Source organism: Pongo abelii, chromosome 3 (genome assembly GCF_028885655.2).
Source record: "Pongo abelii isolate AG06213 chromosome 3, NHGRI_mPonAbe1-v2.0_pri, whole genome shotgun sequence".
Classification (NCBI taxonomy): Eukaryota; Metazoa; Chordata; class Mammalia; order Primates; family Hominidae; genus Pongo; species Pongo abelii.
Genome location: NC_071988.2, coordinates 127,008,723 through 127,297,080, shown reverse-complemented (window position 1 = coordinate 127,297,080; position 288,358 = coordinate 127,008,723). Strand labels below are relative to the sequence as shown.

Sequence of the window (288,358 nt, the reverse complement as noted above, 5' to 3'; positions counted from 1 at the left end):
CCTTGTTTTTCATGTCTGAGTCTTGGCCTTATAACATTTCTTTGGGACTTGAAAGAAGACATGGCAGGAATACAGCTTCAACCAGGCAGATGAAAACAATATATTTAGAAAAATCACTAAGGGAACTGGGTTCCCGAAGGGTCTTATGAATCAGAGCTCATCTGGATTCACATCTCAGGACTCTTAAAAGAGAGAGAGTGGCCAGGAGCAGTGGCACATGCTTGTAGTCTGAGCTACTTGAGAGGCTGAGGTGAAAGGATTGCTAGAGCCCAGGAGTTTGAGGCTGCAGTGAGCTATGATAATGGCACTGCACTCTAGTCCAGCTTGGGCAACAGAGCAAGACTCTGTGTCTAAAAAAATTAAAAAGAGAGAGAGAGAGAGAAATAAACAACTACCTGACTTAGCCTACTATGCCTTTGGAAGCTCTTTGTGACAGATATGTGGTCTTTATCCTAGTTAATATGTGGAGTTAAAGAAACTTACCCATGGTATAGTAGGATCAGGATTCAACCCCAAGCAGTCTGAATTCAGAACCTATGCCTGTTCATCTTTCTATTCCCAATCTCTAACATGGTGCTGGGTACAAGAGAGTTCAATATATGTATGATGAATTGAAAAGAGTCTTCCTCTTCGGTAATAGCTTTATACCCTAACTCTACCAATATTTCACCTGAGCTGCTGACAAGTGCAAAATTGATTGATTTGAGCTTTATCTCTTTTCCCGTCCAGCCTATGCAGCTGATTTTCTGATTAACAGTAAAATGCTTCATTGCTGACAGGACATTCTCTCAAAAGATTCAGGGGAAAAATCTAATTAATATCCCTTCAGGCTACTTTAACTACAATTCACTTTTAGTTCACAATTGAGAAATATAAGAAGTTGATGATAAATATCTTAAAGAATATAACAGCTTATTCAAAAGCCTCCCCAGAATTAGAGGCTGCCTATTATTCCTTGATAGAATTGTCTTGAGTCAGAAGCAAAATCCCAAAGACTGGGGGAGAATTGTTTGCCCTACATTTACACATGCCTGTCTCCACTATGGCTACAATCTCTTCTTCAACAAATTTCCAATTTGATTTTAATGTGATTGTTTTTAGTTGAAATGTCTTCATTGTCCTTTCTCGGATATGTGAGCATATCCCATAAATGTCCCAAACTTCTTACATTCAAGTTCCACATTGAGAAGAGGAACCTCTTACATGCAATGGACACAGTTAGCCCCTAGAAGGATATTAAGGAGTAAATACAAAAATAATTCAAGCCTTGTGTTCTAAGAATGTACATGTTGGTAAATTCGGTACAGTCACAAGAAGAAACAAGAACATGACTTGGAAGGAAGAAGTTTATTATACTCACAGGTCCCAGAGAGAGGAGTCACCACATGCCACACAGGGCTAGAGGCAAAGCACCAGGTTTTGGTGCAGTGGCAGAAGATAGGAGTAAAGAGAAAGTCTAGACCAGAACCTCTGTTGGAATTTCCTTGGGAAAGGTGAGGCAGGGGCAGAGTAAAGACTTTAGGACTGGCTATTTTAAATAACTCCAATGGGCTTTGGGATATAGGGGTAATCTCTAGTTGCCGGTACTGGGCCCTGAAATGATTTAGGGCAGGGGAGATATTGGCTTGGTGTGTAAGAATTAGATAAGGATGTGGTTAGAGCTATATACTCAAGATTGATTGGTTTGCATATGAAAGTTGTGTTCCAGCCATTTGCTACCCCTAAGAATTGGCTAGCCCTAGAAGAGCAGTCTGCTGAGCCAGAAAGGTATTTTAAAATGTCAAAACATTATAAAATACAGAAAGTAAAAAATATGATTAATACACCATGTATGAAGGACTTTACATCACATAGGAAGAAAAGTCTGCACATTCAAAGGTAAATAACCATACAAGGCGATGATATAAAATAATAATGATTAAATTGATAACAATGACAGCCAAAGTATATTGAGTGCTTACACACTATGTTAGGTGTTTTCTTGATGTATGCATCATCTCATTTAATCCTCACAAGAATCCGAATTTACAGATGATTACATTGAATTTGTTATGTGTCCCCAAACAAATATTTACTAAGTGGCAGAGGTAGCGTTCAAACCCAGGTTTGGATAACTTCAAAGATGTTGTTCTTAATTTCTTCCCTGTGCTGACTCCTGCAAATATGAATAGTGTCAAGATTGAAATATAGAGTCAATATATTAGCCCTTTCCAGAGGATGAAGGGGCTGCTTTTACCTAAGTGGTCGGAAAGCTGCAAAGACTTATGGAAGGAGAAAAGACCACAGCAGCTACCAAAGCCATCTGAAACCAACATGAACCACCATACAGTTGCCTCTTGTTCAAACTAAAAATCTTAGAGATATTAATACATGAATGACAAAAACAGGCAAATGAGAAGGAAAATATAAGGACTAGATAGTATACTAAGAATTATCTTCCCTAATTTTGGTTAGAAGCCCACTGTATTACTATCTCAGGACCATGAACTTTCTATCTTGTGATTCTCAAAGAATTGCAAGTATGTTCTGTTGATAATTTACTTTAAAATCATTGGCTTCAAAATACCTGGAGTGTTTGCAAAAATACAGACTTCTAGATTGCACCCTTGAGGCAGGTGGAACCCTAGACTCTGTCTTTCAGCAAGCTTTTTAGGTAATTCTTAATGCACATTAAAGTTTAAGAGTCTTTGCTAATCCATATATTATTTATTAGGGATTGGGATGAAAGTGGCTCAAGCCAGGCTAAACAGCTGACACAGGACTGTTACTCACTAATATAATGTGCATCTGGGGAGTGAGGAAAGAGGAAGGGGATAAGAAGTAGAAAAAAAAATTGCGCTAAGTTATGCCTCTGAACACTTTGTTTATATAGATGAAATAAAGATAAAATGAATATCAAGGGAACCCTAAAGAAAAGTATGTCTTTTAAGAGCAGAAGTAAAACAGGATGGAAGAAGGGCATTGCCTTGAGGGAGAATATGTGCTAGTTGATGATGAACATCAGGAATCCTGGGGCAACCTTATGTCCCATGTCCATGTCTCTCTTTTCTCTGTTTCTTGAGTGGAAGCACCACAGCTAAGACAGTGTCAATCCTATTCCCACTCCCACCCCTATTTTCCAGACAGAGAGATAGAGAGAGAGAGAGAGAGAGAGACAAGAGAACAGCATAGGGCAATTACCTTGATTCTCGGTATTCTAGAAATAGTCCTCACAAAACAAAACCTCACAAAAATATCAGCATTCATGTTCCCTGGGAAAAGGTGGGTGGTCCAAGAAGAAAAATTACCTGTGATTCTCCTCTGGTCAGAATCTTCAGATGATTTGTCACTCTTTTTGATTTCTTGCTAATTGAATGAATATTTAGTTTAGACAATTTGTCTTTAAGTGATTCATCCTCATCATTCTTCTTGTATTTTAGAACTGAAAAGGAAGAATGTAATAACATAGCTGAACACATGCAGCATAGAAAGTGTGCACTTCACCCGAAGTTTTCAAGATGAGTATTTATATTCAAGATAAAGATGTATATGATTTTTGAGCCTCTGCTGCAGAGGCCATATGCTCTAGCCCCACTGCCCACCCATGTCCCAGTCAGGCACCCACCCCACTGACCTCCAGAAACAAGGACAAAAGCCCGTCAAGGCTCAAGTTTGATTTATCTACGATATTAAAGAAATCCCTGATACTAGAAAAAAGTTCTCCCTCTCGTCTCAGATAATACATTTATTACCTGAGGCCTCTGGAATGGGGAATCAAGATCTAACTAATGAAAAGACAACTCAGCCGGGCGCGGTGGCTCACGCCTGTAATCCCAGCACTTTTGGAGGCCGAGGTGGGCGGATCATGAGGTCACAAGTTTGAGATTAGCCTGGCTAACATGGTGAAACCTCGTCTCTACTAAAAATACAAAAATTAGCCTGGCATGGTGGTGCGTGCCTGTAGCCCCAGGTACTTGGGAGGCTGAGGCAGGACAATCTCTTGAACCCAGGAGACAAAGGTTGCAGTGAGCTGAGATCATGCCACTGCATTCCAGCATGGATGACAGAGCAAGACTCTGTCTCAAAAAAAAAGAAAAGGCAAGACAACTGTACCCAATGTAAGGAGACCTCAGATCCTGGAGCAGCTCTTCACTGGCTGAGAGATTTGGGACAAGCTGAATAACCTCTCTGAGCTTCACTTATTTATCTTTGCAATCATTTTCACCTTTCATAATGTTGAAAACATTAAATGTCTCTAACATTCAGTGTTAGTAAAGGTGTAGGGAGATGGACAATCTTACAGACTGCTGATGAGGATTAAACCAACACATTTTTGTAGAAAACAATTTGGCAGAAACTAACAAAAAGGAAACTATTCATAGTCTATTACGAGGAAGTTCATGCAGAGAAATCTGCTTTCCATAATCGAGTATACAAAGTTTTATTTGCTAGAGCATTCTTTTCTAACAGCAAGGTATTAGGAACATCTAAATGTTTATCCTTAGAGAAATAGTTTAATAAATAATGATATACTCATAAATAAAATGCTATGGAAACATTAAAAAGAAGGCAATATTAATTGAAAGAATGTTCATGATATACGATTAAGTTTTTAAAAAAGCAAACTGTAGTACCATATATGTTGCAAGAAGTATGGAAAGAAGGAAAAGGGAGAGAGGGAGAGGTAGAGAGAGAGAGAGAGAAGAAAAGAGAAGATAGAGTACGTCTGAAGAAAACAATAAAATGTTAGCTATGCAAACTGGAATCACGGTGAGAAGGGAAGAATTTTACTCTTGAAAACTTTGAAATAGTTTAAGCAAACAGAAAAATATAAAGAATAATGTAATAGCCATTATCCAAATCCTTGTCCAGTCTTAACATTTTGCTTTGTTTCCAGTCTTCTTATTTTTAAAACAGCTCACCTAACAGTTGAGGCACCCTGATCTCCATGTATGATCCCTAAAGGGAATTGTTATCCTAAATAATGGGGCTTATAATATCTGTATCTATTTTTATGCTTTTACTGTGGATGTTTGGAATTATAAAATACATTTTGAATGTTTTAAAACTTTATAAAATAGTATCATATTGCACATATTATTCTACTACTTGCAAATTTACTTAAAAAAAAAAACCCCTCTGGATTGTGTTTTTGAGATTAACCCACTGATACACCTACTTTCCTATTTAGTTAATTTTTATCTTCTTGTGGTATTGTAGTGTGTAATATGCAGTTTATCTATCCACTATCTGGATTAATGTGTCTTTTTTATTTGCATTTATGAACAATGCTAGTTACCAGTATATCTCTCTTTGAGCACATAGGCAAGAGTCTCTCTTGGGCAAATACTTAGAAATTCATTTTCTGAGTCTCCGGTGTGTGCATCTTCAACTTTACTAGGTATTGTCAAGTTGTTCTCTAAACTAGTGATTCCAAGTACATTCTCACCTGTAGATTGAGATTAAACATTTAGCGTATTCATTACTTTTTCCCCCAGTCTCTTGGACTGGAAATGGTATGTTAGTGTGATTTCAATGATTACATTTCCCTGAGTATAAATGAAGCTTAGAATTTTAAAACTGTGAATTGCTTCTTTTTATTATTAACCTTTTTTTATTACAATGTTTTTGTATTGATTTAATGTCAGTGATTATATAGTCTGGAAAGTGATCCTTTGTGTACTATCTCTTCATTTTGTTCATGGAGTTTTCTTACTCCATAACATTTACTTTTTACTCTACACCTTTCTTTTTAATTTACTAATACAAATATATGATTTTTGAAATAAATATCAGAAAATAAAACAAAAATAAATAAAGTGATTAGACCATTTAGCTCTAAAATCCTGCTGTGGCTTTAATGTCAAACTGAGATTTAAGATTAGCAGTACAACACCAACTAAGAACTTATATGAACACAAATCACACTGAGGGAGGACCCACAGCCTAGCTCAATGCATTACTACCTCTGGGATGTATAGGAACCATGTAATTATCCCTGGGATTATAGGAACCATTATCTGGGATGTATAGGAACCATGTAATTATCCCTTCTGTTTTGAAATTTCACATTAAACACTAATTTTATATTTTAGCTTACAAATAATTAACAATAATTTGCTAATTCTAGAAAGAAGTATACTTGCTCACATCAGTAGAGAAATTATTGCCACAAAAGCTCCATTCTCTGTGTGCCAGAACCAGATGAATCCAACAGACTAGATGGCCCCCGTCACCTGGATCTGTCCCTTTCCTGGGTGCTTTCTGCATTTGCTTCCCACTGCTACTGCAACGTGGCCATTTCTCCTTCTTACCACACGTATCTCCAGTGACAGGAGGACTACATGCAATGGGTTTCTTCAGCCCACAATATGTCACCAGGATTGCAGTGGTCCAATGAAGTTGAGTATATGGCTGCTTGATTTATTTTTTAATTTCATTTTTTGTGCCTCTTAAGCTTCTCCTTAACCCAGCTGGCAAGGCAAAACCACACTCTTCTCTCCAGCTTCTAATTCTAGATTTCAAATGATCAGTTCACTGCAGCTGTTATAACTACTTAAACATTCTGATTCTCAGAAACATAAAGCGAACACTCCAATAATGGAAAACAACCAATTCATCATGTCTCTTCCTACCTAAATCTTTCCTTCTTTTAAGTTCATTGATGTTAACATTAATGTCCTTCACAGCAGCAAAGGCATCGTCCAGTGCTCTGTAATCTGGGTGAGAGGGAGGGGTGGAATTCCGAAGTTCGCACAGTAATAGCGGGTATTTCATCACACGTTGAATTGGTTTGATCATCAAAGAGCCCATGTCCAATAAGTTTGGTTTGCCTCTACAATACAGATAAATAATATCAGTTCCACAAACATATATTTTATTAATACATTTTCATTTTTGTGTGTTTTTATGATTACTTCTTAAACATTTTCTCTTTTTTTCCATTTGTATATCTAAAATTTCTAAATAAAAGCAACAGCAAAAGATGACAGAAAGAAGCAAGTCTGAAAGACCCTACTATGAAACAAAAACCTAAAAGAAACAAGTATGTCTTTCCACCAAATGGTCTCAAAGCATGATTTGCATCCATATGCCATGTACAGTTTACAAGGTTTTTTTATAATTGGCTTTATAATATAATGGGAAACAATTTCAGAATGTATTTTACCATGACAACAAAGAAAAATGCATTTTCCTGATGGCATTTTGATGATGATTATTGAGGAGAATAACCATTTAAAAATCTAAACAGAGACTTGCAAAGGTATAGTCAAAAGGAAGTCTTGGCCTCTCTCTTCCACCAAATTGAGAAGTTGCATTTACAATGTTTTGGAGGTTCTACCACAGTCCTCAAAAGGGACTTCTGATAAATGTGATAATTCTCTAGTTATTATTATTACTATCCCTATCACTAATCATTGCTATCACACAGTGACATTCCATGTGGAATTCTTAGTCAACAAATCTTCAAATGACTATACAAAAGTGAGACTCATGCCTGGCTTTTCCTTTAGCAGCTTCTGAGACGAAGTTGGAGCCATTCCAGCTGGTTAGGCAGTTCACAGGAGGGGAAGAAGCTACAAGCTTGGTCATGCCATTGTCTAACCTACTCTCATTGATCATTCAGACAGAAGGCAGAGATTTCTAAAAGCCTCTTTATGCAGAGACCAATAAAGATACACTGTAGATAGGAAATACAGACACTGTTTTCAAATCCCAATAGGTGGATGTTTTATACTTCAATAATTTTTTAAAGTATTGCTATGGATAAATGACTGATCATATTATTAGAATAGTAAAACAGCTGTAAAAATGTTAAACAAAATTAGAAAAGCTGCATCATTAGAAAGGGTCAGGGGCCAGGCACAGTGGCTCGGGCCTGTAATCCCAGCACTTTGGGAGGCCAAGGCAGGCAGATTACTTGAGCCCAGGAGTTCAAGACCAGCCTGGGCAACATAGCAAAACCCCATCTATAGAAAAAAATACAAAAGTTAGCCAGGCATGGTGGCAGGCACCTGTAGTCTCAGATACTTGGGAGGCTGAGGTGGGCAGATTACTTAAGCTGGGGAGGTCAAGGCTGCAGCGAGCCGCTGCACTCTAGCCTGGGCAACAGAGTGAGAGCATGGTGAAAAAAAAAAAAAGTAGGAAGTCATCTTAGAGACCATCTAATTCAATTAATTTGATAAATGAGAGAAAAAAGAATGTATTATCACATGGACATGCACACATGTGCAGAAACACACATGCACATACATTCACAAACATACACTAGTCACTATCACATCTCTCCACTTATCACTATCTGGAATCATCTTGTTTCCCTATTTACCAGTTTATGATCAGTTTCCCTGTCACCACTCTACCTCCTGCATGGCATACAGTATTCTCTCAATGCATATTTGTGGACTGAGCAATGATAGAGTTCTCAGATTTTCTGTAATGTGCTTTTATCTTATACTGAACATTTTTTCCAAAAACGTGAATAAGTGGCTGAGGAATTTTGTTCATATGCAGAGAAAATGATGATAGCATAAGAGAGACAAAGACTAAAGCGAACCCAAAGGCAACATTTTTTTAAAAAGAAAACCAGAATAAATATTAAAGGTCTGCAAGGGAGTAAAGAGTTGCTTTAATAGGCTGTATCTTCTACTTCATACCTATTTGCACCAAATCTATTAAAGAAGAAAAAGAGGAAGGTAAGGAGAGAAAGTGACAGAGGGGGAAGGAGGCAGAAAGAGGGAAAAAGAGAGACTTGGAAAGAGGGAGGGAAGGAGAGATTGATTATTGGTTTCCAAGAGGACTGAGTGAAGTAGATTTAAAAATAAATCTATTATAAATACTGAAAAAAAAACTAACAAAAAACCTAAAAGATATTTTCTAACTGATGGTGTATCAGTAGCAAAACCTTTAAATATGAAGGACATTTTCTTATATATCGTAAGCAGAGATTCTTCAACAATACAACAGTTTAGTCCCTTAAGTAGAAAGTAGAAATAATTCCCTTAAATAAGAAACAAGTCAAGGATATGAAAAGTATTAACTTGATTAGAGGAAATCATATTATCTATATGAATATAATCAGAATTTCTTCTGAGTTTCTATTATCAAAGGTTAACTTATTTAATCCTTGAAAATCACTAAAAGACTATCAAAATATAAATATAATCAAACATTTAAATCAATATAAATTCAACTTTAATAAAATAGTTTATTAGTGTGGTCTTTTGTTATATATATGCTTTTATTTTTAATTATAAAAAACAAAAACCCAGATGTGCAGCCATCTTGTAGGAATTCCCCTCCCATCATCCTGGAGATTCTCTTTGCCTCTTTCCTGTGTTGGTTCTTCCTCATTTTGGTAGAGTACATCCTTCAGTAGTTTCTTCTATTCCTCACAGAATGAATGGGAAGTAAAATGTTAAGAACTTTAACTTTAAATGTTAAGAACTGCCCTCATTTCTTTCTTATCCAGATCTATCAAAAAACCAACTTAGGCTCTGTTGTGTCTAGACTGTATCATTACTTTTTATTCATCACTCTTTGGGATCAAAGTTCTATCTCTCCCTTTTATATTTCAAATGACAATAATAGTAATTATAAGTGATTGTTGTTTCTCCTAAAAAAGTCATAAATACAAACCATAAAAAAGACGTTCTCAAAAATGAGAAATCTCCCAGACACTTTTGTGTCTGGAGATATACTTGAGAGAGTTGCCCAAGTCATGAGCAATGATATTCAGATATCTGCAACGCACAGACAAGCAATATGGTAGAAAAAGATAGGGGGAGTGTTATAAGATAATAATACTCCATGCTTTCAGTGCCACAAAATTCACCCCATCTAATCTCCCACAGTAAGTTTCAGTTCTGATAACCATGCGAGGCAGATGAGTCCTATGTATGATATAACCCATCTCAGCCAGGAAGTCAATTATCCCATGACTCCCCACAGTAAGTGAACAAATGTGTAACAATTGCTCATACATATTGGGCCAAAAACTAAACTACTTGTTAATTTGTAATTCTATTTCATCTTCCTCTGTCTTATCATAAATACTTTGGCAAGTATTTAGTGCCAAAAGTAGCTACACTAATCTCATTACAAATTATTTTTGGGTCTTTACAAAGTCAAGTAAACACAGCTGGCTTTGTTTTAGCAGCATCCAATTTTGCTGCAGAGTTTCACATCAAATACAAGAAAAAAGTACAATGAAAATTAAAATGACTTTTAAATAATATAAACATTATGCTGGAAAACAAAAAAAAATTAGATATTCAACATGCAGCACATCTATATTTCTTAATGAGAAGTAAAAAATAAGTAAAAAAAGAATAATTATGTAACTATTAACTATATTACTTTGAATTTCCTTGATTTCATGATCACAAGCATCCTAAATTTAATATTTATTTTACAGTAGCCACAAGCATTTATGCTGTTACTGAGTTTTTTTCAATTTACTCTCCTTTTAAAACACCTAAGTCAATTCTAAAGGAAACTGTATATTGTTACACAAATAAACAAACAGCATTTGTCATAAATAAAAGATAATAGTGAAAATAAATACATCATAATAATTATTAAATTAGAATACATAAAGGAGATAAAAGAATAGTAATTGATGTAACAGACCAGAGAGAACCAGTGAAATGGTGAGGCAATGTTTAATCATTTTGCAAATGTTAATCAATGACAGTCACTGGTTACCCATGGAAATAGGGAATGAGGGGCTGGATACCAAAATAAGGAGGGTCCATTGAAAATCCATTTAAGAAAGTGTCTAATTCTTACAAGTGTTGGAGATAATGTCTTGAAACTTTCCAAAGAGAAGAACAAACACACAAAAGAATAGAAAATAGAAAAAGAATGAGAAAATTAGATGACTGGTCTAGGAAGTTCATCATCTACTAATAAGAATCACAGAAAGGTAAAACAAAGCAAATATGAGGAGTAAATAGTGAGTGAAATAATTCAAGAAAAAGACAGGGATTTGCAGGTTAAAAGAACTCACTAAGTGTCCAGCACAATGGAAGAAATGGAGTCACACCTTGGAATTCATGAACTCCAGAGTGCTAAGGACAAAAAGAAGACTCTATAATCCTTCAGAAAAAGAAATAAGCACATAGGTATAAATGCATAATTAGGAATCAGAATGTTTCAGATTTCTAATAGCAACTCCGAAAGCTAGAAAATGATAAAGAATTACCTCTAAATTCTGAAGGTGAATGGTTTCCAATTTAGAATTTGATACCAAATCAAACTATAAACCAAGTGTGAGAGTAAAAGAAAAGTATTTCAGATACAAAGTTCTTAACATTTTACTTCCCATGCATTCTGTGAGGAATAGAAGAAACTACTGTAGATGTACTCCACCAAAATGAGGAAGAACCAACACAGGAAAGAAGCAAAGAGAACCTCCAGGATGATGGGAGGGGAATTCCTACAAGATGGCTGCACCTGGTGTCACCAGTCCAAGCTCAACTGGACTGAAGACTCTGGAAGGGGCTCTTTTAGGGAGATGAAATTGATAGCATACATAATGCATCTGGTTGTCTTGAAAGATGACTTAGTTAACTGGCTGTGAGTTTGGCATTAATTGTTAATACAAAGAAAACTAAGTAAATGAAGAACAAGAAGAAGCAGAGAAAATAGATGAAGTGGAGGAGGAGGAGGGCACAATGAAAACGATAATCAACAATTGTTAACTCATAAAAAAATAAGTAATCACTGTAAGATTTAGCTCTGAAAAGAAGTTTACTTAGATATAATAATTCAGACATTGATTATTGCTCTAACAAAATTACAGTGTAACCACTTAGGGGGAATGGAGAAATGGAAAAGGCGTTTGTGTGTGTGCTTGTTGTGTGTAGAGGAGATAGGGATCGGAAAGAGAAATAAATTCTTGTCTTCTACAGGAGAAAGTTAAAGATAATATCTGAAAAGGAAACAACCAAGCATGTTTTTAGAGTAATAAAGATAAATACCAAAATAGACAGCTAAAGGTGTGAAAGTAATGTATTCTAATGAGAATTTAGGGGCTGGCAGGAGAAGAGGGGATTACTATTTTTCTTGACAAATCTTGCAGAATGATTTGGTTATTGAAACAAGGCTATATATCGCTTTTAATAAAAAGTTTTTTATAAAAAGGGAATATGCAAGAATACTCAAAAAATTGTAAAAGAAAAGTACTGAGCTGAGACTAATGATACTGAATATTAAAATATATTATAAAGCTACAAAAATAAAAGCAGTTTGGTATTGATAAATTTATGGACAAATGAGTAGCACAAAATAGAAAATCAAGAAATAGACACAAATATGTATAGAAATAGAGTACATGGTAAATTTGACAATCCTATTCAGTGGGAAAAAGTGAATTATTCAATATCAGATGTTATGAGAATTAGCTAGCCATAAATAAAATAATAAAAATGGATTTTGGCCTCATTCTTTACACTAAAATAATTTCGAGATAGATTAAATATTGAATCTAAAAATTAAACCATATAAGAATTTGAAGAAATCATAGGACCATCCTTTATAAACTAATGTTGGAATTTCTAAGGAAGACATAAAATCTGAAAGCCACAGTAGAAAAAAAGTGATGTCTATTTAAAAATTTAGCTCCGTAAGCAGAGCCTGAAACAGCCATAAACTATGTTAAAAGTCAGATGATAAACTGGAAAAATTATATATAGTACATAGGACAAAGGTTCATATGCACTAATTAAAGAGACATTACAAATGTATTAGAAAAAGATGAACATCTCAGTAAAAGTGAATAATCATTTAAAAACATCATTCATTAGAAATGAAATACAAATAGTTAAATACATAGGAAAAATGCAAATTAAAATAACAGGATACTATTTGGGCCTACACATTACAAGTTATAAAGATACCAATATCATTTGTATCTAGTGTTGGCAAGTAGTGGATGAATGAACAATTCACATAAGAGTAGTGAGAATATAAATTAGCTCAGGTTTTTTTGAAATGTTCTAACAATAAGTATCAAAAGCCCTTTGATCTACCAATTTCACTTTCGGAAATTGATCCAAAAAATCAGATTATTGTACCAAGATCATATATAAAAATAAACTTATGACATCAATAAGACAGACACAATTCAACTATCAGTAAGGGTTTGGGAAACTAAATTATGGCATATATATCAGACAGAATATTATGCAAGTATAAAACAATGTAGATTTATATTTACTGACATGGAAAGATATTCACAATGTATTGACGATGAATGAGGTAGCAAGTCAACATACAAGAAATATATAGTGTTCCTATTTTAGTCAACGTATGTGCGTGAAGAAAAAAGTATGGTGAAGTGAGGGACTCACTGCAATGCTACAATAGTTAGCTTTGGAATGTGACTGCTGATTGTCTTTACTGTCCTCATTTTTATTTTCCTTTTTTTGCAATGTTTCTTCAATAATTTTTAAAATACAAAGAAAAGAGAAAATAATTTATAATATTTTGTGATTAATAGGAACCTTGAAATCCAAGGTGAGAATAGCTAATCTGACGGGGAACACATACAGAAAAGAGGGAAAGCATAAAGGTAACAAAACACTGCATTTCTGAAGATAGCTGTGTTTAGAATAGGCATTTTTTTCTTGCTTTTAGTGAGAAGTTCTACGATTGCTGTCACTTTAATACCGTCTGATGTTTGTGTGAGGTTGTAATTCAAAGTAAACATTTTAGAAATTACAAATATCTTTCACTTTGTATTTTTAAGAAGGTAGGTTGTAAAAAAAACCTAAAAAACAGATAATTTTTGATTGCCATAAGTAAGGGATTATTGAATGCCATGTAAAAACCCACATCTTATACTCTTAAATGCCCTTTTCGCTGCAACATTGCTGGCCTTTGCCACTAAAGAGCCCAACAATTACACAGCACTTGACATTGCCTTTTGCCCTTTCCTGTAGCAGTATGTGTGCTTCATGACCTGAATGAAAAGAACAGGAAGGAAAATAATTCATGGCAAAGTTGGTTTTGATGTGCATCCAACCACATGCTGGGATTGCTCTTCTTTTTTAGTTCTTGATGTATAGAATAGTTTAGACGGAGCAGACATAACCTGGCTAACTCCTACACAGCAGGATTGCAGCAAGTGCGAGGGCCATTTTTAAGCAAGTGTTTCAATACAATGAACTGTTTAAGTATTCTGTATGTAGAAGTCCGTGCATGCAAACTGCACTAAGAAGAATATCTCCCTTTTCTCCTCTGAATCTCTCTCTCCTCTCTCCTTGTTTCTTGGTTCCAAAGACCTAATGTAAGCTTTAGAAAAAGAAACCTAAGCAGAATTTGTAGCACATGAAGTTCTTCTCTAACCACTCAGTTATGCAAAGCTCCAGTCCTTGGCACAATGCCAGGGACACAGGCTGTATAATGAGGCAGAGCCATTTCCCAGCCCCCATCAACTATCTTTGAAGAGAAGCCAGGAGGCTGATGCACCTCTTCGAATTCAAATGAGCCTAGAATTGGAAACTCATAAGACAAATCTACTCATATCTGTTTATCCTGTAGGACAGTTTTTCCTTTTGAAAAAAAAAAAAAAAGAAAAGAAAAGACTGATAAAGTGAGAGAACTGGTTGCCTGTCTGGTGTCTCAAAAATCAGCTTCTCAACTTGACTGAGATATACAGCCTTGGTCTACAGATCTGTATGATGCCTCCTTCACTTCAGTTCCAGAATTCCGTTCTCACTGTTGCTCTGCACCAAAATATGAATGACAGATATTTGCTGCTTACATTAATATAATTTATATTTTGTAAACTCTGTATTTCTTCATATAAACTCTTAGGAATTTAAAGTACATACATACACACACACAAGCAAACACACACTAGAAGCTCGGGACCTTAAAGAGTTGCTCATCATAAGCCAAACATGTGCCTGGTAAATAAATTTGAGTTTGTATTGAAGTCAGTTTCATCCTTTCAGCATTAATCAGCCTGGACACACTTTTCTTCTAGAACAATGGACCTCTTTCAGAGTGTTTGTATACTCTGTTTTTCTAAAATAATTTCCATATTGTCCTAGTAACCAACTATTTCACCTTAATATGTCATTTTCATGCTATAATGTGTATGATTTTTTTCTCCATAAATCATACAAGACTTGAAATTAGAAGAAATCTAATATTTTCATAAAATAATCTTTTCTTATGCATTAATCTATGGAAACTTCAAATGCATTATGATATTAATCTGAGATTTTTTAAAGACTAATATGTTTCATAGAAAGAAGTGTTTTTGGACACATTAAGATTCCCAAACATATGTATGATGAGCAGTTCCCAAAGACTTTCTGGCATCAGCAAACTTAGTAAATTATATGTTGGGATTCTTCTAAAAGGTTTGGTAAAGTATATATGATAATAATTTAATAAGTAATATGCACCAAGAATGGGGTAAATGCCTTAGCAATCCTGGATTATTTATTAAAAGCAATACTCATGATTAGAAAAATCAGAATTTCTGATTTGGACAGGATCAGTCAGCTGCATTTTCTCGTGATTTTTATATTTGATTTATATTATTTTAAAAAGTACTTACTCTTGCATGTATATTTTCCTGTAAGAGAAGAAAAAGAAAGTAAATTCATGTAAATCTGTATATTTAAGGTAAGATACAAACATTATAAATCTTTTTAAATTTTCTTATGTAAAACAAAATAAGTAATTTTCATGAACGCCTTATAGAAGTAGTCTCATTATTTTATAATCATGTCCCTAACAAATAAAGAAGATGAAAATTTTTATCTAAAAGCCTCAAGTGGCTATGGATAAATAAAATAATATCCTGTGTTTATTATCTGATCACTGTGGCCTTTGGTTTCCAACCATTTGGAGTACGATAAATGTTTTCAATATAAAAAAATTTTAAGAGCCATCCCACAATAATAGATGGTCTTTTTACATTCAGTGATTGAGGAAAAATTTAATAAGTGTCTAAGCTGCATTTTGTAAAAATTTAATGGATTTAATAAGTTTTTTTCCATTAATCTCAATACTTTGTATATGTGGAAAATGGTGGGGGACATGTGTGAAGCAATTGTTTCCTCAATCTCCAGACATGGTATATGAGTGAATTGATAGACATCCTAATATAACTAGGTTTTGCTTAGTCTAAGACCTATTAGATGGGAATCAAGCACAGAATTACAATTTTTTAAAAATCTGCAGCTGCTATAATTTTAGGCAATTATTCATGACTGTTTAAAGAACTCTCCTATTGCAATGAAAGAAATACCACCACCACCCCCTGCCCAATATTTCCTTCCAATCATTTCCTTTAAGCTCACACGCTTCCTTCTTTGCTCTTCTAAAGGTAAATCTTATTTGTCAGATATGCTTTGTGGATCATAGGTCAGAAAATCTGGGGAAGAAAATGAATAAAAATAAAAATGCAATTTTTCATGCAAACAAATAAGTGAATAATGTGATCATTTAGGAACCAAAGCACATACATTGAAGTTGAAAGAGAAGGTTATTCTTTTAACTCCTACAGAAAACATGGGTTTTTTTTTTCTATTTCATTTATTGTAGCCAAGTAAAACCTAAATATCATAACATAAATTAAACATTGTGTTTATGTAGTATAACACTTTATGAAAGGGAATCTGAGAGATTTTCCAATAGGATAAAACCACAATCTGTGGAGTAGTGGCACTATTTTATAACATCTTTTTATTTGTTCATAATTTTAAAGAATCTCTTTTAGGCTGAAACTTTGCAGAAGCTAATCCCAACCAAGGGCAATTCAGGAAGCAAGAATTTAAATTGTGTCCATTTACCCTTTTATGGGATAAAGTAATTTAATATAATATCTATCACTATACCTCCTACCCTCATGAGCACATTATACTTTGACTCACAATTAACAAGTTTTTACGTGACTATTCCTTAAGGATTATAGTCTTTGTTCAAACATGATGCCATATAACAAGGAACTGAAGGGCTTTCCAAAAGTGATTTTAATTTTTACTTGGAACACTCCATTAGAATAACGAGTATAAAATGTGGTGAACAAATTGAAATGTATTCCTTTGGATTTTGCATTGCATGAGCTTTTAGCTTCCTCCCTGAATGGAGAAGCTCCAGGAGTAATGTGAGCAGCCAAAGTGCCCAGATGACTAGAAGTTAGAAGTTTTCCTCCTGGGGATGATGGCCTTGATTAGCAAGAAGAAAAATACAGATACATTTATAACAACTAAACATGAAGCTAGAAACGTGTCTTCCATCCATCAAAAAACTTAGAAAATCCCCTTCATTCTCTTTCTATTACAAAATAAACACATCTCTGGGGCCTCTGAAATGCAGCAAGGACTTTAGTGGTATTTATAAATGGAAAAGCAGAAAAAGGAGGCAGCAGACAGGCTATTCTAATTATAGCTACATTTGCATTTATAGCCACGCTATCTTTCACTTTCCTCATACAGATCAGAAACCTTAAATAACCCCAAGAAGGCTAAGTAATAAGATCTTTAGCAAATAACTTCCATAACTTTGGAAACTATTTTAATACAGTATTTCACACAATCTTAGGGGTCACTAATTTGACTGTCAAAACTTCTTGTTGAATAAATAAAAACTTGCTAATTTCCAATTTGTAGGCTATAAATGCAGATGTGTATTTGCTTTTGGATAGTCTCAGAATCTTTTCTTTTTGAAGGTCTCCAAACTCTGAAATTACTGCTTAGATTGTATCTATATTGATGAAAAAACCCACCTGCTTCAGGGAAAGCAGCAAGTATGATTTCTCCCTCTAAGGTAGTTCTTAACTTGAGTGTGTATGGAAAATCACCTGAGTGGGCTTGTTAAAAAAGCAGACCCTGAACTGGACCACCAGAAATAGTATTTTTTTTTTTTTTTTTTTTTTTTTTTTTGGTCTGAGGCAGAGCATAGGAATCTGTACTTTTAATACACCATCCTGGTGGATCTGGCGCAAGGGAACTCCACACAGAAAAACACTGCTCTCACGTTATGAAAGGATTCAACATTATTCTCTCTTTTGAAAGATAATTGGCTTCAAAGAATACTTGAAAGTTAGAAACTTGGGTCTTTTACAGAACCAGGTAATGGACTTGGGAATTAGTCTTGAACGGCAGCCACCGTGAAAGCTTCTGGTGTTATCTAAATTAATTCTTGTATTGTTATTAAACTTTCCACATGGTTTTTCTTATCTCCTCAACTAGAGTTTGTGTTTCTGAGAGGCAAGAACTATGCTTATATATTTAAAAAAAAATTTTCAACATTATTTAGCACTCTTATTAAATATTTATTAGGCCCTCAATAAACATACTGTAATTTTGGTTAAAAAGCAGCCTAAATTGCTTTAAAATCCACCTTAACTTCTGAGGCATGAAGCCACCTCTCTCGTGGATATTGCTTCAAACAAAGATTTCCAATATCCTCTTGCACAGGATAAAATGGAGGCCACACCTAGTATTCATTAGAAATTGGCAACTGCACTTGGGCTGTGTTATCTAGCCACAAGGAAAAGGCAGAGTGACAGTAATAGCTTTGACTGATTACTTGGCCAGGGAAACCAAGCCCTTAGGGTGTTCCAGACTCTCTTTGGCCTATAAACCTGTTTGAAAACCTGTTTCTCAGAATTTAAAGCTTAGCTCGATTGAGGTCAGTATTATAGTAATGTCAATAATTCTACTGCCGTCAGCCTTCAGGCAGACCAGTACAATCCATCATTAACTTTATTTTCATGGAAAGGCAACTTTTGGGAAAATAGCTCTAACTTCAGCTATTTTATTTGATTTTCTTTCCCTTAAGAAATAGTTGTGCCAATACTCCTTCTTTTGGCTTTTTTGCTTTCTAAACCTTAACACCTTCCACTGCCTGCAACTGTTACCTAAAATCAGAATAGCTCTAAACCCAAAATTTGGGGCATGGCCAGGGGAATTACCTGAAACTTGCAGAAAAAGACCAAATAAGCCATTGGATCTGAAAATAATTTTCAGTAACTGAGACTTCATGAGGTTCTAAAATCACCTCTGCCTTTAGCTGCTTTTTGGGGATATGATACTGGGCTATACTGCCTAGTGGAATCTTCTGGCAGGTTCTGTTTCTTTCTCTTAAAAGTTAAAAGTTTAATGAATAATAAACTGATGTTCTTTCCTCTCTGAATAGATTGCTCCACTTCTGGTGAACAGTTAGAAGCGCATGCCTAAAGTAGATGCACCACATTCTTTTCAGGCAAGGACCTCCATCCCCAGGGCTGGCATTGGGTGGGGGTGATCAAAGGTGCTAAATGTTCACTTGCTGTGACATTTCTCACTCTTAGTTCTAGAACCCGAAGAAGGAAAATGGCTCCAGCTTTTATTGGATCAGATCTTGCCACTTGTTTAAGGTAGGAAAGGTGTTCATTCAAACCCAGGATAACACCATTTCCTTTTTTTTCCCAAAGAATAAAACACCTGAACACTTAGAGGACTGTGCTTCTATGAATTTATTAAAATGAACACAACTTCAAATTTGAATGTTTCTCTGAAATGATATGCTAACACTGAACTAAACTGAAAATAGAAATAATTAAATAGAGCTACTTGCTCATTACATCTTATATTTAAGACTTAATTGATCATATTGAGTTCCTTAGGGCAGAGTCTAAGTCTTATTTACTTTTGTATACTTAGCCCCCAGAACTACGCTTGACACAGCACAAACACTAAATAAATGCTTAAGATTTGGTGACTTGAATTCTTCTTTTCCATGGCATGAAGAATGGTTTGAAACCGCAGTAATTTAATGACCAGTAGAGGGCAATAAAGTTGAAATTTTATTTATTAAAAAAAAAAAATTCACTGGGCTCATTTTAAACTCACTTTCAGACCCAATTCTAGCCGGGAAACGCCTCCTCCAGAGTAGCATCATGATTTCAATTTAATGCAGCTAAAAACCTCTTGTACCACGTTAGGATCCCCATCCCCATCCCTGTTGGGGATCCCTCTTTCCCCCACCACACAGAGTAAACAGGGGAGGTGTGCTACAGGATCAGATGGGTGTGCAGTGACTTATACACCACAGCTCTCTGTGGTTGTTTAATTCCTGGTCTAATCAAAATTATTTGACAGTGGATACTACTTGCAAGTGAGAGTCTGTAAGAGAGCAACTGGGTAAGATGTGGAGTATGGTAGTGATTTTGGCTTTAAGCTTCCTGTGGTAGGAAACTGCATATTCAGTAAGATACCAATTACATTTAAAAGAATCAATCCAAACACATACCCACATTTACACATATAAATAATATCAGAAGAAACTGATTATTAAGAAGAAAGGGGCTAATAGTGAAACAGCAAGGGGTTTTTATCCTACACATACTTTGTTATATTTTTCAGATTTTCATAGTGAATAGATACTTCCTCTAGAAAAGAAAAAGTACATTGTGTAGCACCCCCACCAATGTTTTAGAGATGAGAAAGGAAGGCATGAGTAATTGTTCTGAAATTAACTTTAGCAAGGCCTGACTTGTCTTCACCCATCTCCCCACAGTGAGTTTGGGGAAAGAAGACGGCCATGCAGAGTCGTAGGCCATTCCCCTAACTCCATTAACCCATGTGCTCCAGTCGTCACGGGGCCACGTGTTATCTCACATACTCCTTGAACTACATGGGGCCAGGCAAGTTACAATAGCTTTAAGAAGAGGCTTTTCTTCCACATTTTATATTTTGATATTGCATTTTTCAATCTCTGCAGAGCTCTAAATCTTCTCCCATGTTATTTTTAGTCATTCTCGCAGGGGGAAAAAAAGTCAATCAGGGCTTCTGGCATGCCAGCTTTTTATAAAGGGAATGCAAAGCAGAGCTCCCAGCAAGTCTCATAAAACATAGGATTTATGTGAGACCTTTCATCTACATCCATTTAAAATGTTCCCTGCTAGGCAACTGAGAGGAGATGGGAATCATCATTTGAAAAGGCCTTACTTTAAGGACTGGATACAGTGGCTCAAATGTTCCTTCAGCTCTTCTTCCTTTTCATAGGACTCCAGTATACTATGTGCTTCATCATGGTGATAGCAGTAGATTTTATAAATATCTTCCAGTGGCCCTTTAATCTGCAAGAATACTTCTCCTGATAAATGCAAAACAAAGGCAAAACGACATCATCAGACAAAGCTGGCACGTCACATGATTATTTTCAACAATGTCGACTCGTGTCAAAAAGTTGGATGGGACCTGCTTTATCCCCAGGTTATTCAGGAAGGGTGGAAAACATTGAGTGATTTTTTTTTTCCTTTCCTTTCTTTTCTTTCCTTTTTCCTTCTCTCCCTGCTTTCCTTCTTTGCTCTTTCTCTTTTTCTGTCTTTCCTTTTTTTTTTCTTTTATAAAACAAAGGATGAACAAGTTATCAGAGATGGGCAGCAAAAGAAAACTGGTTTTCTCAAAGGTAACTTTACGCACAAGGTTGATGTGCAGAATTGTGGTTAAGAGTTGCAGTGTGGCCAGGTGCAGTGGCTCACGCCTATAATCCCAGCACTTTGAGAGGCTGAGGTGGGTGGATCACGAGGTCAAGAGTTCGAGACCAGCCTGGCCAATATGGTGAAACCCTGTCTCTACTAAAAATACAAAAATCTGCGTGGTGGCAGGTGACCTGTAGCCCCAGCTACTCGGGAGGCTGAGGCAGGAGAATCGCTTGAACCTGGGAGGCAGAGGTTGCAATGAGCCGAGATTGCACCACTGCACTCCAGCCTGGGTGACAGAGCAAGACTCTATCTCCAAAAAAAAAAAAAAAAAAAGAGTTGCAGTTTAGAGTTGGTGTGTATGGTTTGAGTCAGGCTGTGCTACAGACTGGCACTGTGACTTGAGCAACTTATTTTTACTCTTTAAACCTGATGACACCAAATAGATTCAATTTTAGAGAGTGTTTGTAAAAATTAAAAGAGGTGGTATTTGTAAAGTTCATAGTATAGTAAATACATATGAAATGCTCAAAATGAAGCAATTTTTTGTTAATTTATAAGAGATACAGAAGGTGAAATTTCAAGTGCTGGGTAAGTATTTTTCAATATTTACTGCACTAATATTTCCTGAGGCTCTCTGAAAGGCAAGCAGTGGAGTTTAGAGAAATAAAATATTTCCTTCTATGTGATAATAAAATAGGTCATTATTTTAAAAATCAGTTTAATACCATGAACCAAGGTTATGACTGTATCTTCGTAAAGCAACTTAGACTAATTGTATCCAGGCATTTAATGAATCCTTTTTGATATTATGATGAAATAGGGTCTATAACTGGTGGCTAAAGTAGATATTGGACAATAGTTTGATTTGATCCACACTTCATTACTTAAAGATAAGTATTATGCATCCACTATTCAACCCAGCACTATATAAATTATTTGGCAGATATCCAAGAAATATGTGACAGGGTCAGCTCTCAAAACTTGCAAATTGGAGACTAATAATGATTTGGTGGCTGAATTAATTGGGATGGCTGAATACATTGACAGTGATCTGGACCTATTAATCTGGACCTATTGTAGTTAACAGGAGTAAGTCATTCTTTCCACAGAAATAAAAGTGCCCTTAGTATTTTCAACATGTTTTTCACACATTAACTTCCTACTTGCATGAAGAGATAAGAGGTTATTTATCCATATTAATTCAGGATGAATAAATCTGAGTTTGAAACAAATAAATGATTTTCCCGAAGTCCTGTCTAGAGGTGGAAAGGCAGAATTAGAGGCCGTATTCTTATTTTTTCCTTGGATTTTAGCACATACCCCACCCCAGCCACCCAATTCAGAGCTTTGCTGAGCACTGTATGAGGTGATGCACTTGGAAAGAACACTAAACTTGAAATCAGAAACAATTTAGGGTTTGTGTGGGGAATTTGAGAATGACTTTTTAAAATTTCAGTAGCTTTTAGGGTACAAGTCATTTTTGGTTACGTGGATGAATTATACAATCAGAGAATGATTTTTTAAAATAAATTATTTGAGTCTTAGTGCCTTAATTTTATTTGTAAAATAAAAATAATAGTAGCCATTGAGATTCATTTGAGAACGAAATGGGGTGATAGATATAAAAAGTGGCCACCACTGACTAGTTGCTCAAGAATTGTCATTTGTCTCTTAAGGTTGCTTTGCTACCTCTAGAATTAAAACACTAACACTTTTAAAGTATCACATTCTTTTCTAATTTATTTACAGCCAATAAAATATTTTTCCTTTTCATGATGTGGGATTTTCCTGTGATTATATGCTTATAGTTAGACTGTGAAGTAATGTGAGATAATGTGCACACATGCCAGTGTGTGTGTGTTTGTGTGCATGTGTGTGTGTGTGTGTTTTAAGGTTTTTGTTTGTTTGTTTTAGTAGTGCTTTTTGGGGACCTATAAGAAAACTCAATAACTGTGAGCATCTTTGGGGCTGAAGGACACAGGATTCTTGTTTTGTTTCTGATATTCTGTAGAGTTCATCCTTCAACTAGTGCAGGTCATATAGATTTGTTCTTCAACACTGATAACAACACAAACAGTAAGAGCTATCAAGTAGAGGAAAGAAAACAAAATAGAACCATGACTGAATTTAGGGTTGGGCATAAGGTGAAGGGAGCCTCCCAGTAGCAGAACCAGGTAGCAAATGGGAACTAGTGGCTTTGGCTGGGAGGGCCCAGAAGTAGGACTGGTGAAAGGCTTAGATCACAGACTTAGCTAGACGCTCAGCAGCAAGTCAACAACAGTGGACCTGCATACACACAGCCCAACACAAGATGAAGCTGTAAATGAGTGTGCTCACTACAAAGAAGCTAAAAGCAGAGACCAAAAAAGGAAAGAGGTAAGGACAATCTCACAAATCCACAAGGTGATCAAATCAGAAAGTCAAAAAACAAAGAAGAACTAAAGCACTTATCTTTATACACAATGAACCCATTAATTGTAAATTCTCTTGCATTTTCTTTAACAGGAGTGGTGTAGTTTGAAAGAATTTATAGCTCTTCCTTTAACAGAAGAATCTTTTTTTTTTTTTTTACTCTTTTCCAAGTAAAATTCTGTTGAGGCTCTAATAATAATTATTAAAGTTAAAAGATATTTAAGTACTCTAACTGAAAGTCATTTATTCACCCAAAGGCCAAGTACAACACTGGCAGGCAGAATATTTTATTCTCCTCCCAGCCCTACCAATGTATTCTGCTTCATAATAGTGCAGATGAAGCAGTGTGTCTTGCAGCAAAAAGTGATTCTGTTTCCACGGTAACATAACTCTTGGCTGCATTTCTTTAGTGGTGAAGGACAACCGCTCTGTCTAATGTATGTGGGTTTAAGGGGATGATTAGGAGCAGAGAAGAGACTAAGCCAAGACCATTGAAGGTAATTTCACTTGTGGTTGCCTGTCACAAAGGCACCAGAATCCTGTAAAATTAATAAAACTAGTGTGCTCTTCTTTTTAAAAATTCTACAACCCAAGAATTTCTGCATATGCATCCCCAAAAAGCAATCGCCATGCAAAGGAGAAAAAACAATGCACCCTTTTAAGTCTCCTTAGTTATCTTCATTAAAAATAACTTCCCAAAATATTGATATTATGGGATACCATGACTCCTATGTTTCAATTTGTTCCCTTTACTGATGTGAATAAACATATGTTCCTCTTTCTATTTCCATACCCTCACGTGCAGCCCCAACATGTGCCATACCAAACCAGGTGGCCATTATAGTATTGTGATCCTGCTCCAAGATGAATTTCCCATGCAGGTAAGTAAACAAGGGTAAAGTCAGTGATTTTCAAGGGATCTCCTTGTCCCGGGTTTTGTTTAGGAAAATGCCATAAAAGGGAAGAAGCAGTTGTGTTCCTTAGTTCATCCTTTTTTGAAAATTACTCGATGATCATCATGCACTGAACACTTTGGTAGGTACTGTAGATACAAAGAACCAACTCTTCCTTCAAGGAAATTATACAGGACACCAAGGGAGAGAGAGAAGACTGAACTTTCATTTACCATACTATGTGAAAAGTAAATAAAGTACAGAGGGTTACCTATTCAGCCCTTGGGGAGCTTTGAGCAATGCTCATAACAGTGTACTTTTGACATAGGACCTCTGAGTGAGTGCAAAAAGCAAGGAGATAGGTGTGGACAGTAAGATCTGTTCAGAAACTTGGAAGGATCTAGTGTGGCTGGATGGGACCATGTCTGTGAGGAAGTTCCAGAAGGGACTGTAGAGGTGGGCTGGGGCCAGATCATAAAGGGCCTTGTGCAACATTAAGGAGGTGAAACTTTCGCCTGAAAGTGATGGTGAAGCACCGATGGATTTTTAGATAACTGACCAGATTGTGTTTTAGAAAAACTATTCTGGTAGTTATTTGTATGAAAGACGGAATTTTGGGGAGGAGTTGGTGAGGTTGAAGAAGATAAACAAATTGAAAGGTGTCTATAAAAATAAAGTAAATAAACAATGAGGGACTAAAACAGAAAGTTATTGCAGTTAAGAGAGAGTGCACTAGAGTCGACTTCCTGGGTTCAAATTCTGGTTTTACCATTTACTCGATGTGTGACAGTTGGGAAAGTTACTTAACTGTTCCTTAATTTCCTCATCTGTAAATTGGAGATAATAATAGTACGGTCGTTTGCAGATTAAACGAGTTAAAATATGTAATATATTTGCATCAGTAGCTGGCACATGCAAATACTCAATAGAAGTTAGCTATAACTAAAGCAAAGCAAAAGCAAGGAGGATGCAGAAGAAAGGAGAAAAATGGACATTGAACATGTGTGAGAGATGATTCCAGGCATATCCCAGAATTGTGGTTTAAGTGACCATGTGGGTAGACACTGATGGCCTAACAGAGTTTAATGAGAAAGATGATGAGTTTAATTTCAGATGTATTGAGTTTGAGTTGCTTATTGTATATTCAAGCAGTGAAGCCCTTTAGGAAATTGGATATATTAATCTAGAATTTAAGAAAATAATATCCTGGACAGAGATGTAGGTTTGTAAAAATTGGGTAGTATAAGACATGAATTTATGTGGTCATGCGAGAGTGTTCACAGAGTGAGAAGAAAAGAGTGCCTGAGGACAAGATGGTGGCAAACACTAACATTGAGGACAGTATAGAAGAAAAAGAGACTGCAGAGAAGCCTGAGAAGGCATAGCCACAAAGAAGGATCAGCATGAGGAAGGACAAGAACAAAATAATGAGAAATACTGCCAAGATTGACTAAGTTGGTAGGGTTCTGGGTAACAGAGCTTGCTAGCTGTCTCCCCATGGTCATAATCTGCTTCTAAAGAAATAGAAGTTTTGGCTGCCCCAAATCAAAATGACATTTCCCATCCTCCCATCCAGTTGGTGTGGCCATGTAATTAAAGCCCACAGTGGGATATAAATGAAAGTGTCCTATGACAATGTCCAGGAATTTTCCTCAAGAGGCAGCTGGCTCAGCCTTTACACTGTCTTCATCCTTGTCTCGATCTGCTACCTAGGATTTGGATACTATTAATACCTTTACCTTGTCAATGAAGATAACAGCCATCTCTTGGTGAGTGGAGCTGTGGGCTGGAAGGAGCTTGCATCCCAGAGCACCTTGTGGAGCAGAGCTGCCATACAGCTCTAGAATACATCCCCTTCAGACTTTTACACTTAGAGAAATCAACATCTGTCTTATTATGCTAGTGATGTTTTGTTTTTGTTTCTGTTTCTCCCAGCTGAACTTAATTCTAATCTACTCACTGTGTTTTGTTTTGTTTTCTCTTTGACAGGAAAATATTTTGGGAGAAATCCTGATGAGTTAAGGCCCCCTCTATACTACCCATTTTTACATTTCATTTTAAAATTATATGAAAATATGACATGAACTGTTAGTTACGGAGGATATAAAGTTGGATGTTGCTTGTATTAATAAGAAAACTATGCAGTAAGTTCAATTCTAAAAACCAACTAAGATAATGTTTACAAAAGTAATTTTAGTTAAAATCTCGTGTATAAATTGTGGCCTGAGGTATATCCCGAAAATATCTGTGGTTCTAAATAAAACTTGTTGTCAAGGCAGAGTATTTAGAATACAGAGAAGGGGGTGGGATGAACAGAGGGTAGAGATGGCCCACTCTCTGGAAAGAAGGTCTGAGATCTGGGTGCAACAATACAGGCCTCTGACTGTCATTTCCCTGAGTGACACACAAAGCTGAGTGAAAGCTCCATGGTATGCCATCTCCAGTGAAAGAGCTTTCCTGGCAGCTTTCACCCCGAGTTCAAGGGTTGCTCCCTGCGGTCTTCTTATCCTCCTTGGATGGGAGTCCAGCTGCCGTGACTAAACAAGGCAGTAGATTCGCCAGCCCAAATGCCAGATCATCTGATACTGTCTCCCTTTCCTTCCTAGCCTCATTCTGTTCTCCAAGGGAGCATAAAACGAGGAGAGGAAGTGAGAAGAAGGAAACTGAAAGAGTAAATGCTGCTTAAAGCCACACTCCCTTTCCTTCAGTCTCATTTAGCTTCTACCTAGCCTAGGGGATAAAACTGCTGCTGCGGATACCCAAGAGACCCTGGCTAGGGTTATAATATTCAAACCAAATACAGGCAGCAGTTGGGACATGCAGCCATGGGATTAAAACAAGTGTATCCCATGAGTATCAATTTTATTAAGAAATTTGAAGAAAAAAACACTGGTTTCCTAGAAGAGTAGACTGGAAAACTGACATGAATGCTTACGACAAAATGAGACTTCCAAGTTATTTCATGCCTGTTGCTCTAGCTTCAGATCATAACTCCATACTTCCTGAGGCTTATGATATTTCTCTCTTGATATCGGGAATATTTTGGTAAAATTTTTTTTCAGAAGAACTAGAGTAAGATAAGTTCAGAAAAAATATGTGTCCATTGGATTTGACAATTCTGAGGTCCCTGGTGATGTGGTAATAGCATTTTTAGAGGGTTGGGTTTAGGAGGGAATGAGAGATGAGGAAGAGGGACCAATGAAGGGAGCTGGACCCTAAAGAGAGAAACAGAGAAAGGAAAAGAGCAGAGTGGAGGATGGAAACCTGTCGTGATCATCTCTGTGTCCAGTGCCAGGGAAGACGATGTCATAATTATGGTGGGGCTCTCAAAGAAGGGGCCGTTCTGAAGCTAAGGTGGCATCCACTCAGCACATCTGGCCATGGAAGGTGGCTAGCAGCTGAGCAGGACAAACTGGGGGGTGCTAGTGGGCTGTGGAGAGGGTAAATGTTTGGAGAGGAAAAAGCTCTGGCCTATATTTGGAAGAGCTAGAGTCCCTTCTGAGAGTGTCCACAGTTACTAATATAAATTGGGCAAATCAGCTCTTACTGTTTTTGTCTCAGTAATGGAATAGATGCTCTTTAAATATTAGTCCTGTTCTAACATTCAAAAATACAGCTGTATATTTTGATGATAGCTCACGGTGTCTTCCTGAACCTTGTTGACTTCTAGATGCTTTAACTTCAGGTCAGGATTCTTTAACAGCTGACATCTTGAGGCAACATTGGTTCTCTGAGAAAGTGAAAGTTTTTGCTGGCTGGATCAGGAAAAGGTACAATAACTTTTTTTAATGTAAGGTTGATAACACTGAGGAAAACCCTGTCTTAGACCAATCCATGATTTTCCGTTTATCTCATGTTAGTAAATACCTCTCTTGAGAAAGCTTGCCTCTGCTGTAGCTAGTTGCTCTATATTACCTAGCAATCTCTGGAAATGACATTGACTTTTGAAAGTGACATTTGGCAATGACATTGACCACAGACAGACTCAGTGACGACAGTAACAACAATCACCTCCTGGACCCTCTGTGTGCCAGCCAATGCACTGCACACTTACTATTATCTCTAATTTCATCCATTCAGTAAATAGTTATTAAAGACACTGTTCTGGGTGCTGGTGACACAACAGTCATAAAACAGACAAGAATTCCTTCCCTCATGGAGCGTACATTCTGGAGGGGTTATGCCCAATGTTTGATATTTTCCTGCCATGGAAGTCTTGTTATCCCCATTGAAAAGATGAATAAATGCATGTGGAATCCATTGCTGTTTACTTATCTGTTCTTCCTTCTTCCAAAGGCATAGAATTTGGACTGGTAACACACCCAGTTAAAAATATTGACCTTTCCCCAAATCTCTGGTATTTAGATGGCCAAGTGTGTGTGCAAAGTTGTGTTTGTGTGTGTATGTATGTGAAATGAAATCACACGTGTGCAAAATAGAATGAGATATATGTAGAAGTCACTGGGAAAATGGTTATATTCCCCCAAAATGAAAAAAGCCTTCTGAAGAGGTGATTTTGCTTCATTGTCTTTAGGAAGTGATGCCTGGAAATGGAGTAGCCATCTAAGGGATGATATCAAAAGCCACATGCTGAGCATTGTGAAGGGAAGAGCTTGAAGGAACAGCAAGCAGTTGCACTAGTCCTGGACTCGTGAGTTACGGATTTCTTGTGACGTGAGAAAAATAAACCCCTTTTTGGTCAAACCCTGTTGGCCAGCTTTCTATTACAGGCAGGCAAACGCAATCCTCACTGGCTCAAGTGACTTGCTCACAGCCATCAAACTAGTGATGACAGCCAGGATTAAGACTTGGATCTGTTTCACTTCAAAGGCCATGCTCTTTCCAGGCTATTGGGCACCTTCAAGGTTTGTTACTCTTTCTATGTACTTCTCATTTTAGCTTCCTGGAGGCTGGGAAAGTGTTCAGGAACTCACAGACTCTTACATTCCTTCCTGGGATTTAGAAATGTATTTCTATGTGTATCCTGTGCAATATGTGACTTTTCGCAGGTCCATTCAAATCTGACCTCAACTCTCCAATACTCCTCCTGGCACAGCTAAGCCACTGACTTCCACTGGCAGGCTCCATCAGCATAGCATCCTAGAACTTACCATTCTCCTCAGAAATCAGAACTGTAAGACTTTTTACTAAGCCACCTTTATTTTATTTTTATTGTAAGAAATAAGTCCTGGCAGCACTGGGACCCATATTCACCCCGCTCAGGAGACTGGAAGTCCAACCCCCATATTACAGCCTGGTACCTGCTTCCTGCTGATTTTTTCTTTCTTGTGAGGATTGGTGTATCCTTGATCCTGAAAACACCATTTCCCCATTGTCATTTTCTCCAAAGTGGACAGCTTTCCTATTACTTCTAACATTTGCATTCTGATCTTTCAACTGTTGCATCTGGGTGTCCCCCAAACCTCCGCACTGACCTCATACATTCAAGTATGCAGGTCTAGGACCCTCCCAACCTGTCCCAGTTGGCCAAAATTAACCAGGTCAAGCCTATCTGTGTCCTGAGTAAAACATGCACACACTTACACACAATAATAATACTGAAAAAGTCATTTAAGTGAGCTCCGATGTAGTATCTCCCACAGAGCATTATGATATGAATTGTCAGCAACTAGTACTCTTCTCACAAACTCACTGCTAAAGGCACAGATTCCTACTTCAGGGACCTACAAGAAACATTGCTTTAGGAAAACAAAGCACTGCTATAGAACAACAGTGCATCACATACTACATCTTCAAAGAACAGAAAGCTCTAAATTATTTCTCTCCAAGGATAGAGTCACTCTCAGGAAAATGCATACAAGAAATTACAATTCCTTTATCAAAAGCTTCTTTCAGTCTGATTCTCAGCACGCTATGCATGAGGTAAGCAAGTAAAGTAGACTCAAGCATGTTCATGACAGTCTTGTTTTAATACTTTGAAACATTATAATATGCAAACACATATAAGAGGACAATTGCTGTTGGGTTATTTATTGCTATGTAACAAACCATCCCAAAGCTTAGTATCTTGAAACAACAGCCATTTTTATTTTCTGTCACAATTTTGTAGATTGACTGGGCTCAACTATGTGGTTCTTTTGCTACACTTGACATCCACTCTGGCTGAGTCATTCAAGGGCTTATCTGGGTTTTAATGTCCGAGATGACTAATTTCACAAATCTAGTGCCTTGGCAGGAACAGCTGGGAGGCTGGCCTCTGCTGGGATTCTGGGATAGCTGTGCCACTTTCTCACTCTACATAGTCTCATCTGCTGTCTCTCTCCATGATACTTCCAGTAAGGTATCCCAACTTTTTAAATGGCAGTCTTCCAAAATTATGAAAGTAGAAATTGTCAGGCTTTCCTAAGGCTTGGGCCCAGTTACTGATACAGTGTCATTTTCACTACATTGTAATAGTGAATCAGAGGGCCAGTTCAGAGTCAATATGACACTAGACTATATAACAATGTGAACTAGGAGGCATGGTCCATTGAGGGCCATCTTTGGACACTAATTACTGCCATTGCTGTTCACTCTACCAAATGGGAAAATGACACTTGATATGTTAAATCTCCCTTCACAGAAAAAAGTATGTCACCATATTAGACCCATCAATCGTCAAGATGCATAGATATTGGGAGCATCTAGAAATCACACACATCCAGCAAATCTGATTTGTTTGAAAAACATGATCAGGACCTCTGAGAAAAAGTCACATTTTATTCACTTGTTACATACAGAAAAAATCAGGCTTTTAAAATAGATGTGTAAATCTAATATTCTTGGGATAATAATTTATAACATCATCTATTGGATATTAATTAGTGATAGGCGCTGGGCTATCATTCTGTACACATAATTTTGTCAAATCTTCATAAAAACCATATGGGATAGGTATTATTGCCTCCAGTTTCCAGATGAGAAACTGAAGTTCAATTAGGTTTCGTAACTTGCCTAAGATCACACATCTAGCAACAGGACAAGCCGAGATGTAACCCAAGTCAACCTGATATTAAAACCCATGTGTTCTTAAACTCTACACTGCTATCTAAGTGGAAACAAGAGCCACATTTCATACTCCCATCTATAAAGATTGAAAACCCATTTCCTATCTAGACACTGTGCTTAAGTGAAGATTTTAAAATCCACTTTGTATCTTGGCATGACAGTACAGACAACTTCCTCAGAGCTCTCAGATCTGCAAGCATATGCGCCTGTGTATAAACTTAAACCTTATCCAAACTCCAGTGTTACTATTGAGTAAAATTTTCTTCCTAGTTTATCTAGGTATCAGGAAAATTCTCCCTTCGGCACCACAGCTGTGAATCACAAACTCTTATTTGTGCCATCTAAGGACAAAGAAATGGAACACCTGTGCTTTTCATTTATGATAACATAATTTTGGAAACATCTCACCAACAATCGGTTTATCTTATGGAATGTAAGTGCTTTGGTAAAAGGTTTAGTAATGGAAATTGCCAGTGAACTCGTGTTGGTGTGTCTACAACGTTCGGCTCAGAGAGGCCTTCTCTGCACTATGCTCCAGTCACATAGGGCTGCTGCTATCCTTTTTCAGAATTTCCTGTATTCTTGCTTTGAGGCCTTTACCCTATTTCTCATAGAAAGCCTTTTGCACCCAATCTCCACCTTTCTAAATCTTTCAAGTGCAAGCTCAAAAACCACTTCCAAATCAAGTTTTCCCTCACCATATGAGTTGAAATAAGTTAATCTCTCACCTGTTAATCTGTATTAGTTAGCAATTACCACAGGAAAAAAAAAAGCATCACTCCAAAAGTTAAAAGCTTAAGACAATAACTGTTCGTTTGCTCACAATTGTATGGGTCAACAATTGGGCAGCATTTAACTGGCATTGATGGGGTTTACATCTATGTTTCCCGTCAGTTGGTGGACTGGCTAGTGGCCAGCTGGCCAGCTGACAAGGACCTTACTCTCAAGCCTGAGGCCTTGGCTGTGTTGCTTGGAATGGCTGGGCAGTTTGGGCCTCTCCCTTCACAAGCAGAAAGCAGAACTGATAATGCTGTTGTAGAACATCGTTTTGCCTCATTTCATTGATCAAAGCAAGTCGCAAGGCCAACCCAGATACAAAGGATAAGGATATTAAAATGAGACTCTAACTGATTCTTTTTCAAATATGGCCTCATTGTCTTAATTTTTTAAATAAAATTTTCTGTAATTTTCCTCAAAGTTGGAATTCTATGATTAGTGAATCTGAAAGTATGAAAATCTTCAATTGAGTTTTCTCTGTAAATCATGGTTTTCAATTTTTTATTTTGAACGAATTTTTGATTTACAGAAAATTTGAAAAAAATAGTGCAGATAGTTTTCAAATACTCTTTACCCAGCTTCACCAATATTAACATCTTACATATCAAAATACGATTGTCAGAGAAGGAAAATTAACTCTAGATCTCTAGATAAAGGTGGCCCCTGCTAGGTTTCTCAATGTAAAGTTACCATCTTTCCCTTTGAGGTTAATAATTACTTGGGGAGAAAGTTTGAGACTATGAAAAGTATGTTTCTCCTCTAACTTTCACCCACTAAACATAGCATCAATCAGTAGATTTTGTTTGCAATAGTTGACTGTGGTGTTTATGTAATGTGAATGTGATTTTCCATTTTCTGCTTTTTTCTTTTTTTTTGAGATGGAGTCTCGCTCTGTCACCCAGGCTGGAGTGCAGTGGCATGATCTTGGCTCACTGTAACCTCCACCTCCTGGGTTCAAGCAATTCTCCTGCCTCAACCTCCTGAGTAGCTGGGACTACAGGTGCGTGCCACGACGCCCGGCTAGTTTTTGTATTTTTAGTAGAGTAGGGTTTCACCATGTTGGTCAGGCTGGTCTCGAACTCCTGACCTCGTGATCCACCCGCATCAGCCTCCCAAAGTGCTGGGATTACAGGCGTGAGCCACTGTGCCCAGCCATTCTTCTTTCTCTCTATATTAATTAAAATCTGTAATGAACAGCTGTCCTTTCTCCACATTTATTTATATCAGCAAGAACTCATTGATATTTCTGCAGGTTATAATTCAATATCAGCATATTTATTTTACTACTGAAATTTGTAAACCATAGTATTTAAAATTGAGAAAATACTTTATAAGCAAGGAAATATCTATTGAGCTCAGAGGAAATTATGGTAAATAGAAGCTTTTAAAATTCTCATTATCTATACATATTAAAACAAGTAAATATTTGAGCTGAAATATTTTCATAGGCATTATCTTTTTGCTTCCATTTGAACTGCTTTCTTTCATTCTCTCTCTCTCTTTTTTTTTCTTTTTTTTTTCAAAATAAAACTCACCAAGTAAGTTGTTTCTATTTGTAATTTTGGAATATTTTCCCAAATGTAGATTGTGAAATCTGGTACAGAATATTACTTTATCCTACTAAAGAGGAGCTCCATCAAAGGCTTCTCTTCATAAGTCAGATTTTCCAAAGTATGATTATGGACTTTCAAAGTTAAATATTTTATACATGAGCTCTCATTGCTTTTTTTTTTTTTTAACTTACTCCTTGTTTTCATAGGGATACATTTCAATGTCTTCCTATTTGCAATTTTGTTTTTAATGATTATTTGTAAAGATTAAAAATTGAAGTTCTTTTCTCCATTTCTTGAATACCTTAACTAAAGACTTCCAACTGATTTTTAACAAAATGCAATTCAATTTCAGAGGCCTTGTTTACAAAATTAGTCCAATGCCATGTTAGGACACTCTGGTTGATTTGTAAAGTGGTGCTTCAAAGAATCAAACATTTCCAAAGACTGATTAATGACCAGCAGGAAAGAGAGTATATAGTTTCATACATAAGATTATTTTTAATTCAGTATCAGCTTTGTTATTCAGATATTGTTATTCACTCTAATTTTGTGTATATAAAAATAAATGCAAATTTTCACTACAGTTTTTACTTCAATTAATAAATTCCACAACTTCATCATATTACACCAATCATTTTCAAGTACACGTCTGCTCTATAGATTTTTATTTTAATAAAATCATTGTTTTACTGTGATGCTGTGCTCCACTAATATTTGTATTCATGTTATCATTTGCAGTCACAATGTTTAATTTTTAAGTTAAAGTGACAGTAGCGTCTATAATAAGGTCAGAAAATTCACCATTGACATGATAAACTTCTAAAAGCTTTTCTTTGGTTCTGTGAATTGGATTTTTAAAATTTTAACTGCTATTGGAACTATTATTCGATTCATCTGCTCACACTGATATAAAACTGTCATCATTTAACTGTTTGCAGTACTCTTTTGCTAATTGTGTCAACTCATTAGTAACCATTGTTTTATATTTCTCATAGGCCTAAGGAAACTCAGAATTAAAAATGAATGTAATTAATTTAGGAAAACTGTTGTCTGACCTAAATGAAAAGTCATGCTGCATGGAGTGAAATGTAAACACACCTTAAGCAGCTGCATGCATTTAATCACTTGCTTAGAGCACAGTCTTTTAAAAACAATGACTAAACTTTGACATTGCTGCTGACATTGCTGCTGCTTCAGCAGATTTCTATCTTCTGATTGTCAATGGTCAATGATAGCATTGAGGACCCTTTGATGGATGGTATTTTGTGTGTTACGGGCTCAGCAACTTTCTTGAGAAAAAGAAAATCAAAATTTTTCTAAAACATTGATATGGTTTGGCTCTGTGTCCTCTCGCCAAATCTCATCTTGAATTGTAATCCTCATGTGATGGGGGAGGGGCCTGGTGGGAGGTGATTAAATCATGGAGGTGGGCTTTCCCCTTGCTGTTCTTGTGATAGTGAGTGAGTTCTCATGAGATGTGGTTGTTTGAAAGTGCATGGCACTTCCCCCTTAGCGCGCGCTCTCTCTCTCTCTCCTGCCACAATGTGGAGAAGGTCCTTGCTTCCCCTTTGTCTTCTGCCATGATTGTAAGTTTCCTGAGGCCTCCCAGGCTTGCTTCCTGTTAAGCCTGAAGAACTGTGAGTCAATTAAACCTCTTTTCTTCATGAATTACCCAGTCTCAGGTAGTTCTTTATAGCAGTGTGAAAACGGACTAATACAAACATGAATATATTAAATTCTTGCTTCTGAAAAGGTTTATTTCAGAATGAAACATAACCAAAAAATTTGTAAAAGAGCTGTCAATTTATAACATGCAATAGGTAACCAAATTACCATAGCAAGAGCCTCTAGACACTCTGTAGCATGATTTCTCAGGCCCTAATTTCCATACATATTTTATTTACATCTATTCTGTAATAACGTGTCCCATTAACCCCATTGACTGGCATCCCGATGGCTTCATGCCTCTCATAGGTCATGACATGGGCCACCCAGTGTGGGTCATGACACAACTAGCTGCTACACCCAGTAGATGGCAGGGTCTGCAGCATCCAACACATCCACATCCACCAGAACGGAAAGGAGTTAGCAGTTTCTAGCTGTTCATATCCAAATAGCATCATTCAATCAGCCACTTCCCTGCATGTGGCAATTCAAAGAAAGATATAACTTTCCTTGAGACTAGAAAAGGTTGACATAGGAGAGATGGACTATGTTTCAGAGTTTACCATGTGTTACAGTGAGAACCGTTAACTGCACATGCCTCTTACGCTCTACTAAAAGAGATTGTGTCAGAAGTTGAAGTATGATGTAAAGGTCTTATAAAACCTCTTCTGATGCAACTAATAATAATAATAATTTTTAAAAAGGAAAAGTCCATGACAAATGCTAAACTGGACTGAATGCTTACATAATACACTAAAATCAGAATGCTCTAGACAAACCACAATACATGGTCACCTTAAATCTGGAATTGTTTTTGACTTCAGCACATGAATCAACAACTTGTTTATGCTTTCTTCTACATTTCCCTTGAAATGACCCAATTTTTTAAAATTTTCACTGTATCTCCTTTAGCCTCAATGCTTATTACCACATGCCCATATTACTTATGGCAACCTATTTACTAGTCTAGGACTCAGTTCCTCCTCTGCATTCTGTTCAGACCTACCATATTTTTCTCTCTCCAGAAACTTTTGTGTCTCATCACACCCTTGTCAGAAATCTTTTAATGGCTCTTTATTACCTGTACGGTAAATTCCAAACTTCATTTCCAAGTGCTGCCAGTCCCTACTCTGCACTTTCAGGTTCATTTCTCATTTCTTGCTTACATCAGTCTTTCACTCCAGCTTGATCACTCTTCATTTCCTAGACACGCTTGGCAATTGGCATTTGTTTCATACTTGTTTTTCTTGCTGTCATTTCCATTTGGAATCTTCTCCTCAACATGGACCCTATTGTTGAAATAGAACCTATACTTTAAGCCCAAGTAACATCTTCAAGAATCCTTGGAGTCTCCATCTAGAAATGTTCTCTTTGTCCTCCAAGGTTTGCAGTAGTGTAGAAACTGCTTTGATGGTGTATTATACCCACACCTTCAATTCAAGGAGCTGTTTGATTGAATGTTTTTGAAAGACAGAAATGAGCCCTTTCAACTTTTGATACCAAGAAATGTCGTACAGTACCGAATCTTGTGAATATGCTGCTACTTCATAACTAGTTTTTGATTGAATTAATAAATGAATGGCCAGTGAATTCACACTAATGAATTAGTGTGGTAATGAGTAGAGTTCTTCTTTTAGGAAATATTTTTACAATTTGTTGGGGACATTTTATCACAAAGAACAATTGAATTTAAACCTATCTGTGGAAGAAATCTTTCTGAGTGGGTTGGCCTTATTGCCCAGTCATTTCTTTCACCATATTTCATCTCTTTGATCAGCTTTGCTCATGAAACTTTGGTTCTCTATAAATATTAAACAAGACCAGTTTCATGACATTTTTATAACTCTAACAAATAAAAGGTAACAAAGACATAATCAGTAAAGACATAAGGTGTTTGTGTGTAGTCTTTGTGTGTAGTCTTTGTGTGTGTATCTCAAAGTAAAGATCTACATCAAACAAGTGGTTACTTGTGGAGAAGGCAGTGGCATTGGAGGGATATATGAAAGGAAATTTTACCGTTACTCTATGTGCTCCTGAATTGTTTTAGTATTTTTGTAATGAAGAGTTATTGTATATTAAGTGTGAAATAGAGAAACGATAATTTTAAAAACTCTTAGCCTACATGGCACTTTGTATGATGTCTTGAAGTGCAAACTGCCTTTAAGGAGTTCATAGCACATATTCCTTTGGAAATTCCCAAGAAATGGAGAGCATAAAAATTTGGCTCGATACTTTTCAAATTGTATTTTCTGTTGTTATTTTTGAAAATCCTACCAGAGTAAGAAAATATATCTGATTGAGAGTAAAAACATATTTGGAAGGTAAATAATATAGAAAAAAAGAGAGCATGAAAAAAGTAGAACTTGTATAAATTTTTAATAACTTACATTCCTTTAATAGTTTTACATTCCTTATGTAAGAAGTTTATAATCTAAAAAAATTGATTGATGGGCATAAGATCTAAAAAACATTGTAATGAAAAATCAGTAAAGCTATTAGAATATTTAAATAATTAATTCTTTAAGGATCAAGTAAATGTTAGCCATTAAAAAAATTACAGAACATCTGGAAAGCAAAGAGATTGAAAGATTGGAAATTAAAAAGCAAATGGTGTGTTTTGTGCTACTGAGGGACTTCAGCAAATGGATATAAACCCATTTGAAAATAAATACAGAGTCTGTATAATTACAATGAGCCCAAAGATGGGTTTAGCATTTATATATCTCCTGGGAAGCATGGTGAGTCAGGAACAAAAAACCAAAGCAAAGGGAGGTTATTACAAAATTATTTCCTGTTGTATTGTAGAACTCGAGAAGAGAATAAACATACCAATTACTTGCATGGCCGGTTCCACGTCTGTTGTGGCCTCTTCCAACAATGACAGCAGCTTGGCTGATATCTGATGCACCGACTCAATGTTGCTAAACAAGCTATCCACATCCAGCCTATCAATCTGAAGAAACAAAAAACATTGAGCTGATGGAGAAGTACTGTATTTAGGATGTTTTCTCCTGCTAAACAGTAAGCATTTTAAATGCGAGCCCATGCTGTCTCCATTAACCATTTCTGTTAACATTCTTATTTAGGAATTCTAGAGTGCAGTTTGTTTTGTTTTGTTTTGTTTTTCCAAGAAATTGGGATGATGCATCTGTTACTTCTTTCAAAAAAATTTTGAATATGTTTTGTGTTGAACATACATCTATATAGTCCTACAAGAACCAGAATGGGAAGATTTGGTCCTAATTAGTATTAACTGCCCTCTATGAGGATATGTACTAGTGTGTAAGGATTTAGAATATTTTACTGCTTATACAGCAGAAGTCAGACCTTACCCGAGGCAAGTAACTATTTTCAAAGCTGTTTTTTAAACCACAGATGTTTGAAAAGTGATGAAAAGTAGATGTGCTGGGTTGCTTTTTCCTTTTTTTTTCTTGATATAAATGTAAATGGAAATCATTAAATATATTCTACTAATTAAGGATTCATTATATTTTGTTATTTCATGCACACCCTTAACAACCAGTGTAATTATTCTTAGATCTTATAGCAAGTGTTTATAATAATTTATGTATTCATTTATCCATCCTTTCATCAAATAATTTCTGAGAAGCTTCTATGTACCAAGAATTACAAAAGAAGCCAGACTGTGTCATAGGTAGTGATTGGTTAGTAGAGGGATGGACAACTATCCTCAGCTATCTGAATATGGTGAGATATGTGCTCTGATTTGGATGAATCTTATTCAAAATAATTTCCTTTCGTTTAAGTTGGCTCTCCTTTCATAATCATATAGTGACTGGTCAGGCCACAGCTGTATTGGTGCAGGCTCTACTGGGCTACATCAGGGAACAGGAGTGGATGGATGCCTTTTACTCATGACTTACTGTGAATGAGGTCATAGGTGGATAATTAATTCATCAATAATCAATTCATGGAGGAGTAGCACAAGTGAAAAGCAGAGTTGCTGGCTTAAAACCAGCTCAGCAAAGTTGGGGATATGAAAGAGACAGAGAATCCAATTAAAGAAAATGTGCCAAGAAATTAGGGGAATTGGGAACAAGGGACATAAGAGGGAGACATGGAGGAATTCTGCAGACGAAGACCAACAACTACAGCTTTTTTCCATTACTTCAGACTCAGTTTCTTTAGGTGTGTGTGGGGCCTATTTAAGGAGGAAGGAAGAAAGCAACCTGCTCATCTTTTTATCCCGTCCCTTTTTGACACTCTCCCATCCACTGTTCTCCATATTGGACACCGATATTATTTTGGTAAGGATATTCTATCATTGAACGTGGAAACATGACTTCCCATTGCACCTTTTCAAAATGTGGTGACTATGTCAGTTATTTCTTATGCAATATGGTCTTGCTGTATACAAGTCTTTCAACCATCTTGGGAAATTTTTCACTTTCCCATCATTCATCCTGTCCTCAAGATAACTCACAGCCTCATTTGTAATCAAATTCATATGATTATATGCAGTGCTTTATTTCAATATAGGATTAGAGAACTTTTAAAAAACTAGTTTTATGTATTCCAAAATTGTCTATAATTCCATACTAATTATTACATTGTAATCACTATTAGTTCTTAGGGTCTTTAATCCAGTGTCACAAAATATTCCTTAATTGATCATTCACTTTAATAAGAGATGGCACATGTGGTTTTTTTGCTTGTAATCTAGAGAGGTTCAAGATTTGCAATTTCTATATTAGAAAGTATATTTAATATCACAGAAAATATTTAAAAGGCGTATAACAGTTATATGGATTTTTGTTAATTATTATTTAATAATAAATTATTATTAAGTAGTTAACATGACGTTGTCATTTAATAATACTTCATTATTATCAATGGCTCAAATGTAATATATCTCTGAGTGCCACTGATTTAACACATTACTTATCCTAAAGAATTGCCTTATGTGTTGGGTATTAATTAAATCCAAAAAGGTATAATAACTTTGAATAATGCAAGATGTCTTCCAAAAGTTGAGTATGAATCAAAGTTTTATAGATTGGTTTAGTTTGAACTTACTGATTGTATATTTCTTAAAATCATTTTTGAAATAAATCCTTCTAATATATAAAATTTCAGCCGCTAATTTACTTGCTTGATAAGATAAACTATCAGCATTAAATCATACAGTGTATCCCTGTTATTATTTCATTTTGCTGTGGAAACTTTATTCTGAGAAACTTGAAGTGTTGCATGTTTATTATTTCATACATGACTCCAACTTCTTTGTAAAGGATGAACCATCTTGAAGATACAGAAAATAATGCAGGATGAAGAGAGGAGCCATGCTCAAACTTATGCAAGAAGTTCAGGGGACAACTGGATTCAGAAATTGGCCTTTTTGTTCTATGCCTTCGTTCTTTACCAGGAAATATTAATAATAGAGTACTTTACTATCTCTGTTTAGATTTTTTGGTTTGTTCCTGAAATTTTCACCAATTTGTCACTCCTACAATTTATTTCCCAAGGTCAGTTTCCTGTATATCTGTTTAATTTAGATTATGAATCCATTTAGCAAGGATCTAATTCTACATTTTATCTGTAATCTTAGCTTGGTGCAACAAATACTAAATAACAAAAACATAGATTTTAATTCCACTTCTTCCTGAAGGACAGAAAGGATTAAAACATCAATTGGCTTGATTTCAAACGCCCATATCACCATGAGCCCATGGGGATTCTGTGAATCATAAAATTAATTCATATCCAATCATTGCTATGCCAAGGAAAAAACAAATGCCTGGTACACATAGGCTTTTAAAACTGATAGATGATTTTATGATTACTGATATAAATTCAAGGAAGCGTGTATTTATATTTATTAATCATTCACTGGAAACAGGTAATGCTCTAAAAGCTTAAGTTGAATTACATTTTAAATGGATTAAAATTTATTTTTTTTAAAAAGACAGTCTGAGTACACACTATTCTAAGTCAAGTCAACATATAATAATTCAGACTTACAAAACATAAAAATTAAAGGCCAATGTTTCTTTTTTAAAATTTTCTTCTTAAAAAAATGGGATACATGTGCAGAACATGCAGGTTTGTCACATAGGTATACATGTGCCATGGTGGTTTGCTGCACCTATTAACCCATCCTCTAAGTTCCCTCCTCTCCCCACCTACCCCCTAATCAGCCCTAGTGTGTGTTGTTCCCCTCTCTGTGTCCATGTGTTCTCATTGTTCAGCTCCCACTTATGAGTGAGAACACGCTGTATTTGGTTTTCTGTTTCTTTGTTAGTTTGCAGAGGATGATAGCTTCCAGCTTTATCTGTGTCTCTGCAAAGGACATGATCCAATTCATTTTTATGGCTGCATAGTATTCCATGGTGTATATGTACCACATTTTCTTTATCCAGTCTATCATGGATGGGCATTTGGGTTGGTTCTATGTCTTTGCTATTGTAAATAGTGCTGCAGTAAACATATGTGTGCATGTGTCTTTATAGTAGAATGATTAATATTCCTTTGGGTATACACCCAGTAATTGGATTGCTGGGTCAAATGGTATTTCTGGTTCTAGATTAATGGCCAGTGTTTCAATTGGCAATTTAATTTGTTGCTTTACAAAAGTACTTATCGCAAGATATATTTCAAATAGCCAGTTCCCATTACATTTAAGTAATTACTAGGTTTTAAAATCAGGTAATGTGATGCCTCCAGCGTTGTTCATTTTGCTTAAGGTTGCTTTGGCTCTTCAGGGTCTTGTGTGGTTGCATATAAATTTTAAGGTTGTCTTTCTATTTCTATGAAACAAGTCATTGAAATTTTAATAGGAATTGCATTTAGTCTATAGATTGCTTTAAGTAGAATGGATATTTTAACAATGTTAATTCTTCCAATCCATTAACACCAGATATCTTTCCATTTATCCATGTCTTCTTCAAATTCTTTTATCAATGTTAAGTAGTTTTCAGTGACTTCAAAATCTACTACAAAGCTGTAGCAATCAAAACAGCATGGTACCAGCATAATAACAGACACATACACCAATGGAACAGAATAGAGAGCCCAGAAATAAATCCACACTTTTACAGTTGATTGATTTTCAGCAAAGATGTCAAGAACACACAATGGGAAAGGACAGTCTTTTCAACGCATGGTTCTAGAAAAACTGGCTATCCACATGTAGAAAAATGAAACTAGACCCTTACCTCACACTAAATCAACTCAAAATGAACACTTAAATGTAAGACCTGAAGTTGTAAAGTTACTGGAAGAAAACACAGGCGAAAAGTTCCATGACATTGGTCTGTGCAATTATTTTTTGGATATGACCCCAAATCACAGGAAACAAAAGCAAAAATAGGCAAATCGTATTCCATCAAACTTAAAAGCTTTTGCACAGCAAAGAAAACAATAATCAGAGTTGAAAGACAACTTGTGAAATAAGAGAATACATTTGCAAACCACACATCCGATAAAGGGTGTTAATATGCAAAATATATAAGGAGCTCTACTCAGTAAGAAAACAAATAATCCCATTAAAACATGGGCAAAACTAATGCATACTAGGCTTAATACCTGAGAGATGAAATAATGTGTACAACAAACCCCCATGACACACGTTTACCTACATAACAAACCTGCACATCCTGCACATGTACCCATGAACTTAAAATAAAAATTAAAAAAAAAGAAAGAAAGAAGATACAGGGTGACTACAGTTAACAATAATTTATTGTTATGTTTCAAAATAGCTAGAAGAAAAGATTTGGAATGTCCCAACACAAACAAAATTATAAATGTTCTGAAACCATCCTTGAAAATAGATTTTAAAAAGAAATGATAAATGTTTGAGGGGATGAATATCCCAATTACTAAGATTTGATCATTACACATTGTATACTTGTATCAAAATATTACATGTACCCTGCATATATGTACAAGTGTTATGTATTGATCATTACACATTGTATACTTGTATCAAAATATTACATGTACCCTGCATATATGTACAAGTTTTATGTATTTATAAAAATTAAAAATAAGTAAATAAAAATAAATTAAATTACAAAAATGGGCAAAGGATCTAAATAGACATTTCTCAAAAGAAGACATAAAAGTGGTCAATAGGTATTTAATGCTCAATATCACTATCATCAGACAAATGCAAATTAAAATCACAATGAGATATGACCACATACTTGTTAGAATGACTACTATTAAAAAGAACGAAAACAAGTATTGGTGAGGATGTGGAGAATAGTGAACTCTTGCACACTGTTGCTAGGAATGTAAATTAGTACAGCCATTATGGAAAATAGTATGGAGGTTACTCAACAAATTAAAAAGGCTGCAGCTAAAAGATGGCTGTCTAGAAAGCGGGCCCTCATCAGACACTGAATCTGCTGGCATCTTGATCTGGGACTTCCCAGCTTCCAGAACTGTGAGAAATAAATTTCTGTTGCCTACGTTACCCAGTTTATGGCATTTTTTTTTAAATAGAAGCCTAACTGGACAAAAATAGTATGTAAGTTTCTATCTTTGGCAGTCATCTTTGTGGAGAACTTGTCTGTGAAAAAGTCACAAAGAGGAAAGCTAAACCTGGTGGCAAAGTCTTGTTAACCCTTGGATCCAGCCTTGCCTAAACAAGAAATACTTATTCCATAAGCCGACAAACTGTCTTTTTTATTTAAGCTAGTTTGAACTTTATTTCTGTTATCTATGACCCAAAGAAGATTAATACACTTTTAATTGTAGCCAAAATGTTACTTTCTCTAGGAAACATTTCCTATTTCTTGGTTAGAATTAACCTCTCTTTCTCCCTCACTTCCATGTCTCTTGCTTTGTATTACCCACTGCTTATATGGAAGCCCATTCTACTCTATTTATCAGAAATATTTATTAATTTATCTGTCTCTATGACAAAACTGTGAGTTCCTCTAAGACATTTGCCTTTATGAGTACTCTACTGTGTCTAACACGGTTCTGGGTATGTGCATAGTTACTAGTAAAAGTTTAAAAATTTGAACTGAATTGAATCTGTACAATGCACATGATCTATTTACTCTTGTAGGAGTCAAAAATAAATATTCTTTGTAATCAATTCACTAGGCTCTGAATAACAAGCATGCAAAGATCAAAAGTGGTTTAAAGGGAAAAAATTACCAATCTAGTTGTTCAAAACAATCACGTGGATATTTTATAATTTTTTCCTTAATTTTATCTGCAAAGGCACACTGGGGTGTTTAGTTTGGCCATTGGTATAACTGGCTAATTTGCTGTCAGAAGCCAACCTTCCTCTAATTTACACCTGGGACATGCCTGTTTATAGGCTTCTGTTTAATGAGCACTGGATGAATCGACCTAAACCCCATCACAGGGAGGAAAAACCAAACTTTCTTAGGTGTCCTGCAGACCGCCAACCACTAACATCTCTAAAAGTAACACTGTAAAGAAGTCTGGGAACAAACATTGTTTGAAAAAATAAATTAGGCTATTATTATAAAAGTAGTTCATGTCATTGTAGAAAATTAAGGATGAGTAGACAAAAGAAAGTAAAAGAAAGAAAATACGATCACCTGTAATTCTACCACACAGAAATAGCCACTGATAATGTTTTCAGATATGTTTTTCCAGATTATTTTTCTCTGTGTGTCTGTGTGTATGTACATCCATACAAAAAATTATATACTTCAAAAAGAGTTTGAATTTTTTTTACCTTAACAACATAACATGAACATCTTTTCATGTCAGTGATTTTCCTCAATTGCACCATTTCTAACATTTTGTGGAAATACTGTAATGTACTTAACCATTCATAAATTTTTGAAATCTAGATAGATCACCCTTTTCATTATTATAATCAGCTCTTAGCTAAAGTCTTATTCACACTCATGACTATCACTGAGCTAAAGTTATTAATTTTTTAAAGGATTTTAAAAAGTACTAACAAATAAACATTGTTTTTTTCTTCTGACAACCAAAGGATTTAAAATTGTCAGTTGGATATTGCTGTCCTGACCTCAATTTGGAACTATATTTTTGGGCTCCTAATTTGATGATCAAAATCACACAACTTAAAAATTCCATATATATGTGTATGACATATATATTTAATACAACAATTGTAGAAGAAGGGAGAAAATAAACAGCACTGCTTTCAAGGGCCACGATGATTGACACCAACCAAATCATCCTCTGGAAATTGTTTCTAGAAAAGTCTTCAGTGTTTGGATTTGGTGTAGTTTCGCAGTAAATCCAGGTTCAAATAGGGCCCCAATTCTGGGCTCTGAACTTATGTAGTAATTACATTAGAATTAATATAGGGCAAATTCTCCTTGGCCATCAACTGATTTGGTCTAATAGAACCTTGGTGCCATCTACTCCTTCTGTAGGACAGTTCCACACACAACATTTTGGTGAGGCCTGGATGCATCCTCTAAATTAGATTGATCCATTATTAATGCTGAAGCCATCAAAACCCAATGATATTCAGACTGCAGTAAGGTGGAAGTGGAAGAAAGCTGCCATGTGTTACAAAATATTTGAGAAGTGGAGACTCACTGGGGACATTCTGAGAGGATAAAGTAGGTTTTGTTTTATTTTTTAGTGAGGAAGTTGAGAAGAGGAGTGCTTGTCAGACAGAAATTGCAGCAAGTGGAGAAAAAGGATGTTGGCAGAAAGCCCCAGCAACCACTGGGCTAGGATAATTAACTCATTACTATGGCATTTACTGAGACTGTTGGCTTCTAGATTACAAAGCTTTTCAGGGTAAACTAGCCATTATTTCATCAGGCTTCTCAAAAGTGCTGATTTGTATGTGTGAAATTTCCTGCTGTGAAACTGGATTTGAAACTGGCTAATTGAGTCAAACTATGAGTTGAGTCAATATCACAGCTATACAGCAAGTCTTTTAACTAATCTTGCAGATAAATGCCTAAGTTACCTGATAACTGCCAGAAAACATTCCAGGCCAGAAGATACTAATGCGGACGGACCTACATTAGCACAGAGATGTTAGTCCCTTTGCAGAAAGGAGAGTGGGAGCTCTGGAACAGAAACCTCAGCATGTGTGTGAGGAAGGGCAGAGGCAACAGTCAAAGCCAGAGAAAAAGGCTGGGTTCAAACTTGACAAGACCCTGAGTTAAGAAGTCCAACAGCCCTGGAACTTAAAATTAAAATTAAACTTAAAAAAAAGTCCAACAGAAAATTTGTTTTGACTAGTAATAGAAAAGCAAAGTTATTATATTGGTATCCTTGGGTAAAAGGTAAGTAGTTGACTAAAGGTATCTGCCATTGTTTCTCTTCTCTGCCTTGACACAGGGACAGGCAGAAAAGAAGTTACTCAGCAGAGGTTTGGGGTGGTCTTGCCTTCCTTTTCCTACTTTGAATTTTATATGAAATGTTCCAAAGACAAACAGTCCTGCTAAAAATAGGTCTTTTGAGCTGGAGGGCTAGTGTATTTTATAATCTTTTCAGAAATTCTTTAGAAAGCATAGACTAAACACTATGATTTATATTGTTGAAATATAGAGAAAGTAATCTGGAAACTCTTTGGAACAATCAGTGAGATTATAGGAAAAATTTATAATTTTTTAATGTATCCATGTCAGCCAAAAAATTATATTTAATAGCTTGTGGCTGGGCATGATGAATGGGGTAAACATTTTTTGCTTTGATCACTTTAGTACTCACTGTGTGAGGGTGTGTGTGAATGTGTGTACATGTGTGTTTATTTCTTCTCCCTGTACATACTCAAACTGAGAGCTTATAGCAATACTCATAACTTTTTCAACAAGCACCCATATCCTTTAGGCCTAATATCTGAAACAAATTACTGATATCAGGGATGACTTAGCATTAACACCCATTTTTTTCCTGATTTAATGACACAATTACAAAGTTCTAATCTTCAATAATACAACAAAAACCAGAACTCACTGAAAATAATTTGAAAAATGAGGAAATGCTTTTGCAAAAGAAAGGAAAAGAAAAATTTGCTAGAGACGATAAATGAAAAGAAAAAAGAAGGGTGAAACCAGAGGGCACAAAAAGATGTGGTGGGCAGATGTGTGACAGTAGCCTTGAGTAGTAACACAGGAATTAGGGACAAAACTGGTACAACATAGAACAAATATCCATGAAGTCCATTTGTGTTGTAAATTCTGGTGTTTCCAGGATTTAATCACTTGACCACTGTAATTCTCACATTTTTTCCCTTGGGTAATGTCACTTGATCATCACATCTAAGTTAAGCATTACTGTTTAAATTTCCAATGGTTTCCCTTCCCCACACACACGAAGTCAGTTCTTCTGGCATGGGGCTCTTCGTGGCCTTGTGTCTGCACCACTTTTCTCCTTTGCCTCCTGCAGCATGGCACTCCAGGAGCTGTTTGATTTCATGGCACATACTATACTAGTCCATATCATGTTTTCTTCCCCAGGATGTCTCCATGGAATCCCATGAAGATAGTAAACATACGAAAGAAGGTTAAAAAACAAACATCTCCTGCCTGAATTTCAATTGAGGCATCAATTTCTTAGCTATCAGATACCAAAGTGAGCGGGAGATGGTTTGCCATATGTGGAACTTGCAAAGGAAAGTTTAGTGAACTGTTTCAAAGTCATCTCTGTTGACCTCACACCTGAGAAACCTAAAGGAGCTGTGGCAGTAGGAAAGTGATGGCTATGTTGGGATGAATCTGTACTCCCATAAGTCTTGGGGGTCAGGGATGCTTGAATGCTTCCTGTGGGCCAGCTGTGGACCCTGTGAGGTGGGGAAGCTAGTATAAACATATCTATGACTCTGCCTGCAAGGCTGAAGGGCAGAATATGAAGGCACACTCTGGATGCCTCGGGGCTCAGGAAAGAGTTGCAAATCACCGACTGGGACAGATGCAATTGGATCGAGTGGCTTTCAAGAGAGAATCTCCCCAACACCACCATCATGGGAATAGCCTGAAAAAGGCCAGGAAAGTACCTGTAAGAGTGCCACATTATTATATCTAGAAAATCCAAAGAATGTAAAGCTAGTCTATGATGGTACAAGTTCAAGTACACCTTCCCCCTCCCTTACCTCTCCTCACCCATCCTCCCGAGGGTCAGGAGCTGGCTGGTGAGCAGGTGTCAAGGAGGAGCCACATTCCAGCTGTGTGACTTTGGATAAGTTACTTAGCCTCTTTGTTCCTTGGTTTCCTCATTAGTCAAGTAGGAACACTTAAACCTACTTCATAAGTTGCTGGGAGGATTATATTAACTAATATAAACAAGTTGTTTAAAATAATGCTTGGCTCCTAATAAGTACTCAATATATTGTAGCTATTATTGTTATTTTTAGAAAAACTGTGGAATGAATTTTGACCAAACTGCTAGCTGCTAAAGGCGGTTCCCAAACTAGATGAGTGCTTCAGATGTTCATTATCTGTGAAATGATGGGGCTGCCAGAGTCCTCATCTGGAGACAGGGCGGGATCTTTGCACTACTAAGTAGACTAATGCTCCCCACAGCATTAAGCTGCAGTACGAATCCCAAGAACCATAGACAATAAGGATAAGGAAGGGAGCAGGAGTGAGTGCTGATTTTAGGAAGCAGAGCCAGTTCTGGAAACATTTTTAAACTGCTAATAATTTCTCACTTGTCTCTTTTTTTTGAGCAACTACCTTTGTCAAAAATCCAAGGTGCCCAAACCAATGTTAAGTCACCTGAGTTCCAGAAGATTCTCAAAACTCAGCTGAGTTTGGATTTTGCTGGGTATGCCCAGGATGATGGAAACAAGTGTGAGCCCTGGAGTGGGGACAGGTCTTTGGGTGCACCATCTATTAGCTGTACCACTAAATTCTAGACTCTAGACCTTAGGGTCAATGCAGGCTCTGCCCTCTGTCATCCCTAACTCTGACCTTCATAGCTTAACCACACTATCTCCAACATTCAATTAGCCTTTTCTTAGTCACTTTGTAAAACTCTATCAGGCCCCAGTTTCTGCCTCTGAAAAAGCTTGCAAACTCATTTTTATTTCCTGTTTCCCCAAATCAGCTTACTAATAACTTCAGATTAGTCTTCCTAAAACATGTTTCATTGGGTTTACGACACAGTTTTAATTCGTCTGCTTTAAAACATTTGTTTCTTCCCAGTTGCCTACAGAAAAGACCTCAAATTCCTCAGTCTGACAGTTTGCCTGGACAAGACCCATCTCGTCTTACTCCAGTTATTTTTATTTTTATAAGAACCATCTGCTACTATCAAAAGGAATTAACTCATTTTTAAACTTACCCTATGTTAGCTCACCTACTCTTGCTTCTGTGGTTCTCCACTGCTGGGCTGCTCTCCTGACCCTGCCTCCGCCTAACCAATGTTTACTCACTGCAAATCCCATCCCTTCTCTAAGACTTCCTGGATCACTTACCCATCCTGAAGTTGTTCATCCACTTATTTTTTTTTCAATCTATAAATATTTACTGCTGCTCATGTATAAAGCACTGTATTAGGTGCTGGGGATATAGCAGTGAACAAATGAGACAAAATTCATGATTCATAAAGGAGAAAAGTAAACAAGATAAGTAAGGAAAATATATTGTATTAAATATAGGGTTAAATGTTATAGGGATAAAACAAAAACAGCAAAAGGAAGATAGGGAATTTTGGGGAGGCTGCAGCACTGGCAATGCCTTACTTATATCTCCTTGATTCTGAATATTCTTGGACATGTGAAGGGCCTTCTGGTGTAAGCATCTCTGATTTTCCATCTAAAGCCTTTCTCTGACTGCTGATGCCTGCTCTGCCTACACACAGACAAGGTTAGAAGTGCCAGGAATTAACACTCCCAGGAGGATCCCTTAGCCAGTGTCTGACAGGAATTGAGGAGGGTAAATACTCCTCCCATGGGACAATGTGTTCTGTACAGCCTCCTCAAGCTCCCAGTGGGAAATGAGCCCCGTTTGGCCACAGAGTTAATCCACTCATTAATGTACCCTATATTGTCTTCTTTCTCTGTCTCATTTCCCCGTTCCCTTACTGCTATTTCAGGGTATCATCTCCCAAATCAATACCATCTAAAATCCTTTTATCAGGCTCTGCTTCTGAGGAATCCAGTCTAAGATAGATTGAGGTGGTGAAGGAAGGATTTACTGAGTAAAGTCTTGAAGGACATGAAGGAGCAAGCTATGAAGTTATTTTGCGGAAGAGCATTCAAGGCAAAGAAAACAGCAAGAACAAAGAGCTTGAAACAGTAGTGCTCCTGGTTTGTTCAAGAAAGAGTGAAGAGGCCAGAAGGTAAAAATAGATGACATCAGTGAGAATGAGGGCCAGCCCCTGTAGGACCTTGTAGGTCATCATGAGTATATTAGGTTTTAATCAGAGTGAGAGGGGAAATCATTGGAGGGTTTTGAGTAGAAGAGTGACATAATTTGACAGATATTTTAAAAGGATCTCTCTGGCTGCTTGGTTGAAACAGGGTAGAGGAAGAGAGATGGGTCACAAGACAGTTGTAAAAATCCAGGGGGTTATTGATAGGTTCTTGAACCAGAGTAGAAGTAAGAGAGGAGATGAGACATGGTCTAATTCTGGATAAATTTTGAAGGCAGAACTAAAGAATTTGCTGATCGGCCTGATATGGGAATTAAGAGAAAGAAAAAGTTAAGGATGACTCCAGGGATTTTTGCCTGAGCAACTGGAAGGTAGAGCTGCCATTTTCTGAGATGAGATAGAATACAAGGGAGAATGTTTTAAAGAGGAAATTAGGAACTCAGTTTAGAACATGTTAAACTGGAGATGACTTGTAGATAATCAAGTAGAGATTTGAGTGGGGAATTGGAGAAACAAAGGAGGACTTCAGGGAAAATGTCTAGGCTGGAGATAAAAATTTGCCAATCATCAGCACGCAGATGGGATTTTTAAAGCCATGAACCACATCAGATTTGCAACAGAGCTAATGTGGACAAAAGAGAGAAGAGGACCACAGACAGAGCCCTCAATTACTTCAGTGTTTATAGATGAGGATTAACCAGCATAGGAGACTGAGAAGCAGCAGCCAGAGTGGTACAGGGAAAACAAAGAGTGTGTAGAGTCCTGGAAGACAGAAAGCACTGTTTTTGTCAAATGCTGCCAACAGGTCAGGGAAGTGAGTGCCTCCTTTTGCTAATGTCTAAAGCAATTAATTGTTTGCATAACTAATTAGCACAACTAATCATGACTGCCTTCTGTCATGATCACTTCTAGCATTGCCTTGAAATAGATCTTTGATTGTTATTTGTGTTTTATGTGTTTATGAGTCATTTTCTTGGCCACATTATAGACTTTACTAGGGCAAGACTGTGACATAAATTTCCTTGATACCCACGCAGAGCTCAGGAGCAGGCACTGCATGCAATAGGCACTTGACAAACATTTAATTTTTTAATTTGCATATTCAACTAAAATATCACATTCTTCTTGAAATATAACTCAGTTAATCTGTCTGGAAGTGATCTGTCCCTTCTCTGAACTCCAATTGCACTTATTGTCTACACTTATCAATTATCACTTTGCATTACAAGTTATCTTCTCATAGCTATAAGAGGCCTCTCACTAGGGATTCTTAGTTTTTTGATGACACAAAAATGTGTTTCATATGTCCTTACATACTCTAAATGACCTAAAATTAATTAATTAATCAACTCATGTAATCATCTACCTTGCCTGTGTCTAAAGTGCCTTACATAAGTACATATTAATAAAATAATTGTTTCCTTAATATCTGCTTCCTTTCTGGCCCAGTGTTACTGTTTGGAGTCCAGGATTTATGGCCCTGTACTGATATGCACGGCTATTTTGATCTATGCCTGAAAAAACTGTCTCAACATTGCTGGCATTTCATTAGAGAGGTTTATGGCAATATTATAATAATCACAGCCACTGAAATTTTGTTGCTTATTTTACACACACACACAAACAAAAGCAAATTAAAATTGTGGTTTATGCATCATCTCCATTCTGGGAAGTAAAGTAATGAGCACAAGATCATCTTTCCCAGGCTGAGGGATGACTTTTCTGGATATTAAAACAGATCCACTTAACACATCTATGTTTTTCAATTCTGGGCAGCCCAAATCCTGCACTGAATTGGGAAATGCATTCATTTTTCTCCTCACTTGGTCCAGCAGATTCTGATCTGGACTATAGAGTATAAAAATTAGAGAACACTGAAGCTGTCCTAAAATGGAGCTTAGGAAGTGCTTATAAATGTAACAAAAAGGAGGACAGTTTCCATCATAAAACTATAGTACAAGGATAAAAATGAATGCCTCATTTTTTTGAGTTGAGACTTTCTGAACAAGCAAAGATAAGAGATTTCCTTCCCATAAAAAGAAAACTCACATACTAGAATATCGATGTATCACTTTCATACCCAACTAAATCTGAATCCAATATGACAGCAAACTATGTGTTTTCCAGGTTGACAAAACAGAAATGTCCCTCCAGGGGAAAATGGGAAAGTAAGTGAAGTGTGATGACTCAGTGTCAGTACTTGAGAAAGAGGCCAGTTAGATATTATGTATTAACATAATCACATTGTGGCTGGCAACACTGTGACTTTTATTTTTAAATTTAACATTTCACATCTATAACCTCCAACACATAGGAACTGCCCTTATTAACAAACTTACAGAAAATCAAGACAAATTTTATTGAGTTTTTTTTTTCTGACTTTATGAGACTTCAGGTATCTGGCCTTATTATGGAGAACAATGGCCCAGACTATATAATAAATGCTAGGATTCCACAGAAAGTGTGAAAATGAAGTCTTTGATTTAAAAAAAAAATGGAGTTCTAACCTGGACATACAGATTACAGGATTTTTTGTTGTGATGTATCTTATCCTTCATGAAAATCGGTATTTGTAAAGGATTGAAGAATATTTGTATCGATAGTTAAAGCAGACTTCCAGCAAGAGTATAACATTTTCAAGTCAGCACCTTAGTTCAGAAAGGCCAATACAAAGTAGAATGAGAAAGGCAGGTATATTTCTTTTGAGTCATTTCTCCCAGCATCTTAATTATACTTGGCAGGAATTGCTCTGGTTTTCTCAGATTTTTATTTAATGTAGTGAACAAAATCCCTGTTTTTCTCTGGCTTTTAGGGCATCTTTTACTTTGGAATTACCAGCCTGGTTTGGATATCTGTACTCACTAAAGTCTGTGAGGTCTTGTGACTGAGGAGTTTGACCTCAGGAACTGCCTTACTCTACAGTGGGTGGGGCTGGATCGAATAGGAGATGGAAGTGGAGAAAGGGACTTGGCTTTTTCATCAGTTTGTTTTACAGTTTACATGGATTTCTGGTGTTTCGAGCATAGCGTGAGAAACAGCCAAGATATATAGGAGATTGTTTTATACATTATAAAATTTCTTCCAAACAACCGAATGTGTACCCTTATTCTTAAATGTAGTCTCTACCCCTCTGAAAACACAATATATTAAAAAAAAATTTGGAAAGTTTGGGAGAGTAAACAAGGTAAAGGATCAGAGGAAAAATTTTATCCTTACATGTAAAATTTTACATGTGTATTTAAAAGGATTATTTAAAGAGAGAAAGGGAGGAAGATAGAGAAAATAAGGGCATTATGTTTTTAATTAAAGTTCTTATTTTGAATTAATTGTAGATTCACATGCAGTTGTAAAAATAAATGAAACAGAGAGATCCATGTACCCTTTACCAAGTTTCCCCCAAGGCTAACATCTTGCAAAAAATAGAATGTGTGCATTGGATTTTGATGTTGTGGGGTAGAACATATTATAAATGGCATAAGGCAATTGTTTGCATAAATAAGACATGTCTGTGAGAAATCAATACCTTAACTCCACTGAGTTCAGGGCAATTTCATGGAAGAGACAGAATTTTAGAGAGTAGCCAACTTTAAGAAAGTTGTGGTCAGTGAGCCAAGATGAAATGTGTTTTCAGGCCCAGACTGCAATCAGAAAATTCTGGAAGTGAACAGAGATGGGAAGAGTAGCTGGGTGATTTAAAAAGAAAGACAGAGAGAATTCCATGGTTGCCTATTAAGCAAAAATGAAAGACCATTCTTCATGGAAACAGTAAATGTCTTTTAGTGAAGGTGACAGCTGGAGAAAACAATTTTGACAAGAGTCCTCTGTGACCATTGAAAATTCATGCCCAAAGATATTTGCTTACATCTGGTTTCTTCTATTTGTTATGTGGGCAAAATTTTAGCAAATAACTTTGAGAAGCTTCATTTATCTATCTATCCACCTATCTATCTAGGAAAACTGGCTGTATTTTGATAATTACTAGATAAAATATTTTTGCCTTGGTCCTTTTATCTTGTATTTCAGTGAGCTACCATAACAGTAATTCTGTCCTTTGTTCAATGAAAGTAGCAAAATTTCATTACATTTCATTGTCTGAATTCCTGTTATGGACAAGTGAGGGGTCTGAGGAGCTGGGCTGGGAGTCAAGGGTGGTGAGAGTATTCAGATAGAACTGAGAGTCATCTCAGAGAGTGCGTCTAGGGAGTGACACTAAAATTTAGAGCCAAGTAAGCAGTGCATCAGGGCTGCTGCAGAGCCGCTATGCACCGTATAATTTCTGGGAGTGCTGTTCCACAGCAAGGCAGCCAGGGGCTGGAGATAGAGGTACAACCTAGCTTTGAGGTGTCATGACAGACACCAGGGATGCCCAACCAGCTAGAAAGCATCAGAAGAGAGGGCATGATATGGAACTCTGGAAGATTCCCATGATATGTGCTGAAGCTGTAGTTTCTGTTGTATAGGACGGCAATGGGCTCACTCTGGTGAAGGAGGAGCCATGAAAAACACAGCAAAGGGATATACAAGGTTCACTGAATACTTTAGCAGTAAATATAGCTTAAAATGCATAGGAAGTCAATGGGACTTTGGCTATCTCTTTATTATATATAAATTTTCATTGTATTATGGTCTTTGAACAGTATTTTTATTATTATAGTACATCTATATCTCCCTCCTCCCTGTCTCCTTTCAGGGATACTTGGATCTATACTGCATTCTCAGGGAGTTGGTGAGCCCTCCTCACACGCAGCCTTCTCTGTGAGGGTTGGTATGATGGCTAACGCTACAGCAACTTGGTTTGTGGTGGGGGGCACAAGAAGGAAGCTGAATGCCTGAGCCCTGGAGTGCCTTCCCTCCCTTGCTCCTTTGAAGAAGCGGCCAGTTAAGAATTTTCCCTCCCTAACTCCCTCTCTTTTGTGTTTCCCTATCCCAGGGCTTTCCTCACCCACTTTGGACTCTGAGGGAGAGATTTTGTAGGATGTCACACAGAACAATTGCTCGATACACTCCCCACCATCCTGACATTGAAACAGCCCACTGCTAACCTAGGTATGACTGATAACACCAGTAATAGGCACCATTTTACATTCAAGGACTCTAAATTCAGAGAGAGCATGAACATCAAATTTATGGTCCCTTATTTTAATAATTTTTTAAAATTTTCTGTTTAATATTTGTTATTTGTGGCTGAAAATAAAATGTGTAAATATATTGTTGTCTTCAGGGGAAAATATTCCATAATGGCATACAGTCAACCCTCTGAATCCCTGAGTTCCATGTCTATGGAATCAGTCCTCTGTGGATCAAGAATATTTTTAAAAATGCATCTGTATTGAACAGACTCTCTTTCTTATCATTATTCTCTAAACAATATAGTATAACAACTATTTAGATGGCATTTACATTGTATTAGGTATCATAAATAATCTAGAGGTGATTTAAAGTATACAGGAGGATGTGTGTAGGTTATATGTAAATGTAATCATTGCATTCTATATCAGACACTTAAGCTTCCATGTATTTTGGTATTCTTGGTGGATCCTGGAACCAATGCCCCATAGATACTGAGGGACAACTGTGTATAGTATAATTCCTATTACAGAAAATATTTCAGTAGGTTTGTATAAACAATAAGCCAAAATAATTATTGTGCTTATTTCTAAGTGGCAAGACTACAGGTGATTATTTTGCTCTATATATTTTTTCTAGTGAAAATTATTTATATAATGTTACCATATAGTATATCAAAATTTTAACAGAAAATTCCAATTGAATTCCTGTTGATACAAAATTATATATATTTTAAGCCATTTTTTAGAAAACACAAATTTTTCAGCATAAGGCACATGATTAAACCAAATATGAGTAAATTCAAAATAAATACACATAACTTTCTTGTTATAGAAATAAAATTTACCAAGAGTACATTCAAACACATACACTTAAAATATCATTGGATGGGTAAAAATATGCTGGTAATGGAGTTTGCCTCTAGAGGAGGAAACTGAGTAGCTGAGGAATTCTATAGCCCCCTTGAGATCTTTAGTAGATTTGCACTATGTGAATTTTAGCAACTGAAAATAATTAAAAAACAAAGAAAAATAAAAATAAGTACAGTACTCAAATTCCTCCAGCTATTCCTTTCCATCACTTTTTGTCCTTTCCATTGTTAGATTAGTCTACTCTAGTTTGATTTATTTTGACTTATAGCCAAAAACATAGAGTATCTCTCACTGCCCTGTTTGGATAATAAATAACTAGAACCTGTTTTCCCACTAAATGTTTCAACACTAACTGATGTGAATAACGTTTGCCTTCTTTGCAAAACCTCTCACAATGCTGCTATTAAAGAAGATGTGTAACTGCTGAGTTTGATATATTATCAGTTCAGTAAAGGTCTGACATAGAAAAGCCTTGAAGTTAAGATTAAAGTTTACAGCACGATTGTCACAGAACAGTTGTCAGTCAAGGGCTAGATCTAATCACTCATTTGTACACTGATTCACTCATACAAGGTCACTCAGGTAAGCCAGGAACTTCTGGTACTTTCCTCAGTTTTCAACTTCCTTCATTCAATTTTCACTTACATAAAATGACTTGTTTTGTTTTGTTTTTACTGGGAGTGGTCTGAGTTTGATTTTGTATAGAGAAAAGATGATGAATCCGATGATACCCAAATTCTCTCCTAGCTTAACCTGTAGTTGTAAAATATTTATGTTGCCCTAGGTTTAGCTATGCATGGTTTACAGATTGTTGCTATAGTTATCTGAAAACTGTATGTGTTAATTTACAAATTTTGACAGTGATGACAGGTGGTTTGTGGTCAAACACACTGGTAGTTAAATGTCCAGAAGGGAAGTGAGAACAGGAAAGAACTAACAAACATTGAAAAGGTAGTGAACTGAATGAACTGGTGGTGTTAACTAACTACCTCAGCACTCATATAAATGCTGATAAGAGTCATATGAGTACCCGAACATTTATTTACTTAATCAAAGGTTAAAAGTTTTGAGAAGTGGGAAAAAGGCAGATCTGACATGAGAATTCTGAGAACCTTAAGAGAATTGCTATTACCTTAGTGGAGAGAACTATTAGAATGAAATTAAAGTCCACAATGAGCAAGGCAGAGAGCAGACAGCGTTGAAAGATACTTAAATAACAAGGTCAAAGTGTGAAAAATCAACAACCTTAAACGATTCACATAAAACAACCTAGAAAATGTGAGTTAGAATTTTGAGAATTGTAATTCACAGCATTGAGAGCAAAAGCCAAATGTGCCAAATAAACGACCATAAATGTTACCATAATGGAAAAGTTTTACTTGGCATGGTCTAAGACACCAATTCTGAGAACTGCTTATAAGAGTTTCACAGGAAGCCAAAAACAAGTAAAGAAAAATAACAAAAAGTAAAAGCACAAAAAAGAATTCGAGAAAATATATAAGAATACAGCTCAGCAATGACATTCATTTTAGCGGGGCTAGTTTGACTCACCAATGTAGCAGATTATTTAAATTGGCAACATTTTCATGCAGAATAAACTTAGTCCATTTGATACAAATGTGGACTAAGAACTCAAAGAAAGACTTTTCTTGTATATTTGGTGCTTTTGTCTGTCTGTTTGTTTGTTTGTTTCTTCTGGAGACAGGGTCTTGCTCTGTCTCCCAGGCTGCAGTACAGTGGTGTGATCATGGATCACTGCAGCCTCAACCTCCTGGGCTCAAGTGATCCTCCACCTCAGCCTCCTGAGTAGCCTGGACTACAGAAGCAAGCCACTACACTTGGCTATTTTTTTAAAATAGGCATGAGGTCTCCCTATGCTGCCCAGGCTGGTCTTGAACTCCTGGCCTCAAGCGATCCTCTTGGTTGTGCTGATCTTTCCAAAGTGCTGGGATTACAGGTGTGAGCCACTGCAATTGGGCATGGTTTTTACTGTTTTTTATATTGATCATTAGCCAATCACAGGGACAGATTTTTGATAAATTGTTCTTATTTTGAAACATGTTTTAGTCACAAATGCTCTTATACCTAGTAAATATTTTATATTTAATTTTAAAATAGACAGTGAATAAAGATGACTCCTTTAGGATCGAGGAAAGCAATTTTTTTGGTTTGTTTGTGTTTGATTTTGGTTTTTAAGATAGTAGATAATAGTGCTATGAATGATTCAATAAGGAGGGTAAACTACTCAGGAGAAAGAAAGGATGCAGATCGGAGTAAAACCCTTAAGTCTGAGGGGATAGAATCCACTGCACTAGCAGAGAGAGGTCATCCTTCATTAGAAGCGGGAACCATTGCTTCTGGTAATAGGAGGAAGCCAACTTATACAGGTAGAGATGCAGTAAGTTGGTAGATTTGGTGTTGGGAGTGTGCACATCTTATTGTTTTTAGTTTCTCTACGAAATGATGGAAAAGGGCATAAGCTAAGAGAAGAAAAAGCGGTGTTTGACATGTGAGGAAAAGGATGTGAGAGAATCTCCTCAGAAATATTACTGGGGGCCCCAGTAGAAAGGGGTCATGAATTTTATAAGAGATTAATTCTGCTGCACAGGTAAAGGTGTGAAGTAGATGAAAAATTGAACTTCACCCGAGTAAGTTGTTGCAGGGAAGTAAATGGAAAGAAAGAGAGAAAAAGGAATTGAAGTCATGTGCAAGGAGCGATTATAATGAAGGACCCATAGAAATTAAAGCATCTTTGGGCCCGATGAAGAGTGAAATGGTAGTAATGTCCATAGCCTGGAGGTCTCGGTGCCATCAGAAGGTTGTCAGAAATCATACCAGTGGGAGTCGGCTTGGGCATCAGAGAATAGTAAGCTTGAAATTCTGATTTTGAGGGGATGAAGTTGTTGGTAATGACAAGTTCTCGGTTATGAGTCTGGCGTGAGTGGCTGAATGGGATTGAGGAAAGATTGTTGGATATGAAAAAGTGAAAGAACTGAGAGGCCCAAATGTTGCATGGGTTATTTGCATGAATATTGAAATTACCTAAAAAAGATGTCAGAATTAAGGAGGAGAGAGAGAGAGTGAGAATACATAGACACAGTGGGCTAGGTTCCAAATTTTTCAAAGAATAAGAGTTGACAGGTAGGACTGTACCATAAGGAAAGGTAGATAGTGACAGAGTCTGATGCCATGTGCATTTAAAATCAACATTTTAATAAGCAGGTAAATGAACATGTTAGTAACCATTGATATCTGCCAGAATAGCAGTTATATCAGATACATCTGGTTTATATGTTAATAAAATGAAATAAAACGCAGCAGAAAACATTTATATACTTAGCAATGACACTAAAGAGCAAATTTTTATCACAACCATCAATATTACTTCTACTCTTACATCATGAATAAGAAATTTCCAGGTTTTCAGAAAGTGTCTGGTAATTCTGGCATGGGAACTGTGGAGGATTAAATGAGAATGCTAACGAAGTGCTTGGAGCAGGATCTGACATATAGTAAGTATTAAATAAAAGTCATGAGGCAGTCAAACTGAAGATGACTTCCTGAGTAAGTAAAGGCTTCCACGCCTTCTTTGCTACTCCTCTTTATACATTGTCTTAGATCAAAAAACAATTTTTATATCCGAAGTGCCTTGACCTATACTGGTTTTCCCTAATTTGTAGGCCAGATGGTTTTTTAAAAAATATTTCTGAGGCCGGGTGTGGTGGCTCACGCCTGTAATCCCAGCACTTTGGGAGGCCAAGTCGGGTGGATCACAAGGTCGGGAGATCGAGACCACCCTGGCTAACACTGTGAAACTCCGTCTCTACTAAATATACAGAAAAATTAGCCGGGTGTGGTGGCGGGCGCCTGTAGTCCCAGCTACTTGGGAGGCTGAGGCAGGAGAATGGCGTGAACCCGGGAGGCGGAGCTTGCAGTGAGCAGAGACAGCACCACTGCACTCCAGCCTGGGTGACAGAGCGAGACTTCGTCTCAAAACAAAACAAAACAAAACAAATCTGAGAAGAGTACTGTGTTAAGAAATATAAAATCTGCTCCTGAATGTTGTAAATAGTTGGGGGCATGACAGGCTAGCAATGCTTTTATAATCATGGGTAACATTAAAATATGTCTCAGAATCAATAAAGTTGGATATATTTGACTAAACATGGCAAAAACAAAATAAACATACATCTTAAACAAGGTTAGAAACCAAAAGACTTACCAGAAAAATTATTTGCAACATGTGGGATGGAAAAAGAATAACTCTAATATACAGAAAGTTCTTATAAAATAATAAGAAAAATATTAAACCATCATTTTTTAAAAGAGCAAAAAACATGGATATGAATAACAGAAAAGACCAATGAATATATGAGAAGATATTTATCAGAAGGAATCAAAAGAACATTTATGAAATCAACAAGTCTCAGCATTAAAGAGGATGCAGAGAAAATTCTCTCTGAATCATTATTAATAGGAATGAATATTAAAATCATATTGACTTTCTGTTTGGCAGTTATCCATTTTATTCAAAATCTTAAATATGCATACCCTTTGACCTAATAATTCAATTTCTAGGAATTTATTCTAAGTATATAAGGAAACAAACACCCAAAACATCTCAGCCACTGTAATAGTAGACAGATATTGAAAAACATTAGTACTCATAAAAAGATACATATAACAGATTTCTGGATGAAACAAGTATGTTACAAGATATTATTTGTAATTTTGATCACATTTATGTAAAAATATATGCACTTGTGTATGTATATGTAAGTGTTCAAATAGATGTCTGAGGGGATATGTCTGATCGTGTTAATAGTAATTTTCTTTGACCGTGGAACTTCTGATCATTTTCACTTTCTAGCTTCTGTTTTTCTACATTGTTTGATTTGTGTATTTACAACCCTAATGATGAGTTATCACTCCTTGGAGTCTTTGCCCTTGTATTCCACTTTGCCTGGACCATTCTGTTACCTCCTTCAGTTCTCTGCTCAATGTCCTCCACTGGAAAAGTCTTCATTTGCCACTCTATTTGAAATAGAATGAACACCCCTTTGTCCCCAGCTTGCTTGCTTTCTTTCTTTCTTTCTTTCTTTCTTTCTTTCTTTCTTTCTTTCTTTCTTTCTTTCTTTCCTTCTTTCTTTCTTTCTTTCTTTCTTTCTTTCTTTCTTTCTTTCTTTCTTTCTTTCTTTCTTTCTTTCTTTCTTTCCTTCCTTCTTACTTACTTTCTTTCTTTCTCTTTTTTTTTTTTGAGACAGAGTCTCACTCTGTTGCCCAGGCTGCAGTGCAATGGCGTGATCTTGGCTCATTGCAACCTCCGTCTCCTGGGTTCAAGCAATTCTCCTGCCTCAGCTTCCCAAGTAGCTGGGATTACAGGCGTGTGCCACCACACCCAGCTAATTTTTTGTATTTTGTAATTTTGTAGAGATGAGGTTTCACCATGTTGGCCAGGCTGGTCTTGAAATCCGAACCTCAGGTGATCCACCCACCTTGGCCTCCCAAAGTGCTGGGTTACAGGCATGAGCCACAGCACCCGGCCTTGTCCCCTTATTTCATTCCTTTTCCCTGCTTTAGTTTTCTCAGCCATACTTCATACCATATAACATATCTTAATTTTGTTTGCTTATTTATTTATTGTGTATTGTCTGACTCCTCCTTTTCTGCACTAGAAAGTGAACTCCACAAGGGCAGGACTTTGTTTTGTACTAAACTGTAACCCCAGAGCTGAGAACAGTGCTGTTTTGGGGAGAAAGGCACATCATCCCACGGATACACCTGAGTGCTTCAATTTCATGGTGCTAGTGATCCTATTTAGGATATGGGAGAGAAAAAACTGAAAAAATTAAAATCTCAAATATACATTTACCTTTTTATTTCTCAGGGGCTGAACCACTTCCCTAACACACAGCTCTAGATCATTGAGATAATCCTTTTCTGTCTGTATCAGCTCCTCAATGATCTTTTCCCGCTTTGCCATCATCCTCTTCATTTGGTGCTCTTCCTCTGGGGTTAAGGTCTCAGCTACAGAACACTCACCCTGTGGAGTCATCTTTTCTGTTAAATGAAAACATATACAGGTGAGGCATTCTGCTGAGGTTTCTTTTTCCTTCATTACAAACAAACAACACCTTCGCAGGACTTTGTTAATAAGGAAAAAGGCTGAAGGTATCCTCATGATGTTTTCTTAGGAAGTGATATACGGACATTCCCCTACAAAACTATGAGCAAGAGGAAAAGTGGGAGCGAACTTCTTCTAAGAAGTGAGTTAAATGATACTCAATTATCATGGCTTCTTTAAAATATCCCATTGCTAGTAGCTTAGCCTTTAAAGCCAGTATTCAGCCTGGAGGTCAAATGTATAAAAAAAACAGTTCAGAACTTCCCTTCACATTTGCTTTTAAATCAAAGGAAGAATTTTAATTAGTAAATGAAATGCCTTTAATTAGTAAATGAAAATGAATTTTGTTTGTCACTGTTATTAAAAATAATTACCTCTCATTCTCAGTGGGTAATATCCAAATCTCAATGAAATGGAAAACAATTGCATGATTGGAGTTTTTCTTTTCAATTCACTATCAGAATCCATGAGGAGTGAAGAAGTGGTGGATTAAATAAATTTCAACTGAAATTTTTCATGGTTCATCTTTTATACCAAGCATATCTTGTTATTTCAAAATTCTTGAACTTATCAAACAGAAAGTTTTAATTTAAAAAGTCATAGTACTGGGGAGATAATGAGATAAATGGGAAGCCTCATACATAGCAAAAGTTTATATGAAGTATTCAAGTAGGAAAGCTAAATATCTTCAAGGACAAGCTCCCCACAGCAATGTAAAATTTTGGAAGCCACAAACCAGACCACAGACCATGAAATCAAAGTGGCGATAAACATCAGGGCAGTGTGTGAGTATGTGTATGTAAGAGTGTGTGTAAGTGGATTTGCTTCAAGCTTGAAGCTTAATTTTCATCTTAGTTTCTGCAGTTGCAGAAGTAATTATATTTCACTTAAAGTTAACATGATTCTAGTAACTGGTATATGAGACATCTTCAATGTTGACACCACTCCCTGAGAATGTGGAACTTTACAAAAGGGCCTATAAAGAGTCTGTACAGTAAAAAATAAATGTACAGGTCACAATGTATGAAAGTGAAAATAAGGAGTGTTTTCTTGGCTGACTCCGGAAACAAAGCTAAGACAACTGGAGAAACAATATAGCAGAGGAGTTAATGGTGGGATGTCAAGAGACAGCCCCAGGAATGTGAACAGACACTTTAAAAAGTAATGAGCTCTCTCTCTGGCCCACTAACTTCAGCATTTCAGGAAGAGGCTCAATATTCAAACATCTGTGGAGAGTAATTCCAGCATCAGTTTGGAAGCTATACTAGGTTGATCTTTGGACAATCCAGACCCGCAGGTGAGTATGTTTCGGAATCATTTATCGCCTACCAATCCTTCCTTCATCAGGAAAGCAGGAAGTTTTGACAAATAGCATCCAAAACCACATGGTTTTATGAGATTTGGGCTACTTAGTGCTAAAGAAATAATCCACATGAGGCCGGGCGCAGTGGCTCACACCTGTAATCCCAGCACTTAGGGAGGCTGAGGCAGGCGGATCACACGGTCAGGAGATCGAGACCATCCTGGCTAACATGGTGAAACCCCATCTCTACTAAAAATACAAAAAAATGAGCCGGGCATGGTGGCGGACTCCTACAGTCCCAGCTACTTTGGAGGCTGAAGCAGGAGAATGTCATGAACCCTGGAGATGGAGCTTGCAGTGAGCCGAGATCGTGCCACTGCACTCCAGCCTGGGCAAGAGAATGAGACTGTGTCTCAAAATAATAATCATAATCATAATCATAATCCACATGAGTTATATGAGAACAGATAATCTATTCAAGGAGAGAGAATGAATGCATGAGATATCCTGTAGCCCTCAAATCTTGATCTATATTATGAGAATTTGGGGGTGCTTGCTAATTTGTTTTTTTGTTTTTTGTTTTCAGAAACAGGTTCTCACTTTGTCAACCAGGCTGGAATGCAGTGGTGCAATTGCAGCTCACTGCAGCCTCAAACTCCTGGGCTCAAGCAATTCTCCCGTCTGAGCTTCCCGAAGCACTGGGATTACAAGTGTGAGCCACTGCACCAGCCTAATTTGTAATATTTGTATTGGAAAGTAGAAGCAGCCTGCCTCTCAGTGCCCCAGATTTGAAAAAGCAAGTTACAATCAGGTGTCATTACAATGAATTATTTTGGATATGAAAGAGGAAGACAGGACACCTTATGAGGGGAGCTGCAGTGAGGAGGCTGCATTGTGGCCCTTTCTTTTTAAACATGTATATATTCAAGATGTACAACATAATATTTTGATGTATTATACATAGTGAAATGATTGGGTGGGGGTGGGGGAGACTGAGGGCAGAGGGGTGTGAGGGAGGTCCTTTACTCCTGGAGTATGTGAAATAGAGCACAGGAGGAAATCTCATGCATAAGAAAGCTGACAAACCAGTATGGACACTGCCCAATTATCACTTAATGTTTCCTTGAAAATAAAAATGATGCTGATGAAAAACTGCTCTGACATTTGCTTTTCCAGGTTCTAAACCTTTTATGCCTTATAAAATTAATCTGTGAATTATTTGGGATCCTAGCAAGGAGAAGGAAGTTTTTCCTGATCGTTGACAAAGGAATATCCCTAAAACATGCATTTGGGTTCCTTTTGGTTCTAAATTCCAGGACTCAATCACAATGTTAACTTAACCTGCTTCACAGACGTTTCAGTTGCTGCACTTAAAAATGTACCACATCAGATTTTGTCAATTAAAAACTGCGTAGGTTTTCCAATACTGCTCAACAACTAGTTGAGAACAAATTTGTGGGGGCAAAGTGGGTGAAATAAAGTGTCAGTGAAAATACTCAACTTCTCCCTCAGGTATAAAAATATCTCAGGGAATTTACAGTTGAGCAACCTTATGAGATATCTTTGTTTGCTCTTTTGACTCAAGTTTATTGTAGGAACAAAAACTTCACTTGCATCATTTTATGGTCAGGTTTCTAAACACTTTCTATGTTTGCATTTCTTAAACCAACAAACTCTCTGCAATGCATTGCGGACACATTTTGTTTTTGTAAGATCTTTCTCTGCATTTAAACATTTTATCTTTTAGTTATACTTAACTTTTATATATAAAAGTATTTGGAACTCAACAATATTGCCAACACATATCACCCAAATCAGCAGTCAGCTATAGCCCGTCTTTTATTTCTGGATGAAGCAACAGAGGGGGCCTGGCGTGGTGGCTCACGCCTGTAATCCAACACTTTGGGAGGCTGAGGTGGGTGGATCACCTGAGGTTAGGAGTTTCATACCGGCCTGACCAACATGGAGAAACGCCGTCTCTACTAAAAATACAACATTAGCCGGGTGTGGTGGCACATGCCTGTAATCCCAGCTACTTGGGAGGCTGAGGCAGGAGAATCACTTGAACCCACGAGGCGGAGATTGCAGTGAGCCGAGATCATGCCATTGTATTTCAGCCTGGGTGACAGAAGGAGACTCCGTCTCAAAAAAAAAAAAAAAAAAAAAAAAAAAGCAACAGAGGGGCTATTTAGGAAAGAAGGAAAAAATTGTTTTAGGAATAAATGTTTTCCAATAGTTTGCATATAATAAATACAATGTCAAAGCCAAAGTGAAACTAAGGTTAAAAACATATTCAGATTGCTATAAGAGAAATATGCAGCTGTATATTAAAGCAGTACCATGTAATTGACTTCACTCTGTATTTCTTTCACACTCAAGTTTTATTTTTCCAGCAGTGATGTGAATTTTTACTATTCTAGCCACAAAATTCATTAATAATATATGTGGAGATTCCTGGCCAAGGAAGTTTATATAAAAAGAGGTTGTTGCAGTTTGGGAAAAGGATAATCTGACTTGAGATCAGCTCTGCCACTCCGCTGTGAGAATACAGTAGACTAATAACTAATAGTTATCCTCACAGAGCCTTGGTTTCCTTACCTGTAAACTATGCATGAAAACCATCACAGTCTCATCATGAAGACTGAATTAAATGAGCAGCTCCGTGTGGAAGCTCCTTGAGATCTTTAAAACAATACAAATGTTAACTATTTCTGTGGGAATGGGAACAATAGGGTTACTTCCTCTACGATCTCAAACTTTTCCACCATCTAGAGCAAACAATTATCCCATTATTTTGTGGTTACCAACTTGTCAAGAAAAATGCATGACTCTAAAGTGGGTGGACAGCTAGTTCAGTTGGAAGAGGAAGAGGAAAAAAATAGGGATGCTGCTTTCAGAGGAAAGTCAGAAAAAAGCTGGGGTTTAGAATCTTGAGCAGTTTATCTGGCTTGGGTATATGCATGGGGAGAACCTCGATCTCTTAGAGAAGTGCAACAGCACCCAAAGGCAAAGGGGTGTTGGGGGAGGACTGAAGACAATCTTCATTGATAGCCAGGTTTTGCTTAGAATTTATCTTATCCTGTTTTTCCTTTCTTCTTGCTTTTGCTGCTACTACTGCCATTTTGGGGTGGATTTAAGGAGAGGTAATCTCTTTCTTTCTTTCTTTGTAAATTATAAAATGATATGTAATTGTAATATCTATCTAGATTATATATAGATAGAGATAGAAATAGCTATAGCTATAGATAGATAGACATAGATACAGATAGAGAGAGAGACGTAGATATAGTAGAGGTTTAAAGTGCATAGCCTTGGGAGCCAGACCGCCTGGGTTCAGATAAAATAGACTTTAAGGCAAAAATAAAAGTGGGCACTATATAGTAATAAAGTGTCACATTCATTAGGAAGATATGAAAATTCTAATTCTGTATATACTAAACAACTTGATTTCAAAACATGTGAAGCAAAAAGTGAAAGAGTTGAAGGCAGAATTTGACAAATCAGTCTTAATAGTGATATTTTAAACATAACCGTCAGTAACTGATGGACTGTTAGGACACAAAATATTTACTCCAATAATTAGAGATTACATAGTATTTTTAAGGACACTTGATGAAATACATCATAAATTAAGTTATAACATTTCAAAGAATTAGTAAATTGAGAACCACAACTACCATGAAATTAAAGTAGAAATAAATAACAAAAATAAAATGTTAGGACTCATTTGTTTTGGAATTAAAACAGAAACAACTGTTTTTGGAATTAAAACAGAAACCCACAAAATAACTGATGGGTCACAGAAGAAATGACTAAAGTAAATAGAAGATAACTGTTATAAGGATAAGAAAAATATTACAAATTAAAACATGTGGAATGTAGGTAAAGCACTGCTTACAGAAAATTTATAGACTTAAGTTCATATACAAGAAAAGAAGCAAGAGTGAAAATGATTTGACTCTTAACTAAATAAGTAAAAAAAAAAAAAAAAAAGCCAAAAGAAAATAGAATAAAGGAAATTAAGAACAAAGCTTAATGAAATTGAATAGAAACTCAAGTCAGGCTTCAACTGTTCCTCGCAGCTACATTGCAAGGAATATGAGATTTTTTTTTTTTTTTTGAGACAGAGTCTAGCTCTGTCGCCCAGGCTGGAGTGCAGTGGCATGATTTTGGCTCACTGTAACCTCCACCTCCTTGGTTCAAGTGATTCTCCTGCCTCAGCCTCCTGAGTAGCTGGGATTACAGGCGCCCGCCACCACACCCAGACAATTTTTTGTATTTTTAGTAGAGACGGGGTTTCACTGAGTTGGCCAGGCTGGTCTCGAGCTCCTGACCTCATGATCCACCCACTTCGGCCTCCCAAAGTGCTGGGATTACAAGCGTGAGCCACTGCATCCGGCCATAGGAATGCGAGATTTTAAGAAATCCTAAAACACACATGGAAACACGATACCATGAGTCGGATGCAGAAAATAAAATTGATAGCATAATTATATCCACGACGTCTTAAGATACTGAAATTATTAGAGATATAAAAAGGGTATTTAATAGGTTTAAAAAACAAGTAATGGTTTGAAATTATAAGCAAGAAACAAGAGAATATAAAAATGATCGAGTGGATTTTAAAAGATAATACAGAATCTTAAAATAAAAGCTCATAATAATTAAAATTTAATTATTTTGTTTAATCAATAAATGACTAAGTTGAATAAATGGTTGAGTTGTATAATGAACTAAATAGTAAATTATACAAAGTTAAAGGGATTAATGAACAAACCAAGAAAATTTTATAGAATGCAATAGACATGTAAAATATGTGAGAGAAGTTAGGAGATGTTGAGGATTGAATAAGAAGGTTCAACTAATGTTTACTAGGAGGTCTAGAGGGTATAATAGAGAATGTAAGGAAGAGCATTATTTGCAGTGCTAAAAGCTGGGAGCTTTTAACAATTTTTGAAAGATGCTAATCCTGAGTTCATTCCAAGATGGCCAACTACATGCAAGCAGGAGAAACATCTCCCACCAAGTGACCAAAACACTGGGAAGACTGGTGCACTCCTAGTAAATCTTCAAAGAAAAGGCATTGAGAGGGGACAGAAGGAAGCCACAGATGCTGGGCTCAAGGCAGAGAAAGCTGGGAATCCTGTATGGGGCTATGGGGCACCTGGACTTGTTCTTGGCCCCCAGCTACTCCTGCAGGTGGGGTGAGTTAAACAGACAAGGAGTACTTCAAATAGTGCTTCTTCGTTACAGTCTCTATTATACCCTCTAGACCTCTACAGAACTCTCCACCAAAAAACAAACAGAATAGTCCCAGCTTGGTGGCTCATGCCTGTAATCCCAGCAGTTTGGGATGCCGAGGTTGGTGGATCATTTGAGGTCAGGAGTTTGAGACCAGCCTGGCCAACATGGTGAAACCCTGCCTCTACTAAAATACAAAAACTAGCCGGGCGTGGTGGTGGTCACCTGTAGTCCTAGCTACTTGGGAGGCTGAGGCAGAAGAATCACTTGAACTGGGAAGGTGGAGGTTGTAGTGAACTGAAATAGTGCCACTGCACTCCAGCCTAGGCAGCAGAGCAAGACTCTGTCTCAAAAAAACAAACAGACACAAACAAAAAAACCAGAATATACATTCTTCTCATTGCCACATGGCACATACTCTGAAATCAACCACACAATCAGACATATAATTATGCTCAGCACATGTACAAAAACCCTTGAAATTATACCAACCACTCTCTCAGACCATAGTACAATAAAATTAGAATTAACGACCAGGAAAATTGCCCAGAACCACACAATTACATGGAAATGAAACAACCTGTTCATGAATGACTTTTGGGTAAATAATGAAATTAAGGGAGAAATCAAGAAGTTTGTTGAAACCTACGAAAACAAAGACACAACATACCAGAATCTCTGGGACACAGCTAAGGCAGTGTTAAGAGGGAAATATATAGCACTAAATGCCCACATTGAAAAGTTAGAAAGATCTCAATTTAACAAGTTAACATCACAAATAAAAGAGCTAAAGAAGGAAGAGCAAACCAATCTCAAAGCTAGCAGAAGACACAAACTAATCAAAATCAGAGCTGAATAGAAGATCGAGACATGAAAACCATTCAAAAGATCAATGAATCCAAGATCTAGTTTTTTTGAAAAAATTAATAAGATAGACTGCTAGCTAGACTAATAAAGAAGAAAAGAGAAAAGATCCAAATGAACACAATTGGCAATGGCAGAAGAGGTAATACCACTGACCTCACAGAAATACAATCATCAGAGACTATTCTGAACACACTATGCACACAAACTAGAAAATCTAGAAGAAATGGATAAATTCCTGGACATATACACCCACCCAAAACTTAACCAGGAAGAAATTCAATTTCTGAGCAGACCAATAATGAGCTCCAAAACTGAATAAGTAGTAAATAGCCTACCAACCAAAAGAAGCTCAGTACCAGAGGGATTCACAGCCAAATTCAACCACATGTATGAATAAAAGCTGATATCATTCCTACTGAAGCTATTCCAAAAAATTGAGGAGGAGTAACTCCTCCCCAACTCCTTCTATGAGGCCAGCATCATCCTGATACCAAAGACTGGCAGAGACAAAACAAATAAAGAAAACTTCAGGCCAATATCCTTGGTGAACATCGATGCAAAAATCCTCAGCAAAATACTGGCAAATCAAATCCAGCAGCACATCAAAAAGCTAATTCACCACAATCAAGTAGGCTTCATCCCTGGGATGCAAGGTTCAACATATGCACATCAGTAAATGTGATTCATCTCATAAACAGAACTAAAGACAAAAACCACATGATCATCTCAACAGATGCAGAAAAGGCTTTTGATACAGTTCAATATCCCTTCATGTTAAAAACTGTCAATGAACTAGGTATTGAAGGAACAAATCTTAAAATAATAAGAGCCATCTATGACAAACTCATAGCCAACAACATACTAAATGGGCAAAAGCTGAAAGCATTCCCCTTAAAAACTGGCACAAGACAAGAATGCCCGCTCTCACCACTCTTACTCAACGTAGTATTGGAAATCCTGGCCAGAACAATCAGGCAACAGAAAGAAATAAAGGGGATCCAAATAGTGAAAGTATTCCTGTTTGCAGATGACATGATTCCATAGCTAGGAAACCCCATAGTCCTGGCCCAAATACTCCTTCAGTTGATGAACAAATTCAGCAAAGTTTCAGGATACAAAATCAACATACCAAAAAAACCCCACCAACATTCCTATACACCAAGAACAGCCAGGCTTGATATGCACCAAAATAGAACTTCTTGACAGCATAAAACGGTAACACAATGAGAAAAACTGAAAGTATCTAGGTAACAATGACATGATAAATGAAACTATACCTCACATCCCAGTGTTAAATGTAAGTGGCTAAATGCTCTACTTAAAATATACAGATTGGCATAATGGATTAAAAAAATCACAAACCAAATATCAACTGTCTTCAAGAGACTTACCTAAAATGTAAAGATTCATATAAATTCATGGTAAAAAAAGTGGAAAAAGATATTCTATGCAAATGGAAACCAAAGCGAACAGGAATAGTAATTCTTAGATCACACAGACTTTAAAGCAACAACAGTAAAAGACAAAAAGGTCATTTTATAATGATAAAAGGATAATTTCAACAGGAAGATATTATAATCCTAAATTCATATGTACCTTACACAGGAGCTCCCATTTTCATAAAACAATTACTACTAGACCTAAGACAGCAACACAATAATAGTGGGAAAATTCAATACTCCATTGACAGTACTCCACAGATCATCAAGACAGAAAGTCAAGAAAGAAACAACAGACTTAACTTATATTCTATAACAAATAGACCTAACAGATGTTATAGAACATTCTACTCAAGAACTGCAGAATATACATTCTTCTCATCAGCACATGGAACATCATCCAAGACAGACCATACGATAGGCCACAAAACAAGTCTCAATAAATTTTGAGAAGTCAAAATAATATCAACTATCTTTCAGACCACAGTGGAATAAAACTAGAAATTAACTCCACAAGGAACCCCCATAGCTATACGAACACATGGAAATCAAATGATCTGCTCCTGAATGATTTTGAGGTTAATGATGAAATCAAGATAGAAATTTAAATATTCTTTGAAATAAATGATCGTAATGACACAAGTTATCAAAACCCTGGGATACAGCAAAAGGAACACTAAAAGGAAAGTTTATAGTGCTAAATGCCCACATTAAAAAGTCTAAAAGATCACAAATTGACAATCTAATGTTACACCTTAAGGAACCAGAGAAAAAAGAACAAACTAAATCCAAAGCTAGCAGAAGAAGAGGAATAACAAAAATCAGAGCAGAACCAAAAGAAATGAAAACAAAAAAACACAAAAGATCAGTGAAACAAAAAGCTGGTTCTTTGAAAAGATAAACAAAATTGATAGACCATTAGCAAGATTAACCAAGAAAAGAGAGAAGATTCAAATATGCTCAATTAGAAATGAAACTTGAGACATTACAACTGACACCACAGAAATAAAAAAAGATGATTTGAGATTACTATGAACATTTCTAGGCACACAAACTAGAAAACCTATAGGAAATGGATAAATTCCTGGAAACATACAACCCTCTTAGATTAAGTCAGGAAGAAATAGGAACCCTGATTAGACCGACAATAAGCAGCGAGATGGCAGAAGTAACTAGAGATTTGCCAACAACAACAACAACAACAACAAACCCAGGACCAGATGGATTCACAGCTGAATTCTATCAGACATTCAAAGAAAAATTGGCATCGATCCTACTGAAACCATTACAAAAGATAGAGGAAGAGGGAATACTACCTAAATCATTCTATGAAGCCAGCATCACTCTGATACAAAAATCAGGAAAGGATATAATAAAAAAAGAAAGCTACAGACCAATATTTCTTTTGAACATAGATGCAAAATTCTCAATAAAATACTAGCTAGCTGAATCTAACAGCAAATCAAAAAGGTCATACGCCATGATCAAGTGCGTTTCATCCCCAGGTTGCCGAGATGGTTAAACATATACAAGTCAATATATGCGATACATCACATAAGCAGAATTAAAAACACAAATCATATGATCTCAATAGATGCAGAAAAAAGCACTGAATAAAATTCAGCATCCCTTTATGATAAAAACCTTCAACAAACCCCAACATCATACTGAAGGAAGAAAAGTTGAAAGAATTCCTCCTGTGAACTGGAAAAAGACAAGGATGCCCACTTTTGCCATTCCTATTCAACATAGTACTGGAAGTCCTAGCCAGAGCAAACAGGTAGGAGAACGAAATAAGGGGACCCACTTTGGAAAAGAGAAAGTCAAACTTTGCTGCTCACTGGTGACATGACTCTATACCTAGGAAACCCTAAATTTTCCTTCAAAAGACTCTTAGATTTGATAAACAAATTCAGTAAAGTCTCAGGTTACAAAATCAATGTACACAAATCAGCAGCGCTGCTTGCTTTACACAAACAATGAGCAAGCTGAGAATCAAATAAAGAACTCAGTCCCTTTTACAATGGCTGCAAAAAAAAAAAAAAAAAGAAAGAAAATTGAATAACTAAGAATATACTTAACCAAGGAGGTGAAAAGTCTCTACAAGGAGAACTACAAAACACTGCTGAAATAAAGCATAGATGACACAAACAAACGGAAACACATTCCATGCTAATGGATTGGAAGAATCACTACTGTGAAAATGATCATACTGCCCAAAGCAATCTACAGATTCAATGCAATTCCCATCAAAATACCAAAATCATTTTTCACAGAATTAGCAAAAACAATCCTAAAATTCATATGGAAACAAAAAAGCCCCCAAATAGCTAAAGCGATCCTAAACAAAAAGAACAAATCTGGAGACATCACATTACTGGACTTTAAGTTATACTACAAGGCTGTAGTTACCAAAACAACATGGTACTCTCAAAAGGAGGCAGATAAACTAAGGGAACAGAATAGAGAACCCAGAAATAGAGTCAAATGCTTATAAACAGTTGATCTTCAACAAAGCATACAAAAACATAAATTGGGAAAAGGAAACTCTATTTAATAAATGATGCTGGGAAAACTAGATATCCACATGTAGAAGAATGAAACTGGATCCCTATCTCTCACCTTATACAAAAATAAACTCAAGATGGATCAAAGACTTAAATCTAGGACTGAAAACATAAAAATTCTAGAAGACAACTTTGAAAAAACTCTTCTGGACATTGGCCTATGCAAAGTATTTATGACTAAAACCCTAAAAGCAAATGGAAAAAAAGCAAAAATAAATAAATGAGACCTGATTAAACTAAAAAGCCTCTGCACAGCAGAAGAAATAATCATCAGAATAAACAGATAATCCAGAGTGGAGAAAATATTTTTAAACTATGTCTCTGAAAAAGGACTAATATCCAGAATCTACAAGGAACTCAAACAAATTAAGGAAAAAACAAATAACCCCATCAAAAAGTGGGCAAAGGACATAAGTAGACGTTTCTCAAAACAAAATATACAAATGACCCACAAACATGAAAAAATGCTCAACATCACTAATTGTTAGGGAAATGCAAATTAAAGCCACAATGGGATATCATCTTACTCCAGTAAGAATGGCCATTATCAAAAAGTCAAAAAATGATAGATGTTGATGTGGATGTGATGAAAGGAGCATGCTTTTCTACTCTGCTGGTGGGGATGTAAATGAGTACAACCTCTATGAAAAATAGTATGGAGATTCCTTAAAGAACTAGAAGTAGATCTACCATTCGATCCAGCCATCCCACTAATGGATATCTACCCAAAGGAAAGAAGTCATTATATGAAAAAGACACATGTACTTGTACGTTTATTGCAGTATGATTCACAATTGCAAAGATATGAAGCCAACCTAAGTGCCCACTGACCAATGAGTGGATACAAAAAATATGGTGAATGTGTGTGTGTGTGTATATATATATGTGTGTGTGTGTGTGTGTGTACATATATATGCTATATATGTGTGTGTGTGTATATATATGTGCTACGGAATATAGCCATAAAAAAGAATGAAATAATGTGTTTTGCAGCAACCTGGATGGAGCTGGACACCATTATTCTGTATGGGATACAAAACAACATATTGGGTACAACATACATTACTCAGGTGATAGGTGCACTAAAAAGTCAGAATTCACTACTATATAATCAATCTATGTAACCAAAAACAACTTGTACCCCAAAAGCTATTGAAATAAAAAACTTTTTTAATCCAACAAACAAGGGATAGAAAGGAACTGCCTTAACATAATAAAAACCATATATAAAAAATTAACAGCAAACATCATACTCAACGGTGAAAGACTGAAGGCTTCTCTTCTAAGATCAGAAACAAGATAAGGATGCCTGCTCTTGCCACTTCTTTTTTTTTTTTTTTTTGAGATGGAGTCTTGCCCTGTCGCCCAGGTGGGAGTGCAATGGCACCATCTCAGCTCACTACAACCTCTGCCACCTGGGGTCAAGCGATTTTCCTGCCTCAGCCTCTGAGTAGCTGGGATTACAGGTGCCTACAACCATGCCTGGCTAATTTTTTTTTTTTTATATATCTTTAGTAGAAATGGGGTTTCACTATGTTGGTCAGGCTGGTCTCGAACTCCTGACCCCGGGATCCACCCACCTCGGCCTCCCAAAGTGCTGGGATTACAGGCATGAGCCACCGCACCCAGGCTTTGCCACTTCTTTTCAACATAATACTGAAAATTCTAGCTGGCGCAATTAGGCAAGAAAAAGAGATAAAAGCATCCAAAGTGGGAAAAAAAGAAGTAAAATTCTCTCTGTTCTAAAATTATGTGATCTCATGTGTGGAAAATTAAATGTTCACCCCAAAAACTGTTGGAACTAATAAATTCAGTAAAGTAGCAGAATATAAAGTCAACACACAAAAATCAGGTGCATTTCTTCTATACAGTAGCAATGAACAATCTGAAAAAATATTAAGAAAGTGTTTCCATTCACAGTAGCATCAAAAACAATGAAATACTTATGAATTAACCTAACCAAAGAGGAGAAAGATTTGTACAATGAAAACTACAAAATATTATTAAAAGAAATTAAAGATATAAATAAATGAGAAGATATGTTCGTGGACAGAAAGACTTAATATTGTTAAGACGTCAATACTACCCAAAGTGATTTACAGATTCTATGCAATCTTTATCAAAATTCCAAATTTTTTTGCAGAAATAAAAAAAAAAACCCATCCTAAAACTTGTATGGCATCTCAAGGGACAACAATAGGCCAAAATAATCTTGAAAAAGAAGAATAAAGCTGGAGGAACTCATGCTTCGTGATTTCAAAACTTACTACAAAGTTACAGTAAATCAACATATTGTGGTACTGGCATAAATACAGACTAATGAAACAGAATAAAGAACCAGAAATAAATCCTTGCATATATGGTCAAATGATATTTTACAAGGGTGCCAAGACTATTTTATGGGGAAAAGACAATCTTTTCAACAAATGGTGCTGGAAAAATTGGATATTTGCATGCAAAAGAATGAAGTTAGACCCTTATCTAACACCATATACAAAATTTAACTCAGAATGGATCAGAAATCTAAAAATATAAAACTCGTAAAGGAAAACATAGGGCAAAAATTTCATGATATTGAATTTGGCAGTAATTTCTTGGATATGACAAAGGCTCAGGCTTTTTTCTTCTTTTCTGAAGAAACAGAAAAGTTAGACTTATGAAAATTTTAAAGTTTGTGCATCAGAAGACACTATCAACAAAATAAAAGAGCAATTTACAGCACAGGAGAAAATATTTGTATATCTGATAAAAGATTAATATCCAGTATGTAGAAAGAGCTCCAAAACTCAACAACAACAGCAACAACAACAAAATAAACAACCTGAATAAAAAATGAGCAAAGCACTTGAATAGACTTTTCTCCAAAGAAAATTTACAAAGGGCCCATCAGCATATGAAGAGATGCTCAGCATCACTAATCATGAGGGAAAAGCAAATCATAACTACAGTGAGATACCACTTTGCACCCATTAGGATGGCTAATATATTTAAAAATATATATTTAAAAAAATAAGCCAGAAGTGTTGGCAAGGATGTGGAGAAATTGGAATTGGAATTCTTGTGTATTTTTGGTAGGATTGCATTATTCTCAATAGCTAAAGCACGGAAGCAACCCAAGTATCCATTAATGGATAAATAGATGAGCAAAATGTTGAATATTCAGAAAATGGAATATTATTCAGCCTTAAAAAGAAAGGGAATTATGACATATGTTATAACCTGGATGAACCTTGAGGACATTATGGCAAGTAAAATAAGCCAGGCACAAGGGCAAATACATATGATCCCACTTGTATGAGGTACTTAGAATAGTCGAAATCATAGAAATGGAAAGTGGAGATGGTTGCCAAGGGCTGAGGATGGGGGAGAAGAGACAGTTATTGTTTAATAGTTATAGAGTTTCATCTTTACAAGATGAAAAGAGTGCTGGAGGTGGTGGTGAGGTTTGCAGAACATTATGAATGTATTTAATGCCACGGAACTGTACACTTTAAAGTGGCTAAGATGGTAAATATTGTTATGTGCATTTTACCACAAATGAAAAATTGGGGGGAAAATGAACCTAATGAGACTATGAAACAAATGCAAATAGAATAGACATAGCAAGGCTTCCTGGGCATACTAAAATATTTTTCCAAAATTTTAACAGTTATATAGTAATTGGAAAACAAAAGAAAAGTCTCAATGTCAGAAGAAGTCATGTTTTAAAATTAATAATAGTTTTGATTTGAATTTGGAGTGCAAGGCAATTTAAACAAAACAGATCTTCTCTTCTTAAAAAAAAAAAGTCTTCTGGGAGTTTTAAAAAATCACATAGAAAGGTAGGTTTATAAAGATGAGGAGTTGAAGTATAAATAGAGTAAACAGCATAACTGAATACGTCTTTGTTCCAAACATTATGCTGATGATGGAATGACCTTCACAGTTAATGACATCCTTCTCTCTCACAGGCTGTTTGACTATGTATCATGTGCAACACACAGGACTAATGTACTTTCACCTGGCTTCTTTCTATCAAGCACCATATGTATGCTGCAGCAAATTTCCTGGCAAAAATGTTATTCCAAGGTAATGTGTATAATAAAAATGTTCCCTTGGTGTCACAACAATATTATTTCTCCTCTGACAGTATTGTTAGAATCTACATAGATGAATACTCATCTGCCAATTCAAAAAGGAACATATGTGTGGGTAAGAATAGTCATGCACTCCTTCTCACTATTATGAAATACAAAGACTGAAGTGACTTCTTGGAGGAATTCAACGCAAAATATCAAAAATCTTCCAAAGAGGCATGAGCAGGCAGGGCGCAGTGGCTCACGCCTGTAATCCCAGCACTTTAGGAGGCTGAGACGGGCAGATCACCTGAGGTCAGGAGTTTGAGACCAGCCTGGCCAACACAGTGAAACCCGTCTCTACTAAAAATACAAAAAATTAGCTGGGCATGGTGGTGGGCACCTGTAATCCCAGCTACTTGGGAGGCTGAGGCAGGAGAATCACTTGAACCCACGAGGCGGGGATTGCAGTGAGCCAAGATCGCGCCATTGCACTCCAGCCTGGGTGACAGAGTGAGACTCTGTCTCAAAAGAAAAAAAAAAAAAAAAAAAAAGAAGAGGCATGAGTTAATTTTAGGACCGCAATTCTCATTTCAATAATTTTAGGACTGCAATTCTCATTTCAATAATTTTAATAACAAATTTTTCCTCCTGTAGGTGGATATATTCTTTTTTCTCCAACTTTTTCATTGTAGTAAAATATACATGACATAAAATGTATGATGTTAACTATTTTTAAGTGTGCAGTTCAGCGGCATTAAATGCATTCACATTGTTGGACAACCATAACCACCAAACATCTCCAGAATGTTTTCATCTTTCTAAACAAATTTTATACCTATTAAACAATACTTATGCATTTCTTCCTCCCTTCAGCCCCTGGCAACCATCATTCTGCTTTTCGTCTCTATGAATTTGACTGCTATGTACTTCATATAAGTAGAGTCATACAGCATTTGTTCTTTTGTGTCTGGCTTATTTCAGTTAGCAGAATGTACTCAAGGTTCATCTGTGTTGTATCATGTTTCCTCAAGGTTCATTGATGTTTTATCATGTTATCAGAATTTCCTTTCCTTTTAAGGCTGATGATACTCAATTGTGTATATATACCACGATAGGGATTGGCTGTGTCCCCACCCAAATCTCATCTTGAATTGTAGATCCCATAATCCCTACGTGTCATGAGAGGGACCTGGTGGGAGGTAATTGAATCGTAAGGATGGTTACAAGGATGGTTACCCCTAGGCTGCTGTTTTTAGACAGTGAGTGAGTTCTCACAAGATCTGACAGTTTTACAAGGGCCTTTTCCCCCCTCTTCACTCATAGCTCCCCTTTCTGTTGCCATGAGAAGGATGTGTTTGCTTCCCCTTCTGCCATGATTGTAAGTTTCCTGGGGCCTCCCCAGCCCTGTGGAACTCTGAGTCAATTAAATCTCTTTCCTTTATAAATTATCCAGTCTCAGGTATGTCTTTATCAGCAGCATCAGAACAGACTAATACATACTGCATTTTGTTTATAAACTTGTATATTCCCCCAAATTATTTTTGATATTAAAGCATTATACACTATTACTGCAATTATATTTGATTATAATGTATTGTGATAAGCCTATGATAAGAGCAACCAGTTTCAAGAACTTTTTATTTACCAGTTTTCAAAATATGCATTATTTATTATCTTTCTCACAACTCTAAAAAGGGGATATTATGCTAATTTTAGAGATGAAACTGAATACAGTGAATGTATGTAAATATATTCAGTGATTCATAGAATATGCAGAAGAGCTGGGATTCAAACTGTATGTGCTTAGCTCCGAAGCCTGGGCTCTCTCCCTTCACTCCCTGCCTGGAACTGTTGTGATCATGGTACATTATGTTCTATGTAGTGGAATTTTGCTGGACAGGGAGGCATAGAGTTCGGTTCTGGCAATGACACTCACTTCCTGTGTGACCTGGACGAAGTCATTTGGCTTCACTAAATTGATTCACTGTAGAAGGAGAAAAAGAATAATAGTAATATTAAATGATAATAAAAGCTAACATTTTTTAGTGCAAACACTGAGTTTGTTTTGCATTTGCTCTTCAATCTTCACAAAAACACAATAAGATGTATATCTATTCCCTTCCTTTTACACATGCAGAAGCTGACACACACAGAGGTTAAGTAGTTTGCCCAAGGTCATACCACTGAAAGTGGCGGGCCAGGATTCAAACCTGAGCCAGTTTGGATCCTGAACCTGCATGTTAACCACTGCTCACTACTAGGAGGTTGTGAGAATTGAGATAAAGCATGAAAATTGCTTAATTCAATGTCTGACACACCAGAAACCTCTCAAAAAATGTCAGTCATTGTTTTTACGACCATGATTTACTTGCCATTATTCTGTATCTGGTTCTGAATGGCTACACCTGCTTTCCCTCTTTTTCTTTTCCTTGGAAATGTTCCAAGGGCAAGAGGGGAGATTGACCATCTATCAGGAAATTGCCCTCCTTGGCTGGAAAAAGCAAAAACAGCAAAGACTGCTACAAAGTCGGTTCAACACCAGGCCTAATGTGCACTGCTATTATTCAGGCTAAATTCAAATGAGCTAGGGATATAGCCCTTGCATGTTGTTTAGCATAATATAATAACATCTGAATTTTAAAAATCTGAATCATTTACCCCAAAGCTAAATCACCAATGCAAATAAGTTTCTGAGCATTCACTGAAAATGTGCTTCTCAAACAAGTTTAATGGGCGAGGAGATGATTAAATAGCTGTGTCCTGCTAAAGTACACAGCTTATTATTACTTATAAAATTCTAAGTCATTGTTTATTTAGATTAAGGTTCCCCTCTGATATTATTTTTCAATAGCTACCAATAAATAATCCTGAATTTAGATTTTCTTAATTGTATTGAAATCTTACTGATCTCTTAGTAAAGAATAGTTGTAGTGAATAATTTCATATACCAAGCTTAAGGTTTTGTTTAATGCCTTACTTAACAAGACTTGCCCTCACCCTAAAAATAGTTTTCAGGAATATGCTCTTTTATAAACAAAATGCAAAATGTATTAGTTTGTTCTTATGCTGCTAATAAAGACATACTTCAAGAATGTTGGAACATTCTCATACTTCCAACAACCAACCAGGCAGGCACACATACACCATTCGATACAAACTTATTGAGCAACTTTCACAGTCATTTGACTGTGGAGAACACAAAGATAATACAACACAAGAACCTGGCCATTAGCTAATATATAATTTCATCACAACACAAATATGTTTATAATTACATACAAATCAAAGAATATTAGAATTTGAAGGTAAGTTAACAATTTTACAAATTCCATAGTCTTTGGAGTTAAAAAACCTTATATCTAATTTAATATTAATTTTTTAAATTACATGTTGGATTTTGAGTTGATATTGTGCTTTGTGTTGTGTATATTATAATGAATAAACAACAGCTCTTATCATCAGGATATGTATAATCTAGAAGTAAAGACAGGGTATTAAAGTCATGAGATAAATCAACATTTTCCATTATCTCCCTAAAATACACAAACTGACGTCTATGTACTTCTCCACTTAACAATCAAGGGGCATATTTTTCAAGACTTAATTGTGTTCAACAGCTGACCTCATTATGTCAGTTGTACTTCTTTGTAATTATATTACTTTAAACTTACATAAATTAACGAAATATGAGGGTAAAATACCATGTGTATGTTTCTGTGAAAACTGCTTTAATGTTTTGAAATAATTTTATAAAGTCAAGTTGCCAAAGCACTGCTGTTATATTAGGAGTTGAATGAGACAAATTTAAAAGATAAGAATTATTCCAGAAAGATTCTGCGAACAAATCACTTTGCATTTTAAAATATTGGTCAGTATTTAAAAACTGGTGTAAATGGAGTACTTACTATTCAGCCATAAAAAGAATAATATCCCATCACTGGCAACAACATGGATGGAACTGGAGGCCATTATGTTAAATGAAAAAAGTCAGGCACAGAAAGACAAACTTTGCATGTTCTCACTTATCTGTGGGTGCTAAAAATTAAAACAATTGAACTCATGAAGATAGATGGTAAAAGGATGGTAGGCCAGGTGCGTAATCTCAGCACTTTCAGAGGCAAGGCAGGAGGATCACCTAAGATCAGGAGCTCAAGACCAGCCTGACCAACATGGAGAAATCTTGTCTCTACTAAAAATACAAAATTAGCTGGGCATGGTGGCTTATGCCTGTAATCCCAGCTACTCGGGAGGCTGAGGCAGGAGAATCGCTTGAACCCGGGAGGTGGAGGTTGCGGTGAGCCAAGATCGTGCCATTGCACTCCAGCCTGGGCAACAAGAGCAAAACTCCATCTCTAAAAAAAAAAAAAAAAAAAAAAAGATGGCTGCCAGAGGCTGGGAAGGGTAGTCTGGGGGACGTAGTGGAGGAAAGGGGGATGATTAACGGGTACAAAAAAATAGTTAGAAAGAATAAGTAAGGCCCAGTATTTGCTAACACAATAGGGTGACTATAATAAAAAAAAATTTAATTGTACATTTCAAAATATCTAAGAGAGTATAACTGGGTTATTTGTAACACAAAGGATAAATGCTTGAGGTGATTGATACCCTATTTTTCCTGATGGAATTACTATGCATTGCATGCCTGTATCAGAATATCTCACGTAACCCATAAATATATGCACCTATTATGTACCCACAAAAATTAAAAATAAAAAAATTAAAACTGTAGTTAGTACAAATATAATTATGATAACCTGTGACCCATGCAAGCATAGCACAGCCTGGACGTCAGTCCTATGGAGAAGTGACACAGTTGAAATCTGAAACAGGTAGCACAAGGTGAAGAGAAATGCAAAAGTGTCACGAGCAAAAGAAATAGTATATTTAAAGGCTTGGTGGCAAAAAAAGATGCGAAAACAACTTAGTGCAGCTGAAGTACAAGTGATAGAGTTTGTGAAAAGGGGACAAGTCTAGAGAAATTCTCAGGAGACAGATCTCTACAATGAGGAATTTTTTAATAAATGAGGGGCATGATTAGATTCTCTTAGCAAGATCACTTTGGCCTCCACAGAACTAGATTTGAGAGCGGAGGGTGAAGAGGAAGCCTGTGGGTAGTGAAGTGGCTCTTCGCCTGGACAGTCCAGTCACTAGGGGAAAGAAGGAGGGAGTTAAGCTTAGTCTAATTGCCAAGAAGATAGAAAGAACAGAGCAGATCAAGAGAAATTCAGGAGGTGAAATTAGCATGAACTGGTGAGTAATCAATGCAGAGGGTAAAGGAGAAGTCAAAGCTGACTCTCAGATTTCTGACTTGTTAACTGGGTCATGGTGCCATTTAAAGAAATAGGGAACAACGGGAAAAGAGCAGGTAGAGGAGATAAGGTTATAAGTTCTGCTCAGCTCTATCTCATTATATAAAAAAAGGAAGCTAATTTCTAGAGAGAGTAAGTCTTCTACCTTAAGTAACAAAGCCAGAAATTGAGTTCAGAACTTCTGACCAACACTCCCTCCCTGCCTCTATCAGTCCAATTCCCTTTCTACCCGTATGGGTGGGTAGTGCAAACACCCACCCATAATTCAATCTACGGTTTTATTCCAGACAGATCATTATGAAACCCCCAGATATGATTATAAATGTTCTTTCATCCCTCTCCATGCTGCCAATTTCATATCTGCCCCCATAAACCCAAAAAAAACCTTGGCTTAGCATTGCGCTGAACCCTACCAACATAAGTTTCACACAGTAAAATCTTTTATCTTTTAAAATCAGTTTCAATGGAAATCTGACCCACAGAAAGATGAATGGAGCAGCCTTCTGTGAAATAGGCTGAAAATAATTGCATGTCAGACAGGGTTTGGAGGGGAGCCAGTGAGGTATTAAGTGAAAATGTGGAGGAACAGACCCTCCGCAACTCTGAATTTGAAAGCTCAAATACTGGGGCTGGGAATATTTTATCTTCACTGGAAGGGCATGTGATTTATTTCCTCTGACTGCTAATTGGCGCAGAAAGTAGATTAGTGGATTTCAAAAAGGAATTAAACAAAGCTTACCTGGCTTGAAAAATACTGAAGTGGTATTGGTTTGAATTTACAGGCTCCGACAGTGATCAGCAAGCACAGACAGAGCAATGAGGAGTTAAATAAATGGGTACTTCAGAAAATGTTTTTATTTAAAGTCTTTAGCAGAAGATGAGTGTCCACCTTTCCTGACCCAAGCTTAAAATGTATAAAACCAAGTTGTAGGCTGACCACCTTGGGCACATGTTCTCGGGATCTCCAGTGGGCTATGTCACAGGCCATTGGCCACTCATATTTGGCTCAGAATAAATATCTTCAAATATTTCACAGAGTTTGACTCTTTTCATTGACAAAAGTAACATCGTCCTCCAGACCAGAGATGAGATAGAGTCAAATTGGGAAAAGCCTTACATTCCATTTTAATATTGTAAACCAAGGGCCGCCAAACTTTTTTATTATTTTTTATTGTGGTAAAATATGCAGGACATAAAATTTACCATGTTAACTACTTTTAAGTAAACAGTTCAGTATCATTAAATACATTCACATTATTGTGCAATCATTAGAACTTTTTCATCTTCCCAAATTGAAACTCTACCCATTAAACAATAATTCCCCATTTCCTCCTTCCCCCAGCCCCTGGAAATCACCATTCTACTTTTTGTCCCTATGAATTTGACTACTCTATGTACCTCATATAAGTAGAATCATATAGCGTTTGTCCTTTTGTGACTAGCTTATTTTAGTTAGCACAATATCTTTGATGATCATCCATGTAGTAGCGTGTCAGAATTTTACTGCAAATGTTTTTATTGTGTCAGTTAAACTGTTCTATGTATACACCTCTAATATACATATAGTATTAATGTATCATACATATTATGAAGCATATACAACAATAAATATTTTCAAAGAGCAATACTGAAAAACAAACCTATTTTTTTCTTCACACAATAGATTGTCTGTAAAATCTCCTGGGGTTTATATATTCCCCTCTTTGGTTACTGCTGTTAGCTATAGAAAAATGAAAAGCAATGAGGAGTGTTAAGCAAAGGAGCCATGTAGTTTGACACTCTGACCCAGTTTTTCACCAAGTATCCTAATCCAGGTAAGTACTCTGTAGTTAGTGATGACAAGGAGTTTTCAAAGACTAGATAATTCAGATAATCAGTTTTGTATTTTTACAGTAGAATATTCTAGTGATTCTGTGAAGTATGGACCTTATTCAATGCAAGTACATATCTTTCTAATTTCCAAGCACAGAGAACATTTTGTTGAGAGGCATAAAATAACACAGCTACTGAAAAATACTTGTTGGTCACTGTTCACTTCAAGATTGCCGATGAATGTATTGGCAGAACTTACGGTTCTCTTGATACTTGTGAGTATTGTTCAAAAGTTTATTAAAATCAGTTGATTTCTTAAAAGCAAACTACAAAACAGGTACTACTACTAAAAACTAAGGTTAGAACAGGAAAACTGCATGATGGTTGAAAAAGCAATGACTTTGGAGCCAAGCAAAGCTCAGGAAAACTCTGACTTCACCAGTTGCTATTAATAGCTATGTGACCACTGGGAGAATGCTTATACCTCCCTTAACCTCTGTTTTATCATCCATAAATATATGGCAATAACTTATTTGCAAGGTTGCTAAGAGCATGAAATGACGTACTGCACCTAAGTGCCTACTACAGATGTTCAGCTGGTGTTTGTACCTGCTCTTCCATTTAGAAATCCCTAAATACAAAAACTAGTATTATTACCTTGTTCCATGTATGAGGACCAGCATAATCCCTCTGCCTGGAATGGCTTCTGCCCCTAAAAGTCCTAGTTGGCTTTCAAGATTCAGATTTCAATGTATTTTCTTTGGCATTTTGGAGGTGCAATTAAGCTTTCTTATACAGCTCCTATACTGCTTTATTTGTGTCTCTAATAATAATAACCACTTAATATGTGGTGGATGCCATGTTAGCACCAGTTCCCCTTAAAGGAAGGCATAAATTATTATCTCAGCTGCTGGGAGTGCAACCAGCAGATATGCCCTCTTTCGGAATTATCTCAGATGAAAGCACCTCTCAGGCCATGCCCTTTCCCAAGATAACCACATCCCCAAACGTATAGTGTGACACAAGGGCCCAGGTCCTTCACAACACTGGGGACAACTCCAAAAAATCATCCGTCTTCAGAACTCCCCTCAGAGTTGGCCAAAGCTTTCCATGAGACCACATCACAGCTCGGCCTCTCCCTGTGCCCAGGCTTATGTCCTTCCCTTTTCTTCCCCAGGTGGTGGTCACAAGAATGTTGCCTAATAACTCTCCTCCACCCGAATCTCTGTTTTGGAATTTGCAAGTCGGAAACCCAATTTGCAGTATACTTCAGGCCCTTGTTACATTACTGCAATAATTTGTTCACAACCTGTCTCACTCAATGGGCTGGGTGTGCTTCTGATATTTAAAAAAAAAAACATTCTTAGGACCTAGTCATACCTGGCACATATGAATACCTAGCAAATATTTGTTGAATAAATTCATTTAAAAAGAGATCCTATTTTTCTTGGCCAGGAAACTCTTTCTATTCTCTTCTTTAATTAAATTTATTTATTTATAATCTTTCTTTACAGAAAAAGAATGTAAAGAAATTAACTGAAAGTTAACTACCATTACATAGTGGAAAAGTGAGAATGACAGAATTGTAAAATCAAGTATGTCATAAGGATCAATATAGTTGTATTTATTCACTGGATATTTTAAAGTCATTCAATAAATAGTCATTGAGCAGAATAGCTGTATACCAGGCATTGCTTAAATGCTAAGTCTTTTTCCCCAAGGAGAATTATATTCAAATGACAGCAAAAGCCAAAAATAGAATAAAGTAGTATAATTTCATAGAGTAATAGGTGGTATGAAAGCCACTGAGGGGGATCAGAACACGCCATCCCTAAATATGCCACTTTGGGATATTGATTATTTTGAGTTGGAGATGCTCAATAGCAGATGCAGGAAGGGCTCTCTGCCTTTTCCTTCTTTACTTAAAAGCAGAGTGTAAATTTACCATGAGAAAAGCGCCCTCCCTGTATCACCAAGAAGGGAATATTCTCATCATCAGAGACAGGGAGTTGACACAGAGATGAATCAACACAAACAAATCTTACAAAAATAACCCTTATCTTCCATTAGCTTCTCCCATGTATTTCCTAGTCACTTTTCCACAATTTCTTTCCCCAACCCTAAACTCTTTTACTTTGGCTTTGTCATATCTCCACAATTTATGACCTTTGTTAAAATGTTATATAAACCCCTAGGTCTAACTGCTACTTTGAGGTTTTTACTTCTTTCTTCCTACAAAGCCGCCCATGACACATAAAAATATTAACCTCAAGTAAAATTTGTGTGCTTTTTCTTTTGTTAGTATGTCTTTTGTCTGTACAATTCACAGGTCCTAGTCACAGAATTTAAGAGGGTAGAAGAAAAGTATTTCCTCACCTACATCGCTTTAGGTTGGATGGTCAGGGAGGGACTCCCAAAAAAGGTGAACAGAGACTTCAGTGATAAAAATACACTCTTGCAGAGATTTGGGGAAAGAAACTTTTATTCTATTCTATTTATTTTATTTTATTTTATTTTTGAGACTCCAGGCTGGAGTGCAGTGGCACAATCTCAGCTTACTGTAACTTCTGCCTCCCAGGTTTGAGTGATTCTTGTGCCTCAGCCTCCCAAGTAGCTGGGATTACAGGCATGCACCACCAACTAGCTAATTTTTGTTTTGTTTTCTTAGTAGAGTCAGGGTCTCACCATGTTGCACAGACTGGTCTCAAACTCCTGGGCTCAAGCGATAGACCCACCTTGGCCACCCAAAGTGCTGGGATTACAGGCATGAGCCACCACACCCTGCCTGTATGGGAAAGAAACTTTTAGACAGACAAAATAGTCAGTATAAAGGCCAGGGAACAAAAACAAATTTGACCCTAAGCTCCTAGCAGCTAAATATAGTAAATTGCTTGTTTTTATCTGGGACGGGATGTGTTTTTATTCTTAAGGAGAGTCAGCCTTCCATTGAATAAAATCTGGATGGCACTGAGAGAGGTAAACAATGTCTTCATCAACCATTTCACAACAAACACAGAAGGAGAAATCTGTGATGGCTTTTTGTAGTGACACTGGAGACCTAACATTAAGAAGCATTCAGGAAAGAGTTTCTGTGAGGTGCTATAATGACTCACAATACTTAGAGTAGCAGCTAGATGACATGACCTTTAAGTTTTCTTCTTTAAGTAAGAATTGTATGTCAGTCTAAGATTGCATCCTCTATCGAGGGCTTCAGTGCAGGTATCTTAGATTATTCATTTATTCTCTGATTCATTAATCAAGAAAAAAATTGTTCAGAAAACCTTGGACAAAGTCATTAATCATAGCACTCTGTGTTCCAGCTGCATTTAAGTTATGACTCACAATTTAAGCTGCCTTCATAGAATTCTACTGAAATATCACCTATCCAGATAAAAAGTTGCTTGTTTCCCACATACAATTCCATTATTTTCATTTGCAAATGTATTCCCTCCTCTCAGTGCTGTAGAATAGGACTCTCAGTTATTCTGATATATATTAAGTTTTATTGAGATGCAAATAAATGACAACAGGCATAAAATTAAAGAAAGATGAGTCTCAGTGTCAAGATACTCAATGAAGCAGGAAATGGAGATCATTAAGCTATTACTATAAGACAGGTTTGCTTAACCTACCTTTGTAATTTTGTTCCCTGACAACTAAACAAAAAAAGTATTTATTAAACAGTGACACTCTGGCAGGGACATGCCACTATAAGTCAAAAGAAAGAAAATATATTCCAAAGTGAAAAACAGCAAGTTAAGCTTTATTATGGTAGCAGAGAAATGTCATCACATTACAAAACATGTGCTGCAACCATCAAATGGCTTTGACTTCTTAGTAAATCATATGTATAAAATACCTACTGAGTCAACTAGTTAAATTCATTCCATTTTGCAAATATTTCAAGCATGTGACATCCCAAACCCAAGGCCTACCACCTATTTTTCTCAATGATAAAATCAGAACTGAAGAGAAGAGATGTTGGGATTCAGTAACAGTGTGTGTGACAGCATCTGGCTAGCATAGTTCCTAGCAGATAACGTAACACTAATACTCAATCTCTTCCTTCCCTCCCCTTCCCTCTTACTTTCACAACCTAGTATAGAAGAAGGGTTATATCCTGAAATAGATTACAGCCAAAAACCACACATAGCTGCCTCCTTTGTGGGACCTGGAGCAAGGATACAGATGGAGGCCAGCATACCAGATCTACATATTTTAAAGTTATAAAAGAAGCTGGCAAACTATTAAATAAAATGTGATATTTCCTTCTGTCTTGATAAATATATTTTGTAACAATCTGAAAGGCCAACTTCTAATTTAGATTTCTCATATCCCTCAGAGTTTTATGCCAAAATTTGGCAGGGGGCCATGGGACACGTGCACTCCTACCTAGTCTTGAGGCTTGAATCCCTACTCTTCTCTCTACCAGCTTTCCCACCCAGAGGAACCTGGTAGGCATGATCTGAACACTCCAGCATGATCAAGCTCCAGAAACATCCCCATCATCAATTGTCCCTTAGGCCTAAGAGCATGCACACCAGCAACCACAGTCTGCCCTTGAGAGCATGGGATAAGAAGCGATCCAAGCAAATGTTGGAGCCAGTACTGAGACCTGTTGAACAGAAAATTCCAGTCTCAGATACAGTCTAGAAGTGAAGGTAGGACTCCCAAATAAGCCATAACTTTGAGTCTTGACTGGTTCTAAGAATGATACTGCTTATACATTTAGCAGCTCTTGCAATAATTCTACTTTTATCAGGAAATCGATATTCATAAAGTTACTGATGCTAATATGATTATGGCATCAAGAAAAAGTAATTCTATAAACAGAGGTTTTTTTTTTTCTTTTCCTGTGTCAGCAGAAACAAAGATGAATGTGGCTTGGGTGCTTTTCTCCCTCCCATCTTTTCTCCAACTCTATTACTATTTTAAGGTATACTTCTATTCATTCTTGCTGCTTGCTTGGTTTCTATCTGTCTCTCCCCTCCCCTCCTCTCTCTCCTTCCTTTCTTTCATTCCTTCTTCCTCTTGATGTCTCATTTTGATAAACCCATAATTTTTATAAACAAACAAAAAAAAGCACAACTAGAAATTGTGTTTGCTACTTTTAAGAAAGTTACACCTAAAGTCATATCGGTCAAACACAGGAATAAATTTGCCCATCACGAAGTGGCAGTAGTAGAATAGCTCAGTCTCAATTTCTGTGACTCACACATTATTTGGCACAAATGGTCCTTCTAAAAACTGCAAGATGTCTCTACTGAAAAAAATAAGAAAGTAAAATACCGTGCTTTACACTGGTTTCTATACATGCAGTAAGACAAAAGTTACTGCGTTTTTAAAGTGTCTTGCCTTTTAGAAAGATTTGCCCTTCAAACTATGACACACACCTGTTTGTACTGGTGTCACATTACTGATTCAAATACTTCCCGTTTCACTGTAGAGTGTATGAAGGCAGATAAAGGGGAAGGAGCTACTCACTAATCAAAGAACAGACACGAACAAAAAGGGTTTGTAGCACTGGGATAGAAACATGCACAGGAAGCTGGACAATTGGTTTTACTCCATTCTTCATTTGGCCTTGAATGAAACTCACCAAGTCTTCCAGTGTTAATTTCTGCTCCCTGACAGACTGTCTATATTCTTAAAAAACATTTTAAATGAAATGTCCTCATAGTATTACCAAGTCTAATTTATTATTTGAGCCACTTGTCCCCCATATGGCACAATATGTTATTTTGTATAAAGTTCATACAGTAGGGTGGTTCATCTTTAGCACCATATTAAGACAATTTTCGGTCTCATAAAGATAACCTTTCTTAACGAGAATGATACAACAGCCTTTGCAAAAATAGAAGGTATCACAGACCCACTATGAAATGGAGACGTAATTTTTGCCTTGTGTTACCGGCAGTGGTAATGGGTAATATAGCATTTTACCCATGTATTCTCACCTTTTCACCTGGTGTTGGATAAACAAAAATATACATTGGCCAGAAAATTAACCAGTTTAGCGTGGCCATAGAGGATAAAGGTAACCGACCTGTCTTGGTTGGTTTGGGCTGCTATAACAAATATATTAGAAACTAGGTGGCTTAAGTGTACCCAAAATCTATTTTTCACGGTTCTGGAGGTTGGAAAATCCAGAATCAAGTTGATCTTATTCCTAATGCGGAAGATCTTATTCCTGCTGAGAGCCCACTTCCTGGTTTGCACATGGCCACCTTCTTGTATCCCGACATGGCTGAGAGCAGAGAGAAGCAAGCTCTCTCTTGTCTTTTTTTTTTTTTCTTAAGGGACACTAATCCCATTCATGAAAGCTTTACCCTCAATACCTAATTACCTCCCAAAGACCCCACCTCCTAATACTGTCACATTGGGGATTAGGTTTCACATAGGAATTTTAGAGGTACACAAACAATCCGTCCATAGTACCCATACTGAGAGGAAACCTATAATGTCAGTGATATAATTCATATATGGTTTTCAGAAAAGACTCCTGAATGTTAGTAAACTTTTGTTCTTTTTGTTCTTTAAATTTTACAGTAACTTTCAATAAAAAGTCTTATCATTGCAAAAAAGTGTCTCAAGTACACACACGAACACATACATGTACATACACATATATCTATATCTACATACTGGAGATATATATATACATACTATATATATACACACATATATATCTGCATATGCACAGACACATTTCTGTATAACTATTTAAATTAGGCATATTTCAAATGTAGAGATCATGTATATAAGTATTTATGAAACCCTTTCTGAGTTTTTACAACTCAACCACTAAATTTTTGTATTTAGGTAATTTCTATGGCTCCCAGTAGAATAGAAATGAGGAATTCAGCTAGTGGAAGTTAAGATGGCTCTTGTTACAAATAGAAGAGGAATTCTTGAAATATGGTTGTTGTGTGCTCTGAAAGGTCGAGTTGGGAATGAAACAGGCTTCCACTAAGAATTACTTATTATATAAATTCTGTACATTTTAATCTCTGATGTTCATTTAACTGAAGAATCATCTTTCTGATAGAAACATGTGTCCTCACATATTTAGATAAATACAATGGCTCTTATTTCAGGCCTTGGTGTCTTTTCTTCACAACAGTTTCCTGCTTGGGCCTGATCATTCAAGTCATTCACTCTATTTAACAGTTACTGAGTGTTTACTGTATTCTGGGCTGCTGAGATGAAACAGTTAACAAGACAGATAGGGTTTCTTTCATGGTGTATGAGAAGGGAGGGAGAGAAAAAGGAGGGAATGACAGTCAATAATAGGTGATAAACAAGGAAACAAAAACAATTTCAGACAGAGCTAAATAGAGTGAAGAGGTTAAAATGCCCTTCTTTTACCTGTACCTTCCCTCATCCCTAACATTATCATTTCTTAGAGACACCATTTTCTGACAGCCTCCTTCATGCAGTCCTGAAGAGACTGTTTCCTCCTTTTGTGGACCCACTGATCCTACCTCCACTTCTATCATGCCACTTTATTGTATTTGTTTGTTTACCTGTCTTATCTTTCCCAACCAGACTTTGAGCCTCTTTGGAGTAAAGGTCAGACATGTTTTCTTAATGATTTTGTAGTTGTAATTCCTGGCACATATTCTGTTTTTGCTCTTCATTGTAACCCTCAAGACACAGCATCTAAAACATTCAATAAATGTCAATTTACCAAATGTGTATGATTTTACAATTTGTATTCTTTCCAATGTATCAAGGGCCTTGAGAAAAACTAATTTCAAAGAACAAGGTATAACATATTCAATAAATGCTAGTCAACTGAATTAATCTGTTCAAGGAGTAAGGGAGCCTAAGGGTAGCCTTTCTATTATTGTACAACTCGAGGCTTAGTAGGAATGACTATGTTGATGTGATCACAAACTTCTGCAAAGGTTTTAGGATGTCCTCGTTAGAGCCATGGTCTATCGTTTTAATTCAGCCAGTGTACCATTTTAAAAATTGTTATTACAACTTAAGTTTCCTGCTACTAAACTGATGTGAGAAATTGAACATATATACTATATATTATGAGTTAAAAGACAAGCTCAAGAGCGCCAAAGAAATATCTTACATTTTCCAGAACCCAGAGAACTTGCTTCCCCAGAGAGTTAGAGCAGTGAATTTTACTCAAGTAATATAGCATTGAAGGACAACCAATTAAGTAACTAATTAAATAACCAGCTAAATAATTTGAGGAATGTGGTGTTGCCAGAAATTCCAGTATTTGAAAGCACTCTTTGACCTCACAAGAGTTTTAGGCCATCTATCTGAGGGCTCTAACCAGTCCAGGTGTTTATTCAGTGCCTCCCAGGGACTACCAGATCCAAGAAAGGGAGAGGAAAAGCTCTCGGCATTTGAATAATAAAGAACTTCTTAAGGTGATTTAGGATTCATCTGCATAATAATGGGTATTGTACAGGCCAGAGAACAAATGCACAGAACTGATTGCTTTGAACATTAATGAGAAAATGCCTTCCCTTGTTGCCAAAGCTGTTCTAGTTGAACCATGCTAAAAGCTCTATTAGGCATTCGATAATCAGACTTGGATTCTTTTAAGGGTTACGTTTTTAAAATGTTACTTCTCAGGAGGCCAGCCTATCTTTATGGCTTATGTGCTCCTCTATACTTCTTGGTGATTTTTCTCAAGCACAGACTAGAAGCATGTGTTAACTCCTGAGTTTTGCCTTCCACCTTCAAAGAATCCAACAGAGCACAGGAAAGCCACAAATCAAATGAAGTGCGTAAGAAGTCTGAGGCCTTCTGCAAAGTAACCAACCCATGTCTGCTCTATTGTGTGGTCATAGACTTATTTTTTTAAGGAAAATTTAGTAAGCAAAAATTTGTGAGTAGCAAAAATTATTTTCTATTTTTATTTTGCTAATGGAGACTCTGATAGATGCTGAATTAGTGAAACTCAGATAGAAAAAACATGTCATTAGGGATAAAGCAATGGGCTTTTCCTGAATTTCTAGATGTGGTCTCTTTATCAAAGGACAAAAAAGAATTGAAAAAGAGAAATAAGGTATACAAACTTCGATTAATATTGGGCAAAGTTCTGTTTTATCATTATGGTACCCATTATTCCTAAAATTTGTCAGCCAGTATACTAGATGTTTTATGTAATTATCTAATTTCAATCTCCCAACAACACTATGTGGCAAGTATCATTAGTCCCACTTTCACGGACAGGAAAATTGAGGCTCAGATATTTAAAGTAATTTGCTCAAGTTCTAATTGGTAGTAAGTTGAAGAACCAGGATTAGAAACTAAATGTGTATGATTTTAAATTCTCGTGGTACATATTCATCATGGAATACTACACAGCCAGAAGAAAGAACAAAGTCATGTCTTTTGCAACAACATGGATACAACTGGAGGCCATTATCCTAAGCAAATTAATGCTGGAACAGAAAACCAAATACTGTATGTTCTCACTTATGAGTGAGAGCTAAACATTAGACATACATGGACATAAAGGTGGCAACAATACCTACTGGGGACTACTGATGTGGTGAGAAATGGACAGAGGCAAGGGCTGAAAAACTACCTACTGGTTACTGTGCTCAGTACCCAGGTGATGAGATCATTTGTACCCCAAATCGCAGCATCACACAAAATACGCATGTAACAAACACACATATATACCCCCTGAATCTAAAATAAAAGTTGAAATTTTAAGACATCCATTCTTTCCAATGTATCCATTGCCTGGAGAAAAATTAATTTCAAAGATTAAACAATGCCCTCCCTCATTTAAAAAAAAAAGTATTTGAGGATAAGATTGATGCTGTGCTTTAGTGCTGAACTACCGGTAATTTTTTTTTATTTTTACACATTAACTTATAGTAATAATTTTTAGATTTAATTTAAATGCATTTAATTTAACTTATTTAACTTAATTAATTTGCATAACTAAATCTAAGTTCATATTTGTGGAAAGAGATTTGTTAAATATAAGCATGTCCTATCACTCTTTCTGACCTCATCATAGTTTTTAAATCCAAAACGACAGCTCACAGTGGGATGATGAGAGTTCAAACACACCTTGTGCTAAAAGCAGGAGGGGCAAGTTCTGGAGGACCACATAACAAGTACCGAAGAGAAGACTTAAAATGCTGCCCAATATCAACATCAAAATGAAGTTTTACTAGAGCAAATGACCTTCAGGAAACAGAGGAGAGAAAGAAAGGATAGATAGGACAGGATATAGATTAAGCCCCTGAAACGAATGATGTGCTATCATAACTGTGTCAAATTATCTTTGTACCATCACAAAATAAACTGAAGTTATTTCCTCAAATGTCATTCAAAATAAGCATGCTAAACATTTCTTACCATATTTGAGTATTATTCAATTTACTCAAAGGAAATGATCACCTAAGTGAATTTCAGCAAATCTTTTTATACCATCTCTCTGACTACAACATTCCTTCTTTGTCATAGACACGATTATAGTTTCATGCCCCTATTTAAAATAATCACAATCACAGTTCAGTACAATTACCTAGATATATCTCATGGTGCAATATCACATATCTACCCATTGAGATAAACAATCTTTTGTAGGTTTCTAAATCATTTGCTTTCTAGTGTTTCCCACTTCTTAAGTTGGGTAGAGAAGGGAGAAGAAAAGAGGAAGGTAGAAGAAAAATGATTACCCTCACCAGGAAAAAAAAAAAAGAAAAACACAGCAATATTAAGAATAATTCAGAATTGACTCTTTAACATTGAATCACATAATAAATTTTTTTCCTATAATTCACAGGTCACATTTACTTTCTTCTTGTTATTTTGTGGCAAGGAGAGGTGGTATTCAATTTTCCCCTCTGCCTTGTGTGTTTTCTTTGCAATTGGAAACATAGCAGAAATGGAGCTGGGAGTGCAGTAACTGGGACAATTGATTTCTTTTTGGTTACCTTGTAATTTCTGGTTGTATTCGGTCCTATCAGATTGGCTCCTCCTCAAGGTGCCAGAGTGGTCCCCAGAAACACTGCTCTCAACCACAGTGTCAGTCTTCCTTCTCTCCAGCATATAGAGTCTGGACCTCAAGAAGGCCAGATTCTTTTTCTTGGTGACCATGTTTTCTTTCCCAGTGGCTTCTTTGGGCTCCATATTAGGCAAAGACAAGCTTTAGAGGCTTGCAGGCAATGGCTGATGGCTAAGGTGCCTCAGGGTGAGGGTTAAAGCTACTAGAGTGACGAGTTTATCTGCCCCCTTCTAACTAAACCACTTCACTCCAGGGTTACCTGGCTGTGACTGCCACCACCTCTACGAAGTCCCAGAGCTCCACCCACATGAGGTCATTCTTTTTTAAACCTAGAATCCAACAGGGGAAGCTGCCACCTGTTACCTGAGAGACTTGCAGCACAGAGCTAGGCAAAGCAGGGACTGTGCTGTCACATGCTACTGAAGCAAACAAAAATCCCATTGTGTGGGGTGAGGGGTGGGGAAAAAGGAAAGTGAACAAGGTGAGGCAGTGAGGAAGGAAGTACACGTTAGCATAACCTGCAGTTTATGGGTTTAATGTGTGCCCATGGGTGTGTGCAGGTGCACTCAGGACACTGTGTTGTGGTCTGCTGCCTGGAGGCAGACTGGGGCTTGTGAGTGGCTTTTGGCTAGAGTTACTCACAGGTGACCCACGGAGTCAGTGCAGGGGCTATGAGAATTTGCATTTGCATCAAAACAGTGAGTACAGAATCATTTTCAGTGATTACTGTGCACACTCAAAGTTATGCTTCTGACTTTAAACATTGAACATTCAGCAATTATTTACTAAAAACATACTTGCCAAACCCTGATCCGCATTCCTGAGGAAATAAGGATTCACATGTGAGAGTCATCTGGCAGCAGGCAAAAGAAGTGGAGGGGAATGCCCATAGAGGCCTAGAGCCTTTTCAGATTTCTCACTCTCCACAGGCTGCCCTTGCCTGAAATTAGTCCTTCCATGGTCCCACCCTGTCCTTCTATGTTCTGGTCCTTAGGAAAATAAGCCCCATGTCAGGGTTCAATTTCTGTGAGATCTTTTCCCTGTCCCTTTCATAGATGTAGTGCCAGAAAAGGGCATCCCACCTTGGGAATTTAAGAAGAGGAAAAATGTTTGAAACCGAATAGGCACTACACTTCTAGAAAGTAGAAAGGATAGGGCAGGGATTAAAAGAGAGAAAGGCGAACAGTGATAGGCCTTTCATTAATTTTTTTTGAAGTTGTTTTTCCTCAGATTTCCTGAGATCTCTCAAGGGGGAAATTCTAAGAAGCTCTGGGAATGTGCTGAGTGCTCTGTATGCCTTCGTTAAAGAAAAGAAAGACCCTAAGGAGGAAAATGGATTCTCTCCTATTGTGAAGGGACCACCAAAATCCAGCTCTGTGCTGACCAGTCTGAATCTTGCATAACTTCTGTTAGAAAAGATTTATAAATGAGGAGAAAGATGTAAAAGTCATTTCCCAGCTCAGGATGTGTGGGCTCAGTATAGTTTGCATAATTATCTTAAAAGATAAATGACACATCTTCACCCACTATGGAGACATCTATATATAGCTTGGCATATTGAATGGCTTTTATTTAATATAATTGATAGTCTTTTTTGAATAAATCCTCCCAAGTACATTTAATAAATACTTTTAAAGGCATATTTACCTCTAAAATGTAAAAGGAATTTTTTGGATTTATGTCAAAATGCCTCAATTGTGTTCTAATATTATATATGTATGAATGTATGTATGCATACACACACTTATTCATATTCACCTGGTAACTACCAGGGATTTATTTAGATACAGTATCACTGAAAAAAAAGTGCAATTAAAACTACAGGACTTAATGGGTAACGTGAGGTTTAGGACACAGCACTCAGAAACTTTGCCAATGGACCACAAAAATCAGATCAAGACCTAATAAAAATGGTAGCATGAATTTACACATGATAAATGCTTAAGAAATGCATAAATACTACAGCAAATATAACCTTTTATCTTGAAAAAGACATGGCATTTGCTTGTGGAAATGGGCCTCAGAAAGGTCACAGCTTATGGGTTATGAAATGGCAGAAGAAGCATTATTTGAAATCAGAGGGAAATTTATTACACCAGATGTGGATGGGTGTGGCTCATAACTCAGGCAGTGAACTGAGGTCACTGGTAATGTTTGAGGCGTGTACCTGTGTGAGTTTTGCGTATTCTTATGTGGCTCAGGTCATCTGGGTAGTTTTCTGCATTCGACTAGTGTTTCAAGTAGACAAAATCACACACAAACAAATGCGAAATTGTGTTATGTTCAAACACTTCCCTAACATGTCAATCTTGTTGGAACAAATTTGTATTTTCAAAACAAGTGTTATAGCAGAACTTACTGTAATAGCTTCATTATACAACCCTGTATTGTGTAACAACAAGGATACATTCTGAGAAAAGCATCATTAGACAATTTTGTCATTGTGTGAACATTATGGAATATATTTTCTTTAAACGTAGCTTCATTATACCATCCTGTATTGTTTAACAACAAGGATACATTCTGAGGAAAGCATTATTAGGCAATTTTGTCATTGTGTGAACATCATGGAATGTATTTATGCACACCTAAATGGTATAGCCTACTACACATCTAGGCTATATGGTACTGCCTATTGCTCCTGGGCTGCTACAAACCTGTTACTGTACTGAGTACCATAAGCTATTGTAATGCAATGGTAAGTATTTGTATCTCTAAACATATTTAAACATAGAAAAGTACAGTAAAAGTATGGTGTTATAATATTATGAGACCACTATATGCAGTCCATCTTTGACTGAAACATCATTATGCAGCGCCTATGTTTTTTAATTTCACCAGTTATGAAGATATATAACATAGCTACTATGAGTTCAGTGGCAAATATATATTTTATTTATTCACATTATTTTGAATGTAAAATTTAAGAATGATAGATAAATTCTCTCAAAACAATCTTCTATTCAGTCAGGGAATCAGGCAGACACTGTTGGTTGCTTACTTGGTCTTCATTTTTACTGCCTCCTACCCCCATGCTACAACAGAACCCTTCTCTTGTTCAAGGCAGCATTAGTCTTAGCCAATCAATGATAATCTTTTTTCCTATTTTTTTTCAATCTCCCTTTCTGTTAGGGTTGGCCATGTAGCCCCGGTCCTGGCAAATAGGACCTTTTTAATAGTCTGATAGAATAAGGGGTGGATTATTGATCCTGGGAAAGCTTTTGGTTCTCCAATAAAAAGGGGAGTCTCATCTGGCTTCAACCTTCCCCCTTCTTCTAGACTGATCACAGGGGTAATGCATGGAGCAGTCACAGCCCTCCTGTGTCCATAAGAAAAGACCAAGAAATCCATGGGCTCTGATACCATCGACCTATGGAACCAACATCAGTAGCTTTTCACCTTTAGACTTGTTATGAAGGTCAGATAAATCTCCCCTCCCTAAGCTATTGTTAATTGGAGTTCTTGTTGTGAATACATTTCTAGCGGATTTAACAGATGGTGCTTAATTTACATACAGATTCACAGTTCTCTTGCTTATCTCCTTGACATTTCTTAAGCCAGTGTGTTTAGAATCCCTAGCATGAAACATGACTTAGTTTTGCTAGAAATGAGAACAGCCAGGTCAGAGAGATTTTGAGTGCTTTAACACTGGGGCATCTTGCTAGAGCATCAATGAGACTGGAGGAGCAAGTCCTCTAAGCTTCATATTTTTAGCAAAGGTATAAAAATGTTTTAATTCAGGAGGTTGATATTACTTAAATAAATAAAATATTGATATTAAGACATTTAAATGTATTTTGTTTGAATAAGGAACAAACAATTCCCAGTTCATTATTAGGAAAAGCACTGGACAGTGAGTTCAAGACTCAGTTTTAGTCTTGACTGTGATGTAAATCAGCTTCTTGATCTTACAGTTGACATAGTCTTTCTAGGTCCCAATTTCTTCATTTGTAAAATATAAGGGAGAATTCATCATTAGTGCTATTCACTCACTATTTTCAGTTCTCCATTTAGGCACATGGAGGTATTTCACTTCCCTACACCCTTTGATTTAGACATAGCCAAGCAACTTGCCTTGGCCAAAGAAATTGATTGAACGTGATAGACGTCACTTTCAGCGAATGTTTTAATAACACAGTGGGTGTTTTTGCTATAGCTTTTTTTCTGTCATTCCTGGTACTGGCAAGATTCCAGGCAGTGGCTGCTCCATCAGGATGAGTCCTGGAATGTAGATGACTCAGAACAAAGCCCCCAGACATCCCATGATGATTGTAAAGTTTGATCATGAAAGAATCCTTTGTTGCTTTAGTCTACTGAGATTTGGGGCTTTTTTATTACCTAGACTTAGCATAACTTAAACTATTCTTATTAATGTTGGATGTGGATTACTTGATACATAAATCTTTTCATGTCTAGCATTATGTGATCTCAGGATTCTGAAATAATCCAAGGTGATTCTAGATTGTAAAACTCATAATTCCAAAACAGAAGTCACATCTCTTGAACGATGTCATGAATAAACTAAATTGGAAGAAGGAAAGAGAAAAAGTTAGGAGCTTATTGTAGCAGTCCAGGCAAGAAATGCTTGGACTACAATATTAGCAGTAGGAATGTAGAAAAGTTGATGAATTCAAAATACCTTTTAAGAGTTGAACTGACACAACCTGTAGATGATTTGATTGAAGTGGATGAGTAAAAAGATGAATGAAAGATGAATTCTAGTTTTTAAGATTGAATAACTGGGAAGATTTTTTGTGCCGTGCACTAATATAGGAGGGAAAAAGCACAGAAGAGGAGTAAGATTGGTGGGATTATCAAGAATTCGATTTAGGACACATTAGTGTTAAGATGCCTATAAGAGATAAAAGAGAAATGTCAAGTAGGTTTCAGATTTATGAATTTAGAGTCACTATTTAGATTTTAGATAAAAACTGGAGTCATCAAAATATACATGTTATTTTAAGTCATAAATTGATGAGGTCATTTAAGAAGAAAATATGTCAAGAGGAGAAGGATCAAAATCAAACCCTGAAGGACTCTGAGTTTAGAGATGGTTTTGGAGGAAAATTCATCATAGAAAGTAGGAGAGCAACCATTGAGGTAGGAGAAAAACAGTGGAATGTGGTATCATAGAAGTCTAGAAGCAAGTTTTTCCAAAATGAAAGGATAGCCTGCCAGGAAACCAAATATAATGAAAATAATTCCTTTTAATTTGACACAATGTTGATCATTTATAAGTTTTTCCAAAGGAGTTTTGGTAATGTGTAGAGGAGAAAGCAGGAATAGAAGGAATTTTGCTAAAGGAGATAAAAACATTGAAACGTGGGAATAACACTGATGAGAACATTTGCAATCATTTATTATTATTTTTTCTTTTATTTTAGTTTCAGGGGATACAGGAGCAGGTTTGTTTTATAGGTAAATTGCATGTTGTTTGGGTTTGATATACAGATTATTTCATCACCCAGGTAATAAGCATAGTACCCTAGAGGTAGTTTTTCAATCCTCACCCTCCTCCCATCCAAAACACTCAACTAGGCCCCAGTGCCTGTTGTTCCCTTCTTTGTGTCCATGTGTACTCAGTGTTTAGCTCTCACTTATAAGTAAGAACACGCAGTATTTGGTTTTCTGTTTCTGTGTTAGTTCACTTAGGATTATGGCCTCCAGCTGCATCCGTATTGCTGCAAAGGACATAATTTCATTCTTTTTTGGTGGCTGCATAGTATTCCATGGTGCATATGTACCACATTTACTTCCTCCAATCTACCATTGATGGGCACCTAGGTTGATTCCATGTCTTTGCTATTGTGAATAGTGCTGCAATGAACATATGTGTGCATGTGTTTTTATGCAGTCATTTATTATTATTGGGCAATTACTATATGTAAGGATTATACCTAAGTAAAATAGTGAGAAAGGTAGGATAATATCTATATTTTTAAAATATAAGAACAGGTTCAGGGAAGTTAAGTAATTTTCCCAAGATCAAATAGCTAGTAAATGATGGAGTGACTCAAATTTACACCCCTCTTATAGGAAAGCCTGTGATCTTAGCCACTCTGCTGTATACCAAGTGCCTAGCAAACTGCCCGACATACAGCAAGTGTACAACAAATTTACTTTTCTCCACTAAAGGTATCTAGAAACAATTCCTCATTACCTTTCCTTTATTTTTTGGGATGAGTTCAAGGGATGTGAAATTTTATGACACCTCAAGTGATTTTTATGCACAGTTCAACTTTGAGAATTCCTTCAAGCATTCTTCTTGTCTCCAGTGTCTCTCTACTCCTGTTCCTCTTGCCTAATGTCTCTTGAGTGTCCTTTGAAACTATAAATTGGATCATGTCATTCTTCAGATTAAAAAAGCTTGCTGGATTGTTTCCTATTCATGTAGGAGAAAATCCAAATATTGTGTAGGCCTCAATTAGACTGTCTAGTTTCATTTCCAATTGCTTACTGTTCTAGGTTTAATTGCTGAATAACAAATCACTTCCAGCACTTAGTTGCTTAAAACAATTCTTATCATTGTATTAGCTCTCACAGTTTCTGTGAGCCAGGAATTTGGGAAAGGCTCAGCCAAGTAGTTCTAACTCAGATCTTTCATGTGGTTGTTGGCAGATATTGGCTGAAGCTAAAATGGCGAGTAGCTAGGACAGCTATGGGTTGATCAGGCATCCTCCTCTCTTGATAGTTTCAGGGCCTTTCCTTTTGATCTCTCCATGGGACCTAGTTTGGGTTTCTTTCCCTGCATAGCAGCTTGAGGGAAGTCAGACATTTATATGGTAGCTCGAGATTCCAAAGGGTTTTCCTATGAGAGCCAGGCAGAAAATCTATCATCTTTATTACCTATTCTATGAAGTCACATAGCATTACTTCCACTGTTGTTGCAAAGCCTACTTTCTCAATGAGCACAGAGTCTCTCTTTTCAATGAGAGGAGTATCAAAGTCACATTATAAGAAGAGCATATGGAATGGGAGAAATTGCTGTGGCTATTTGGAAAAATACAATCTGACTCACTATGATGGTTAATACTGAATGTCAACTTGATTGGATTGAGGATACAAAGGTATTGATCCTGGGTGTGTCTGTGAGGGTGTGGCTAAAGGAGATTACCATTTTAGTCTGGGGGCTGGGAAGGTAGACCCACACTTAACCTGGGTGGGCACCACCTGATCAGCTGCTAGCGCAGCTAGAATATAAAGCAGGCAGAAAAATGTGAAAAGGCAAGACTGGCCTAGCCTCCCAGCCTACATCTTTCTCCCATGCTGGGTACTTCCTGCCCTTGAACGTTGAACTCATATATATATATATATATATGAGATATATGAACTCATATATATATGAGATATATGAACTCATATATATATGAGCTCATATATATGAGATATATGAGCTCATATATATATGAGATATATATATATATCTCCTATTAGTTCTAGAGAACCCTGATTAATACACTCACATACTCATTACATACCATGTATTCTATTTTCTTTTGGGATTGATTTTGTTTAAGCTGTTTATTATACATGAAATTGCCTTCTCTATCCTCATGAAATATGACACGCCTTTCGTGATACAACTTAATATCCCTTCCTCTGTGACATTTCCCTCCTGCTCCTTGAACACAATCACTCCCTCCCTCCTCTGAAATCACAAATCAGCATACCTCCATCATAGTAGAGGGAGCTCTGTACATTATGTGACTCTAGTTACATTATGAGCTCTTCAAGGAATTTGCCTTTGAAACTTTTATCATGACTAGCAATATGAGATCAATAAATGTTTGCTGTTGTTGGAAGTCAGGCATAGCAGCTTAAGATCATGTGCAGCCTACCAATGTATGGGGAGAGGCTTAGACGCAAGCTGCTAATTTTTTTTCCCCTCTCTATGATCAATACCCTCTCTCCTGGAAAGAAAAAATATAGATTTGGAGACAAAGAGAAATTCAGAGAATATTATTTCCTCAAAGATGAGATCATTAATGTATTTGTGAGACGACCATAAAGCCAGCTTTGAGAGCTCTCTATTCAACTATAAATTGTTCATAGTGGCCCTGCTATCTTGTAGCTCTGTTTTTATATTCACTGCTGTGCTTCCTGAAAGCAATAATTTCTGCTAATGCACTGACCAAGCAGCAGCGTAATAATCCTGTCAGCCAACAATGGATGGGAGCTGAGGATTGAAAGGAGGCAAACCTTCTAATATTTTCATCCTCTTGACTGAAGTAATTTTAGCAATGACATATGATAGTACTTGGGCCTTTGTCTTGGCTGTAATGAATCATCCATTACAAGATTTTCAAGGTTGTTGGGGGGAAATTTATCTTGGGAAGGGGAAGAATCTTTGCAAGTGCATGAGGTGGCCTGGCCATGATCAAAACGAGCTACATAAGCAAGAAAAGGTACCATTGGAATCTTTGAAAACTGCTTATATAATGTTGCCAGGGTCTAAGTCAGATCACTGGATTCAATTTCCAATAGTTTATGATCTTAGAGAATCCATTTAAGAGTTACTCAGCAGAACAGCAACTTGTATCAAAGAAACTAATACAGGAGATGAACGATTCTTATTTTCCAGGGAGAATTCAGAATTAATTCTTTTGCTCCTTCTGTATAATTTGTCTCATCTTTATGTCCTAAAATTTGCACCTACTTGATTTTAGATCACTTCTAGATAGAACTACAGTTAGTTTTTATTTTAATTATAAGCAGCCAGCTTCCTATTTCTTTTATTCTAAGTATTTGAATTCAGAAAGATTTATTTAAAATAAAATCTTAATATTATGGTTAAATATTTAAATGTACATGTTATAGTAATATTGTGTTTTACATGCAGGATTATATGTTGCAGACTCATAAAATATGGCCATCAAATGATCCTAGAAGCTCAAGTTAAAAGAAATGATCCTTTGTTCTTCCACTTCCCAGGCATTTTCATTTTTATTTCACTCGGTTTTCATTTGTGCAGAAACCTGTTTGTCGTGACAGCTTGGTATATTGACTCCAAATATATATTTGTGCTTTTTTAACTTCAGGTTGAAAAACAGTAGTTATAGATGACTAGGAGAAAAAGTGTATTTTTAATAAGTGCAGCAAAGTCTCATGTAAATCACTTAAGCTAAGAAACATTTTTTTATGGCTTGAGTGACTTTGAAAAGTACATTGGCTACTGAACTAATCATAGAACTTTGCTTCATTAAATCTGAGATTTTTCTGTGAATCTTCCAATTTCTCTCTTGATATAGGATAAACCACTTACCCTCCCTGACTCAGTTTCTTCACCTTTTAAGGCTGAGCTTCAGATTGATCTCAGCGTTTCATAGAGCTGTATTGCTACTCCTTTTCAGAATATGATTAAATTCAAAATTATAGTATCCATGGTAACCATAACTAGGTCAGTTTGCACTTGGAGTAACAAATAACAGCGGAGAATCTGTATCCTTTTCCAACCATCCTCTGTTTGCAAAACCTCCTTAGGCTGCTGCAAGTAAGTAGCTTTGCAGAAAAAGATCTCGTAGCAACCAGGAGAGAGTTATGTTCTTATTCATTTGTGATTTACACACCCATCAAACTTCATGCAAATTAGGCAATGTGTATGTGATTTTACTTCACCCAACCAACATGAATATTTAAGTAATGATTTTACTAGTAAAGCTTTAATTATTTATTTTTATATATTGTGATTAATGTCTAATAAAATTAACACCTAGAGAATTTCTGTAAAAAGAATTGCAGTGGCATGCAGATGCCTTCTTTCCACTTTGGTCACAGCTAATTTTTTTCCTTCAGACCTAATATTTTCTTATTGAACCAAGAAATATTTATTGTTCCTTTCCACTTACCACCCAAATATTTTTATCTAACAGCATATATAACATGAACTGTTTTTGATAAAATCAATTATATTTATGTACTTTTATTTCACATATAGAAAAAATTTGAACAGATGTGTACATGGACACTGGAACTGGAAGGAAGGTGAGGGGAATTTTCCCTTTTCCCCTTAAACACTCAGTGTTTGACATTTTAAAATAATCTAGCAGGTACTAAATTTTTTATAGCACTGGATCCTCCTTCAAGTCACCAAGTCAAAATACTGTCCCCTCTTTAAATCAACAAGTAGAACAACAGCTTTAAGAACAACTACCATTTATTTGAGCACCTACTGTGTCATGCCATTTGCATATTCTTAGGATTGTTCAGGCAATCCTCAGAACAATTCTGTGAAGCAAATATTATTATTACTGTCTTACAGATGCAGAATCAAGACTGAAAGAAGTTAAGTAACTTCACTCTAGATCATCTGGTAGAGGGTATATAAAGGAGGTCTAGTCCTGGGAAGTTAGGCTCTAAAACCTATGCCCTTCCCATGAAAGCACATTTTCTTCATAAAAAGGGTAACTTACATCTTGTCTTTTCTGTAGTCTCCAAGTGGTTGATTCCATAAGAAAGTAGTCAAAGCCAGTGACTGTTGAACTCAGTTTTAGCATTTTTGAAAACTGAGATCCAAAAAGTGTAAATGATTGTGAAAAGGGCTTCAGTGGCTTCATTGCAAATCTAGAACTAAACATCTTTTTCTTTTGCTACAAAATGTTGTAAATACTGAAAACAATTTCTCATCTAATTCACTATTGCAAGCTGTCACATAATTTGGCTATAATCTTGAAGCCAAATGGCTCATTTTGCAGGCATTATTTGCACAGCCATTTCCTTTCTTTTTTTGTGGCAATGTATGTGTGGATTAGGAGTAACTTGCAGCAACCAAAGGTAAACTAAAAACAAATATGTCATGTGGTTTTAAATGTGCTAAATTTTGTCCTGATGTTAGTATAAATAGTGTATAAACAAGATGTGCACACTACTTGGGGTGGGATTATAAGGTTATGAATCCTTAATTGTAAAGAAACCAAAACGTATTTAGAAAAAGAGTAGGTGGAGAAAACAGAAGATTATTGAACAGGCAATAGTAAGAGAGATTTAGTGAGAGACTATAAGAGGCAAAAAAAGAGAAACAGCTCAGAGACTCTGAACTGAGACTATGTCCACCCCAAAAGAAGACTTTATGCAAGCGGACTTTAAATAGGCTAATATGTAATCAAGTCCTGGGCAGACTACAGGGTAGCAAGTTTAACCTATTACTGGGAAAAGGAACTGGATATAAAAAAAAGGAATCTTGACCCCTCTGTGACCAAAGTTTAAGAAAGAAACATTTAGCATATAATTAGGGTGAGATATATGACTGTGTGTGTCCTGAGTGCAGAGAAAGGAGGCAGGGATACTCAAGGGTTGACAGAAAAATGAGTGTAGCAACACTTGTGATGGGCTAGAAAAAGTCACAGGAAAGCCATATGCAATTGCAACTTTGAGATAAGGTGAGTAAACCCACATGTGTCTACTTATGTCTTACCGCTTTTACTGATACTCATTTTCATTTCAGTTTCAAGAAATCATTTAAATCATTTTTTTTCTGAAAGTAAATCAAAGTGAAAGACGTCATTAAGTCAGGTGACAAATACCTATCAAGCGTCTGTTACTTGCTGGACATAGCAGGAATGCTCCCAGGCAAGGAATAGATACCTATTTTTCAGAATTCTGATCTCTTTGGGGATTGCCAAAATGACCTCAAGTAGTGATGATATAGTGGAATAATCTATATTTCTGCTGACCTTGATGACATTTGGTGAGTGTTGTGGCCTTGGTGGCACTGGTCACATTTTTTTCAAAGATGTATAATCTGTCAAAAGCAAATTGGATCAGGACCACAACAAGGCTTTGCTGTTCATCCTCTTCCATAGATTAAGCCTTGTATGGGGGCAAAAAGTATGCATGGGAAACATTCAATTTACTAGTATTATTGCCTTACCTAGTCTCTTATCTCATTGTTTCCTACTGTTCTTCATGCATCAGGAAACAAAGATGACTGAAGTGCCTCTTGGTAGCTGATTAATTCAGTGTTTCCTCCATCGATAAGCACCAATTTCCCATAAAAATATAACAGAGTGCTAATACGAAGAGAAGGGCAATCTCCCTCAAATTACAATACGTAAGGCCTACTGTATAGTTTCCCCCAGACTTATTTAGGTACAGTCCAAGGAGATTGGAAATACTCATGCTAAATTGTCTCTTTCTAGGTCCCTGTGGCCTACCTCCATGATAGGTCTGTAGGTTTCCTGAAATGCCATTCTCGCTGTAATATTTTCTATATGGGATTTTATTAATAGTATTTTACATTTGTCTAGTGCTTTTTGCTAACATTTATGTCTTGATTTGAATTTTAGTGTTTCTCAATTAATAAACCACCCATTTATTTAGTATTGCTTAGGGTGAATTTACTTATATAACTATCAGATTTCATCCATTGTATGTTGAATTTCCACAGTTTTTAAACAATAACTAATCTCTCTGTTTTAAGTGGACTTTGTACATTCTTCATAGACTAACCATAGCCTTAGAAATACAAGGTGTAATTTAAGCAGAGAAGTTACATGTTTTAAAAATCACTACTACAAATGGTCTTCAAAAAGTTTATGGAAAAATGCATATTATAAAAAAACTATTCATGAATTTCAAAAATGTTTTTGCACCAAAATACACTTGTGCTAACTTTTGTCACATGTCTGAACAGGATCTCATTTGAGGTACTAAGAAGAATAAGCAATTGGTTTGAAAAAAGCCCTTTTAAGAGCAAAATGAATTCTGCTAAAGTTGAAGCAGGAACAAATATCAAATTTATGGTGAAGCTCAGTTGGAAGAATGATGAAATCACTGATGCTTTACAAGAAGTTTATGGGGACAATGCCTTAAAGAAATCAGCAGTTTACAAATGGATAACTTGTTTTAGGAAGGGATGAGATGCTGAAGATAAATCCTGCAGTGGCAAATTCATCCACATCAATTTGCAAGGAAAAAATTTATCTTGTTCATGCCCTAACTAACCAATATTTAACAGCTTGGACAATAGCCAACACCACAGACATCTCAATTAGTTCAGCTTACACAATCCTGACTAAAAAATCAAAGTCGAGCACCTTCCATTCAATTGGTGCCAAAACCATGGCACCCAGATCAACTGCAGACAAGAGTGGAGCTTTCCATGAATATTTTAAACAACTGGGATCAAGATACTGTAGCATTTCTCAAAGAATAGTAATAGGAGATGAAACATAGCTTTACCAGTATGATCCTGAAGACAAAGCACAATCAAAGCAATGGCTACCAAGAGGTGGAGTGGTCCAGTCAAAGCAAAAGCAGACCAGTCAAAAGCAAGGGTCATGGCAACAGTGTTTTGGGATGCTCAAGGCACTTTGTTTGCTGACTTGCTGGAGGGCCAAAAAACGATAACATCTGCCTATTAGGAGAATGTTCAGAGAAAGTCAGCCAGAGCTTTAGCAGACAAATGCCTGGGAAAACTTCACCAAAGAGTCCTTCTCTACCATGACAATGCTCCTGCTCATTCATCTCATTAAACAAGAGAAAATTTGTGAGAGTTTCAATGGGAAATCATTAGGCATCCACCTTATGGTCCTGATTTGGCTCCTTTTAACCTATTTTTGTTTCTTAGTCTTTTTTTAAAAAATCTTTAAAAGGCAATCATTTTTCTTCAGTAAATAATGTAGAGTGCATTGACATGGTTAAGAAGACTGCATTGACATGGTTAAATTACCAGGACTCTCAGTACATTAGGTATGGATTAAATGGCTGATATATCACTTTCTCATCAATTTCAAGACATTTTTGTTTTCTCATATGATGCATCATGAAGCAAAGATGACTGAAGTGCTGCTTTGTACCTGATAGTCTCCTGATGTATTTTTATAATTTTAGGTTCTAAGCTTATTTTTAATGTGTATGTGTTTCTCCTACAGAAAATCTTGGTTGATAATTTGTCCTTTTGCTACTTATAGGCTTCCCAGGATATGCCAATTTCAGAGCACTTTTTATGTTAATTTCTCACTTAGAGGTTGGCAAACCTCACATATATTACCTATTTCAATTATAAGCCCCCAAATTTATGTGAGGGGAGGCATGGTTACAAACTCATAGGGAAGACATTTTCCTCTTTACTTAGAGCCCAAGCCAAGACATTCATTTATTTAATAAAAGTTTACTAAGTTACTGTGCTAAAGACTAGGGATGTCATAAGAAACAGGCAAAGTCTCTGCTCTCATGAAAGTTATATTTTGGAAGAATATCCTTGTGTTGATGGGGAAATTTTCTAGTCCTCCAGCAGGAATCTCAGTTTTCACTCCCTGACTCCATTAGGCTCATGGCCTCATTTCATATTCTGTTATGGTTATTATAACTCATTTCCATGATTACCAAGGCTGGCAATATTCTTTCCTCCACCACCTTCAAATTGACCTTACCATTTTATTTTGCTTTCTTCATTTTTGGCAAGTAGGAGCTTGGCTTACTTTATTGTAAGCTCAGCTATACATTTAAAAGTAAATATACAATTTCTTTTCATAATTTCTATGGGTTTGGTGGCAGAGGGAGTTACAATATCTGGTCTACCACATTGCAGGAACTAGATTTCCCCAGATGACTAATGCTTCAGTCAAAAGTCTCCTTTCCCCCCTCCTCAAACACATTAGATTTATTATGCCACTGTGGAAAATTATTTCCACAGTCCTTGAAGTCCCCTTTCCCAGGTTTTCCCTCTGCTATTTTTTTCTAATCTTTCAGGGTGTGCTCAAATGTTACCTCTTCAAAGAGACTTTCCTGGAAAACCTCACCTTAAACACTCTATCTCACTCACTAATTCCTTTGTTTTTTCTTATTTATAACTTTATCAGTATTTTGAATTATTATACTTATTTATTTACTTGTTGATCACGCCTCTATCCCACTGTAATGCAACTTCCATGACAGCATAATCTTTTTTTGTCTTGTTTACCATTATTTCTCTAGGGTCAGTCTATCACTACTTTTATTGTCTTAGCAGAATTAGGTGTCTCCTGATGTGATGCAAAAAGAAAACACATTATCAATGATGGCTTCTAACCAAGGATTCAAGGCTTCTGATTTGAATTCTAGATTATAGACATCACAGGGGTGAAGGCACAAAGTAAATAACACCAGAAAGAGGATTTAACACAAAATCTGGAAGTTGGGATATTTCACAGGATAAATTGCTGAGCCTCTTCAGCAAATAAGTGTCTAGCAAATCCTGTATTAGTATGTTTAGTGATCATACCTGAATTTGCTCTTCAAAGGCACCATATCTATACATTCTTAGTATTCTATCTGTTTTAAGCAGATAATAAAGTCAACTGAAACTTCTCTTACTGTTACACACTGAGTAAGTGCAATTTGGATGGTTTGAAGATATTAAATCTTTCAGCCCAGATTTAAGAATACCTGTTTGAGAGAAATTACAAGAGATTTTAATGCTTGCTACAGAAAGGTAATGTCTTATCTTTTCTATTTAGTATTTTGCATTCCAAAGAATGAGAAAAGTTATTCCATAAGCAGATAATTGAATAAGAGAAACAAAACATACATGGAGGTTTTTAAATGTTTCATTTTAAATTTGATGGCAAAGATGCTATGAAAATGTATTAATAGCTAACATTTATTGAACAGAAGGCACTCCAAATGGTGCTCACAGATTATGGCACTTAATCCTCACAAGAACTTTATGAGATATGTATTGTATTAGTCTGTTCTTGCATTTCTATAAAGGAATACATGAGACTGGGTAATTAATAAAGAGGTTTAATTGTCTCATGGTTCCGCAGGTTGTCCAGGAAGCATGGTGCTGGCATCTGCTCAGCTTCTGGGGAGGCCTCAGGAAACTTACAATCATGGTGGAAGGCAAAGGGAGAGCTGGCACTTCACATGGCCAGAGCAGGAGGAAGAGAGTGGTGGGAAGGTGCTACACACTTTTAAACAACCACATCTCATGAGAACAAACTCACTGTCATGAGAACAGCACTGAGTGGAATGGTGTTAAACCATTCATGAGAAACCACCTCCATGATCCAATCACCACCCACCAGGCTCCACCTCCAATATTGGGGATTACAATTCGACATGAGATTTAGATAGGGACACGGATCCAAACAATATAAGGTACAATGCTTCTTTTGTTTTATAGATGGGGATGACTAAGTCAGGGAGTTTGAATAATTTGTCCAACATCATAAATACTAGGTGATGATGTCACAATTCGTACACAGGTATGAAAGTTCCTAATTATTATGTCACATATATCATTGATAAAACACTTATCTTTTTAAAGAAACTACTTTCTAATTGTTTTGGACTAATTATGTTTTCATTATTAGGACACCTCTCTCAGGACCAGTGTGAGACTGACACATAGTAAACAATGAGTAAATATAGTTATTATTCCTATGATTTTCAACAGATAAATAAGTCACATCCTCACTGACCACATATTTCTCACTGTGAAAAAAGAGAATAACTTTCTGAATTGCTAGAACTTTATTTTATAAGTCAGAACAGGCACTGGCACTAACAATGACAAATTTTAATAGCTTATCTCTAAGCAATACTATTGACAGAACAAAACTCATCTTTATTGATAAATGCTAATCTGTATCTGGCTGCTAAGCTATAGTAGAAAAAAATTGTCCTTAGACCAATAATAACTCAGTCTCAATTATACAACAGATAAATCTCCTAAAGTTCATCCAAAGATGAATATAACTCAAAATATGTGTTATTTTTCTAAAGTTGTTTACTCAAAGTCGAGGGCAGAAAAATATTTGAAATTTTTAGTGCAAGCACAAGTATTCCAATCGGTATTACAGGTCTCACTTTTGTTTTTCAAACATTTATCTAATTGATTAAAATACAAAGACATGGTTCTCCTTTGAGAAACAAGCAGGGAGCATTTCTTATATTTACATTTGACCTATAGTTTACAAACCAAAGACTAAAGTTAAAATATTGTAAGTTCATTAAACTCCTAATGGATATGTTTATTCCCCAACCCCTGCCGCTAAAATTTATTGCGATTTGTCTTGTGATTATAAAGTGAAATGTGTTCATTATAGACAGTATTGAAAACGTGTAAGAAGTAATTCCAAAACCTAGAAGGAATACTATTTTTTCATATATAGGACATCCTTTCAGTGTTTTCTCTATATGTCTCTCTATGTACATTTCTATGCAAATATAAAATTATACCTTGTATATTTTGTAACTATTTTTAATGGAGAATATGTAGTGATCATATCCTTATGTCATATATTAGTAGGCATAATTTATATAACTACTTGTCTCGAGTTAGAATTAGGTATTCTCATTTTTTTCTTTATTATAGATAATCAGACATTGAACATCCTTGCACATAAATCTTTGTGTACAAGATCTTCTCTCACCTTTCCACAGACAAGAGAGATGTCTTTTAGAAAACTAAAATATGATTCCAGAAACATTAATTTGTTAGCTCAGCAATATTTTACAAATTACTTGTTCATATTTACAGTTATAGAACATTTTTCCTCTGAACATCCTGAGCAGTTTTATATTAAAACTTATTTGTTATTGTTTAATGGAACCATTTATTTTAGTGACAGGAATAAAGAATGTGGCAGGAAAGAATCTGGAGTGAGAGGACAGAGAAAGAAAAATGGAAAACTCTTTGTGCCTCATTCTTTTGCTCTTGCTATTCCGTTTTTCCAGAATACTTGTCCCTGCCTTGTCTACCTAAATAGCTTTTATTCGGTCTCCTAAATTTACATTCAGCTATAATGTCATTTCTCTATGTGTATGTAGTGGTTCTAAATGGGTGTTTTCTTAGCTTTTTTTTTTTTTTTAGAAAAAGAACTTTCTTTTATGTATAGTAGAATACATATGAATCATCCTGGCAAATTTATGAAGGTTTTAAACATAGGTAAAAAGTTGTTTAGCTGGGTCCTTTGGACAAATTTCTCTTCTTCTTTTATCCTTTTGCAAGGAGAACAAAGATCAGCAAATACTAGCAGCCTAAAGCTACACTATATGTGGCTTTGCATGCCTACCAATCTTTAGTGTTCCCTTGACTCCTGAAAACAATGGATTCTAGCATATTGTGGATATTAAGAGGCACATTAACGCTTTCTTGTGGAAACAGATGTTTGGTGGGTTTGTGTTTGTAGATGAGACATATTAAATACATCTATGTTAATACAGCCTTGCCTTATAATGTCTTATTATTTTGCTATTTGTTTTTTGTTTGTTTGTTTGTTTTTTAAGACGGAATCTCGCTCTGTCACCCAGGCTGGAGTGCAGTGGTGCAATTTCGGCTCACTGCAAGCTCCGCCTCCCAGGTTCACACAATTTTCCTGCCTCAGCCTCCCTAGTAGCTGGGACTACAGGCGCCCACCACCATGCCTGGCTAATTTTTTGTATTTTTTTAGTAGAGACGGGGTTTCACCGTGTTAGCCAGGATGGTCTTGATCTCCTGACCTCATGATCCACCTGCCTCAGCCTCCCAAAGTGCTGGGATTACAGGGGTGAGCCACCGCTCCCACCCCTGCTATCTGTTTTTATAGATGACCTAACAAACCATGTCTGAAACTAAGAGTTTGTTCAAATTGTTTCTTCAGTTGCTAAAATATTTAGCCCTACTCACCATGGAAGTTCCAGAAAAATGACTTATGATCAGTAAGATCTCCTCTCAGAACGTTGAGTAGAAGGAATACTAGGGATTCAACTGAGGCAACAATCCCCCTTCCTCTTCTTTAAATCTAAAACACCATGCCATCCTAGAGAAATGGAAATCTCCAAGGAAAACACATGGACATATACAGAATTTAAACAACACTACACAAAACCAAGAAGGCATAGAAAAGCAGGATAGTTTAAATACACAATGATTTTTATACTGTGTTATCCTATCTTTGCTTTTGCTTTTTACTTTATGAATGTCTGTATTGTTTGTTATAAGCAATGCATATTACATTCATCATGAAGACATACAAAGAAAAAAGGCCCAAAGATATAAAAATAGAACCATAAGACAAATATTAAACTGGGAGAAAAATTCATCACACATATGAAAAAGAATTATTATCTTTAATAATACTTTGATGGAAAGAGTTCAGGGAAACTGATAAGAAAGATACCAACACCTCAATAATAAAATAGGGGCAAAGGTCAAAAAGAGACAGATTTCACAGGAAGGGAAATGGCAAATGGTCATTCTGCTACCAGTATGCTTTTTTTTTTTCTAAAACAGAATCATATTTATTCTTCTGTTGAAAACATTTGTGTTTCTTCATTCTCTATGAGGTTAAGAAGGAAGTTGGTATTACATGCTGAAAGAATGTTAGAAAACTGAAGAATAATTGAGTCAAATTAGTATTATATGTAAGTATTAATAATACTCTGATATTTTTATTACTACCTTTTGATAAAAGTATCAAAGAGTATTATTAATACTCTTTGACTTAGTTATCCTACTTCTAAAAAACTATCCTAAAGAAAAAGTCTGATAGTTCCAAGTTTGAGTTGTTTAACATGTGGTTTAACAAAAGTTAAAAATTACTACCCCAAGGTATACATCTGGAAAATGATTAGATAAATTACAGCGTAAGTATGCCATTCCAAAAATTTTTGTAAAATAATTGATGATATTATCCTCAGCAAACTAGTGCATGAACAAAAAACCAAACACCGCATGTTTTCACTTATAAGTGGGAGCTGAACAATGAGAACTCATGGACACAGGGAGGGGAACAACACACACTGGGGCCTGTCAAGGGGTGGGGTAGGGGGAGGAAGAGCATTAGGAAAAATAGTTAATGTATGTTGAGCTTAATATCTAGGTGATAGGTTGATAGGTGCAGCAAATCACCACAGCACATGTGTACCTATGTAACAAACTTGCACATCCTGCACATGTACCCTGAAACTTAAAATAAAAATAAGAGTGTTAACAGTTTAATTGCTTATTGCATATTGTAAAGCTACTACCCAGAGAGCTCAAATCGTTTTTTTACTTCAAGTTTATTACTTATCTCATCTTCTTTTATTCCCCTCAATATCTTCCTACTTTCAGAACCCCTCTCTGATTCTTCACACTCTGTGTATTCTTTTTCCAACTAAAAGGTCAGTCACCAGTTTCTTTGTCCCAATCAATGTACATCATGAGGGAGCTGATATCATGCCTTTGTCTCTTCTATTTCTTCTAATGTAGGAAATAATTATGTACTTTAAAGAAAATCACACCTTAATTTAGACCTTTTTTTTTCATGGCATGAGAACGTTTCAAACTGCCCTCCTATATATTCATAGATCTCCACCTTAAAAGTGTAACATTTCAAGCTTTAGTCAGGATACAATTACTCCTTTTTTACATTCACCATTTTTATGCTGCTACCAGGAGCTTTTTCAGCATTTGCTTTGACTTCAGTCATCAGTGTATTTCTTACTACTTTTGCACAGATCTGGGAGTTTTTGACATAGCTGAGCCCAGCCTGTTACCAATACATCCACATGATGTCATGACAGCAGATCAAGATTTGTTATTGGTTCAAATCTTGAAGCTCTATTGAATGGTGGGCTGGGTGCAGTGGCTCATACCTGTAATCTTAGCACTTTGGGAGGCTGAGGCAGGAGGATCCCTTGAGGCCAAGAGTTAAAGACCAGCGTGGGAAACATAGGGAGACTCCTCTCTACAAAAATATTAAAAATTAAAAAAAAAATGTAATGGCAGTTCAGGTATCACTGCAGCTAACCTGTTGGAAGGTCACAGGCTGGTCGAAACAACAGTAACAACAGCAATTCTTCTTTTGTTGAAGATAATAGAATGATAAATTATAAACGCTTCAGTGAAATGTGATAAAATGACTGATCTGTATTTGTGTCCTTAGTATGTAAAAATTTGATAGTAAGAAAACGTTAAAAATTTACACATTGCACATCGATGTCTGCTAACATCACAAAAGGAATGATGAACAGGAACTATGTCTTCCTGATGGAAAAAAACAATTTGCCACACATAAAAAAATTTAACATAAATCTGGTTTAATTTATAGGAAATACAGGTGACAGAGAAACATGTTAAATTATGTCAGCAATCAGGGAAATAAGAAACTGATTTATAAAAATTATAAAAAAACACAAGTTGGAGGAAAAATCTAATGACTTAAAGAAATATAGAAGATACATTAACTAATGCAATGTGATAATCTTATTTGGATCTTGATTCAAAAGAACTGTTAAAATAATGATGTATATGAGATCACTGAAAACTTTAACATTGATTAAGAAATTCATGATGGTTTGTATTTGTTTTTGTTTTTCTGTGATAGTATTATGGTTGTGCTAAGTAAATAGTCCTAAGTTTGTCCCAAAATTTTTAAAATAATTTTTAGTGATACATACTAACATATTTATTGATAAATTGGCTCTGAGTTAGATTTTTCAAAGTTTCTTTTGAGAAATTGAAGTCTCAGTTTGCCTTGGAGTTAAAATTTACTCCCAAACTGAGAAATTAACATGAAGAATAGACTTGGGTGACAAAACACTTGAATCACCAACAGGAGCAAATATAAGACCACTTTGCAATTTCTAATTTTTTTTTTTTTTTTTTTGAGATGAGTTTTGCTCTTGTCGCCCAGGCTGGAGTGCAATGGCACGATCTCTGCTCACTGCAACCTCTGCCTCCTGGGTTCAATTGATTCTCCTGCCTCAGCCTCCTGAGTAGCTGGGATTACAGGTGTGTGCTGCCACATATGGCTAATTTTGTATTTTTAGTAGAGATGGGGTTTCACCATGTTGGCCAGGCTGGTCTCAAACTCCTGACCTGAGTGATCCCCTTGCCTCGTCCTCCCAAATTGCTGGGATTACAAGTGTGAGCCACCATGCCTGGCCGGTAATTTCTTAAGAGCAGTTCTCTCCACATGGATTGCCAGAGAATTACCTATTTAAAATCAACTCCATCTTTTCACTTATCTTTCCAGTTTAACTCTCTCTAGAGCCCGAACACAACAATCCTTCAACTCCACCAGAACCTCTAATTTATTGATCCTATCACCTTTTCATGATCCTGCACTTTCTAGATATTCTTACTTCTCTCCTTACCCTGCTTAAATTCCATGATCTGGCTTTACAATTAGTATATGCTGTCAACTCCATTGCATCTCTGCCTTTATGGTATTCACTTGGTAGAACTGCAAGCTTGGTTAAATCCACCTGTCCTCACTGCCCTGGCATGCTGCAGCTGAATATGGCTGGGAAAAACACTGAAACACTGACTGGTCCCACTTTAAATTCATGACCTTAAACCTCAAATGGCCCCTTAGAGCTGCCAAGGAATTTAACTACACGTCCCGAATCCATTTCCTTTTCTCCTCTCCTATATCAGTGTTCTGTGCGTTCTCTGCTGTCAAATCCTGGGCACCTTCCCTCCCATCCTCTCAGATGATGAGTTTGCTTCCTACTTCTCTGAGGGAGTAGTAGAAGTTAGAAAAAAAATTTCTACAAAACTTGCATTCTACGAACTTGCATTACCATATCTGCTCACACTAGTCAGCTTGCCAGCCTTTATTCTCTGACTATAGATGAACAATTTGCACTTTGACCTCATACTAGCCTTTCAAATTGTGTACAGGACACCATCCCCTCCTGATTACTTGACGTCTTCAGCAATTCTCTTTTCCCTCTCCTACACCATCAACTTATCCTCTCTTCTGGGACACTTTGAGGAGTAAATGCACTGCTATAATTCCATCTTAAAATATGCGTGCATGCATGCACGCCCAAACACACGCATACCCAGGAGAAAAATGTCTCTTGATTCCGCTTGCCCTCCAGATCCTCCCTCATTTTTCTGAACTGTATTGTAATTAAACTCTTAGAAAAAGTTGTCTATATTCATTGACTACAATTTCCCTCTTGCCATCAGGCTTTTGGTCCAACCACTTCATCCTAACTGATCTCCCTATACAAATCCAAGGGTCAGTTTTCAGTCTTCATGTTACTTTACCTAACAACATTATTTGACACAACTAGTCATTCCCACCTCCTGGAAACACTGTCCACTTGACTTCAGAATTCCAGTCTCTCTTGTTTCTTCTCTTGGTATCTCTGGATACTTCTCTTAGCCTCTATTGCTAATTCATGGTCTTTACAGTGAATCTCTTTTTTTTTTTTTTTTTTTTTTGAGACAGAGTCTTGCTCTGTCGTCCAGGCTGGAGTGCAGTGGCTCGATCTCGGCTCACTGCAAGCTCCACCTCCCGGGTTCATGCCATTCTCCTGCCTCAGCCTCCCAAGTAGCTGGGACTACAGGTGCCCACAACCATGCCCAACTAATTTTTTTTATTTTTAGTAGAGATGGGGTTTCACTGTGTTGGCCAGGATGGTGTCAATCTCTCCACCTCGTGATCCGCCCACCTCAGCCTCCCAAAGTGCTGGGATCACAGGTGTGAGCCACCATGCCCGGCCAAATCTCTTAACTTTAGAGTGCCCCAGGGCTCAGTCTCTGGACTTCTCTTCTCTATTTATACATACACCTATGGTGATGACATCCAATCCATGACTTAATATCAGTTATATGTCATGATTGCCAATTTTAATTCTCTAGCTTGGACCTCTCCTGTGAATTCCATATTTATGTAGCAAATTGCCTATTTGAAATCTCCAGTTGGGTGTATAATAGGTATCTCAAATTTAAGATGTCCAATACTGAACGCCTTTATTTTCCCACCCTCAAATCATGCTCTATGTAGTTACTAAATGGAAAATTACATTTTTTTTAAGTTGCTAGGCCCCAAACTTAAAGGCATTGTTGACATATTTTCTTCTGTCACTGCCCCCCGCCCCCCCGCCCCCGCATATCCAGTACTTTAGGGAATCTTATTGGATCTACCTTCAATATAACATTGGTTTGATCAATTATTATCCTTTCTGCTGTTTCCACTTTGGTTCAAGCCACCATCATCTCTCACCTAGATAACTAGAGTAGTTTCCTAAGTGTTCTCCATGCTTCTACCCTTGACTCCTTTAATCTATATTTAAATAGTATGCAAATTCAATTGCTACTTATGACTTACAAGACCCTATGCAATCTGCCTACCCACTATATGCACTACACTCTCCTGCTACTTTCCCCAAATTCTATTTTCTACAGCCATACTGGCCTACTTGCTGTTCCTTGAAGATGCCAGTCACTCTCCCTCATTAGGAATTGAAAAGATCTCCTGGAGAGCTCACTTTCTCACCTCTTTCAAGTCTTTCTTTGCTCATATAGTATTTTTCCAATGAAGCCAAATATGGCTATTTCATTTATTCTGCAATCACTCCCACTGTCACTGTAAAACTGCCATACACTTGACCTGCTCTATATTTTTTTCTATATGACCTATCATATTATAATATATAATAAAATGTGCTTATTTATTATGCTACTTGTGTATCTCCTGTCACTACAATGTGGAATCCATTGTGAAAAGAGAATTTAATCAGTTTGCCACTAATACATTCTCAGCACTGAGACAAGGATCTGGCACTTATAAGAACTCAATTAATATTTGTCAATAGAATAAACAAATCTAAAATTACAAAACATTTGCAGATTTTTTTGTTATAAAATAATTGGGTAAAGACTAAAAATATGCATGTTTAAACTGATTAAAGACAAAATAAGGGAAAAACAAATGCGAAGAATAAGAAAAGTGACATAGGCTTATCAACATCAAAATGCCAAAAATAGCATTTTAACATGTAAAATATAGATAGAGGGAAAATGCTACACAAAAATAAAAGAAATAATCCAATAAAAAAATGATACTACATGAACTGTATACACTGATGGCATAGTTTTGAACTATTAAAAGCAAAAATGTACAGAATTATAGAAAGAAATTAGCAGATGATCACAGAAAGATTTTAATAAATTTCCACCAAAAGAAGATTGGCGAAGGAGAGGAGAAAGATTAGTTAAGATATAGAAGAGTCAAACAATAAAATTATCAGATTTTATCTAATTTTTATGTATTCAATATGTATTATATAATATTTATATCATATAGTACTCTCATTTATTTATGCTATTTAAATATTAAGTATATCAATATATTTGCCCCCATAAAGAAAACCAAATGGTTCATTTTTCTATTTTTTATTTTTATTTATTTGTTTATTTTTGCCAGCCTGAGTTCTCATCATTTTTTAAAATAGCCACATAAAAGGCCATAAAAATTTCTTGAAAAATTAATGAGATGCATGCCATATTCTCTAATTTTGATTCAATTAAATATTTTTAAAGAAACAAACCCTGCTTAAATTTTGGAAACTCATATTTTAAAAACTTAATAATGTGCACAACTTTTTTGTATGGGTTAAAAGCATAAAAACAATTAAAACTACAAAATAGAATGAATAATTATCTGTCAGGTCTTACGGAGTACAGCTAAACTATAACTAAGGATGAAATTCATAGCCTTAAGTACATTTCTTTAAAAAATGAGAAACACGATGTGTTCGGGCTTGGGTGGGCGTTGGTGGTGTCAGGGTGTGGTGGGCAGAGAAGACTCTTGGCCAGGCAGATGGCTTCCTGGTGGCAGGGAATGGGGGCCTCTGTGCGCCGGAAATCTCTACAGCACCAGGAGCAGCTGGAGGACAGCAAGGAGCTGCAGCCTTTGGCCAGTCATCAGGAGACCTCTGCCGGGGCCCTGAGTTCACTAAGCAGACAGTTCCAAAGGAGGCTGCCCCTGAGAGCTGTCAGCCTCAGCCTCCAGGCAGGCCCCTCCTGGAAATGCCTGGAAACACCAGAGCCAGGGCCACAGGGCCTCCAGGCTGCAGCTCCCTCGGCTAAAGTGCCTTGGGTGCCAAGTCCCAGAGAATCCAGGAGTCCTGCCAAAGCGGCACCAAATGGCTGGTGGAGACCCAGGTGAAGGCCAGGAGGAGGAAGAGAGGGGCACAGAGGGCAGTGGATCACCAACTCACAGCTTGAGCCACGAGAGCACCCGGCTGTCTGGAGCCGCCCTTACCCACTCAGCCGCAGACCCCTGGGAGAGGGATCATCACCGCCTCTTTGCCCCATAGGCTCACCTGCCCACCCAGTAAGGCTGTTGAGGCGGGAGGCTGCCTTCCGGAGTCCCTACTCCTCAACAGAGCCCCTCTGCTCTCCCAGTGAGTCTGACAGTGACCGAGGGCCTGCGGGGGCGGGAACTCAGCATCTCCAGAAGCTCTCCCAGGAGCTGGACGAAGCTATTATGGCGGAAGAGAGTGGTGACATGACCATCTCTCTCATTCATGACGGAGGAAGTGCCCTGCAGTTCTGTCCTGCAGAAAACAAGACCTGTCTGACCACCGAGGCTTCATACCCGAGGATGTCTGTGCTTCCAATGAGCTTCCTGGAGGAACCCCCCAGGAGTCATCAGTACCCCTGGGCCATGCTAACAAGGACCTGATTAACAAGGAGCCCTGTGCCCCGCTGCTCCAGCCACATCTGGACCCATCAGTGACTGCCTGCCACAGCCTGGGAGTGTCTTGTGGAGATCTTGCAGAGGTGGGGACAATTGTTCCTTCTAGTTTTCCAGGGACTCTTGGGCTTAGAAACTCATCGTACACTTGACCTTGAGTCTTGTATTTGCTTCATCTGTAATGTGAAGTGCCAGCATCAGATGTTTGAGAGCTCTGAGCTGTGTACCTGGGTGCCTGGTTTTTGGGGAGTCATTCACAGAATCACTCACCCACTGTGTTTCTGGTGCCAAGGCTCTTGGTGGGGTCCTACTCTCATCCCTGCTTTTCCTACCAGGGACTCAAAGGAAGGCATAGGAGATATTTCCAGGCTTAAGACCATGGGCTCACGGGTACCTATTTGTATGCGCAAAGCAGAGTACTGTGGGTGTGCTGGGAGGGGTAGCCCTGTTCAAGAGCAATTTCTGCCCTTTGTAAATTATTTAAGAAACCTCCTTTGTCATTTTGTTAGAAAGAAACCTAGATAACATTGCATTCTCATAATAAAGACTGTTTGCATTTGGAAAAAAAAGAGAAACACTTAAAATAAATTAGTTAAGCATTCAAATCAAGAAGCTGCACAAATAATAGTGAGAAAACTTGGAAAGAAATTATTTTTCAAGAGAGATGAACAGAAATTAATGACTAGTAGACAACTTAAAAACAGGTGATTAATAAAATCAATCTATTTATTAAAAGATAAAAATACATTATCAAATAAAACTAATCAAAAGAATAAAGAAGCCACAAATAAATAATTTTAAGAAAAATTAAAAGAATGAATGTTTTAAAAGTCACAAGACAGCACCTTGAACAACTTTGTGTCAATAAATTTGAAAATGTTAAAATTTCATTTTTTCTAGAAAATATAAATTATCAAAATTGATTCAAGAAAAAACATAAGATATAAATAAGCCAATAACCATTAAAAATTACATCAGTAGTCAAAAATTTCTCCCTTAAAAATGAAACCATACAAAATTAGTTTTATAAGTGATTTTTCAACCAAGTCTGTGAGAAAAAAGATATTCTAGATCTTATTTTTAAAACTTTCCAAAAAGAGTAGACAAAGAAAGAAAATTATCTGCTTAAGAAATCTAAGGACAGAACCAGAAAAGTACTGAGCAGTTTCACTTATGAACATAAATGAAAAATTCTCAAATAAAATATTCGAAAATAAATGTCACCAGTATATAACATAACACGTCATGACCAAGTAGTGTTTTCTGAGGAATAAAGTGATATTTCAACATCAAGAAATTATCAATATAGTCCACCTCATTAACACACGAAAAGGAGAAAAAGCAAAAAAACATGCTAATCAATGTAGAAAAAGTATTTATTGCACTACTCATTTATGCTAAATTATTATTATTTATTTATTATTATTATTTTTTTGAGACGGAGTCTCGCTCTATCGCCCAGGCTGGAGTGCAGTGGTGCTGTCTCTGCTCACTGCAAGCTCCGCCTCCCAGTTTCACACCATTCTCCTGCCTCAGCCTCCCAAGTAGCTGGGACTACAGGCGCCTGCCACCACGCCCGGCTCATTTTTTGTGCTAAATTATTTTTTAGAAACCAGAATTAGAAGAGAACTTCTTTAACTTACTTGAAAAGGTATTTACCAAAAACTCCACAAACACCTTAATTAATGGTGAAATTTTATAAGCATTTTCTTTAATATAAAGAACATCAGAAAAATTATCCAAAACTTAGAATTGGGCAAAAAAGAATACCAGGTGTTCTTTTGGCACAGTTCTGGGTTTGCACCTTTAGTTAATTTTTCTATTGACCTTGCTGTTTTACAGTCTGTAAATACAGAGATTAACTTGCAGATATTTGTCTAGTACAGATGAAAATAATTTCTCTTTAGTGAAAGATACAAACTCAAAGTAAGGTTTATTGCTCTGTAGGGTGTTAACCAGTTTTGTATTTAACCCAGCAATCTTATCCTAAAGTTCCTTTATTAAATTGCCTATAAATACCTTAGCTGTAAAGGATTTGTGTGTGTGTGTGTGTGTTTTTTTTTTTTTTGAGACAGGGTCTGGCTGTGTCACCCAGGCTGGAGTGCAGTGGCACCCTCACGACTCACTGCAGCCTCAACCTGCCAGGCTCAGGTTGATCCTCCCACCTCAGCTTTCCTAGTAGCTGGGACTACAGGGGCACACTACCACACCCAGCTAATTTTTGTATTTTTTGTAGAGATGAGTTTTTACCATGTTGCCCAGGCTGGTCTCAAATTCCCGGACTCAATTCAGGATCCGCCTGCCTCGGCCTCCTAAAGTGTTGAGATTATAGACATGAGCCACTGCGACTGGTCTGAAGTATTTTTTGAACTCATTTTAACATGTTCCTGGTTCTCCCATTAATTAATCAATTGAACAAAATCCTTGACACATACCCATTTTATATATTTGCATGAGTCATGATTTTACCTTTTGTCAAGTACACTTAAACAAGAACAAATGAAAGATATCTGTTAACGCTGCTTCAATTCATCATATAATAAAAGACCTAAATAAAGTAAAATAAATAAGATGTGTGTGTAAGGATTAGAACAGAAGAGAAATAAAGTTGTGACCATCAGATGATATGGTTGTCTATATAGAAAATCTAAGAATTTAAAGGACAACCATTAAAGCAATTAAGATAATTCAGCTAACTTGCTGAATACAAGGCCAATATAAAAGAATTGATAGCTTGCCTAAGAACTTAGCAACCATGGTCATAAAAAGTAACTTGAAAAGATATAATTTACAAAACCAACAACAACCAAAAATGTACCTAGGAATAAATCTAATAGAAGGTGTTCACAATCTTTTTGGAAAAAAGTACAAAATTTTATTGAAAGATATGACAGAAGACCTAACTAAATTACAAGACATATTATACCCATAAATAGGAATATTTAATACCAGAAAAGTGTCTATTTTCTGAACTAATCTGTAAATTAAATGAAATTTCATTAAAATCCCAGCAATATATTTTTATGGAAATTTATTGTTTTAAAAAAGTTATATGGGAGAGTAAAGTATTGTGAATAGTTAAGACCATTTTAAAGACTTGCCTTACCATATATCTACAGGATACCATAATATTTACAGGACAATGTGATATTGGTTCATAGACAAATAGATAAGTGGAATAGAATAGGACGCCCAGAAACAGATGGAAGTGTACAAGAAATTTGGTGTATCGCAGAGAAAGCTTTACAAATTAACAGAGGAAAGGGTGGGCGCAGTGGCTGCTATACCACAGCCTGGGCGACAGAGCAAGACCCTGTCTCAAAAACAAACAAACAAACAAAAAACAAATTAACAAAGAAAACTGTTGGTGTGATTGATTTATTATATGAAAAAAATTTCCCTGATTTATACCTTAAGCAAAATAAATTTCATACGGATTAAAGATTTAAATGTGAAAAATGAAACAAAATTTTTAGATTAAAAAATGAGAATATGTTTACTATATTGGGGTAGGGAAGGATGTTTTAACTAAACCCCCCAAAAAAGAAAAGACTACTTTATAGTGAAATTCTAATAGTAAAAGTTTAAGTCATCATAAATGTAACTGTAAGATAATTGTCAGACAGGGAAAAGTAATTCACAACATAAAAAAGAGATTTATATCAAATATATGATGAATTATTACAAAGTAGAAAAATGATTTAAAAGTCAACCACACCCCCTCCACCCCAAATAGGCAATGGATATGAGCAGGCAAATCACAAAAATAGAAAGCATAATGATGAGTAAATACATAACAGGATAATAATGTCACTAGTAATCTCGGCAAAAAAAAAAATGAAAATGAAGGATCATTTCATACCTATCAGATTAGTGAGATGTAAAAATTAATAATACCGAGTATTAAGCAGTGATGTGGACCAATGATTACTTTTTTAGATTGTGGTGGAAGTATAAATTGGTGCAACCACTTTGGAAAGCAATTTTGTAATACACAAAAATTTCAAAATTTGCAGCCATTTTTTGAAACAAGAGAGTTTGGCAATATCCAGTATATTTGATAATGTGGGTATCCTATGACCATCAATTTCTTGCTTAGTCCTATTATTGTAGAAAAGCTGTCATCAGAGACATAAAGATGTCCATTTGATGCATTGTTTGTAATAGTGAAAACTAGAACCAATGCAAATCTCCACTAACAGGTAACTGAAAACGTAAGATGTGGTATCTTCCTATGATGCAAAACAACACAGCATTTAAAATGAATAAGCAAAAGCCATATGAATTTACATTAATAAATGTCAGGAACACATAGGTTGACTGTATAAAATAGGTTTCCAAGTATTAAGTAGAGTATAATTCCTTTTGCACATATTTTGGAAACCAGACAAAACAATATTATTTTAAAAATCTAGCCAGCCTATGTGGCAGATAATGATAATATTTGGTTTTGGATTCAAAGAGAGGGAAATAGGATTGGGGTATTAAACTTGATATGCAGTGTAAACATTTGTTCATTGTTGGTGTTTCATGCATGCCTCTATGTGCTTTTCTGTATTTATAGTTTTAAAAGAAAACAAATGAATTAAGGAAAATAGTGCATAATAAACAGAAGTTAAGAAATCAAATACACAGCCATTAAAAAAAGAACAAAATCATGTCCTTTACAGCAACATGAATGCAGCTGGAGTCCATTATTCTAAGCAAATTTATTCAGAAACAGAAAATTAAATACTGCGTGTTCTCACTTATAAGTGAGAGCTAAATATTAGGTATACATGGACACAAATATGGAAACAATAGATACTGGGGACTCCAAAAGTCAGGAGGGAGCTGGGTAAGGGTTGAAAAACCTTGGATACTATGTTCCATACTTGTGTGATGGTATCATTAGAAGCCCACACCTCAAAGCATTGTGCAATATACCCATGTAACAAACCTGCACATGTACCTCCTAAATCTACAAAAACAAAAACAAAAAAAGTAACAATTCTATCATATAGTAATATTACAAAAAAGAAATCAAATAGCATAATGATCCTTGATGGCATAGTTTCTTCTCACACTTTTGGCAAATAGGTAAGGTATCTAGATTTCATTGGACATTGTATTGGGTGTATGGATTGTCTACAAGATAGATACAATTCTGGCTGAAACTCTGAAGAGAACACAGACAAGTTAAATGATAATCACAATAGCACAGAAAGAAAAACTGTCAACATATAGAAGTATACAGCATTAATGCAGTTATATAAGAGAACCACTGTATTGAGTAGAATGCCTCTGGATGCAACAGAAACTAGCTTAAACAATTATAGGAATTTATTTGTTTGAATAACTGGCAAGTTTAAAGATAGATCAGGATAGGTTTGATTCAACAGCTAAAAATCATCACCCACTAGCAAATTTCTTTCCCCTTCTAAATTCTTCAATCCATGGGGGTCAGCTCAGTAAGGATCTACTGTTGGCTCCCCCTTGTGGTGTCGGGTGATTACCAAATTATCACAGTTACATGTTTTTCCTGTGCATGACCAGGGAGAGAGAGAAGAGAGGTTGTTTTGAAAGAAATAAGTACAATTCTTTCTTTAGCAGCCTCCAGCAGATTTTTTTCCCAAAGCCTTGATGCTGCTGTATTCCCAACACTGGGAAAAGTGAAGACTCTTAATTAAGATCTGCTCAATTGACCTGCACTCCACCTATAATCAGCTCATAAAACACTCAGTGGAATATCAAAAAGCCCAATGTTTGTAAGGGACAAAATGCTTTTGTCTTTATAAATATTACCAAATATTTATTAATATTTAATTCACCTGCTTTTGAAATTTGCAGCATTTTTCTTCTGAAAGTATTGTCTTGAGTTCTCAGATGTCATTTTTTAATACAGTCAGCCCTTTGTATCTGCATGTTCCATGTCCACGAATTCAACTAACCATGAATAAAAGCTATTGGAAAAAAATACAACAAAAAATTAAAAAAGATTTTCAAAACCAATTTAGAATAACAACTATTTACAGAATATTTACATTGTACTAGATATTATAAGTAATCTAGAGATGATTTAATGTATACAGACGGATATGTTCAGATTATTTGCAAATACTATGTCATTTTATACCAGGGACTTGATCATGCAAAGATTTTGGCATCTACGCTGTTTCTGGAAGGAATCCTCTGTGGATCTTGAGGGACAACTGTTTTTCTCTATTCTGAAAGTTGTAATCACAAATTATAGAATACGCCACTATGTTACTTAGAAATGTATAATGATGTGCTGGGCGTGGTGGCTCACGCCTGTAATCCCAGCACTTTGGGAAGCCAAGGCGGGCGGATCTCCTGAGGTCGGGAGTTTGAGACCAGCCTGACCAATATGGAGAAACCCTGTCTCCACTAAAAATACCAAAATTAGCGGGGCGTGGTGGCATATGCCTGTAATCCCAGCTACTTGGGAGGCTGAGGCAGGAGAATCACTTGAACCTGGGAGGCGGAGGTTGCAGTGAGCCGAGATCACGCCACTGCACTCCAGCCTGGCCACAGAGCGAGACTCCATCTCAAAAAAAAAAAAAAGAAAGAAAAAAAATACAAATTAGCCGGGTGTGGTGGCGCATGCCTGTAATCTCAGCTACTCGGGAGGCTGAGGCAGGGGAATCGCTTGAATCCGGGAGGCGGAGGTTGCGGTGAGCGAGATCGCTGCACTCCAGCCTGGGCAACAAGCGCCAAACTCCGTCTCGAAAGAAAAAAAGAAAAAGAAATGTATAATGATGTAATAGGAAATAAGTGTGTAAGAATGATTCTTTTTATCTTGAATATAAAATCATAACTAAGGAACAATAAAAGAGTAAAAAAGTAGGGGTAAATATGGATAAATAATTCATAAGTTGATAAAATTCTACATAGCCTTGATATAAAAACCAGAAACTATAAAAAAAGATAAATTCAACCACCTCCGAAATTAAAATAGAGTACATAAAACTATACTCTAAAGAAGGTGGATATAGAAACAATGAACTAGGAATTAATATTCATAATACACGTGATTTATGGGTTAATTGCTGTAAATTATAAGAAATATTACGATATAAAATAACTACAGGAAATAAAAATGGCAAAGGTCATAAAACATAATCCACAGAAAAATGCAAATAACTAACAAATATATGGAAAGATGCTACATCTGACTACTAATGAAAGAAATATGAATTCAAGCAGTGAGATATTTTTCTTAGAAAATATTAAAACAATGAGCCTAGTGATGAAAACATTCCATTCTAGTGTAAACATTCCATTCTACAATGCAAGTTAGCATAACTTTATGGAAAGCAGTTTGGAAATATCTATTTAAAATAAAATTACATTCAAAATTAAAATATTGATGATTTTCAAGTCAAAAATTCTATTTCTAAGAATTTTTCCTGAGAAAAAGTTGCACAAATGCAGAAAGATTTATCTACGTAGGTAGTCATTGCAACTCTGTTTTCATAGTAAAAATTAGAAACCACTTAATTGTTCATCAATTGTGAGCCAATTAAAAAACATACCTATGGAAATTATGCAATTATTAAAGTAATAAGTTCTATCTATACATGCTGACAAAGAAAGATAACTACCGAAATGATAAAAATTGCCAAACTATATACTACCTGATCACATTTTTGTAAAATACATGATCTAGGTATTTGAATGTATATTTTAAAAATTCAGAAGAATGTACATCATAGGAAAATCTAATTATCTCTTGGGGGTGGGATTATGAAAAAGTAACACTTTTTATGTAAACATTCTACATTGTTTAAATATTTTACAATGGGCATGTAACACTTTTGTTACCAGAAGGATATCCAATTTTACATATTTAAATGTAGAATTTTTATATTATAATATGTTTTCTATTATATTATAAATATAATTTTTACAACTTCTAGATGAAGGGGTAAAAGCAATAAAAATGGAATATTGAAGTATGATGATTATTTTGAGATGGTGAATGGCAGGAGACTATGACATTCTAGGGAGCTTATAACATCAACACTTGGTACAGCACATTTTGCTTTGTAGGTACAAAAATGCTTACCGATGATTCTCAAAATGTATAAAAGATCATCGCCAATCAGCTTCTGAGGTTTTCTCTGATTATTAACAGTGATCCATTTTGCTTTTATAAAGTAAAATGTTCTATTAATGATAGTTATAGCAGACAGCCGAAGCTATCTGGCTATGAAAAAAAAAATCTCCCTTCTCTTTGTCCTATTTTATCATTTATTTACTAAGTATTTAAGACTAAGGATCTAAAGATAAATAATAGTGCATATGCCTTTAAGGAACTTGAATTCTAATGAGAAGCCAAACAAATAATAAAGAAACAGAAGATAGGTATTAATACATTGAAATAAAGTGATAGTTAACTCAGAGTTGAAATAGGATTCTGTGCTTAGAAATTAAGCAGGTCTCCCTGTATTTAATGGTAGATAGTACATTTTACTTTTAGGTAGATTTTTACTCTGTGATAAAATACCTAATTATAATTGTCTCTTAGTTATATAAGTTAGGGTGAATATAGTTTGGGAAATTGGCATTTGGGATGTTTCATGGACAGCCCAGAAAGATAATATTGTACAGCAACAGTCCCCAACCTTTTTACAGTCCCCACCCTTTTTGGTACCAAGGACTGGTTTCACGGAAGACAGTTTTTCCATGGACCAGGACAGAGAGATGGTTTTGAGTTATTCAAGTGCACTTGGTTATTCAAGTGCATTATATTTATAGTGCACTTTATTTCTATTATTATTACACTGTAATATATAATGAAATAATTATACAACTCATCTTGTGGAATCGGTGGGATCCCTGAGCTTGTTTTCTTGCAACTAGATGGTCCCATCTAGGGGTGGTGGGAGATAGTGACAGATCATCAGGCATTAGATTATCATAAAGAACATGCAACCTAGATCCTTTGCATGCACAGTTCATAATAGGGTCTGTGCTCCTATGAGAGGCTAATGCCGCCACTGATCTTACAGGTGGTGGAGTTCAGGCCCTAATGTGAGCAATGAGGAGTGGTTGCAAATACAGATGAAGTTACTCACCCACCACTCACCTCCTGCTGTGTGACCTTGTTCTAATTATGCTACAGAACAGTACCAGGGGATGGGGCTGGTACCGTTGCCTGGGGGTTGGGGACCCCTGTTGTACAGAGTGCAACAATTAGGAGGCCCAATTACAGGAGTAGCAGAGGGAATCACCCTGAGTGGCAAATATTCAAATCATCATGAGGTAGCCCAATACATAACATGGCCACAGAGTGTGTAAACTTCCATGGACCCAGCTATTCTGACACAGCAGTATTTTTAAGGAAAAAATATCTGAGCCTAGATATAAGCTAAAAAGTTGTAAGCTGGGTGCCCAACATTGACCCCATGAGGCCTTGCCATCAGTGTATGTCAAACTGACAGAACAAGTCTTCAAATGATGGCATCATGAGCTAATAAGAAGAAACAGCATGAGTGCATGAGATGTAGATTAAATAAATTTCTAGAGTATCTGGACAATGAGGGATAAGAGAGGATAATAGACATAGTCTTAAATAGGTGACTTGGCTCATGTCTGTAATCCCAGTACTTTGGGAGGCTGAGGTGTGAAGATCACTTAAAGCCAAGAGTTTGAAACCAGCCTGGGCAACATAGCAAGACCCTGTATCTACCAAAAAAGTTTTTTAAAAATTAGCTGGGTGCCCAGGCATGGTAGCTTATGCCTATAATCCCAGCACTTTGGGCGGCCGAGGTAGGTGGATCACTTGAGGTCAGGAGTTCAAGACCAGCCTGGCCAACATGGTGAAATCTCATCTCTACAAGTCAATAAATGTGATACACCACATAAACAGAATTAAAAGCAAAAATCACATGATCATCTCAATAGATGCAGAAAAAGCATTTGACAAAATCCAGCATCCCTTTTTGATTAAAACCCTCAACAAAATTGGCATGCAAGGCACATATCTTAATGTAATAAAAGCCATCTATGACAAACCCACAGCCAACATAATATTTAATGGGAAAAAGTTGAAAGCATTCCCTCTGAGAACAGAAACAAGACAAGGATGCCCACTTTCACCACTTCTCTTCAACATAGTACTGGAAGTCCTAGCCAGAATAATCAGACAAGAAAAACAAATAAAGGGCATCCAAATAGGTAAAGAGGAAGTCAAATTGTTGCTGTTTGCTGAGAACTCTAAAGACTCCTCCAAAAAGCTACTAAAACTGATAAATGAATGCAGCAAAGTTTCAGGATACAAAATTAATGTATGCAAATTAGTAGCTCTGCTATACACCAACAGTGACTAAGCTGAGAATCAAATCAAGAACTCAACCACTTTTACAATAACTGCAAAAAAAATTACTTAGGAACACACCTAACCAAGGAGGTGAAAGACTTCAACAAGGAAAATTACAAAACACTGCTGAAAGAAATCATAGATGACACAAACAAATGGAAGCATATCCCATGCTCGTGGAAGGGTAAAATCAATATTGTGAAAACGATCATACTGCCAAAAACAATCTACAAATTCAGTGCAATTCCTATCAAAATACCACCATCATTCTTCACAGAACTAGAAAAAACAATCCTAAAATTCATACAGAACCAAAAAAGAGCCCCCATAGCCAAGGCAAGACTAACCAAAAAGAACAAATCTGGAGCCATCACATTATCTGATTTCAACTTATACTATAAGGCCATAGTCACCCAAACAGCATGGCACTGGTATAAAAATAGGCACATAGGCCAGTGGAACAGAATAGAGAACCCAGAAATAAACCCAGATACTTACAGTCAACTGATCCTTGACAAAGCAAACAGAAACATAAAGTGAGGAAAGGACCCTATTCAACAAATGGTGCTGGAATAATTGGCTAGCCACATGTAGGAGAATGAAACTGGATCCCCGTTTCTCACCTTATACAAAAATCAACCCAAGATGGATCAAGGACTTAAATCTAAGACCTGAAACTATAAAAATTCTAGAAGATAACCTCAGAAAAACCCTCCTGGACATTGGCTTAGGCAAGGATTTCATGACCAAGAACCCAAAAGCAAATGCAATGAAAACAAAGATAATTATCTGGGACTTTATTAAACTAAAGAGCTTTTGCATGGCAAAAGGAACAGCCAGCAGAGTAAACAGACACCTCACAGAGTGGGAGAAAATCTTTACAACCTATCCATCTGACAAAGGACTAATATCCAGAATTGATAACCAACTCAACTAAAAAAAAACAAGATAAAAGCAAACAATCCCATCAAAAAGTGGGCTAAGGACATGAATAGATAATTCTCAAAAGAAGATATACAAATGACCAACAAACATATGAAAAAATGCTCAACATTGCTAATGATCAGAGAAATGCAAATCAAAACCACAATGCAATACCACCTTACTCCTGCAAAAATGGCCATATTAAAAAACTCAAAAAATAATAGATGTTGGCATGGATGCGGTGAAAAGGGAACACTTCTACACTATGGAAAACAATGTGGAGATTCCTTAAAGAACTAAAAGTAGAACTACCATCTGATCCAGCAATCCTACTACTGAGTATCTACCCAGAGGAAAAGAAGTCATTATATGAAAAAGATACTTGCACATGCATGTTTATAGCAGCACAATTCACAACTGCAAAAATGTAGAACCAACCTAAATGCCCACAAATCAACAAGTGGATAAAGAAACTGTGGTATATATATATACAATGGAATACTATTCAGCAATAAAAGGAACGAATTAATAGCATCGGCAGCAACCTGGATGAGACTGGAGACTATTATTCTAAGTGAAGTAACTCAGGAATGGAAAGCCAAACATCACATGTTCTCACTCATAAGTAGAAGCTAAGCTATGAGGATTCAAAGGCATAAGAATGACACAATGGACTTTGGGGACTCAGGGGGCAAGGGTGGGAAGCGGGTGAGGTATAAAAGACTACAAATTGGGTTCAGTGTATACTGCTCAGGTGATGCTCAAAATCTCACAAATCACCACTAAAGAACTTACTCATGTATCCAAATACTACCTGTTCCCCAAAAACCAATGAAAATAAAAAAATTTAAATAAATGAATAAATAAATAAAAGATAAGGGAATAGAAGCTCAGGGAGTTAACAAAATCAACCAAAGAAACTCACCTTCTAGGCAGCAGGAATGGGAATGAAACCCAGAGTGCCGAGTAACACAGCTGATGTGTCTCATCATGTTTACCCAACTACCTTCTTGGTGTATCCCTTTGAAGTCTAATAGGCACCTCAAACTGGACTGGACAAAATAAGACTCTTGATTTTTCTCTCTGGTCTCCAAATTCACTTCCCCACAGGTTTTCCCAATTTCAGTTATGACCTTATCCATCTAGCTGCTGAGGCTCCCAACTTGAGAGCCTCCTTAATTTCTTTTTGCCATACAACTTCCTCCAGTTAATCAGCAGATTCTACAGGCTCTATCTCTAAAATATACTGCCATTAATACTGCTCATCTATCACTTTTTGCTCTGATGATGGCAATAGCCTCTAAGATGGTCATCTAGTAGAATAAGCCTTAAAATAGTTACATCATATGCTGCTGAGAACTCATGTCTTCTTAATAATTTATCCTCCACACAGAAGCCAAAGTGAGCCTCCCCTTTAGACATTTGTTGGAATTGAGTGAGGTGTCAGCCTCCATGGCCTTTGGCTGTAGCTTATGGAGGAGCACCCTGTTCTGTTCCCCAAGCAGAGGAGAGGAGAAATGTCCTAACACTCTATCAACTGTGGAAATACATGAAGGACACCCAAATGAGAAGTGAGATTATTTACTTAGAGTTTTGCTATAGCAGATGTGTCAGCCACCATCATTTACATTTGGCAGAGACTCAAGGCAGACAGGCAGGAGAGTAGGAAACCTTTCAAGTATGCTGATTGAAACTGTTGGCCCAAGGAAACTAGAGGAAGGCAAACTAGAAGTGCAGCATTTTATGTGATTGGTTTGAGGAGTATATTTGGCTTTCTCTGGCTGGTCCTGAGTTGAAAAAGGGGCAAGAAGTAGAGAAGTGGCTGGGCACCATGGCTCACACCTGTAATCCCAGCACTGTGGGAGGCCAAGGTGGGCAGATCACTTCAGTGCAGGAGTTCTGGACCAGCCTGGGCAACATGGCAAAACCCCATCTCTACTAATAAATAAATAAATTAATTAATTAATTAACCAGGCTTGAAGGGGCTAAAAATTAACTTCCAGATACTCAGGAGTCTGGGGTAGGAGGATCACTTGAGCCTGGGAGATTGAGGCTGCAGTGAGCCAAGATCATGCCACTACCCTCACAGCCTGGGCAACAGAGTGAGACCCTGTCTCAACAACAACAACAACAACAACAAATAGAGAAGCTGGCAGTCATTGATCAAGTCTTGACTGTTGTGACCAATTGCTACAGAGGTTGTGGTTTGGCTTTTCTGGCTGATTGTTGCAGACGTGGGTTAGAGTTCTTTTGACATATATAATCCGGCCGTTATTTGTTTGCATATTCAGCCTTTATGATTCTTCCTGTAAAAAAGTCCTTTTTTGTCTTTATGAATCTTTAACTCTCCCCTCATCAAGGTAGGCTGGGGACAAATCACCTGATTAATTTTTAGGCTGCCTCTTTTGAGTCACTCTTTAGTTACGGAGAGTATGATATGTCTTTTTATAATTTGTGGATAATAAAACATTTTGTTCTCAAGTTTAGAGCCTCACTCAGAAACTGATAAAATAGTAAAAGTTCTATCATAACATCCTATTACATAAGTATCAGTAAAGAGGACTCATTTGAGAAGTTTGGCAGCAAAAAGAGGAAATTAAATAGTTATTAGAATGAGCAATCAGGCAAACAATAGTCCCTCCCCTCCCTTCCCCTCCCTTCCCCTCCCTTCCCCTCCTCTCTCCTCCCTTTCCCTCCTCTCCCCCTCCCCTTTCCCTGTCTTCCTCTCCCTTTCCTTCTCCTCCCTTTCCTTCCCCTCCCTTTTCTTCCCCTCCCTCTCCTCCCCCTCCCTTTCCTTCCCCTCCCTTCCCCTTCCCTCCCCTTCTTTTCTCCTTTTTACCCCCTAAGGCATAAGCCTTCACAATAAATTCCACACTCCTTAGCATGGATAGATCCCTCAGGACTAGGTCCAACTTGTTCCTGCTCATCTCATTTGCTATGACTCCCAGACACAATTATATATTTCCACTACTAGTAGCTGCTGTGAAAAGCAGTGTAATATAGATGACAGAGAGACCAATGTGTACCCAGATTAAAAGACTGCCTTAAAAATCTAGGATTGGTGGCCGGGCATGGTGGCTCACACCTATAATCCTAGCACTTTGGGAGGCCAAGTTGGGCCACTTGGGGTCAGGAGTTCAAAAGCAGCCTGGCCAACATGGTGAAACCCCATTTCTACTAAAAATACAAAAATTAGCCAGGCGTGATGGTGGATGCCTGTAATCCCAGCTACTTGGGAAGCTGAGGCAGGAGACTGCTTGAACCTGGGAGGTGGAGGCTGCAGTGAGCTGAGATCATGCCACTGCGCTCCAGTCTGGGTGACAGAGCAAGACTCTGTATCAAAAAAAAAAAAAAAAAAAAAAAAAAGTCTAAGGTGGGCTGTTAAGAATATGAGCTAGCTTTATTCACAACAGCAGCAATTGCAACAATTTCCATTTTTTTCTATACAATAAAATAATAAAATTGTTGATTTCTTCTTCAGCCTAACCTCTTACGAGAATGAAGTGAGAGAAAAAAATAACATCTTTAGTAAACTGTTGTAAATACTATACAGAAACAGAGCACTTCACTTGGAATTTCAAATAATAATTTCACGAATTGTCAGTGTTAGTGTTCTGAGTTCTGACTTTGAAATGAAAGGGGAGGCTGGATAAGAGGACCTGTGATGGCTGAGGAAAAAAGGCAAGGCTATAATGAGACAATTTGATAGGGCAAGGATGTATGCGTGTATCACATGGGCCAAGTGTGGACCACTTTGGCTGTCTTGCAAGGAAGTGCTCAAGAAGACTTTCTGGAAATGTGAGATGACACAGAGGGTCTCCTAAGAACTCACAAAACTATCCAATGAGAAAAAGTATCAGTTTTTTTGTTTTGTTTTGTTTTGTTTTTGTGGGCCAAATGGCAAAACTATACAAGCTAAATGGCAATGTTTCTACTTTCCATTTCTGTTCACTTCTACCATACCATCACTGCAAAAGTCACAAGTAGCATAGTGAGTAGGAGAGAAATGAACTAAATTTTCTTTTCCCCTCAAATTCAGATTTTTTTATTTCTTCGTGTCAACCTTTATTTTTTGCCAAGACTTCTGAAATAATTGCTAAGAAAATTACCCTGCCTCTCCTCTGCCATAGATGATGACATTCTTGGTTAAATTATGAGTAAAGAAACCATCTATAAAATGAACAGCAGGGCTCTCTGCTGCACTTCCTTCCCATTACCCATTCATTACCCATTCTTGTCTTTGCGAACCACCCTTCCCATTCTGTCCCTGGAACTTCTATCTCCATGTAAACACATCCTCTTACAACTTCAGATATTCTAAAAAAAAAAATCTGTCTGCTTGCCTTAACTGATCCTGGACATTTCTCATAGTTTCCATCTTCCTTCTGGCTTTTTCTTATTGAAAACTCTTCATTGCCTCAGTTGCCACATGACCCAAATCTTGCTAGAATATTAGAACTTTTTCTTTCCTCTCTTGCAATTTTTCACCATTATAGCTATTCTGTGCACTGACCAATACAGTAGCCATTTGATACATGTGACTATTAAGCACTAGGAGTGTGACTAATCCAAATTGAGATCTGTTCTTCGTGTAAAACATACCCCAAAGTTTGAAGACCTAGTATGAAAAACAGAATGTAAAATATATCACAAACACTTTTATATTGATTATATGTTGATAATGATTTGGACACATTGAGTTAAATCAAAGAGAAAATCAATTTCTTGTTTCTTTTTACTTTTTTAAAATGTCAGAATTAGAAAAATTTAAATTATATACGTAGCTCACATTATATTTCTATTATAAAGTGATAGGGATTACATAATTTTACAAAAAGAATAAAAACTTATGTGATTAGTTTCTTCATGTACTTTGTGCCTATTGTGTACCAGGCATTAATGTTGAGGCAATGAATAACATTCTTGTGGTTTACGGAGCCTACATTGTAATGAGGGAAGAGATCAGATATAAACTACCACTACATGCAAAGTAAGTAGGATGTTGATACATGCTATGGAAAGTAGGGTAAAGAGAATAGGAAATGTTGGAGATGAGGACATGGGCTTCTATAATTAGGGATGGTCTCACTGGAAAGGTGGTAATTGAACAGAGAACTTCAAGAATTCAAAGAATAAGCTATGTGGGTGTCGGGGAAGAAATGTTTAGGTCAGAGAAAGTGCAAAGGACTTGAGAAGGACATAGGTGTGATGAGTGTAGCAACAGCAACGGGACAAACATCACTGGAATGGAGTAAGTGAGACAGGAATTATGAAGTAAGAGAGGTGGTATGTGAAACAGTGGGGACATGGAGGTTCATATTATATTAGGCAGGGCCTGGTAGGATATCGGAAGGCCTCTAGCTTTTATTCTGGATGAGATGAGAACCCAGTGGAGGATGTTGAGCAGAGGTGTGACATGCTCTCACTTAGATTTTAAAAGAATGGCTCTTGCTGTCATGTTGATAAGAGAGTAGTAGTAGGTAAGGGCTGATGAAAAAGCAACTATTGCAATAACACAGCAAGAACTGGAAGGTGGTTGGCTAGGATAGGTAGTAATGGGGTTGAATTCAGGATATATGTTGAAGATATAGGAACTTGGATTTGCTGGGTATGGGAAGTGGGAAGAAAAAAAAGCCAAGGATGACTCCAAAGTGGTAGCTTAGGAGACGGACAGGATGAAGGGGCCATTTATTGAGAAGGAGCATGTTGTGGGAAGTATAGGAGGGAATCTGTATTTGGCCATCAATTTGAGGGGTAGAAAAAAAGTGCTAACATTCAAAAGAAGGAAGGGGAAAACCTATCTCAGGGTGTCAGGAAGTGTTCTTAGAGTACATGACACTTTGAGCTACGCCTTAAAATAGAGGTGAGGTTTTTCAAGGCAAGAAAGTAAGAAAGCAGTGTCCTGCCCCTTGAGCTAAGAAGAACACAGGCAAAGGAAATGGGAAAGCCCAGGCTGTGTTTGGAATGGTGATTCTTACGATTTGGTTGCAGCATATGATGCATATAGGAAACTGCAAAGAAATCAGTTTGGAAAAGCATACTGGAACAAGATGGTGATAGCCTTATGTACTCAGTTAAAGGGTTTGGACTTGATTTGTTAGACAAGTAGTATACCCTGAAGAATTTTTAGCAAAGGAGGAAAATGATAATGTTGGTTTCTACTTCAAGAAGATAATAGTAAAATGTAGGTGGATATTTGGGGGGGTATGTGGTGGGGATGGAGAGCTTGAAAGCAGGAAGGCAATTAGGCAATTGTGCTGAACATTTTCTATTTGTTTCTCTAGATTCGCTTTCTATTCTTCTCTACCCTGCCTGGTGCTTCTAATGGCTAACTTTTATGGGCTATTTAAAGAGGCTAATTTTACCCTGTAATTTATTATTGATTTTGACCATAGGAAACACAGCAGGAGAAATGAGAGCAGGTAGAAACCAGGCCAGAGTGATTATTATCCTGATTCCTTCCCTGCCAGGAGTGTTACCTTGAAGGCCATAAGAAACTCCTATTAGGAACCTGGGGTCTGCTCTCTCTCTCTCTTTTGGCCCAGGGGCAAACAGGCTTCCTTGCTGTAACTAAAGCAGGATGCTTCACTGTCCCTTGTTAATTTGTCTTAACCTTGCTCATACCCCTGCAGAGTCCCTTCATTAAACTGTCCTCAGTGACCCTGTTTGAGCCTGCCATCCATTTGCCACTATAACTCCATAGTTTACTTTTATTTCAAGTAAAAGAAATCAGAGAAGTCAGCAGTGGGACTAGCCAGTATGATAGATTCATGGCCATCTGGTGTCTAGAATACTTTCGTCACACTAGTGCTGGCTTCCAAGATGGCTATTGGCACACTGACCATTACTACCACTCTATATGCAGCAGGAAGGAGGATGGAGAAGGGCAAAATGGGCTCAATTCCCAGCAGATTTCAAGAAGTCTTTCAGAAAGTCTTCTGTAACGTTTTTGTTTCCATCTTCACTGGAGTTCATGAGAGTTAAGTTCATTGGCAAAAACTTCATCACATGGATATGCCTAGCTACAAGAGAGGCTAGGGAATGATTTTACTAGCTGGGTACCTTGCCACTCAAGATAAATTTGGGGTGCTATTATTAAGGAAGAACTGGAAAATAGTAGGTAGTTACAAGCCTCTGCCACAGGAAGCTAGTTAAAATATCCAGAAAAAATAGTACAGGTAACAAGGGCCTGAGAATGGGGAAAGGAAGAAAAGTGGATGATAGATATTATGAGATATGGACAAGACTAGATCTTAATGATGAAAGGGGCCTTCTTAGCATTTGACAATATTTCACTTAACCTCTTCTAATCTAATAAAATATTTGTTTTACTAAATATACAACTTCCTAAAAGCTACCTGTTGAGGCGAAAGAAGTGTATTTAAGCAAGTCTGAAGAGAAGTAGCCAGGAAACAAAAAGATACTGGAAACTGTAATTTCAACAACTTTGGTGATGTTGAGTAAGTCTGGAGCCAAAGCAAAGGACAAAACTTGAGAATTTTTCATTGACCTAAATAAGCTCACCAGAATGGAATGGTCACCATTTTTACAGGTGTTGAATTGATTTTATGGATCCCTTTCAGCAAAACTCACCAGCTCCAACAAAGGCAAAGTTCAGTGACACTAATAAGAATTAACAATTCCTGATGTGTCAAAGGTCTGAAACTATGAGAAACAAGTTTCCTTGGTGAGCTGAGTATTAGGAAAAATAAAACCTTAATTTAGTCTCTTAAATTTTAATTGATATATAGCATTTTTCAAGATTTTTATGTTTGTTGATTGTACGAAATATGGAAATACTATGTCTTCTCCCTGTGAGATTTTATATTCTTTGAGATACAAAACTGTATCTGTGAAAGCTAAGTTTGGTGTACAATATGTACAATATGCTTGTACATATTTGAAACATATTTTCTTTTCAACATCTTTTCAAAGTGATTGAGTTAATAATTAACAGAACACTGCTCTAAAGGTCATTATATAGGAAAAAAGAATCAAACTTTTAAATAATTGTGATCTATGTTTGTTCCTGGTTTCTAAAATAAGAAACTAATTTAGAAGTATATGAAAAAATGTAGCCAGCTCACTTTTTCATTGCAATATATATTTTAACACAGTCATGGTGACTGGCTTTTTTATGTAGTGGTAAATGTATATTCTGATCTAGTTTACCAAGTACTAGATTTGGCATTAGGATTCTTTTCTTTCCAAAGAAAACTACTGTCTCTAGATTTTTTTTATTACATTTGACTTGTAATTTGCCAAATATAAGTTAGTCAAATTGTGCTTTTTTCTTTTTTAAAAGAGAACATTCTAGGTTAGCTTCTCTTTGCTATCCATCATGCTTCTGTGTTGCTATTAGAAAATACATATTTATCCAGTGCTAGGGTAAAGATGACTACAAAAGAAAAAAGAAAAAAGAAAAAAATACACACTTGTAAGAAGTGTCAGGGCTTATATACCCAGAACTCTATAATTCATTTCCTTTGCCACAGTTTATCTTGTAACATTCATTTAACATTTGTAATATTCATTTAACAAATGTGTATCAAATTCTTACTAACCTGTGCTAGGAGCTAGGTGTTTAGCTTTGAGTTGAATGTATTGGCTAGCTCTATATATTTGTAGTTGATTATATATGTCTTTTTTTGTGGAAGGGTTTTTTGATATATGGAGAAGAACAATCAAAAGTATTTGTACTTTGTTGAATTTTTAGCTTATTAAATTCATATATTAGTTTACTTACTAAACACACATATTTACGTCAGTGCTAAGTTTGGTTAACTAAATTTACTTTAAAAAGATAAACAGTAATTCCACATTTAGTATGACTAAACATCTTAAATAGCAGGGAAAATATACACAAATACAAGGACTATAAAACTTATTATTCTGCATACCTTTAAATTTATTCTAAAATAATAACATGACTTTGATTAATAGTCTCAATATTTCTTTTGTTGTTGTATAATGTTTTTACTATACTTAATTTTGTATCTTTCTAAAGTTTTACTAATACTATGCTTAATTAATATTTCTAGAAGTGGTAATCTTTCTTGCTAAAAACCAAAAAAACAGACACAAAAACAAACAAACAGAAATGACTTTTTTCAAACCAAGGTCATAGGATCTGGGTTAGCAATCGATTATGGGATGGAGACTAGAACTTAATTGTTTCTCCCAAGTAGATTAAAAATCAAAATAATCGCAATTTTTTGTGGTTAAATTTTGCAGCCAGTTGTCTCTCCTAAAATGATGCACTTCTAAAGTAGCCATTGGTTAGTAGTGTCATCTATGTCTTCTCATCATAACATATTGACCAGGTCCGTTAGCATTATTATAACTTAAAAAAATTCTTTTATTAGTATTGTAACTTGTAAAGCCTCGTCACAGTTTGATTTCTTGAGGTGCAAGAATGAGACCACACATTTTTCTTTAAGACATTTGACTAACTCAAAAATTTTTTTATTTTTTTTTTTAAGACAGAGTCTCACTCTGTCACCCAGGCTGGAGTGCCATGGTGCAATCTTGGCTCACTGCAACCTCCGCCTCCTGGATTCAAGCAATTATCTTGCCTCAGCCTCCTGAGTAGCTGGGATTACAGGCACATGCCACCACGCCCGGCTAATTTTTGTATTTTTAGTAGAGATGGGGTTTCACCATGTTGGTCAGGCTGGTCTCAAACTCCTGACCTCGTGATCCACCCGCCTTGGCCTCCCAAAGTGCTGGGATTACAGACGTGAGCCACTGCACCTGGCCACTCAAATACTTTTGAGCACGCCTTCTTCTTGGTTATTGTGTGCTCATGTTCTGTTATAACTACTTTCCACTTGGTATTATATGTGACTACAGGACTAATTAGTTCCCTTTGTTATTAATACAATGTGTACCATTTATAGACTATATAAAAATTTGACAAACTCTTTATCACAGTGATTATACCATTTTTTATTTCTTCCAGCAATGTATGATAATTTTAATTACTTGTATCTTTTCAATAATTAACATTGTTAGATTTAAAAATTTTAGCCACTTTACTGGATATGTAGTGATACCTCACTGTGGTCATAATTTGTATTTTCCTGATGACTAATAATATTAAACATCTTTTCATGTGCTCATAGGCTCTTTGTATCTTCTTTGGTAAAGTATCTATTTGTATTGGTTTGTTCATATTATTAAATTATGAAAGTTATTTTATAAATTATAAAAGTAACTTTTTTATACTTATATAATTTATAAAATTATAAATTTAATTATAAAATTATACAATATAATAATAAAATAATAATATAACAATTATATGGAATTAAATATTAATATAATTATAAAATTATAAAAATTATAAATTTAATTATAAAAGTATAAATAATTATAAAATAAATTATAAAATTATAAATTATAAAAGCTATCTATTTCAAATTCAGATCTTTTTTCAAATATATGTAATGTGAATACAGTCTCCATTCTGTGGCTTGCCTGTTTATTTTCTTCACAATGTCTGTTAAAGAGTCAATTTTTTTTTTTAATTTTAATAAACACTGATTTATCATTTCTTTTTATGGCTCCTGCTTTTTGTCTCTCTTGTCCATCCTGAATTCAAAAACATTTATTTCTATGTTTTCTTAAAACATTTTTAGAGTTTTATTTCTTTCATTTATATCCATGATTGATTTCTAATTAATTTTGATATGTGGTATGAAGTAAAGGTCCATGTTAATTTTTTTTCCTATGTGTGTCCATTTGTTCTGGTACTATTTTTAAAAAGACTGTCCTCCCCATTGGATTACTTTCTACCATTCTTGAAAATCAGCTGACCATAGATATGTAGGGCTATTTCTGAACTCTCCATTATGTTCCATATGTTTATTTATTTATTTATTCTTTCATCAACAGCTCACTGTTGATTGATCTATCTTTATAATAAATCTTAGAGTCGAGTGGTATATGTTCTCTAACTTGGCTCTTCTTCAGAATTGCTTTGTCCTTTGCATTTCCATATAAATTTTATAATCAGCTTGTCAATTGCTCACAAAAAACATTTTGGGATTTGATATGGATTAGTTTCAATCTATAGATCAATTTGGGAAGAACTGTCAACAGCATTGGCTCTTCAAACTCATGAATACGGCATATTTCTCTATTTATTTGGGTCTTTAAAAATTTGTCTCTGTGATGTTGGTTTTCAGAAGCAGATGTTGCACATACTTTGTTATATTTATCTCTTAAAATGCCATGTGTTGATACTATTGTAATTGGAATGTTTTATAACATACTTCCAATTCTTTGTTGCCAATATATAGAAATGCAATTGATTTTTGTATGCTAACTTTCATTTGGGGACCTTAATAAGCCACTCATTAGTAGGTAATATTTTGTATATATTTGAGGATTTTCTATGTATATGATCATTTTGTCTGCAAATAGCATTTTTTTATTTCTTTCTTTGCAATCTCTATGGCTTTTATTTCTTTTTCATGCTTAATGTACAGGCTAGTAACTCCAGTAAATGTTGACTAGAAATGGAGAGAGCAGACATTCTTGTCGTGTTCCTGATCTCAGGAGCATGAGGAAATGTTCCATCTTTGTAGGTTCCCTTTATCATGTGACGAAGTTTTCTCAGCTCCAAGAGACCACTGTGCTTCACTTGGGTCCCCCTACCAGTATCATCATGTGGAATATGTCTTTAGGCAGAAAGTCTAAGTTGTAGGGCTCATTTTATTTGTTTCCCTTCTCTCAGGGATAATAATTCTGCTCTTCCTGTTATCCCGATCTTGAAATACCTTTCTTACATTTAATCCAGTTTTTAGTTTTTCATCATGGGCTCATAAATCTGGTCTCAGTTATTTCACTGTAGCCTTACATTCAGAGTAGATAGATAAGTATCTATACATCAATATTCTCTATTTAAATCAATAAAATTTAGCTCATTATATTCATAATATTTTGTATTATGACTGTTTTTTATACACTTCAATTAATTTTTAACCTTTGATTATTATAAAGTCAAGGCTTTTCAGAAACTCAGTCTCTTCAGTAACCACAATAATACTACTAATTATATTTTGGTTTTCAAATTATAAAAACTCAACTAGTAGAATTCCCTTAAAATTCTCAACTGGGAGCAATTTTGTGCCCCCCCCACTCCCCGCCAACGGGGAGAAATTTAGCAAAGTGTAGAGACATTTCCATTTGTCACAACTGGGGGTACTACTGACATCTAGTGGGTAGAGGCCAGGGTCGCTGCTAAACATCCTACAGTGCACAGGATGCTCCCCATAGCCCTCCTCCAAAAGAACCAAATCTCAGAAAGTTTTGGATCTATTCTACTAGTGAGCTGGATAAGCTTCAGAGGCACTGGAAAAAGCATTCAGGAAAAAAAAAAAAAAAAGCCAAGAGAGCAGATGCTTGAGGTAGAAAGCTGTCAGCTTGTTAGAAAAATGTCCAGTACAGTTGGTAAACTCAATGGTTCTACTAAATTTCATGAAGCTTAGGACTGTGTCTTATTCATATCTGGATTCTAAGAGTTCCAAGCACAATGCTTTTCACATTATTGTGCTCAGTACTATTTACTGCATGGAACTGCAAACATTTCTAATGTATAACAAAACATCATATTGACAAGAAAACAAATTTCAAATAAATGGCATAATCAAATCCATGATTATCACTCATCCCTTCTGATGATTTATTTCACTAAAGTTTACTAATGTTTTTATTGTCATCCATCTGAGTTGGATACTTCAGATATTGCCTACTTCCTATAGGAGAACAACTATTTGTTCATTACAGTAGAAACTGCCAGTTGCTTCAAAGTATATATTCTCCCCCTTCTTTTTGGTAATGGAACCCCATAACTTTTGTTTAGTGCTTTACTACCCAGCTAAAGACCATATTTCACAGCCTCTTTGCATCTTGGTATGGTACTTAGACTAAGTTCTGGCCAATAAAATTCAGTGGGGACTCTGTGGAATGTTCAGGAAGCCTCCTTAAAAGGAAGAGCATGCATCATTGCTTGCTTGCTTTCTCCTTTATTCTTACTGAATCTTGGATAGGATGGCAGAAGTTCTACTAGCAATCACGGGCCATTAAGGGAAGGCCATATCCTGGGGATGGTAGAACCATGCACTAGAAAGTGCCTACTCTCCTCCTAGATCACTAAACTATATCTAAATTGCCTAACCCTAGACTTTTTTCTAAGACAGTAGTAAAATTCAATTTTGACTAGCCACTATTGTTTGAGTTTTTCTGTTATATACAAGTAAACCAAATTGCAGTCAATCAACGATTTGAAAAAAGTGTTTGAATATTTTATCATTGCTCATTTTATGAGACACGATTAGTCAGCTTTTTCACTGTGTTACTATTGCATAGCAATAGCTCCTGAAATCTCAGGAGATTAAAAGAGCAAATTCTTTTCTTCTTTGGGTCTGCATGTTGCCTGTTACTCATCTGATCTTGGACATGATAATGCTTTTGGCTGAGCTTGCCTGGACTCCAAACTCCAGGTTCAGATTAGGTCTGCTCCACATGTTCTCATCGTTACTTTTTTGAGTAGATATGAGTTATCATCATTAACTTTTCAGTCCAGAAGCTACATGAAATATCTTCTTCTCAAGGTTGAAGAGCAAAAGTGCAAGAGGCTAAGCCAAATCATGCAAGCACACTTAAAGTCTCTACTAATATTTTACTGGCCAGAGCAGGTCACATGGCCAAGCCCAACAACAATATAATGGGAAAATATACCTACTCTATTGAGAAGAATTGCAATGACACATGGTGAATAGTGTGAATGAATAATTTTTGAATGGAGAAAGAGTAAAGAATCTGTTATGGAGATCTTGGACAAGTTACAGCGATCTTAGAAAGGTTACATTTACCTTTGTGTCTCTGTTTTTTAAATTTGTGAAACTATAGTGTCAGGACAGATTACTACACCTTTAGCTTTAAACTTATGTTCCTATTATTCCATATCATTTTGTGTTTCCTTCTGGGTTCTCAGAAAACAGAGTTATCAAAGCATAATGCTAGAAAAGTTTTTTTTCATGCTGATTAGGGTGATTGAATTTTAATTTAAATGAGGAAGGGTAAAACCAATGCCAGTGGGCTTATAAGGGATTTTCCTCTACAAAATATTTTATCTTACTTTAAAAAAACAAATAAAAAAGAATCACAGAGTGACAGATCATGCAAATGTTCGGATTCAGACGATAAAATCTTGTTAAAAGGGAGTTGTTAATGTCACCAATCTTGACAGTCATATCCAGCCTGAGGGTATGGATATGGTAAGACGCTTCTCTTTTTTTAAAAAATTTATTTTTATATATATATAGAGAGAGAGAGAGACAGAGTCTCGCCCTGTGGCCTAGTCTGGAGTGCAATGGCTTGATCTCGGCTCACTGCAACCTCCACCTCCAGGGTTCAAGCGATTCTCCTGCCTCAGCCTCCTGAGTAGCTGGGATTACAGGCGCGTGCCACCATGCCCAGCTAATTTTTTGTATCTTTAGTAGAGATGGGGTTTCACCATATTGGCCAGGCTGGTCTCGAACTCCTGACCTCATGATCCACCCACCTCAGCCTCCCAAAGTGCTGGAATTACATGAGCCACTGCACCTGGCCAGATATGGTAAGAATCTTCTAACTTGGGATAAAGGGTGGAACTTCCTAGGAGGAAGAATTAATATTCTTTTCCATGTTTTTTGTTTGTTTGTTTGTTTTGTTTTGTTTTGCTGACCACCCAATACATGGGGCCCTTATCCTTTTTTTTTTAATAGACTGTTTTAAAGAATGCTTAATTCATTTAAATCATGACAGTAGGCTAGGGAGAATTGATGAGGTGTGTGAAGAGAAATTAGCCCCAAAAGTCACTTCCCAATACTTACGAATATTTTTCTATATTACTTAATATTCTGCTTCAATAGAAATTTGTAACCTAAAATTCAACATCCTCTCATGTTAAAAACTGTCAATAAACTAGATATGGAAGGAACATACCTCAAAATAATAAGAGCTACATATGACAAACCCACAGCCAATATCATACTGAATGGGCAAAAGCTGGAAGCATTCCCCTTGAAAACTCACACAAGACAAGGATGCCCTCTTTCACCACTCCTATTCAACATAGTATTGGAAGTTCTGGCCAGGGCAATCAGGCAAGAAAAAGAAATAAAGGTATTCAAATATGAAGAGAGGAAGTCAAATTATCTTTGTTTTCAGATGACATGATCCCATATCTAGAAAATCCCATCATCTCAGGCCAAAAGCTTCTTAAGCTGATAAGCCACTTCATCAAAGACTCAGGATACAAAATAAATGTGCAAAAGTCCCTAGGATTCCTATATACCAACAACAGTCAAGCGGAGAGCCAAATCATCAATGAACTTCCATTCGCAATTGCCGCAAAGAAGATAATACCTAGGAATACAGATAACAAAGTAAGTGAAGGAGCTCTTCAAGGAGAACTACAAATGATTCCTGAAAGAAATCAGAGATGACACAAACAAATGGAAAAACTTTCCATGCTCACAGATAGGAAGAATCAACATTGTGAAAATGGCTGTATTGCCCAAAGCAATTTATAGATTAAATGCTATTCCCACTAAACCACCATTGACATTCTTCACAGAATTAGAAAAAATTATTTTAAAATTCATATGGAACCAAAAAAGAACTTTAACAGCTAAGACAATTCTAAGCAAAAAGAACCAACTTCAAACTATACTACAAGGCTATAAAAACCAAAACAGCATGGTACTGGTACAAGAACAGACACATAGAACAATGGAACAGAATAGAGAGCCCATAAATAAGACTGCACACCTATAACAATCTGATCTTCCACAAACCTAACCAAAACAAGCAATGGGGAAAGATTCCTTATATAGTAAATGATGCTGGGAGAACTGGCTAGCCATATGCAGAAAATTGAAACCAGACCCCTTCCTCACATCATATACAAAAATCAACTGAAGATGCATTAAGGACTCAAACGTAAAACCCAAAACTATAAAAAAAACCTAGAAGACAACCTAGGCATACCATTAAGGACATAGGCATGGGCAATGATTTCATGACAAAGATGCCAAAAGCAGTTGCAACAAAAGCAAACATTTGCAAATGGGATCTAATTAAACTAAAGAGCTCTGCACAGTGAAAGAAACTATCATCAGAATAAACAGACAACGTATGGAAAGGGAAAAAATTTTTGCAATCTATCCATCTGACAAAGGTCTAACATCCAGCATCTATAAGGTACTTAAACAAATTTACAAGTAAAAAACAAACAACCCATTAAAAAGCAGGCAAAGGACATGAACAGACACTTCTCAAAAGAGGACATACATGTGGCCAACAAACATATGAAAAAAAAGCTCAACATCACTGATCATTAGAGAAATGCAAATCAAAAGCACAATGAAATACCATCTCACACCAATCAGAATGGCTATTATTAAAAAGTCAAAAAACAATAGATGCTGGCAAGATTGCAGAGAAAAAGACACACATTTACACTGTTGGTGGGAGTGTAAATTAGTTCAACCATTGTGGAAGACAGCGTGGCAATTTCTCAAAGATCTAGGAGCAGAAATACCCTTTGACCCAGCAATCCCATTACTGGGTATATACCCAAAGGAATACAAATTATTCTAATATAAAGACCCATGCATGTGTATGTTCATTGCAGCACTATTCACAATAGCAAAGACATAGAATTAACCTAAATACCCATCAATTATACACTAGATAAAGAAAATATGGTACATACACACCATGGAATACTATGCAGCCATAAAAAGGAAAAAGATCATGTCCTTTGTAGGGACATGGATGGAAATGGAAGCCATTATCGTCAGCGAACTAACACAGGAACAGAAAACCAAACACCACACGTTCTCGCTTATAAGTGGGAGCTGAAAGATGAGAACACATGGACACATGGGGGGAAACAACACACACTGGGGCCTGTCAGAGGGTGGAGTTGAGAGGAGGGAGACCATCAGGAAGAAACAGCTGATAAATGCTGGGCATAATACCTAGGTGATGAGATAATCTGTGCAGCAAACCACCATGGTACACATTTACCTACGTAACAAACCCGCACATCCTGCACATGTACCCACAAATTTAAAATAAATGTTGGAGGGGAAAAAGAAAGAAATTTATAACTAAAATCTACAGATTCTTAGGCCAATGGACCTCCTAAAATTATAAGCAATTTTGTATGTATTGTGCACTTTCTGGGAGAAAATGTCTGCCCCTTTCCTTAGATTCTGAAATGGGTCTGTGGCCCCAAAAACACTAAGTCCCACTCACTTTAAAATAAGCCTTGGCTGAGTGCAGTGGCTCACACCTGTAATCCCAGCATTTTGCAAGTCTGAGGCAAAGGGATTGCTTGAGCCTAGGATTTCAAGACCAGCCTGTGAAACATGGCAAAATCCCATATCTACAAAACACAAAAAGTTAGCTAGGCATGTTGGCATGCGCCTGAATCTCCAGCTACCTGGGAGGCTGAGGTGGGAGGATCACCTGAGCTGAGGAGGTTGAAGCTGCAGTGAACCATGATCACGCCACTGTACTCCAGCCTGGGCAACAGAGTGAGACCATGTCTCAAAAAAATAAAAATAATAATAAAATAAAATATGCCTGAAGCAGCCATACTTCCTTTCTGTGGGTCTCTTTCTGGCATTCATTATGGCTCAAAACATTAAATTCATTCCTTGCTAAATTTTTATTGAGTCTCTTCTGTGTCCAGTAACATTGAGACACCAAGAACCTGGTGCCTAAATGCCTCCATCTCTGTGGATAGAACACCTTACAGCATTCAAAGGGGGTGGTTTTTAATAATATGGGGAGATGCTGAAAGTTGCCTGAAAAGGATTCAATTCCATGTCAACAGAAAAAGGAAAAAACAAACATAAGAGTTGAGAGACCTCTGCAGTGAAACATAAGACAAGGTTCTATGTCGTGTGTTTTGGGAAAATCAGGCTCCTTAGCAGTGAGTCACTAATCACACCTGAAGAGAATTAGCCCAAAGTAGCCAGAATGAACAGACCTAATTTCCATAAATATGTTATATTTCTGTGCCCCCCTCTCTCTTCTCACCTTTAAACCTTAGAGGTCACCTTAACCTATGAGGTTAATTCTATAGACATTGACAAGTGAGATTACATTAGTGGATTCCAGATTACAAGACCAAACAGCGGGGTTGTGATGGAGGGCACCAGTTCATATTTGGGAAATTACAGTTGATGAAGATATAAATCTATCCCTATCTCTGTCTACTCCCTGCTACCAACTAAGTCAAAACCCCAACAAGCAGAGTTCTCTTATCCTTGGTTAGTGGGTTCCTCAGATAGGTTTCAGGCTTTGGAAAGAGAATATAACTATTTATTTTCTTCCCACAGATACTCTTAACAGAAAAAACAAAATCAAAAGATTGCTCAGGTATCTGAGGAGAAAGTGCTTATCCATTAGTTTTGGTTTTGGTAATGATTGTTAACTTGTGGAAGAATGCATGCCATACTGAGAACTCCTCTAAAAAGCTAAAGTCACTAAAAGAGAAAACAATGAAAGAACTGAAAATTAAGAATGATTTCAGTGCTACTAGGGGGAAAAAACAATAAATAATCATTCCTCTCTTCTGAAATAAGGAGCTTATTACAGACAGGAGCCTTAGGATTCATGTTAGTTTTTACTGTGCAAAATGGGGGGCAATTTCTGGCAGTAAGTGTGGCAGAGACAAAGGCTGGGGCTCTGATGACTCTGGACCCTCACACTGCTTGTTTGAATCCAAGATGCTTATTCATTTCCTAAGAAGTTAGAATTCTTTGTTGTGAGTGAAAGAAATCCAACCAAAATTGTGCAATAAAAACAGTGTTTTGGAAGGGTGCTGGTGAAGCCCCCAGAGTCAATGCAAGATTAAACAACTCCCTCTTGGAAAGGCAGGGCTTAGGATAGTTCCAGAAATTTCAATAACTGGAACCAAGGACTTGAATGCTGTTAGGACTTGCTCTGTGCCTCTTGCTGTTTCTGCTTTTCTTTGTTGCCCAGGTTTCCTCATATTGTGGAGGGCAGGGAATGGCTGCTGATACTTCTAGACTCACATCTTTATTACTCACTGCTCCAGTTTTAACAATCCCAGGAAGGACACTGATTGGCCTAGTATCTTAGTCCGTTTGGACTGCTATAACAAAGTACCATAAACTGGGTGGCTTATGAAGAGTAGAAGTACGTTTCTCACAGTTCTGGAGTCTGGGAAGTCCAAGATCAAAGTGCCAGCATATTCAGTGTCTGGTGAGGGCTTGCTTCCCGGCTCACAGATGGTATCTTCTGGCTGTGTCCTCACATGGTAAAAGGAACAAACAAGCTCACTTGGCCCTATTTTATAAGGGGCACTAATCCCATTCATGAAGGCTCTGCCTTCATGATCTAATCACCTCTCAAAAGGCCTTAATTCCTAATACCATCACCTTGGGAGTTAGGATTTCAATACAGGAGTTTTGGGAAGACACAAATACTCAGACCATAGCACCTAGCTTGAGTTATGAGCCCATGTTCATCCTCCCCCAGCCCTGGAGACAAGAGCATACAGTTCCCATTGGACCATATGCTAGAATGGAAATGGGGATAGAAGAATCAGCAACCCCTTTCAAAGATAAGGAGCACCAGAGACTGATGACTGGGGAAATCACTGTGAGCCAGGCAATCACACCAATTAATGTCTACCATATCAATTTCCCTAAGAATCTCCACAAGCTTTTTTCGACTGGAGAACCCTTCCCTGACCAGGCCGAGGTCATTCTAATACTCAGGAGGGAAGGATAGAAAACTCTTTCTGGATTCTAAATAAGCAGAGCTGAATCTATGACTATCCTGAGATGGGTGCTCACAGGAAAATCCTATCTAACTCATAGTGAAAGAGGAAGGGCAGAAAGTTGAGTCCTGAGTCACTGGAGGCCTAACTACCACATTATCCTCTCTCCAATTACCTCTTACAGAGAAATAGCCAGAGTGACAAATATTTTCTCAGGATATGGTGATATTTAAAAGCTGCTTGTTATTTATAACATCTGCTTTTTAAAGAGGGAAGTTGGGGTGAGAGTTGGGTCTGATAGCTTGGGGGCCTTTTGTTTACTTGCTATTTTGATGATTGAGAGTATAGAAGTATAGAAGTTTATTACTTGGAAATTTCCCCTGAGACTTTTAAGTAAAAGAAAAGGTAAGTTTCTTTTATTTTTTTTAAGTTCATGTACATGGAAAGATAGATCTTAAATCACGTTGTCCATTTTATTGCAATATGTATAATTTACCCTCTGAGGTAGGTGTCCAGGGATCTTAGTGTGATTTACTTAAGTACAATAGTTAAAAGGTATCATCTGCTAATTTCATTTGTTTCCATGATAAAAGGGGTTTTGACCAAAGGTAACTCAGAAAACTAGGAAAAATCCCAAGGTTTCACTGACTTGTCCAAATCATGTATCAACAAGAACAGTCTGTTAGTGTGCTGTGTAACACTTGCGCTTCAGGTGGTAGAAACTAATATGAGATTGCTTTGCAATAATGGGTTGTGAATTACTCATGTGGCTATTAGATAATGTACTCAGTGATGATTATCAGCAATTTTGAATCAGCCAATAGAAGTCAATAGTCAAAGGGCTATCAAGTATACTATGAGGAACTAAAAATACACATTGGAAAGGGCAGAAATATAGGAAGGAATAAAAAATTTGGGTAATTAATACACTCTACCACATGGATAGTTATCACAAATATTTTGGAATTTTCTTAGTGATAGTGTTCTGTTAACTGTTGCTGTAGATTAGGAACTCAGAAGAGATCCACCTGGAAAGTTGAGACTCAGGGTTTCTCATGCAGTTGCTGTCATATGAGGGTGCGGTTTGGAACAGAGGAGACATTGACATAGATGGGGACTGACTGTGTATCTTGTTCTCAGGGTCTTACCATGTGGTATTTCCCCATGGGTTAATTTGGGCTTCTTTGCAGCATGGCAGCCTCAGGGCACGAAAACTGCTTACTTTTAGAGCAAGGCTTCAAGGTTTTAAGAGCAAGTATTCTAGTTCAGAAGGCAGACCTCAGAAGTTATATTACTTCATTCTGTCACTGCATTCTCTTAATAACAAGCAAGTCACAGCCTGTTTAGGTTTAAAGGGAGAAGAATTTAAGCTTCACCTTTTTTTTTTTTTTTTTAACTCTGTCGCTCAGGCTGGAGTTCAACGGCGCAATCTCACCTCACTGCAACCTTCGCCTTCTGGGTTCAAGCGATTCTCCCACCTCAGACTCCTGAGTAGCTGGGACCACAGGCACGTGCCACCATGCCTGGCTAAATTTTGTATTTTTAGTGGAGACGAGGTTTCACCGTGTTGGCCAGGCTGGTCTCAAACTCCTGACCTCAGGTGATCCACCCGCCTCGGCCTCCCAAAGTGCTGGGATTACCAGCGTGAGCCACTGCAATCTGGCCTACCTCTTGAGAGAGGAGTGGCAAACTTCTAGAGCATGTCGAATGAGAAATATTGGTGGCCGCTTTTATCTTTCGGAATATATAATCTGCTACAGGCAGTATGATAGAGCAAAAAATTGGACCTGCGTTCTGGTTTTGGTTTACCAGTTACTAGCTATGTAACTTTGGACATATCTGATCTGCCAGTGTTGGCCCCCAGCAGGCATTACATAAGTATTTATCAAATGAATGAATAAATGAATAACTTCAGCCTTCAGTTTATTCCCCTGCATGAGATTAATAATACCTAAGAAAGGTCTTGAAGATAAATGAGATGAGAGAAGTGAAGAAATTTTGAACATTTGAAAGGGCAAACATCTATGGGTACTTGTATTTTTTTCCAGAGCCTAAGGCATTCTTTTTGGAATATGCTCAATGATGACAAATGTTTGTCCTCTAAACAATTTGGTTTTTGGAAAAAGCTGAAAGTCATTTAGAGATATGAGCAGGGAAAAGATATATGATTACATTGGGTATTAACATTTTTGGGTCTAAAATGAAATAGCATTATGAGATGATAAGGCTGACATTTTTAAAGTGGCTGATAACCTAGCCTGGAAGACATTTTCAAGAAAAGACTAGCTAAAATGTTTTAAGCAAAGGCAGAAGTGATTGATATAAATGTATAATTGCTGTAAATGAAGAGATAAATGCTCATTTAAATATCTGTTTAAAAATGGGATTGAATGTTTTACCATAATCTCTCTTATCTAGTGTCTGAGGAAAGAGTTAAGCTTCATTTCTGGATGGAGACATTTAAATATTACTAGTGATCAGTTAATAGTAGTAATTTTAAAAGTGAGGAATTAGGTAAAATAATTATAATTACAGCTAAGGACTAGAGGACTAGCTATAGTTTTCCAGAAGTTATAAGAAAAGCATCTTAGTTTAGTCACCTCTATATTCTTTTTTTTTAGATTAAGTTTTCTTCATATTATTTTTTACTTATACATATACAAATACATATTTTTTAAATCTTGGAGATGGTGAATGGGAAGTTATTTTAAAGTTATTTTGAACTTTTACTTACAAAAACTAACTTATTTCTTAGTCACTAGAACAAAAATAAGAAGCAGTAAAGTGCCTCTAACAAAGAACATGCTGATAACTGAAAAATTAATCCCAAGAGACTAATCAGTTAAAGGCATATGCTAGTATAGTCATGCACCATATAAAGACTTTTCTGTCAGTGACAGAACCCATATACAACGGTGATCCCATAAGATAATATGGTATTTTTATTGTAACTTTTTGTATATTTAGATGTGTTTAGATACACAAATACTTACCATTGTGTTACATTTGCCTACAGTGTTCAGTACAGTAACATGCTATAAAGCTTTGTAGCCTAGGAATAATAGGCTATACCATATAGCCTAGGTGTGTAGTATGCTATACCATCTGTGTTTGTGTGAGTACATTCACACAATGACAAAACCATCTAATGATGCATTTCTTAGAACATATCCCCATTGTTAAGCAATGCATGACTGTAGCTCATTTTCTCTAGGGAAGTCTCATCTATCTGTTTGTAGATGACACTGTGACATCAAAGCCAGCCAAAAAGAGTCTGAGCAGCCTGGTTAGGTAATTTTGATATTATTTACACTTGGAGTAAAGTTTAGAAAAAAAACTAAAGAGAAAATGTAAAAATAAAATAATGCACAATAAGTAATATTCTACATACATTATATATGGCATAACAGGGTAGATATATTTTGTAAGTATACATACTAGAATTAGTCCAGAGCTTTTGTAAGTATATATACTAGGATTATGCATTGGATTAACATTCTAGCTGATTTCATACTGTCCTAAAAGGATCACTGAAGACCACTGGATACCCACCCATTTCTTCTAAAACTGAAAGGTAGTGACAGCTACTAGAGATCCTTGACTTTGTGAGCACGGCTTCCATCTAATTTCAGTTACCCACTCTCCTGTGCCCTCCTTCAGTTGGAGCCAAACGTAGTCCTAGGCAGTGCAAGACCACAGCTATTTCTAACTGAGCTGTTGGCTTCTCTGGCAGATAACGAGAATCTATTGATGGCATTCACCTCACAGCTGGTTAGGGCTGGCTAACGCAACAGCCAGAAACCTCCCAGATAAAGGAAGCTAACTTCTATAGCATGAATAAAAGGTACTGAGAAGTGCAGATCCCATGCTCTGGGAGACCTCTCCTTGGACAGCTTCTAACCTAAGACCAGGAATGGGGCTAAGGTAAGTCATTTTTTTCATAAAATTTAAACTCCAATATGGTTACTGCCATGAAAGTCCTTGAATTCAAAGTATGTTAATTAAGGCATGGTTCTTTGTGTTAGAAGTATTGCTATTTATCTCATGTGCAACAGGAAAATCTCTTATCATAAAGAACACAATATTATGTGTCTTTATGAAAAAATTTTGTTTTATAATTAAGTAGCTTAGAAACTAAGTCAAAAGAGACACAACAGACTGGTTTCAGAAGTGTCTTTCTCAACTACAAAGTCTGCTGCATCTCACCAGACATCACTGAGCAGATGAGTTATATAATTTTGGTATTTTACAACAAAAGTGAAATTCTTCAATAAGAGGGAAATAACCTGTTTAAACTCGAGACAAATATTGGTTTTTCTAATAAAAAGTTTTAAAAAGATAAAACTTTATTTTTTTTAAAAGTACACAACATTTCAGTTTTTTCTTAATTGGTGCTCAAAGATATAAACCACTACTGTTTTAAGGCTTCCAAATTACAGTTCCACCCATCTCTCTAACTTTATTTCCATTTTCCCTTTAACTCATTCTTTCTCAGCTTCACAGTTCTTCTTAATTCCTTTCCTCATCTCCATGTCCAGTCCTCTTTGTCTTTCTTCCTAATAGAGTCTTCTATCTTCCTCTGTGCTGAATTTATTCCTTCTGTTCCATCCTGGGAATCTCAGCTTCTGTATCTTTCTCATTGACTCCATGACTGCAGAAGAGCAGTCTGTTTCTACCACATCTGCTGCCACCCCCAACACCCTTCTTGTGTCTTGTTTGGATTATTCTAATGGCCTCCTAAACAGACCCCTAGATTCCACACTTGCACCCTTTCAATTGATTGGCCACACTCTAACCAGGGAGGGAGCCCTGGATGAATCATGGCTCTACCTGCTTAAAACCCCTTACTGGATTACCATAACATATAAGATATCTTCCAACATGCTTAAATAAGCCCCATACATCTCCACATTATTTGTCTACTACTTTCCTTCATTACTCACTAGGATCCATCCAACTGGACTGTTTTTCTTTTCATTTTCTTTCTTTTTTTTTTTTGTCTTCTCCTCCCTCTTGCTTTTGCTCTAAATGTTTTTGAGGGGAGCACTGGTCAAGGTGGTGGTGATTCTTAAAGAATGTATTGAGCTGATAAAAAAAGAGGTTGTTCACATGGGGCTATTGGAAAATAGTTATATTGGAAGGCATCACTTTTGCTGGAAGACCTACAGACCATCTAAAGGGTTTTTTTTTTCTTTCAGTTGCAAGATTTAATAGAGTGAAAACAGAGCTCCCATACAAAGGGAGGGGACCCAAAGTGGGTAGCTGTTGCCGGCTTGAATGCCTGGGTTTATATCCTGATCATTGTCCCTCCCCCTGTGCTCTCAGGCAATAATGATTAGCTATTTCTTTACCTCCTGTTTTCGCCCAAATAGCATTTTAGTGAGCTCTCTTTAGTACCTGATTGGTTGGGTGTGAGCTAAGTTGCAAGCCCCGTGTTTAAAGGTGGATGCCCTCACCTTCCCAGGTAGGCTTAGGGATTCTTAGTCAGCCTAGAAATCCAGCTAGTCCTGTCTCTCAGTGCCCCCTCTCAACAGGAAAACCCAGGTGCTGTTGGGGAGGTTGGCCGACAACTGCTCTAACTGCTTCCTGCTGAATTGGGGCATAGTAGGGGTTGTGCAGTTGAGATTTCATCGGGAGCGGTGCCTTTGATGTCAGCGACATCGGAGCATGGGCTAGCAGGACTGTCCAGGGGTCCGTGGTAGATTTTAGTGATGGACTGCATCTGGGGCTCCACTTGAAGAACATTTGTAGTTTTACAGTTTCAATTCTGGAAGAGACAAACTTAACAAGGAGGTTAAAGATACAGGGATTGAAATGTATGGCCTGAAGTGCAGGGGATTATTTCTTTGGCACACTTCACGGGCCCTGACTATCTGCTTGATAGTTTTGAAAAGGCCTGGTCCAGTAAATAATGATTTGGCCATCTGATGGGTGCTATCAATGCCTAAGTGAAAGGTTTGGTGAACGGTTTTAAGTAATTTCCATTGGTTAGCTGCAGGCAAAAGTATTTTTCCTTCTTCAGTGGCTAGCCATCCTGAGGGGAGGAAACTATGTCCTTGTGAGGTTCCCCATTTGATTTCTCCTGCTGAGTGCTGGCACTTGGTTTCCTAGAGGGGCTTACCCCATACTAGGGTTCCTTCTATAAGCATTTCTAATGGAGGGTCCTGCCTTGCAGCTCTTTTGGCTTCAATATCCACTTGGTGGTTCCCTTCTATTTCCCTTTCCTTTCCTTTCTGATGACCCCGGCAGTGTAAGACTGCCACCTCTTTAGGTTTCTGTACAGCCAATAATAATCTCCTAAAGCCTTCCTGATGTTTGATAGGTGTTCCCTCGGAAGTTAAGAATTCACTTTCTTGCCAAATTGCTGCGTGGGCATGGAAGACTAGGTAAGCATGCTTAGAGTCTGTATATATATTTACCCTTTTTTCTTCTCCCAATTTTAGTGCCCAAGTGAGGGCTATTAGTTCTGCCAGCTGAGCACTAGTTCCTGGAGTGAGGGGATTACTCTCAAGTATTCCATTATCACTGACCACTGCATACCCCACCTTTTGAAGTCCTTTTTCTACAAAGGAACTTCCATCAGTATACAAGTTCAGGTTGGGATCAGTCAAGGGAACCTCTAGAAGGTCCCTTCGAGCAGTGTAGGTTTGAGAAATCACCTGTTGACAGTTATGTTCTATCTTTTCTTCATTGTCTGGAAGAAATGTGGCTGGGTTAGAGTTGCACAAGTGCGCAGTCACAGCACTGGCCCTTGAATTAATAAAGTCTGATATTTAAGCAAATGGTTGTCTGACAGTCACAAGTCTCCTTTAGCAGTGAGTATGCTGTTTACATCATGAGATGTCCACACAGTAAGATCCCTTCCCTGTATTATTTTAACTGCCCCCATATGACTGGTGCCTGCACATTTGCATATTGAACATAGAGTTTTATTTCATACATACAGTTTTATTACAAATTTTTATACCTTCTTTAATAGTTAGGCATTATGTTGATTTTTTTGAAGATTTTGATTGTAGTAGGTTTTATTATCTATCAGTTTCATTTTGGAAGAATAAAAAAGCTGTTACAAAAGATTTTCTATTAAAATGGAAGTTTTATTTATCCATTCATTTGTTGATAGACACTTAGGTTGTTTCCTTCTTTTGGGTATTAGGAATAATGCTGCTATAACCATTGATATATATAAGTTTCTGTGTGGATGTATGTTGTATGTTTTCATTTCTCTGTAGTCTATACCTGGAAGAGGAATTGCTGGGTCATATGACAATTCTATGTTTAGCTTTTTCAGAAACAACCAAAACGTTTTCCACAGCAGCTGCACCATTTTATATCCCCACCAGCAATGCCCAAGAGTTTCTGTTTCTCCATGCCTATTTTTTACTTGTTTTTAATTATTGTAGCCATCCTAGCGGCCGTGCAGTGGTATCTCATTAGTTGTTGTTGCAGTTTTGTTTTGGTATCTTCTTCTGATTTGTATTTCCTTAATGACCAATGAAGTTAAATATCTGTTTATGTGTTTGTTGACCATTTGTATATTTTCTTTGGAGAAATGTCTATTTAAATCCATTGTTCATTTAAAAATTTATATTGTCTTTTTTTTTTTTTTTTTTTTTTTTTACTTTAAGTTCTGGGATACACGTGCAGAATGTGCAGGTTTGTTACATAGGTATACACATGCCATGGTGGTTTGCTGTGCCCATCAACCCATCATCTGTATTAGATATTTCTGCTAATGCTATCTCTCCCCTAGCACCCCCACCCCCGACAGGCCCCAGTGTGTGATGTTCCCCTCCCTGTGCCCAAGTGTTCTCATTGTTCAACTCCCACTTATGAGTGAGAACATGTCGTGTTTGGTTTTCTGTTCCTGTGTTAGTTTGCTGAGAATGATGATTTCCAGCTTCATCCAGGTCCCTGCAAAGGACATGAACTCATCCTTTTTTATGGCTGCATAGTATTCCATGGTGTATATGTGCCACATTGTCTTTATCCAGTCTATCATTGATGGGCATTTGGGTTGGTTCCAAGTCTTTGCTATTGTGAACAGTGCTGCAATAAACATACGTGTGCATGTGTCTTTACAGTAGAATGATTTATAATCCTTTGGGTATATACCCAGTAATGAGATTGCTGAGTCAAATGATATTTCTGGTTCTAGATCCTTGAGAAACCACCACACTGTCTTCCACAATGATTGAACTAATTTACAATCCCACCAATAGTGTAAAAGCATTCCTATTTCTCCACATCCTCTCCAGCATCTGTTGTTTCCTAACTTTTTATTTTACTTTATTTTATTTTTTCATTAAACTTTTTTAATGGGTCTCAAAATTCTGTGACAAATTTTTGGTCAAGTTGTTTCCAGTAGAAAGTACAGATTTTAAAAACTAATAACTTAAAACTGCCACACGCAAAAAAAGAAAACCAAAGTGGTCCACGAAACATTCTCCTTTCCTTCTGAAGGTTTTATGATGCATTGTCATCATTAACCAGTCTTTTACTACTAAACTTCAATGGCCAATTGAAACAAACAGTTCTGAGACCATTCTTCCACCACTGATTAAGAGTGGGGTGGCAGGTAGTAGGGATAATATTTATTTAGCCTTCTGAGTTTTCTGGGCAGACTTGGTGACCTTGCCAGCTCCAGCAGCCTTCTTGTCCACTGCTTTGATGACACCCACTGCAACTGTCTGTCTGATATCATGAACAGCAAAGCGACCCAAAGGTGGATAGTCTGAGAAGCTCTCAACACACACGGGCTTGCCAGGAACCATATCAACAATGGCAGCATCACCAGACTTCAAGAATTTAGGGCCATCTTCCAGCTTTTTACCAGAACGGCGATCAGTCTTTTCCTTCAGCTCAGCAAACTTGCATGCAATGTGAGCCATGTGGCAATCCAATACAGGGGCATAGCCAGCACTTATTTGGCCTGGATGGTTCAGGATAATCACCTGAGCAGTGAAGCCAGCTGCTTCCATTGGTTGGTCATTTCTGCTGTTACCAGCAACGTTGCCACAACGAACATCCTTGACAGACACATTCTTGACGTTGAAGCCCACATTGTCCCCAGGAAGAGCTTCACTCAAAGCTTTATGGTTCATTTTGACAGATTTTACTTCTTTTGCAATGTTGACTGGAGCAAAGGTGACCACCATACTTGGTTTGAGAACACCAGTCTCCACTCGGCCCACAGGAACAGTACCAATGCCACCAATTTTGTAGACATCCTGGAGAGGCAGGCGCAAGGGCTTGTCAGTTGGACAAGTTGGTGGTAGGATGCAGTCCAGAGCCTCAAGCAACGTGGTTCCACCGGCATTGCCATCCTTACAGGTGACTTTCCATCCCTTGAACCAAGGCATGTTAGCACTTGACCCCAGCATGTTGTCACCATTCCAACCAGAAATTGGCACAAATGCTACTGTGTCGGGGTTGTAGCCAATTTTCTTAATGTAAGTGCTGACTTCCTTAACAATTTCCTCATATCTCTTCTGGCTGTAGGGTGGCTCAGTGGAACGCATTTTGTTAACACCAACAATTAGTTGTTTCACACCCAGTGTGTAAACCAGAAGGGCATGCTCTCAGGTCTGCCCATTCTTGAAGATACCAGCTTCAAATTGACCAACACCAGCAGCAACCATCAGGACAGCACAGTCAGCCTGAGATGTCCCTGTAATCATGTTTTTGATGAGGTCTCTGTGTCCTGGGGCATCAATGATAGTCACATAGTACTTGCTGGTCTCAAATTTCCACAAGGAGATATCAGTGGTGATACCACGTTCAAGCTCAGCTTTCAGTTTATCCAAGACCCAGCCAGGCATACTTGAAGGAGTCCTTTCCCATCTCAGCAGCCTCCTTCTCAAATTTTTCAATGGTTCTTTTGTCGATGCCACCGCATTTGTAGATCAGATGGCCAGCAGTGGTGGACTTGCCTGAATCTATGTGTCCAATGACGACAATGTTGGTATGAGTCTTTTCCTTTCCCATTTTGGCTTTTAGGGGTAGTTTTCATGACACCTGTGTTCTGGTGGCAAACCCGTTGCAAAAAAAAAAAAAAAAAAGTTTCCTGAGTTTTTAATGATCACCATTCTAACTGGCATGAGATGGTATCTCATTGTGGTTTTGACTTGCATTTCTCTAATGACCCGTGATGATGAGCTTTTTTTAATGATTTTTGACCGCACAAATATCTTCTTTTGAGAAGTGTCTGTTCTTATATGTTTGTTGGCTGCACAAGTGTCTTCTTTTGAGAAGTGTTTGTTCATGTCCTTCACCCACTTTTTGATGGGGTTGTTTGTTTTTTTCTTGTAAATTTGTTTAAGTTCTTTGTAGATTCCAGATATTAATTCTTTGTCAGATGGCTAGATTGCAAAAATTTTCTCCCATTCTGTAGGTTGCCTTTTTATTGTTGAGTATGATAAATTGTAATGTACAATGATATACAATGAAATATTATTCAGCCATAAAAAAGAATGAAGGTTTGATATATTCTAGAATGTGGATGGGCACCAAAAGCATTATGCTAAGTGAAAGACACCAGACACAAAAAGCCACGTGTAGTATGATTCCTCTTATGTGAAATATCCAAAATAGGCAAATCCATAGAGATAGAAAGCAGATTAGTGGATGTCAGTGGGTGGCAGGGGGGAACAGGAAGTGATTACTTAAAGGATATGAGGTATTCTTCTGGGATGATGAAAATGTTTTGAAACTAGGAGGAAGTGGCAGTTGTACAATATTATGACTATGCTAAATGCCACTAAATAGTACACTCTAAAATAGTTGATTTTATATGATGTGAATTTCGCCTCAATTTTTTAAAGAGGAGAAAGTTAGGTCTAATAAGGTTGAAAATAACTGCTTTATGGTTCTTGATGGCTTTTGTTTTATGCATCCCATGGGCAGCCTTATTAGGCCTATGAAACCCTTCTCAAAATACCATTTGTAAATCCATAAAATATATAAAGAAGAAACTCATGATATTGAATTATATTTACAAAAATATTTTAGAAAATAATTTTGTGATCTAATAACATGCTTCTTCACTGAAGACCTAAATGACTAGATCTAGCAGCAGGTATAACTACCATAATTTTGAAGTAGTGATGGGTGTAAATGATAGAGTCATCTGCAACATCTGGAAAGTGATATAACAATTATATGCCATTTCTGTTGGAGGCACAAATCATAGGCACTATAATATTAACACTGCTACGGGATTTGTTGCCTACATTCATAAATGCTACATTTTAGTTAGAAGTTAGTGAAAATAAAAATGTAATCTTTTAAATAAAATCCAGGTTCACTGACCCCCTAAACTCTGCCTCAGAATCACAAATACCTAGCAAACAGAAGGGGCATACATTCTTTCTCCTTTGCCCTTAGGAATACCATGGCAGAAGTGGTTAAGCAGAGCTAAATAGGAGAATAATGCAGGGTGATGCAAACGAAACAAAACAAAAGCAACTATGTTGGTGCATTGGATTCCTCTTTAAGATTGTCATGATTAAAGATCTCTATCCTTTACTTCTTTCCAATTTTAGTATATGTGCTGCCAAAGCGAGCACTATCCTTTGCTTCTTATCTAACAATGTTTTTCCTCCTTATTTTAAAATAAATTTTGATCCAAATTTCAATGAAACAAATGGTCCAAGAAACAGACTGACCTAGAGAATAGAAACTTAATTGGTTGAAAAATGAGAAATTAATTTTATTCCCCCTTGTCTGAAAAAAAAGGAGTGGTTGGCATGTAGAATTTTCTTTTCTGATTGATTTTTTCTATGTGAAAATAAGCTCATGTCCTGAGGCCCATATACTCCTTGGAAATAGGAAAGAATACAATTAAGTTGATTTTAACTAAGTCCAAATGACATGAAGAATATATTTGGTCTTAAGCTTTTAGTCTTTCTAGATATTGACTAAATTAGACATAAAATTTATCTGTCATAGAAGAATCACATGTGATTTAACTATGCATTGTTAAATGGCATAAAAAAACAGAATGTTTTACTTGATTAAGTAGTATTACTGCTTCTAGGCTAAAATAATTATGAGAAATTTCAGCTCCAAATGATACCTTATAATATTATTCCTTGTAATATTATAAATATAGTACTCCAATTCAAGGGTTGAACTACTAAATTGGTAATAATAGGACCTGAACAAAATCTAATGATACAACCCATTTTCTCTGCCCATTTTCTAGATTTCCCCTTCAGGCCTTCAGCAGTGGGAATTAATTTTGTTTTTAAATGGTTTAACTGTAGAACTTCTATTTTTTTCTCTTTTATACATATTCTAATTACATGGAATAATGGATCTCAAATTGGATTCAAAAGAACCCTGGATTCCAAAGACAATTCCTTAAAATAAATCTTATGTAATTCATTGCAAGAAAATATGAAAAGGTTTTATTTATATTAGACCTCAGGACCACACCAAAAAAGAATTTCAGGGCCCCCCAAAAATAATGTAGAATGGTTCATAATTTTGGTTGATGATGCGTGTGATAAGAAGGGTAAGGAGCTCAGCAGCTGAGAGGTTTTTCTTTTCCTTTTCCTTTTTTTTTTTTTTTTTTTTTTTGAGACAGGGTCTCACTCTGTCACCCAGGCTGGTGTGCAATGGTATGATCTCAGCTCACTGCAATCTCTGCCTGCTGGGTTCAAGTGATTCTCCCACCTCAGCCTCCTAGGTAGCTGGGACTACAGGCAGGCACCACCAAGACAGCTAATCCCAAAGTGTTAGGATTACAGGCGTGAGCCACGGCACCTGGCTGAGAAGTCTTTTCTATTTGAAAATTATGTTTTTAGGGCCGGGCGCGGTGGCTCACGCCTGTAATCCCAGCATTTGGGAGGCCGAGGCGGGATCACGAGGTCAGGAGATCGAGACCATCCTGGTTAACACGTGAAACCCCGTCACTACTAAAAATACAAAAAAAATTAGCTGGGCATGGTGGCAGGCGCCCGTAGTCCCAGCTACTCGGGAGGCTGAGGCGGGAGAATGGCGTGAACCCAGGAGGCCGAGCTTCCTGTGAGCCGAGATTGCGCCACTCTACTCCATCCAGCCTGGGAGACAGAGCGAGACTCCATCTCAAAAAAAAAAAAAAAAAAAAAGATAATTAGGTTTTTAGAAAGAAGTTTCTTGTTTTCTCTCCCTCTTTTACTCAGCCCTTTATTCATTTGACTAATCTTCACTAAGTATGCACTATGTCAGGGGGAATGATAGTGACTGATATAGAATGATAAAAAAAAAATTGGGAAACTTACCTGCCCTTCTGGTGATTAGAATCTAGTAAAGGATTCAGACTTTAAACAATCATATAAATCTATTGATAGGATTAAAAACTGAAATAGTACTGTTACAAAAAATATAAGAAGGTATGATGGAGAATAATAGACATGTAAAGACATATAAAGCAATCTTATGTTTGCATCTCGATGTACAACCACCAGGAACTGAGAGCTATAAATGCAGATTGATAGTGTGTAGTATTAGTGACTCAAATAGCATGCACATATGAAAACAATGCAAGAAACAACTTGGTGTTTATTTGCAAAATGACACTTTTTAGGCTGAGATACATATTTTTAAAAAACAGGCTTTTTTCACCTACACAAATTTCTGTTGTGACATCTGAGAGCAATGTGCACACACAACTCTTTCTTGTGTAGAGCTGTCTTTTCAGTATTACAGGGTGTGCTGGATCCCTGGTCTCTACATACGAAATAGAAATAATGCTCCTCAATTATTGTGACATCAGAAACACCCTGACAATCTCCAAAAATGCCTCTTTGGGGGCAGTACTGCCCCCTTGAGAATCTCTGACCCAATGACACTCCTTGAATCTTCATTTCTCTGAAGATTTATGCTCATTTCTTAAAATTAAATGCAAGTTCTGCATTTGCCCATACAATATATGGGTGATTGTTTAAACGTGCATGTAACCTTCATGTACCTGAACCACATGGAGGACAGTTTCGGTATATTACATCTTCCTGAAAACACAAGACTCCAAAAGCACTAATGAGTAATATTGAAGGCTCTGTAGACTTCAAAGGGATTGTTAGAAAAGAGCTACATTTTACCATATACAGTAAAACTTACCTAAAATCCATTTTAAGCTTTTCTGTTCCTTTCTCAAAGTCTCTCTCACTCCCCAAATACCTATCATTCAGCTCCACCAGACAAGCTGGCTTCAAATCAAAATAAAATGCTGTGACAAGGTTTTTTGTTCCCTCCCTCCGGATGGACACAAACTCTTCAAAGAATTGTCTTGATATCTGTCCTCTTGTCACTTTTTGGTAAGCGAAATGGTAGAATAAGATATTTAGTCACCTGAGTCTCAGTTTTTAAGGCTTCTGGGTTTAGGAATAGACGTACAGGAACATATCAGCTCTCCAATTTGCTTTCTCCAGCCTTGTTCCTGGCCTCATCTTGGTCCTGGCTTGTTCTGACTGTTGAAAGAATTATAGAGTTGGCAGCTCACAGAATCTTCCTCTAAGCGGCTAATTAAGAATTGCTTTAAAACAAATGTGTTTGTTCTCAGGGACTGTTCTAATAATGGAAAGTCAGGAAAATAACTTGAAACAATGTCACTTCCAAAAATAAAACAAAATTCACTGTTTGCTTTTTTTAGGCATTTTTAAGCCTGAACCACCAAAATTTAGTTTCACAGACCCACCATTTGCTCTCTTTCAGGTGGTTACAGGCATCAGGCCCATTAGAAATCTCTTTTTCACTATACCAAGTATGTATTTTCTTCATTTAAGGTACCTAGAACTATGTTCCAATATTTGAGTTGAGCAGTCTTTTAAAGAGCTTTCACCAAAGACATCCTGCTAAATTATCATACAGGTATGGATCTGTCAGAAATATATGAGATCTGAGAAACATGAGAAAATGATTACTAGTGAACTATTGCCTCATTCAGAAACTCAGCCTGTTTATATTAAGCGGCCTTGAAATTGGGAGCTAAAATTATTTGCTATTTAATAGTTGCCTATGTTGAAAAAAGAATTTTGATGTTTTAAATTAGGTGTTCAGAAACTTTTCATAAGAGGGCCTCTGAGATTTTAAGATTTGTTCATTAAGTTAGTAGAGGTGGGAATGGTGAAGGAGACAGGTAAAAGTCTACAAAATGAAAATTAGAAAGGGTATTTGCTTAAAAATAAAATTATACAAAATTTTCTCAATAATACTAAAGAAAGGTATGTTAGAATTTCTGAAAGAGTAAAAACATCCATAGAAGGCCCTCAGGGGAGCCTAGTTCCATTTAACATAAAATGATTAATGATTTTTCAGACGACTGCAGAAGAGGCAGTGTGTACTGATGCTCAAGCAATGGCAATTCAGGTTAAGAACAGATGCCTGTTATAAATGGGGCATGTAAAGGTACTAATGCCACCCTGACATTCAGATAGGAAGTTAAAATAAAACAATGATTTTCATTAGATGAAAAGAAAATGTGTTTATGGAAAATACAGTTAATGCAAGAGAAAAGAAATGGAAAACTTTTCTATATCAAATTATCAATACTACATATTGGTTCATAGTTTCTGAATGCAAGTCATTTCCTATAATAGTTTGTTTTTATTATTGTTGTTTTTAAATAGGCTTTACTTTTTAGAGCAGTTTTAGGTTCACAATAAAATTGCACAGAAGGTACAGAGATGTCCTTTATTCTCCATACCCTACACACACCTCCTCACCATCCCCTACTATCAACATCCTCCACCAGAGCAGTACGTTTATTACAATCAAACCTACATTGACAACTCATTATTACTCAAATTCCTTAGTTTACATTAGGTTTCATTTTTGGTGTTCTGCATTCTGTGGATTTGGACAAATGTATAAAAACATATATCCACAAGTAGAGTATTATACAGAGCAGTCTCACTGCCCTAAAAATTCCATGGGTTCCATCTATCCATCCCTCACTCTTCTCTAACCCCTGGAAACCACTGATGCTTCTACAGTCTCCACACTTAAACCTTTTCCAGAATGTCATACAGCTGGAATCATACAGTATGTAGCCTTTTAGATTTGTTTTCTTCACTTAGTAATATAAATTTAAGGTTTATTCATGTCTTTTCATGGCTTAATAGCTCACTTCTTTTTAGTGCTGAATAATATTTCATTGTCTGAAGGTACCATAGTTTATCCATTCACCTACTGAAGGACATCCTGGTTGCACCAAATTTTGGCAGTCACAAATTAAAACTGTGTGTGTGTGTGTGTGTGTGTGTGTGTGTGTGTGTGTGATGGGGATTTGTGTACAGATTATTTCATCACCCAGGAAATAGTGCCTGATAGGTAGTTTATGGGTTTCACCTTCCCACCCACTCTCCACTCTCAAAGAGGCACTGATGTCTGTTATTCCCTTCTTTATGTCCATGTGTACTCAATGTTTAGCTGTCACTTATGAGGACATGCAGTATTTGTTTTGTTGTTGTTGTTTTGTTCCTGCATTAATTGATTTAGGATAATGGTTTCCATCTGTGTTGCTGCAAAGGACATGATTTCCTTCTTTTTATGGCTGCATAGTATTCCATGGTGTAGCTGTACTGCATTTTGTTTGTCCAGTCCACCGTTGATGGCTTTTTGCCTATTTTTTAAATTGGGTAGTTTTCTTTTTCTTGAGTTTTAACAGTTCTTTGTATATTTTGATAACAGTCCTTTATCAGACACATATTTTGCAAATATTTTCCTTCAGTCTATGATATGTTTTCTCATCTTGAAGCATTGTTGTTTTACTAAGAAAAATAAATTAACTACAGCAATAAAAAAATACACACACACACACAACCCTATATACATTTTAAGGCCTAAATTTAGTCAAGCTCTTGTAGTTTCATTGTATTGTGAAAATAATTTTATCAACAGATAATTGCCAGTATTTAAATGAGAAATGGTATAGAACTGTGACATGTATTTATTTATTTATTTATTTTTCTTTTTCTTTTTATTATTATTATTATTATACTTTAGGCTCTATGGTACATGTGCGCAACGTGCAGGTAAGTTACATATGTATACATGTGCCATGCTGGTGCGCTGCACCCACCAACTCGTCATCTAGCATTAAGTATATCTCCCAATGCTATCCCTCCCCCCTCCCCCCACCCCACAACAGTCCCCGAAGTGTGATGTTCCCCTTCCTGTGTCCATGTGTTCTCATTGTTCAACTCCCACCTATGAGTGAGAATATGCGGTGTTTGGTTTTTTGTTCTTGCGATAGTTTACTGAGAATGATGATTTCCAATTTCATCCATGTCCCTACAAAGGACGTGAACTCATCATTTTTGATGGCTGCATAGTATTCCATGGTGTATATGTGCCACATTTTCTTAATCCAGTCTATCATTGTTGGACATTTGGGTTGGTTCCAAGTCTTTGCTATTGTGAATAATGCCGCAAAGGAAAACTGGCTAGCCATATGTAGAAAGCTGAAACTGGATCCCTTCCTTACACCTTATACAAAAATCAATTCAAGATGGATTAAAGACTTAAATGTTAGACCTAAAACCATAAAAACCCTAGAAGAAAACCTAGGCAATACCATTCAGGACATAGGCATGGGCAAGGACTTCATGTCTAAAACACCAAAAGCAATGGCAACAAAAGCCAAAATGGACAAATGGGATCTAATTAAACTAAAGAGCTTCTGCACAGCAAAGGAAACTACCATCAGAGTGAACAGGCAACCTACAAAATGGGAGAAAATTTTCGCAACCTACTCATCTGACAAAGGGCTAATATCCAGAATCTACAATGAACTCCAACAAATTTACAAGAAAAAAACAAACAACCCCATCAAAAAGTGGGCAAAGGACATGAACAGACACTTCTCAAAAGAAGACATTTATGCAGCCAAAAAACACATGAAAAAATGCTCACCATCACTGGCCATCAGAGAAATGCAAATCAAAACCACAATGAGATACCATCTCACACCAGTTAGAATGGCAATCATTAAAAAGTCAGGAAACAACAGGTGCTGGAGAGGATGTGGAGAAATAGGAACACTTTTACACTGTTGGTGGGACTGCAAACTAGTTGAACCCTTGTGGAAGTCAGTGTGGCGATTCCTCAGGGATCTAGGACTAGAAATTCCATTTGACCCAGCCATCCCATTACTGGGTATATACCCAAAGGACATGTGTTTATTAGAAAAAAATGTGGTTGATGAATTTCGGATGAACATGAACTTTAGGTAACATTCTGAAATATTTTGGAAATCTTGTAATTTGACAAATGTTTTAAATGTTTGGTAACGTGAAAATTATTTTTAAAGTCTCCCTTGTGGTTAAAGTCTTCCAAAGGCTAGTGAAATGTCAGTCTGTGTGTCTCTGAACTGATTAATTAGAAAATATTCAAAATTGTTTTAAAGTTCTCATTACTTTTATTGCATACTGCTCTATTTCTTACCCCCACAAGCTAGCTATTGCGAGCAAAGATAAGCAATTAGCAAATTTCTTAATTTGCTTATTTATCATGTTGTAGGTAATAATAATAATTCTTTTTAGGGACATTTACTGCTTTTATAAAAGTAAACACATAAATGAGTACTCCACAATTTCAAAATTATTTTATTTTCTATTAGGGTAATCTAGCATTGCAAAAAACAATAACCATAACCATGGTAGATTTTGTATTATGCTTACCAATGCTAAAAACAGAAACAGAACTGGAATTCACTAAGTAATTTTTCTCTAGTTCCAACTATTATCTTTACTGCAGTTTCACAGTTGTGGTAGTCACTGTGATGTGCCATGGTTTAATGAACTTTTGCTGAACTGTTGGGAGTACAGGCAGCAAATAGCATTTATCTGTCAGCTTCTTCAGGGATGGCCATAGCTGCCTTGTCCAAATCATGTCCTTTCCCAGGTCAGCTTATATCCATCCAATCATTGAGATTATAAAGGCCCATCAAATTGTGCTCTCCATTGGACAACTGTAACTAGCCTTTTAAACTCCAGAGTATTCTGTGAGGTGGGCTGAGGCTATCAGGCTTGTACCACAGCTGGACTTCTCTCTCAGCTCTCTCTTGCTTTCTTGCCTTCATCTTCACATACTGATCCCAAGTGTACAACCTAATAAACACTGCACACACATACTAAATTCAATCTCAGAGTCTGCTTCTCAGAGAATTCCAGTGGTGAAAATAGTTCCATCTCCAGCAGGAACTCTGCATTGTTTCAAACTTAACACGTCCCAAGCTATGTTTATCATCTTAGTGTCAAAATTTCTCTCTCATTTTTATTAACATATATCTGAAAATAACACCACATATCTCTTGGTTATTATGTATAATTTTTTTTAACTCTTCCATCCTCATTTCACAACTTCTAGCGAGATACCAAATTTGGTCATTTCTTCCAAATTCAACATTCCTTTCTATTTCTATTGCTAGAACTACTGTCTGGGTCCTTGTCATTTGGTACCTGAAATACTGTCAATACCTGGACACCGTATCTCTTATTTTCTATTCTGGTCCTTCCTACATATTAGTTATAGTTTTCCTGAGCCACCAGTTTCAATTCTCTGTTGATGAATCTCTGGTGGTTTGGTATTTCATAAACTCTGGAAATGTTATTTCATAATTTTATGTGTATTTGTCTTTACTCTCCAACTTGTAAACTCCTGGGACTAAGACTTTTACTTGCTACATGATGACACCAGGAGATGTCAATAATGGAAATCCGACGTGTTAGACTCCAAACGTCTAAATTTGAATAAGTACATAATTAAACATTATGTAATAAACATTACCCTCAGAGTATTTTTTAAAAGTTTTAAAAGCTAACCTGAAACCTATTATTTCCTATCATTTATATTATGCATTTTTAATTTTGATTCTCAAATATTCCAGTAAACTGTAGAGAATGAAAGATGGAAATGTAAGTGATTAAAAATAAATGTAAACCTACTTAACAAAAGTCAGCGTTTTCTTTTCTGAATGCATGATAACTTGGTAACATTTTATGATGTAATTTACAAACTAACAAGTTAGTGTCAAGATTTCATTTTAAGTAAACATTTATATTCAGAAACGTTTAGTATCTTTGTTGGTTTCTTCAAATCAGGATGCATATAACTTGTTGTCAGTTACTAATAAAATATGTTGCCAGAGTTAAGAAAAGCTATTAGCAAGAGGAACCTCAGAACTTTATGCTGGATTATCTCAATAGATAACTTTTTTTTTTTTTAAACAGGGTGTGGCTGTGTTGCAGAAGCTGGAGTGCAATGGCATGATTTTGGCTTCACTGCAACCTCCGCCTCTTAGGCTCAAACCATCCTCCTATCTCAGCCTCCCAAGTAGCTGGAACTACAGGCGTGTGCCACCCCACCTGGCCGATTTTTGTATTTTTTGTGGAGATGGGTTTTACCATGTTGCCCAGGCTACTGGTCTCAAACTCCTGGGATCAAGTGATCCTCCTACCTCGGCCTCCCAAAGTGCTAGGATTACAGGCATGAGCCACCACGCCCAGCCTGGATACTTGTAAGTATCCATAGATCATTCCCACAACCCTGCCTCCATAGGAATTTGTCTTATTTAAATATCTAATCTTCAAAAGTTAATAGAAAAATTAAGCTTTTTTTCCAACGTAAACAAAAAAATTATACAACTCTGTGATATATGCACAAAAGAGATTTTCTCTCCTTTTTATGGGAGCATTTGCCTTATAGTTATGCCTATTCAAGTTGACACATTACAAACCTACCACTGTTGACAAAAACATTTTAGGATCTATAATCTTAGTAGAGTGTCTCTAAGTAGCTAGTCACAATATCTCCTAGGAATCCTTTCTGGAACTTGGGTAGATCAGTATCTCAATTTTAATGATCACGCGATAATTGGAGACGCTGAAAGAACCTGGGTGCCCAGTAGGAAAGTAGCCTAGATGATGATAGTCCCAAAGAAGATGGACTAGAAAAAAATAAAATGACACTGTGGCAGACTACTGGTTGTTCTACAATATCCATTCTCCCGGATATTGGCTCAAACCATCCTCCTATCTCAGCTTTCCAAGTAGCTGGAACTACAGGCGTGTGCCACCCCTCCTGGCTGATGCGCGGTGGCTCACGCCTGTAATCACAGCACTTTGGGAGGCCAACGCAGGCGGATCACCGGAGGTCGGGAGTTTGAGACCAGTCTGACCAACATGGGGAACCCCGCCTCTACTAAAAATACAAAAATTAGCTGGGCGTCGTAACGCATGCCTGTAATCCCAATTACTCAGGAGGCTAAGGCAGGAGAATCGCTTGAACCCAGGAGGCGGAGGTTGCAGTGAGCCGAGATTGTGCCATTGCATTCCAGCCCAGGCAACCACTGTGAGACTCCGTCTCAAAAACAAAACAACAACAACAAAAAATAAAATAAAAGAAAGAATAAATAATCTCTACTGGGTTAGGAAATGGCCTCATGGAGAAGATTGCATTTGAGTAAGCTACTTAGGGTTTTTTGCTCTATAAGTCGGTGTCAACGTCACGTTTTCACCTGGTGGCCTGATCATTTTGTCTTATAGTGATGTCTTTGCGTGCATGTGCGCTCATCTCCTATATTGGACAGGGTCTAGAGCAGTTCCTGGCACAGAGTAATCACTCAATATTATATCACTATAATAAAAAATCATGATAGTAAATCTTGACGGGATAAACGAAGACATGAATAAATGTATGAATTAACGAGTGGCAGTGAGCTCTTCGGGGTGGTGGGTCTTGTGTCACTCGTCTTTGAGCTGCGGCCTCCCTGAGGGCATAGTGCGCACAACTGGCTGGTGGCCCAGATTCCACTGGCAGGGACCAGGATCGCAGCCCAAGCGTCGGGGCGGGAGGGATGACTCCGGACGGTAGGGGGCACCGGCGTGCGGCCCGGCCGAGCCCCCAGGTAGCTCCGCGCGCACAGCCGGACCGTCATTGACGCCATGAGCGCGCTGCTGCGGCTACTGCGCACGGGTGCCCCAGCCGCTGCGTGCCTGCGGTTGGGGACCAGTGCAGGGACCGGGTCGCGCCGTGCTATGGCCCTGTACCACACTGAGGAGCGCGGCCAGCCCTGCTCGCAGAATTACCGCCTCTTCTTTAGTAAGTAGCTCCCGGAGGTTCGCCGAGCGGCGCACCGGAGAAACCTGGGTGGGGGATGGAATGGGGGACACTTGGGACGCCCCGCGCGGTCTCCCCTCTCTCTTTTTGGGGCCCTCAGCGGTAGCCGCGCTGTCCAGGCCACCTTCCTTCCCGCGGGAGCGCGCACCGAGTCACGAGAACTGCCAGCGAGGAGGCGGCGGATCAAGACCCCAAAGCGGAGCGCAGAGGCGCAGGGCTGCCGGCTGGGGGGTAGATAGCGCCCTGTGCCCTGCCAGCCGCCCTCCCCCAGGGGTAGGCAGAGTGCAAGCGGCCACCCCGCGGCGGCCCGCAGCCATTAGCCGGCCCGGCCGCAGTTTCCGGTTCACACAACTCAGTGAGGAAGGGAAGGCAGAGCCCGCCCACACGCCGGCCTTCCTAGAGGCGTAAGAAACCTCCTACTGCGGGAGCTCCATGACGTCGGAGAGGCACGCGGAACTTTGCGGATGCTTAATCCAGCGCGTCTTCTTTTTTTGGAGGGACTCTGATGAAGGTTCTTTCCCAGAAGCTTGACTTGGCTACGCACAAGTTTACCCCCTGAGTGTGATCCACCATCCAAAGCCTCGTTGGCTCCGGAGCAGCCCCTTTTCCTCCGCAAGCTGAACAAGCCCAGAGGGCTAAGCGACTTCGGGGGGGGTCCCTGAGTTGCCCAGCTCAGAGAAAGGACCCAGGTCTTCGTGACTCATTGTTCCGTGTACCCCATTGTTTCACTGTGCACGTTAACCGTAACTGAAAATAGCGATCTTGGTCGCTTGCCTTCACGCCCCACTGACTGCAGAGCCTTGGAGTGGTGGTATCAAAGTGGGCCTTGCATTATCGCTCCCCTTTTCGGAGCACTGGCTCGGAGGCTTTCAGTTCTAAGCAGGCCCTCGAGTTCTTCACGTCTTAACTCTGTGACCCCCGAACGAGTTTAAGTTGCTAAGCCTTGTTTTTTCTCATCTGTAAAATAGGGCTGCAAGAATTACATGACATTATATATGTAAAGTGATTAGTCACAGGGCTTAAAATATAAATTACTATTATTAATACCTATAATCATTATAGATGTTTGTAATTTATGAGAGATTTGCAGTTATGCTACATGAATTTAGGGTCGAGGATTATTTTGTGGGAAAGAAGAGTTTGCCTGAAGTCGTCTGATTATAATGCAACTAGTACTAGAATTTTTATTTTCTTCAAAATTGGTTGCAGTTTTCACCCTATGCCACATATATTCTTCTATCTTTGGTTAAGACTAATCAGGTGAACAGGAAGTCTCAAATTTCTGAATGGATTGTGTTTTAAAAGGTTACCATATGATGATTAATGGGAATAGTCATAGAAAAAATTATAAAGTGGCAATTCGCTTTTTAAGCCGATTAAAAAAAAGGCCTGTCTACTGCAAGTATTCTAGATTTGCAATAAGTACAGTAATTAATAGATACCCAAATAATCAATAAATATTTATGAAGTGTGCTAGACACTGTTAGGCATAGTACAGAGATTCACAATATTACTATAATTAATTATGGAAAAGTAAATACACTGGTTGAGCAAAAACAGGCTTGAGAAACCTGGAGCGCACAGAGTAGTTGACCCAGTACCGGATTTGGAATGGGGAGTCCTAGGCCATAATCTTGGCTCTGCCATTAACTCGCTGTGTGCTGTTGGGTGGGTGGTTACTTCAGTTCTTTCTCACAGAGCCAGTTTCTTCAGCTGTAAAATGAAGCATTTGACCTTGAAGTGATGATCCTCAAGGTCCTCAGCACTGGTATTCCCTGAAGGCATTGGATGAATAATGGAGATTCTAACAGTCTCTATTAAGACAGGATGTCAGATGGGGGCATTTTTGGGAGTATGTTGGCCTCTTATTGTTGGTTTGTTTCTTTAGCTGCAAATGTACTTAGGACTCATGATTTTTCTGTAATTAGAGTGCCACAAATAAAATATATTTTTCATTCAGTTGGATAAACAGGGCAAGAAAGAAGAAAAACCGATTTTACTAAGGTAAATGGGCAAAAATTGGAAGAAAGGGGAGTGTGGTTTTGGAGAGGGTCCCGATGGTAAGATCCTGATTGGAAGGTGTGTTGGTTAAACAATTTCTGAACTAACCGCCAGATGGCATCACTGGCCAGGACTGTTTACTACGTGCTCGAAGGGGTAGGGCAAAGTGAAAGGAAGCCACTCTAGGGTGAATGGGGTAAGGGGAAAGCAACGGATAAATTGCCATTTATAAAGATGATCACAGATTGGATATTTTTTACTCAGTGTGTCTGTATGCAGTACTAGGGTGGACTAATGTCTCACTTCAAAGAAAAATATGAGTGTAGTACTACTTGGTCTAAAATTGTTACCAGTGTTACTAAAGTGTAATCATTTTCCACATTTCCAAATATATTCCAAGTCTCTGAAATACTAGTGCATTGGGAGGTAGAACATTTTCGAGCTTCATGTCTGTAAATGGTTTCTCTTTACTGTCATTCAGTAAAATCAGAATTAATGATTGATGTAATACTTAAAGAAAAAATTGGTGTTAAACTTTGTAGAAAGAGTGAGACAGGATGATTAGGGGAAAGAGTATCCTGGTGGGAATCATCAGGTCTCCTTGGTGCCAGCCCTGACCCTGTTAGTATCTTGCTGTCACTTCACCTCCCTGTATCTCATTTTTTTAAACCATGGAATGAGGAGATTGGACCAGATGATCATTTTCTGGACTGCTTAGTTGAACACAAGCATCCCATGGTGTATTATTAGGTTTTCTTTAAAACAGAGGGTTTCATGGTTTAATAAATTAGAACACTTCCCATTTTATTGCTTTTTTGAAGAGTAATTTGCCTATTTAAGTTCTGGAAAATTTGGATATAACTTCTCCGAAACCTGAACCACAGAGTATTTATTTCTCAGAACATTTGTTAACATCTTAGTGACATCAGGGTTATGATTTCTGCAACTTACAGAAGAAACTGTGCTATAACAGTTCTAAACTAATAGTCAAACCACTTAAGTTGTAGTCCTGACTTTACCATCTTGGACAAGGCACTCGACTGAATTAACCAGAGGCATCCCTTACCTTCAGATGACATCTGGTAGCTCAGTTTCAGTTTCTCCATAAATAAAATGGGGATAGCACTAGTAATTTTATAGATTTGCTGTGGCAGTTAATGAGACTATGTGTGTAATTATCAGTGTCTCACACATGATAGGTATTTAATAAATGTTATTTATTTTTCCCTTTTGACTTTAAGACACTAGACTAAAATCATTATTACATTCTGTGAAGGGAGAAAATAAGGTGATGTGGATACAGTTGATTATTTTGAAGTGTTCCTGCTAATTTATAGGTTTCAGAAGGTTTTTTGTTGTTGTTGTTTATTCGTTTTATTTTATTTTTTTGGTTTGTTTGTTTGTTTAGAGATGGGGTCTCACGCTTTTGCCCAAGCTGGAGCACAGTGTGCAGTCACGACTCACAGCAGCCTTGACCTCCCCAGCTCAAGCGATCCTCTCACCTCTGTCTCCTGGGTACCTGGGACTATAGGCATGCACCACTGTGCCCGGCTTCCTATGTCTTAAAGTTTTAGTGGGTACTTGCAGTCTTTTAAATTAGCTGTGAAATCATAATGAAGTTAGACTCAATTATATTGAGCCAAAGACCTAATGCTGCATGCCAGTATTCCTTTGATATCTTGCATGTTTTTGTTTGTTTTGTTAATAACTTGAAATTTTATTTTAGGTTTCATACTTTTCTCAAAGGATAGGGAAAAGCTATGCTTTCCATAATTAGGAATTTTGTTATTATGGGATAGGCAACTGGTTACTTAGAGAAAGAGTGCTGTGGATAATTCAAGTTGCTTTTATTTAGTCTGGAAATGAACCAAGCAGTTCTTTAAAATTAATTTGCTTTGTCACTTATAGTAAGCATGTGCTTGTGTTGAAATTGCTGTAGGTTTTCTTTGCGTCATTTGAGTAGTAGGGGTAATCTGCCATTGAAAGTGCTGTATCTTTGGACTTAAAAGAGAACTTCCCGTGAATAATCCACAAAATATGTTTGAGTCTTAAATATGAGTTTCTGTAACTTTTTAAAGTTGGCCTATATCATAGAACTTCAGCTGATATAATGGAACACAATGGGTTTTGTGTGAATATAGAAAAGGTATTTTATTTGATTTTTCAGTCCTTAAAACCTTAAACGTTTCCTGTATCAATGCTGTGAAATAGGAATTGTGTGAACTATATGGAACAGAGGAAGCGTTTTTATTGAAGTTTTTAGGCTTCTTTACATTTCTTAATCTTTTTATCAGAAAATAAAGCTAGCTTTAGTCATTGCTGAAGCTTCCAGTAAGAATCTCTATAAGTGGTTTTGTAGTAGTGTGTAATCATATGTTGGTATATGGCATACATTTAGCTGTCTGGTATAGATACATAAAATTAGGTATGGTTTTCACATTCCATTCAATTTTCTCACTTGCTCTAGTGTAAGTAATAAACTTTCATCCTGATACAACTTGCTCTTGTGAGAGAAAGAATCACATAGATAACTTAGAAAATGCTAGAATAAAATCTAATTTCAGACCAGTTGAAGGGAAAATTTTGACCACTGTTTGGCAATATCATGTAGGTTGATGGGCCTGATAGAGGTTAGCAATTAATGCCTAAGGACACAATCTGATTTTTGATGACAGTGAAATACCAAGGCAAAAATGACACAGTGACTACGATCATTTATCTCTTTCCCCCTATAATAAATATCCTATTAAAGTGATAGTAAGTGAGGGTAAGAAAGGGTAACCCTAAAACAACAGATAAGAAGGAGCCACCAAAGCTTGAGATTTTGAAATATATATAAAAGATTAAAAAACCAATGGAGATATGGTTATCAATGAAGCAGTGTGGAAGAAGTCCCAGCTTAAGTATATGTGTTCAGGGGAGGTAGTTTAGGGAAAAGCCGAGCTGCTGCAGAACCTCAGAGAGGTTGTGGGTGTGTTGATATAAGATAGGATAGAGAGTTAGATGGATGTAGAACTTAACACGGGGGGATTAGTTTAAGTTGTATTACAAATAGTACACAAATGTTTCCCATGCAGGTCTAATGCATGAGGGTTGTGCTAGTTCCAACTGTAAAAGTTGAATGAAGAGCTGAGAGGGAAGTAGGACCCCTGATGGTGTTGGTGCCCCAGCAGTACTCTGCATGCTGGTATTTGGGGACCCCAGCATAACAGCCAGCCTCCTACCCATTCATCTCTGTGGGAACACAGAGTTCCCAGTCATTTTTTTCTAGTCTTTTTAATATAAACCAAATAGCCAAGGATCACCTAACTTTGGCTTTCATCACTACTGTTCTACCAAACTGCTTTTTGTCAGGGCTACCTGTCACCTCCATGCTGCGACCTTAATGGTCAGTTTGAAGTCCTCATATGACCGATCAGCAGTACTTTTTACAGTTGATCACTTTGTCTTTGAAACACTTTTTTTTTTTTGTCTTTCGCAGAGGAAACTGCATTCCTCTGGGAAGTCACTTTGTCTTAGTTTTGATGCTTCTCCTTCACATTCTCCCTTGCTGAACTTTTGTCATATTTCTGAACTCTAGCCTTTGAAATGCCCAGGGCTCAATCCTCAGCCCACTTCTCTATCTATACTGCCTCTCTAGGGCAGGGGTTGGCAAAGTTTTCTGTAAAGGGCCGGGTAAGGAATACTTTAGGTTTTGCAAACCATCCAGTCTCTGTCACAACTACTCAGCTCTGCCATTGTAACATACAGCCATGGACAGTAAAAGTATGGCTGTGGTTATGTTCCAATAAAACTGTATTTACAAAAATAAAACCAGGCCATGTGACAGATTTGGCCCATAAGCCAGAGTTTGCTGACCATTGCTGTTGCTCTGGGCCATCCCATCAGGTCCCATAGTGTTAGACGCTGTTTAGGATTCCCCGATTTATAACATTAGCACTAGTCTCTTCTTGAACTCAGAATTTACACATCCAGCTTTCTACTCTGTATTTCTACCTAAATGTTTAAGATACAACTCAAGATTAACAGTACAAAACCTAACTCCTGACCCCCCACCCCCCCCAAACTTGTTTCTTTCTCTCTTTAGTTGCTAACCCATAACCTGGGAATCATTCTTGTCACCTTTTACTCTTATCCCACAGCTAACTCATTAGCATAATTTTTTGAAATGTACCAAAAGACAGTTCCTTCTCTCCACTTCCACCCTTCTCACTTTCTCTGTTTCACCATCATCTTTCCCTTGATAAGTTGTAGTAACCTCCTGATTCTTCACCCTGCTTCTACCCTTAGCCCCATATAGTCTACTTTCCATACAGCAATCACCTTCATCCTTTTAAAATGTAAGTCAGATAATGTCCAAGCTCTGCTGAAAATGCCAGTGGCTTTCCATTTCACTCAAAAAATTTTTTGAAATATGTACCATAGCATGTAAGGTCCTACTGGATCTAATACTGGGCTCCTCTCTGAATTCATTGCTTGCCACTTTTCCTCCTGCCATCCTGGCCTCCTTGCTGTTTCTCAGACATGCCATGTATGTTCTTTCCTCTGCACACCTGTGCTTTTTATGCCTTCAGTGCTCCTCCCTAGAGGTCCACTTGATCTCTTCCCTCACTTCATTCAGATTTGTGCTGAACTGTTACCCACCAGAGAGATCTTCCCTGACCATTCAATGTCAAATATTACTCCTTCTGTTACAGTAGGTAGCTAGTCAGGCATGAGCAGGGCAGAGGAAGGCTCCCCTCCCTCAACACACACCAGGAATGACAGGCAAACATCAGGTGATGGTCAGGCAGTTGTTAACTGTTTCTCTAAAATATTAATTGGTTGCAGCCTGCACCAGGGAAAGGCAATCTCCAAATAAACAGAAGCACCTGAAGCTGGTGATCAGCAGCTTCCCATGAGATCTCAGGAACTGGGTGAGTGGGCTCAAGCATTTGCACTAAGAGGCAAAATGGCAGAGTTTGGTATGTGACCTCTTAGGGACATTCGACTGGTAAGGGAAGAACACCTCAAGTGAACATGTGTACAACTCCAGTAAACACGTTGCACATGGTCCCCTTCCCAAGTGCTAGGAGGCTACTGTGTGTGCAGACAGCCTGCCCCAGGGGAAGAATCAGGGGAGATGGGACACAAGATCCTGAAAGTATGCCAACATATAAAACCCCAAGTTGAAAGGTCAAACCGTGCATTTGTCTTTTCAAGTTGCTCACTTTGCCCTCTTCCAAGTGTACCTTCCTTCCCTTTGTTCCTGCTGTAAAGCCTTTTATTATAATAAACTCATTCCATCTCTAAAATTGCCTTGGCCTCTCCTTCTGCCTTCTGCCCCTCAGTTGAATTCTTTCTTCTGAGGAGGCAAGAATTGAGATTGTTGCAGAGCCATAGGGATTTGCCATTGGTAATGCTTCCATTATTCATTCTTCACTTTCCCTAATTTGTTTATCTTTATAGTGCTTATGATATGTGATAGAATAAACACATAATCATTGCTTCTGCACCCCAACTAGAATGTGATTTCCATAAGAACGGGGAATTGGGGTTTGTATCTAGTATCTAGAACCATGCTTAGTACAGTGCATATGTTCAAGAAATATTTACTGAATGAATTTAAGGAAAACTTAAAAATTAAATGGGAAAAACAAGAAACTTGAATTTTAGAAGGTCAAATGGGTGTTCTCTATTACATCTGTTATAAAAGAAAGGAAGAGTGGGCTGTGAAGAAATGGCAATCAAAACCAAGACCTCTTTAACAAATAAGTTGTTAAAACAAGTAACTCAGTAGAAGGTGTAGTGGGTTGAATGATGTTCTGTTTTAAGACACGAAGTTTGTGGTAGTTTGTTACAGCAGTCCTAAATAAATGAATATAGATGAATTAGAAGATAAGGTAAAGAAATCTATCAGAAAGTAGAACAAAATGTCAGAGATAGAAAAAGGAGGCAAGAAGAAGTGACACAGAGATTGAATCCAGAAAGACCAACATTTGACTCATATGGGTTTCAGAAAGAAAGAACAGACAAAATGGAGAAGAAATTGTAAAAGGGATAATAGAAAAAAATCTAAGAATTGAAGGACCCAAGTATTCTGACCCCCCCAGTCACATTATTATACAGCTATTGAGAGGATCCCACATGTCTTGCTGGGGGCGGGGGCTGGGGGGTGGTCAGATAACAGGCCTGCAACACTGAATGCTCAAAGACTGGAGTAATGCCTTTGAAATTCTGAGAGAAAAGAGTTTTCCTCCTAGAATTCTCTACCCAGCCAGCTGTCAATCTGGAGTGAGAACTGAGTAAAGACATTTTAGACATTTAACAACTTGAAAAATTGGCCTCACATGCAATCCTTCTTACAGAACACTTATTAGGGATATGCTTCTGCAAGACGAGTAAACCAAAAAACATGAATGCATGGGATCCAGAAAATGATAGATCTACACTGGAGAGCAAAGAAGCAGTCTTAGGATGCCCAGAAAGCATCCAGTTCATATTGCAGCCTGAGGATAGAGGGTTCCTGAAGGAGCTCTTTGGGTAAAGAGAGGATTCCATAATTTTGATGATATCCATGAGGCATTGGAATAATTTATAGATGTGATTATGACAATGTAAGAAAGATAATTAGAAGCATGAAGAAAAATAGAAGCTGAACCAAAAAAGGAAATTTAATTATAGCATCCTCCTCACCAAAAATAAACACATAGACAGCGCTTCTCACACACGTGAGTGTAAGAATTATTTGGGATGTTTGCTAAAAATACAGATATTCATTTCTTCCTCCTTGAGATTTTGATTCACTAGATGTAGGATGGTGGTTCAGGGATCTGCATTTTAATGAGCATTCCAGGTTTTTCTTGTCTAAGAGAAATTTTTGATATATGTAATAGGAAATGCATAGAAAATTCAGTATGATTACAGAACATTCTATGAGCCTTGATATGAAAAAATAAATATGCAGAAGACAAAAATTAGAAGAATGAGGAAAGGGAGGTAAAAGGCAGGTTATTGATGTTAAGAAATACTATATATTTGTATTAGTTTGTTTTCATGCAGCTGATAAAGACATACCTGAGACTGGGCGATTTACAAAAGAAAGAGGTTTATTGGACTTACAGTTCCACATGGCTGGGGAGGCCTTACAGTCATGGCAGAAGGTGAAAGGCATGTATCATGTGGTGGCAGACAAGAGATCTAGTGCAGGGAAACTCCCCTTTATATAATCATCAGATCTCATGAGATTTACTCACTGTCACAAGAACAAGACTTGCCCCCATGATTCAATTATCTCCCACCAGGATCCCTCCCACAACATGTGGGAATTCAAGATGAGATTTGAGTGGGGACACAGCCAAACCATATCATTCTGCCCCTGGCCCCTCTCAAATCTCATGTCCTCACATTCAAAACCAACATGCCTTCCCAACAGTCCCCCAAAGTCTTAACTCATTTCAACATTAACTCAGAAGTCTGCAGTCCACAGTCTCATCTGAGACAAGGCAAGTCCCTTCTACCTATGAGCCTGTAAAATCAAAAGCAATTTAGTTACTTCCTAGATACAATGGGGGCACAGGTATTGGGTAAATTAAACATTCCAAATGGGAGAAATTGGCCAAAACAAAGGGGCTACAGGCCCCATACAAGTCCAAAATCCAGCAGAGCAGTCCAATATTAAAGCTCCAAATGATCTCCTTTTGATTCCATGTCTCACGTCCAGGTCATGCCGATGCAAGAGGTGGGTTCCTGTGGTCTTGGGCAGCTCCGTCCCTGTGGCTTTGCAGGGTATAGTCCCCCTCCTTGCTGCTTTCATGGGCTGGATTGAATGTCTGCGGCTTTTCTGGGTGCATGGTAGAAGCTATTGGTGGACCTACCATTTTGGGGTCTGGAGGACAGTGGCCCTCTTCTCACAGCTCCACTAGGCAGTGCCCCAGTAGGGACTCTGTATGGGGGCTCCAACCTCATATTTCCCTTCCACAGTGCTCTAGCAGAGGTTCTCCATGAGGGCCTTGCCACTGCAGCAAACTTTTGCCTGGGCATCCAGGCGTTTTCATACACCTTCTGAAATCTAGGCAGAGGTCCCAAACCTCGGTTCTTGACTTCGGTGCACCCGCAGGCTCAACACCACTTGGAAGCTGCCAAGGCTTGGGGCTTCCACCCCCTGAAGCAAAAACCTGAGCTGTACCTTGGCCTCTTTTAGCCATGGCTGGACCACCTGGGACGCAAGGCACCAACTCCCTAGGCTGCACACAGCAGAGGGACCCTGAGCCCGGCAAAACCACCTTTTCCTCCTAGGCCTCAGGGCCTGTGGTGGGAAGGGCTGCTGTGAAGACCTCTGACATGCGCTGGAGACATTTTCATCATTGTCTTGGGGATGAACATTTGGCTCCTTGTTACTTACGCAAATTTCTGCAGCTGGCTTGAATTTCTTCTCAAAAAATGGGATTTTCTTTTCTATCACATTGTCAGGCCACAAATTTTCCAAACTTTTATGCTCTGGATGCTTTTAACAGCACCCAAGTCACCTATTGAATGCTTTGCTTCTTAGAAATTTCTTCCTCCACTAGATACCCTAAATCATCTCTCTCAAGTTCAAAGTTCCACAGATCTCTAGGGCAGGGGCATAATGCCACCAGTCTCTTTGCTAAAACTGTCAAGAATCACCTTTGCTCCAGTTTCCAACAATTTCCTCATCTCCATCTGAGACCACCTCAGCCTGGATTTCATTGTCAATATCATTATCAACATTTGGGTCAAAGCCACTTAACAAGTCTCTTGGGAGTTCCAGACTTTCCCACATTTTCCTGTCTTCTTCAGAGTCCTTCAGACTGTTCCAGACTCTGCCTGTTACCCAGTTCCAAAGTTGCTTCCATGTTTTCAATTATCTTTTCAGCAGCACTGCACCCTACTGGTACCAATTTACTGTATTAGTTTATTTTCATTCTGCTGATAAAGGCAAACCCAAGACTGCGGAATTTACAAATGAAACAGATTTATTGGACTTACAGTTTTACATGGCTGGGGAGGCCTCACAATCATGGCAGAAGGTGAAAGGCACGTCTCATATGGTGGCAGACAAGAGAAGAGAGCTTGTGCAGGAACACTGCCACTTCTGTAGTCATCAGATCTTGTGAGATTTACTATCATGAGAACAGCACAGGAAAGACTTACCCCTATGATTCAGTTACCTCCCACCGAGTCCCACCCACAACATGTGGGAATTCAAGATGAGATTTGGGTGGGGACCCAGCCAAACCATATCAATATATTTGGTGGAATAAAAAGGTGTAAAGTATTAACATTAGCCAATTAAGAACTTACGTGGAATAGATTGAACTAAACTATCTCTCAGAATTGGAATCAGTAGGTAATTTCTACAATTGATAAACAAAAACTACTAAATATACTATTTAGAAAGATGAAGGTAACCACTAGGCCTAATACAAAGAGTTGAAAATGGGTTGCTCCCAGGAGTGGAACTAGACTGGGGAGAGGTAGAAACTATTATTTTTTCAGTCATGGACCTGCATTGCTCTGGCTTAACAACAGCAAAATAGGTGTTTTAAAAAGCAAATTGGCAATAGCTTGTTTTCAATTGTTAAGAAACAAGCAGCCTGAGCTTCAGATAAGAAAGTTCTAACCTAAGATGTATCACTAATGTATTCTGTGGTTCTGAGGAAGGGCTGTCTGATGTGTGCTTCAGTTCTACCACCTTTTTTTTTTTTTTAACCTAGTGCTAGATAAGTTCTACTATCTTTTTAAAAATAACGGCATGTGTTGCCACAGCGATTGTTCCATATACCATATCCCTCTGTCTGTAGCGCATATGTACCATATAGATTATCTCATTCATTTTGTAGAGGATCAGGATAGATACTACATATCTTTAAGTCCACCTTTAGAGAATTTTAATACCCTTTAAATGGAACATAATAGCATACCAACATGATTGGCCCTGGAAAACTTTTAATGAGTTCTTATCCTTTTGCACGTTAGGAAAATGTTTAGTTTTCTAATAGTGCTGAGAGGATGCCTTTGTGTTTAAACTTACTAGGTGATGATGATGATGACAGTGATGTAACGTGTCTTGTCTTAGCTATGGGCATGGATCACTGTCTAGCACTTGTGTATTCCAAAATCTAGTACATGTCCTTTTCATATGAAACACTCTGTAAATACATATTGCTTAATGCAAATCAAGCTTCAGAGAAATTGAGTGACTGTTGAGAAATAAACTAAAATTCTGAGCCCCTCAGTTGACTGAATGGGTCTCCTTTTGGCCAAGAGGACCCTAGAGAAACCTTGAAAACTGAGTTCTTGGCCACGACTGGAATGGGGAGGTCAACTATGCCTGCTTATACCCTTTCCCTCACTAACTGCTAATAAGTTTTCTTCCCTAAGGGCTAAATAGAAACCAGCCCTTTCGAAAGACTCCACAGATGGTGATACCAACCAAAAGTCTGACTGCTGCCCCTCCCTTTTGTGGTTTCCACAAAACAACTGACCAGCATTCCCTCCTGATAAAAGTGGTTCTGGCAAATCTATGGAGAATGTGCAGTGAGGGTTTTCATGTTTTCCACTTCACCTTTTGACATCAGAGAGCTGAAAACTCCACCCTCAGATCATGCTAACACCACCGTTTTTTGAACATGGGTCTTGTGGAGAAGCATGAAGCTCAATTGAGCATGCTTGCAGGTTGCAGCCCTTTATGAGAAATAAAGCTCTGCTTTCCAAATTTATGAACCTCATCATTCTTCAATTGCCACTTTTATGAAGCTGAGTAACTAGAAGTCAGGTTTTTGGCCTTTCTAGTCGTTGCTCCTGTGCAAATTTATAGATATATTGCCCATTAAAGCATTATAATTACCTGAGATCTAAGGCCATATTTGTTTTCTAGAAATAGTTATATTTTTACTCTTTTTCTTCATTATTACATTTTTATTTATTAATACTATTTCATGAAATAGCTTCTAGTAGGTATGGTTATGTAAGTCAGTAAATACAGACCATTCACTCATTTGTAATCTTTTTACCTTCCAAATGACAATTAGAAAACTATATATATATATATATATATGATCTTACATCTTAATAAGTATTGGGCTTGTCCACAGTTAACAAGAGCATTGGATCTTTAGGGAAATTTAACACCAAATCAGTGTCCTAGACTTATTTACTCTTAATTACAAAGGCAGCCTAGCTTTTCTGTCAAGTTTCTTTTACCCCCATGATAACAAACTTCCCTTGTTTATGTAACTTCCTGGATTCTTAGAGCTGAAATTATTGTTCATTTCTATCACAATGATAGGTCCCAAATGAACAATTGAAGTAATCTGTTAAAGGATTGTATTTTTTTCTTTTCAGAATTCTACCTTTTTTACTTTAGTGACTTGAAGAGAGGACAATCACAGATTGATGATTGTTCTTGGAATAAGAGCTTCCATTTATACATTACAGTTGTCCCTCTGTATTTGCAGGGGATTGGTTCCAGAACCCCTTGGATACCAAAATTTGCAGATGTTCCAGTCCCTGATGTAAAATGGCGTAGTATTTACATATGACCTATGCACTCCTCCTATTTTTTCTTTCCTTATGGGTGGGGGAGGATGGAAAGAAACCAAGAGAAAGGAACCCTCTTGTCTACTTTTAATCCTCTTTGAATTACTTACAATATCTGATGCCTTGTAATGCTATGTAAATAGTCGTTATATTGTATTGTTTTATTTGTATTGTTTATTGTTGTATTTTTATTTTTTTAAAATTTGCAGAATATTTTCGATCTGCGATTGTTTGAATCTGCAGATGCAGAGGGCTTACTGTGTATGTCTTAACCTCCTAGTTGTCTTTCAGCTCCATATTTACTTATTTTTAAAATTACGTACAGTAAAATTTACTTTTTTTGTGGACACTTCTGAGTTTTAACAGAACATAGATTTGTGTAAACAGCATTACAAAGTACAGAACAGGTCTGTCCCTCCCCAAAAAATTTTTTATGGCCCCCTTTAGAGTCAACCCTACTCTCTTACCATCAGCCCCTGGCAACCAACCAATGATCTGCACTTTATCCTATAGTTTTGCCTTTTCCAAAATGTTATGTAAATGGAATTGAGTTGGGCTTCTTTCACTTGATACAATGTATTTAGATGCATCCATTTTATTGTGTGTATCAATAGTGCATTCCTTTTTATTGTGGAATAATTAATAAACCATTGATTAAAAGACCACTATATGAGTGTAACATAGTTTTTCTTCATTTACCAGTTGTACATTTGCATTGTTTACAGTTTTTGGTGATTCCAAATAAAGCTGCTATAAACATATAGAGATTTTTTGGGTGAACATGTTTTTATTTCTCAGTTAAATACTTAGTGGGATTTCTGGGTCACATGCTAATTGTATGTTTAACTTTACAAGAAACAGCCAAACTGTTTTCCAGAGCAAGTGCACCATTTTCAGTTCCCATCACCATATTTTATTTTAATCGAAAACATGTAAATGTGGCCCACTTTAGTATCTATTACATTTAGAAAAGTAAGTAATCATGTAGAAAATTGGTAATTTTGTTTTTTGTGTTCTTGTGTTACTCATAGATAACTTTGAAAATCAGGCAGAGAATTTGAAATCTGATGTAATATATGAAAGAGAAGTTTTTTTTAAGTACGTCCCTTTACTGATGAAAAGAGCTTTATAGACCATAGCCAAAGTTTTATGTACTTGCCATTTGTATGCTCTTTCTCATTTTTACCCCTACCTTGTGCACACATCCTTCAGGAATTACCTTGTTGCTAAGGTAGGGAAATAAATATTATGTTAACAGTTTAAAGGGAAAAATAAAATAGTAATAGAGACATTTATCTAACAGATATTTGCTCAGCAAGTATATATTGGATGCCTATTAAGTGCTAGAGTACTTTGCCAAATGCTAGAGATCCAGTAGAAAGCATAACAGAACAAACAAAAATGAACAACTACAAAAACTCCAGAACTTAATTCTAGTGATAAGTGCTAAGGTAAAGCACAAAGCATGGTAGGGGGAAATAAAATATTGGTGGGAATTAACTGCATTGGTAAGTTATATGACTTTTTTTTTTTTTTTTTTGAGAAGGAGTCTTGCTCTGTCGCCAGGCTGGAGTGCAGTGGTGCGATCTCGGCTCACTGCAACCTCCGCCTCCTGGGTTGAAGCGATTCTCCTGCCTCAACTTCCTGAGTAGCCGAGATAACAGGCATGCACCACCACGCCCAGCTAATTTTTGTATTTTTAGTACAGACGGGGTTTTGCCATGTTGGTCAGGCTGGTCTCAAACTCCTGACCTCAGGTGATCCTTCTGCCTCAGCCTCCCAAAGTGCTGGAATTAGCGTGAGCCACCGTGCCTGGCCATGCCTCTGTTTTTATTGGGCAGAATCCAGGGCTTATTTGTTGTCGTTGTTGTTTAATAAGCTTCATTTTGGAATAATTTTAGATTGGGTTAAGCTGCAAGGTTAGTACAGGATTCCAGCATACCCCGCACCCCAGTTTTTCCCTAATATTATCATCTTAACATCATTTACCATTGTCATTGTACATTTTTCAAAACGAAGAAACTAACATTGGCACATGCCGTTAACTAAACTCCAGATTTTATTTGGATTTCACTAGTTTTTCCACTAATGTCATTCTTCTGTTCCAGGATCTAGTTCAGCATACCAGACTGCATTTAGTCATCGTATTTCCTTACTGTCTAACAATCTGTTACAGTTTCTCAGTCTTGGATTTGTTTCTTCTCATTTATCATTTGTTTGTATTAGTGTGGATTCATGTATATTTGTTTTATATTTTGTTGCTCAAATTGTTCCAGCTTTGGCCTTTGGGAACTCTTTCAGATTGGTTCACATTTCCCTTTACCATACCTCTAGTCTTTTGATTTTTGAGCACTTGGTTGACTTCTGACCCTACGAGATGCTCCAAGCTCATCTTGGGTATTCTTTGCTCCAGCATTAGAATCAAGCCTTTCTCCAAGGAGGCCTAGTTCCTTTTATTGGAGAATGGCATTTCAAAACCAAAATCTGGGCCAGGTGCAGTGGCTCACACCTGTAATCCCTATACTTCGGGAGGCCCAAAGTAGGTGGATTGCTTGAGCTCAGGAGTTCAAGACAAGCCTGGGCAACATAGCAAGACCCTGTCTGTACAAAAAACTTTAAACTTAGCTGGGTGTGGTGGTGCATGCCTGTAGTCCCAGCTGCTCTGGAGGCTTGAGGTGAGAGGCTGGCTTGAGACCAGGAGATTGAGGCTGCAGTGAGCCGTGATCATGCCACTGCATTCCAGACCATGTCTCAAAAACAAAGAAGAAAGAAACCAAGATGTAGTTGCTGGTGTGCTCGTTGCTATTGAGATTTAGCCAGTCTTTGTTTTATTTTGTTAAATATTATTGAAATCTAAATTTGAAAATTATGCCAAACAGGTAGCAGGTCAGAAGTAAAACAGCCTGATTTAGGAAATTACAAAGTGAAAATTTTGTAGGGCTCTATTAAGCTTAGCTTTTGGAGACAGATGTATTCCAGTAAAAGTGCATTGTATTTATTTAAAAGGCATTGTGTTTATTTAAATAATACATACTTTTGAAAGTATTTAAAATACACATTTTAGTATACAACTTTTAAGGTAAGATAGTTTCTGTTATTGAAGTTTGTTTTTGTTCTGAGCTTACCTTAGTATTAGCATCCTTACCACATTGAATGGAAACAATATTTCTTTTCTTTTAATTGAATAGGAACTTTGGACTTTTTTTCCTGTGGATAGTAGGTAGAAATTGGGAATACTATTGTTAGGTTTCCCCAAGGGAAATTGACATCAGTTTTAATAGAATTCACTGGTAATGAGTCTCTTTTTCAAAAGTGATGTTTTTTTTTTGAATATATATTTTGGGTTTTAGTCTATTGTAGATATTTTCTGCTTTGGATATTTTAAGCCACAGGGATAAGTAAATTATTTCAGCAACCCAAATATGGTTTAGCTGGTATATATTTCTTTTCGGTCCTTAGATTGTGGCAAGTTTTAAAAGTTGAATTAACTTTAAGTTGGGAGTTAAAGTTAGCTTTGAAAAAAATGGGTAAGTTTAAAAGTGGATAAGGATATTTATTATTGCTGTATAGAACAATGTGTCTGTTGCTTTAATTCTGTTTTGTTTTGTTTGTTTGTTTCTTTGCAGAGAATGTAACTGGTCACTACATTTCCCCCTTTCATGATATTCCTCTGAAGGTGAACTCTAAAGAGGTATTGTTTTGACTTGTTTTGGGAATGAAAACGTGTACTGCCAGTATCACCATAAGATGCTTTTTGGAAGCACCTTGAAAGGAAAAAGTGTTGTTGGAAGTCAGGAGGACAAACAGGAGTTACTATAACAGGGTCATAAGCCTCCTATATGAATTAAAATTTGTATGAGAATAGGATTCTTCCATGAGGAATTGGGAGAAAGGGGTGTTACTGGTCCATAAAACTTAGAATTCGGTAGGAAATAAAGATTTAAGGATAGTAATTTAGGAAATTAACAAGAGGTTTATTTACAATGATCAGCTAACGTTTGTGGATTATTTTTTATTTGCTGGCCATTATGTGAACATAATGTTATTTAATTGTTATGAGTTGCTATTGTTCTTTCCAAGGACACTGAGGCTCAAGGCATTTTTATTGACTTGTCTAAGATCTGGTAAGTGCCAGAGCTAGTTTTGGAATTAGCATTTCTGACCACAAAGCTCATGCTCTTTAACCACTCTATGAAACAGGTGCTAGAGAAATAAAGCAGGGGTAAAATTGATGGTGTTTGAATAGCTGTTCTCTTAGAACTGAAAATCACTTGACAGTTGTCAGGGTGTGAAAGATGCCAGGAGAACTGATGCTATCAAATAAAAATTGTTGGGGTATTTTGAGATCTCTCATGATTAGTTGGTAATATGGCATATTTGGTAATATTCATGATCATCATTAAGTTGTAAGTTATTTCCTTAAAATCCAAGTAGTGAATTACCAAATTTTTTAAGGGGGTACAACTATTAAGTAAATAACCAGGACCACATTCCAGGTTGAAATTATATGGAACCGGTTAATTTGGGGTTGGGTTTTCTAGGATGTGGGGTGATCAATATAGGGGCAGAGACCAGTGAAGAAGTGAGGAGGCTGCTTCAGATGCAAGGGTTGTTTGACCCCGGTGTTACCTCAGAGGCTGAATATTATACATCATAGTGAGGTTATGGGATGTGAAGTAGGATTTGTGCTGCTTCCCAGCTCTTCAGAATAAGGAACTGGCAGTAGAATAATATCAATAATTTATCAAGTGCTTGTGGTACTTAGCCAGCACTGTGTTCCCTGCTTGACATGGATTATCTCAATCCTTCTGGCTCTACATTTATTACCCTTATTTTGTTAACGAGGCTAAGTACCTTGTCCATCATCACAAATCTCGTGTGTTTTGGAGGTGGGATTGGATTTAGGTGCTCTAACTCCAGAGTTTATACTCCTCACTTCTCTTGTGTAATGCCTTCAGCTCATTACTTTTAAGTGTGCAGCTCCAGGACAATAGAAGGAAACCAGAGGCAAAAGGAACTCTATGTTACTGTGTGTGTCCATGCGAGTGTGTGAGAGTGTGTGTGTATATGTGTTCCTGTGTTTTGTTTTGGCCACTGAACTTTCAAACCTAAATATCTCATGTCTCCCAACACCTTTCTTTGCTTTTGGCCAAAAGTGCATGCATTCACTTATTCATTAATTTATTCATTCAATCAGTAGTCATTGAATGCTTATTATGAGCCAGGCACTGTTCTAGGCACTGTGGGTGTAGTAGTGAATAAGATAGGTATAATTTCCACTCAGTTGGAGGAGTCAAACATAAAACAAGTCAGTCAGATAATGTTAAGTGCTATAAAAATACAACAAGGAAATTAAAGATAAAATGTGACTGGTGGGTAGTGTTGTCAGGGGTATGCTATAGCAAAATCTGTATACCTCATAACAACAATAATAATAAAGCTGTATTTTTGAGAATCGTATAGTAGATAGAGGTGGAGGTAGAAAAGAGAGTAAGCTAGAAACATGTCAGTGAGAATAACGTTTTATCTAAGGAGGATGGGTTTTGGGAAATATGAAATTAGGGATTAGGCAAAATTGATAATAGGGCCAGCAAATACAACAGGATATGCCAATGAATTCTGGAGATACGGAAATGGCTATGCACAGTGGTTGTATAAATAGGTTTCCCTAGATCTCAGCCAGTAATGATTAAAACTCTTGCTTTGTACTTTGGGATGTGGTATATTAAGAACAAAAATAATGGCTGGGTGCAGTGGCTCTCGTCTGTAATCCCAGCACTTTGGGAGGCCAAGGCGGGTGGATCACGAGGTCAGGAGATCAAGACCATCCTGGCTAACACGGTGAAACCCTGTCTCTACTAAAAATACAAAAAAAATTAGCCAGGCCTGGTGGCGGGCGCCTGTAGTCCCAGCTACTCGGGAGGCTGAGGCAGGAGAATGGCGTGAACCCAGGAGGCGGAGCTTGCAGTGAGCCAAGATTGCGCCACTGCACTCCACCAGCCTGGGCAACAGAGCGAGACTCCGTCTCAAAAACAACAACAACAACAACAACAACAACAGCAAAAACAAAAATAATGTTTCAGAGCTGATTTGGAAAAATGATTTTCTGTTTGTTTTGTTTTCTTCATTAGTAGTCATTTTGGTGTATAAACGTTACATATGCTGGTTGAGCATTTGTGAATGGCATAATTTTTCTTCCCAACCCACCACGAAGTCAGTTTTAATTTAAAAGTGCTTGGTTTAATGGGAAAAGAAAAAAGAAAAAAAGTGCTTGGTGGAGGCGTAGTATTCACACCTTGGTAGAATTCACAGGCAGGAGGTGCAGCTGAGTGCTTTCACGGCTTGTTAGTCATGCTCCCTGGAGCTTCATTTCAATAATGAAATGACTGTTTTAAGCATAATCACTGGAAACTCCAGTCTTTTCTTAAAGACTGAACAGAGCCTTTGCTTATTTTATAAAAACTGGGAAAATATACTTGAAAGAGATTTGGCTTTTCTGATCATTTATTTTATGAAACACTTCGATGCTCTGTTCTGGAGATACAAATGCTCAGGGGACAACGAAGTAGGCATTTGGTAGGTTCTCTGTTGACTCAGATTTCTGGACAGTCTTTTTGTAGAATGTCTATACAATAGTCATATTTTTATTGCTATGCAGTGCCACTGTATACTTTCATGAAATATTGCAGTCATAAACACCGTCTTTTCTTTTATAGGAAAATGGCATTCCTATGAAGAAAGCACGAAATGATGAATATGAGGTATATCCAAAGGTTTTTATTTTTGTGAATCACTTTTATATTGTCTGTTAAATACCTTGATGATAGTTTGCATTTGTAAAATGATTCTAAGGTTTTTACCCCTGCAAGACTTTCATGTGCATTCTGATGTTTTTCTTTAAGGCAGCTAGGGCAACTATTGCCATTTAACTTTTTTTATTGTGGTAAAATATTAATAACATAAGGTTTACCATTTTAACTTTTTTAAAGTACAATTTAGTGGCATTAAGTTATTTCACATTGTTGTGGAATCCTCATCACCATCCATCTCCAGAGCTTTTTCATCATCCCAAGCTGAAACTCTACATGTTGAGCAACTTCTCATTTCCTCCCTCCCCCGAGGCCCTGGGAAGCACTATTCTACTTTCTGTCTTACGAATTTGACTGTTGTAGGTATTTCATTTCCACTTCATTTTACAACGGGAAAACCTGAGAGAATTAGCACAGGAACCCAGATTTTAATAGTAAGTTAATTATCCTGGTAGATGGTCTAAAGTAAATGTACTTCATTATAAATGAAATATTTCATTTTAAATTATAAGAGAGAAGATGGTTTGAGAGGCTGTTTTAGAACCCAGGAACAATAATCTTTTGGGAGTAGAGGAGAAGAAAAACACTTATACCAACTGTATGCTAATATAAATATATTCTAAGTATGTATATTCTAAATATATCTAAATAAATATATGTGGCTGTCAAACCTTTAATAGTTCCTGACTTAGGACCAGAACATTTGATTGATGTCTGTCATTCCATCTCCTGCTACAAGTGTCCTTTTATCCCTCTGATTCTGATGCCAGGCAGCTTTTCCTGCTGCCTTCCTGTCTTCTTTTACCTTTCCAGCTTTATTTCCATTTATTCTCTACCCCAACTGAAACTTACAGCTCCAGCATTTGAATATACTTCCAAACATACCTATGGGGGCCTTTAAATTCCTACAACCTTTGCCTGCTATCTATCTTCTATATTTCTAAACTGGTGTGGTTCTTGAACCATCTACACTGGAACCACTTAGAGTGCTTGTTAAAAATTCAGATTCCGTGCCCCATCTCCTATTTACTAAGTCAGATTCTCTGCTTGATAGGGCCTGGTTAATCTAGGTATTTCACAAGTGTTCTAGGTGCATCCTAAACATGAAGTTTGAGAACCACTGCCCTAGATGTTGAGTGAACAAGGGTTTCTAGATCCCTAGGGACTTAGTGTATTAACCTGAAACAGTTATTTCAGGTTAATGAAATACATTAGTGGGAAAAACATATTCTGAGCCCAGACGTTCAAATTAAAATTTAATTCTTAGAACACAGTTTTTATGTTAGAGACTGTCTGATTTGAGTTTATTTGAAATTTTCAGGATTAGAGAGGAAAGAAGAGTGATTTCTTCCTGTCTTTTCCCCATGTATATAAAATGTACTGACTGCTTTTTCATACATCTGATTAGTTTTTCTATTTTGACTTCTGCAACAAAAATACAAGGAAAAAAATGGAGAGAAAGAAAAGGATCGAAGGAGTAGTTCACAGTCCTTGCCACATGCACAACTTTCTGATTTGACTTGTGCTCCTTTTATCTTTTTTATTTTCATATAAAATTTGGCAGACCATTGTTGGTTTATAATTAACATTAATCTTAGGAAAACCAGGCTAGCATTGGCTTTAAAAAATTAATTACAGGACAAATACATTTCAGCTGGAGAGAAGAAAGGCAGGTTGGAAATAAGCTCTTAGTGATTAGGAGCAAATGAAGAGGGAGAATGTGGTTTGCAGGCTTAAAATTCAAACCTCATTTATTGTTCATTTGGCCTAATTCAAGTATCTGTGAGTGGTTTTGGTAGGTGTCATTGTGTAAAACGATTGTCACCAGCTTGGTCTTCTTGGTCACCTCTGAGTATTCATCTGCAAGCATTTGTTCTCCTATAGCCAGGCTTTCAGGGATGAATAAATTATGTGAACATCTGCCATTTACTTTGGTTTTTCTTTTTAACAGCTACTTCAGACATATTTAAACAGGTGCAGGGGTACCTCATGAAAGAGCATAGAAAATGAAACGTAACAGCAGGACTGTATGTAAGGTTGCTAAGATAGGTATGAGACATACTTCTAAGGAGCAGTTATTGAGAATTTATTCTCAGCTCTGTTGTTTATCTCATTATGGGCTTGCAGCTTTGCCATTTGTAACCTTTAGTCTTATGTAGAAAAACTTAATATAAATCATCATTACTTTTATGGCTCAATATATATCTACATTTAATTGTGTAAATAGCATTCTTTGAAATAACAGCATTCCATGTTACACTAGAAAACCTCCGTGATACTGTTCAGCAATGCTTTAGTCCAGCTTTGGCTGCATATTAAAATTGCTTGGAGAGCCTATATAAATAAGCAGTGCCCTGGCTCCACCCAGAGCAATTTAATTCAGATAGATGAGAGACGGGGCTCTGGGAAACTTTTTTTTTTTTTTAATTGGTTGAAGCTGGTGAGGTGGTATTGATGTATGGCATGATCGAAAATAAGTATGTTAAATCACTTCTTCTCAAATGATTTGGGATGGAGGACTAGTTTTTTGGCTAGTTTATTTCTAATTGGTTGTAAATGGATACTTTAAAAAAATGCAATCAAAATGAATCGTTAGAAAAGTGTTGGCAGGGCACGGTGGCTCACGCCTGTAATCCCAGCACTTTGAGAGGCCGAGGCAGGTGGATCACGAGGTCAGCAGATCGAGACCATCCTGGCTAACACAGTGAAACCCCGTCTCTACTAAAAATACAAAAAATTAGCTGGGCATGGTGGCGGGTGCCTGTAGTCCCAGCTACTCGGGAGGCTGAGGCAGGAGAATGGCGTGAACCCGGGAGGCGGAGCTTGCAGTGAGCCGAGATTGCGCCACTGCACTCCAGCCTGGGCGACAAAGCGAGATTCTGTCTCAAAAAAAAAAAAAAAAAAAAGAGTTCCAGACCAGCCTGGCCAGCATAGTGAAACCCTGTCTCTACTAAGAATACAAAAATTAGCAGGCATGCTGGTGGGCACCTGCAATCCCAGCTACTTGGGATGCTGAGGCAGGAGAATTGCTTGAACCCGGGAGGTGGAGGTTGCAGTGAGCCGAGATTGTGCTGCTGCACTTCAGCCTGGGTGACAGAGCAAGACTCCATCTTGGGAGAAAAAAAAAAAAGAAAAGTGTAATTCAGGTTCCAATTTTTTATTATTAGATTCAACAGCTATAAAAATTGCTCTTTTAAATTGCTACAAATGTTTGTAAATGAGCCAGTAACAATCAGTTTGCAGACTGGCCCTGGTACTTGGCTATGCTTGGAGTACAGTGTTTTAAACCATCGTTGTTTCCCTGATAAATTGTTAGTTATTGATGTCAAAATGTGTGCAAATCAACTTTAACCTTAAGACTTTCTCTTTGTAAGGCAAACTGTAGGGAATTATTTTTACTCATCATTGACCTAGGGTCTCCTTTGGTTTATGCATTCTACAAAGTTCAGAAATTAAAAAAAGTGAAGCCATAGTCAGTTTGTAATTTTAGGGAGTCTGAACTCACTAGATAGGCAAGCTAAGTCTAGAATATTTAGTGTAGCTCTTGGTGAACTCTGTTTGATAGCTGTACTTTTGTCCTTAATTTTACACTGTGATTGTAACTTGGATTTAATTATTGTTTTATCATTTTAAAATATATTTGACTTCATAATTTTCTGTATATTGTCATTGATCTTCGTAACAACCTTGTGTGGTGAGTGGGACAGAGATTATCACACTTACTTTACAGATTGGAAAAGTGAGACTGAATCCTTACATGAGGGACTGGTTCTCTCACTTCTATTTTAGTTGGAAAATAAAAATTGAAACACATTTCTTGACTCCATTCTAGTTTTGTCACTACACATCAAAGATATTCTCAGACTTGTAACCTCTGACACTGTGTATAAGTGCTCAAGTGACATGGTGGCCTAAATTCGGCTGTGTTTTAGACAACTCTAATTTCTAGGAAAAATTTAAGGCATAGGTAGATGTATGATGGAGACTCTAAACATTTTTTTTGTGGGGGAAAACATCTAAACCATTTTTATAAGGGAGGTAACAAAAAATAAAAGGTAAAATTTTTAATGTTCTCTCTTTGTTTTGTTTTTAACTGCAGAATCTGTTTAATATGATTGTAGAAATACCTCGGTGGACAAATGCTAAAATGGAGGTACCGATATACTTTATTAATATAAAACCAAAATGATTGTAATGATATAAAACTTTGTTGCAAGTTGTTTGGCATAATATTTTGAATTTGGGATAGTTGAGAAAAATACTCAAAGCTAAGTATATACTTTATGGTTTTATAGAGTTTTTTTTTTCAATTTTGCCTCTCAGTTTGTTATATACATATTAATTTTCTTTTTTTCTCCTTTGAAAATGGCAAATCCTTTTAAAAGTTATTTAAGTAGATTCTGAGATATATTTGGTTCATAGATGGAACTGAAACTTTTATTTGGGGCTGATGGCAATTTTAATTTCTTAGGACTCAATTCTCCTTTAGATTTTATTCTACCAGGAAATAAATAATTTCCTGGTTAACTCAATTTATGGCTATCACAGAGCATCTGCTATTTTTCTGGTTAGTTTTTTTTTTTTTAAATTATTCCGGGAGATGAACCTATAAGAACTTCCCTTTTGCTTTTCAGAATTTTCTTGTTCTTTCTTCAGTTAGCTATAGAAGCTTATATATAAGCTTCCTTATAGTTCTAAGTGAAATTTAATTTATGTAACTTTGTTTAGTTATATAAACCTTCTATAACTTTAGGTGTGATAGCAAATATTATTTTAAGTATTTAAATTAGGCATTATTATGTAGGTGTATGTTTTTCAGAATTTATATTTGGAAGAGAATTGTCAGTACTATCACCAGGTCCTGGCAGTATTTTTTGTTAACACTTTACTAGGAAAAGGTAAAGATATTAGATTATTCTTTTGGTGTTGTTTCATGTATAATGTTTCATCATTCTTGCTGCTCTACCTCAGTTAGGTGTAGGATCCAAGGATCTGTGAGAATTTACCTAACTTAAGCAGTGTTTCTTCATTCAACATGGCTTATTTTTTTGTTTCCTATGTACATAGGTTTTAAAGATAGCAATGTGAATATACTTGATAGAAAACTAACTTTGAGGCCGAGTGCAGTGGCTCACACCTGTAATCCCAGCCCTTTGGGAAGCCGAGGCGGGCAGATCACTTGAGGCCAGGAGTTTGATTGAGACCAGCCTGGCCAACATGGCAAAACCCCATCTCTACTAAATATACAAAAATTAGCCGGGCACAAATTTTTGCATGGTGGTGCATGTCTGTAATCCCATCTACTCAGGAGACTGAGGCATGAGATTTGCTTGAACCCAGGAGGCAGAGGTTGCACTGAGCTGAGATCGCACCACTGCACTACAGCCTGGGTGACAGAATGAAACTCTGTCTCAAAAAAAAAAAAAAGAAAAAAGAAAACTAACTTTGAAATAAGATCAGTTTGTGAGAATCTCTTTTTTGGTGATTTTTTAACTTTATTGTATATTGACAATTTTTAATCATATATATTTATAGGGTACAAAGTGACATTATGACTTATGAATACAGTACGGAATAACTAAATCAAGCTAAATAATATATCTGTCACATCAAATACTTACCATTTTTTGTGGTGAGAACATATGAAATTTATTCATAGCGATTTTGAAATGTACATTATTAACTATACTCATCAAGTTGTGTTGTTGTCTCAACAACAAAAAATCTCATTCTTCCTGTCTGAGATTTTGTATCCTTTGACTATCATTTCCGTATTCCCCCTACCCTTACCCTCTGTAACCATAATTCTACTCTCTGCTTTTATGAGTTCAATTTTTTAGATTCCACATATAGGTGAGAACATGAGATATTTGTCTTTCTGTGCCTGGGTTATTTCACTTGCCATAATGTTCTCCAGTTTCATCCATGTTGCCACAAATGACAGAATGTTCTGCTTTTTTTAAGGCCAAGTGCTATTTTATTATGTATATATACCACATTTTCTTTATCCATTCATCTGTTGATGGACACTTAGGTTGATTATATATTATTTCCAATGTTTTTTGATGGAGTCTCTAGAGTTGTCTTTATATAAGATCGTATCATCAGCAAACAGTGACAGTTTCACTTTCTTTCCTACTTTGGATGCCTTTTATTGTTTTGTCTTGCCTAATTGCTCTGGCTAGGATGTCCAATACTATGTTGAATAAAAGTGGCAAAAGTGGGCATCCTTTTCTTTTTCCAAATCTTAGAGGAAAGGCTTTCAGCATTTCACTATTGAATATATGCTAGGAATCTTTGAGTTAGCTTTATTATCATAATATTGATGGTAATAAAGCCTGAGATTAGTAACAAAAGGCAAGTTGATTAATCTTTATCCTCTTGCCATCTCAATCATTTTATTATTTGTGTTAGAAATAATGGAGTACATAAATAATAGAGTGACTAAATATATAATCTGATGTTTCCTTTCCAGTTTTTCTCATATAGTGCTATAAATTAGTAATAAGAGCTGGCTTAATTTCTTTTAAAGCACCTTTGATCATTAAGTTGGAATATGAATGTTTAGTCTGAAAATAGCAGATTTTTAAAAGTACTATTTGGACATAGAATTAATTATTTCTTATCCCGTCCCTTTTTTTCCTTCTGTGATTTGCTTAGATTGCCACCAAGGAGCCAATGAATCCCATTAAACAATATGTAAAGGATGGAAAGCTACGCTATGTGGCAAATATCTTCCCTTACAAGGGTTATATATGGAATTATGGTACCCTCCCTCAGGTAACATTTTTGTTACAATGGTAAAACGTTTCTGTCTTCTGAAAAAATTGCCTTATAAATCCTGTGAACTACTTGAATTTACATTGGTTCTGAGGACATGTCATTTGGAGAGGTTTGTAAATTTGGAATTTATTAATGTGGATGGAGTTTTAGCATATCAATAAATTTTTGTTTTAAACCATATATATGTCTATACTCAAGTTCTTGGAGTCAGGCATATGGAATGTTCACATTTGACATTTTGAATACATTTTTTTTTCTGGCCTTGGCTATTAAGTGTCAGTGAAAAACTTTTAAGCGAGGCTTTATCTACAGTCATTCCTTTTAACATGACAAGTTATGCTTTTATACACATTCATATATGATAGCAAGAATTTTACATTTTAAACTTTAACAGATGAATGTGTTAAATTATTAACTTTTTTCCTGGAACTCATTGTAAATTGAATTGCACAACTTATATTATTTACTGTTATGAGTTAATAATTTTTAAGTAGAAAGCAGAGAAAACAAGAGCTAAATAATGACAAGGTAGCATTCCTGTTGGAGAATAACAACTATTTGCTTTTTTCCTTTCTTTACCTCTTTTGGTTTTCTCTCATGTTTCCTCATTCCCAGGAAGAGGTGTAACTCTTCCAGATTATTTAGTGAGTAAAACTCAGAATATGCTGAATCAAAATTCTAGGTTTTGGGGACACAGAGAACCATCTGCCTTTATGTTTATAAAAACCATAGACCATCTGTCTGGAAATTTAATTTTTATATTTTTATTTATTTTAATATTTTGCATGAAATTTCAAGATGGTATTGGGGAAATATCTGAGAAGAGAGTTCTTGTTTTATCCAACATGAAAAAGCAACTGCCTGTGTAGAATAAACATTCACAGGAAAAAAAAAAAATTGTTTTCTGAAGAGTCAGGCTGTCTCTGATTCAGTTAGACCACCCAAATGGATACATTCTTGGTTAAAATGGGCACTTCTAAAGTGATGTGCTAAGAATGAGAATGCCTGTGGAAACCATGAAAGCAGGTTTTCTAACTCTCCAGGTACCTAAATAGATATGCTGTTTGACCCAACAGCAAAAGGGTGAAAAAGTTCTATAAAGCTTAGGGGATGCAGCCTGTAGGAAATGTGTGGATGAGGGGAATGCTGAAGAAGCCAATGAATTAGAGACAGACAAAAACAGAGAAGTAAGTAGAGGAGCTAGAGAATAAACTAAAGTGCATGTATTTATTTCTTTAAACATTTATTAAGGATTTATGTGCTAGGCAGGATATTAGGTGTTGGGTATATAAAGACAGATGAAATTGAGATGTAACATCAAGGCCTTATAATAAGTGACTGGAAAATGTGGGTTTGGGAGTGAGATTGTCACTTTCTAGTAATGTGGCCTTGGAAAAGATACTTTTCCTCATTTTCTTCATCTGTAAAATGGAGAACATAAAATATCTACTTCTTATCTTTGTATTGAGATTAAATGAGTTACTGCATTTGAATAGTGTGTAACATGTAGTAATCAATTATTGTTATAATTAAGACTGGTACTTTTATTATCGTATGGTTCTTTCCCTAAAGTTATTTATAGTCTGATTGGGGCAATCCACAACTAAACCGCTGGTTATGATCTGGTATAATAGGCACTACTAATTCATCTACTAATTTAAAATTATGAAAAAAATTAAAAAGCAAACCTATTGACAGGAAGGAGAGAAGGGGAGGAATGGAGGTAAAAACAAAAGAAGCTTCTGTAGTTTTCTATTTAAAGTCCTGCCAAATTTCTGTGCTCCTCTGGATGTGTTTGGATTTCAAGATGTTCTGCAGTGGTATTAATCTGGCAGGTATGGTAGTTCTTCTACTAAGAAAACATAATTAGACTGTGGTAGTCCCTTAATTCATTATTCACCCTGCATTCACCATTGCCTACCTAAGTTTCATACTCCATCCAACATCCAAATTGATATTTTTAAAACACAAATTTGCAGATGCTTTTCTTGTACAAGAACGCTTTAATGGTCTCCTGTTGCTTAAAAGATAAAATACAAAATTCTTAACACTGCTACTCAACTCTGTGTGATCTGGCCTCCGCTTACTTCTCTATCCTCATTTTGCAGCATTCCTCCTTTCTCACGTCTATCCATCACAAAGTCTTCTTCAGTGTTTCTAACTTACCTCATTGTATCCTCACCAGGCCTTCACCAAACTGTTCATTCATTCAATACATATTTATTAAAGGCCTGTATATTTGCAAGGTGTTCTTGTAAGTACTGCAGGTAAAGCAGTGATAAAAAGTGACAAATATTTCTCTGGAGCTTTTATTTTAGTCAGATAAACAGACAATAAACAAAATAAACCCCAAGTAAAATGTCAGGTGGTGGTAAGTATGTCATAGAAAAGTTAAGCAGGGAATGGGGCTAGGGGATGTTAGGATTGTTGCAATTTAGACAGGGAGATGATCTCAGTGAGAAGGTGTTATTTGAGTAAAGATCTAAAGGAAGTGAGGGAACAAGTAGTGTGGACATCTAGAGGAAGAGCAGTCCAACCAGAAACAGCAAGTATAAAGGTCCTGAGGTGGAAAGAGGCCTAGCATGTGTGAGTATCAAAAAGGAAGCCAGTGTGGCTAGAATGGAAGTGAAAGAAGAAATAGACCTGCATTCTCTCTGCCATTTTCAACTAGAGATCTGTACTACTTTTTTAAACCTGACTGATCTTAGAGAGAGAGAGAGAGAGAGTGTGTGTGTGTAGGTGTGTGTGTGTGTGAATAGACCATAAATTTCATATAAGTTAGTTAGTTATCAAAGAAAATAACTAAATTGAATGATGTTTTTAAGAATGCTGAAATCATGCCAGTTGCTTATGGGATAGCTTATGGAATAGCTCTACCTGATTTTTTTTTTTTTTTCCTGCTTGATTGTTGATGTTCAGACATGACCCTGTTAAAATGAGAGCCAGCCTGTGGTCCCATTTACCTTTTTAATCTCATCTCCAACTCTCCTTCTGCCTTTTGCTTCACTTCCACACTGGCACTCTGGTGCTCAGAGCACACTCATGTCTCAAGCCCTCACCTTCACTGTGTCCTCTCCCTGGAACACTCCTTTCCAGGCATGCACATGGCTTCCTTAAATTGCCCTTAAGTCATCTTCTTCATAGTATCTGCCAACCATCCTTTAAAACTTCTAACCCTACTCCCATTCCCCCTCTCATACTTTATTTCCCTTTTCTATAACACCTGCCAAATTGTAACCTGCTGTATAATTCATTTATTATGTTTATTGTTAATTTCTCCCAGCTAGAATTCAGACTTCATGAGGGCAGGAATTCTGTCTCTTTTGTTCACTGATACATTCTGACTACCCAGCTTAGTGCCTGCCATGGAGTCAATAACTGTGAAATGAATAAATTAATGCATTGTGTATGTGTGTCACATTTGTCTCATAGGCGTGTGTGGGTACTTTTGCTGTTCTATGATTCGTCTTGTAACAGCAAGAAACTTGTTCAAAGCAGTTACCGAGCCAACTGTGTGCTTAGAAGAACGTTTAAGCAGCAGAATACTGTTTAAGTAGTAGTCTGTCCACTTAGCTTGTGATTCATCAGTATGCCATCGTTATTCAGACCTTCAGCTGTCTAGACCATTAGCCTGAATAGCATCTCCCACACTCCTAATAATGCCTTCCTCAAAGTTTGAGCTTCCCTGGGCAAAAATTCATCTTCGTCTTCCCACCAGTTTATTCATATTGCCCACATGTAATGGGTTATTTCAGTGTTGTATCTCATTGAGTGAATATTTAGAATACCTGTCTGGAAAATATTAAAAGACTAGATTCAGTTTAAATTCAAAATTTCTTCAGTCTTAATGTAGTATTGATATGTTTATTTTGTGCTTAATTATAAATTTGGTTCATTGACCTCCCCAATCAAATATATAGTACTACTTATTAGCTTTATAACCTGAGACAAGTGACTAAATCTCTCTAGGCCTGTTTGTTTATCTGGATGATCATACTACCTACCCCACAAGGTTATTGTGAGTATTGAATGAGTTGATCAGAGATGTTTGGCCCCATAGTGGGTTCTTAATAATATTAACTCAATGATGATGATTAGCTACTAGTAGTAAAAACACTGGTAGAGGCTTTTGCTCCAAATTAAAGCTGGGAAAGCATAGGTAATGGCTCATCCCTGTAATTCCAGTTCTTTGGGAGGCCAAGACAAGAGGATCAGTTGAGGCCAGGAGTTTAAGGTTGCAGTGAGCCATGGTCATACCACTGTTCTTCAGCCTGGGTGGCAGAGTGAAACCCTCTCTTAAAAAAAAAAAAAAAGACGACGGTAGTGGGAAAGTCAAAGGTCTTCCTTCGACTTGTGATAGGAATGCTGGTTAATCAGGAAGATATTCTTAAGAACCACCTGTATATATGGCTTTGTATGATTCAGGGATTTTTTAAGAGACCTAAGGCCCCTCCCCCTCCCCGTCCCCTCCCCCTCCCCTCCCCGTCCCCTTCCCCTCCCCCCTCCCCTCCCCCTCCCCTCCCCCTCCCCTCCCCCTCCCCTCCCCTCCGCCTCTCCCTCCCCTCCCCTCCCCCTCCCGCTCTCCCTCCCCCTCCCGCTCCCTCCTTCCGTCTCCCTCTCCTTCTTTTTTCGGTCTCCCTCTGTTGCCGAAGCTGGACTGTACTGCGGTGATCTCGGCTCGCTGCAACCTCCCTGCCTCGGGCTCCTGTGATTCTCCTGCCTCGGCCTGCCGAGTACCTGGTATTGCAGGCGCACACCACCACGCCTGACTGGTTTTTGTGTTTTTGGTGGAGACAGGGTTTCGCCCTGTTGACCGGGCTGGTCTCCAGCTCCTGGCCTCGAGTGATCTGCCCGCCTCGGCCTCCCAAGGTGCTGGGATTGCAGATGGAGTCTCGCTCACTCAGTGCTCAATGTTGCTCAGGCTGGAGTGCAGTGGCGTGATCTCAGCTCGCTACAACCTCCACCTCCCAACCGCCTGCCTTGGCCTCCTAAAGTGCTAAGATTACAGCCTCTGCCCTGCCACCACCCCGTCTAGGAAGTGAGGAGCGTCTCTGCCTGGCCGTCCATCGTCTGGGATGTGAGGAGCCCCTCTGCCCGGCTGCCCTGTCTGGGAAGTGAGGAGCGCCTCTGCCCGGCCGCCATCCCGTCTAGGAAGTGAGGAGCGTCTCTGCCGGGCCGCCCATCGTCTGGGATGTGAGGAGCGCCTCTGCCCAGTCGCCCCACTTGGGAGGTGAGGAGCACCTCTGCCCGGCCGCCACCCCGTCTGGGAGGAAGTGAGGAGCGCCTCTGCCCGGCCGCCCCGTCTGGGAAGTGAGGAGCGCCTCTACCTGGCCGCCCCGTCTGGAAAGTGAGGAGCGCCTCTGCCCGGCCGCCCAACGTCTGGGAAGTGAGGAGCGCTTCTGCCCGGCCACCCTGTCTGGGAGATGAGCGCCTCTGCCCGGCCGCCCAACGTCTGGGAAGTGAGGAGCGCCTCTGCCCGGCCGCCCCATCTGGGAGGTGAGGAGTGCCTCTGCCCGGCCGCCACCCCGTCTGGGAGGAAGTGAGGAGCACCTCTGTCTGGCCGCTCCGTCTGGGAGATGAGGAGCACCTCTGCCCAGCCGCCCCGTCTGGGAGGTGAGGAGCGCCTCTGCCTGGCTGCCACCCCGTCTGAGAGGAAGTGAGGAGCGCCTCTGCCCGGCGCCCCATCTGGGAAGTGAGGAGCGCCTCTGCCCGGCCGCCACCCCGTCTGGGAGGTGAGAAGCGCCTCTGCCCGGCCGCCACCCCGTCTGGGAAGCGAGGAGCACCTCTGCCTGGCCGCCCCATCTGGGAGGTGAGGAGCGCCTCTGCCCGGCCGCTCCGTCTGGGAGGTGAGGAGCGCCTCTGCCCGGCCGCCACCCCATCTGGGAAGCGAGGAGCGCCTCTGCCCGGGCGCCCCGTCTGGGAAGTGAGGAGCGCCTCTGCCCGGCCACCACCCCGTCTAGGAAGCGAGGAGCGCCTCTGTCCGGCCGCCCCGTATGGGAAGTGAGGAGCGCCTCTGCCCGGCCGCCCTGTCTTGGAGGTGAGGAGCGCCTCTGCCCGGCTGCCACCCCGTCTGGGAGGAAGTGAGGAGCGCCTCTGCCCGGCCGCCCCGTCTGGGAGGTGAGGAGCGCCTCTGCCCGGCCGCTCCCTCTGGGAAGTGAGGAGCACCTTTGCCCGGCCGCCCATCGTCTGGGAGATGAGGAGCGCCTCTGCCCGGCCACCCCATCTGGGAGGTGAGGAGGGCCTCTGCCCGGCCGCCCCGTCTGGGATGTGAGGAGCGCCTCTGCCTGGCCGCCCCATCTGGGAAGTGAGGAACGCCTCTGCCCGGCCACCCTGTCTGGGAGGTGAGGAGCGCCTCTGCCTGGCTGCCACCCTGTCTGGGAGGAAGTGAGGAGCGCCTCTGCCTGGCCGCCCCGTCTGGGAGGAAGTGAGGAGCGCCTCTGCCTGGCCGCCCCGTCTGGGAGGAAGTGAGGAGCACCTCTGTCTGGCCGCTCCGTCTGGGAGATGAGGAGCACCTCTGCCCAGCCGCCCCGTCTGGGAGGTGAGGAGCGCCTCTGCCTGGCTGCCACCCCGTCTGGGAGGAAGTGAGGAGCGCCTCTGCCCGGCGCCCCATCTGGGAAGTGAGGAGTGCCTCTGCCCGGCCGCCACCCTGTCTTGGAGGTGAGAAGCGCCTCTGCCCGGCCGCCACCCCGTCTGGGAAGCGAGGAGCGCCTCTGCCTGGCCGCCCCATCTGGGAGGTGAGGAGCGCCTCTGCCTGGCCACCCATCGTCTGGGAGGTGAGGAGCGCCTCTGCCCGGCCGCCCCGTCTGGGAAGTGAGCGCCTCTGCCCAGCCGCCCGGTCTGGGAAGTGAGGAGCGCCTCTGCCCGGCCGCCCCCTCTGGGAAGTGAGGAGCGCCTCTGCCCGGCCGCCACCCCGTCTGGGAGGAAGTGAGGAGTGCCTCTGCCCGGCCGCCACCCCATCTGGGAAGCGAGGAGCGCCTCTGCCCGGCCGCCCCGTCTGGGAAGTGAGGAGCGCCTCTGCCCGGCCGCCACCCCATCTGGGAAGCGAGGAGTGCCTCTGCCTGGCCGCCCCGTCTGGGAAGTGAGGAGCGCCTCTGCCCGGCTGCCACCCCGTCTGGGAGGAAGTGAGGAGCGCCTCTGCCCGGCCGCCCCGTCTGGGAGGTGAGGAGCGCCTCTGCCCGGCCGCCCCCTCTGGGAAGTGAGGAGCACCTTTGCCCGGCCGCCCATCGTCTGGGAGGTGAGGAGCGCCTCTGCCCGGCCACCCCGTCTGGGAGGTGAGGAGGGCCTCTGCCCGGCCGCCCCGTCTGGGATGTGAGGAGTGCCTCTGCCCGGCCGCCCCATCTGGGAAGTGAGGAGCGCCTCTGCCCGGCCACCCTGTCTGGGAGGTGAGGAGCGCCTCTGCCTGGCTGCCACCCCGTCTGGGAGGAAGTGAGGAGCCCCTCTGCCCGGCCGCCCCGTCTGGGAGGTGAGGCGCGTCTCTGCCCGGCCGCCCCGTCTGGGAGGTGAGGAGCGCCTCTGCCCGGCCGCCCCGTCTGGGAGGTGAGGAGCGCCTCTGCCCGGCCGCCCCGTCTGGGAGGTGAGGAGCGCCTCTGCCCGGCCGCCCCGTCTGGGAGGTGAGGAGCGCCTCTGCCCGGCCGCCCCGTCTGGGAGGTGAGGAGCGCCTCTGCCCGGCCGCCCCGTCTGGGAGGTGAGGAGCGCCTCTGCCCGGCCGCCCCGTCTGGGAGGTGAGGAGCGCCTCTGCCCGGCTGCCCTGTCTGGGAGGTGAGGAGCGCCTCTGCCCGGCCGCTCTGTCTGGGAGGTGTACCCAACAGCTCCGAAGAGACAGCGACGATCGGGAGTGGGCCATGAGGACGATGGCGGTTTTGTTGAAAAGAAGCGGGGGAAGTGTGGGAAAAAGAAAGGAGAGATCAGATTGTTGCTGTGTCTGTGTAGAAAGAGGTGGGCATAGGAGACTCCATTTTGTTCTGACTAGGAGAAATTCTTCTGCCTTGGGATGCTGTTGATCTATGGCCTTTCCCCCAGCCCCGTGCTCTCTGAAACATGTGCTGTGTCAACTCAGGGTTAAATGGATTAAGGGCGGTGCAAGATGTGCTTTGTTAAACAGATGCTTGAAGGCAGCATGCTCTTTAAGAGTCATCACCACTCCCTAATCTCAAGTACCCAGGGGCACAAACACTGCAGAAGGCCGCAGGGACCTCTGCCTAGGAAAACCAGAGACCTTTGTTCATGTGTTTATCTCCTGACCTTCTCTCCACTATCATCCTATGACCCTGCCATATCCCCCTCTCCGAGAAACACCCAAGAATGATCAATAAATACTTCATAAAAAAAAAAAAAAAGAAAACTAGTAAAGAGGAAAAGGTCCAATATTTGGAAAAACAGCAGGTTTAGAGGAAGTACATAGAATCTAAGAACAAATGATGTTTATTTTGTTAGACTCGCATGTAATTATTTTGTACTTTCCTGATTTTGCTTTATCTTTGTTAATGCTATAATTAAAAACACATTTGGGTAAAAAAAAAAAAAAAAAAAAAAGTGAATTTTTTTCACTCAGAGATCCATACCAAAAAAAAAAAAAAAAAAAAAGAGACCTAAGGACCAGAATGTGGTGATTAGAAATGTATTGGCCAGTACTTACAGATTGTAAGGTAATAATCACAAACACCTGCATGAAAATGAGAAGGATTTGTTTTAGGGTATAACAATAATGTGTGTATTCTGATTTATTCATTTTTATAACTTTGTAATCATCTTTTCTATAATACTGTTTTCCTGTTGATAGGTTGTTTGTAGCTTTCTTGGGTCCATGCTGAAGTTTTCCTGTATAGATAGTATATATACTTATATACCTGTTAGTCAAATTTGAGTTGTATAACTATTCTATAGATAGTATATATACTTATATACCTGTTAGTCAGATTATGAGTTGTATAACTATTTTACTTTACTAAGTATTTCCAGATTGTTTATAAAAGAAGTTGTGACAATTTATACTCCTGCCAGCAGTATATAGGGTTCCAATACCCTACATCCTTACTAATATTTTAGATTATAAGATTTTTAGGTTTTTGAAATAGTATCTTATTGTGATTTTAATTAGTATTTCTCTGATCAGACTAGGTGTCTTTTCTTAATTTATAAGTCATTCATGTTTCCCCTTCTTTTAATTACCTGTTCATATCTTCAGCCCATTTTAGTTGGGTTGCCCTTTTTCTTATTTAGTTGCCAAAACTATTTCTAAAGTCTGGAAGCTAATCTTTTTTCATTTTTGTGAAACCAATATTAAGATTTTGAACTTCTGCTTCTTGATAGTTCTTCTCCAGTGTTTGTTCTTCTCTAGTTATTTGTCTGTTAATAGTTAAACACATAAGACTCCACAAGAGGGCGTACCCAAAGCTTAAATTTGTCAAGATTTCCTTTCTTGTTGAAGTTATACTGTATTTTCAAGTTAAATTAGAGGTGACATAGTGTGTATCTCTTTTTGTAGTAAAAACTAAGGCCTGTAGGTGCAGAGTATTAAAGGTTGGAAATAAAGAGAACCAGTCTGGTATTTTTGCTGGTAAGGAAAATCATGAAGAATTGGCCCTAAACATAACAATATTGTAGAGTTTAAGAATTTTCCACTTGGGTACTTAATTTCTCAACGTGTGGAACCATATTGCTAGGTAATGTTGAAATTGGAGTTCTGAGGACCAACCAACCAACAGAAATATTCACCACAACCAAGTTAATGTCAAGACAGTCTTTGTCTCTGTGTGAGGAAGGACTTAAAAAAAAATTAATGCTCATCAAAATTGTGATAAGTAGGTCATAAGTATGTGGGCTTCCTGTTCACTGGTAGCATTCATGCAGATTGTAAATGAGCGCTAACAATCTCAGCATTTTAGGGCTAGGATGTGTCTAAAGATCCTCTTATTGGCTGGCACAGTGGCTCACGCCTGTAATCCCAGCACTGTGGGAGGCTGAGGCAGGTGGATCACAAGGTCAGGAGATCGAGACCATCCTGGTTAACACAGTGAAACCCCATCTACACTAAAAATACAAAAACATTAGCCAGGCGTGGTGGTGGGCGCCTGTAGCCTGTAGTTCCAGCCACTTGGGAGGCTGAGGCAGGAGAATCGCTTGAACCCAGGAGGAGCTTGCAGTGAGCCCAGATCGTGCCAGTGCACTCCAGCCTGGGAGACAGAGGGAGGCTCTGTCTGCAAAAAAAAAAAAAAAGATCCTCTTATTTAAGCCTTTCTTAGTGGCTGAAGAAACAGATCTGGATGGTTTAGTCAAGATAGTTTGTGGTAGAATCTAGATGTTTTCCTTTAGGCCAATGGGACTTCTAGCTTGTCGCATTTGTTCTCTTGGGAGTGGGAGTAGGGATAAGCAGAATTATGAGACGGGATTTCTGCATTAGCAAGGAGGAACCTCTCAGGTATTTTCTGATTCTGCAGTAGGTTGTTTGATTCTGATTATACCTGGGTGTCCCATCCTGGTTTCCCAGCACTTTAAGATTACCTTTATTGCATTTGTCTCAAATGCCATACCATTTATTAACATGACACTCTCCACTGTATTGACTGTTTCCTATACATCTCTGTTACTGGCCCAAAGTAGGTACTCAATAAATATTTTACTGTATGAATGAATGCCTGTTAATAGAAAAAAAGAAGCAGTAACGGGAAGACTGGGAAAGAACAGAACCTCTATAGGAAAGTTACTTAGGAGATTCTCAGAGTAAGAGAAGGTATTTGAAAGAAGAGAACCGTGAAGTAGATGGAGTTATATTTGAAAATAAATGCCATTCAATTGTTATCATAATTTGCACATAAAAAATAATTGATTAGTAGCATGAGTTCTAAAACAATCTTTACCATATAGAAACCATGAGTTTGTGCAAGTTTAAACTCTGTGTTTCAATTTACTTATCTATAAAATGGAATTCGTTATGGTACATTATTCATGCGGTATGTATGTATATATGTATATGTTGTGTGTGTATATGTTAGCTAGAAAGTGTTTGTCACCTATGACCAGTATGTAAGATTAACTATTGTGGTTATTCTTACATTTTCTTAGTAGTATTAGTATTTGGGGCAGTGAAATGTTGTTGGACTTCATTTATTGATTTTTTTTTTAAGATAAAGTTAGGCCAGGTTATTTCTGAATAAACTAATTAGTACTAGAAGGAAAATACTGGAATTTCTCTAATGCTTAGCTGTAAATAAGTTTATTTGTAATTATCTATATAAAATTAAAGGAAATAAGCTTAGATAACCTGAAATCTTAGATAATAATGACAATCTGATTCTTGGGATGACAGTCTCTATATCCCTTTTAGTTTAAATTTAAAGCAAATAATTTTAGGGAACTTCTACAGTTCCATTTAGAATCAGGCAATTCTGAGGCTTTTTGGGAGAGGTAGTGCCTAAGGGATCTTTAACCTTCTAGCAAATTTCTATTATGGTCTTCATTTATAAAAATTCCTATGTGTATATTTTGTAACCAACAGGGTATAATCTTGCCAGTAAACTAAAAAATTGATGTCTTTTCATGTTTTTATCAAGGTCCTTGAGATTTGACAGGTAGAGGATTTTTTAATGGAATGAATAAGACAAAATAGGTTTTTATTTTCTTTAGTAGTGTTTTGTCCTTTCATTTATAAAGGGAAAACTGGGTTCCTTTCAGTAATTTAGATCCGTGTGCTGTTACCATGTCAAAGGAAGCAGTGAATGACGGAAGCCACAGTTGAGGCAGTCAGTGGAAACACAGAAACAAGGGTGCAGACAGTGGGAACATCCCCTGAAACTCTAAAAGTGAATGTGAATTTATTCCCTGACTGAACTTGGAAGACGAGTATGTCCGGATATACCACCCACTTGCAGATGCAATTATACCAGCAATTGAGAGACAGAGGGAGGAAATACTATAAATCTCTTTTAAATATTATGATCCTTAGGGACATACTTGCCTGTTGACCTTGGGCCTATGTAATTTCTGATAATGTTTTCTTTGGATTATTGTTATCTATAAAAGTTTGTGATTATGTGGAAAGATTAAAGTACATTATAGTATTAACTTACATTTCTGCTTTTTTTTAAAAAAAATTTTAGACTTGGGAAGATCCCCATGAAAAAGATAAGAGCACGAACTGCTTTGGAGATAATGATCCTATTGATGTTTGCGAAATAGGCTCAAAGGTTTGTTTTATAGACTGTATTAATTCTAACATGAGTTTTGGTTTATTCATGCCATAAAATTTCATTTTAGCCTCTAGTTCTTCAGTTCTTCAGAGTTCAAGCCTGTTGATTTCTCTGTTATCAGCCCCTCCTTTTATCTTCACTTTCTTGTCTTAAACCAGGGGTTGGTAAATTTTAGCCCTGTAACAAGTCAAAGCCAGCCTAACACCTGTTTTTATAAATAACGCAGGTATGCCCATTCATGTACATACTGTCTATGACTGCTTTTACACTACGACGGTAGAGTTGAGGACTTGTAGCAGAGATAATGTAGTCTACAAAGCCTTTTGTTATTATTTTATTATTTTATATCTACCATCTGACCCTTTATGGAAAAATTTGCCAAGTCCTGTCTTCACCTTCCTTGCCTATTATTTAGATAAAAACTTCAATTCTCATGAAAGTCATCTGATACTTTTTCATTTTTTGTGTGCCTGCTTCCAGGTTGCCACATCCTACTGAATAAAAACAAAATCCACAATTTCAGAGATTGATGCTACCCATCAATTCTTCTATATGTCTTTGGTCAGTTCTTTCTTCTATTTTCTACTACGTTTATTGTTACTATTTCTTGTTCTCTGCAGACATTCAACTCTTCTCCCTTTTTTCTCACTCCTAGAAGAACGTCTTACCTTTAATTGTGTAGAGCTCAGAAACCAGCACATAAAAACTCTCAATGTGGTTTAAATTTGTATTTCTCTGATGATTAGTGATGTAGAGCATTTTTCATGTGTTTCTTGGCCACTTATATTTCTTTTTTTGAGAAATGTCGGTTCATGTCCTTTGCCCACTTTTTAATGTTTTTCTTGTTGAGTTGTTTGAGTTGTCTTAGTCCTTTGTTGGAGGCATAATTTGCAGATTTTTTTCTCCCATTCTGTAGGCTGTTTATTTTGTTGATTATTTCTTCTGCTATGCAGAAGCTTTTTAGTTTAATTAAGTCCCATTTGTCTATTTTTGTTTTCATTGCATTTGCTTTTGGGGTCTTCATCATAAATTCTTTGCCTAGGCGATATCCAGAGAGTTTTTCCTAGATTTTCTTTGGCAATTTTTATAGTTTCAGATCTTAACATTTAGGTCTTTAATCCATCTTGAGTTAATTTTTGTATGTGGTGAGAGATTGGGGTCCAGTTTCATTCTTCAGCCTATGGCTAGCCAGTTTTCCCAGTACCATTTATTGAATAGAGTCTCCTTTCCCCATTATTTTTTTGTTATTTGTTGAAGATCAGTTGGTTATAGGTATGTGACTTCGTTTGTTCTCTATTTTGTTCCATTGATCTATGTGTTTATTTTTGTACCAGTACCATGTTTATTTTTATACCAGTAGTACAGCTATGTGGTATAATTTGTTGCTGGGTAATGTGATGCCTCCAGATTTGTTCTTTTTTGCTTAGGATTGCTTTGACTATTTTGGCTTTTGTTTGGTTCCATATAAACATTAGGATTGTTTTTTCCTAATGCTGTGAAAAAATGACATTGGTAATTTGATAGGAATTACACTGAATCTCCAGATTGCTTTGAGCAATATTGGCATTTTAACAATATTGATTCTTCCAATCCATGAGCATGGGATGTTTTTCTCTCTGATTGTGTCATCTGTGATTCCTTTCATCAGCGTTTTGTAGTTCTTGCAGAGATCTTTTACCCACTTGATTAAATGTATTCCTGCGGGGGGTGTGTGTGTGTGTGGGTGGGTGTGTGTGTGTGTGTGTGTGTGGCTGTTGCAAATGAGATTTTTTTATTTGGTTCTCAGCTTGAACATTATTGGTATGTAGAAATACTATTAATTTTTATACATAGATTTTGTATCCTTAAACTTTATTGAAGTTGTTTATCAAGTCTAGGAGTCTTTTGGAGGAGCCTTTAGGGTTTCCTAGGTACATTATCATGTCATTAGTGAACAGAGATAATTTGACTTCCTCTTTTCCAATTTAGATACCTTTTATTTTCTTCTCTTGTGTGATTGGTCTGGCTAGGACTTCCAGTACTATGTTGGATGGGAGTGGTGAGACTGGACATCCTTGTCTTATTCTGGTGCTTACAGGAAATGCTTTCAACTTTTTCACATTTGGTATGATGTTGGTTATGGGTTTGTCATAGATGGCTCTTATTATTTTGAGGTATGTTCCTTCAGTGCCTAGTTTGTCGAAGGTTTTTGTCGTGAAGGGATGTTGGATTTTATCATGTGCTTTTTCTGTATCTATTGAGAGGATCGTATGGTTTTTAGTCTTACTTTTCTTTATGTGGTGAATCCCATTTATTGATTTGTATATGTTCAACCATCCTTGCATTCCTGGAATAAACCCTACTTGATCATGATGAATTATCTTTTTAATGTGCTTTTAAAGGACACAAGAACACCAGTGGAGTGTTGAAGCCTCCCACTATTGTATTGCTCAGGTTCTTAGGTTTAGTAGTAGTTGTTTTATGAATCTGGGTGCTCTGATGTTGCATGCATGTATATTTAGGATAGAACTTGATGACTGTATGCCTTGGTGATATTCATCTTGCATAGTATCTCTCAAGTGTTCTCTGAATTTCTTGTATCTGGGTGAAAAATATGGAACACTTCATGAATTTGCGTGTCATCCTTGCATCTTATAGCCAGAGCAGTTTATTCCTTTAGTTAATAAGACTTGAAATAATACTTACTAAATATGAAATAAATATATGATTACCATCTAAAAAATAGTTCTCGGTTAGGGGTGTGCTCCTTTCTTTCATGCTTGGCTATGAGATGAGTGGTTGAATCAGCTGTAAGAAACATAGTGGTACGAAGTCACTTTTAACACCACATTGTTAATAGGCAGAGGGAAAGAAGCAGAGTCCTAGAAGTTGGTAACAGACTTAGAACCACAGATATAGAAAACTTTAATGTTCTAAGTCCCTTGAGGGATTTTGTATTGTCATTCGGTGTCTAAGAAAACTAAATGTTATACTTTCAGCATAGATTTGTTGAATTGATTTAGATTGAATTGAAGTGTGGTGGTTTTGTAACAATTCTACCATTTATTCCTAAGCATCTAGTTTTTGGTTTGATTGAGTTTTCCTTTCCAGTTTTTAACAGTGTTACAGCAAAACACTGCTTTGTTTGAAATAAAACTGTGCCTTTCTGTTACATGTGAAGTCAAAGGGTGTGTCTCATTCTGAGGCAACTTGGTAATCTGCTGGGCATGCTTCCTTGCTTGGTTTATAACCCATACATGTCTTATCTGTTCTTATGGTGTTTGAAATTTTAAAATAAATTTTGTGAATAAAAGTAGATAAAACAATTTAGAATGTGCTTTTTAAAAGCTATATATGATTTCCAGGAATTATGATACCCTGCTGCCAAAGTCATCTACAGGATTTCTCAACTTTGACACTATTGATATTACAGATGGATAATTCTTTATGAGAGAGGACTGTCTTCTGCAGCATCCCTTGCCTTTTCCTACAAGATGCTAGTAATACCTCCTCCCCAGTTGTGACAACCCAAAATGTCTTAGGATATTGCCAAATATCCCCTAGAGGGCAAAATTGCCTTTGGTTGAGAAACTCTCATTTAGTGTATCTAGTGTGAGTTAACCAGTATAACCAACTTTAAACTGGCAATTATGTGATAACTTCAAATTTGAACATTTTTGTTTTATAAAGGATCTTACACATCTTTTGGTCCCATGTACCATACCCTCCTGAAGACTTCTGTTCTCAAGGCTTTTTATTCTAGTTGTTCCTTATCTGACAGAGTTTCTAGATTATTTTCCACTCTGGTTCCTTTTCACTAGATCATCTCTGTTAATGCCCTGTTAGAATGGAGCAGTCTGGGCGCAGTGGCTCATGCCTGTAATCCCAGCACTTTGGGAGGTGAGCTAAGAGGATCTCCTGAACCCAAGAGTTCAAGACCAGCCTGGGCAGCATGGTAAGACTGAGTCTCAAAAAAATAATAATAAATAAATAGAATGGCATACTACCACAGCTAAACACCCTTCTTTAAATATGATACAGCCTGTATAAGTTAGCAATTACATATGCAGTTGTATAATTTTTCTATGGAGTACTTAGTTTTGATGTATATTCAGAGCTGCAAATATCATCCATATCTTTATAATCACTTGTCATATGTTCCTTTTGGACTTGAGAATCTAGAATTTAAGCAACCAGGGTCCAAACTTGAGGACATGTATCAGAAATACTTTGTGATTGCAGTTGGTAAGAAGCATGCCAGAGGGCAGGGACTGGGAAAGGAACAGACAGTATTTCAGACAATTGAGACCTCAACTGTAGAGGGAAATTCTTTGTTTATAATGTCTCTTCCTGTGGAGAGTGTTGTCATTACATTTCCTTCATAGATGTAACTTTAGCTATTAACCCCTGGAGGCATGCAAAAAGAGCAGCTGAGCTAACCACACAGCGGCTTCTGTGAGTTGGTGCCAGTATCAGTTCAGAGGATCCCATATAAATCTGCACATCTCCCGTTTTCCATCTCCAGAGCCATCTTTCCGTAATTTTTCAAATGGGAGTCTAATTTTGGAGTGGAAGCAGCTTAGCTGTTTACCTGTAATTTGCAGACTAAGGAAGATGAAACTTCTTTTTCTATTAAGAAACAGAAAAGCAGGTTAAGAAATCAGAGGTTTGGTGTTTTTTTAAGAATGCTGTAAACAAAGGTTACATGCCCTTTTATAGAATTAGATCACTGTAGGAAATAACATATAAAGTGTCCCTCGGAAAATCTGATTCCTTGTCTTTGATCCTTTAGAATATACTTCATGAGGCATATACGTTTCAAAAAAAATTTCTCCTAGTCTTTTTGTTTACTGAGAATGGTAAGGGGAAAAATGAATGATTTCTTTTAGGTACCCAAACCTTAATACTGATGCTTAAAGTACTAGTCTATAAACCATTATTTGAGGTGCTCTATATGAATTATCTCATTTATTCTTAAAACTGCTACTCTGTGAAACAGGTACTGTTATTTTCAATTTTTACATAAAATCATATTCCAAGGAAGTTAAGTAATTTCCCCAAACTTACATTGCTAGTAAGTTGGCAGAATTGGAATTGAATCCCAGGTGTCTTGTTCTGGAGCCTGTGTTCCTAGTCTTTACACTAGGGATGTCCAATCTTTTGGCTTCCCTGGGCCACATTGGAAAAATAATTGTCTTGGGCCACACATAAAATACACCAACACTAGCAATAATTGATGAGCTAAAAAATAAATAAATAAAATCTCATAATATTTTACAAAAGTTTATGAATCTGTGTTGGGCCACATTGAAAGCCATCCTGGGCTACATGCTGCCCGTAGGCCGCGTGGGTTGGACAAGCTTGTTCTATCCCCTTCTGCCTCTACTGCTAATACTTGTGAGAATTGATCCACATATTTATATCCATCCTATTTTTATTCTTTACAATTTGCAGGTTATAGCCATATGATTTCAACTTTTATTATTTAAAATGACAGAATTCTAATTTTTGAGATTTACTTTATTAAGATACATTTGATTGAAGTCTTGATTTAAATCAGCTGCATTGCAACAAGTTTTTCTGCAAAAAGTTTGTGTTCTTTTGCTTTAATTTGATAAATGTATTTTTTTGATTGACATTTTTAAGAAATTATCTGATCAATTTTGTAGTTAAACACAAAAAAGTAAGTATTTTTTTCATTATAGAATAAACTTGAAGGTAGGTATTGGAAAGAAGTGAACCACTCACTTAATGATAACAGAGTTTCCGGAGAGAAAACTTAAGGGATAGGAGCTGTTTTATTATGGTTCATTTTGACATGCATATAACAACCTCGACCATCATCAAAAATAATTTGTGATTAATTTTTTAAATTGAGGTACAATTCACATAAAATTAACCATTTAAAAATATACATTAAAATTAGTGGCAGTTAATACATTCACAGTGTTGTACAACCATCACCTATATCTATCTAGTCCCAAACATTTCATGACCTCAAAAGGAAACCCCATCCCCATTAGCAGTTACTCCCCATTTCATTCTCTAACTGGCCCCTGGCAACCACTAATTTACTGTCTCTATACTATAGGTTTACCTATTCTGGATATTTCATGTAAATGGTCTCACATAATATGTAACCTTTTGTGTTTGGCCCCTTTCATTTAGTGTGCTTTTGAGATTCATCCATGTTGTAGTATGTATCGGTACTTCATTCCTTTTTATGGCTGAATAATATTCCACTGATGGATAATATTACCTTTTACTTATCCATTCATTAGTTGATGGGCATTTGGCTTGTTTCTACCATTTGGCTATTATGAATAGTGCTGCTATGAACATTCATATACGAGTTTTTGTTTGAATACTCTTATCCATTTTTTTTCACCTAGGAGTGGAATTGCTGGGTCATATGGTCATTCTGAATTTAACTCTTTGAGGAACCACCAAATTGTTTTCCCCAGCATGTTAACTCCCACGAATAATATTCAAGGATTCCAGTTTCTCCAGATCCTCACCAAAACTCATTATTTTCCCTTTTTGTTTTTTAACAATCATCCTAGTGGTTGTGAAATGGTATTGTGATTTTTTTAATTAAAACAAACTTATGTCTGATTTCATCTTAAACAAATGTGGATAATTATTTTATCCAAGAAAGTAATGCATTTAAAAAAATAGTTTTAGCCATAAATGTGAAGTAGATTTTTTTCTAGCTTTATTGAGTTATAAGTGACATATAAACTGTACCTAAAGTGTACACAAATTGATGATTTTTGATATAATTACATGCAAATTATTATCAAAAATAAGAAAATGAACATATTTATCACCCCCAAATGTTTTCTTACACTTCTTTGTAATCTCTTCCTTTGACACTCCCAACCCTCTGTCCTCAGGCAAGGACTGATCTGCTTTCTTAGTACAGTTTGGCAAGAGAAGAAGCTTCGGCTCAGTTTGGGGTATGAATCCCAGGTCTTCCATTCACTAGTTCTGTGATCTCAGGCAAAAATTATTTAACTGTTGTGAATCCCAGTATCTTTATTTCCAAGACAGGGATAATATCTACACTATACACTAGTTTTTGTAAGTGAAGAATAAAATGAAACCCATAGAAGACATACTCTAGTGCCCATCACACAGTGTGTGTTTGGTAAATCATTTTCTTTTCTCCTTGTGCACTATTTGTTTTTCCTTTTAAATATTTCACTACCCTTCTCTAGACTATCCACTGTCATGTCCCTAATCTAGATCCAAATTACCTCATATCTATAGTGTTATAGTCTTCTGATTTGTTAGCCTCTATCTTGTCCTTTTATCATATTAGAGAACCTACCTTTACACTCTGTTGCCTAGATCAGGGCAGTGGCATTGGAAATGAAGAAGGCACAGCTATGAGAAATGATGCACATAGTGTTGATATTACATGTTTAAACTCACATGTGTTCGGTCTTATATGCTGTTCTGCCCTGGGGTGTCTAAGTCACCCAAATAAGATTGTAAATCCTTGAGAACAATTCATTCTTTCTTTTAATACACAGTGCCTAATATAGAGCCAAGTACTTAATAGAGGCTAAACATGTGAGTGTCTAATATAATTGTGTATATTTCCTTGGAATTCAGATTTCAGTTTAGTTTATACAATCACGTTAGTCAGTTGTGTTAACTAATTACAATTCCATACAGATTTATGTTAAGATTTTAGAATCAACTTCCAAATATTCTGACAGGATTTATTTGACTTTATGACTTAAAATTCTGGTATTTTTTCCCTCAAAATAAATAATTTCAGGACACAGAAGTGACTTTTTTCTACATACCTTGTTTTCTAAATGTAAAACTGCATTTTGAATTATGAGAAATTTGTTCTGAAGCATGTGTTCAAATTCCAGTTTTACAGTGAAAATCTATAGCAAACTAAACCTTTAAAAATAAAAGGATATATAGAAAGAATGCATGCATATAAACTTGATGTTGGCAGCTTGAGAGAACCTCACTGAAATAACTTTCTTAAGCACATGGAACATCTGCTTAAGTCGCGCTATTTCTGGGTTTCTCTTAAAATATTTTTGAAATATTTTATGAAACCTGTTTTGTCAATATCATTTATTATTTTCTTAAGGCTTTACTCTCTATTAAGTTTTACTTTTCACTAGTAACCGATAAATGTGGTTTGTTAAAAAGGTACTATAAAGCAATGTAAAAGGATTCTCAGGTATCTTTTCCCCTCAAGCAGCAGGAATCAAGTTTATATTATGTAATGGTACATACAGGTTTATTTTCTATTTAGTGTGAGTGTCTAAGCCTAGTGGATATCTTAAATTTCAAGATATGTGAATAACTTCAGTTTCAGCACAAATTGCAATAGGTTGAAACTGTAAACAGGTCCACTTTCTTGGTGCCTAATTTTTTAAATATATGGATTGCTTTTACTTACATAATGTGATGAGATTTTGATTTGTTAATTAAAAAATTGTCCTTAGACCTTAAGATGACTTTTTTCTTAACTTTTTAATTTTGGAATATTGACCATTATGTGAAACTTTGCAGGTAGGCATAAGGGAATAAGTTATACTCGTACTGAAAATCTCAGACTCATTGATGATAGCTGCCAGTGACAGGAGTAGTATTGCCACTGTAAGATGCGCCAGCTTAGTTAGTTACTCTCATCTACTCATTTCTTGTATTCTGCCTCTTGGTCATCTTTGATTCTCATTTATCTGTAAATTTTCTTGGTAATAAAATAATGCACTACACTTGCCCATGCTCTCTTATGTCCATAATTTTGGGGCTTGTTTTGGCAGTAGAATGAAATTAAAGGTTTTGCTTCAACTTCTGATTCCTCCAGATAGAAGAAGAAAAATGATCCCCTTTGTAGATTTAGAGCAGCCAGAGAAATTCCCTCCAGAATAGAGAAAGGAAAATATAGAGGAGAAGGTCAAGATGACAGGCAACTACCTATTGTGTGAGAATTCTGCAAACACTAAGCAGGGATATTAATTTAAACCACAAGGTAGTTATATTATGAATGAGCTTGAACATCTTTTTATACCCCTGAAGGCTGTTTTCATTTCTTCTGTGAATTGCCTGTTCTTCATGGTTTCTTCCATTTCAATTGAGTTTTTTCAGTTTATTTATTTATTTATTATTATACTTTAAGTTCTGGGTTACATGTGCAGAATGTACAGTTTTGTTACATAGGTATATATGTGCCATGGTGGTTTGCTGCACTCATCAACCCGTCACCTACATTAGGTATTTCTCCTAATGCTATCCCTCCCCTAGCCCCCCAGCCCCAACAGGCCTTGGTGTATGATGTTCCCCTCCCTGTGTCCATGTGTTCTCATTGTTCAACAACCACTTATGAGGGAGAACGTGAGTTCTGGTTAAAGTCTGTTTTATCAGAAACCAGGATTGAAACCCCTGCTTTTTTTTTGCTTTCCATTTGCTTGGTAGATCTTCCTCCATCCCTTTATTTTAAGCCTATGTGTGTATCTGCACGTGAGATGGGTCTTCTGAATACAGCACACTGATGGGTCTTGACTCTTGATCCAATTTGCCACTCTGTGTCTTTTAATTGGGGCATTTAGCCCATTTACATTTAAGATTAATATTGTTATGTATGAATTTGATCCTGTCATTAGGATGCTAGCTGGTTATTTTGCACATTAATTGATGCAGTTTCTTCATAGCGTTGATCATCTTTACAATTTGACGTGTTTTTGCAGTGGCTGGTACCGGTTGTTCCTTTCCATGTTTAGTGCTTCCTTCAGGAGCTCTTGTAAGGCTGGCCTGGTGGTGACAAAATCTCTCAGCATTTGCTTGTCTATAAAGAATTTTATCTCTCCTTCACTTATGAAACTTAGTTTGGCTGGATATGAAATTCTGGGTTGAAAATTCTTTTCTTTAAGAATGTTGAATATTGGCCCCCACTCTCTTCTGGCTTGTAGGGTTTCTGCCAAGAGATCTGCTGTTAGTCTAATGGGCTTCCCTTTGTGGGTAACCTGACCTTTCTCTCTGGCTGCCCTTAACATTTTTTCCTTCATTTCAACCTTGGTGAATCTGACAATTATGTGTGTTGGGGTTGCTCTTCTCGAGGAGTATCTTTGTGGTGTTCTCTGTATTTCCTGAATTTGAATGTTGGCCTGCCTTGCTAGGTTGGGGAAGTTCTCCTGGATAATTTCCTGAAGAGTGATTTCTAACTTGGTTCCATTCTCCCCATCACTTTCAGGTACACCAGTCAAACGTAGTTTTGGTCTTTTCACATAGTCCCATATTTCTTGGAAGCTTTGTTCCTCTCTTTTCACTCTTTTTTCTCTAATCTTTCATTAATTTGATCTTCAGTCACTGATATCCTGTATTCCGCTTGATTGAATTGGCTATTGAAGCTTGTGTATGCTTCATGGAGTTCTCGTGCTGTGTTTTTCAGCTCCATCAGGTCATTTAAGCTCTTCTCTACACTGTTGATTGTAGTTAGCCATTCATCTAACTTTTTTTCAAAGTTTTTAGCTTCCTTGTGAAGGGTTAGAACATGCTCCTTTAGCTTGGAGAAGTTTGTTATTATCGACCTTCTGAAGCCTACTTCTGTCAACTCATCAAAGTCATTCTTCTTGCAGTTTTGTTCTGTTGCTGGCGAGGAGCTGCAATCCTTTGAGGAGCAGAGGCATTGTGGTTTTTGGAATTTTCAGCCTTTCTGCTCTGGTTTCTCCCCATTTTGTGGTTTTATCTACCTTTGGTCTTTGGTGTTGGTGACCTACGGATGGGGTTTTGGCATGGATGTCCTTTTTGTTGATGTTGGTGCTATTTCTTTCTGTTTGTTAGTTTTCCTTCTAACAGACAGGCCCCTCAGCTGCAGGTCTGTTGGAGTTTGCTGGAGGTCCACTCCAGACCCTGTTTGCCTGGGTATCACCAGCAGAGGCTGCAGAACAGCAAATATTGCTGCCTGAAGCTTCATCCCAGAGGGGCACCCACCTATATGAGGTGTCTGTCGGCCTCTACTGGGAGGTGTCTCGCAGTCAGGCTACACGGGAGTCAGGGACCCACTTGAGGAGGCAGTCTGTCTATTATCGGAGCTCAAATGCCATGCTGGAAGAACTACTGCTCTCTTCAGAGCTCTCAGGCAGGGACATTTAAGTCTGGAGAAGCTGTCTGCTCCATTTTGTTCAGATATGCTCTGCCCCCAGAGGTGGAATCTAGAGAGGGAATAGGCCTGCTGAGCCGTGGTGGGCTCCGCCCAGTTCACACTTCCCTGCGGCTTTGTTTACACTGTAAGCATAGAACCACCTACTCAAGTCTCAGTAATGGCGGACAACTCTCCCCCTACCAAGCTCCCACGTCCCAGGTCAATCTCAGACTGCTGCGCTAGCAGCGAGCAAGGCTCCGTGGGCATGGGACCCGCTGAGCCAGGCACGGGAGGGGATCTCCTGGTCTGTCGGTTGTGAAGACTGTGAGAAAAGCACAATATTTTGGGCAGGTGTGCACCATTCCTCCACGTACAGTCACTCATGGCTTCCCTTGGCTAGAAAAGGGAATTCCCCCGACCCCTGGCACTTCCCGGGTGAGGCAACATCCTGCCCTTCTTTGGCGTGCCCTCCTAGGGCTGCACCCACTGTCCAACCAGTCCCAATGAGATGAACCAGGTACCTCAGTTGGAAATACAGAAATCACCCGTCTTCTGCGTCGATCTTGCTGGGAACTGTAGATGGGAGCTGTTCCTATTCAGCCATCTTGAAGGCAAGCTGCTATTTTTTTAACTATTAAAATAAACTTTAAGTCATTATGTGTATATATAAAACATATATTACAATAGAATATACTCATTTTAAGTATATAGTGAGTTTTGACATACGTATACCCACACATAACCTCCTTCAATTAAAATATGAAGCATTTCCATCATCCCAGAAAGTTCCCCCTTTCCCCTTTGCAAAGTATTTCTGACTCCCAGCATTCTAGGTTGGTAGTGTTTTTAAGAATTTTAAAGATTTCATTTCTTTGTCTTTTGGCTTACATTGCTTCTAAAGAGAAATCAGCTGTCATTCTTATCATCGTACCCTTATGTAATCTTTTTTTCCCCTCTATCTGCTTTTAAGATTTACTCTCTGTCACTATCACTGGTTTTCAGCACTTTATGATGTGCTTCACTTTGGATTTTGTTTGTTTATTCTGATGGGTGTGTGTGTGTGTGTGTGCACGTGTGCTTTCTCAATTGTGGGGTTTATACTTTTCATCAAATTTGGAAATTTTTTGGATGTTATTTATTCAAATATTTTTCTGCCTTCTCTTTCCCATTCTGGAATTCCATTTATACATGAGATAGAATGCTGGATGTTGTCCCAGAGGATACTGGGATTGTTAATTTTTTCTTATCCTTTTTGTTTCTGTGCTTCACTTTGGAAAGTTTCTGTTACAGTGTCTTCAGTTTCACTAATTTTCTCTTTGGCAATGTCTATTTTGTTGTTAAGCTCATTGAGAGAATTTTTCTTTTCAGATCATATATGTCTTAGCTCTTAAAGTTCTATTTGGTTCTCTTTATGTTTTCTATTTCTCTCTTCCATATTGTCATGTTTTTCTTTACATCTTTGAGCATATTTACAGTAGTTGTTTTGAGGTTCCTATCTGTTAATTCTATCATCTAACATTTCTGGAAATGTTTCTGTTGAATGATTTTTAATTTTTTTCCCCATTTAGGGCTTACATTTTCTTGCGTATTGACAGGATCTTGGATGTTGTGTTATGTTGAGTGCCTGGATGTTGTTGTCTTCCTTTAAAGAATATTTGTTTTTGCAGGTAGTCACTTGTGAGTCAGTTTGGTTGTATCCAGGCACTTTTAAAACTTTGTTAGGACAGGTCTAGAGTAACCTTTATTTGAGAGCCAGTTTAGTCCTACCATTAAGGCATGCCTATTATAGGCTCACTAATGAATGCCCCTTGTGGTAAATGAGGTTTTCTTTGGGTGGTTGGAACTCATTTTATAGGTCTCTGGCCGTTATTCTTTGCCTTGACTTATAGTCTCATCCCCTGCATGCACAGGTTAGTGTTTAATCCGTGTCTCAAAGGAACCCCTATGTATATTGCTGTAGTTATTTCTTATTTCTAGTACCATGCCCTACAAATTCCAGCTGCCTCATCCTCCATTTTTTTTTAACCTCAGTGAGATCCCTGTCCTCTTACTGGGTTCCTTTCTCTCTGCCATGGTTTGGAATGTGTATTGAGCAGAAAGGCAGGGCAATCACATGTCTCTTCTCATTTGTTTACTTCTCTCTGGGATCACAGTCCTGTACTGCCTGTTGTTTAATGTCTGAAACGAGTGATTTCATATATTTTGTCCAGTTTTTTAGTTGTTTGCAATGGGAGGGCAAGTTGTTTGTTTATCTGTAAAATAATTCAATCATTGGTGAAAGTGGAAATTTTGAGAAAGTTAACTCTAAAGGGACATTGCAAGGCAGACTTTGGCTATTTTCATATTATTTTTAATTATTGAGGCTTTATTACATTTCAGTCTGTAGTTCTTTTAATCTTTTATATGGATTTTGTGACATGTGAGTAAACTCTCCAAAGCCTTGCAAATAGTGAATTTCTTTTCTCTTTAAAGATTCTTTCTTGTGGCGAAGTTATTCATGTGAAGATCCTTGGAATTTTGGCTCTTATTGATGAAGGTGAAACAGATTGGAAATTAATTGCTATCAATGTGAATGATCCTGAAGCCTCAAAGTTTCATGGTAAGGCTGTTACTTTCCAGAAAGTGAAAGCAAATTAGTGTGTCATTGGAATTCTTAGAACTTAAAAGAAGTTCACATAGGGGAGTTAAATGTACTTTTTAAAAAAGAGAGAGGAAAAGATGTAGATAGACAAATTATATTTTAAGTGAAGAAAGTACATTCTACTGGTTTCCCTCTATTCCCTTTTTCTTCCCTCTCCTGTCACCTCTCTTTCACTCTCTTCCTCTCCCTTTCACTCCTTCCTTCCCTCCTTTCTTCTTTCCTTACTTCCGTGATTTTCATGGCCCAACTGCTGTTGGGAATTGTTTTGAAAGCATCCTTTGACTAGGAATAAAAACATACGATACTGACGTTTTTACCCTGAAATCTCTTTTGTTCATATGACTAACAAGAAGAAACTAAGGAAGGAGTGTTCATTGATGACAAAAGCTATTTCTGCACCTAGTTTTTTCTCTTCTTGTACAAATGAAGGGAAAAGTAACTGCCCTCTAACGAAATTTTGATGTCCTAGAAATTTTAAGTTCTGGAAATAGCTTGGCATGATTTAATTTTGTTTGGAGTCAGACAGACTTCGGTTTAATTTCTGGCTGTGCTACTTCCTGGCTGAGTGACTTTGGGTAGATCATTCCTGAATTTCAGTTACTCATCTCTAAAGGGAGATGATTATACCTACTTGTAAAGTTGTTGGCAATATAAGAAATGATTTATTTAAAGCATCTGGCTTTCACATACCAGTGTTGAATATATGACAACTATTATTATTCTTTGGCCAATTTTTCCTCCATTTTTCTTTCCTGTTTTATTCTTGCTCAGGATCCTCTTTCCTTGTAAACCTCAATTCTAAACTGGAAGATATTACCATTTCTAAGATGACTGAACCTCATTAACAATATATTAATCTTAGGTTATGTACCTTTTCTTGCACTTGAAACCGGAAGAGATTTCTTTTTTGTCATTCTTGTATATAATTGAGAAAGGAAGAGGTCTGATAGGGTGAAGTGCATGTAACCTCAGGATCAAAAGTAAAATGTGAAAACTACAATTAAAATATGAGCCTCAAGTCTATAAATCATATATATTCCTTATCTCATTATTTTACCCGGATTTTTTCTATTTTTATACTTTTCATATACATATATATGAGAATAGTAAATAAATTTTATTTAGTTAAAAACATTTTTTAGCACCTTAACTGCTCCTCAAATGAGAATTGATAAGGTAATAGTGCCACAGGCAGCCGAAACAAATCGTACACCTAATTCATTTGTGATCTGCCACACTAAAGTCATGAAACTGTACTAAGGGATGCCCCTTTAAACTGAAAAAGCTGAGCACCTGAATGAAAATGAAAATATTATTTAGAGAGTAGTAGTTCAATACTGTTGGAGATGTGATTTAACATTTTAAACTGTCTACCATGTAACAAGCACTGGTGCCTGTTATAGTAGATACTATTGTTCTTAACTCAGAAGATGCTCAGAGAATGTAAGTGACTTGCCCACGTTTGCAAACATGTAAATAGTATACAGTTTGAACTCATTTCTGTCTGATTCTAAAGTGTGAATTGCTCAGTACTGTATTGAGCAATATATAGCCCATCTATAGTATTATACCAAGCAATTCATCCTTGATTCTAATAATTTATATATTTGTAACTAGAGGTATTGAAACTAGATCACATAAGCCTAGCATGACTCCTTGAGTTTCCTAAGTGTTAGAATAAAAAGTTTTAACTCTCTTCATTTTATTTCTGTTGTGTACTCAGAATGGAGATGACTTTGCACTTTGGACATCTTTCTAAATTCCTTTCATACTTGCTTTTATGAAGAGATATGCAGAAACACTAAAGCCAGTTGCTGATTTGGGTTGAGAAGAAATTATTGAACTTGAATAGTTAAAACAAGATGTTTTTGTTTTAGAAAACCAGTACATTTATCATTGATTATATTAAAAGTGAACACATGTATTATTTTCATCATGAAAAATATAACAATTCTTATTCATAATATGTTTTTGAACTAAAAGAATGAGTAAAGTATATGGGGAAAATGAAAATTGTTTATTTTAAGGATATTTGTATATTGTTCACATTAGTTAGTACTTAAAGTACTCTTCTCCTATATCTAGATTTTATAAAATAAGTTTGGTAGTTTTTTTTTGAGACAGAGTCTCTCTCTGCCTTCCATGATGGAGTGCAGTGGCACTATCTCAGTTCACTGCAACCACCGCCTCCTAGATTCGAGTGATTCTTGTGCCTCAGCCTCCTGACTAGCTGGGAGTACAGACGTGTGCCACCACACTTGGCTAATTTTTTGTATTTTAGAAGAGATGAGGTTTCACCGTGTTGACCAGGCTGGTCTTGGACTCCTGGCCTAAAGGGACCTACCCGCCTCAGCCTCCCAAAGTGCTGGGATTACAGGTTTGAGCCACCATGCCCAGCAAGTTTGGTAGTTTTAAGAATTACACATTTTTTTCTCATTCCTTTTACCTTCACATTATCGTTAATATATTCTGCATACCTTTGTTGAATTTTCTTCTTTACTTTACAGAGACCCAGGAAAAAAATTGATGTAGGCACAAATTGAAAGGAAGAAGAGATTGTAGTATAAGTGTTTTTTATTTTTGAAAAATTATTTTTAGTCAACAGTATTTAATCCTAAATCAAGCAACTTTTAAAATGTTTTGGTATTTATGTCTTTCATATTTACCATCTAAAATCACAAACACAGGATTTTAGATGGCATTTTAAAAATTATAAAATTAATTTTATACATGGAAATAAAAACTCAGAAGTATAAAAAAAGTATATGAAATAAAAGTAAAGTTTTTCTTCCTACCTCCCACCTCATCTTCTCATATCTTATCACAGATGTTTTTTGTTCTTTTGAATGGTTGCTTCCTTCTGTAAATGATGTGCTTATATTTCTTAATTTATGCATTTTCCCTGTTGACTCAAATTATTACTTTGGAAGGCAAGGAACTTAAATTCTTAAACATTTATCAACTGTGTTACCATATTTCTACTATTATCCTAATAACTCTAAGTTGTATATTTGGAGCTGGATTTATTGCTTCATTGACTTTGAACAATAACTCTTAACTGCCCAGTGTAGAACTTAGAGCATTTGGTTTCTATATTTTTATCCTTTTCTGTCCCTTACAACCTAACTTCTCTCAGCTATACTATCAGTTCTACAGTGTCAAAATTTATAATGTTTAAATTATGTTAAGTATAATTGTTTTTCCTATTTTGCTTCATGGTTGAATCTGAAAATTAAAAACTAAGTAGCATTTACAGTATTATTATGTAAATATTATTCATTTAGTTTCTCATACTATTTATTAAGTGATCATCTTTGGACAGACTGTTCTCTGAACCTCCTGCATAGCTATCACCTGTGGGTTTCTTTTCAATGCTTGGTTAGTTCTACTTACTTAAATTTTACCATTCCCTCTTTAGTTTTCCCTTTTCATTGTTGGCTTGTGTCCATTTTCCAAAAATATCTAATGCAATAACTTTAAATATAAATTACTGTGTATAAATTGAAATTTCTATTACAAAGGAATAAGTGATTTTATATTTTATGACTGTTTAAACATTTGTCATCTATACTTCTTGCCATATTTGTCAGTCAGATAAACGAGAAAAATTTAAAAACACTTAGGGGTGGGCAGCTATCAAGAATTTTCTTTTTAATTGTGTAGTTTTCTGGGTATGTGTGTAATATAGGAGTATATAGAGATTTTTTTAATTTCCTATACGTTTTTATTGTTATTAGGCATTTAAAAAGTAAATCCTTGGCTGGCATGGGATCACACCAGTAATCCCAGCACTTTGGGAAGCTGAGACAGGAAGGTCACTTGAGTGCAGGAGGTGAGACCAGCCTGAGCAACATAGTGTGACTTCATTTCTCTAAATAAATAAATAATAAAAATTATATCCATTGTATTAGTTTCTACTATCTTTAGAAAAAGAGGCCAAGGCAGGCGGATCACCTGAAGTCAGAAGTTCGAGACCAGCCTGACCCACGTAGAGAAACCCCATCTCTTCTAAAAATACAAAATTAGCTGGGTGTGGTGGCACATGCCTGTAATCCCAGCTATATGGGAGGCTGAGGCAAGAGAATCCCTTGAACCCAGGAGGCGGAGGTTGTGGTGAGCCAAGAACACGCCATTGCACTCCAGCCTAGGCAACAAGAGCAAAACTCCATCTCAAAAAACAAAAAACAAACAAACAAAAAACAGGAAAGAAAAAGAAGCTGTTATTTGGCATGGTTTGTCAAAGTTTTTCTTTTTTGAAAATGAAGCTTGTTTTAGTTCATAGTGTGTCCTTATGTATGTGTATTTTCTTTTTACTCTATTCATATAGACACATTTAAGTTGTGATTCTTCAAAGACATTTTGGGGTTGTTTTAATTTGTGAACAAATACAATAACTTTTTTTTGTGATATAAATGAAATGAAATAACTTTTTTGATCCTAATTAACATATGTACAGACTTTGGTAGACTATATATCCCTGTTTTAATACTTACAGTTTTTACCTATGATGACAACTTAAACCAGCCATTGCATCAGAGAACATTTTTCAATTAGTAAAAAAAGTTTTTCTTGTTATAGTTCTGTAATTTTAACATTACTGTTTTAAGTCTTCTAGTTTCACCTTCTAAAAATGGAGTAGCCACTGTAAAAGTCTAAAAAATGTCCAAATAACATTTGAAATGAAACTCCTTGTATTCCCTGATACAAAATTGGTCACTTCAGCAGGCTCATTAACAAAAAGCCAAACACCGCATGTTCTCACTCATAGGTGGGAGTTGAACAATGAGAACACATGGACACAGGATGAGGAACATCACACATCAGGGCCTGTTGTGGGGTGGAGGGAGTGGGGAGGGATAGCATTAGGAGATATACCTAATGTTAAATGACGAGTTAATGGGTGCAGCACACCATCATGGCACATGTATACATATGTAACAAACCTGCACATTGTGCATATGTACCCTAAAACTTAAAGTATACATAAAAAAAAAAAAAAAACAACAGAGTACTAAGACCATTTTATGCCCTGTAATTAGGTTTCAGGCCCTAATGCTCTTATTGGTATCCTAATGGCCTGAGAGAGTTAATAAGACTCCCAGGACACCTAAATTGTTACTAGAAAATACCTTGGCCAGTGCAAATAATAGCTTTGGTTATGAAATAACCAAGTTTAGAGCTTTTTAAGAAGATTGAAATGCTAGGGCATGTGTAATTTTTCTCGTGGTTAAATTAACCACCTTCTATAATGTACAGCTTCAGATACTCACCAAACAGATGTTTGTGCCTTTTCAGAACTGCCACTGATGCCTAAGGACCTTATGTCAGGAGAACTAATGTCACAAGGAGCTAATTTAGGCCTAGATGCTATTTCAACTTGCAGAGCAATGAAGATTTCTTTTGTTTGGTCTTTAAATAAATGAAAACTATTGTCTGTTATGCTGCAATAACTGTTTACCTGTGCAGTGATTTTATAGTTTTAAAAAATGAAAGATTTAAAACAATTGAAATCAGAATAGTTATATTGATATAGATACATTGTGGATGAATAAATTATATGAACAATTATTTAAAATGAGACAGTTCTGACATTTTCATAGGCCGGCATCACACTTGTCCTAAAATTATTAAGGTATGTCTTTTATATATGTAGAATTTCAGCTTATATTTAGAGAAATTTAAAAATAAAAACGACTACTCTCTTTCAAGGCAAAAATAAATATGTTGAGACACAATCTATTTGGCTTAAATGTTCATTTGCTAAGTAAACACTTCCAGTGCTTCTGTAATTATTATTTAAAAATAAGCAAATTAATGTAGTGTTTGATTTCCTTTCTTCCTAAAACACAACTTAATACTGTCATTTAGGGGAATAGAAAGAATAGCATAGTGATCTTAAGGGAAAATATTCATGTTTTGTAACCAGAAAGAATAGAGTTCAATTTGTGTGTGTTAGAAGACAGCAGAATGTACTGGCTTGGAAAGGGGCTTGCATATCAGCATCATCAACCTAAGAGCTCTAACATTTGTCAAACAATTGCAGTACGCCTAAGAAGAAACTATGCTAAGTGCTTTTTTTGGAATATGTTTAATCTTCACACAATTTCAATGAAGATAAGTTATTCTTTTTTTTTTAAGGATAGAGAAACTGAGGCACCGGGTAGAAGAGGCATGGGGCATGGTTAGTAACTAGCCTAAATCATATGGCCAGTCATTCCACTCCAGTCTGGCTCCAGAGTCCATGTTCTTCATTGCTGCATTACATCGCTCTTCTGAAAAATAGTGGGTTAGTCAGCTGTATTTGTGGCCTTGGATCTTGTTGCTTTCTAAGAGTGCTGACCATTTGCTCTTAAGTAATTTAGGCATCAGTGGGACAATGATAGAGATTCCAGTGAAAAGTTAGCTCTTTTGATCATATTCCTCTTATTTCATTAATAGGTGTAGATATGTAGGGATGGGTTGTAGGAGGAGGCAGTTGAGGAACAAGGACAAATCGAGTTAAAAAATTATAATTAAGGTGGAATTAAATTACCGAGAACCTGCTGTCTCTTTTTTGAACTTTGACCTCTTACAGTTTTTTTTTTTTTTAGGTTTCAGTCATTCCCATGATGTAGTGAAGTATGGGGGAGACCTAAATTCTAAAATCCTCTTTTTGTTTATTAATTATCTGTTTATTAATAATTTGTTTATTAATTATCTGACCTCGGAAAAGTCATAACCTCTCAAAGCCTTTGTTTCTTTATTTCTTAAAATTGTAGAGTGGATCTTCTGATCAGTAAAAGATCCCTAGGGTTTTTCCCATCTCTAAATTTTTGTTATAGGAAATATTTTTAATCTATTATTTTTAGCTTGTTGTCTTCTGTTAGTAGAAAGACCTAAATTATCTTCAAAGTTAGTGCTGTGGGAAACCTAGTTTAAATTAAAGGATTAGACGATTTCTTGGGGACATTGGCACATTTTTAAGTGCTTTAGGGTAACTGTTAAGTGATGAAGCTGGAAGTTCAATGGAGGTCAGTCTGACCCCGAGACCTGTGCATTTAGCCACTTTGTTATATGCTTCAAATCAAAATTAGATTAGAAATATTTGAATTCCTTCCATATACAAGGCAGCTGTATGGTTTTCATTTTACTGGTTATGTGAAATTACTTGTAAATTGGTAATGAATGTTTATATTTTGAGAAAAATCTAAGTCTTTTCTGAGAGGTTTTTCTGCTACAGTGCATATAGTCTCCATGTAGAATTACCTTGTTTGGTAATACTCACTTTGACATGTGTTAATTCCATTATTTTTTCATGATGTTAATACACATTTTTAGTACAGGTTTTGTCTTGGTAAGAGTACAATTTATGAAAAGGAGAATGGAGAAGGAAAGGGCAAGAACAATGAAAGATACTCTTCATTAGCCCATGAATGTTAAACATAGATATGCAGAACAGTTTGGAAAACATGAAAATCTTTTAGAGATTCCGAGTAAGCATAAATTATTAAGAAAATCAGTTCTCTTTGCAGGGACCTCTATTTGTGATACAGAAACTACAATGAATGTTATTAAATGAAACTTGTTTCTTGTGAATGTTTATAAGTCATTAAAAGCACATGTTCTTGCTTCCCACAGAGTTTGTTTAGAGGGTGCTAGTTGTGCACATGTTTAGTTCTGTGGGAGCAACATTTATAGTACTGGGATGAGAATGTTGTGCAAATGAATCAACATCACTTCCTTTAGTAAAATAGAAACTCCTTTTTCATTTTTCTTTTTTCCTCCCCTTTGGACAAGATTTTAGCATAAGGCCATATCCTGGTGTCTTTTTTCCCTTTTATATAATAAGGGCAAAGAGAGAGGGTATTACTTTTATGTCACTGGTTTTTATCTAAAAATAAAAAATTCTCAGCTGATTGTATGCTTTCTTCACTTTGTGTTATGGTTTGGTGGAGATAATCCAGGTAAAGCAGCATTTTAATGTTTTTTCCTCCTAATATTTGCGGAAGTATATGTAGCCCTCTATTTGTGAAAGCGGATAGAAAGGTTAGAAATGTGAATTTATATAGTTTGATAAAGCTCCCTGGGTGATTCTGATAGATTTCCTTCAAATTGAGAACCATTCCGTTAATCAATTCTTTTCTGCTGGTTGGACATTCTAGTCCTGGATATAGAATAATTGGTAACAATTTTGATATTTATTCAGTTAGAAGAAGGTCTTAAGATGTAATTACCTAATTAAATTTGATATTTGCCTCACACACACCTGTCACTCCATTTTTAAAGCTAATATATTGATTCCCTTTGAGATCTTGAGCAAATTACTTAACCTTTTAGAGTCCCAGTTTACTAATTTGCAATAAAGAGATAAATAATACCTCATTTACAAGTTGTGAAGTTTAAATGACATACTATTGTTGGCAGCGGCGGCCCGTCTGGAGCAGCTGCTGCAAAGACTCTGGCTGCAGCCGGGGAGGCACAGCCAGGGCTGCGTACTCCACTGAGCTACGGGAGCCAGGAATAGGTGGGAGCCCTACCCCCTTCCGAGTTGGCAGGGTGGGATCACCACCCTCCGGGACACAGCTGCAGCCACCCAGCCACAGCTGTGGACCTGGGCATCCCTGCACTCTCCGGGGCCTGAGAAGCCCCCACCCACCTCTGCAGGCTCGGAAGTGCCTGCTACTGCTGCCTTGCCTCTCCCCACTCTGATTTTGGAGTGAAGTCGAGGCCAAGGTGTGCCCTCACTCATAGTGGCGCTGACACACCAGCCACCTGCCACCTCGGCCCCTTCTGGACTTTTGGCGCTGATGAGCATGGGAGGGAGGCCAGAGGGGTGCTGAGGGTGGCTTGGTGCAGGCCTGTAGGTGCCCCTTGGCACAAACAGCCTGGGTACAGTGGATGATGTATAGATAGCGGGAGGCAGACAGGCTCCTGGGCGGAAAGAGGTGGGTTCACAGTGAAGCCCCACCTTAAAGCCAGGGATGGCCTGAAGCCTGGGGACCAGGCTGTCTGTTCTGGGTGAAATCTGTGGCCTGGAGTGAGAACCTATGGTGCGTTTTCTGGGCCTAACCATGGCTGCCCATGGGCCAATCAGCACACACTTCCTCCCTCCTGAGTCCTTAAAAACCTTGGATTTAACCAGACTCAGGAAGACGGGACAACCTGCCTGCGATAGGAGCTACCCACTCTGGGTCTCCTCTCTGCTGAGGGCTGCAGTCTCAGTGGGCTTCAGGCTCAATGGGATGACCTACCAGTGGATAGGAGCTACCCACTTCTGATCTTCTGAGAGCTGTACTGTCAGTAAAGCACCTTGCCTTGCTCACCTTCCATTTGCCCAGGTACCTCATTCTTCCTCTGTACGGGAGAAGCACTCGGGAACTCCCAAATGGCCAAATTGAAAGAACCCTAAGGCAAACAAGGCTGAAACATGCCGCCTCCTGATCCTGCTCGCCACATTGCAGGCAACAAGGAGAAGAGAAGAGCTGGGCCCCTTCAGGGATCCCAGACCTAATGGCTCCCTGAGCCAGGGCTGTGACACCTCTTTGGGGCTCTGCACTTCTTGGTGCCTACAAGCTTCTAAGTGCCACCATGTTTCCCAGAGCCTCCAGTGGAAGCCACTTGCGGGGTTTGCCTGGTCCAGCTGCAGCCTCGCAGGGAGCCGGTGCCTGTGCTGGTGCCCGGAGTTGCCTGCCCTTTCCCACTGCGTGCCTGGCTTGCCCTTGGCATGCGTGGGATCCAGACTTAGCACGAGCGGAGCGCAGCCTGCCAGGCCAAGTGGGTGGAAGGAGCCCAGCGGGCCGAGCAAAACTCGGGAAAAGGCGCCACTGGCCACAGAGGTTTCCAGCTGGAAAAGCGACAGCTGAAGAATCCTGTGGCACTATTACTGAGCCATAGGTTTAAAGTATTTCAAAATTTTACTAGATATTATCAAATTGCCTTTTGCAGTGATTGTATCATCAGCGTATGAAAGTAAATGCTTCCTAAATAATAGTTTATTTTTTTTTGCCAATCTGATACATGAAAGATGATTATCTTGTTTTAATTCTTTATTTTTCCGCTTACTACTGGGTTGGAGCATCTTTCTTGTATTTCTATTGGCTTATTTGTATCTTCCCTTCTGTGAATTGAGTATGTAAATTGTTTGCCCTTTTTCTATTGGGGTTGACATTCTTTTGGTATACCAGAGTTTTTGGATATCAATCCTTTATTATTTAGGTTGCAAATATTCTCTATTTGCAGAGACGCTATATTGACTTTTGGCTTACAGAGGTTTTAAATTTTGATGTATTCCGTTTATCAGTCTTTTTTGTACATCACTTTAGTGTTTTGATTCTTGTTTAAAGATTTCTTACCTCTTGGTCAGAAAGATGTTTTCATTTTCTTTTCACTCTTTTGTATTTTATTATCTTTACAATCGAGCCTTGAATTTATGTGGAATTTATTTTGTCTACATATACAATTTTTCTAACACTGCTGAACAGAAAAAGTCATTTTCTTCCTCCTGTTTTGGAATGTCTTTCTTACACATTTCATTACACAGGAGTCTGTTTCTGGATTCTATATGGTGTCAGTGATAGAATCCTGTGCCAGAGTCATGTTATGTTAATTATGAAGCCTTGTAATAAGGCATATATGAGACTAATCTTCCACCTTTTGTTCTACTTTTTCAAGCTTGATGTTTCTTATGCCTTTATTCTTTTTTTTTTTTTTTATACTTTAAGTTCTAGGGTACATGTGCACAATGTGCAGGTTTGTTACATAGGTATACAAGTGCCATGTTGGTTTGCTGCACCCATCAACTCGTCATTTACATTAGGTATTTCTCCTAACACTATCCCTCCCCCAGCCCCCCACCCCCCCAACAGGCCCTGGTGTGTGATACTCCCCACCCTGTGTCCATGTGTTCTCATTGTTCAACTCCCACCTATGAGTGGTGTTTGGTTTTCTGTCCTTGTGATAGTTTGCTCAGAATGATGGTTTCCAGCTTCATCCATGACCTTGCAAAGGACATGAACTCACCCTTTTTTATGGCTGCATGGTATTCCATGGTGTATATGTGCCACATTTTCTTAATCCAGTCTATCATTGATGGACATTTGGGTTAGTTCCAAGTCTTTGCTATTGTGAATAGTACCACAATAAACATATGTGTGCATGTGTCTTTATAGTAGCATGATTTATAATCCTTTGGGTATATACCCAGTAATGGGATCACTGGGTCAAATGGTATTTCTGGTTCTAGATCCTTGAGGAATCGCCACACTGTCTTCTACAATGGTTGAACTAATTTACGCTCCCACCAACAGAGTAAAAGCGTTCCTGTTTCTCCACATCCTCTCCAGCATCTGTTGTTTCCTGACTTTTTAATGATTGCCATTCTAACTGGTGTGAGATGATATCTCATTGTGGTTTTGAATTGCATTTCTCTGATGACCATTGATGATGAGCATGTTTTTATGTGTCTGTTGGCTGCATATATGTCTTTTTTTGAGAAGTGTCTGTTCATATCCTTTGCCTACTTTTTGATTGGGTTGTTTTTTTCTAGTAAATTTGTTTAAGTTCTTTGTAGATTCTGGATATTAGCCCTTTGTCAGATGAGTAGATTGCAAAAATTTTCTCCCATTCTGTAGGTTGCCTGTTCACTCTGATGATAGTTTCTTTTGCTGTGCAGAAGCTCTTTAGCTTAATTAGATCCCATTTGTCAATTTTGGCTTTTGTTGCCATTGCTTTTGGTGTTTTAGTCATGAAGTCTTTGCCCATGCCTGTGTCCTGAATGATATTGCCTAGGTTTTCTTCTAGGGTTTTTATGGCTTTAGGTCTAACATTTAAGTCTTTAATCCATCTTGAATTAATTTTTGTATAAGGTGTAAGGAAGGGTCCAGTTTCAGCTTTCTACATATGGCTAGCCAGTTTTCCCAGCACCATTTATTAAATAGGGGATCCTTTCCTCATTTCTTGTTTTTGTCAGGTTTGTCAAAGATCAGATGGTTGTAGATGTGTGGTGTTATTTCTGAGGCCTCTGTTCTGTTCCATTGGTCTATATCTCTGTTTTGGTACCAGTACCATGCTGTTTTGGTTACTGTAGCCTTGTAGTATAGTTTGAAGTCAGTTAGCATGATGCTTCCAGTTTTGTTCTTTTTGCTTAGGATTGTCTTGGCTATGCGGGCTCTTTTTTGGTTCCATATGAACTTTAAAGTAGTTTTTTTCCAATTCTGTGAAGGAAGTCATTCGTAGCTTGATCAGCATGTCACTCAATCTATAAATTACCTTGGGCAGTATGGCCATTTTCACAATACTCATTCTTCCTATCCATGAGCATGGAATGTTTTTCCATTTGTTTGTGGCTTCTTTTATTTTGTTGAGCAGTGGTTTATAGTTCTCCTTGAAGAGGTCCTTCACATCCCTTGTAAGTTGGATTCCTAGGTATTTTATTCTCTTTGTAGCAATTGTGAATGGGAGTTCACTCATGATTTGGCTCTCTGTTTGTCTGTTATTGGTGTATAGGAATGCTTATGATTTCTGCACATTGATTTTGTATCCTGAGGTTTTGCTTAAGTTGCTTATCAGCTTAAGGAGATTTTGGGCTGAGACGATGGGGTTTTCTAAATATACAATCATGTCATCTGCAAACAGGGACAATTTGACTTCCTTTTTTCCTTATCGAATACCCTTTATTTCATTCTCTTGCCTGATTATCCTGGCCGGAACTTCCAACACTATGTTGAATAGGAGTGGTGAGAGAGGACATCCTTGTCTTGTGCTGATTTTCAAGGGGAATGCTTCCAGTTTTTGCCCATTCAGTATGATATTGCCTGTGAGTTTGTCATAAATAGCTCTTATTATTTTGAGTCCTCTTTGTAGGTCTCTAAGTACTTGCTTTGTGAATCTGGGTGATCCTGTACTGGGTGCATATATATTTAGGATAGTTAGCTCTTCTTGTTGAATTGATTCCTTTACCGTTATGTAATGGCCTTCTTTGTCTCTTTTGATCTGTGTTGGTTTAAGGCCTGTTTTATCAGAGACTAGGATTGCAAACCTTGCTTTTTTTTGCTTTCTGTTTGCTTGATAGATCTTCCCTCCATCCTTTATTTTGAGCAAAGTGTGTCTCTGCACATGAGATGTGTCTTCTGAATACAGCACACTGATGGGTCTTGACTCTTTATCCAATTTGCCAGTCTGTGTCTTTTAATTGGGGCATTTAACCCATTTACATTTAAGGTTAATATTGTTATGTGTGAATTTACTCCTGTCATTATGATGTTAGCTGGTTATTTTGCCCGTTAATTTATGCAGTTTCTTCATAGTGTTGATGGTCTTTACCATTTGGCATGGTTTTGCAATGGCTGGTACTGGTTGTTCCTTTCTATGTTTAGTGCTTCCTTCAGGAACTCTTGTAAGGCGGGCCTGGTGGTGTCAAAATCTCTCAGCATTTGCTTGTCTGTAAAAGATTTTGTTTCTCCTTCACTTATGAAGCTTAGTTTGGCTAGATATGAAATTCTGGGTTGAAAATTCTTTTCTTTAAGAATGTTGAATATTGGCCCCCACTCTCTTCTGGCTTGTAGGGTTTCTGCGGAGTGATCAGCTGTTAGTCTGATGGGCTTCCCTTTGTGGGTAACCTGACCTTTCTCTCTGGCTGCCCTTAACATTTTTTCCTTCATTTCAACCTTGGTGAATCTGACAATTATGTGTGTTGGGGTTACTCTTCTGAAGGAGCATCTTTGTGGTGTTCTCTGTATTTCCTGAATTTGAATATTGGCTTGCCTTGCTAGGTTGGGGAAGTTCTTCTGGATAATATCCTGTACAGTGTTTTCTAATTTGGTTCCATTCTCCCCATCACTTTCAGGTACACCTATCAAATGTAGATTTGGTCTTTTCACATAGTCCCATATTTCTTGGAGGCTTTGTTCATTTCTTTTCATCCTTTTTTCTCTAATCTTGTCTTCTCGCTTTATTTCATTAATTTGATCTTCAGTCACTGATATCCTTTCTTCCACCTCATCAAATCGGCTGTCGAAGCTTGTGCATGCGTCATGAAGTTCTTGTGCTGTGGTTTTCAGCTCCATCAGGTCATTTAAGGTGTTCTCTACACTGTTTATTCTAGTTAGCCATTTGTCTAACCTTTTTCAAGGTTTTTAGCTTCTTTGTGATGGGTTAGAACATGTTCCTTAAGCTCGGAGAAGTTTGTTATTACCGACCTTCCGAAGCCTACTTCAGTCCATTCATCAAACTCATTCTCCATCCAGCTTTGTTCCATTGCTGGCGAGGAGCTGCGATTCTTTGGAGGAGAAGAGGCGCTCAGGTTTTTTGATTTTTCAGCTTTTCTGTTCTGGTTTCTCCCCATCTTTGTGGTTTTATCTACCTTTGGTCTTTGATGTTGGTGAGCTACAGATGCGGTTTTGGTGTGGATGTCCTTTTTTGTTGATGTTGATGCTATTCCTTTCTGTTAGTTTTCCTTCTAACAGGCCCCTCAGCTGCATGTTTTTTGGAATTTGCTGGAGGTCCACTCCAGACGCTGTTTGCCTGGGTATCACCAGCAGAGGCTGCAGAACAGCAAATATTGCAGAACAGCAAATATTGCTGCCTGATCCTTCCTCTGGAAGCTTTGTCCCAGAGGGGCACCTGCCTGTATGAGGTGTCTATCGGCCCCTATTGGGAGGTGTCTCCCAGTCCGGCTACATGGGGGTCAGGGACCCACTTGAGAAGGCAGTCTGTCTGTTCTCAGAGCTCGAACGCCATGCTGGGAGAACCACTGCCGCCTTCAGAGCTATCAGACAGGGACGTTTAAGTCTGCACAAGTTTCTGCTGCCTTTTGTTCAGCTGTGCCCTGCCCACAGAGGTGAAGTCTATAGAGGCTGTGGGCCTTGCAGAGCTGCACTGAGGTCCACCCAGTTCGAGCTTCCCAGCTGCTTTGTTTACCTACTCAAGCCTCAGCAATGGTGGATGCCCCTCCCTCCACCAGGCTGCAGTCTCGCAGGCCAATCTCAGACTGCTGCGCTAGCAGTGAACAAGGCTCTGTGGGCGTGGGACCCACTGAGCCAGACGCAGGAGGGAATCCCCTGGTCTGCTGGTTGTGAAGACTGTGGGAAAAGCGCAGTATTTGGGCGGTAGTGTACAGTTCCTCCAGGTACAGTCTGTCACGGCTTCCCTTGCCTAGGAAAGGGAAATCCCCGACCCCTTGTGCTTCCCGGGTGAGGCGATGCCCCGCCCTGCTTCTACTCGCCCTCCATGGGCTGTACCCACTGTCCAACCAGTCCCAGTGAGATGAACCACGTACCTCAGTTTGAAATGCAGATATCATCACCTGTCTTCTGCATCAATCTCTCCGGGAGCTGCAGACCAGAGTTGTTCCTATTTGGCCATTTTGGAAGTGACTGCCTTTATTCTTGTGTACGGATTTTAGAATCCTAATTGTCAAGGATTTTTGGTATCTTTAAAACATTAATTTTTACATCAGTTGTTGATATGATATATGTTTCCCATTTATTCAGGTATTCTTGTTTATCTTTTATATCTTGTATATCTTTTAGCACAGTCTGAAAATATCTTAAATAGGTGTGTTTTAACTTATTTTAAAGGGAGAAAGCATTCATTTGTACTTGGAATTTTGCCATTTTTAACTATTGCAGTTGTGTTTTAGTCATATACACATTCTAAACTTTGTCATCTTGTTCTTCAGTGATCTTTCTTATTAAGTTGGTACCAGTTTGTCACCAGATTCCCTCAATTTGACCTCAAATATCTTTCAGTCCATTCCCTCCTTCTTCCTATTGTGTTAAACTGTCATATCTTATTTTTCCATTGAATCAGTGTTAACATTTCTCTAGTTAGCCTCCTGACACAAAAATTTATCTCCCACACTGTTTACCAGACTTACTTTATTTTAAAGAAAACATATTTTAAGAAAGGTTTTGACTCCTCAGAGCTTACAGAAAAATCCAGATTCTCTAACTTAGTAAAATGCTTTTTTTTCCTAGCCATTCACACTGTTTATCCAAAGTTCTTAACACACTGAGCTTTTCACCCTTTCTTATATATTCCAGGTAGTTTTGCACCTTAGTGGTTTTATCTTTTGAGAACCAGATTAAATATCATCTCTCAGTGAATTCTCTTTGACTCTGCAAGGCAAAGGCAGTTGGTTAATTGCCACTTTTTTCACTCCCACACTATTTTGTTTGATTCTGTGAAATGTCTTTGATTTCACAGATTCATAATTTGTTTGTTTCCTTATCTACCCGCCTATCTAGATTATGAAATCTTGCAGGGCTGGGACTCTCTCTCTCTTTTATATTTTTTAGCCCACTTTGAGGTATAAGTGACATCCAGTCAAATTCACCCCATTTTAAGTATCCAATTCAGTGAGTTTTGATAACTATATAGTCTTCTAGCAACTATCACATTCATAACACAAAACATTTCCATCACCCCCAAATTCCCGCATATCCCTGTGCAGTCAATCCCTTCCTCCTACCATAGGCCATTAGCAAACACTGATTTACTTTCTGTCACAATAGTTTGCCTTTTCTAGAAATACCTATCAATGGACTGTGGCATCAATTATTATTCACATGGCTGGATATATGACTTCTTTCTCTTGCCTAATGTTTTGGAGATTCATGCATATTGTTGCATGTATCAGGTTAGTTCTTCCTAATTTATTACTGAACGGTCTTCCATTTTTTAGATTATACCACAGTTTATCCATTCACATGCTGTTGGAAATTTGGGTTTCCAGTTTTGGGCTAATGTGAATAAAGTTGCTCTGAACAGTGAATTACAAGTCTTCATGTGAACATGTTTTAATTTCCAGTGGGGAACTCAGGAATAGTTTTGCTGAGTAAGATGGTAATTATATGTTTAACATTGTAAGAAACTGTCAAATTGTTTACCAGAGTGGCTCTACCATTTGTATTTCTACTAGCAATGTATCCAGTTGCTGTCAGAACATGTATTCATTCTTTATACTTTGTTACAGATTGTCTTAAATAACAAAATGTTTTTTAAAGAAAGTAAGAGAAATACATTTGCCTGTGTACATGTGTCTTTTACTTTTGCCCATATATTTGCCATTTTCATACCCATGTATTTTGTTTCTTCCTGAAGATCTGTGTAGATCTCAGTTTCCACCGGTGTCATTCTCTTTCAGTTCAAGGACTTTCACATATGCTTCTAGTGCAGTCCTGCTGGTGGCGAATTTTCTTTCTTTTTTTTTTTAAATATGGAACACTTCACGAATTTGCGTGTCATCCTTGCGCAGGGGCCATGCTAATCTTCTCTGTATTGTTCCAATTTTAGTATATGTGCTATTTATCTAAAATAATCTTTTTTTGCCTTTGTTTTAGAAATACAATTTTGCTTGATGTCAAATTTAAAGTTACAGGGTTTTTTAAGCTTTATATTGATGTTCCATTTTCTATCAGCCCCCATTGCTTCTAATGAAAGGTGAACAGCCATTTGTATTGTTACCTCACATACAGTTGACCCCTAAACAACATGGGTTTGAACTGTACAGGTCCACTTATACATGGATTTCTTTCAACCAAATGAGGATTGAAAATAACAATATTCTCAGGGTGCAACACCCAGTATAATGAGGGTCTACTTTTCATATAGCTGGTTTCTGCAGGACTACTGTGAGACTTTCGTATGCATGGATTTTTGGGGGAGCAGGTGGTGGTCCTGGAACTAATCCTTCATGTAAACCTTGTTACTAGTGTATAATGTGTTATTTTTTCTCAGACTGCTTTGAAGATTTTCTCCTTATCTTTGGATTTCAGAAACTTTTTTTTTCTTTGATGAGCTAAGGTTTCCTTTTGTTTGTATTTATTCTGCTTAGGATATACTGAGCTTTGTGGATCTGTAAGTTCATTTTTTTTCATCATAATTGGGAAATTGTTTGCCATAATTATTTCACTTTTGAGGGGGCTCTGTTTTCTCACCTGCATTCTGAGACTAAATACACATATTTTGGACTACTTTTTATTGTCTTACAAATCACTAATATGCTTCCTGTTTCATCTTTTTCTCCTTACTGTTATTTAGACTGGATAATTTCTGTTAATCTATCTTCCACTTCCCTTTTTTTTTGTTTTTTTTCCTGCCATATCCACGTTCTGCTGTTAAACCTACCTGACTTTTCTTTTCAGATCCTCCTTTTGCTCTTTTTTTTTTTTTTTAAGTTTTATAGTTTCTGTTCCTCATCTTGGATTTCCATATGTTCGTGCATTGTGACCATGTTTCCTGAAAGTCCTGAACGTGTTCATAATAACTACTTTAAAATTCTTGTTTGCATAGGTCACATAAGGATTGATTGCTGTTAACTGCTTTTTCTCTTGATACAGGTCTCAGAAATATTACAGTATATACAATAAATCGCATAGTCATCCTGCCTTCACTTGACAGGAGCCAGGCTTCCAGCCTGTCCTACCTGCCTGCACATCAGGATTCCTATGTGCCCCTGGATGCAGCCCTACATGTTGTTTTGTATTTTTGTTCCCTTTTGGGTCTACAAAGTTACTTATCTTGTTTTTGAGTCTTTTTGATGTTAATCTTTTTATAAGGTATCTATTTTAGGTAGGTTAGCCTGAGGGAGTACATTGAAACACGAATTTAGTGCCCCTCCTGTCAAAAGGTCTCTGTTTTTTCCAAAGCAGAATGCTTTGGAAACTTGAGGAGTCTTTTTATTTGCTGATAATTTGGTTAATATACTTGAACTCAGTGAAAGCCTCATTTCAGAAATAAATATTTATAGGTACTTCACTCAAGTAATTCTATTTATATATTCCCTCTCCATTCCAAATGTTTAAAAAAGGGGTTAATTTAACTTCAACACAGTGGAAAAAAATAAATTTATAAGAACTAAATTGTAATAATATTAGAGATAAAAGTAAACGTGTCTGTTGTTAAATAAGAAATTAATTACAAATTCATTTAGGGTCTTTACTATAAGTGAAAAACTATATGTGTACAGCAAAAAGTTATTAATAAGTATGCATGTGTATGTGTATATATGTATGCCTAGATACTTTTTATATATGTTATTTTTAGTCTTTGTGTTTGTTTATAACTATGCCTACCTACATTGATTTTTCAGGAGCATTATACAAATTAAAGTAACAGTCAATATTAATGAAAATCTGTTTAGTATTTTTCTAAAAAAATTAACTCATGTTTGTGTATTTATTTATTTATTTATTCATTCATTTATTTTTGAGGCGGAGTCTCACTCTGTCACCCAGGCTGGAGTGCAGTGGCACGATCTCGGCTCACTGCAAGCTCCGCCTCCCAGGTTCATGCCATTCTCCTGCCTCAGCCTCCCGAGTAGCTGGGACCACAGGTGCCCACCACCATGCCCAGCTAATTTTTTGTATTTCTTTAGTAGAGACGGGGTTTCAACATGTTAGTCAGGATGGTCTCGATCTCCTGACCTGGTGATCTGCCCACCTCGGCCTCCCAAAGTGCTGGGATTACAGGCGCGAGCCACCGCGGCTGGCCTGTGTATTTATTTTTGAAAGATAAAAGCTTGTAAAGCTATTAATTTGCCTGTAAGTATAACTTTGGCTGCATTCATGGACAAAGTTTTGAGGAATTGGAGAGATAATGATTGATATTTGTTAAGAATTATTCCCTTTTATTAGGTGATTTTCACCCATTATTTAATCCCCATGACAACCTTGATTTCTTCTTCCCTATTCCGGATTTGAAGAAACAAGGTAGTACATTTTTCCCAAGGTGATACAATATGTAAGTACCAGAAATGGAATTTAAACTTAGTGCTGTCTGATTCCAAACATGTTTTTCTTTAGTTCTTCTTAGAAACTTCCTGAGTGTTCTCATTGTCATTATTTTCTGAATATTTTTAGAGTTTTGATTTTCTTTTGGACCCAAAAGTTATTTATTTAGTAAGACTTTTTCTTCTTTGTTTATTTGCTTTTAATATTTATCTTTTAACTATATTTAAAAAATCAGGGGATTGGGGGTGGTTCTTTTTCAGTAGGCAAGAGTTTTTAAATGTATTTATTGTTGATCTTTAAATTTATTATATTGTACTTATAGAATGTGTTGTATTAATTTCCTTATGTTTAAAATTTCTTAACATTTTCTTTGTTTTTGGTATATAATTATTTTTAAAGGTTATTGTTTTAATATGTCTCTAGACTAAATAGGTCTCATACTTTCTCTAAATTCCTTTCTCATATATACTGTTCATGGTCTTTGTATATAAAATATACCTTATCAATTTGGCTTTTGAAGTCATATCATTACTATTAACTTACTTCCAAAGTATGTTTAATTCTGAAGTGTGGGTAATATTGAAGTCTTGGCAAAACGCATGTGATTAGAAACCCCCCTGGTGCAACAGAGTGTGTTTTTGGATTCAAAAAAAAAAAAAAGAGTAGAAAGAATTTTCTAACTAGATTTTAGAAACAAGTGAATTGGTTTATATGGAAAGGAAATTTGGTTATATGAAAGATATACAGTATCCCCAGTGAAGGAAAAAAATAAGTCATAAACGTTTCTCTTAGAAAGTATTGTGTTAGATTTATCTCATGTCTGCAGAGATAAAATGGTAGGTTTTTGTGAAGTTATTATAGGTTTTCTTTTATAGAAACATAAACCAAAGTTAGTTAAGAAAAACTAAATTAAAATGAGAGCTCTGGACTTGGAAAAACCCAATGGAACCTTAAGATTTGTCAGTTACATTGCTTCATTATTACCTGTTTTTCAACTGGAATTTTAGAGAGAAATTTATGATATTTTCAATGTATTTATATAGAACTGTGATTATTTATAAAACATATTTTTATAGTTTTAATATAAAAATTCCCTTAAGGAGATTCTATATAATCTTTGTTAATTAAACTTTCAAATTTGAAAGTAAATCATGGCTGCATACTATTTGTCAGAAGTTATGATACTCTTTATGAAGCCTTTTTTAAAAATCTGGGGTGATAGGCTGGGCACGGTGGCTCACACTTGTAATCCCAACACTTTGGGAGGCCAAGGCAGGAGGAACACTGGAGCCCAGGAGTTCAAGACCAGCCTGGGCAACAAAGCAACTAAAACAAAACAAAGCAACTCTACTGGGGGGGAAAAAAAAAAGATTAGCCAAGCATGGTGGTGCACACTTGTAGTCCTAGCTTCTTGGAAATCAAAAGTGGATGAATTGATTGAGCCCTGGAAGTCAAGGTTGCAGTGAGCCGTGATTGCACAGTGCACTCCAGCCTATGTGACAGAGCAAGACACTGTGTCAAAAAAGAAAGAGAGAGAGAGAGAGAGAAAGAGAGAGAAAGAAAGAGGAAAGAAAAAAAGAGAAAGAATTTTGAGGACTGCTTTCAGTTTTACTGTAATTTAGGTTATTAATGTTAACAGGCTTATCCTTTTCTGCTCTTTGAATCTCATGTAAGTCTCATCTTTATTGGTTTATTATTGTTAATTTTTTTTCCATTGGTAATTCCTCTCAGTTTTACTTTCTAAAAAATACCCAAAATCTTACCATTCATTACTACCTCCATACAACTACGTTTGTCTAGGCCCTCATCACAGTTCATCTAAGTAGACTCTCTTAGCAGCTCCTTATTGGACTTCCAGCTTCCATTTTTTCCTCTATGTAGTCTTTTCTTTACATAGCAGATAGAAAGATCTTAAAACATTTTCTCCTCTGCCCAAAACCATCCCAAAGTTAATGCTATAATCCTTAGTATGGCCCTTAGAGTCCTCTGTGACTGGCCTGTGACTGCTTCTCTAATCTTAATCTTATCTCCTAACACTTTCTGTTTTTTCACTGTGCTCTAGCCATAGGACTTTCTTACTCTCTCCCTGAAATGTTAAAAGCACACCCTTACTTCAGAATATTTGCATTTACTGTCTTCCTCCCAGATTGCACTCCTTTCAGATACCTGAATGAGTTGCTCCCACAGTTCATCCAAGACTCTACTAAAGTGATTTCACCAGAGGATATCCCTGACCTCTCATATCTAAAATTCTCTTCTTACCTTACTTGCAAAGCAGCCTATATGCATAACTGTAGATTTTTATGGTTTTTTTCCTCCTAATGTTTAACTGTTTTCTTAGCCAGGCCTAATTTTTTTGTTTTTCTTTTTTGTTTTTCTTTTTAGATGGGGTCTCACTATGTTGCCCAGAATGGTCTCAAACTCCTAGGCTCAAGCAATCCTGCCACCTCAGCTTCTCAAGTAGCTGGGGTTAGGGGCATGCCATGGCACCTAGCTCCAGGCTTAATTTGGCAACAGATATTTTAGCAATGTTTTATTGAATTCTTTCAGAACATTCAAATTAACTTCATAAAGACAAACACTTTTTTGTACTCATAAATTCACTGGTGTATGTAATATTTAATTACATCTCATAATTATAATAAAAGATACAGTTAGCATAAATGGTTTGGGAATAAACACACCTGATGCTTGGTAAAGCTAAAATTTAACAGATGGAAATAGAAGTGTGGGCTTCATTCTAGAGTACTCTGCCAGAGTCAGCATACATAATATGTGAACATTAATCAGAATGTTCTACAAAAGTAGAGTCTTTACTAATCAGTCCAGTAAGTTGATCAAGTAGAGTTCAATTAAAAGAGCTTAATTTCTAACCAAAATTAGAAACTGAAATAGATTTAGCTTAATTACATATATAGCTTTTCCAGATTATCCTAACTTTATTGGATTAGTTCATCTCTAAAATTCATATAAAATTAATTCCACAAGTGGGAATAAATGACTACTAGAGAACTGCCACTTTTCTTAAAATAACAGATTGTAAAAAATATATCTAATCAAAGATGTCCTACAAATGGATAGTGTTGATGGTTGCACAAAATTGTAGACATACTTCATGTCACTGAATTATACACTTAAAAATGCTTAACATGGCAAATTTTATATTATGGATATTTTATCACAATAAAATAAAACTGAAAAAATACATCTTTACTTACATTTTTTAAATGTAAATAAAACTTTTGGGCAATGTTACTATGCAATATGGAAGAAAAAGCAGAAGTCATGGAATTAGAAGTCTTGTATTTATATAATACAAGTTCTATCATGAGTGAGTTGGATAGATTTTGGCAAACCTTTTAAACTATCTTAGCTGTAGTTTTCTGATGTTGAATATAAACATACTTGTTCTTAACTCTTAGGAATTTCATGAGGAACAAGTTTAAGTTTTATATATATCTATATATGCTTTTCATAAACCACAAATAAGTTTATACACTTTAGCTGGAACTTTTTATAATTTCAGAGGGGTTATTGAACTGACTGTTGGCATTGGATATAAGAATTTGGCTTCAGGCATTTGCTTTTGAGGTTTTAAAAATGTTTAAATATCTTACTGTAATTTTTTTGTTTTGCTATTTGGGACAATGCAGCTGTTTTCTCCTAGGGTATAATTAGTTGAGAATGGAAAAGTTTAGCTTATATTTGGAGAGTTATACTTCCTATTTCCATTATAAAATTTTCAGTTTTTTTCCTAATTTGTGTCTTTGCTTATTGGGTCCTCTTTATGACCTTTGAAGAGAAAGCCTCCTAGACTGAGGCAGATATTAGATAATTAGCTTTCTCTTTCTCCTTGGAAGTCAGTGAGCTAAGTCACAAAAATCATATAAAAGTTATATGATTTGTATAAGATATACAGTGGAACAGAAAATGATAGTTTGAGTAAGGTACAATGATGAAGTCATAAATCAGATTTAAGCAATAGAAAATTATTTATTGCTTTGTTGCCCAGGCTGGAGTGCAGTGGCATGGTCTTGGCTGACTACAGCCTCCACCTCCTGGACTAAAGCATTTCTCCTGCCTCAGCCTCCTGAGTAGCTTGGACTATAGGCAATCACCACCATGCCCGGCTAATTTTTTTTGTATTTTTAGTAGATATGGGGTTTCACCATGTTGGCCAGACTGGTCTCGAACTCCTGACCTCAGGTGATCCCAAAGTGCTGGGATTACAGGCATGAGCCACCACACCTGGCCTAGAAAATTATTTATCTTGGGCATTGATTAAATTGCATTTCTAGATACTCACCGTCGGTAGACTAAAAGATTTTTTTCCCCTCTGAATAAGAAAACCGTTCATTCAAGGAACTCAATATTAATTAATTTTTGCAAAACATCCCTGTTTTGTTAATAACAAAACAGTATAATTTTAATATGCTCTAATAAATATATTGTATACAATACAATATGCTGTGACAATATACTGTAATAAAATTACCAGCACCACTACTCTCATGCTTTGTGGCCATTCTGAAGCAAAATAAGGGTTAATTGAACACGAGCACTGCCATATCAAGACAGTGGATCTGCTAACTGAGAAGGCTGCTAAGTGACTAATGGTGGGTAGTATATAGAATGTGGCCACACTGGGCAAAGGGATGATTCATGTCTTGGACAGGATGGAGCAGGACAGTGCAAGATTTCATCAGGCTACTCAGAATGGTATGCAATTTAAAACTTATGAATTGTTTATTTCTGAAATTTTCCATTTAATATTTTTGGATTCAGTTGACTGTAGGTAACTGAAACTGCAGAAAACAAAACCGTGGACAAAGGGAGATTACTGTGTATATGATCCTCAGTGACTGGCTTTTCCTAGGTGTCTCCTCCCTCTCCCCTGCCTCCTAACAGTGATGTTCTAGCCATGCAGAACCATCTTTGTATATTCTAAAATATAGTCCCTTGCTTTTATGTGTGCTGTTCCTTCTGCCTTTTCCCCTCTTGTCCAGTTAGTGATGTACTTCTCACTTTTATAATGCTTTCTTTTACTCCCTCTTCTATGACATTACCGTTGCTTGTGTTTATCTCTGTTAAAACCTCATTGCATTTTAATTGCAGTTTATCTCTTTATCTCTTTCCCTGGGTTAAAAACTGAGTATCTTGATGAAAAGAACTTTGTTGTATCCATCCATTTATTCCCCATACATAGCACATTGTCTGAAGATGCTTTGTAAATGTTTGTAGAGTGCAGGAATAGTATTATACATATGAAAATACAAAAGTCTGAAGGTGATATACATATCAATGGTGATGCTGCTCTAGGTATCATAATCAATTGTGCTGCTTGTTAGACTGGGCCCCATGTTTCCTGGCTCCCTCGGTCCAATGCTCTGCCACTAAATGGAATTAATTTTGGTTCTTAACAAAACATCTTTTTGTTTTTTCTTTACAGATATTGATGATGTTAAGAAGTTCAAACCGGGTTACCTGGAAGCTACTCTTAATTGGTTTAGATTATATAAGGTACCAGATGGAAAACCAGAAAACCAGTTTGCTTTTAATGGAGAATTCAAAAACAAGGTGAAGATGAGAATCTTTATTTTAAAATGTACCTCCTGATACCTGTACAATATTCGTTTCACTTGGGAAGTTTCTTATGTGAATATGTATATATAGCATGGTAAAAAAAGTGCTTTTTACTAACTTACATATTTAAAAACATTATTTTATTATTTAAATTTTGTTTCAGAAGATCTCTCTAAGTGAATCAACAAGGCTGAAAAATATATATTTCCATCTATGTGTCTATAGCTCTTACATCTTGGAAAATGAAGGAATTTCATGATCAGACTAATTTTGCAAATTGTGTACATAGAAAAACTTTCTATTTACTGTTTTGTGGAGGAGAAAGTTACTCATCCTTAATGTAAATCCATAGGGGCCTCCTTCCTAAGTGTTCATTCTACCACAACGGAACTAAGCTGCTTAACAGTTGAAAGGACACCTGAATTATCTTACTGTCATAGGATTTTTCTATTAGAATACTCCAGAGTTACCACAAAGTAACTCTAATATGACACAAATGGAGAGAATAGGCCAAAGAGTTAAAGTCTAAAACATGGAATATTTTTTTAAAGTTATTACCACTAGGTAAATTGAATATTTGAAACCAACTTTTAAGTGGATACCAGTATGTATGTTTTATAAGTGAAATAAGGCATGTTAATGAAAACTTAAAATTTATAATGGGTATTTTGCTGTAAAAGAATTGATTGCTGGACTTAGTGTTTTTCTGAAAGCACATTAAAAGAATCCTTCAAATCTTGAGGGCTTTGTGTGGGATTATTAAATGTAAATATAAAATTATTATTTTAGATTAAATTATCTTAAAGGATTGAAAATTTATACATTATTTTTCTTTTAAAAATTTGCATTTTATTATTGAGATAATTGAAATTTTAAACCTATATGGTATTTTTGCCTCAGGGTAAGTCTGCCAAGTCACAAATTTGTAAAGAATGAGGTAGTTTTTGGTTTTTGTTTGTTTTTGACAAATAGTAATTCTTTTCGATATAAAGATGAGGTCATTTATACAACTTCTCCAGAAAATAATTGTTTTATGCATTGCTTTTTACTACTGCTATTTAAAATAATAGAGCCTTAGTGCCCTTAGTATTGCTATGAAAGAACTGCTGAGGTTGGGTAATTTATAAAGAAAAGGTTTATTTAGCTCACAGTCCTACAGGCTATACCAGAAGCATGGTGCTGGCATCTGCTTCTGGTAAGGACCTCAGAAAGCTTCCAATCATGCCAAAAGACAAAGGGGGAGCAGGCATGCCACAGGGTGAGAGAGGAAGCAAGTGAGAGAGGTGGAAGGTGCCCAGGGTCTTTTTAACAATCAGTTCTTGTGGGAACTAACAGAGCAAGAACTCACTCATTACTCTGAGGAGGCACCAGGCCATTCATGAGGGATCCACCCCCATGATCCATACACCTCCCATTAGGCCTCACTTCCAACATTGGGGATCAAATTTGAACATGAGATTTGAGAGGACAAATCCTCTCAAACCATAGCAGGGCATAACTCAAGAATTGATTTGTGCCTCTTTAACATGGTTGGGAAGATGGCTCCTTTCTTTTATTCTGGGTTTTTCTTGCCACTCCTTTAAACAAGTATTGAAATTGGTTCTGAATAATCACACTTATCCCAATAATTTGATTAAAAATCTATCCTTACATAATCAGATAATGTATTAGATATCTTGTCCTGTATCTGAAGTGGGATTCCTGCCCAACACTATCTCATTAAGATATAAGTCATCCTCCATCGCAGGTAATAGTAGACCTGAGAGAAATTCTCTTTTCAGAGGATAAATTTCCCATTATTACTGTATCTCAGTTCCCAAGATTCTTTAGTTTCTTTATTATCATAATGAGTTTAGTTATCATTGAAGAAGAAAGGAACTAGTTTGAACTAACCAGTAAGGACTCTCCTTAAGGAAAGCAAACAACATTTTTTGGGAAAAAACTCTAAAGAACTTTCTGCTTTGGAATTATAAAGCAAGTTTTCCTTAGATGTTCTTACTGGATATATATCCAACAAGAGGTATAGCTATTGCTGCTTATGCATTTTTAGACAATGTCATAAATGTCAAGGAGATGTACTACTTTCAGACAGTAGATAGTCTAAAATTACTTCGATTGAAAAAACTACATTTAGACTTCCTGCAGTTTTGATGATGCTGAAATTAATGGGTGCATGCTTACTGACAAGCCGGGTACTGGGTTAAGCACTTTACATATGTCATCTTACTTACTCTTTCAACAACTCTGTGACTTGGATCGGGGTTGGTAAACTTTTTTCTGTAATGGGTCATATAGAAAATATTTTAGGCTTTGCAGATCGTATGATTTCTGTCACAGCTGCTCAACTCTGCTATTATAGCACTAGAGCAGCCATAGGCCAAACACAAACAAATGTGACTGTTCAGTAAAACTTTACAGGGGGCAGGCTGGATTTTACCCATAGTTCCTAGTTTGCCAACCCCTGATATAGATTATCACTATTATATTCCACTTCATAGGTGAAGAAATTGAGGCTTAGCGAGCTTAAGTAACCTCCCCAAAGTCACACAGCTGACAAATAAGGAAGCCAGAATTTATACCAAGCTTTGCTTGACTCTGGAGCTCATGCCCTTAACAATTAGCTGTCATCACAAGATTAGTGTTGTGTTAGTGTAACAATGTGACTGATATTAAATACGTCTTTTTTTTATTTGTTTGTTTGGAGCTAGGCTTTTGCTCTTGAAGTTATTAAATCCACTCATCAATGTTGGAAAGCATTGCTTATGAAGAAGTGTAATGGAGGAGCTATAAATTGGTAAGAATTTGTCTTTTCTATGTAAGTAATGTTATTTTATAATTAATTGGTATTAAACAGCCACATAATAATCAGATTTCAGATTTTTATATTTTTTTTAAATTTAAACAATACAGATTATCTACCTATTCATTGGGCATTACTAAGTGTTGGGCACTATTAAACTAGGAATTGACGTGATCTTTTTTCTCAAGGAATTTATAATTTAGTGGGAATACTGACAAATAAATGGACATTTAATTGAAATACATTGTGCAAAGATGAAAAACGCAATTTTTCAGCATGTAAATCTATGCGGTTTCTTTAAAATCTAATAACTACCATATAATTTCTTAGAAAGTAAAAGCCTTCTTACTCATCATGATCACTAGTTGATTGATTAAGAGGAATTAAGTAATAGTAACATAAACATTTAATTTAAAACATTTAAATGTATATTCACCCGTTTTTGGATGTAGGGCTGAGCCCCTTTTAATATAGATTCCATATAGATTTTATATATATTCTAACATAACATAGGATAGAAAGTAAAGATTCTGTAATCCTTAAGCTCTTTATAACTTAAAATTCCTGACAGATTTTTAGGGTTCTTTTAAAAAAATCATTTAAATTTTATTATCTACACCAAATTTGACACCAAATTTTTGTAGTGATTCACCTTTATTGAGGCTTTTTAGGGCCCCAGTATTGTTTAAAGCCTCGTTAGTTTTATAACCTACTTAATGTTCATAGAAACAGTTCTTCCACACTCTTTCACAGTTCATCTGTGAACATAATTAATACTTAAAATTTGAAATTATAGTAACAAGTACAATTGACAAACATTTAAGAACTAAAACAACTGACTCTTGGTAAGTCTTAAGTATAGGAGGCAAAAGCAGGCTTGTGGGGGTACTAATGATAACACTATTAATACGATAGAGTCCCTGTTCTCTCTGGGAATCAAGAGGGTCATTAAAGCAATTATTAGACTAAGGTAATCGGATGGAGTAAAGAATTATTTAATATCAAGGAATGTTTTACCTAAGTTATCAAGAAGGCCCATTTTGCCTACAACACAAATGCTTGGCATTGAAGATATTGACTTTGTTTCACTTGCTTACTAAAGAAACACTGTCAACTCCTTGGCCTTCTCCCTTTTTTCTTACCTCGTATGCAGAGCACTCTTGTTTTTAAGCATAATCTTAAAATGTAGGTGATTGTTTCTAATATAGATAATATAATTTATTAACAGCAAAGCTGGATATGATTGAATGTCCTCTAGTCTTGTCCATCCTAGTAAATGGTAGAGTGAGCTATTCTTTGTGGTCTAAAATTAAGACTCCAGTGTAATGAGTCCCTCCAGTATGAAGGGGGGTGTCTGTGATTGTCTGAGGAAATATTTGCTTGCTCTTTGCTGTCTTGTCTCCTTCCTAATCACTTTCTAAAAAGCTTATGCAGTCTTTGATGAGACTTGAGTGTTTCCCCAGGTTTCCTCAGCTACACAGCCAGAGACCCTTTGTTTGGTTAGTATATCTATAGCTTGAATTCATTCCTTCTGTGCTGAGTCTAATTATCCTTACTGTGAAGGTAACTTTATTTCTAAGCTCTGAAATCATTTTGCTGTAGCCTCCTGAGTAATGAGAAGGATTACATTAGCAGTAAGAGTAAACATTTATTAACTCTGTACTATGTTCCACGTTCTGAGATAATTATATATGTTATGTAATTAATACTCAAGAATCCTATAAAATATGTATTGTTATCTCCATTTTACACATGAAGAAATTGAGTCCACATAAAGATTTAGGTAACTTACCTAAGGTCACACAATGCATTGTGGAGCTAGGATTTAAACCTTACTCTCTTTTTCTTTCTTTTTTTTTTTTTTTTTTTTTTCCAGATGGAATCTTGCTCTATTGCCCAAGTTGGAGTGCAGTGGTGCGATCTCGGCCCACTGCAACCTCCACCTCCCAGGTTCAAGTAATTTGCAATTCTCCTGCCTCAGCCTCTCAAGTAGCTGGGATTACATAAGCCTGAAACCACGCCTGGCTAATTTTTGTATTTTAATAGAGACTGAGTTTCTCCTTGTTGGTCAGGGTGGTCTCGAATTCCTGGCCTCAAGTGATCCGCCCACCTTGGCCTCCCAAAGTGCTGGAATTACAGGCATGAGCCACCACACCTGGCCTAAACCTTACTCTGTTAATAGCTGTGTTCTTTTACCTCCTCTACATTTTTTATAACAAAATAACTTTTTTTAGTTTAAGAATTTTCAGAATATAAGTTTCAGTATATGTATCATATGCATCTAGAAAATTTAAAATCAAGATCTTCAGAATTTTAACTCATTTTAATCCACTTTTCTCTTTTTTTAATCATAACTTAATTTGGAAATATATTCAGAGTTGTTAGTTTTTATTTCTTTTGCCTTCCTGTAATGAATTGCCTATCTTTCTTAATTCCTTAAACTGTACCATTATAGATTGGCAAGCTTCCTCTGCCTTCCTTTTTGAAACCTATTTTTCTCACTCAGTTCAGTTTAGGTCCATACTATCATAGACATTCTCTCAATGTGTATGTAATACACAGCATTAACTAGGGAAATTGTTAGAGAACTCAGATACATTGTCCCCTTCTTTAAACCTAGTGTATTAGTATCTTTAGGAAGTAGAGTCTAAACGTGTGTGTTTTTAAAGCCCCCTATGTAATTCTGATGAGCCTCTCTGCGTAAGAACCATATTATTATTATTATTATCATTATTATTATTATTATTATTTTGAGACAGTGTCTTGCTCTGTTGCCCAGGCTGGAGTGCAGGGGCACGAACATGACTCGTTGCAGGCTCCACCTCCCAGAGTTCAGTGATTCTCCCACCTCAGCCTCCCAAGTACAGGCATGCACCACCACACCTGGCTACTTTTTAAATTTTTTGTACGGACAGGGTCTCGCTATGTTGCTAGGGATAGTCATGAACTCCTGGGCTCAAGCAATCCACCCACCTCAGCCTCCCAAAGTGCTGGGATTACAGGTGCGAGCCACTGCGCTTGGCCTTAAGAATCATAAAATCCAAACTTGTTCTCGTGGAAAAACAAGGCCTTCCAAGATTTAGATAACCTTTCTTGCCTCATTTTCCATCACTTCTTGTCTCCTATTTCATGTTACAACAACTGAAAGCCACTTGTCACTGTGCTTGTAGTAATCTCTAGACCTTTACTCATTTTGTTTCCTTTGCCATGACTGTCTTCTCATTTCTTGAACTGGCCATGTTACTCATCTTTTAAGATTTAATTTTTACTTTGTCTTCTCTAGGAAACATTCCCTCATATGCTAGTTGAAATGCTAGTACTCTCTGTATTCCTTGTCTTCTGTGGATTTTTGTCATTACATCTGTCACAGTTATTAAATACTTGGTTCATGAATTTATCTTCTCTAGAATATAAGTTCCTCAAGAGCAGATGAATAAAGATGCCTTATTCATCTTTATATTCCTAATGCCTGGCATGTAGTAGCCACTCAATAAATATCTGTTGGAGTAAATTGTTGAATAATATTTTAAAGCCAACAATTTTTTTTTTTTTGAGACGAAGTCTCACTCTGTCACCCAGGCTGGAGTATAGTGGTGCAATCTCGGCTCACTGCAACCTCCGCCTCCCGGGCTCAAGCAATTCTCCTGCCTCAGCCTCCCAAGTAGCTGGGATTACAGGCACCCGCCACCATGCCTGGCCAATTTTTGTATTTTTAGTAGAGACGAGGTTTCACCATGTTGGCCAGGCTGGTCTCAAACTCCTGACCACAGGTGATCCACGTGCCTCAGCCTCCCAAAGTGCTGGGATTACAGGCGTAAGCCACCACTCCCAGCCTTGTTTTTGTTTTTTTTTTTTTAATCCAGTTAGTGACTCTTCTCTTTTCAGAAGCACTGCATTTATTAATTTATTTTCATTGATACCTTGAAAATTCTTTCTCCGAATAAGTTTTTTTGTTGTTGTTTATTCTTTTTTTCCACTGCTGGATGTTTACTCTGAAAGCTAAATATTATTTTAACAGAGAGAATTTTATTTCTAGTCTTACCTAAGAAAACTTTAAACTTGATTCTGGGAGAAATCATTTTTTGACATTTGAGTTTACTCTCCCACTTTCTCTTCAACCAGTTGATATACCTTATTAAGAAATCAGAAATGTACTATTCTGTTTACTACTTTATTTTATTAACCATTATTTATTTTGATTCATCTGTCTTATATATTTTTCAAGTTTTGATTGATTCTTGAGTGTCTTCTAGTTATAAAACTGCACTAATTCAGTTACCTAGCATTTCTTTACTCGTAATGCTTTATTTCTTTACTCATACTCTTTTTTATTAACAATCATTCTCCTGTTTAATATATTCTATACAGTACTACCAGAATTATCTTTCAAAAGTATGAATATAACTCATTTTTATGCCTAAAAACGTCTTATGATTCCCTTCAAAAATGGGATTTCATCCAACCCTTCTATTCTTAAACAATGTGTCCAAACCTGCCTTTCCAGCCTCATGGGCTCTTCCTTCCTATCCCCTTGTCTTTCTTTGGTGGACATCTTCATTTTTTCAAGAAGCAGTTTAGATGTCACCTCTGCACAGTTTCATTTCTGTTGGGCTGTTGTATCCCTGCTGTACATACCTCTGTGTAGAACTGGAGGTGGATTTTTTTTTAATACTTTGTATTGAGTTTTTACCTCAGCACTCAACAGCAGGACTTGACACAGTAGGTAGTCTAAATATGCTTACTGAATAAATAAATATATTCAATTCATCTAAATTCTTTAGGTCTTGAAGTTGTTTCTTTTTACATTCCTAGAGAAAGGTATGTTTAATCTGGTACTTCTTTTTTTTTTTTTTTTTTACTTTAAGTTCTGGGATACATGTGCAGAGCATGCAGGTTTGTTACATAGGTGTACATGTGCCATGGTGGTTTGCTGCACCCATCAACCCATCACCTAGGTATTAAGCCCTGCCTGCATCAGCCATTTGTCCTGATAATCTCCCTCCCCTCCCCCCACCAACAGGCCCCAGTGTGTGTTGTTCCCTTCCCTGTGTCCATGTGTTCTGATTGTTCAGCCCCCACTTGTAAGTGAGAACATGTGGTGTTTGGTTTTCTGCTCCTGCATTAGTTTGCTGACGATGATGGCTTCCAGCTTCATCCATGTCCCTGCAAAGGACATGATCTCATTCTTTTTTATGGCTGCATAGTATCCTTTGGTGTATATGTACCATATCTTCTTTATCCAGTCCATCACTGATGGGCATTTGGGTTGGTTCTGTGTCTTTGCTATTGTGAATAGTGCTGCAATAAACGTACGTGTGCATGAGTCTTAATAGTAGAATGATTTATATTTCTTTGGGTATATACCCAGTAGTGAGATTGCTGGGTCAAATGGTATTTCTGGTTCTAGGTCCTTGAGGAATCACCACACTGTCTTCCACAATGGTTGAACTAATTTACATTCCCACCAACAGTGTAAAAGCATTCCTATTTCTCCACAGCCTGAGCATCATCTATTGTTTCTTGACTTTTTATAACTGCCATTCTGATAATAACTGCCATTTTAATAATTGCCATTCATGGTGCAAGATGGTATCTCATTGTGGTTTTGATTTGTATTTCTCTAATGATCGTGATGATAAGCTTTTTTTCATGTTTGTTGGCTGCATAAATGTCTTTCAAGAAATGTCTGTTCATATCCTTTGCCCACTTTTTGATGGTTTTTTTTTTTCTTGTAAATTTGTTTAAGTTCTTTGTAGATTCTGGATACTAGACCTTTGTCAGGTGAGTAGATTGCAAAAATTTTCTCCCATTTTTAGGTTGTCTGTTCACTCTGATGCTAATTTCTTTTGCTGTGCAGAAGCTCTTTAGTTTGATTAGATCCCACTTACCAATTTTGGCTTTTGTTACAATTGTTTTTGGTGTTTTAGTCATTAAGTCTTTGCCCATGCCTATGTCCTGAATGGTATTGTCTAGGTTTTCTTCTAGGGTTTGTATGGTTTGGGGTTTTACATTTAAGTCTTTAATCCATCGTGAGCTAGTTTTTTGTATAAGGTGTAAGGAAGGGGTCCAGTTTCACTTTTCTGCATATGGAGAGCCAGTTTTCCCAGCACCATTTATAAAATAGAGAATCATTTCCCCATTGCTTGTTTTCATCAGGTTTGTTGAAGCTCAGATGGTTGTAGATGTGTGGTGTTATTTCTGGCATTCCATTGGTCTATGTGTCTGTTTTGGCACCAGTAATCTGGTACTTTTTTATGTATTGATAGCCTCAGCTGTTTTGGCTTTGTGTACATTTATTCCAAGGTCACTTCCTTCTATAAACTCTGGAGGTTATGGTCTAAAGTTATTGTCATTCTGATCTCTTTAAATTTTCTCTCTGCCTTTTTCTTGACTACTTTGCTTTAGAATGAAAAGCCTTGACAAATCTTTATCCTGGATACTGTCTTTGAGGATTCTCATAAGTGTGGGCCATTGTTTGATTTGAAATTTACTTGAAGAAAATGGTTTTCCCTTCACTAAAGCACTATTATCTGTCTACTAATATACTTTATTATTTTTATATGTAATTTGGGTTTGTTGTACACAGCATTTTTGGTTTTACTGATTTTTTGCTCAAATGTCATCTGCTTGTTTTGGTCAACAAGGTTGTATATAGGTCATGTAACATTTATACATTTAGAATATAATATTTAGTATCTTAGTATAAAAAGGAAAGCAGTGCATTCTTTTTAGTTTTAGTTTGTTTTTTTTTTTAAGTTTCATGTATAGTGGACACTAACAGCTTAGTCATCCCTCTTTTCAATGATTATACTGCTTTTCCCCTGGCAGGTCGTAGTCATAGTTTGAGAACTAAAAAGAATCTTAAAGATTAAAAGCTCCTTGGGGGCTCCATGATTCAATATTGTGTCTCCAGTATCTAGAAAAGTCCCTGACACATAGTGTGATTTTTTGATTTGGCAGATAAATATGAATCAATGTTAAACAACTATTTTTACATGAAGGCCAGTTCAGAAAAAATAAAAATATTTCTTGGTATCATGCCTTTTATTACACTTTGAAACATTCAAAGTACAAATATCTTTATTAAATCCAAGAGGGGATAAAGTACATTTAGGTATGTACACACACATATTTACATACATATATGTTCTTACAACCTAGATTACATATATTATTGACTAAAAGGACATCAGTGAGGATGTTGGCACTGTTTTTAGCTGATAGAAGAGCCTATTTGATAAATAGAAGGAGCTTTGTAATCTTTCATCCTATGTATCGGTTTATCTTACAAGAATCTCCTAAGTTCATTTGTATATGCTTGCCATTTCATTCTTAAAACGGCTAATTTTTTTTTTTTTTTTTTTTTTTTTTTTTTTTGAGACTTTGCCTCGTTCTGTCACCCAAGCTGCAGTGCAGTGGTGCCATCTCGGCTCACTGCAACCTCCACCACCCAGGTTCAAGTGATTCCCCTGCCTTGGCCTCCCAAGGAGCTGGGATTACGAGTGTGTGCCACCATGCCCAGCTAATTTTTGTATTTATAATAGAGATGGGGTTTCACCATGCTAGCCAGGCTGGTCTCAAACTCCTGACCTCAGGTAATCCGCCGACCTTGGCCTTCCAAAGTGCTGGGATTACTGGCGTGAGCCACTGCACCCAACCACTCATACATTTTTTAAGGTGAAAAAATAGCAGAGTCAGTTTACTTTCCCAAGATATCCACTACTGGTTACTTGTCAAGACATTTTATCAGAGATATTTTTTAAATTTTTTAATTTTTAAAATTAAAATAAAATTTTAAATATTTTTAAATTTTACCGTGCTGGCTTAAATATTGTCATTCTTTTCTAATATACCTATTCATAGTTTCATTTTGTTGTAAGAGTAGAGGATGACTTTAGAAGTAGGGTTATCAGATTTAACAGATTAGAAATACAAGACACCAGTTAAATCACTTTTTCTTCTATTTAAATATTTCAGAATAACAAATATTCCATGTAAGTGTGTGTGTCTCTTTCAGTATTTGAGACATACTAACAGATAGTTTGTTGCTTATTTGAAATTCAAGTGTAATTGGTTGTTCTATATTTTATATGGCAACTATATCTAGAAAAGATGTCCCCCCCTCGCCCTGCTCTCTCACCATCATTTTCCCAGAATTTCCAAGGAATGTTTACTTTGGTTTAGTTATAATGTTAAAAGCATTGTATGTATTGTAGTTAGTACTTTGTATATCATACTTTCTTCACAGGACCAGCACTTTTTTGCAGTGTCTAATTTTTTGCCTGGTTCTTTTTAAATTCATTTTTGACAGTCATCAAGGAAACATCTGACTTACAGGGCTCTGCCTTTTTCAATTTTCAGCTTGTTTAAACGTGAGCTGTAGAAAAGAGAACACAAAAAACTTTGTCTTTTTTTTCCCCCTCAAATTTTATTTTAAGTTCTGGGGTACATGTGCAGGATGTAGAGTTTTGTTACATAGGTAAACGTGTGCTATGGTGGCAAAAAAACCTAGTCTTAAAGATGTTACTGCTAACTTTCATCAAATTCTATTCATGCCAAGAATGAAAATGAATCCCACATTATGAGTCTGGATAGAAACCAAAATGACCACTTATTATAATCACTGTATATTCAGTGTCATCAATTACAGACAGATATAGACAGATGTTTTTATCACCGATATCTCGACATATTTCACAAAGCTGTTGTGAAAATTGATAATGTATATCCTTAGGTCCACTTGAGGGGGAATATGTTTTTGTGTGTTTTATCTATTATTTTATCTTTTAGGGATCTGCTAATCACTTTTTCTTCTATTTAAAAAAGTTAATTTGGCTTTAACTCCCTTCTCTACCACCTCTTTCTTTATCCATTTTAATCTGCCTGTTCCTTAGATGAAATTTTTAAAAATCAGCCTTAATATGTTTCAGAGGAATGATGCTTTTGCTTTCGTCTAGAGAGTGGCAATATGTAATGAGTAGCATGCTTTTAGAGGTATAGGAAAGGCTTTTGACTCTATGGAGCCTTCCCTAGTCAGGGAAGGAGCTGCTATTCCTATGCCTGGCCGAACTTCCCTACATATAAGAAAACAAACTTTACATTCGTATAGTTTCCTCTTTAATCTCCTTATCTGTGAAAGAGATTCCGCAAAAGCTTTCAGTAGCTAATTACAATGTTTGTCACCTCACTTAGAGGAAAATTTATGCTAGGTCCCATTCTGTGGGTCAAATTTGCTTCCTCTTTTCTTCAATAAAGGTGAAGTGCAATTGTGGTGTAGCTTTTTATATATACCTGGAAATTATTAGGATTTGTGTAATATAATTTTTAAAAATCTTTTATCATTCTGGAGAGTGCTTTGCTGTGGACTACTCTATACTTAGAACCTTGCCTGAAAGAATATACAATAATTTTCATTGTCTTAATTTTTATTCTTTCAGTTTCTATTCATTGGTTGAAAGTATACAACAGATGTGGAGTATTTGGAGTTAGTTTTTGGGGTTTTTTTGGTAATTGTTTCTTTTTATCCTGTTTAATAATAACATTTTCTTTTCCTCTCCAGCACAAACGTGCAGATATCTGATAGCCCTTTCCGTTGCACTCAAGAGGAAGCAAGATCATTAGTTGAATTGGTAAGGGGCAAACATCCAAGACATACTTTAATCTTATAAATGTCATAGGAAGTCTAGTAGAAATTCTGAAATCTCTAGCAATGAAATGTGTCAAGTCCTTTTGAGAAGCATAAAGTTTACAAATCACCTTGAAATCTATTTCTGTAATTCAAGGAGTTTAAATGAAAAATTTTAAAACCTTTTAGTTGAGTTTTTAAATTTTGTATTTGAAAGTACATTAACCATTTAGCTAACTTCATATGATGCTGTTTTTCTTATCATCAGTTTATTATTGTTTATATAAATATGCTCTCCTCTGTACTGTTGTATCTCCATGAATTATCCCCTGTCCAGTGTCTACATTGGAACTGGCTATTGGCACAGTTCAAGAAAAAAAAAAAATTGGCCCAGCATGGGAGCTCCTTCCCATAATTCCAGCACTTTGGGAGGCCAAGGCGAGTGGATTACTTAAGGCCAGGAGTTTCAGACCAGCCTGGCCAACATAAGGAAACCCCATCTCTAGTAAAAATACAAAAAATTAGCTGAGCCTGGTGGTGCATGCTTGTAATCCCAGCTACTCCACGGGCTGAGGCACAAGAATCACTTGAACCTGGGAGGCAAAGGTTGCAGTGAACTAAGATTATGCTACTGCACTCCAGCCTGGGCGACAGAGTGAGACTCTGTCTCAAAAAAAAAAAAAAAAAAAATTGAAAATAAAATAAAATTATGTTTTTCAGCTTAAGAAAAATAAAATTGGTAAGACCCTTTGCTTTTTTATTTCCCTTTAGTTTGGCTGTCTCACATGCTTTCCTTCTGTAAGCTGAGATGATATCCTTGGATTTTTATATGTCTTAGTGATAATGCTGCATAGAGGCAACGGAATTTATTAGTAAATTAATGACTGATTTGGAGATCACTAAATTGGAAAATTTATATTCAGATAATCAAGTAATATTACTTGTATAAAGTGTATTTAGGAGTGATCTTAGGCTAGAAATCTCATTTATAAATTAAGGGTTTTTAAGAACGATGAGATTTAAAAGCTAGTGAATTTAGATCTTTACACTAAGAACAACTAAAATGTTCCTAAATGTTAGTTGATCACTGTGGCTGCTTTTAATTTATTGGTTTTTTTTTTCACTAATGTATTGGCTATCTAATTAATGCCTGTTATGTGGTAAGATATAGGTTCTGGGAATGCAGTATTAAAGAAAAGACACAAAAACCTCTGCCCTTGTGTAGCTCGCATTTTATCTGGAGAGATGGATAAGAAGGAAATATGCAAGTAAAATAACGTTTCAGAGAGCAATAAATGCCTTCTGAAAAAATGACAAAAATGAGCAAGGACAAGGGGATAAAATGCCAGAAGTGGGATGGGAGTTGTAGTTATTAAAAAGGCAGTCAGCCACAGCCTCACTAGGAAGAGGGCTGACATATGTGCCAAGAATTGTAGAAGGTAAGGTCAAGTGAAGGAAGAGCATTCAAGGCCACACTCCCAAAGGCCCTGAGGCAAGAGGATGTCTGAGGTATTCAAGAAACACCCAAAGTGACCATAGTGACTGGTAGAGTAGAGAAGGTATGGGGGAGAAAGGAGGAGATGAGATTGGAAATGTTTGGATCTGGGTTTGAAAATGGGGGTCAATTATGAAAGACTCTGTGCAGGCTATTTAAGGATTGCATTTTTTATTCTGAATGCGGTAGGGAACCATTAAAATATTTTCAGCAAAGGAGTGGTCTAATCTGACTTTGATTTTAACAAGATCATCTGGCTGCATTGGTGAGAATGGGCTGTAGGCCATAATTAGATTAGAGAAAATACAAGGAAGCTGCCACAATAATGCAGGCCACATTATTCTCCAAGTTATCAGTTTTGTATCTATGTAGATTATATTCAGAATTTGGTTTTCATTACTTCTTTAAGGATAAAAATGAAGGAAAACAAAAACTTTTCATCTTTGTACAAGCAATCTGTCTCACTAATCTCAGATTAAGTCTATTCCATGTATTTCAGTTTTAGATTCATAAATAATATAGTAGATACTTGTCTTAAAATTAGTCACAGGCTCAAAGTTTCTATATTAGATCCTGTTTTTTCATTGCTTTCTGTCACATTAGTGGCAAAACAAAAAAATAATTGTTAGGACATATATATGATCTAGTTAGATTAGAAGAATAAGATTAGAATTCAGAAAGGTTAACATACAGCTTTAATTACCTGGCTTGGTAACTTGGTTGAGCTTTATAATAATGAAGAAGATACTCTACTGAATAATTTTTCACCGAGAATACTGCATCAGAAATTCACAAATTAGAGAAACCAGTGCCTCTTCACTAGCTCAGTGGAACGTCATGTATGCCAGTTTTCATCATTCAATATTTGTAAGTCAAAGAATTACCCCATTAGCACCCTCATGAATGATTTGGGATTCTTAGAGCCCAGATTAGTTAACACACTTCTCATACAGAGTTTAATTTGTAATAACGAAATTCTTTGTCATAAAAGCATTTTGTCTCATTTCCTCTCTTCAGAATCAGAATTATTTAGGTGTATATTTCCATGTCTCTTCATTTTGCTGTATACTGTATATTGTACAGTCTTCAAAGTGCTGTCAGTTTTTTGTGTTTTTTTTTTTGTCCTTTAATTGCTTAGAATAATTGAAGACACAGAAGTCATTCATCATACTTGATCAGATTCAGACCGTATCAAGTCCTGGGTTTGTATGAAACAAATTAGAAGACGCAAAATTTGTTAGTAGCTTAGAATGAGCGAATTAACAACTCTAATATGTACCTAAGTAATATTATCTTGAGACTTGTCTGTAGATGTTAAATGAGTCCAAAGTATGGTCATTACAAGGCCAGACAGTAATGGAAGTTTTCACTTTTGAGATGCATATTGCTAGAATACTCAGGGTGTGTTGATTGAGATTTTAGGATATGGTTAACTGCTTTGTACTTTTAAAATAGACAAGGAAAAGAAAAGAAATGGACTAAACTTTTGAGTGGTTAATAGAACTATTGTAGGAAGTATATGCTGGTTGAACATTTATTGATCAAAACACAATTAAGTGTAACATAGAGACGAAACAAATTGTTAGTCATCCAACAATATGTACACATCAGTTAGGAAAAATATTGTCAGAATATCCAAGAAAAATAAAATATAAACTAACAAATTGATGACTATTATTAAGAACCATCTTAGAAACAAAATAGAAAATATCTACAGAAGTAATTTATCATACTTAGGTTAGAGATCTTTAGAAGGATAGATGTGAAAGATCTGAAAAGATTTCAGAAGGAGAATTTAAATGATCAAAATGATTATTGGGCTTTGTTTAGAAATAGAGATGTTTGAACTATACATGATCACAAAAAGCATGACTGTATCGTAAACAAGTTTTGTTCATTTGATCCCAACACACTAGGGAACCATAAAAGGCAGAGAGAGTGCTCTGAGTGGGCTACAGCATGTGGACCCTGGCAACAGGACCCTGTATGTAATAGTTCAACTGCAGGACCACTCAATTATTATTATTTTTTTTGAGACACAGGGTCTTGCTCTGCTGCCCAGGCTAGAGTGCAGTGGCATGATCATACAGTTCACAGCAGCCTTGACTTCCTGAGCTCAACTGATCCTCCCACCTCATCCTCCCAAGCTGCTGGGACTACAGGTGTGTGCCACCACACCTGGCGAAATTTTTCTGGTTTTTGGTAGAGTGGGGGTCTCGCTATATTGCCCAGGCTGGCCTCAGACTTCTGGCCTCAAGCAGTCCTCCCACCTCAGCCTCCCAAAGCACCGAGATTACAGGTGTAAGGCATCGCACCCAGCCTACATTTCTTCTTCTTGTTTCCGATTTTTTTAACCTTCACCTGATTTTATAGCTAAAAGATATGAGATTCTTCCCCAATACTTGAGAATTTTGTGACTAACAGTTGGATCTTTATTTCAGGGAGCAAGGCTTAGAGCATTTATAGAGAACAAAGAATGTGTGTTTGTGTATGCATGTGTGTATGTGTATGCAAAGACATGATTTGCCTTTCAGATAATATTAGTTGATAGTCTTTAAAGATTTGATTTGACTATTGGGGATTAAGATGCTACTTTTAGGACCATTTAGTTAAATATTATTTTGAGAATGTTGAGAAGATTCAAACAAAATGTACAAGATTAATCTAATGCACATACATAATTAGTGAATACATAATTTTTTCAAGTATATGTACACATTTCCAAAAATTGAGTAGATATTAGGCCACAAATAGAGTTGCAAAAGACTTGCTGTCATGCAGACCACATTCTCTGTCTACAATATAATCAATTATGAAAATATTAAAAGAAAAAAGCACAAGTTCATGTGTTTGGAAATTTAAAAGTACTTATAAATAAATCAGGCCTCAAAAAATATAAATAATTTATATTTTAAACTAAAATATTTAAAATTGGAAGACAATTGAGTCAGTGTATGTTAAAACTTATGTAATGCAGCAAAAATAGTTCTTGAGAAATTACATGTATACAATATAGCAGAAATGAAAGAAAATTATAGAAGTTCAACTTAACAATTACTTGTACATTTTGTTTGAATCTTCTCAACAACTTCACAAATTGTAACTTAACAATTACTTTGTTCGTTTTTCTGACTTTTTATATTAGAAGAAAATTATAAAGAGTAGAGTAAATATTTAATGAAACAGAAAACAAATAATGACAGGATCAACTAAAACAAAAGCTGGGTTTTCTTTCTCTTAAGACTAATTATACAGACCTGTGGCAAGAAAGATGATGAAATAGAATAGGCACAAATAAAAATAGCAAGAATTAAAATGAAGACATAACTATAGGCATAAGACATATTTAAATAATCAGAAGAGAATACTGAGAAGCTTTTTGCAACAACTTTCTAAACACAGATGAATTGATAATTTTGTTTAAAATATAAATTGCCAATATTAAATCAAGAATAAATAGAAAACCCAAATAAACTTGTAAAACAATACTTAATCATGAAGATGGCAATTTTTCCCATGTTAATTAATGAAGTCAGTCTATTTTTTTCGTCAGAATCCCAATGAGGTTTTTACTGAACCTCACAGGGTGATTCTAAAATGTATATGAAATAGTAAAGGACCAAGAATAACCTAGAAAGGATTAATAAATTTAAGTAAAGGGGAAAAAAAAACTAAACAACGGAAGAAACCTTAAAATAAGTTACAAGATAAGCCATTGACTGGAAGGAGATATTTTCATGTAAATGATAAAAGGACTGGCATCTAAAATAATAACTTATTCAAACTCACAAGAAAAAGATAACCCAGTAGAAAAAAATTGTGTAAACAACATGAATAGACAGCTCACAAATAGGAAACATACAATGACCACTAAACATCATAATTTGCTTTATCTTACTTGCAATCAGTGGGATCAAAATAAAACACAATACAATTTTACAGTTGTAGATTACCAAAAGTTTAAAAGTCTGTTAATACCAAGAGTTTTTAGGCAAGTGAAGAAAGGGAAGCTTTCATGCTTGATGGTATGATAGGAGTATAGATGGCTACAACTACTTTGAAGAACATTAAGTAATTTCTAGTAAACTTGATGCCTATAATTCACTACTCAGAAATTACCCTTCTAGGTACACATCTTACAGAGACACTATACACGTGTTTATGATCAGAAATGGAAAAATTAGAAACTGAATTACATGTCTATTGATAAGAGACTGGGTGAAAAAAGCAGGACACATATAGTATGTACCATTTATGTATTTTTTTAAAAGCAATAGCACTTTTTTTATGAATGCAAACATATATGGTATTACATTTTAGAAACATAAATAGGAAAAGTAAACATCAATTTCAGCACAGTGGCCAGAAGTTACCTCTGAGAAGGGAGGGGAGTAAATATGATTTTTATTTTTAATAAATAGGGGGAAAGACTTCAGTTATAAAGATCTGAAATAATATTAACTCTTCTAAATCTAGAGAGTAGGTATGTGTTATAATGGTCTCTGCATACAGAATATGTTTGAAGTATTTCGTGATTTAAAAAATTTATATGCCCAGAAAAACAATTTAAAAAAATTAATGAAGCCAAAAGCTGGTTCTTTGAGAAGATGGTGAAACTGATAAGCCTTTAGGCAGAGTGATCAGGAAAGAAAAGAAGACACATTTTCAAAGTAAGGCATGAAACAAGTAATATCACTGCTAATTCTACAGATGTTAAGAGAAAAATAAGACAATGTGAACATATTTTATATCAATAAATTTGACAGCTTGCATGAAATTGACAGATGCCTTGAAATATATAAACTACCAAAGCTCACTGAAGAAGAAATAGGCATAAACAAATTCAATTTGTACTTAAAAACCTTTCTATAAACACGACTCTAAGCCCATTTGGCTTCTACTACTATTGTTCAGCATTGTACTGAAGGTTCTAGCCAGTGCAATAAGGCAATAAAAAGAAGCAAAAGGCATTCAGATTGTGAGGGAAGGGGCTTGAATGTCTCCATAGCAAGTTCAACAAATTCTACCTAAAAATGACTAGAATAAGTGAGCTTAGCAAGATTGTAGGACATGAGATTAATATAGCAAACAATTGCAGACCGGGCACAGTAGCTCACGCCTGTTATCCCAGCACTTTGGGAGGCCAAGACAGGTGGATTGCCTGAGGTCAGGAGTTCAAGACCAGCCTGGCCAACATGGTGAAACCCCATCTTTACTAAATATACAAAAATAAGGCGGGCATGGTGATGCACACCTGTAATCCCAGCTACTCAGGAGGCCGAAGCAGGATAATCGCTTGAACCCAGGAGGCGAAGGTTGCAGTGAGCCGAGATCGTGCCACTGCACTCCAGCCTGGGCGACAGAGCGAGACTCTATCTCAAAAAAAAAAAAAAAAAAAAAAAAAAAAAATTAGCCAGGCATGGTGGCGGGTGCCTGAAATCCCAGCTACTGGGGAGGCTGAGGCAGGAGAATCGCTTGCACCTGAGAGGCAGAAGTTGCAGTGAGTCAGGATCATGCCAGTTGCACTCCAGCCTGGGCAACAAGAGCCAGTATACAAAAATAGTTGCTTGAGATATCTATCTATCTGTCTATCTATCTATCTATCTATCTATCTATCTACACATATAGATAGATAGATAGATACACACATATAGATATATATATACACACACACATCTATATATATAGATATATATATACATCTGTATACAGAGAGAGATATATATATCTTAAGCAACTGTTTTTGTGTACTGGCTACAATTAGAAAATAATATTAAGAATACATTATTTATAATGGTATCAAAAATACAAAAGAAACACTTAGGAATAACTCTGGCAAAAGTATGCAAAGAACCTGCACCCTGAAAAGTATAAAATATTGCCAACAGAAATCAGAGAACTAAGTAAATGAAGAGATATATAATGTTCATGCCTTCAATATTGCATGTAATATAGTATTTCAGTATTTTGATATCTGTTCTGCTAAAGTTGATATATAGATTCAGTCCAATATCCATCAAATTACAATATACTTTTTTGTAGAAATTAACAAGCTGATATAAATAAATACTAAGGACCTAGAATAGTCTAACCTTGGTAAAGGACAAAGTTAGAATCATAACTTTTCCTGATTTCAAGGCTTTTTAAAAAAACACTGCAATAATCAAGAGAATATAGTAATGGCATAAAGATAGATTAGTGTAACCAAGTCAAGACACAGACCTGCATATATATGGACAACTGATTTTCAAAATGATATTTTTTTCAACGAATAGTGCTTAAATAATTGGTTATTCATATTTTTAAAAACACATTTCAGTTTTGCACTGTATATAATTGTCTACAATGGATCCTAGACCTAAATTTAAGGCACAAAACTTAAACCTATTTTGACTTTGGGTTAGACAGTATTTCTTAGCTATGACACCAAAGGCACAATCTGTTCTTTAAAATGATAAATAGGACTTCATCAAAATAAAAAATTTTTGTTCTACAAAAGACATTCTTAGGAGAATGAAAAGAAGCTACATACTACAAGAAAATATTTGAAAATTATATATCTGATAAAGGGACTTGTATTCAGAATATATAAAGAACTTTCACAACTCAAGAAAACAAAACATTCAGTTTTTAAAAATGTACAAAATATGGCTCTGTAAATGGATGGATGACCCAAAAATAGAATTTTTTTAAGAAGTACAAAATATATGAATGAGCACATCACCAAATCTATAAAGAAGGAAAAGAAACACATGAAGTGATGCTCAACTTTAGTTATTAAATGCAGATTTAAAACCACAGTACATGCTAATACACACTTTTAGGATGTCTAAAAGTAAAAGGACCAGGCATACCAACTGTTAGCAAGGATGTGGAGGAACTACAATTCTTATTTACTGCTGGTTACAATGCAAAATGGTACAACCATCTGGAAAACATTTTGGTATTTTCTTGTAAAGTTAAACATATACCATGTGATCCACGTGATCAAGTCATTCCACTCATATGTATTTACCCAAGACAAAAGGAAGTGTATGTCCATACAAAGACTTGTACACAAATGCTTGCAGCAGCTTTCTTTGTGATAGACAGAAACTGAAAACAACCCAAATGTTCATCACTAGATGAATGGATAAACAACTTGTAGTATATTTTTGAGGAATACTACTCAGTAATAAAAAGGAATAGATTATTGACACATGCCACAACCTGGCTGAATCTTAAAAAAATATATATTGAGTGAAAACACATATATCATACACATTTTATCATACCATTTATATAAAATTTTAGGAAATGCAAGCTAATGTATAATGATGCAAACTAGATCAGAGAGAGCCAGGAAGGAGGACTGTACAGTCTCTTTTATAAGAGCATGGAGAAACTTTTAGGAATAGTGGTGAATATGTTTATTATCTTGATTATATTGATGGCTTCATGTGTGTATATATGTCAAACTTATCAAATTACAGACTTTACATGTAGTTTATTTCAGGTCAATGTTAGTCTAATGACACATCTTTTTAAAAAAAAATTTTTTTTCTGAAGTCAGATTATCTGGGTCCAAATCTCAGTTCTTTATAACCTGAGACAAATTTTAATTTATTTACATCTTTGACTTCTTATTTATAAAATGGGGCTTATAATAATAGTGTCTTATCAGGCTGTTGTGGAGAATTGAATGAACTAATCCAGGTAAAAATGTCCAGCAGATAAGGTATTCAATAAATGTTGTGTTTTGTTGTCATTACTGCTATAAGTGTAGTTGAGTTAAATTGATCAAAGAGAGAGAAATCCCTTCTATTGCAGCCTCTTCTTTCCAATACTTCTAATGATGAGGATATCACTCCTTTATGAGTTGACCCATTCCATTGTTGGGTATTGGAAAAGTCAGCCTTACTAATTTTTCTAGACATATGAGAATTAGTCCTACTTTCAGGGACTTTAATAGGAAGAAAGGGAGGAAGAAGAGGTGGAACAAGTGGAGGGGAAAAGTAGTTGGTTTAACCACTCTTCCTATCTGGGAATTCTTTTCCCCAAAATTCTCCCATGTGCTTTGTTTAAGCACTTTCCTCTTTGAGGAAATAGAACACTCTAGGCATTATGCAAAGTTGGGGAAATATGAATTAAACAATGTATGAGGTTCTCTAATACTTGGTACTGTAGTCATTTTACTGGAAAAATGATTGAACTTTATGAGGCTCCACACACAAACTGGTGGCATATAGAACTGAGGAGAGAGCCATATTCAGTGCTAAAGGATTCCCGGACTTGCCTCAGACATGTGCACAGCCTAACTCCAGGGATTTAAAACTCTTACAATCTAGAATTCAGGCCAAGAAGAGTAAGTAGCTATACACTTGCTCAGTTCTAGGGAACCAGACCCATGCCACTGTGAACCTCTAGCTCATAGTAGTGATGGAAGACGTTCAAAAGGTTAAAGACTTCTAAAACTGGGCAGATAGAATGCCTCCCAGAGAGGTCTCAGCACCCTCAGTCTGACTTTGTTTTTGCCTATTCATGGACAGATTTCCACTCAAACTAGTCTCGGATAAACCTGGAGCACACAAGACTCAGAGATGATAGTGATGATGGTACATAGGATGCTAAATGGATAGTGTTTTGAAGTAAAAAAGTCAAGGGGGAATTGGAACTTCAATGTAAATGTATTATTTCTTGCTACATTTGGTAGATTTTATTTCTTCAGTAAAGCAACAATATCCATAGTGTTGTATAAAATTTGGATGGTTGTCTTATAGTTGATGCAAGACTTCTTAGCTGAATTATAAAAAGCAGTGCATTCAGGAGGCCAAGGCCATAAGGTGAATCCCAGTGGCAGTTAACATCAGCAGGTAGCGTGGCCATGTATTTCATCCCAAAACATTATCAATCGTCCCATAAATGCATATTGGCATTGATGTAGAGACTCAAAGATGAATTTGGGTGAAGGACTTTAGCTGAATCCATCAATATAAGCATTTCATGTGAGTCTGAGGCATTGTTATCATTTGGAATAATAGCACTTAAAAAAAAATCACACACCAAAGCCATGTTTTATTTTTCCTAAGGATCACAACAAGATGGATTAATAAAGCAGTCAGCTTAGAACCACACTTTTAGGGGTTCTGCATTCTAATAAGAAAATAACCAATTAATTAATATTTTAAATAGTTATAAGTAGGAGAAGTAATGACCAGCAGAAGAATGGTGAAGTTCATTATCGAGTTCTTGGATAGGACTTGTAACAGCCATGTTCCTCAAATGGTTCCTTTGGGCATATCCTTTATCTCTATTTAGGGCTTTCCTGATAACATGACAGTAACAGCTTCCTTGCATGGTCCACAAGGAGAAGGCATTCCCTGGCATCTGGTTATTGAAACTGAGCCAGCTCAGAACTAATCTCTGAGGTTAATCTGGCTGGGATACCCTCTTATCACCAGGGTTGCTTTGACCCCTCAGACTACCTACGCAAGAAATACTTCCCTCTGTGGGCGCGCACTTTAATCAAAGCTGTATCTCCGTCAAAGAGGACTGTATTTTCTTTTAGAGTAGAACTGATCTTAGGATGTAATTTCTAGTAAGATCACACTACAACATTTATGTCATACAGATTTGTTTTGTTTATGACCCTGAGAATGAACATCCTTATGGGAATTCATTTAAAAATGTTTTAAATAATGCCTTTTCTTCATTAATCAGGGTCTGATTAGAACCAGACCCTGATTTATGAAGAAAAGACATCATTTTAGTCTTATTTCTCCCTCTTCTTTCTCTTTTTGCCCCTTAACAGCTTTGCTGTGCATTACCACCGGATGGTAGACAAAGTTAGTGAAAGTAAAACCAATCATTTACTTAGCTACTAGCCATTTAAATGCATTCTTGAAGAGGAAGTATTAATAGATTAAACTTACATGAACTTAAAATATTTTTATGTCTTCTTTATGGGTAAGAATTGGACCTAATTTGTTGATTCTAAAGCGAAAAATCAGAAAAGGATTGTGTGAAAAGTAAAATGAATGTAGCATAACTGCCTTATGAAGTATGGAAATACAATGCAGAAAGACAATGTCTGGCTGGGCACAGTGGCTCACACCTGTAATCCCAGCACTTAAGGAGACAGAAGCAGGTAGATCACTTGAGTTCAGGAGTTCCAGACCAGCCTGGCCAACATGGTAAAACCCCGTCTCTAAAAAAAAAAAAAAAAGAAAAAAGAAAAAGAAAGACAATGTCCAAGGCACTTTAATTCAACTAAAACCTTGCATCACCTGAATGAAAAACTGGGAACCTATTTTTTTCCTTTAATTTTGAACTTTTTTAGTAAAATGACATAATGTCAATCTCTTTGTTATATATAGTAAAGCAGGATACTTTATATTGGTTCAGTGTGTCATGTTTGTTCATTTGAACAAATGTAACTTGCAGGTGAAAATGCTTATAGGGACCCGGTAGAGTTATTTGAGAGAGAGACACTTAAGTACAGAGCAGTTGTATTAACAGTTTATATTCATTTAAAATACAGTTTATATATAAACAGAAAAGAAAGGAATACTTCGGCAATGAAATCGTTAGATTTGTTTGAAAGCAATTAAAGATATAAAGATAATGAGAAGGATTTTTGGGATGAGGAAGAGGAGTAGATAGCATTTTAATTAATTAATTAATTATTTATTTAATAAAAGACACGGTCTCACTATGTTGCCCGGGCTGGTCTCAAACTCCCGAGCTCAAGTGGATCTACCTGCCTTGGCTTCCCAAAGTGCTCAGATTACAGGCGTAAGCCACCATACCCAGCCATGGAAGTAGCATTTTTAGAATGAGACTATAAAACAATACTCATTGTTGGTGGAGAATTTATCTTGGGTGAGTAGAGGATGTCCACATTCTTTTCCTACTAAGAAATTAGATGAGGTAAGTAATTACATTAAAAGAAATTTAGAAGTAAGTAACTAAAAGTTATTTTTTTAGTTTCTTACAATGAAAATGTAATCATAGTATCCCCTGAGAGTGAAGAGTGGGGATTAGTAATCTTTTGGGTACTGCTCCATACATCTCTTTGTTCCATTTTCTGTAAGTAAATGTTATATTTGTCATTATGTTTAAGCACCAGGAAATCATTGACTGTAGATAAAGAGTCAAATAGCTGATATTTATCATGAATCCATTATTATTGGTGTTTTCAAATTTAAATGATAGTTTCTCTTTTAATATGGTATTATTTTAAATTACCTTCAAACTTTATCATTATCTCTGAGTGTCAGACTTACCTATGATGGGGTGTGTGTGTGCGTGCGTGTGTGTGTGTATATTTAAATATATATCATATGGCTTTGTATATTCTGAATATATTCTATCAATTGAGAAATGTATTTTAAGAATGAAGAAATAAAACCATTCTGGAAATTATTTTAAAATAAAATGTAATGATAAACGTTTTAGAGTAGCTTGCCCATTTCTTTTCTGTAATACTTTTTAGGTTAATGAGAAGCTGCTCAATTATTCTATTTTTATACACTATACATTTTATTCCTCTGAAATGTTTGGCACTATACATTTATTCCTCTATACATTCCACTATACATTTTATTCCTCTGAAATGTTTGGCAGCTCCAACAAGAAGCAGCTGCTAATTTTAAGCAGGAAATCTAAACAGCTAATTTAAGAAAAAAATTTTGTATTGTTATACTCTCCTTAAATTCTGCAGGACACATATAGGCATCCTGCACAATTTAAGGAGTATATAGCAATTCCATAGAATAAGCAGATTACCCCGTTTTATGGTCTGTTTAGAAAAATAGAGCTGTCCATATGAACTTTAAAGTAGTTTTGTCCAATTCTGTGAAGAAAGTCATTGGTAACTTGATGGGGATGGCATTGAATCTGTAAATTACCTTGGGAAGGATGGCCATTTTCATGATATTGATTCTTCCTACCCATGAGCATGGAATGTTCTTCCATTTGTTTGTATCCTCTTTTATTTCCTTGAGCAGTGGTTTGTAGTTCTCGTTGAAGAGGTCCTTCACATCCCTTGTAAGTTGGATTCCTAGGTATTTTATTCTCTTTGAAGCAATTGTGAATGGGAGTTCACTCATGATTTGGCTCTCCGTTTGTCTGTTATTGATGTATAAGAATGCTTGTGATTTTTGTACATTGATTTTGTATCCTGAGACTTTGCTGAAGTTGCTTATCAGCTTAAGGAGATTTTGGGCTGAGACAATGGGGTTTTCTAGATATACTATCATGTCAACTGCAAACTGGGACAATTTGACTTCCTCTTTTCCTAATTGAATACCCTTGATTTCCTTCTCTTGCCTAATTGCCCTGGCCAGAACTTCCAACACTATGTTGAATAGAAGTGGTGAGAGAGGGCATCCCTGTCTTGTGCCAGTTTTCAAAGGGAATGCTTCCAGTTTTTGCCCATTCAGTATGATATTGGCTGTGGGTTTGTCATAAATAGCTGTTATTATTTTGAGATACGACCCATCAATACCTAATTTATTGAGAGTTTTTAGCATGAAGGGTTGTTGAATTTTGTCAAAGGCCTTTTCTGCATCTATTGAGATAATCATGTGGTTTTTGACTTTGGTTCTGTTTATATGCTGGATTACATTTATTGATTTGCGTATATTGAACCAGCCTTGCATCCCAGGGATGAAGCCCACTTGATCATGGTGGATAAGCTTTTTGATGTGCTGCTGGATTCTGTTTGCCAGTATTTTATTGAGGATTTTTGCATCAATGTTCATCAAGGATATTGGTCTAAAATTCTCTTTTTTTGTTGTGTCTCTGCCAGGCTTTGGTATCAGGATGATGCTGGCCTCATAAAATGAGTTAGGGAGCCCGCATCGCCAAGTCAATCCTAAGCCAAAAGAACAAAGCTGGAGGCATCACGCTACCTGACTTCAAACTATACTACAAGGCTACAGTAACCAAAACAGCATGGTACTGGTACCAAAACAGAGATATAGATCAATGGAACAGAACAGAGCCGTCAGAAATAATGTCACATATCTACAACTATCTGATCTTTGACAAACCTGACAAAAACAAGAAATGGGGAAAGGATTCCCTATTTAATAAATGGTGCTGGGAAAAACTGGCTAGCCATATGTAGAAAGCTGAAACTGGATCCCTTCCTTACACCTTATACAAAAATCAATTCAAGATGGATTAAAGACTGACATGTTAGACCTAAAACCATAAAAACCCTAGAAGAAAACCTAGGCAATACCATTCAGGACATAGGCATGGGCAAGGACTTCATGTCTAAAACACCAAAAGCAATGGCAACAAAAGCCAAAATTGACAAATGGGATCTAATTAAACTAAAGAGCTTCTGCACAGCAAAGGAAACTACCATCAGAGTGAACAGGCAGCCTACAAAATGGGAGAAAATTTTCGCAACCTACTAATCTGACAAAGGGCTAATATCCAGAATCTACAATGAACTCCAACAAATTTACAAGAAAAAAACAAACAACCCCATCAAAAAGTGGGCGAAGGACATGAACAGACACTTCTCAAAAGAAGACATTTATGCAGCCAAAAAACACATGAAAAAATGCTCACCATCACTGGCCATCAGAGAAATGCAAATCAAAACCACAATGAGATACCATCTCACACCAGTTAGAATGGCGATCATTAAAAAGTCAGGAAACAACAGGTGCTGGAGAGGTTGTGGAGAAATAGGAACACTTTTACACTGTTGGTGGGACTGTAAACTAGTTCAACCCTTGTGGAAGTCAGTGTGGCGATTCCTCAGGGATCTAGAACTAGAAATTCCATTTGACCCAGCCATCCCATTACTGGGTATATACCCAAAGGACTATAAATCATGCTGCTATAAAGACACATGCACACGTATGTTTATTGCGGCATGATTCACAATAGCAAAGACTTGGAACCAACCCAAATGTCCAACAATGATAGACTGGATTAAGAAAGTGTGGCACATATACACCATGGAATACTATGCAGCCATAAAAAATGATGAGTTCACGTCCTTTGTAGGGACATGGATGAAATTGGAAATCATCATTCTCAGTAAACTATCGCAAGAACAAAAAACCAAACACCGCATATTCTCACTCATAGGTGGGAATTGAACAATGAGAACACATGGACACAGGAAGGGGAACATCACACTTCGGGGACTGTTGTGGGGTGGGGGGAGGGGGGAGGGATAGCATTGGGAGATATACCTAATGCTAGATGACGAGTTAGTGGGTGCAGCGCACCAGCATGGCACATGTATACATATGTAACTTACCTGCACGTTGCGCACATGTACCATAGAGCCTAAAGTGTAATAATAATAATAATAATAAAAAGAAAAAAAAAAAAAAGAAAAATAGAGCTGTCAAATCCCAAATGCCTAATCTCAAGGAGTACAATTTTTATGTTGTGTTACTGTCATACCCAGATTTAAATCCTACCATCCTCAAAACTAACGATGGTTAAGGATTTTTCTTTGTGGACAAGCTGAGTAGAGATTTTATTCTTTTTGAAGTACTTGGAATAACTAAAGGATGTTCTTAGAACCTGTGATTTTAGGCCAGGCACGGTGGCTCATGCCTGTAATCCTAGCACTTTGGGAGACCAAGGTGGGAGGAAAGTTTGAGCCCAGAAGTTCAAGACCAGCCTGGGCAACTTAGCGAGACTCCATCTCTAAAACAAACAAACAAAAAGATAAAAATTGTAATTTAAAAAATCAAACGAAGTCTGTTTGTTCAGCTTTTTTCCTAAAACAGAATAGAAAGAGTAATAACTTTGAACTATTTATGATTTGGGGGAATTTATTAGGATTCTCCAGAGAGTCAGAACCAATTGGATGTGCATATATACAGAAAGAGATTTATTATAAGGAATTGGCTTACATGATTATAGTGGCTTGGCAAGTCCAAAATCTGCAGTTGGGCTGGCGGGCTGGAGACTCAGGAGAGCAGATGATGCAGTTCCAGTGTGAAGGCCAGCAGCCTGGAGACCCAGGAGAGCCAGTTGAGCAGATGAAATCTGATGGCTCTCTGCTGGAGAATTCCCTTTTGCTTGGGACAGACTGGTCTTTTTGTTCTATTAAAGCCTTCAACTGATCAGATGGGGCCTACCAACATTAGGGAGGGCAGTCTGCATTATTCAGAGTTCACTGGTTTAAATGTTAATCTCATCTGAAAACACCCTCCAAGTTGACACATAAAATTAGCTATCATAGGGAATATTTTAATATTGCTGAGATATAAATCTTTCTTCTGGTGGAGTGGTGGCTATTCAGCACTGCCCTTAGATTTAAGCACAGAGAGCCTTCCTCAGATCCTGCTTTTTGGAGGGTCATACTTGGCCGTTATTAAGTCACATATCTCACCATAGGGCAAGAAGACCAAGAGGCCAAAGTTACAGACTCACCAGGAGGCATGCCCCCATTCTAGACCACATCCCCACAAGGGGCCACAGTTAGACTCACTAGGAGGCATGCCCCCGTTCTAGACCACATCCTGGCAACCCAGGACCCTGGAATCCTCTGCCCAGACAGGTTTAAGCCTGTTTCCGGGGCCTGTGTAGAAACCAGGCTACACATCTCCCCAGGTCCACGCTCCTGACTCTATGGACTTTGTACCCACCGTTACTTCTGCAGGGGCTGGTGGGTGGCTGTTTGGAGGTAAAAGGTGCCTAGATATGTGGGCTACTAAATTTCTACCCATGTGCAGATGAGGCCCTTGAAATACAGAAAGGAGCCTGGAATAGGGAAAGAAGTGGAGAAGGATGAGGGCCTCTTTTCCTTCCTCTGCCAAATGCAGGCACATGTCTCTAAGGTGTCTGGAACCCTAAATGAGAGCTTATAGGTCATTACAAAGGTATTTGTATCAAGATAGTGAGATGGAACACATTTCATATATATATTCATCAGTTGTTAGCCTGAGTTATTGTAACTTTTAAATATTTAGATGTATATTTGTTTTTTTGTTTGTTTTTTTTTACTTTTAACATGTTTTTCATTATTTGGGTTTTTTTTTTGGTATTGTCGTTGCTTTCTTTTTTTTAATATATATTATTATTGTTATTACACTTTAAGTTTTAGGGTACATGTGCACAATGTGCTGGTTAGTTACATATGTATACATGTGCCATGCTGGTGCGCTGCACCCACTAACTCGTCATCTAGCATTAGGTATATCTCCCAATGCTATCCCTCCCCCCTCCCCCCACCCCACAACAGTCCCCAGAGTGTGATGTTCCCCTTCCTGTGTCCATGTGTTCTCATTGTTCAATTCCCACCTATGAGTGAGAATATGCGGTGTTTGGTTTTTTGTTGCGATAGTTTACTGAGAATGATGATTTCCAGTTTCATCCGTGTCCCTACAAAGGACGTGAACTCATCATTTTTTATGGCTGCATAGTATTCCATGGTGTATATGTGCCACATTTTCTTAATCCAGTCTATCATTGTTGGACATTTGGGTTGGTTCCAAGTCTTTGCTATTGTGAATAGTGCTGCAATAAACATACGTGTGCATGTGTCTTTATAGCAGCATGATTTATAGTCCTTTGGGTATATACCCAGTAATGGGATGGCTGGATCAAATGGTATTTCTAGTTCTAGATCCCTGAGGAATCGCCACACTGACTTCCACAATGGTTGAACTAGTTTACAGTCCCACCAACAGTGTAAAAGTGTTCCTATTTCTCCACATCCTCTCCAGCACCTGTTGTTTCCTGACTTTTTAATGATTGCCATTCTAACTGGTGTAAGATGGTATCTCATTGTGGTTTTGATTTGCATTTCTCTGATGGCCAGTGATGGTGAGCATTTTTTCATGTGTTTTTTGGCTGCATAAATGTCTTCTTTTGAGAAGTGTCTGTTCATGTCCTTCGCCCACTTTTTGATGGGGTTGTTTGTTTTTTTCTTGTAGATTTGTTGAAGTTCATTGTAGATTCTGGATATTAGCCCTTTGTCAGATGAGTAGGTTGCGAAAATTTTCTCCCATTTTGTAGGTAGTTTCTTTTGCTGTGCAGAAGCTCTTGAGTTTAATTAGATCCCATTTGTCAATTTTGGCTTTTGTTGCCATTGCTTTTGGTGTTCTAGACATGAAGTCCTTGCCCATGCCTATGTCCTGAATGGTAATGCCTAGGTTTTCTTCTAGGGTTTTTATGGTTTTAGGTCTAACATTTAAGTCTTTAATCCATCTTGAATTGATTTTTGTATAAGGTGTAAGGAAGGGATCCAGTTTCAGCTTTCTACATATGGCTAGCCAGTTTTCCCAGCACCATTTATTAAATAGCAAATCCTTTCCCCATTTCTTGTTTTTCTCAGGTTTGTCAAAGATCAGATAGTTGTAGATATGTGGCATTATTTCTGAGGGCTCTGTTCTGTTCCATTGATCTATATCTCTGTTTTGGTACCAGTACCATGCTGTTTTGGTTACTGTAGCCTTGTAGTATAGTTTGAAGTCAGGTAGTGTGATGCCTCCAGCTCTGTTCTTTTAAATGTATATTTGTACATTTGGACCTCTGCCTCAGACTTAACAAATGCTAGAGGCAGGTATTTCCTATCTATTGAAGGTCAGCAAATTCAGAGAATTAGAAGTTAATTATTAAATTTGAAATCTGAAAAGTGTGTTACAAAATCAGGGTAGGGTAGGGTTATTGCTAGGAAGGAAGGGGTCATAGTTGTGGAGGGGCCTGGCATGTTTCATTTCTGTACTTAGATGGTGGTCACATAGATGTAAATTCTAATGATTCTTTAAACTAAATCTTTGTGGCTTCTTCTTTATGGAAAATAGATCTTCCAGTGGAGTGTTAAAAAGTATTAATCTTAATTATGGGAAAAAAAACTATTGCATAAAAATGTTTCTTCAAACTTGTCTGTTCTGAGAATCTTGGCCCAGCCATCAGAATAAATAGAAACAATAATTTAAAGTTCTAGAAGACAGATAAATTTTATAGCAAGTGTGTGTTTTATAGCAAGCATGAACAAACATATATTTAAATATGTGTGTGTGTGCTTGATTTTAACTTTCAAGACATTAGCTGTGGAAGCAATTGAAAGAAAACCTCTCTTTTCATTCCTAGCTGCAAGACCTTCAGTGGATTCCATGGGTTAAGATAAAAAATATTTTCAAGTATTTTTATTTTACTCTAAGTCTGTTGTTTGTTTATCTGAAAGAATGAACAATCATAATGAAAAGCAAAGGGGAATATTTACCTTTTTCAGGTTAAAGATCCATTGTGTGTAAACTTTGTTCTATAATTTCATGAAAAAACTTTTCTGGATGCGCTTTCCACGTATAAGTATTTATTGTAACAGAGATTCTTTCTCTGTTTTTATTTTCAGGTATCATATTCACCGAATAAAGAAAGTAATGAAGAAGGTATAGTATATTTTGATTCATTAAGAGTAACTTGTATAAATTTATTTGTTTATAGTAGTGGAAGCCTAAAAATAAAAATAAAATAGATAAATTGGAAAGCTGTATAAGCTAAGTGAAATATTTTTAAAATAGTCGCTAAAATTTCAGATGAAATATTTTCTAATTCAGAAAATAAGGAGAATGCCTTTAACTACTTTTCTAGGTTAGAAAATGATTTGATTGTACAGTGACTTTTTTTGGTGAACTACTGAGATATTCCAGCCAGTTCTGATACATCTAATTTTAAAAGATTTAATTTAAAAAAAAAACTTACATTCAGATATTTATCTTATTTTAATGAATCACTTATTTTAGCTGAAGATCTTAAAACCTATACTGTTACAGAATTAAAAATAAATACAATATTTTTATTACCATTATTTGAAGTGTTTTAATAAACAAGTAAAAATGCTCTGTAGTGAATTTTCAGAATTTAAGCATGTGCACACATCATTTGTCTTTCAAAATATTGCAAGGCTTTTGGCTTTTTGTTTTAATATAAAATATTAGAAGAATATTCAACTTGCAGATTTGGAAGAAATATGAGAACTATTTACTGTGAGTCAAGTATGACATGTTTAGAAAGGAGTAAATCCATAGACATGATTTCATGGGAAAGCAAACTGTATTCCTTATATGGTAAGCTAACAAATTGTTTCTTTGTGATACTATCCCATTTGGGGCATTTTTTGTGTAGTCAAATTTTACAATACAAGCTTTATCTAAACTTTTCATGTTGTAGCACTTCTATGTTGTCTGCTAGAGACTAAAATGACCCAGAAAGATACAAGAAATAAAGTAGGAAGGCGCTAGAATTTTTAATGTAGCTTTATATAAGGCTTGGGCCAAATGAGAGAACTTGGGACAAAAGTTTGAACGGAAATAGCTTTAAATAGAGAAATGCAACTTTAGATAGCTTATGACTGTTTGTATCTGCCTAAATACTTCCTAAAAGTCTAAATTAAATTTGATTAATCATTCCCTTTTCCCTCCTCTTATCCCTTCCCTAATACCCTCTTTCCCCATTTTAAATGCAGAGCAAGTATGGCACTTCCTTGGCAAGTGATTGAAACATCTGAAATTCTGCTGTCAAGATTCCCGTCTCTAAGGACTCCAAGACTCTTTTTCCCTAAGTGCTAGAGACAAGGGGGTCTATGAGCATTTACTGACTTCCTGTTAAAACTTCATTTTTTCAAACTTTTTGAGCTATGTAATATACAAATAAACAGTAAGAATTATAAATTACTCTCCTTTGGACATTTATTGATATAAAAAGAAGATTTTGGCCAGGCACGGTGTCTCATGCCTGTAATTTCAGCACTTTGGGAGGCCGAGGTGGGCAGATCACGAGGTCAGGAGTTCAAGACCAGCCTGGCCAATATGTTGAAACCCCATCTCTATTAAAAATACAAAAATTAGCCAGGCGTGGGGGTGCATGCCTGTAGTCCCAGCTACTCAGGAGGCTGAGGCAGAAG

The 288,358-nt window shown here is 37.1% G+C and overlaps 2 protein-coding genes, 1 long non-coding RNA gene, 1 other non-coding gene and 2 pseudogenes across 12 annotated transcripts in view; 2 read left to right on the top strand and 4 right to left on the bottom strand.

Annotated features, from left to right (window-relative positions):
• Window positions 1-128,986, bottom strand: part of ARHGEF38 (Rho guanine nucleotide exchange factor 38) — a 158,141-nt gene extending 29,155 nt beyond the window's left edge. Inside the window, exons 1-7 of one of the 2 annotated variants that reach the window (XM_063723557.1) lie at window positions 128,855-128,986; window positions 62,805-62,992; window positions 38,556-38,679; window positions 20,940-21,087; window positions 15,557-15,574; window positions 6,615-6,814; window positions 3,288-3,421 (exon numbers count right to left, since the gene is read on the bottom strand). In XM_063723557.1, the coding sequence (XP_063579627.1) occupies window positions 3,288-3,421; window positions 6,615-6,814; window positions 15,557-15,574; window positions 20,940-21,087; window positions 38,556-38,679; window positions 62,805-62,992; window positions 128,855-128,876 (834 nt within the window). In that variant the 5' untranslated portion in view covers window positions 128,877-128,986. Of the gene's footprint in view, window positions 1-3,287; window positions 3,422-6,614; window positions 6,815-15,556; window positions 15,575-20,939; window positions 21,088-38,555; window positions 38,680-62,804; window positions 62,993-96,586; window positions 96,929-128,854 lie in introns of those variants that run through there. The other variant, XM_024246164.2, reaches the window with a different exon arrangement.
• LOC103890475 (uncharacterized) lies at window positions 80,185-88,085 on the bottom strand. The gene is made up of 3 exons (XR_654801.3): window positions 88,029-88,085; window positions 86,310-86,373; window positions 80,185-80,515 (listed from the first exon to the last, which is right to left on the bottom strand). It is a non-coding gene; the product is annotated as an uncharacterized LOC103890475 (long non-coding RNA).
• LOC100442265 (protein PIMREG-like) lies at window positions 122,166-123,032 on the top strand (annotated as a pseudogene).
• A 33,701-nt stretch (window positions 128,987-162,687) lies between the features above and the next one.
• On the bottom strand, window positions 162,688-164,117 carry LOC100440545 (putative elongation factor 1-alpha-like 3; annotated as a pseudogene).
• Window positions 164,118-175,700: 11,583 nt separating this feature from the next.
• On the top strand, window positions 175,701-288,125 carry PPA2 (inorganic pyrophosphatase 2). 8 transcript variants are annotated; one of them, XM_002815026.5, is made up of 12 exons: window positions 175,701-176,194; window positions 193,381-193,445; window positions 196,471-196,515; window positions 200,663-200,716; window positions 203,224-203,343; window positions 215,442-215,528; window positions 229,102-229,228; window positions 254,429-254,556; window positions 257,271-257,356; window positions 266,922-266,991; window positions 286,808-286,844; window positions 287,921-288,125. In XM_002815026.5, exons 1-12 carry the CDS (start codon window positions 176,038-176,040, stop codon window positions 287,947-287,949), a joined length of 1,005 nt encoding a protein of 334 aa, XP_002815072.1. In that variant the 5' UTR covers window positions 175,701-176,037; the 3' UTR covers window positions 287,950-288,125. The 8 variants fall into 8 exon arrangements, with proteins under 8 accessions (XP_002815072.1, XP_063579631.1, XP_063579632.1 ...); XM_063723562.1 differs by lacking the exon at window positions 287,921-288,125 and adding an exon at window positions 270,525-270,644 and having other exon boundaries at window positions 175,816-176,194; window positions 286,808-286,837; XM_063723561.1 differs by having other exon boundaries at window positions 286,808-288,125.
• LOC112133180 (U6 spliceosomal RNA) lies at window positions 246,459-246,566 on the bottom strand. The gene has a single exon (XR_002914867.1). It is a non-coding gene; the product is annotated as a U6 spliceosomal RNA (small nuclear RNA).
• Window positions 288,126-288,358: the final 233 nt, after the last annotated feature.

Bases quoted from the DNA above. Each gene is read 5' to 3' on its own strand.
- PPA2 (XM_063723561.1), top strand. From the start codon at position 176,038: ATGAGCGCGCTGCTGCGGCTACTGCGCACGGGTGCCCCAGCCGCTGCG. The intron at 200,717-203,223 runs GTACCGATATAC...TGATTTGCTTAG, and splicing joins GGACAAATGCTAAAATGGAG to ATTGCCACCAAGGAGCCAAT. The intron at 257,357-266,921 runs GTAAGAATTTGT...TTTCCTCTCCAG, and splicing joins AATGGAGGAGCTATAAATTG to CACAAACGTGCAGATATCTG.